Source organism: Panthera onca, chromosome C1 (assembly GCF_046562875.1).
Source record: "Panthera onca isolate mPanOnc1 chromosome C1, mPanOnc1 haplotype 2, whole genome shotgun sequence".
Classification (NCBI taxonomy): Eukaryota; Metazoa; Chordata; class Mammalia; order Carnivora; family Felidae; genus Panthera; species Panthera onca.
In genome coordinates, this window is record NC_138346.1 from 18,352,502 (window position 1) to 18,627,316 (window position 274,815).

Genomic DNA, 274,815 nt, shown 5'->3' on the forward strand with positions numbered 1-274,815 from the left:
AAACATTTGGCTTGATTTTTGGAGGTTTCTTCTATATTGGAAAAAAAAAAAAAAAAAGTGGATTCCGGCCCAAATGTTTCTTGCAGGCGGCAGCATCGTGCTGTTACCCTGCCTCTGACCCGACTCCGCGGCTGGATGCGGTATCCACTCAGAGGAGCAAAGCAGCCTGCTAAGGGGATCTCTGGAGATTGTGAGTTCACAGACATCTGGGGGAAAGGGGTTTCCCGTGGTTTCAGGTTCAGGCTGGCCCCTTTGGGCAGCATATATAAATTCCAAACGGCGGGGGAGAGGAGAGATCCAGAACCAGAGGAAGGGAGAGAAGCCACGGAGACCGGGAGAGGCTCTATAAGGAGCGTGTGTTTATCTGGAATTTTTCTGGCTCCACGTGCCAAAAAAAAAAAAAAACGAACCTCAACTAGAATTTGCTTCAGCCAAGAATGGACTTCAGCCAGGAAGAACAAGCTTCCGGGGACAGGGCCTCAGGAACTCGCAGGGACTCAGCCCAAATCGGACTCCATCTGTCTGTCTGTCTCTTATCTCTGCCTCGTTCTGTATTGGCCATTCTCTGGCTTCAGAGAGGCTGTCTCTGGGTGGCAAGGAGCATAGATTCTGTCAGTGCCAATTTAGCAACCCCAGTGGATGAAGAGAACTTCTTATACCCCCTGTCCATGTCACCCCTTGTCTGTGCATGCCCCCCTTTTGGACCGGTCTCCACAGCCGTCCCACCACATGGGATAGGGTGGCTCATCAGATCCCTATCACAGGCCCATCGCCCCCCACTCCCGTCACCACCGGTGGCCAAACGGAGAAGCATGAAAAGGAAAATTTTACTGGCAGAGCAAAACAATAGCTGCGCGGTCCGTAGGTCAGGGTGCTAAAGAAAAGACCAGAATTTGATGGAGAGAGAGAGGAAAGAGGACTGCCTGGAGAAAAGTACAAAGATATCTGACCATTCATAGGGCTCCTTTTTTTTTTTTTTTTTTTTTTGTAGTTCTACCATCCTGCTGAATATTCAAAAAACAAGATTATCAACACCCAGGATTCCATTCCCCACCCCACCCCACCCCCAGCATCTGCATCACCCTCAGTCCACAACTGCCTCATATAAAATGAGGTAGCAACAAAGTGGAGGGAAAATAACCTTAAGAAGCCCAGCTTCTTCTTCTCATAACTGATCTGAGTCATTATCCGTTGTTTGATGGACATACGTTGTGCGAGTGGGGGGGGGGGGGGGGGGGGGAATCCATGACCTTATAAGCAGTGGTGTCCGGGTATAAGTTTAACAACCTGTTATGAAGAGAGCAGAGACCTAATCCGCGGTGTCTGCTCACTGCCACTGTGAGATACTCCCACTGTGGTTGATGAAGCTATCAGGGTGATGACACTGAAGGCAGAATTGGGGAGAAAGATACAGCTGCACATTGTTACAAATCTTTCCTCCTGTGCAGATACCGCAGGCATAAATAACTTCAGGAACACAGATAATAGTAAAAGTAATAAAAATAATTAGAGAGTGACAAATTTCAAGTATTTGATACCTTTGCTCTTAATAATGTATTTAATTAGGCTTACATAATTTACTTTTTTCAAATTAAGCTTTTTATTCTGAGGTCATATCACAATTCAGATACTGACATTGACACAGCCAAGAATACAGGACATTGCCGTCGCCATAATGACCACTCAGGCTGTGCTTTTATAGCCACCCACTTCCTTCTTAGCCACATCCCCTCCTTAACCCCAAAAAGCACTAACCTGTTCACTATTTCTATGATGGTGTCACTTTAAGAATATTATAGGGGTGCCTGGGTGGCTCAGTCGGTTAAGCGGCCGACTTCGGCTCAGGTCACGATCTCGCGGTCCGTGAGTTCGAGCCCCGCGTCGGGCTCTGTGCTGACAGCTCAGAGCCTGGAGCCTGTTTCAGATTCTGTGTCTCCCTCTCTCTGACCCTCCCCTGTTCATGCTCTGTCTCTCTCTGTCTCAAAAATAAATAAATGTTAAAAAAATAAATAAATAAAGCACTTTCTTTAAAAAAAAAAAAAAAGAATATTATATAAATAGAATCATTCCGTGTATAACCTTTGGGGATTGGCTTTTTTCACTCAACATTATTCTCCGGAGATATAGACAGTTTGTTGTGTGTACCAAAAGTTCATTTTTTTCATTGCTGACTAGTATTCCAGCTTGTTTTCACTCGCTGAAGGACATCTGGGTTGGCTATTACAAGTAAAGCTGCCATAAATACGTGTGTAAAAGTTTCGGTATGAACATAAGGTTTCATTTCCCTGAGACAAATGCCCAGGAGTGCACATGCTACGCTATGTGGTACTTGCATGTTTAGGTTTAGCCACTCTGATAAGTGTGTAGTGATATCTCATTGCAAGTTTAACTTGCATTTCCCTGATAAGGCTAATAAGTTTGAGCATCTTATTTTTTTAAATATTTTTTTAATGCTTATTTATTTCTGAGACAGAGAGAGACAGAGCATGGGGGGAGGGGGGGGCAGAGAGAGAGGGAGACACAGAATCTGAAGCAGGCTCCAGGCTCTGAGCTGTCAACACAGAGCCCAATGTGGGGCTCGAACTCAGGAACGGCGAGATCATGACCTGAGCTGAAGTCAGACACTCAACCGACTGAGCCACCCAGGCACCCCAAGGTTGAGCATCTTATTAATGTTTATTTTATTTTTGAAAGAGAGATACAGAGCATGGGTGGGGGAAGGGCAGAGAGAGAGGGAGACACAGAATCGGAAGCAGGCTCCAGGCTCTGAGCTGTCAACACAAAGCCCCATGCAGGGCTCGAACCCACCAACCGTGAGATCATGACCTGAGCTGAAGTCGGACGCTTATCCACCTGAGCCACGCAGCAGCCCCAGATTGAGCATCTTTCATGTGCTTATTTGCTACCTATATATCCTCTTCGGTGAAGTGTTTCTTCATGTGCTTTGCCTATGTTTCAAATTGGATTACTTGGTTTTTTGCAGTTGTTTTAGAAATTCTTAATCTATTCTAGATACTAGTCCTTTGTCAGACATGTGGTTTGCAAATATTCTATCCTACCCTGTAACTTATCTCTTCATCCTCTTGGGGTCTTTTGCAGAGTAAAATTGAAAGTTTTTGATGAAGTCTAGTTTATCAATTATTCCTATTATGGGTCATGCTTTTATTGCCAAGTCTAAGAACTCTGATTAGCCTTATATCCTAAAGATTTTCTCCTGTTTTTTTTTTCCTAAAAATTTTATAGTTTTGACTTTTACATTTAAGTCTGTGGCTTATTTTGAGTTAAGTTTTATCAAAGGTGTTCAGTTAAGGTCAGAGTTCATATTTTCACCTCTGGATGTCCAAATCCTCCATCACCATTTATTAGAAGGGCTATTTTTCCTCTGTTGAATTGCTTTTGCATTTTTTGTCAAAAATCACTTGTACATATTTGTGTGGATCTAGAACTAACGTCTCCATTCTGCTCCATTAATCTGTGTGTCTATCCCTCCACCAATACCACACAGTCTTGATTACTGTAGCAATATAATAAGTCTTGAAATCAGAGAGACTGATTCATCCCATTTTATTCCACTTTTTCAACATTGTTTTAGCTATTAGTTCATACACTTTTCTATGCAAATTTTAGCATAATCTTGTACATATCTACAAAAAAACATATTGCTTCGATTTTAATAAAAATTTCATTAAAGGGGCACCTGGGTGGCTCATTCGGTTAGGCATCCAACTTCGGTTCAGGTCATGCATGATCTCACAGTTCATGGGTTCAAGCCTCATGCCAGGCTCTGTGCTGACAGCTCAGAGCCTGGAGCCTGCTTCTCCCTCTCTCTCTCTCTGTCCCTCCCTCACTCACACTCGGTCTCTCTCTCTCTCTCTCTCAAAATAAATAAACATTTAAAAAATTTTAATAAATAGAAATTACATTAAAACTGTATATCAGTTTAGGGGCAGTTGACATCTTTGCAATGCTGAGTCTTCCAGTCCATGAACATAGTATGTCCCTCCATGTATTTGGGTTATTTTTTACTTCTTTCTTAAGTGTATTGTTTAGTTTCCAGGCATTTGTAAATTTTCCTGTTATTGATTTTCTAGTTCAATTCCACCATGGTCAGAGAACAAACACTGATGATTTCAATTTCAAATACAGGGGCACCTAGGTGGCTCAGTCCATTAAGCATCTGACTCAGGTCAGATTCCAGCTTAGGTCATGATCTCACAGTTCATGGGTTCAAACCCCACTTGAGATTCTCTCTCTCCGCCCCTCCCCCACGTGCCTGCTTTCTCTCTCAAAATAAACTTTTTAAAAAAAGAAAAGAGTATATATATTCTAATGTTGTTGGGTTACCATTCTATAAATGTCAGTCTGGTCCTGTTGGCCAATGGTGTTGTTGAGTTCTATATCCTTGCTAGTTTTCTATCAATTGTTCTATCAACCGTTGAGAGGATTGTTAACATCTCCAGCTATAATTGTGATTTGTCTGTTTCTCCTTTCAGTTCAATAAGTTTTTACTTTGCATATTTCATAGCTTGGTTGTTGAAGTTTACTTAATGGATTGACTTTTTATCATCATTACATAATAATCTTCTCTGTCTCCTACTGCTGGGCAATGATTCTGACTCTCCACCGGGCCCTCCTCTGCCTCCACCTCAGGGGATGTGGGAGACTGTGCCTCCTTACTGGTAGATAGAGATGGAAGTATAGGTCCCCTAGTTGGCCTTCTATGACACTACCCCAGCAAGGTGTGGAGGTCTCTCAAGGTTGAAAATGTAGGCTCCCCACTTAACCTTTGTTGGCATGAGTGGGTATGGGGCTGCAGTTTTCTCTGGTGTTTGGCAGTTATTGTTTAGACGTTTTCTATCTCGCTGTGTTGCTCCTTTCCTGACCATTGGTTAGAGAGCAGACTTTTGTTAGAGCTTTTTTGTCTGTACCCGCGGGCAATTTCTGGGTTGCCGGCTCTTTTACAGCTCCATATTTGGGAAAGATGAGGCAAAAAGAAATCCCAAGGAAATCACTGATGTGTTTGGTCTCTAGGTCCCTAGCTGGTCTGCCTTCTGGTCTCCTTAGGGTGTTTCTTTCATATACAATGACCAGGGGCTTTAGTTGTAATTTGCAGGAAAAATAGGGGAAACTACAGCTACTGTAATTTGTTTTTTAATAGTGGCTGTGTTTAACAACCAGCTCACAAGTCCCTGAAATTCTAACAATTGATTCCTGTAAACTGGCTTCCAGACACCACTGCCATGAATCTCAGAGGAAGTCAGAGCCCATCTTCCACCCCAGAAGCTAGAAATGTCACAGATTCTCATTCCCAGCCTTCCCTGCAGTATGGACACAAGCATATGATATACGCTTGGAGAACCAGATGCATCCACCTGAGACCTTGGGTCAGGCTCTGGCCATGCCAAGAGGCAGGACGGCGTGATATCATTCTATAGGACCACCTGTGGCAGCAATACCAGGTAAGGCATCCACCACCAGGGGCTCAAGCTGTGTCATGGTAGGCTCAGTGGTGGCTGCAGCATTCTCATGCAACTGGGTTTTTTTGTGTGTTGCTTTTTTTTTTTTTTTTTTTATTAAGTAGTCTCTACACTCAACTTGGGACCGGAACTCACAACCCTGAGATCAAGAATCACATGCTCTTCTGACTGAGCCAGCCAAGCGCCTCTCACCCAACTTTTTCTATGGCGTGTCTTTGTGGTTCTGGCCAACGTCACTTCTGAGTTGAATTCTCCTACCTTCCCAGTGGTTCTATATGTGGTTCTTTAAGCTCTGTTTCTGCTTAAATTAGCTACAGCTGGCTTCTATGAGGTGCAAATAAGCATTCTGACTGATGCACATTCCACTGGCCCTCAGCAGCAAACCCTTCTGGAAAACAAAATCTTGGTCTCTCCTGCAAACGTCCTTATTCTTGCTCAGGGGAAATGGTTTGAGGAATAACTGACAGGTAGAAGAGCAGGGGACCTGCATCTAGAAGGGCTTGCTGAGAGGGGCAGCGGAGGAACCCAAAGCCACCAGGACTTCACTTAGTTGCCAAACACCCTCGTCAGCTATTCTGACCCCGTACACAGTGAGCATACACTTAATTACAGTCTCTCCCTGTGAGATGAGCAATTTGGCATTGGGTGGAATAAACCAACTAGACTGACCCTAGGAACGAGACAATCCCAATGACACTGAAATTTTATTTCCCTTTCTCCCCTTCCACTCACTGTGCTCCCTCCGGCATCACTGAACACCCATTCACTGCTTAGAGGAACGTTTTTTTTTTTTTTTTTAATTCCTTGAGGGTGGCTTTGGGGCACAGAAGAGACCACGCATAGCTCTACTTGGGTCTGCTCAAATACTCAAATGAGTATTTGATTTATTTAAAATAGAGATTCAGAAATGTATTGCTCTTCCTTCAGCTTTTAAAATTGGCTTAGGAAGCTTATTGTCCTATTTATAAGTCTAGCAAATATTAACAATCACTTCAAGAGGGCTTTTGATTACTGTTTGGTCCCATTTATACACTTAGTTAATTAAACTTCTTTAACATTTTAAGCAGCATTTATAAATTTAATACATTCCATTCTTCTTTAAGTACTTCATCTGACACACCTTCCCAAGTACTAAAGTGACTCTCAGAAAAGTTAATAAATTCGGCATGCAAAAAGCAGTCAAGCTTATGTTCTCATAAATTTCCAAACTATATGTAAATTTAGAGAGATTTCAACTTCAAATCTCAATCAATTATTCAAGTACAAACATAAAAGTGGAATGTTAGTGATCTATTATTGTCATAGCCAAATTCTCCTTAAAACCACATGTACATGAAATATCCTCACTATGGAATGAATGTTAGTGTCCCCCCCAAATTCCTATGTTGAAATCCTAACCCTCAGTGTGAAGGCATTTAGGAGGGGCCTTTGAGACATGGTCAGGTCATGATGGTGGAGTCCTCATAAGTGAGATTAGTACCCTTATAAGTAACCCCAGAGAACTCTCTTGCCCTTTCTGCCATGTGAGGACACAGTGAGAAGACAGGCAGATATCTAGGAACCAGGAACTAGGCTCTCACACACCCCAACTCTGTAGCAACTTGATCTTGGACTTCCCCACCTCCAGAACTGTGAGTCATAAATTTCTGTTGTTTATAAGCCACCTACTCTATGGTATTCTGTTATAGCAGCCCAAACAGCTAAGACAATAATATACACACAAATTCCTTTAACTTGAAAAAATTAAAACTACAGTTTTGATTCCCTTAAGCATTCGTGTGCTGAATTTCATGTTTTCCCTGGACTACTAAAATGTCTATCCATGATAGAGATGATTTCCTTCTTTTTAACTAAGGTTGCTCATCAATGAAAACTTTGGGGCAGATGCTGACTGGATCCTCATTGGTGGGAGACCACTCCCTTAAATACTGGTAATTGATTACTAGTTTTCAAACCAGAGTCCAGTCCACAGCCCCTATCCAGGGCCTACATTTGATTTTTGCATTTATTTGACCCTTAAGGTATGTAACTATATATATGTTTCCATCTAACTCTAAAGAATCCTAGGGGTACCTGGCTGTCTCAGCTGGTGGAGCGTGCAACTCTTGATCTCAGGGTCATGAGTTTGAGCCCCACATTCGGTGTAGGAATTACTTAAAAAAATAAAATATTTTTTTTAATTTTTAAATTTTTTTTTTTAATATTTTTTTTTTGAGACAGAGAGAGACAGACAGAGTGTAGGCAGAGGAGGGGCAGAGACAGAGGGAGACACAAAATCCGAAGCAGGCTCCAGGCTCTGAGCTGTCAGCACAGAGCCCGATGCGGGGCTCAAGCCCACCAACCGTGAGATCATGACCTGAGCCTAAGTCAGACGCTCAACCCACTGAGCCACCCAGGCACCCCTTAAAAAAATAAAATCCTTAAAAAAAATAAAGAATCCCCCATTCTTTTCATGTGCTTCTCATGCCTTAGGACTACACAATTCTCATGGGTATTAAACTTTCCTCTAATTGAATTCCAGTTATCTCTTAGAGCTTTGTCTGATTATTCAGTCATGACTCCCAAAGTCATCCTCCAAGATCAACGCTCAGCCCCACTCCTCACCCCACCTCACCCCCTGGAGATCCCTGAGTTTCTAATTCCCCTGGGAATAGAAAAGTGAGCTCTCCCAAGATCTATTTTCCTGGCAAGGCTAAGGAAAATGTTCTTAAGCTTAGCAACTTTGCCCATAGATTGTTTGGGGGTTACCATGGCATTGCAGCCTCTTGTTCCCCACCCTTCCTGGGGCAGGCACTGCAGCAGTCCAGGTCCGTTGGAAGAACAGGTCCACAGAAGAGGCACTGAAGCAAATCCCTAATACCCCGGAAAGATGAGGGGACATAACCAAAGTCATCACCTAATCCCCTGAGCCAAGCTAGAACCCAGGACTCCTGACTCCCAGCCTCATGCTCTGGCCACTGAAACACAACGCCCTCAACAACAGCAAAGCCAGCAGAGCCAGAAAGGACCTCACAGATCACAGCCCCCAACCAATCAGCCCAAACGTTAGAATATGCTACATACAGCCCTTCAGGTTGCATGGGAAACAGAAGAGAAATAGGCATGGTCCTGCCCTTTCTAAAGTAAATAAATGCACCATGTATTTGTATGTCCACACTAAGGAGAAGCAATGATAAGAAATGACTTTCAGCTATAGTGGGAATGGAGGTGAGGGCTGGGCCTCAGAGAGCAAACAGGGTATGAGGATGGCCTCCAGAGATCCTGGCATTAGGGAGAGCTCTTACAAAGAAGCACTATATTCGACGGGACCTCCAAAACCAGAACGAAGGAGAGGCTGTGGTCCCTCCATCATTAACATTTTGAAGAACCACCCATAAAGCAGGAATGGGACAGCTAAGATGGAACTTAAAGCTTTCTGCTGACTGGAGCCCCAGGGCCATCTCTCGGGCTTCCCATCCATCCCCCATCTTGGCTCCTACAGCTCCTGGGGCCCTTGATGGCACTTTCTCTTTCCCACCTGCCACCGTCTGCTCATCAGCCTAGTATGCAGCATCACAACATCTCTCCTTCCGGCCGACTCAGAAAGAAACCCACAATGCCTGTTTGGGTCTTGAGGGTAGTACCACTACCAGACACCAAGAAAGTGACAGCTGTGAATGAAACTAACAAACACAAGAACCAAAACATCTTTTGGAATTTTTTAACGGTTCTACTGGTGTCACCCTTGGCTTTCAGGGGATCCTAAATAGGGCAGCGTCCTTGACCTCTTGACCCTTCCTTCTCTGCCACCTACTCACCTCTCTGCCCTCCATGCCCCCCTGTGACCAGGCCTTGTTTTGTTGTGGTTGCTGTTGTCATTGCTGTTGTTGTTGTTAGGGGCACAAAAAAAGGCTCAGGCTGGGTCTCTGCCCATCTTATGGCCCAGAGCGGAGACAGATGAATATGAGCCATGGAGGTGCCATGGGAGTCATGCCGTGGCCAGCATGCTAAGGGAGCCTGAAATGAAAGTCTCATTGTGTACATTCCTCGGTGCCCCCTTCTCCTCAACACTGTCATCCAGCAGCCCCCAGGCCTGCTCTCTCTCTAGTTGGACCCATCTCCTCTCTGTCCGTCACCTCCATGACCATGGCAGCCCTGACCCAAGAGCCCTCTGCTGCTTCTCCAGGCCCCCCAGATCTAAGTGGGGCTCACCCACCCCCACAGAACATCCCAACAGCTGCCTGCTTGGCCAGCACTTGACAAAGACTTGTTCAATAAAAAGAAACATTTCCAGGGTGCCTGGGTGGCTCAGTCGGTTGAGCGTCCGACTTCGGCTCAGGTCATGATCTCCCGGTTTGTGAGTTCGGGCCCGGCGTCGGGCTCTGTGCTGACAGATCAGAGCCTGGAGCCTGCTTGGGATCCTGTGTCTCCTTCTCTCTCTGCCCCTCCCCCACTTTTGCTCTGTCTCTCTCTGCCTATCAAAAATAAATAAATGTAAAAAAAAAAAAAAAGCAAAAGAAACATTTTCAACTAGATTAAAAATAATCCCAGCAGAGGTCTCAAATAAATCTTCCTTCCAGAACATAAACCCTACAAATCCTGGAGTTTGCTCTTTGCACAAGTGGGCAGTCACACAACTAATCGAGTTGTCTCTCGGAGAGTTATATCATTTATTTATCTGGAAACCAAACCCCTCGCTCTGGGTTTCCTATTTGCCACACTAGATTCAATCCACAGTTGGATCCACAGAACCTGTTTTATTGCTATTTTCAGCAATGGCTTCATGACCAGCTATACGGGCAGTGTTGGCACAAGTGTCCTTGACTTCTGCTTCGCCTTTCCATTGCTACTCAGAATTCCCTTCGGAAGCTCTAAGTGTCAACAGGCATGATCATTATTTGAGTCACCTAACACAATAAGAGATGTCACACAGGCTGCCAAACGAGACACATTATTGCCAGGTTCTGTGCCCTGAAGGAGGGGTTCAGGGCAATCCAAGCAGATGGTCTATGAGCGCTGACAGCCAGAAGCTTTCACGAGGGCATCAGACATCTTGAGTGAGCTGAATCCTCAGCACGGAACAAGGCGCCAGCCGCCCTCTTTGCTCAAAGTAAAAGAATGAGGTAGCACTTCCCTGGGCCTGAAGTGGGCTTGGACTTGTCTGAGAACGAAAGTGTTGGGCAGCCACCCAGGATGTGGCCATGACTCCACTCAGAAAGCTGCAAGGGGAGGGTAAAATGGCAGTGGGTCTACTATTCTCCTTATCAGAAGGGTCCTGTCCCACTTTGCTTGTGCCCACTTGCCAAGCTGCTTCTAGTCTCTAGCAGATAGCAGTGGGGCCTGTCATTCAAAAATACCAAAGGGGTGCCTGGGTGGCTCAGTTGGTTAAGCATCCGACTTCAGGCCAGGTCGTGATCTCACAGTTCTTGAGTTCAAGCCTGCGTCGGGGTCTGTGCTGACAGCTCGGAGCCTAGAACCTGCTTTGGATTCCGTGTCTCCCTTTCTCTCTGTCTACTGCTCCCCCGCCCCGCTCGTGCTTTGTCTCTGTCTCTCAAAAATAAACAAACATTAGCAAAAAAAATTTTTAAGTACCATGACCTCAGGGTACCTGGGTCGCTCAGTCGATTGAGCATCCAACTTTTGACCCTGGGTCATGATCTAACCCCCTTGTTGGGCTCTGCGCTGAGTGTGAAGTCTGGTTGGGATTATCTCTCTCTCCCTCTACCCCTCTCCCCCATGTGCTCTCACTCTCTAAAATAAAAAAATTATAATAAAAAAATAAATACGTGGCCTCTAACCCCATCATAGTCCCCCAGAGCTGGGCCACCAGATGGTACCAGATGGGGCTCCTCTCTGTTGGTTCCCTCTCCTTCCCCCGGAAGAAGACATCCTCAATCAAGCTGCCCAATGCCCCAGGAGGATGAGATGAGAGGGTCAGTGAAGAGAAAGTCAGAGAAAACCCAAATGAAATGAAATGAGCTCTAACTGTCCAGGCCCCAAACCAAGCCAGCTGCCATTCTATGGGTTTGCCACTGCTTCATCATCCCTTGTCTTTCTTCCATGCCTAACCTGGCCCCCACTGTGCCTCCTTCCTCTGCCCCCCTCAAGGTACCCATCCCTGGCAAACTTTCGGGGTGCTGCAACCTCCTCGGGCCTCTTGGAGCCTCTACAGGCCCCCACCCTGGGTGAGGAAGAATCCCTCTGACCAGGCAGTTCAGCGTATGGGTTGGCCAACTCTGCCCTCCAAAACCTGATTCAACTGCACCTGCCTTCCCTCCGTGGGGGCCGGGAAAAGGTGGGTGGTGCTTGTCTTCAGGGTCCCAGGCTCTTAGGTCTTATTCAAGTCCTTCCACACTGAGCGACATGTTCACTAGCCAGAAGTTGTATCTGGTTCTACCTTTTCACCTACTGCTCTGAGGCCCTGGCTCCTAATTTTACTGAAGGCCACCAGCCAGGACCCAGACGCATTCCTTTTGAAAAGCCCCCGCCATCTTGTTTCTCATTTTCCGGTTGAGGAACACCCCCACCTCTCAGCTATTTGCCAAGTAGAGATGACTGACACAGCCCGTGTCCAATGAAGAGCCAAGCTTTCGTGGCTCAAGTTAGCACTTGCCCTCAGGGGCTTAGAAAGTAGTAGGTTCTTTCCTGTGGGGTCCCCGCATCCCCCAGACCAAATGGGGAAACCCACCCGCACCCTGACGGACCCCCCACCCCCACCCCTGCATACGACGCCTCTCAGCCACGCGTATCTGTTGCCTCTGCCATCTCGTTCGCAATCTGCTCTGCTCTCATCTACTTTCCGGGTTTTTGTGTTTGACCTTCATTCACTTTGCTCCTGGCACAGTTCCTCTGAAATTCCACCGGGACTTGGCCAATCTCAGGGAAAAGGGGTTTTGTCTTCATTAGGCCAAGCGAGCCAGTCAAAGGCCAAATGAACTTAGAGGCCATGGTGTCGCCGGAGACCAAAGGGGCCGGCTGGACTGAAATGCTTAAACCCAAATGACAATCTGGGACGTCTGGAAGGGCGCATCTCTTCCCGATGAACACGACAAACGGCCTCACAGCGGTCTGTCCCCTCTGTGCTGACCAGCACCAGGGCTCTAGCTGTTGGCCTGAACACGAGGGAGGAAACTAGGAAAAGGCTAAGGAAGAAGCAAGGCCAGCTAGGGTGGGGCTGAGGGAGCCTGGATCGGGATGCGCAGAGCCACCCAGGGGGCTGTGGGACTCCACGTAACATTCCCGGCCCCTCTCCGTGTCCCCCAAGGAGGCACAGAATGTGCTTCCCTGGGATCTCTGACCACGAGATCCAGCGGGTCCACCAGGTGGCAGCACTACTCCTGCCCGGTGGGGACGGAGCCTGCAGTGTGAGAGAATGGCCACCAGGGGGCAACACAGGGCCAACCTGCTTCACAACGCTACCGGTTGCCTAGCAACTGTGACGCAATGGGCTCCCAGTTTGCACCCTCTTCAAGGCCTCACAGGTTATTTCTGGCATAACAGACTGTTGCACAAGGAGTGGCCTCAGGAATCCCCAACTGCCACTCTTTTAAGCCCTGAGAATCTAAAACGGTCCAGGGACCCAAATCCAGCACCACCCTGGCGTCTAGGGGATTGGGCTACTGTCCCTGCTCCTCGGAATGCCAGGGATCAGGAAAAGAAGATAAACATTTTCCATTTCCCTCTACAGTCCCAATGCCACTGGGGACACTCTGATTTCTCTAGTGGCTAAAGCGGAGCAACCTCCTCCCCTTCCCCTTTCCCACCCTCCCCCTTCTAAGCAGGGGCCAGATTAGCAGTATGTGACCTTGAGCCAGACCTTGAGCCTCCTGCTCCTTCCTCAGCTGTACTCGTGAGGGCCCAAGGGGGTGACGATAAGGTCCAGCTCTGACCTTCTGTGGCCTGGATTCTCTCCCGTTCCCCCAAGAATTCTGTCCTTGCCTCCAAACTCTCCCTGGCTTTGATGACCCTGAAAATAGAATTCTTCCAATTCCAGTTGGATAAGTATGACCTGAGAGACCAGAGATGGAACCAAGAAAGTGAGGCAGACACAAGACAAGGAGTGTGGTTATAATGAGCTCAAAGCCTGTGCCGGTCTGGTCTGTGAAAGGGCCTGGGTGAGCCAAGGTCAGTGCCCTGGGCAGAGTCATCGGGCTGCTCTGGCCGTGGCGGTGGTGGTTCCAGGCACGTCTCTGGGTTGTGAGGAACCCGCTGGCCCTGGGGCTGGGCTCCGACTGGGGCCCAGGTGTCGACCACTAAGGTATCGGGATCTCTGAGGGGCACCACGTTGGAGGATCACACGGGCATGTGCAGCTCGTTGTATTCATCCTGGCCGTCCTCGTCAAAGTTTGGTTCAGCATCTTCAGAGTCCAGCTGCAGAAGGGAGAGGGTTGGGAGAGGCAGGGAGGCGGCTCCCGCCCTCCCAGTCCCCGGCAACGCCTCCGGCCAGCAGCCCACACCCTCCCGGGCCTCGCTGACTGCGGGGACCATGACCCCAGCCTGAAACACTTCCCTCTGGCCAAAACCCTCAGGTCGCCGGCCCAGTGACACCTCCCGATAACAGTAACGGTGACAGCCGCTACCGCCACTCAAGTACTTCCAAGGGGCCAATCCTCGTTCCTGTGTTACCCCTGTACAGCGCGTTCGGGTGGGTGACTTCAAAACCACGTCCCTTCCTCCAGCTGACCAAACCAGAGCTCGGGGTGGGTTTCGGTGCCACTCCACCCCCGCTTGTCCCTGAGCTGTGTGCTTTCGTCCAGGACACGACCTGCACAGCTATCTGCAGTAGTCCTGTGCGGATTTCACACCAAACCGTCATACTTGGTGCTTTACCTGGATTAGCGCTTAACCCTCACGACACTCCTATAAGGAAGACTCCATTATCAGCCCCTTCCTACAGCTGGAAGTAAGATTCCAGGAGGTTAGGTAACTTGCCTCTGGCCACACAACTAGCAGGTGGCACAGCAGAGGCTGGGACCCAGGAGCCCCCGATTCCAGGGCCCATCTGCCCTCACACCGCCCCGCGCGGCATCCCTTACCGCCTGCAGCTCCCTTTCCTGGAAGAGCCGGGGCAGAAGGCAACGCCTCAGAGGCACCGTGAGCAGCAGCAGGAAGGGAAAGGCGAGTGAGGCCGCTGTGGACTTGACGACCCAGAGCAGCGCGATGCAGCCCAGCTGGATGCAGGTGAACAGGTGCATCCGCCACGTCTTCACCTGGGGAACCGGCCTCAAGTCTCACGGCGGCGCAGCCCTCGGCCTGCTCCTCCCCCCACCCCCACCCCCCCCCCCCCCCGAGTCTCTGGGGACTCAGCTCCCCAGGCCCCAACTTACCCTCCACCGTCATCCTGTCCATCTCCAGCCCGGGGAATCCCTCGCGGCCCCTCCCCTTCACCCCTCCCCCCCACCTCCATGCTTCCTGGCCCTACCTTGGTCACATAGGGTTGCTCAGGATGGTGTTTCGCCGGCATGAGGATAAGCAACAGACGCTGGGACAGCTGGATGCCGGACAGTGACGTGACCCCCATGTACAGGAAAATCCCAAAGAGCACAGCCAACGGGATCCGGCGCAGCACAGCCCCCATGACGATAGACAGGCCTGGAGGAGGTGACACAGACCTACCTGACCCCTCGGACGGCCCCCATGAAGATGGACGGGCCCCGTGGAGAGGGGATCTGGGCCTCGTTGCTACAAACAAGAGAAGATGGAGCAGGACAGAGAACCAGGAAAAGGCTCGGGGTAAAAAGGTTCACAGAGTGTTAAGAGGCAGGTTGGGGTCACAGCGGGTGCTAGACGTGATGCCTTCAGAGACTCAGGAGTCGCCTGGGTCAAGTCCGGGATAGACAATGGATTTAAGGCCACAGGGTCCGAGAAGGCAAGTCTGTGGGGTGGGGGCAGGGGGCCTTGCAAGGTGGGTGCTCTCACCCACGAGGCTGGCGATGAGCACTCCAGTGACCCGCTGCTCCCGCACCTCCTGGATCTGGGGCTTGTCGCCAGGAGCGATGGCAGTGCGCATAACAGTCAGTGCATTCACATGAGTGACTGAGCGGACGGTGGCAGCCGTGAGCCAGGGCAACCCAAACAGCCCACAGAGCCCCCCCAGCGAGCCGATCAGGAGCAGGTCCAGGTGGAAGCCAGAGCCCTTGAGCAGCCTCCGTGCCTTCTGGCTGACGATGAGCCTGCAGGGACGGGACGGGAAGCGAGGGCTGAGGGGCTAGGAGGGCAGGCCAGCCGCGAGGCCGGGCACGCGCAGCAGGGACAGCGTCGTCGTGGGGGGAACGACATGCAGGGAAGAGCTCTCCCCAGGGCCTGCCAGTTTCCTCTTTCAAGTTCCCAAAGCGATGTTCTCACGGCTAAGCAAATCAGAGCTAAAATCTCATACTGTGGGTATTTAAAGCACCACAAAAGCCAGATGCCAGATCTCACCACGTTGTGGTTTAAAACCAAAATGAGACACATGCGAGCATCACTGGGCGAGAGAACGTACTGCCAGAGTGTGGTGAGGACTGCCAAGTGCCACCTCGCAAATGGTGATGCAGACAGATGGGTATCGTGTCACAGCACCGCAGGGAAACTGTGCCCAGGCCCACGTGCCCCCCCCCTTGCCACCACTCCCACTGCTTCCCTCTCCTCCCCAACCTCCTCCACCCAGGGTCCTCCAGCCCCCTCACGCAGTGATCTGTGTCTCCATGAAGATCAAGATGAGGACCAGGAGGGCAGGGACAGCCGCCGCCACCATCATCCAGGGCGGGAAGGGACGGGCACTGCCCAGGGGTGGGATGAACCACGTGCGCTTATGGGGAGATGTCACTGAGAGCCCTGTGGGCACCGTCAGCTTCTGCATGGCAGGAAGGAAGACAGGGTTCAGGCACACGGCCTCCCCTTGCTAAGAACCCCACAGGGTGGCACTGCCCCCACCACCAAGTTCTGTGTTCCCTGTCCCAGGACTCCAGGAAACCTGGATGTGAACAGGTTTGGGGGAAATTAGTTTTCCGTCTTCCAAAGTCACTGTCCCTGCAAGGGTCTGGTAAAAGAGAATGACATCTTTTCTCCCTGAGGCCCAGGGACACCTGTCGTTTGGCCCCCAGCCCATTACTTGCTCCAGGAGTCTAGGCACAGGGTCACACAGCCTCACACACACACACACACACACACCCCCGGCTGGCCTCCTCAGCGGCCCCCAGCCCACCCACCCACCCCAGCGCAGCCCCAGCAGGTCACCATGTCACTAGGAAAGCTGAGGCCCACCCTTGATCGTGGCCACTGCAGCAGTGGGAACGAGTCGTGGCCTCCCTCTCAGGACTCTGGGGTGAGAATCCCCTGCCGGGGCTGGGGGGCGGGGGAGCTCGCTCACCTGCGTGTAGGTGTCTGTAATAGAGTAATCCACTAGGACCATCACCAGAATGGAAATGGGGATGCCAAAATCCCCAATGATGCGGCGAGCCTGGAGAGAGGAGCCAATGGGGTAAAGGAGCAGAAGGTGAACGTGAGGGTCAGGGGCACTGACATGAGGGCTCATTACTCCCGATTCCCTTGGGTCTGAGCTGGAGCCAGAAATCCCCTGACCCGTCCCTCTAAGTCCCACGGGTGCTGCGCAGCTCAAGAGGACATTCCTCCCCCGATTCAATTTCTCTGAAGCTTCCGGTGGGGAAGGGACTGCACAGATTTGGTTTAGGTCCATGGGTTGACCGGGACAAGGGGGAAGCCCCTCTCTGGAGCGGAGACTGGCAGTGACGGCAGGAACTGGGGGTGGGGGGAACCCACGGGGGCCCCCCACTCCCCAGCCACGCACCTTGCCACCCAAGAAGCGGCTGTTCCTGAACTTTCGTAGGAAGAAGGCAATGAGGAAGGTCCCAAGCATGAGAATGAGGGACAGCAGAGCCGTGTTGGGCTGGTTCCTCGGGCCCGGCGGCCCCTCAGTGGGGGGCAGGGTGCTCCCATTCAGGTCTAGCCCAGCCTCCAATGCCCCCTCAGGAGGGTAGAATGGCAGCAGCGGGTGCTCCGTGAATACCTGTGTGGGTTACAAGGTTGTGACACTCAACCTGGGCAGGTGACCCTAATTTCATCACCCTGATTTCGCCCTGGGTCCTCACATACCTGACCAGGCAACAGTGTCACGGGACACCCAGCTACACCATGCACGCGCACACGCGCATGTACACACACACACACACACAGTCCTCTACAAAAGGAGCCCCATAGCACCGACAGCGCCCCACTCCATCACATACTGGTTGGACCCCACTGGAGTTCTAACCTGTACCCTCTGGCTGTGGCTCCCTGCCCTTCAGCGCTGACCTAGCCCAGGGTGTCCCAACCCCCCACGCCCACACCCAACGGAGCCCTCCTCCCTGCCCCCTCTGCTCCCAGGGCTCCATGCGCCACCCCCATGCTCTCCTCCCCAGGGTGCTTCCCAGCCCCCACCTACGCCCACCCCCTAAGACCTCTCTGGACCTCCACCTTGTAGAGCTTGTGGAAGGTCTCATAGATGAAAATAAGCGAGATGAGAAAGGCGAAGATCTCCTGGGTGAAAGGTGAGATATAGCGGACCAGGAAACTGCCTTCGGCGGCCACCAGGGCAAGGACAAAAACCACCAGCCAGAGGCCAACCCACACCCGGCCGGTGAGGTACTCCAGGTCCTGGGCTCGGCAGAACTGGAGGACAGGAGGGAGGTGTGGTTACCCACAGAGGTCAGAGACCCTGGGGGGGGGGGGGGGGGGGGAGAGGTCACGGGATCCAAACGGGGAGGAGGGGAGACACTGCAGGGACCCATGGCCTGGGCCAAGGGACAGGGCATGAGAAGCTGATCCCTGGGGAGGGGCAGGGTAGTGCCGTCACCTTGAAGAAGGCTTCTTCGAACACCAGCAATGGCCCGGAGAAGCCGACCACAAGAAGCGGCTGGGCCCCCAGCAGGGAGAAGAGGACGCCAAGCACAGCGGTGGACACAATCAGCTCGGACACGCCCATCAGGCCCTCCGTCTTCTCCCCTGGTGAGGGCGAGGGTCAGTAGGAGGGCCCTGGCCTGGCTCCTTGGACCCGGGCCCTCCTCTTCATCTAACTTACCCTGACCTGGAGACCCAACTAGGACAGAGCAGCCCCCCAGAGCCCAGCCCCATCCCTCCCAGGCCCCTCACCACCAGCACCCCTGGGGCGGCCACAGCCTCCCTCGCCCCTTGCACCCCTCCCACCCCCTGCAAGAGTGATCCCTGGGGTCCCCCGACCACAGACCTTGAGGGTGACGCTGGGCGCCTCGCCCTGCCTCCCCTCCCTCTCACCTAGCAGGCCCCCGAAGGTGATGGCAGGGCTGAGGGCAGCGAAGTAGATGAACAGCACGGCTGCCACGCACTGGGAGTGCAAGGCGTCTCGCAGGTCACTGGGGTAGTGCGGGTACCGACGCTTCACATCCCGCACGAGCCCCCCAAACACTGAGCCAGTCCGCAGCAGGGGGTCATCTTCGGGGGTCGCCTCAGAGCCCCCCAACTCCACAGCCAGCTCTGGGGGAACAAGGGGCTGTTGGAGCACAGACCACCCCTCCCGCGGCGGGGCCCTGGGCTCAGTCCTCCCCGACAGGGGCTGGGAGCGGGCATGCAGGAGCTAGGGAGTCAGGGCAGGCTGGGTCATGACCTTAGGAGCTCCAGGGCGGGTAGGGGATGGGCCCCAAAGGGGCTGACCTTTCCCAGGGGCCACATAGCTTCCCTGGGTAGTCATCTCCACTTTGGTCTGTTCACGCTCCCTCCGCTTCCTCAGCAGCTCGCGCTGGAAGGCGGCCACGGAGCGCAGCAGGTCACGGCCCTCTACCTCCGATGGGGGGATCACGATGCTGCCATCCAGGAACTCGCTGATGGCACTCAGGAGGTCCTGCCGGTCATCTGCCTGGTAGGCAGCCTCATGAAACAGCTGGGGGCAGGAGAGGCAAGGGCTGAGCCTCCCAGAGCGCCCCTGGGAGGGCTTCGGAGAGGAGGCGTTGGGCCCTCACAGAGCCAGAGGCAGGGTGGATGTCTGGCCACGTATACACGTCCAATCCGATTGTCAAAATACGGAGTCATGTCCCTGCTGGCCAGGAATCGGCCGGCCACAACCCTGAACCTCCGAATGCTTTCTGTTCCCCTAGGAGCTTCGAGATTTTTCCACAACACCACAACTAAAGGGGCAACGCTTGGCATAGCAGGGGCCCCCGAAACCATTCTGACTAGAGTACCCACACCCTACAGGTTGGTCAGTATGGATTTCCAACATCACCCCTGGCCAGAGGACCTTCCTATCCAAGCTGAGGAGAAACCACAGCAAAGACCAACATACCCAGCCCTCCCCTTCAAGTCTCATGACTCATCCAGAACTCTTTCTCCCTCTTCAACCACCTCCCCTTCCAACGGCCCCAGCCTAGGGCTCCCTCTTCTCCCCTTGGCCAACAGCTCCTTCACAACCACTCCAGAGCACTGCCTCCACCCAGAAGGGCCCCCAGCACCCCTGCATCCACAGGCGCCAAGGTAGGCCGGGAGAGGCTGGGAAAAAGTAGGGCTCAGGGGAACAGGCCTAGAGCACCCAGCCCGGGGCCTGCAGGACCCACCTTGTCAGACATGAGGGTGGCAATGGAGCGCCCAAGCTCGTGGTAGTCAGTGCTGGTGTGGCTGGGACCCAGCATCACAAAGAGAAAGCGAACCGGCACCGGGACCTCGAGCACAGACTCCAAGAGCACAGCCTCATTCAGTCGCACAAAAGCTGCCGCCGGCTGCTCCAAGAAAGGCACACAGCCTGTGGGGGAGAGTAAGGCACCGGGCACTGGGCAAAGAGGATCAGTCCAGGCTGGCCCTAAAGAAAACATCTGGGGCTGTCATGTACAGCTGAGCAGGTTGCGTGCTGCACGAAGAAACCCCAATCTAAAGAAACCCTATTCATTCATACGTTTACATATTTATTATGATTCATCAATAGATGAAACGTTCACAGTCTTCAAGAAAGAGTGCTTCTTTTTAACTCCCACAAAAGTGCCGTACAGACTAGCAGCAGTCCCAAACAGCAGAAAACTGGACGGGAGGCAGGCAGAGGACTGAGAAAGAAAGAGCTGGGGGCAAGACAGGCTGTCAGGAAAAGCAGGTACAAGTTGGGGGGCTGGCCAGGGATGGAAGAGGTGGCCTGCAGGCCAGAGCATAAGACCAGCAGACCACAGTGGAAGGAAACCCACACACCCAGTAACCCCAGCCCCCCGCCCTCCTTACCCACGAGCACAACAGTAGCCTCGGCATCTTCAGGGATCTTCTCCAGTAGCTTCAGGCTTTTTCCCCGGTGACTGTCTCCCCCAGGCATGTGGAGGGGCTTCTAAGGACGCAGAACTGGAATAGGGCTGGGACCCTGACCGGAGGCCGTGGCAGGCCCTCCCCTCCCTTGCTTCAGCCCCCCTGGACTCTGCCCTCCAACCCCTGGACCTGGGCCCTGTTTTGTCCCTCCCCGGGGTGACGCGCCCCACATCGGGAGGAGACCACTCGGGCTGTGGACCCCTCCTCCGAGCAGCTCACGACGGCCTCAGCCTTATCTCGTTTAAACGGCTCCCATGGGTCTGCCGCATCATCTCATCTAAACCTCCTATTTCTGTAGGGCAGAGGCCCTCACGCATATCTGGATCCCCCACATGCCTTGTGTGGTACCAGGCATCCAAACTTCCTGACCCACTCAACGAAGCCATCAGTGGCCTCCAGTGTGAAATCAGAAGCCCTCTCAGTCCCCCAGCCCAGGTCAGAGCAAGGCGACTGACCTCCTTGGCATCTGGGTCATGAGGCCAGAGAGGGGCTGGTTCCCCCACATCCTCGGCCATGGTAGGCACTGCACCGTCAGGGCCATGGCTGGGGGTTGGGTGATGATTCCCCATGACCGAGTTCACGCTGGAGCTGGACGGGTTTCGGGGAAAGAAGCCAGTGTCCTTGTCATCATTGGGATGGCTGTGAAGAGGGCAGAGGGAGCAAGGCAGGTTAAGAGGAGATGCCCTTAGTGGGCTGAGGTCATGAAGAAATGAGAAATAAGGGGGGGGGGGGGGGCGCCTGGGTGGCTCAGTCGGTTGAGCATCCAACTTTGGCTCAGGTCATGATCTCACAGTTCGTGAGTTTGAGCCCTGCGTTGGGCTCTGTGCTGACAGTTCAGAGCCTGATTCGGATTCTGTGTTTCCCTCTCTGCCCCTCCCCTGCTCATCCTCTTTCTCTCTCTTTCTCTCTCAAAAATAAATAAAAGCATTTAAAAAACATGAAAGAAAAAAGCAAAACAAAGGAAAAAAAAGAAAAGAGAAAAGAGAAAAGGAAAGGAAAAAGAAAAAAGGAAAGGAAAAAGAAAAGAAAAGAGAAAAAAGAGAAAAGGAAAGAAAAAAGAAAAGAAAAGAGAAAAGAAAAGAAAAGAAAAAAAAGAGAAAAGGAAAGAAAAAAAAGAAAACAGAAAAGAAAAAAAAGAAAAGGGTCTGCATCCCTTGTACCTCAGTGTAAGAAAGAACCTTCTAACGGCTGGTGCTGTCCAAAGATGAACGAGGAATAAACTCCCTGTCACCTGGGTTATGCAAGCAGAGGCTAGAAAGCCACACAGGTGAGTCTGTGTTCCTGGAAGAGCAGCTGACCTAGAAGGCCCGTCCCAGGCGCCCCACCCTGGCACCTGTGTTTCAGCAGGAGGGTGCGAAGGACACTGGCCCTGTCCTCTGGACGGATCTGGTCAGACACGATCATGGTCTCCACCACGAGATGTGCGATACCCGGCAGAGTGGTCTGCTCCAGGTCCAGGAGGGCAGCTCCTGGGGGCACAGTCAAGGAAGGGGGCAGGGCCCCGTCAGATAGGAACAACCACCCCGGCCGCCTCGCTCCCCCGGGGCAGGCAGACACGCGGCGCGAGCCAAGCGCCCGGGGCTCACCGTTCCACGTGGCCTCGCCGAGCCAGAGAGGGGAGTGTGCAAAGGGAACGCAAGAGCGAGGGACGGCCCCTCCAAACCCGGGAAGGGGAGCCATGGGTGAGCTTCCCGCACGTGGACTGCGGCCTACTACGGCCCAGGTCCTGCGCCGGGCACCAGAGGCACAGCCCAGGCCCTCAGAGCTTACGGCTACGCAAGCAGTCAGACCCCACATCTCCAGAGTGGCAGCCGGACCTCGCCTGGGCCCAGGACTCCAGGGAGCAGTCCCCAAGAGCTGGACGGCCTGCTGCGGGCCAACCTCCGGGGTCTCTGAAGAGGGCACTGCACCCCAGGGCCAGGCCCGCGGGGCGCCTACCGTGGGCGATGGTCCTCCGGAGCTCCAGAAGGCTGCGGAAGGAGAGCGAGGCCACGTGGGGCTTGCCCCAGCGCTCTGTCTCTTCCTCCACATCCTCCTCAAACTTGATCCAGCGCGCCGTCTCCCGCCAGTGGGGCTCCTGGCTGCGGTCCAGCGTCAGCTCATTGAGCTCCACAAACACCTGAGGCGGACGCCAAGGTGAGGGTCTGGGGGCCGCCAGGTGGGACCGGCGGTCTCGGAGACACGGCGCCCAGGCGAGGCAGGGAGGAGGGAAGAGGAGGCTCTGGGGAGGAGGGGAGAGGAAGCCGCAGGCCCGGTACCTCATGAGGCCTCCGATCCAACGTCTTCTTCTTCTTCTTCCTGCGCAGGATGGGGGCCAAGCCACCGGGGCTGCCCCTCCCACCCTGCGTGCGCGACGGCTTCTTCACTAGGTGACGCCGCATGCCAGGGTTGTCCTCCAGCCGGTGACCTGCAGACGAGGCAGGCTTCGTGGTCCCAGGGGTCCAGCTCAGGGCCTCACGGCCACAGTTAACCCCTCCGGCCCCCTGCTCTGCCCAGCCAGTCTACCTGGCGGGTGCCACGGTCGCCCAGGGGCCATGTCCACACCTCCACACCACAGACAAGGACAGTGAAGCCCGGACAGGGAGATGGACTAGCCCAAAGTAACACAGGGGACCACCGGCCAAAGCACAGTAAAAAGTCAGACCCCAGCTCAGTCCACGGCCCCAGCTCCCTTCCCTCGCCCATGGCCGCTGCCTCTCATGCTGGAGCTCTATGACCTGTATCAATTCACCAGGCCCCCAACACTTTCCCTGTGCCCTCTCTCAGCACCCAGGTCTCCCCCATTGATACACACATCTGGCAGACTCAAGGAGGGCTCTGTCCCTTCCTCCCCGCCTGCCCCTTCCAGGCCAGCAGCTGCGGAAAGGCCAGCTGCCCAGTTACTCACAAGCTGGTCCCCCTGCCATGGGGCTCAGCTGGCCCTGGGTGGGTTCCCATGGGTCACAGTCATCAAGGTCCAGCACCAACATCTCTAAGTCCTCTGAGGTCAGCGAGTCTCGAGTGCTGGGGGCTGGGGCCATTCCAGGGCCCCAGCTCTCAGAGTCCTCAGGCCTAGGGCTTGGTGCCCCGATGGGCTCTGTGACCTCCTCCAGCAGGCTCATCATTCCCCCGGGGGGAGAGCCCTCGGCCCCTGCTCCCTCCCAGAGCCCTGGCTTTCCTAAAAGGTGGGAGCCTGGGCCAGTGGTCTTCACCCAACCAGAGCCTCCTGACTCCTGGCAGCCCCAGGCCTGCTCCCTGCTGCTTCCAGCCCCCTCCCTGAGTCTGTAAACACGCCCTCCCCCTGACCCCCACCCCCACACCACTGCTGCCATCGGATTGTTCCTGTCCCTGTCCTCAGGCCCTGGCAACTTTCCATGACGTACTGAGCTCAAAGCCCTCCCTCCCACCCGCGCCCACACACTGTGGTTCCAAGGGGGAGGGAGGTGGGGTCAGTGATGCCCCTGGCCCGGGCGCAGAGCCCCGTGGGTGATGACAGGTGGCACAGAAACCAGGGCACTGATAAGACGGAAGGAATGTGCCGAGATCACGGCCAGGCCCTGCCAACGGTGGTGTGACAAGTATGGGGCCCCTGATGTAGGGAGAAGCAGGACCCAGAAGAGTGGCTCACGCTCAGGGGGCCAGTGTGAAGGGGCCAAAAAGAAGATGAGAAGATGAGCCTTAGGGGAAGAGGAGATATAAAATCTCCAAATGCCATGGGGAAGAGAGGTTGCCTTATTCAGGGGGTGACTCAGAGGACAGAATCAGGACAGAAGGACAGAGGTGTCACGAAGGGAAATCTCAGCTCTGGCAACCAGAGAAGTGGCTTGGTGAGGTAGTGAGCTCCCCGCCCCTGGCCACATTCCAGCAGACAGGGATACTGCAGAGGGGACCCAGCGCTAGTCTGGGGAGAGCACAGAGCTTCCCCAAGGTTCCTCACAGGCGGGGCGCCCATGGGGGTGGGCCACGGGGGCTGCCACAGGGTGTCACTCACTCTTCATGTCGTCCAGGTCCGCGGAGCCCAGCATCTGGGCCTCCGCCTCGTCAGTGGGCACCTGCTGCTCCGGGCCACCTGGGCTACCCAGGGCACTGCCTGGGCATAGCCGTTCCCGAAGGTCATAGCTGGCCGACGGGCTCCAGGGCCGGCTCTTCTCCCCAGCGACTCGGGAGGCCCGGGCCCGGGGGCTCGGGGAGCTGAGGAGGCACCATGGCAGCCTTGGACTTGACAGGGAACCATGGTGGAGATGGGCCAGGTTAGGGGGTTCCTTTGCCCTCCTCCAGTTTGGGGTGGGGCCTGGAATAGCCCCCTGGGCACTAGACACAGACTCCTTCTGGGCAGAGAAGGAAGCTCACGTCCAGCTCCCTGCCCCCACCACACCAGTCCCCCCCTTCCTCTCTGTCCTTCCCCCTCTAGGCCTGTCCTCTCTGGTGACACCTTCTCTCTCCTCTTTGTCAGTCATGTGGATAGAGAGGGAGGCGTGCCCCTCCTCGCTTCCTCCGCCCCCTCTCCTCTCCTCCCCTCTTCCCCGGGGTCAGAGCTGGGGACAATCCCCAGGGTCAGGAAGGAGCCTGGGACCTGCTCTGGGCTGGGTGCCAGTACCTGACTGACTGCTGGGGGCTCTTGTCAGAGCAAGGGCCCACCGAGGGCAGGGGCTTGGTGAAGGCAGCCTTCCCAGAGAGGCCAGGACTGTCATCCTCGTCACTTCCAATGGAGAACTGTGGACAAAGCAGAGTGCCTGGGTCCCTGCCCAGACTCAGCCCCCAACCCCCGACTCTGCTTCCCCCGGGCAGCCCCAGCCCCCTCTGCTTCGTCTTCCTTCCTCTCCTCTCTGCACCCCTCCCTGAGGAGTCGGTGCTCCTTCGGGGGCAGACCCATACCTTTGCTTTCTGTGGGGACCCTGAGGGCGGGGGCTCCACAGGTTCTGCCTCAGATTCCCCTTCCTCTTCCTCCTCCTCCTCCTCCTCCTCTTCCTCCACTCCGGCTGCCCCCTCCTCCTGGATGGGAGGGGTCCCCTCAGAGGGGGGAGCAGAGGTCTTCTCCTTCTTCCTCTTCCTCCTGGTCTGCCGGGCAGAGGTGGGGGGCAGTCGCCGCAGCTTGTGGGGTGGAGGCAGGCGCGCCGAGAGCGGGTGGTGGGTGTGGTGGGATGTGTGCCGGTGAACTGGGGGTGCAGGAGAGCCGGTTGGGGTTCCCACAGCAGAAGGGGGCCCCTCACCACCCTAGGGGCACACACCTTATTCTAGCTCAGGGCCTCAAACAAGGGCACCCTAGTCCTTCCTCGAGAGCCAGGCTCCCCCCGACACCTGTATCCACGTCCTGCCATTGGTAAGGCCTGGCAGAGCGGGGGAATGGGCCTAAGGGAGAAGGTCGTGAAAGGGGGGCTCGGGGAAACAGGACACGATACAGCAAGGGGGGAAGGCAGAGTCAGAGCTGAGGGAGGAGGCAGAGAGAAGAGAGCAGGGCCAGAGGTATGGCAGAGACTTGGGGAAGACGAAGGTCACGGAGGGAAGCCTCAGGCCCATCTCCCTGTGTCTCCCCTGCGTCTGGGGCCCGGTCCCCTGGAAGGTGGACAGGCGATGGGTGAGGCAGGATGACTTAACATGGCATGGTGGCCCAGCACAGCGTCCAGCACAGCGTCCAGCACAAGATGGCACTGGGTGACCAAGCCAGTGGTGAGCACGGTGATGGTGGCAATGAAGGTGATGGTGGTGAGGGCGGCCACACTAGGGGTCCCCAGGCTACCCACACTCAAAGTCCCGCTCGCTGTAGCTGCGGCTGGGCTTCTCAGGGTCCCAGGCCGGGGGCTTGCTGATGAGGTCCCCAAACCTGCTCACAGCCAAGGTCTTGCCCAAGTCATCGTCCTCCTCCTCCAGGTCTGGACTCAGAGGGGGCTCCTCCAAGGGCACCCGGACCTGCAGGCTCAGACAGCCTCTCCTAAGGACCCTTGACCCAAGAACGCCCCACATCCCCCCCCCCCAAATCCCAGCCCTGGCTGTGGGCGGGGGAGACCAGCGGGCTCCACCTTCAACAACCCCCTCTCCCTGTGCCCCAGGCTTGGGTCAGCATCCCAGGCTCCCCGGGCTTGGGAGGGGAGGAGGCAACAGAACTGAAAAATACCAAAGCGCCCCCCCCTCCCCCGCCCCATACCCTCCAACCCAGCTCCATCCCTGGATCTGGGGGTCCCAAGGTCGGCCAGAGGACTCCCCTCTCCTCTTTGGGGGTCCCTCCCGTCTTCTTCCACCCCCGCGCGCGTCAGTCACCTGGGGTAGGGGGGAGGCGCCCCCGGGCGGCGGGATCACTCCGTTGGCCATGGCCGGGGAGGCGACTTGGGAGCCTTGCTCACTGAGGGACCCGTGACCCGGTTGAGAAGAAGGGGGCGCTGCAGGGGCCTAGTGAGGAGCCCTGGGGGAGGAGGGCGGGGTCAGGAGCCTCGCGCGGCCGCCCTCTCCCCCTCGCCGAGCCCGATCCCCCCGCCCGCCCGCGCTCCCATCCGAGGCCCCGCCACGCCCGGGACACTCCGGGGCCCCGGCCCTGGTCCTGGCCCGCCGCGCCCCGCCCTGCGGTACCTCGGGGCTCCGGAGCGTGCGGGGCCAACGCCGGCCACCGCGCCCCATCTCCCGCGCGCGCTCCGGGGCCTGGCGCCGCGCAGGGCCGGACGGCCGGGGGGCGCCCGCGGCGGCGGCGAGCCGGGCCGGCCGGGCGGACGCAGGCGCCGGAGCCCGCAGCCCGGGGCTCCACCTCCTCGCGCTCGGCTCCGCAGCTCCGCCGCCGCCACCGCCGCCGCCGCCGGGCCGCACAATGGGAGCGGGCGGGCCGTGACTCACTCCGCCCCGGCCGGCCCGGCCCCCACGCGCGAGCCCCCGCAGGACCCACCCTGCCCGCCAGCCCCTTCTCCCGGCGCCCCACGCATGGCCGGGGGCGGGTGCACGGCCCTACATTCCCACAATCCCCAGATCGCTCCCCCACTTTGCTTTTAGCCTCCCCTCCCTCCCCTCAGGAGCCCTGGAGGCGACCCCTGCACCGACACAAGCCCCTCCAACCTTGGGAACTAGGCTCACAGACACCGGAAGGCAGCCCCCACGTCCCCCTTTGGTCCCAATATAGCCTCAGATGCCTGGCTTCTGCCACCGGGCACCACCCAACATTCGACCTTGGCACATCACCTCCCCTCCCGGGTTTGCCCCTCTGTGGCCTGGAGTAGGAGTGTTCCAGGGTTCCATCCAGCTCTAAGATTCTGTAGCCCAGTTGCCACAGCCCCCCTCCCCACCTACACTCCCTGAGATCACTTCTCCTTTTCCAAGGTCATATCTCCTTTTCCAAGGTCAAAGGTCTTTGGAAGGAACTGCTGGATCCCAATTTGATCCTCCGGTGTCTGGCTGAAATTGGGCACCCAGCCCCAGGCTACATCCATAACAGCCCTTCAATAAAATGTGTTGAAGACATAGTGCAGCCACTTCCCCAATCTTTGGGAAGACAGAAGACGATGTGGAGGCAGGACCGGGAGGGAGCTAAAGGGCAGGGGAAGGTGAGCCAGCCCAGGAGAGGGGAAAAAAACGCCTGCAGAGAAGGGGTATGGGGGACAGGGTGCTGGACAGGATGGTGCTCTGCATGGGAAAGAGGTTTAACCTTGTGACCTTGGGCATGTTATATACGCTCTCCTACCCCTGCCCTCATCTGGCTCTCGGCTCGATTCAAGAGATTTTCGACACCGAGAGCCACACAAGGGGAGAGGGGAGGGCAGCGAGGGCCTGTGAACACCCACTTGGCTTTGCACCGCACCAGACCCTCTCCAAACTCGTTTCAGCCTTCCCACAACAGAGATGCAGGGAGGCTGATTACCCTGCCATGGTCCCAGCTGGGAAAGCAGGCTGCCGAGCAGGTCTCGGGGGTGTGTACAGGGTGACTGTCCGAACCACAGCCATTTAACTGCCCCCAGCCTCTTACATCGAAAGAAATGTGCTCGGCCTCCCCATCTTGCAGGGCGGGCGGTCATCAAGAGGATGAAACAAGACGCCAGTGTGAGTCAGCTGTGTGCCAATGGAGCATGTGGAACTGTGCCCCAGAACTCCAGGAGTGACACCCATCTGTTATGGATTGAATTGTGTCCCCGCCAAATTTATAGGTCGAAGTTCTAACCCTGGGCACCTCTGAAGGTGGCCTTATATGGAAACAGCCTAGTCAGACTGGGGTAGGGTGGGCTCCTTTTCCAAAAGGACTGGTGTTGTCATAAAAGGGGGAGATTTGGACACAGACGCACACTCAGGGAGGACCCCGTGTGAAGACAGAGTTGGATGCCACAAGCCAAGGAGCTACTAGAAGCTGGGAGAGAGGCCTGGAACAGATCCTTCTCTAGCATTTTCAAGAGGGAACATAGCTGTGCTGACATCTTGATCTCAGGCTTCCAGTCACCAGAACTCTGAGCTAAATCTCTGTTGTTTAAGCCTCTCGGTCTGCGGTGCTTTCTTACGGCAGCCCTAGCACGCTGACATGCCATCCCAAACCTTTATACTCTGAGCCAGGTGACTCGGTCCCAAGACTCTATCTTGAGGGATGTTCGCACAGGGCCCTCACCTCCTTAGAGATACTCAAGAGCCTTGGTGCCTTTTCCAGTGGGGAACATTGCAAAGGGCTCTGTTCAGTCTACCTCCGACCCCTTGGTCGTCCTCATGGCCCCGTCCCTGGCTTCTAGGCTACAAACTTGGTATCCAAGTTTGGGGGAAATGCTGATGGCCATTGGCTGTTTCATGCCAACTCATCCCATTAGACATCAGGGAATGCTCCATTTCTCCCACTTCAGATGTCCTGGCCTCCTGGAGGCTTTTCCAGTTGTGTTCTCCCGCACCTGTAATTGTCAATCCCCAACACAGTGGGGATTCCCAGTGGAGTCTTTAATCCTGCGACAAGCGTGCTTCTTGCATACTCAAAGAATGGCCACTGTGTGTGCGAGACAAAGGAAACAGGAAAGGTGACCAACGCAGAAACTCAGAGTACCCCACTGGCACCCTTCTCCTCAGCCCAGACTGACTTGAATGCCCGTACCCTGCATGTTGAGGCCCAGAACACTTATCTGACACATGTACCACCACCAAGGCCTGTCCCGTATGTCCAAGAGCTCAGAAGCCACGCCACCACGCCGCCCGGATGCAGACACACGAGCACATCGTCCTCTAGGGTTCCTCACAAATGGACCAGGAGCCCTCGGGGTGGGTCCTCCCCTAGCCATTCCCTGCAATCACAGTCTTGTGACCAAGCACGTTGGGAACCAGCCTGACGTAGTGGATATTTGTCCTCTGCGGCCACCCAAACCTTTGCAGACCCTCTACAGTTTTGGTCGTTGCCCATGAGTACTGTCCCTCCAAGGTCAAAGCCGAGTGCCCCTCGCCGGACTCCCTTGCAGCTAGGGTACAGACGCAACCTGGGTTCCACCAAGCAGACTTGCCTGTGCAAGGCCTGAAATCAGAAGTGAGCACAGGGGTGGAGGCGGGTGGGTCCTCTGAGAGCAGCGGTGCTGCTTTTGCTGGAGAAGCTGTACTGACGGGGCCGGTTCCTCTCTATTCCTCCCCCAAATACCACCTAACGTTCATTATTTCCTTTAACAAATTCCAGCTTGAAGTAGCTCAGCATTCTGACTGATAGAATTGGGGAAATGGCTCTGATTCCAGGGCACAGGCTAAGCAGGCACCAGGCATTAGCAGGACCAATACCAGGGAGCTGGGGGCAGGCACATGAGAGAATGACAATCCTTTTTTTTTTTTTTTTTTGAGAGAGGGAGAGTGTCTTTTTTTTAAGTTTGTTTGAGGTGGGGGATGGGCAGAGAGGGAGAGAGAGAATCCCAAACACACTCCACACTGTCAGCACAGACCCAACGCGGGGCTTGAATTCATGAACCATGAGATCATGACCTGAACCGAAATCAAGAGTTGGACACTTAACCAGCTGAGCCACCCAGGCGCCCCGAGAGAGAGAATCTTAAGCAGGCTCCATGCCTAGCGCAGAGGTCAACATGGGGTTCAATCTCATGACTGTGAGATTGTGACCTGAGCAGAAATCAAGAGCCAGGCATTCAACTGACTGAGCCACCCAGGTGCCCCGAGATGACCATCTTCTTAGCAGACCTGGGCAGTCTCTGTCCTCTTATTACTATGTCACTCCTCACCAACTCTACTCCTTAATCTGTTGTGTTGTTGTTTTTTTTTAAGTTTATTCATTTGGGGTGCCTGGCTGGCTCAGTTGGAAAAACATGAAATTCTTGATTTGGGGGATGATGAGTTTGAGCCCCACGTTAGAGGATTAAATAACCTCTAGAGGATGACTTAAATAAACTTTTTAAAAATAAAAAATAAAGACTGGTGCAGCTGCTCTGGAAAAGTGTGGAGGTTCCTCAAAAAATTAAAAATAGTTCTCCCCTATAACCCAGCAATAGCACTGCTAGGAATCTACCCAAGGGATACAGGAGTGCTGATGCATAGGGGCACTTGTACCCCAATGTTTATAGCAGCACTCTCAACAATAGCCAAATGATGGAAAGAGCCTAAATGTCCATCAACTGACGAATGGATACAGAAATTGTGGTTTATATACACAATGGAATACTACTTGGCAATGAGAGAGAATGAAATCATGCCATTTGCAGCAACGTGAATGGAACTGGAAGGTATCATGCTGAGTGAAATCAGTCAGAGGAAGACAGATATCATATGTTTTCACTCATATGTGGATCTTGAGAAACTTAACGGAAGACCATGAGGGAAGGGAAGGGGAAAAAAATAGTTACAAACAGAAAGGAAGGGAGGCAAACCATAAGAGACTCTTAGAACAAAGAACAAACTGAGGGTTGATGGGGGGTGGGGGACAGGGGAAAATGGGTGATGGGCACTGAGGAGGGCACCTGTTGGGATGAGCACTGGGTGTTGTATGGAAACAATGAACCATGGGAATCTACCCCCAAAACCAAGGGCACACTTTATACACTGTATGTTAGCCGATTTGACAATTATATTAATAAATAAATCAATAATAAAATGAGTTTTAAAAAAATAACAAAATTAAAATAAAATAAAGTTGATTTTTCTTTAGTAATCTCTACACCCAACGTGAGGTTCAAACTCATGACCCCCCAAATCAAGAGCCACACGCTCTTCTGACTGAGTCACCCAGGCGGCCCTCCATTCCCTAACCTTCATGATACACAATAATAACCTCATTACCTTAAATGTTGGTTGTGCTATCCTGGTTATAAACCACTTTAATATTCATAATCTCATTAGTCCACAACAACCTTCTGAGGTAGAGTGTCTTAATCCCATTTGACATGAGAGAGAGAGAAAGGGCTCAGAAAGTTGAAGTGATTTGCCCATGGTCTCTGGAAACAGCATGGCCAAGAATTGAACCCAGGGGTGGGGAGCCTGGCTGGTTCAGTCGGTAGTGCATACGACTCTTAATCTTGGGGTTGTTTGAGCCCCATGTTGGGTGTAGAAATTACTTTTTTAAAAATCTTAAAAAAAAAAAAAAGAATTCAACCCAAGGGCTTCTGGTTTCATGTGCAATATTCATCCCCATACATTACAGTGGCCCCAGCCCCACCCCCATGTCCTGACGTCCTCCTGCAACTGTTGAACTTTCCGCGTCACGAGCACAAACTGTGCCATCCATGAGAATGGAAATTCCAGATGAATTTTTTAAGGAGATTGCACCTTTGCTACCAGAGGCTGCAGAGGGGAGTGGTTAAGCATGAGATGGCTAGAGCCAAGCAGCCTGAGTTCACAGCCCAGCTCTGCCACTTGACAATCACATGACCTTGAGCAGGTTATTTACCCTCACCGGACCTCAGATCCCCCTTCTGTAAAATGGCAATAATAATGGGGTTGTTGAAAGAATGAGATGAGTTCATCCATGTAAAGCACTTAAAACAGTGCCAGGCACATAGTAAATGCTCAGTAAATGTTAGCTAGCTTCAATCCCATTACAAATCTAAGAGACACGGTATTGAAAAGACCTCGGGTAACTTAAACTACGAAAAGTGACGAAATGTACACACACAAAGTAAGCAGGAATGGTCTTACACTTAAAAGGACCGTTAAGTCAGTCTTCCAGCCAGACTGGGTACTAGTCATGCGAATTCAAAGACAGAGAGCTCCAGAACAGCTTTTATCCCCACTAGGATAGATTCTGACACTCCTTGGCCAGTGAACCAAACTTTGCTCTGGTAATCGTCCCTCAGCAGACTGGAGAGCTTCTAGAAGATGGGAGGGTGTGGGTTCCTATGTGCTACCGACGGAGCCAGTCGCCATTTCAACTGGCCTAGAATCCCCTCTGGCCAAGCAAGAGTCCCTCACCCCTGTTCCCCCAAGCTGAACACCCAGTGCCATTTGTGGTTGACTGGCCAGCCTCGTGATGAGTAAGACCTTATTTTTACAAGAGAGATACCATGGCTCGAGAAAGAGCCCCAACTCTGGAGTTGGGCTAAAACAAAAATAAAACAAAATACCAGTTCAATGCTTGGCACAGAACAGGTGCTCGACAAATGTCATTCTTATTTACTATTGTTATTTGCAGTGGTTCCGCCATAACCCGTGTCCCTCAGCAAACCTGGACTCAGATCTGAAACAAATCCAATCTGAGGGCACTGCCTCTCCCGGAAGGTTTTTTCACCCCTGCAGAGCCCACCTTTCAGCTTTGGATATACGGATTCTTTGTGGCTAGACTGACATTTTGACACAGAAGCTTAGGTCCTTTTGCTCTCCTCCCCCAACCCGCCTGAGCAGACAGCTTGCTTTGAATTTTGGCTTTTGAGAATGGGTAGGACAGAAGCCTGCAAGCCTTTCCGTCTTCTGCACTCAGAGTCGAAGTCTCAGGAAACCGAGGGAGGTTTGCAGAGGGGGAAAAAGAAGGGGTTAGCGAGACATGCGGTGTCTTGGCCAGAAAGGGGTGGAGGGTCCAGAGGTTGTCACAGACCCTTCGCCTCCCCCAGTCAGCAAAGCAGGAGGAGGTTCCCCCAAGATGTGGGGAATGGGGAGGGTGAGGTCAGTGAGCTCCGCCAACCTCATAGGATGGGGGCTTGAAATAAAAGTTTGAAAATGTTTTCATGGGGACGTCTTCTTGGTGGCTCAGTCGGTTAAGCATCTGACGTCGGCTCAGGTCATGATCTCACAGTTCTTGAGTTCAAGCCCTGAGTCAGGCTCTGTGCTGACAGCTCAGAGCCTGGAGCCTGCTTCAGATTCTGTCTCTCCCTCTCTCTCTGTGCTCCTCCCCTGCTCATGCTCATGCTCTGTCTCTCTCTCTCTCAAAAATAAACATTTACAATTTTTTAATGGAAAAAAAAAAAAAAGAAGAAAATGTTTTTGTAAAGCAGGGTTTCAGGCATACCCAAGTGTGTAAACCAAAACCCACACACTCACTCTATACATCAGGTGTTGGATGTACCTCTGTGAAAAAATCAGCCATGCTCCCTGCCTTTGGGCTGTTTATAGTCAACAGACAAGCAACACATAAGTGTATTACAAAACATGGCAAGTGCCAGTTACAGAGACCACTGAGGTGGCACAGCTAAGGATACGCTCTGGAGAGAGGGGACGATTGAGCAAAGGCCATGAAGGGTATGGGGGGAAGCAGGGCAAATGAGAGCATTCCAGGCAGAAGGAAGAGCTTGGGGAAGGCCGGGTGGCAGGAAAGAAAAGGCATGGATATTTGGGTGTGGAGGGTCTGGATGGTGTTCTTCTGGCAGGACGTGGTATCCCTGGAGCCTGGAGCCACCAGGAGACGGATTTAAAACGACTGAGGGTGGGGGCACCTGGCTGGCTGAGTCGGTAAAGCATACAATTCTCGATCTCAGAGTTGTGGGTTTGAGCCTCACGTTGGGTGCAGAGATTACTTTAAAAAAATAAGATCTGGGGCGCCTGGGTGGCTCAGTTGGTTGAGCGTCTGACTTCAGCTCAGGTCATGATCTCACAGTCCGTGGGTTCGAGGCCCGCGTTGGGCTCTGTGCTGACAGCTCAGAGCCTGGAGCCTGTTTCAGATTCTGTGTCTCCCTCTTTCTCTGACCCTCCCCTGTTCATGCTCTCTGTCTCAAAAATAAATAAATGTTAAAAAAATTTAAAAAGGGGCGCCTGGGTGGCGCAGTCGGTTAAGCGTCCGACTTCAGCCAGGTCACGATCTCGCGGTCCGTGAGTTCGAGCCCCGCGTCAGGCTCTGGGCTGACAGCTCGGAGCCTGGAGCCTCTTTCCGATTCTGTGTCTCCTTCTCTCTCTGCCCCTCCCCCGTTCATGCTCTGTCTCTCTCTGTCCCAAAAATAAATAAAAAAACGTTGAAAAAAAAAATTAAAAAAAAAAAAAAATTTAAAAAAAATAAGATCTTTTTCAAAAATAATAATACAGTGACTGAGGGTGAGCCAGGGTGGACAGTCTAGAAGTCTAGAAGACAGCCTAGTCTAGAAGTCTAGAAGGTCTAAGAGGCAAGAAATACCATTTAGGAAAAAGAGGGGTCCTGTCTGGGATCTGGCATCCCCTTGGTGAGAATCTTAACCTTCCTTGCCCTGAGCCTCCGTTTCCTCACCTGTAAAACAGAGATCATGCTTTTCCCTCAGGGCTGTACTGAGGGCAACGGCGTCACTGAGATGATCAGTGCAAAGACCAGCGCAAAGCAGGTGCTCCAAAATGGAGGTTATACTTCCCCGTTGTAGTCTTACCCACCCTTCGTGCGCCGGCTCCGAGGCGCCGTGTCCCACTCGCTCGCCGGACTGGAAGCTCCTTGAGAGCAGGAGCACGTCTGATTCGTCTTTATTCTCCCCCTCCCATCTTCTCTCCAGAGAGCCTGGCCCATTTTAAGAGCTCAATAAATGTCGTGGAATTGAAGACAAGCGCGCGAGTAATTATAGTAACTAATAAACTGAGGAATGTTTTTGCGGAGGACAGAGAAGTCCCCGCGTCCAAGACGATCAAATGACAGAGGACGGGCCAAGAAAAAAACATGCCATGGCCTGCTCGCATCCCCAGCAGTGTCCGAGCTCCCCTCCGAAGCACCCTGGGGAAACAGCCACTCGTGAACAAGCGGGCGGTCAAGATGTAGGTTTCTTCTGATTACAAAGGGCATTTCTGGGCAACAAAGCGGGCTGTGATAACTCGCAGGCAGTTTGTTTAAACCAGCATTTATTTACTGCTTTCTGGCTCACGCAGCACTTCCACATGCATTACTGCACTCCACGATTTGGTGAACTGGCAAGTTATGGATGAGTCTCATCCTCGCTGTAGATCGAGGTGCCACGGATCGGTAAGGACAAGTGACCTGCCCGTGGTGGAATAGTCAGCCACAAAACTAAGGCATAAGCCTGGACCTTCTGGATCGAATCCACCGTGCCTTTCCCTGGATGACCATCACCCCACACGCACTCGTGAGTACACAGATGCAAAATACTGCACGCACCTGCAGACAGGCAACGCGCAGCCCAGCACTGTGGCTGAACTTCCAACCACGCCTAAGCGATCCGGGGAGGGTCTTCTCAGAAGCCACCGTGGCATCCTGGCAAAGGGGGAGGGATGTGACTCTTCATTCCACGTGAAGTGACCCATCAGCAAGGGTGGACCCTGTCTCATTGAGAAAGAAAGAAAGAGTCTTCGAGGTGACCTACTCCCCACCTTCCAAAGTCTCAGGAGTCGTCTATACCACTCAGTTTAGGGGGCACCTGGCTGGTTCAGTCAGCGGAACGTGAGACTCTTGATCTCAGGGTCGTGAGTTCAAGCCCCATGTTGGGAATGGAGTTTACTTAAAAAGTAAATAAAATAAAATTTTAAAAATAATAAAAAAATAAAAATAAATGAAAACTTTTAAGTTTTGGCCACTGACCGCCTAGGGCCTCATCTAAGTTTTTAAATATTACTTTTGAGGGCGCTTGGGAGGCTCAGTGGGTTGAGCATCCAATTTTGGCTCAAGTCATGATCTCGCAGTTTGTGGGTTCGAGCCCCATGTCGGGCTCTGTGCTGACAGCTCAGAGCCTGAAGTCTGCTTCAGACTCTGTGTCTCCCTCTCTCTCTGCCCCTTCCCTGCTCATGCTCTGTCTCTCTCTCTCTCTCTCTAAAAAATAAACATTTTTAAAAAATCAATAAATAAAATAAATATTACTTTTGAATCATACCTTTAGGGGAGTTAAAAATATTTTTAAAATAAAAAGAGCCTCAATACCATCCCTGACCCCCTCTGCCTTGTTCTCATCTTCATCCCCGTCACAACTTGTCCCTCTGGAATTCACTTACACAAACAGAAGTAAATATGAATATATACATTTCATCTCATCCTACCTTATTTCTACAGAAAATGTGGCACAGTGCTGTTAGTGACGTTTTTAGGGAGTGACTCCTTTCTCTCCACTGCTTCAGGCCTGCACTGCCAGCAAGCCCAAGGCCAGACAGATGATCAATGAGCACTTGTTAGAGGGGAAAGGCCAGACTGGATGGACAGGTCGATCCCTGGGGCCAGTCCAGGGCGTGAGAGGCCAGTGCTTGCTGACGGCCATCTGTGCACAAGCATCAGTAGCAAAGCAGGTCCCATCCGCTCAGAGGGCAGCAGAGTGTCAGAAGCAGGTGCATCCTGGCACCTGGTGAGGCGTGGCGCTAAAGGCCAGATGCTTCCGAGAGTGGTAATGGTAATGGCCTCACCATCGTCCACTTCTTCGGTGGCTGATACCAGCACCTGTCTTCTGGGTCACCAAAGAAAGAGCAACCACAGGACAAAGGGCGCAGAGGACTCCACTGACTTGTTAAAGAAGACAAAGAAGCCCGTAGAGATTTTAGGCACAAAGAAACGGAAGAAGTTCCTCGTGAACTACACCAGCCTCACACCGCTTTGCAAATCACACTACGATGACTAGACATTAGTCTGCCTCATAGGGACCATCTGACAGGACTTCTGGAGAAGTCCTTATAAATGGGCCCGACCTTTCTGAACCATAGCTCTGGGCCAGCGGCTGGGGAAGGTCTCTCTTGGGGCCAATACCGGCTTGTTCGCAGATGGTGCAAAAGTGCTGATGGGGAAGGGGGTGTGCACACCACCAAGAAAGTGGACTAATCTTTTTGGGAAGTTTTAATTTGCTTCAATTAAAAATTCAGGCCAGCTCTGAGCCAACAGAAGTAGGTGAACTTATTTTCTGAACCTCTGCACAGTCCTTTCGCAGGCCTGTCACCGAGGGACCTCCACCCTAGCCAGCATTTCCCGACTGGTCAGTTCCAAGATTCACACTGCTTCCTCTCCACTCTCCAGCTAGACCAGACCAGGATCCGGCTGGGGAAGCAGGAGACAGAAGCCATCTGGCTCTGAGGTGCAGAAGAAACCCCCTCTCTGGGGCCTCGGCTCAGGTCTGCCAGGTCTGGGTCATTTCTATTATACTGATGGCTCTTTTCTTAGGCGAATTGGCTCTACATCTCATGATCAAAGGGTGTAGGAAACACCTGGGAAAATGAGCTGCTTTAAACGACGTACGGACCGTAGTAAGGGCTCACTAAGCCATAGCTGTTAGGTTATTACCTCCCTCATTATTTTGAGGTGTGCCTCTATAAATCCTCAAGGGAGCGTTACATACTGGCACCACCAGCCCCTCTCAGCAGTCCTGACCCAGAGAAGGTAGGTGATTTCCTGGAGGTAGTTTATGGGCTGCTGGAGAAGCCCGCCTGCCCTGACGTGTGCTCTAATGGGCTCTGCGGTAGGACCTGTGTCCTATTAACCAATCAAGTGAAGGAATAAATAAACTCATCCTTTCAGTGTACTTAGGAAGAAATATGCTTCAGGACAGGAACAATGCTGACCCACATGAGGGTCAGAAAAGGCAGAATTAAGGAGGGGGTCTTAACCAGGATCAAAGGCTTCTCCCTCCCAGGGCCCCACAGTTCCTTCACCTCCTCAGAACTCAGGGGCTTCTCAGGGTGCCTGGGTGGCTCGGTTGAGCGTCCAACTCTTGATTTGAGCTCAGGTCATGGTCCCGGGGTCACAGGATAGAGCCCTGCGTCAGACTCCAGGGCTGACCACGGAGCCTGCTTGAGATTCTCGCCCTCAATCTCTCTCTCTCTTTCTCTCCCTGTGCCCTTCCCCCCGACTCATGCTCTTGCTGTCTTTAAAATAAATTAGACGGAAAAAAAATTAAAAAAAAAAAGAATCTAGGGGTTTCTCTCTTGTACTTTTGCTCTCTCGTGAGCAGGGTTTGAGGCTGAGTGACAGGCCTCCAGTGGCATTGATTATTTCCCATACGACTCCACCCTCTGGAGCCCCAGGGTTTGCAGAGGCTGGCTGGGTCAAGGGTAGAACTGGGGCACAGTCTTCTCTAGCCTACAGCACACCCCAACCCCAGGTCCCACCTTGGACTCCCCCAAAGCAGCTTTACAGTGATGCCTGACCCAGTTTCCAGAGCACATCCCTCCCCCATGAACCCTAAGTCGAAGGCCTTCTAGTGGAGAGGAGTAACCCCCAGACCACTAACAAAGAAACCATACGCCCCTGCTCTCTAGGTCCACACCTTCCACACCCTTCTATGTTGACTCTTCCAATTGTAACAGATGAAAATTCCAGAAAACATGGCAGTCTTCCAAATTCAGGTATGCAAAAATGTGGTTTTCTTGACAACTCAACTCTATCCTTGTAACGAGCCCCATTTCCAACCAACAGAGAAGTTAATCTGTTAACATTCAAGTCAAGTCAGCCTCATCAGTGATTTAAATTCAAGCGACTCAAATTTAACTTGGTCATATCCCCATCTGGGGGCTGGACCTACACCACCCTCCGGCCGTGCTGCTGCAAGGACCCGGCCAAGCTCTCTAGCATGCTTTCCGTGCACTTCCCCGCACTTCCGGGAACCCACAGGATCCTCTGGGCCCCCTCCCCTTTCCATTTGAGAGAAATCTGGGCAACTGTCACCAGCCCTATCCTGCCACCTCCTTCCAAAAGGCCAGCTCTAAGTGTCCTCATGGCACAGGGAACATCTGACTGGTCACTGTCTTCCCTAGTTCCAAACATGGAGCTAGGCACAGGGCCCCTAGCGGTATGGGGCATCGTTCCTTCACTGCTCCTAATGCCCTTCTGTAAACACTCTCCCCTCTCTCCCCTGCAGAGCTCTTCGTCCCTTTATGGTCACTCTCAAATCTCTTCTTACTGTTTAGCCCTTTGACTTAAAACCTAAGGATCGTCATCTCTGTTCTCTACAGTTCTGCTAGAAGGGGTGAAAATCACCCATGAATTAATACTTCACCTAACATCTCGCTACACCCTGGAGGAAAGAGAAACTTCAGATACACTCCATCTGGCTCACCTGTCCTGCACGCATCTAGGATTATGCAGGGCAGGGTGGGCAGTGGTCCCTCTCTGTGAACTGTGAGTGGGGCCGGGCACAGAGGCCCATCCATGGCAGGGAATGGGAGGCAGTGAGGCTCTGTGGTTTGCTGACTGCCCAGGCTTTGAAGTCCCACGAGTCCGGACTTATCAGGTCTCCGCCCTTTACTGATAGGACGTTGAAGAAGTCATTTAGCTCCTGTAAGCCTATTTCCTTCAACAAGATGCCACCCACTTCAGGACTCCTGTGAGGAGGTACCATCCCTAAGCACTTGGCTCAGGGCCTGGCATATAAATGCTCCATAGATGAGAGCCACCCCAAAACCACACAACAGACTCAGCTGGAGCCCAGCTTCTGGGTTTAAGGGAAGCTTTACTTAAGCCCTCAACACTCCTTCCCCAAGCTCTCCTCCCAGGGCCTCTGTGCACAAACATGTGGGTGCCACTCCTCCCGCTGTGCGCATTCCTGGGTGCAAAAATCAGGTCCCAAGTCAGGCTGGTTCAAGTCAGGGTGCGGATTTACACAATTAAGACCCTTTCTCTGGCTCGTTACTTGCTTCAAATTAGCTTAAGCCAAAAGAGAGACAAAGAGAAGAAAAAAGGAGGGGATTTCCTTTAGTTCACATAACCCAAAGTTCCAGGGGCACCTGCTTCCAGGCATGACTGGACCCGGGAACTCCAAAGACACCACCAGGACTTGGTCCTGCCCGCCCCGTCTCTCGGCCCTGTCCTGTCTCTGTGCAGTTCCACTCTCAGGAAAGCTCTCCCCTCACAGCGAGCAGTTCCAGGCTTCCTCTCAGCACCCCTCACGGGGGAAACGTACCTCTTTCCTGGGCGTTCCGGCAACCAGACCAAGTCACATGAGCATCCCTGAACTGATCGCTGTGGCAACAGAGACAGAGGTGAAGGAGCAGGGTCAACCCAGCCAGGCCACCAGGCTGAGCGAGGAAGTGCTCAGAGAAGAGGTAGGAGCGGCAACCCACAGAATGCCAACCACTCCCTCCGCAGCCCAACTCCACACACCCTCGCCCCAGACACCGTCTCATATCGGGCACCTCCTGCCAATGACCTGAGAGCTTCATTAGTTCCCAACGGTAATCCGAGACAGTGAGAATCGAACTGGCCCGACTGTTCGTTAGGCAGTGATTTCCACATCAGGCCCCGTAACAGGCACTACTGGCTGAGGACTGGGGCCCATGAGTCAGGGGTCCTACTTGCTCCCATCAGCCAGGGCAGAGTGGGGTTGGAGATGGGGTCTCACAGAAAAAGCAAGGCTGCTTGCGCTGTCCACTGAGAGAGAGCTATGGGTGGGGTAGTTTCTGTTAGAAGAGAGAAAGGAGCGACAGGCTGCATGAATGACACATGTCAATACCTCCACGGCCTCTGGAATGGAAACAATTTATTGATACCTGAGACACTGTGCAGGAGACACGTTCCTACTGACCACTTAGCTTGACCCCTTGGGCCAGACCAGGCCAGGCAACTTCTCTCACCCTTCCCTTGGGTGAGATGACCCTTTCCTGGATCATTCTGCGGCCTCACTGAGCATCCAAAGGCTGGAGAAGTCCACAGCCAGAGTCTGGAGAGACAGTCTGCAGCCGTGGCTCCTAAGGCCAAAGCAGGGTCGGCAAGGAAGCCTCACCGGTCAAGATCTAGAGCCTCCTGGGTCACAGTCCGGAGTCCGATGGAAAACAACTCCTCCCAAGGCTCCCGGATCCAGGCCAACAGGGCCGTCAGCTGCTCAGGACACACAACCCGAAGTGCCCAAAAACTCTCCAGCCGGGACACCTGGCAGACAAAGTAGCGGTGAGGTGAGGCTCACAGAGGACCCACCGCCCCTCGACTCAAAGGCATCTTTCCTTCCCCAAGCCTGTGTCACTCCCTGTAGGAGACCCTGACTTTGAGCTTTTTAAACAGAACACAATCAACACTTACTGGAGGCCCCCCAGAAGGCTTTCACATTTACTATCTTGTTCTTTTAATCCACCGTTTTTCAGAATATAAGTTCTGGAGTCAATTCCAAGGAATTGGCTGGAGTTCAATTTCTGCATCTACCACTTGTGACCCAGGCAAGTAAGTTAATGTCCCCAAGCCTCAGTTTCTCCATCTGCAATAGGCCTAATGAGAGTACTCCTCCCACAGAGGCTGTGAAAACCAGGTGGCTGGCACTGGGGCCCAATCGAACACGAACTCCAAGCAGCAGCCGGTGCGTCATGAAAGGCTTCCCAGGCAACACAAAGCCAGGCTCCAGGTCCATGGGGTTTCCGTGGCTGTCTCCCCCGCCTCTACCTGCTGCTGATCCAGACACCCAGCGAGCCTCCCAGTTCCTTGCACCCCACTTCTCCATGCTCCCTCCAGCATGACTGCCCATCACATCCACACTGCCTCCAATGCCCAGCCCTCCTAGACTCATACTCATTTCCCACACTGCCCACCACCCCTGTCCTCATCTCTCTCTCTCTCTCTCTCTCTCTCTCTCTCTCTCTCTCTCTCACACACACACACACACACACACACACACACACACACACACCTCATCATAGAAGACCAGTCGCAGGTCCCCCGGGGCCGTGCGATACAGCAGCACCGAGCTCAGGCTGCTGAGTGGCCACTGCTCCCTGACATGCACAGAAGGGCCCAGCCCCAAGGGCAGGAACTTCTCAGAAGCTTCACCAGATGGTGCTGGAAGAGGAGGCTCTGCCTGGGACCCTGCAACGTCCTCCTCTAACAGGTACAGGGTGGACAGAGTCATCAACAGGGACACAGGGCAGGTTGCAGGGCCTAGAGGGAAAGAGACAGGGCGAGGCCCAGGGTGGAGAGCCGCAGAGGAGCCCAGATCCCTGGGGCAGCATCCCAGTGTGCTTGAGAGGAGTGAACCACACCCTGCTGAGGTGGTCAGAGGGCAGCCTGTGCCCCTGGAGGCCAGGGACCTCCCTTCTCCAAACTCCAGGCATCTCTAGCTTCCAAAACCTGAGGCCCAAGACAAAGGGAACCTGCCCCACCACCCACCCCACTCAGAAAGAAAGATCCACTCGCCTCCTCTGACAGGATGAGGTGGAGCAGACCCAGCCAATCGGCTCCACTTCATAGAAAGCCCATACCCGGAAGCAAAGGTCTCTGAGCAACTGAGGACCCAGGAAACCTCCTGGCCCCACTCAGAGAGGCCGGGAAGACTGAGGCTGTCATTTGGGTGTGCCTGTGAGTGAGAGGAAGTCTGGATTCCAGGAGCTGAAAATTGCTACCACGGCATGAGAGGTATGGGGGGGGGGGGGGGGGGGGGGGAGGTGCGCGTAGCCTGCGTAGCCAGCGGCCTGGACAAGATGAGGTACCGAAGCCTTACCTTCAACCAGGAACACCCGAAGGTAGAAGAACAGGGGAGGCTCCGAGGAAGAGCCCCTCTCCAGCAAAGGCCTGGGGAGAAGGTGTGGTCAGCGAGGGGGGCAGAAAATACTGAGAGGGGCAGGGAGGAGGGACCAGAGCTGGGTCAGGGGGGTGCAGGCGTGAGGGCAGGTGGCAGGCCCAGGTGCTCAGGGCCTAACCGCAGCCGGAGCTGGTGGAGAGGGCCTGTGCTCCAAGAGCGGCCGCATGGGCCACCGAGCCCGGCCTCGGCCTCCTATCCACTCACCAGAGGCGGTGCTCCGGGGTTACCTCCTCCTCTGTGGCGCTGACACTGCTCCTCCAGGCAGGAGGCAGAGCCTGCAAGACATCTGGACCGAGCCGGCCAGGGACAGGGAACCTCAGCGACCCCACCTCTTCCACCCCACCCTCTCCGCCACTCAACACCTTCCGTTCTCACAATCTCTAGATTTCAGAAACCTCTACAAGGGACGAGTCCCAGTACCCGTCTGTCTCCACTGCGGCTGCCAGACACGGGCAGCCCCCACCTGCCCTCCCTGCACCTCCCTTCCCCCTCTCCCCCCCTCTCACCGGTGAGCTCGTCTAGGAAGGCCCGGCAATGTCTGGCATCGCGGGGCAGCAGGACACAGCTGCCTGTCCCGGCAGCCCACTCCAGCCGCAGACTCTGTCCTGCCAGCCCCAGTTCAAGGCCACTCAGGTCGTGCAGGGGGACGGCCAGGGTTGGCTGTAGCCAGCTAGCCGGAGGCCCGCTGAGGAGAGGCAGGGCCAAAGCGGTGGCGAAGAGTGAGTGACGTGAGACCCAAGGGGGCCCCGCCCTGACCCTGGCGGCCCCGCTCGCTCACCTTATCTCCCCTGTCACTTTTAACACGTAAAGCCTGTGGTCAGACACCACCACAAGACACACAAACTCCCCAGGGTGGCCTGCCAACACAACGGGCACCTGAGGAGCAGGGAAAATTAATGAGAAGCAAGGGAGGACCAGGGAGGAGGCTGCCAGGCTGAGAACAGGTTCGCTGTACTCAACCCTCCCCCCGGTGCTCACGCACCCTGACCCTCAGCTGGGCTCAGCGGGTTTCCCTGCCTGGCACCGTGCCCCCTCTGGCCCACCCTCCACACTCCGCCGGACCGTCCTAAAGCAAACTAGACTGCCACTCCCCTGCCTCAGGGCTCCTGAGGCCCTTGGGATCGGGTCCAATCCCCTTGGCGGGCACTTGAGGCTGCCCCTCAGCTGACCCCTGCCTCCCTCTTCAGACTCCTCTCAGGACACCCGCCCCCTCCCACCCCCTCCTCCTGCTGCCCCGACAGCAGTCTTCCCCACGCACTAGCTCCTCTCTCAGGCCCCCACCTACGTGCTGCTTCCTCCCCCCAGATCCTCACCTCCTACTCTGTAACTCCTTTTTCAAGACCCGGATTACACCTTAGATCGGCTCCCCAAAGAGAGGCTCCCTCACTCAGCCCGATCCCAGCCCTTTCCAGACCATCGGGTTTCTCACACCACAACGTAAGACGGCTGGCGACACCGATTCACCCTAGACCCTTAGTGTCCTGCACATGCTAGATGCTCACAGAGGAACCAGTGACATCGTAGATCTACAACAGCAACGGGAGGTCCCCCTCAGGCGCCAGGTGCTGTGCTAGGCAGCTGTGACGCGGGCCCTCACTGACGCCACCACGCTCTGTAAGGCAGGCCCTGCTACCCCCGTTGCAGAGCGGTGACAACTGAGACTCCGATACCACAGCCACGCTGCACGTGACCGCTGGAGTTGAAACCGGGAACCGGACCCGGTGCTTCCAGAACCACTGCCCTGACACGATCTGCTGCGCTGGCAGCGAGTGGGCACTCTGGTCAGTGAGAGGCGCGGGGCAGTGCCGGGCTGGCGCAGACCTTGGTGCAGCACTGGAACTCCTCCTGGGCATCAGTGAACACCTCAACATCCAGGAAGAGCCGGAGTCGGTGGTCCACGGAGCGGAGGCCGTGGCGCTCAGGGGCTGGGGGCAGCAGTGGGCCGTCAGCCTTGGCTGCCACAGCGCCATCCCGCCTCCCCGGCAGGACCTCCTGCCTCCCGCAAACACCACCCCTGTCTCGTTTCACCTCTACTCACGGGGACTGAGGCTCCAACTGTGGTGATCTCGGGAGCCTGGTGCCTGAGATGGGGCCGGGTGGGCCCTGTCGCTGTGGTCACTGTGGTCAGAAGGGTCACAGACAGTGCTGGTGGACTGCAAGGGAGCTGGCGATTGCTCTCCCTCCCTGTGCTCCCTGTTGGTGGTTCCCAGGGACAGAGCCAGGAGAACCACATGATCGCTACCACAGTTTGGACATACAGCAGGAGATTCTGGAAGGAAGGATGGGCACAGCCCCTGTGAACCACCCCCCCGCCCCACAGTGTCACAATCCCCTACCACGCTCATAATGTTCCCCACCCCCTCTTGGACTCCCCCTGGCCGACATCTCCAGCTTCATACACTCCTACCATTCCCAACGCCCCTCTCCCCACTCCCTCAGCAGGCCTGTTAACCACCCTCCATCCCGGTGAGGGAGCAGCAAACCTAAACCCATGGCCTGCAACCTCCTCAAAATGGACCCCACCTTCTGATTTGAGGCCTTCTCAGAGAGGACCAAACTCAGCCAGGCCCTGCTCTGGTCCCCTCCCACAGCCTCAGGCCGGTCATGTGCTCTGATGCTCCACCAGCCACGTCTGAAAGCTCCAAATCAACAGATCAGGAAGGCAGGGTGCCAGGTATGGGTCCAATTCCAGACTCTGTCACTTAACGGCTGTCATCTAGGCAATTATGACAAGTCACCTAAGCTCCCTGAGCCCGGTTCCTCTTCGGTAACAGAGGGTGATGACAGTGCCTATCTCACAGAGTTGTCAGGATGGGTGAACGGACCAGGTAAAGAACCCAGGTCAGGGATCGGCAGCAAGAGAAAAAACATTCCTTGAGCAGCTATAGCGTGCTGGGCATACGCTAGAACTTTTGACGACAGAATCAAAACTCTCCCGACCCCATTTTGCAAATGAGGAAAGCAACGATCTAATAACTGAACGTGCCTGGACTGAGACCGTGGAGCTGAGGCTAGCGGTGGTAGCTACCATTTACGGGGACCTATGCTTTGTGCAAGACACTGTGCCTGGCGTCTTTCTGTCACATTTAAATCTCCTAACAGTACAGAGGACAAGTTCACTCCCTTCTTTGTTCAGATGAGGTAACCAAGGCTCAAATAAAAAGAAGACGTAACACACAGGAACGTTCAATAATAATGACCCACTGAAGGGACCCCAGGGGCCACGTGACTCTGTGGAGCACAGAAAGGTCTTAGAGGGGATGGGGCTCTTTCCACTGTATACATTGTACTTCTGGGCCTCTGGGGAGGGAGGTTTAGAGAGGGGGGTGGAAAGGGGTCTATTTTCTCAATAAACTTTAAACCTCTGCTCTAGCCGCTGCCAAGAAGAAAAAAGTGGCTACTAAAAGTCATACGTTTCAACACAGACGTTATCAAGAATATTTCTTTCTTCTTTAATGTCTTCAAAGACATAGCTTTTTGACTGATCTACAGTGGAAAAAATCTCTCCCTTTAAAGAACACAGTGTGAAAAGATGCCATGAGGCACCACTCGATATGAAGTAGCTTCCAAGGTCAGTCCTTCCAAGGAAGGACAATCTCAGCCAACTCCCACAGCATCTTACTCAACAGCCAAACACACTCAGAGGACAGCACTACACCCAATACTGCAGTGAGAACTCAGGAGCTTTTATGCAGTTTCTAAATATTAGCCAGAAAAAGTGGAAAGAGCCTTCAAGTTATGAAAAAATAATGAGTACGTTTAAATAGTTTCAGAGATTGTATTTCCTGACTTTCAAAAAGAAAGAATATAATTTCTCTTTTTGCTCCTTTTCTTTCTTCCTTTCTTTTTCTTTTTCTTTTTTTTTTTTTTTTTTTTGATAAATGTATCAGACAGATGAGTCTATTTTCCTCCAGGCAGAAAAGCTGGTCCCAATTCCTTCCCTTCCCTGGGGTTCCCCCTCCACACTCCCTCCCTCAAAGCCACTGTCTCTGAAATGGTGGGAGAGGTGTGGGCAGGAAGGCCAAGGGCCGGGCCCGTACCTGTCTCTTGGAACAGAGGCCTCCAGCCTTCCTCACTGTCTAATCCCAACCTGGGCTCCTCTGGCTTGAATTCATGGCCACAACGTAGACACTGGAGTCTGCCCCTCAGCGGGTCTCTTGCTTCCCCAGGCTGACACTGAGCCGCGGTGGCTGCTTGGGTCAACACGGCAAGCAGCTCCTGATACAGGGTTGGCCAGAAACAGCTGTGAGCAATGGACCCTGGCCCTTGACCGCCCAATCCTTCCCCAGCCTCCTGGGCCTCGCTCCGGGCCCGATTACCTGGATAGCTGCATGGGCATCGGGCTCCAGCACCACATATCGACGCAGCTGCCGGTCAGGGCAAATATAGGAGAAACGCAGAACAAGGACAGGGGCCCTGGGGAGCAGATCTGAGCCCTGCACACAAAGAGGGGGACTGGGTAGAAAAGAGTAGAGAAGGGGCGCCTGGGTGGCTCAGTCGGTTAAGCGTCCGACTTTGGCTTAGGTCATGATTTCATGGTTCGTGGGTTCGAGCCCTACAGCAGGTTCTGTGCTGACAGCTCAGAGCCTGGAGCCTGCTTCAGGTTCCATGTCTCCCTCTCTCTGCCCCTCCCCCAGTCACACTCTGTCTCTGTCTCTTTCAAAAACAAATAATAAAAACGTTAAAAAAGAAAGAAAGAAAGAAAGAAAGAAAGAAAGAAAGAAAGAAAAGAAGGCAAAGAAAAGGAAAAGAAAAGAGAAGAGAAAAGAAAAGAAAAGAAAAGAAAAGAAAAGAAAAGAAAAGAAAAGAAAAGAAAAGAAAAGAAAAAGGAAGAGAGAGTAGAGAGTGGACCAGAGGGATTCCGGTTATACTGACAGCATGGCAGACAACAGTAGCTCTGGATGTCATGAAAATGCTCCTGCTGCATCCACACTCCAGCTCAGCAGCCCAGCCTCCCAGGCTGCCTGGGGCCATGCCTTTGCCCCCGCAGCTTCCCTCTTCTGCTCCAAGAGCCAACGAGAGACTGTGGGAAACTCGCAGTCCCGGTGCTTGGCACCCAACAGCCATGCTGTCCGAGTCGGCTCCTGCAAAAAGCCCAGCCCCTCTTCCAGGACCCCTAACACCACCGCTCACCTCGAGCACCGCTTCTCTCCCGGTCCGAGGCTCCGGCTCCACCTCAGCCGCCTCTAGACTCTGGAGCTCCAGCCGTGCCAGGGTCCGGGCCGCTTGGAGTTCCACCTCAAACAGGTGGCCAGAAGTGACCCGGAGAAAGCATTCCCTGCCCCGCACGCCCTCAGGCCCCTCCAGGGGACACACCAACATGGGGCGACACAGTTCCGCTGAGGAGAGATCAGGGGAGCAGCCCCATAAGAAGAGAGAGGTATCCCTGACTCTGCCCTCCCAAGGGGTGGCCTTCCATCCAAGAGGGGTAAGCCAGGGGCGCCTGGATGGCTCAGTCGGTTGAGCATCCGACTTTGGCTCAGGTCATGGTCTCACAGTCCGTGGGTTCGAGCCCCACATTGGGCTCTGTGCTGACAGCTTGGAGCCTGGAGCCTGCTTCCGATTCTGGGTCTCCCTCTCTCTCTGCCCCGCTCCCATTCGCCCTCTGTTTCTCTCTCAAAAATAAACATGAAGAAAGACTGCAGGGGTGAGCTATCCCCAGTCTGGGTTTTCCTAACTCTCCCAGATACGCCACCAGCACCGGGCCCCGTCTCCCTGACGGGCACTGAGCGCTCACAACTCACCCTCCACTTCATTCTGCTCCTGCTCCTCCTCGTCTTCCTCCTTTCCTTCTTCCTCCTTCACCAGCTCCTCCACCACCTCTTCTTCCCGGGGCTCCGGCCGTAGCCTGACCTCCTCTGCCATTTCCTGCGGTGATTCCTTCTCTGGGCAGGGAGGCCCAGGCACGGACCCTGGGCTCAGGGTGTCTGGGCACAGAGTGCTGAGGGCAGGGGTCTGGGAGGCAGCCAGAACCGGGGTCCCAGAGGTCTCCAGGTGATTCCTATACTGTAGCCAGTCACAGCCAAACCGTTCCCGGAAGCTGTTCATGAGTTCAAGTTCCCGATGCTGCTGCACAAACTGCCCTGGGCCGGTGGGGAGAGCACCACTGAGCGAGCCCACGCCCCCACCACAACCTGCGCCGAGCCCGACCTCTTCTGCAACTCTTCCTCACAGTGAAGTAAACGGGTGTGTAATGTTAATATGGGCTGGGCATCAGGGGGAAACTAAAGGCTTCCCCTCAGCAGCGTGTCCTGAAGCGTGTTCTGTAGAACACCTGTGGTCGTGTGCAATTCGGAACCACACAACATCCACTGTTTGGGAGATTCGAGATACAAGGGGGCACCCTGGAGGTCCTGAGACGTCCTAGAAGGAGGACGTCTATTTGACTTTGGTTAGCCCAGAAGTTCCCACGGAATCTAGTCATCAAGTGACCTTTCGACAGCCTACAAAATTCACGTTCCTTGAAAAACACCTTGGAAAATGCTGCCCAGGAGTGGTCTCTTCTCCTTTCCCTAAATTAGAAAGAAAGAGGAAAGCCTACGAGGCCCTCTATAATGCTGTGCTCCACCACAGACAGAATCCTTCTACCGAGAAGACTGGGACAGGACACTGAAGACAGGACTGGGCAAGGGCAGCTGGGAGCATGGCGGACTTACCAGCCGGGGAGGGGTCCAGAGTACGGGGCTCTGGGTCTGTATCACTGGGTTCTGAGATACTTGCTCGCCTCACACGGACTCGGCTCTGAAGGTGGACAGAGGGCCCATGCTCTATGAAAGCCAGGGATTCCCACCCTGCCATCCACGGCCACCCACCCAACCTACCCAGAAAGCCCCACTCACAACCAAGGACGAGGCCTTACTATTTTCAGCCCATCGATAAACCAGAGCACCCATTAAAGGGACTCAACCCCAGCACAAGGCAGCCTAGGACACCGTTTACCTTAACCTTACGATGTGGGGGCTGGGCCACAACGCCCCCAGAGGAGATGCTGTCGCTCAAGTCAGGGCCACCTGAGGTTTCAACAGTACTCCCTGCTGGCCAGAGCACAGGTGGAGCCATGGAGCTGGAGGATGTGGAGAGCTGGGGTGTGACAACAGGAAGGACAGAAAGGTTGGAGCCAGAGGTACACCTCTGCCCTGCCAGGCTAGCCAGAGGACAGGCCCTACTTTGCAGCTTCCCAGAAAGACCCCTACCCTGGGACCCCTTTCATGTCCTCCCAAACCAATCCTATTCCCAGAGCTCCCAGCATACTAACCTGAAAGTCAGTCAGTGACAAGGCTTTCCCATCGAGAAGGAACTGAGCAAAGACAAAAGAGGAGGGGGTCGTGTTGGTGGTAGAGTTCCTGCCTGCCCACGCAGGGAAACCCTTCAGCCCAGGGACCACTAGGCTCAGCGAGGGGCAACAGCGTAACAAGCAGGGAGTCCGGGGCTATGGCCCCTCACCCAAGGATGGGGTGGAAAGAGGCACAAGGGGGCGAGGGCAGGACCAGGCAAGAAAGGGACAGCAGAGCGGATGTGAGAAGATTACTCACGCCGGCTGCAGCATCCCTGACACGGGGTGACAAGTACTGGGCAGTGACCGCCCGATGCGCAGGGTGGAACCACAAAGGGTTCCCCTCCAGGTAGAGCTGAAGAGCAGGAAGGGGAGACTGAGATGGGCCTCAGGCCTCCCTGAGTGAGGAAGGGCACTCACCAAATCAGCCCAGGAGGGAGGGAGAGGCGCACAGCTGGCTCCCAAGTCCCGGAAACGCTCAAGACTCACCTTGCGGAGCTCAGCCAGTAGCCACAACGGGGACAGCTCCCTGTGTCCTTCTAGCAGGTTGTACGCCACATCCAGGTGCCGCAGGTTCCTCAGCCGCTCCAGGCCTGGGTAGAGATGAGAAGGGAGGAAGGACAGGTGGGTGAGTTCAGGGGGCAGGGTGCTGGGGGACATGCAGCGGAAAGACCAGCCTGGGCATCTCAGACCTACCCGTAGACCCACATGAGGCCCTGGAGGCATGCGGTTCCCGGACCACTCTCAGTCTCACATTGCCCCTAAAACCCTGTGTGCCCCCGCCTACTCTCTGGCCCCCCACTTCCCTCCCCAAACTCCCACTCACCCTGCAGGCTCCGGAGCTCATTGCCTCGCAGTATCAGGGTCCCCAGAGCAGCCCCTGAGGGTCCTATTCTTGGCACCATATGCAGGTGGTTATAGGAGATGTCCAGATGGCAGAGCTCAGACAAGTCCTGAGAGGGGTTGGTGACAAAGATTCTCTCCTTGACCAGACTCTAGCCGGGCTCCTCTGAGCCTTCAAGCAGGCCTCAACCTTGGCCTATAAAGACTGCGTACTCTCAGCACAAATGATTCATCCAGTCCTCCACCCCCCCTCCCCGCACCACGTTAACAGACTTGAACAAACACTGGCATAGTTCCTAATAGCTCAAGGTCACATCATTGGGAAGACAACTCCAACCCCCTTCCGTTCCGTCCTAGAGAAACTCCAGGCTGCCAGGAGAATTTAGTTTGTTGCAGCCAATGCCTGAAGATACAGCCCCTGTGTCCCAGCCTCTGTGGGAAGGTAGGAAGCTAACTCTAGCAAGCGCCGGTTAGCAAACCCAGACCCAGATGGGTTTCATATGGACCAATGCCCCCTTCCTGCTTTCTGTACATTTCTACTTTCTTGACCTGAGGAAACTAACTGGAGAGAATCTGCTCAAGCCCCTGTCTTCCCCGGCCCCATTCCCTCACTCTCCCTTTAAAGGTCCCAGTAATCTCTGCACAAACTGAATTGGAATTCAGTTCACGCTGAAGTTTACTACCAATTAAAATAGTTTTACTGCTGATTACATTCCACGATAGCTTATTACTACTCCAATGGTGCGTTACGGATTAAAGTCTGTTCTCACCACATTAACTAGTGTCTGACTTTGGCTACCCCTGACTATGAGATGCGGGAGAAGGCTCTTCACCATCTTCCCGAAGCCATCTTTTCTGAGCTAGGCATAGGCTGAGCAACATCCCACAACCTTCGCACCCACGGTAATACTACACAAGCAGGTACTCCTATGACTTCTGCTTGATGGGTGAAAAAACTCAGAGGTTAGTTTGTCCCAAATCACACAAGGATTAGGAGCTGAGATTTGAATGCTGGCCTGTCTTATGCTAGAGCCTGAGTTCTCAAACAGTACTGCCTCCAGGATGCAGCCCCACCTGGGGGAAGGCGGGGGACAAGACGAAGGTGGGAGCAAAAGCAGGTCCAGGAGAGAGGATCAGAGCAGAATCAGAGACCCATGTGGTGCCAGCCCCAACCAGCCTGCCCATACTCACCATCAGGAAGCCCTCACAGTCCTGCACTTGATTGTGGCTCAGATTCAGGAAGCGCAGAGCTGACAAGAGACGCTGGGGGGCATGGGAAAAGCAGCAGAGAATCAGACACCTCCATGCAACCAGCTGGCCCTCCTCCCTAAGGGCCTGTCCCTGTCCTTCCCCGAATTCCCTTCCCTCTCAGGCACTCACCAGGGAGCTGTCTAAAGAAGTCAGTGCGTTGTAGCTGAAGTTGGCAGAGAGTAGAGCCAGCCAAGGCAGGGCAGAGCAGAGGTCACCACCGCAGGCTGAGAGGAGCTCCTGAGACAGGGTGCTCCATTACTGCCACTGTCCCCTCCTCCCCAATGCAAGGCCACGCTGTCTCCCAGCCATTCATTCGTTCTTTATATACTAAAGTCGGTCTGCAGAGGCAGACTGAAAGAAAGCCCAGGGCCCTGCCCCCAGGAGTTCATTGTGGGGAGAATGGGGAGACAAACATGGGAATATTGAATACAAGAGGGTAGGTGTGGCCATAAACATATAAACAGATACATAGTGCTCTGGGAGCAGAGCAAAGGGGGCAAGGACACTGTCCAGAGGGAAGCAGGAGGCAGGGAAGGCTGCAAAAAAGAGGGAGTGTCAGAGCTTGGTCCTCTATGTACCTCAGAACAGGGCATCCAGGCCCAGCCTTCATTCTCCTTACCTCTAATGCCTGGATGCTCCTGCTGCAAATCAGGGTCTCTAGCTGGGAGTAGATGCCACAGAGGCCACGAAGGCAATGGATGGGGACACCTCGGAGCTGCGGTGGAGAAAAGGAGGGCGGGAAGGAGGGAGACAAAACTTCACAAAAGGCAGACGCTTCACCTCACTTTCCCTCCTTTTACAGGGAGGGAAAAGTCGACAAGGCCAACTATGACTCAGGGAACCGTTACACGAGACAGATGTCACACTGCCACAGAGCAATGGGCACACTCAGGCCTGCCCCCCTGCCCCCACCCCCCCCCCCACCCCCGGCAAAAGAGGCCGTCTCTCTTTCTCCATTCCCAAAAGGTTGTCCCAAGCTGGGTTTTGTGTGCCAGCATCCAACACTCCATACCTCCAGATGCCGAAGGGACTTGAAGGGAAAAATCTTGATGGGCCCTGGGAGGCCAGAACCAGGGACATGTACCAGCTAAAACAAAACAAAACGAAAAAACCACTCATGTCACTGAGGCCAGCACATCTCCCTTTCCTTAACCTCTCCTCCTCGGCACAGCCACCCACAGCTCTCACATCTCCTCGATCTGGGCCCTGCAGACTTCTTGCACCCATGTACCCACCCCCAGCTCTTGGGCCCTGTGTACATCCTACCCAATTCCCACCCCAGGACCTTGAGTGAAAGAGTTTTCTGCAGCACATCGAAGAGGAACTGAAGCTGGAGGATGACAGGGGAGTCGGCGGGATGAGAGGGCAGAGCCACAAAGCCTGTCTGGCCAGGGCCCCATGGTCCCAGGTGCAGCTCAAACACGTGGCTCAGCTGCTGCAGGGTGCCAGTCAACAGGCTCAGAGTGCTACGGCCAGACAGGACCACATCACCTGCAGGGAAAGGGGCGGACAGGAAGGAGAACATAACAAAAGGGTCTTTCCCTTTATCCTAAGACTCTGCTACCCCAGGATACACCCAGTCCAATCCACACTGTAATCTCCCACTGCCAGGATCATACTATCTCCTCCCCCGCCCAAAAGTCTTCAATGGCTCCCCTCTATCTTCCCAAAAAGTCCTAACTCTTCAGCCTGAAATATGAAATCGTGTCACTACATCCAACCGACTTTTCCAAATTTTCTTTCACCATCTGCTCAAGAGAGTCTGGCCTACTCACGATGCTGGGAATACAGTCAGCGTGGTTCACAGCTTCCTCATTTTCTGATATTCCCTTCCACTCTGCTCAGCTTGAGACCTACCTCCTCCAGGCAGGCTTCTTTCTCACTGTGTCACACTGCTGTACTTTTAGACCATAATCATTCATTTTACATAAAAGCTGGTAATGTGTCTCATCTTTTTTTTTTTTTTTAAGTAAATTCTACATCCAACATGGGGCTCAAGCCCATGACCCCAAGATCAAGAGTCACATGCTCCACCGCTGAACCAGCCAGGTGCCCCAGGTGTTGGTTTCATCTTTACTTCTTTTTCTGATTGAAAGATAGGCACACTTGCAGAAACTTTCAAACAATCCTAAAATGCACGTCATAAAAAGAATAACCGCTCGTTATAGCATTGGTACTATTCTTGATCTCTATGCTAAAACTGCTCTAACGAGACTGTCATCCTTGAGGGCATCTTTTGATCACCTTGGTACCCGTCACTGCACCTAAAAAAGTATAGCTATGAGGTAGGCACAGAGAAATATTTTTTTTTACTTTTTTTTTTTTTTTAAACCAAGATATAGGGGCGCTAGGTGGCTCAGTCGGTTAAGTGTCCAACTCTTAATTTCGCCTCAGGTCATGATCTCACGGTTCGTGAGTTCAAGCCCTGGGTCAGGCTCTGCCCTGGCAGCGTGAAGCCTGCTTGGGATTCTGTCTCTCTCTCTCTCTCTGTTCCTCCCCTATTTGCACACAAATGCTCTCCCTCTTTCTCTCTCAAAAATAAACAAATATTTTAAATAAAAACAAGGACAGAGTCAAAGGATGTTGCAAAAATCTTACAGACAGGTATTCTATACCCTTCACCCAGTTTCCACCAATGGTTACATTTTATGTAAATGTGGTAAGAGATCAAAGACAGGAAACTGATGATGTATATATGTACATCCGTATAGTTCATCCGTATAGTTCTATGCCACTGTCATTGGTGTGGATTCCTATAACCAACATCACCATGAAAATACAAAACTATTCCATCACCATAAATCTCTCTCTCTAGCTACCTCTTTATAGCAATACATACATACACACACACACACACACACACACACACACACACCATCATGCCTAACCCCTGGAGCACCAGGTCAGATTTGTCTGAACAAACCAATAAATCCTGTAACCTTACTTGAAAGATGGTCTATGTACTTGACACTAAGGATAGATGCAGACAGGGTTCAAAGACTCTTCCCACCCTCAAAGAGCCCCCCAGTCTACAAGAGATAAAATACATACACAGTTAATAAAACAAGCCAGAAACTGAAACTGCTACAAACAGAGATTCCACAGATACCATCAATGGGAGTACAGAGTGCTAGAAGGCAGCTAACATGAATTGGGTAGTATGTGACAGACAACTTTGTTACCTCATTTAAACTTCTTTAAAATCTCCTAAAGAGAAGCACTACTGACCACCTCTTTCAGATATGAAAATGAGAGCTTAGAAAAGAATATCAACTGAGATTATATAGGTGGTAGGAAGTTGGTACTTCTGTCTGATCTCAAAGCCAAGGCTTGTTGTACCACAACTAATGTCAACCACATACTGAACAACCAGTGTGGCTCCACCATGCCCAAGTCCTGAAAGAAGAAACTCTAGTAAAAACAGCTACCAGTTTTGAGCCCTTACATATTATGCAAACACTGTCCTAAGTGCTTTACATGAATTAAAATGAATCCCGTCAACAACTTTTTGAGTTAAGTACAATCATTATGCCATTTTGCTGGTGAGGAAAACTGAAGCTCAGAAAACTTAACTTCGCCACGTTTGAAAGAGGGTTGGAATTCCAACCCAAGTGAATCTGACTCCAACAAACCTCGTGCTTTTAACTATACGAAGGGTCTTGCCACACAGCAATGATTATACTAGTCCCTGGTCTCCAGAGCCTTACAGCCAAGTAATGATCACCTTCCTCTGAGAGTATCAGAGAACGCATGGAGGAAGTGGTACTGGAGTTGGACCTCGAAGGATGGCTAAGGTTTGAACTGTCAAAGACAAAGGACACTGTAAGCAATGGCACCAGAGAAAAAACCCCAGAGAAGTAAAAAAAAATGAACTGACGCTCGAACCCTCGTGACCTTAAACAGCTGTAATTCTATGACTCCTAGGGGGAGTGTCTCTGTAAGGCAGGGTGCACCCCCACCCTGCCCCAGCCCCCAGATCAACTCACCAGACTCCCGCAGCAGCCCGGCGAGCTTCCACACCAGGGCGTCCCGCTGGGCGGTCGTCATGGCCACGGGACGCTGGGGGCGGAGCCTGAGAAAGAGGAAGCGGAAGAGCCTCAGGTGGGTGGTAGTACCAAAAGCCTAGGACGTCCGAGCAAGCCGAGACCTCGCAAGGAAAAAAAGTAAGAGAGAGAGCGAGGAAGAGTATCCTTCCGGGTACCCTTTCGAGGGGCATAAGACCTAGCCACCCAAACTGACCTCCTGTGTGCTCCTTCCACCAACTCTGCAGCCCGGCGCCTATCAATAATGGACGGGAAGTCCCGCCCCGGAAGGAAGGCGGGGGAAGCGGGACAACCGGAAAGCTTGCCTGCGCTGCCGGAAACCACGCCCTAAGTCGTGCAGACGTGTCGGCTGGAGGCGGTGGGGTCTGGGTGCGGACGGGGCGGTCCCTCGGCCTCCGACCTGCTGGGCCCGGCCCCCCCCCACCCGCCCGAAGGGGAGCCGCCACCTCCACCGCCACCTCCACCGCCACCCCCGCCCCACTCGTGGGCTCCGCTCGGCAAGGGACTTCCACTCGGCTTGCCGCGGCCCCTGTAAGGAAAACAAACCTGACTCGTTGTTTGCAGACTGGGCGAGGAAGCAAAGTTTTGGGAAACGGAATTTTCTCTTAGTGAGGAAAGGACTCGGCCAAAGCGAACACTTGTTTTCCAATTAAAGGAGAGCGAGTCCGCCATAGGAGTTTTTTTGGTATCTGCCGAAAGCGGGAGCTGGCAAATTTGCCACTTCTGGAGTGCCCCTTGACGGTTTTTCCTTAACGTCCCTCCAAACTCTGTCCTTTTTTCCTTCAGCAATGTCAGACTCTCATACTGAGATTGGTAATGCTCCACGTGTATCAGGTCTCTTGTTTTTACCGCGTTCCGTCTCGTAACACGTGAATAAAAATTGTTAGGCCAGCTTTGAAAAAAAAAAAAAAAAAAAAAAACAGGTTCACAGAGGCTCCGTTACCTGCAAAGGTCTTTCAATTAGTAACCAATTTTGTCAAGACTGCCGAATTTTCCTGGTTCCAAGTTTCCATTAGAGCTTTCACCTTGCTCCTGGTCAAAAGAGGACCTCCCGTTGCCTGGGCGACTCAGTTGGTTAAGCCTGGGACTCGATCTCTGCTCAAGTCACGATCTCAAGGTTCGTGAGATGGAGCGCTGCGTGGGGCTCTGCGCTGACGCCACGGAGGAGCCTGCTTGGGATTTTCTCCCTCTCTCTGGCCTCTCTCCCGCTTGTGTTTTCTCTCTTTCTCAAAATAAACATTAAAAAAAAAAAAAAAAAAAGACATCAACTACTGAGCTAGATTAAAGAAAAATGTAACGATTTGTTTTTCAGGGAGAGTTGTGCCTTAATTAAGTGCCTTTCTTAAGTTCCTTTTCTACAGAGGAAAATCAAATGAATCCTTTACCAGTTGAGGGTGAGACTATAGTTACCTTTATCTCAAGTTGCAAAATTTGAAGGATCTAATTTTCTAAAGACATAATATTTGAAATGGCAATTTTTGCCTCTAAACCAGACAATTTAGCGTTTATCACATACTTGTGTGATCTGAGCCAAAAGCCTAAAAGGCAGTCAAATGAAGTAAGTGGAAGCACGTAGTGAACGGTAGAGCAGTATACAAAGGAAGAGTAGGGTCTCAATATATTTTTGTCGAATTATTAATCCCAGAGCCATGATGGTTGTCAGTCTCTGTTCATCCATCACCTGGAACTAGGAAGGGAGGGTTCTCCCATAGCTGTCACTGCCAACGGTAACCCTCTTAGGCAAGAAGAGAGATTGTTTTGGGGTGCCTGGGTGGCTCAGTCGGTTAAGTGGCCGACTTCAGCTCAGGTCATGATCTCTCGGTCCATGAGTTCAAGCCCCGCGTCCAGCTCTGTGCTGCCAGCTCAGAGCCTGGAGCCTGTTTCAGATTCTGTGTCTCCCTCTCTCTGACCCTCCCTTGTTCATGCTCTGTCTCTCCCTGTCTCAAAAATAAATAAAACGTTAAAAAAAAAAATTAAAAAAAAAAAGAGATTGTTTTGAAATTCCTGACTTGACAGTGCTTTGAAATCTTTCAGGAGTGTCTTGCCAGCCCACAGATTCTGAGAATTGCTCTATTAATACGGAGAGACCCCTGTAGCCAGATTTGCTCTCCATCCCTTAGCCCCCCAGAAATGTGAAAGTGGAACAGAGAGCAGCAAAGAAAACTGAACTATGGAGGGAAAGGAAAACATCCCCTGAGAGAAGCAACAAGGGAAGACTAAGCAGTTCTTGTTTCCAGGCCCCGCAGGAGGCCCACTCCCCTTTCTGCCCTCAGGCTGGGGGAGAGGCCTTGGCCACCTTCCAAAGAATTCCTACCCAATTTTTTTTTTTTTTTTTTTTTTTTTTTTTGCCTAAATTAGTCTGAGTGTGTCTCTGTAAATTGCTACCATTAAGAACCTTGAGGAAGACAAAAGCTTTTTTATTTTATTCTTCAAGTTTATTTTAAGAGAGAGACAGCGTGAGTGGGGGAGGGGCGGAGAGAGAAAGAATCCCAAGCAGGCTCTGCATTTAGTGCAGAGCCCCAGGCGGGCTTGAACTCCACAACTGTGAGATCCTGACCTGGACCGAAATCAAGGTTCAGATGCTTTAACTGACTAAGCCACCTAGATGCCCCAAGGCAAAACCTTTTTTTAAAAAACTGAAGTCTGGGTGGCTCAGTCGATTAAGCATCCGACTTAGGCTCAGGTCACCGTCTCACAGTTCGTGGGTTCGAGCCTCTGTGCTGACAGCTCAGACCCTGGAGCCTGCTTCAGATTCTGTGTCTCCCTCTCTGCCCTTCCCTTGCTCACCCTCTGTCTCTCTCTCAAATATAAACATTAAAAAAAAATTTTTTTTTAAGAAAAGAAGAAAATGATGACAAAGTTAGTTACCAGAGAATACAGACGTCAGAGTCCTAGTCCAAAGCCTGATTGTATCTGGTACCTTGGAGCATGCAGGCCCCTAGACTATAGCCCACAGGGCAACAGAGTAATGATTCCTGGTTAGGACGTGAACCATTGTCCTAGATATAGACCTCACTGCTGTGGTGCTACAACCTCCCACAGCAGATGAGATGATTGAGACCTAAGGTTTCCTCCAAAATGAAAATTTCACACCTGAAACTGGGTTGTGGGTAGGGAGAGTGAAATTGGATGATCTGTTTCTTTCACCAACCTCTTCATGACTGGGAAAGGGGGGCAAATGGAAGAGAATGAAGAGGTGTGAATATCACCTGCAAAAAAAGAGTGCTGTGGTAAAGGAGTTTGTGCTAGAGAGGCCCTGTGCCTGGCACCGATGGCCCCAGGATTGAGTGGTCAGAGGCAGCTCTTTCTACATAAGTTACCACACATTGTTTCTCTTGGCTCTGATACCAGACCTAGCCACAAAAGACTGCCCAGGAATTGGCCCGGTTACCAGAATCAGACATATGGGACAAATCAGCAGCATTACAGGAGGTCTGGCATGAGAACACTGCTTTAGACGGTGACCAAGCAAGCCCATCAGAGCCTGGTTCCAGGAGAGACTGAACACAAGGCTCATGAAGAGAAAGCCAGAGAAGCAGAAGCCAAGCTCAGCGTGAGATTAGAGAAGCCAGGGCCTGAGAATGGCTGACTGAAAGGGAAGTAACAAAATAACAATATCGCAGTGACCCAACAGCAGCTAGAAGAGCCCAGCCTGAGCAGATTTTGCAGTGCTCCATAAAATAAACTGAGGGAGTCCCTGAGTGGCTTTATAAACCTGAGGTCCTTGAGAGTGCCTTAATTCTTTACATTGTCTCTGCTGGAAACCCCTAGAATCATATGGGGAGGGGTTAAGAAGCGCTGGAAGAAAGATGGGAAGCTTGAGGTTAATCCAGAAAACAGAAAGGAAGAGATGAAATGAAAGCTCTATTCCTCATCAGAAGCTGGATAGGAAACCGGATTGGAGGCAGCTACGGAGAAGACAGGAAAGCAAGCAGAATCTTGGAAAAGAAGAAAACGTCGGTTTCAGGCATAAGCCTGATGGCAGAGTCAGGTGCGTTATGTGACACGTGCCTTCCATCTCAATTCTTCCTGCACACAAAGCTGGAGAGAAGAGTCCACAACAAGGGAGGAATCTGGAAGTGGAGTAGTGCAACGGGAAACTTGTATCAATGGGGCAAGGAAACTAGAGAAAAGTGAGATCAAAGGGCTGAGGGTCTCCAAGGGCCTGGGGAAAGAGAAAGGCAGTAGCCGCTTTGGAATCTCAGAGCCCGAGTAGAACCTCAAAAAGTTAAAGCAGGTCTTCATTCTTTCACCGGTTCCACAAATATTTACTGAGCCCTGACTATATGCCAGATCCTGTGCTGGATTCCGTGTAAATAAAGGAGACAACAGTATGGCTCTTGTCCTCAAGAAGCTGGCAGTGAGGGCCGCAGGGGTGGCTCAGCCAGTTGGGCGTCCAACTTCAGCTCAGGTTATGATCTTTCAGTCTGTGAGTTCAAGCCCCACGTCGAGCTCTGTGCTGACGGCTCAGAGCCTGGAGCCTGCTTCAGATTCTGTCTCCATCTCTCTCTGCCCCTCCCCGGCTCTCACTCTGTCTCTCTCTCTCAAAAATAAAATAAAAACATAATTTTTTTTTTTTTTAAAAGAAGCTGGCAGTGAGGTGGAAGGACAGACACCAACAATCACATTTCAACATTGTGTTCACTTCCTATTGCTGTAACAAATTACACCAAACTTAGTTGCTTCAAACAGCACCCCTTTGTTACCTTACTGTTCTGAAGGTCAGAAGTCCAAAATGTATCTCACTGGGCTGAAATAAAGGTGGCAGTGGGGCTGCGTTTTTTTCTGGAGCCTCCAGGGGCGAATATGCGTTCTTGTCTTTTCCAGTTTACAGAGGCTGCCCACTTCCCTGGCCCCCTTCTGTCTTCACAGCCAGCAATGGCTAATTGGGCTTTTCTCACATCCATCCTTCTGGTGCTATTCTGGCTCCCTCTTCCACATTTAAGGACCCTGGTGATTACATTGAGCCCGCCCAGATAACCCAGGATACTCTCCATATTGTAAAGTTAGCTAATTGGCAATCTTAATTCCATCTGAAATCTTAATTCTCCCCTGTTATCTAGCGTGCTATTTGCACAGGTTCCAGGGATTAAGACACAGACATCTTGAGGGAAGGGAGGAGGCCATTATTCTGCCTACCATATTCATGATGCGTGTTATGGTAGAGATAGTGCTTTGGGGAGATGGTTCCAGTCCCAGACTGCAAGCTGAATACAGGCTGCAGCCTCTTGCTCTCATCCCTAATGGTTAAAAATAAAAATATACGAAGGATATAAAAATTAATGTAGGAGCGCCTGGCTAGCCCAGTCAGTAGAGTATACGACTCTTGATCTCAGGGTGTAAGTTCAAGCTTCACATTGGGTGTAGAGATTAGTTAAAAATAAAATATTAAAAAAAAAAAGTGGGGTGCCTGGTGGCTCGGTCAGTTAAGCGTCTGACTCTTGGTTTCAGTTCAGGTTATAATCTCACGGTTCGTGAGTTTGAGCCCCATGTCAGGCTCCATGCTCACGGCACAAAGCCTGCTTGGGATTCTCTCTCTCTCCCTCTCTGCTCCTTTCCCCCTCGCACTGTCTCTGTCTCTCTCAAAATAAATAAATTAACTTAAAAAAAAAAAAAAAGAGGATAGATCAGCACTAAGAAAAAAATGAATTCAAGAGGAAGAAGTGAGGGAGCAAACAGCAATGGTAAGCAAAGACTTTAGTAAATTCATTCAAACTAAAATGTAGGACAAAATAGGCCCACATATACAAAGGAGGGAGGGAGGAAGAAAAAACAATAAAGGATAAGAGCAGGGGGGGCTGGCTGGAGAGGGCAAGGGCAGTGCCTAGCCCACAGGGTAGATAAGAGAGGAGGTCACAGGGCCAAGGCCCCCAAGCACACAGGATTTGCAATTTTTTTTTTTTTAAGTAGGCTCCATACCCAATGTAGGGCTTGAACCCACAACCTTGAGATCAAGAGTCATATGCTCTACTGATGGAGCCAGCCAGGCACCCCAGGATTTGCAGAATTTAATAAGAATGTGAAGACCTTACAAAGAAGCCTGAAAACAGGGGTGCCTGGCTGGCTCAGTCAGTTGGGTGTTCAACTCTTGCCTTCCGCTCAGGTCATTCATTATTCCAGGGTCATGAGATTGAGCCCTGTGTCACGTTTTGTGCCAAGCGTGGAGCCTGCGTGAGATTCTCTCTCCCTCTGCCCCTCTCCCCCCCGCTCATGCTTTCTTTCTCTAAAATAAAAATAAATAAATAAAAATTTTTAAAATAAAATAAAGAAACCTGAAAACAACCTAAGTGATGATGTATCAAGATATAAATTGGACTCAGGACCGCCTGGGTGGCTCAGTCAGTTAAGCGACCACCAGCTCAGGTCATGATCTCATGGCTTTGTGATTGCATGGCTGTGCTGACAGCTCGGAGTCTGGAGTCGGCTTCTGATTCTGTGTCTCCCAATCTTTCTCTGCCCCTCTCCTGCTTGTATTCTCTCTTTCTCAAAACAAATAAATAAACATTTAGAAAGAAAGAAAGAAAGAAAGAAAGAAAGAAAGAAAGAAAAAAAGGGAAAGAAAGAAAAAGAGAAAGAGAGGGAAGGAGGGAGGAAGGAAGGAAGGAAGGAAGGAAGGAAGGGAGAAAGAAATTGGCCTGGGCAGAAATACAAATCTTCCAAATTTGATAGGCCTAAAGTTACAGTCTTTAAAAGACCATGAAGGGGCGCCTGGGTGGCTCAGTCGGTTAAGCGGCCGACTTCGGCTCAGGTCATGATCTCGCGGTCTGTGGGTTCGAGCCCCGCGTCAGGCCCTGTGCTCACAGCTCAGAGCCTGGAGCCTGTTTCAGATTCTGTGTCTCCCTCTCTCTGACCCTCCCCCATTCATGTTCTGTCTCTCTCTGTCTCAAAAATAAATAAACATTAAAAAAAATTTTTTTTTAAATAAATAAATAAAAGACCATGAAGACTACATCAAAGGTTTTCCTGCTATTGAAGATATGTTCCCTTGGTTAAGGTGCTGACCACATCACTTCTCTGTAAGGTGCTGTGCAAACGAACATGAGTACAGAAGATCACATGTAATTCAACTTTCAGCTGGAAAAGTTGTGAATGAACTTTTCAAAGAGGCGAGGGAACATTGGATGTCCCTCTGAAAGAAGCCACGTGAGCCTTGAGTGATGACAAACAAAAGTCATTTGCATGTAGAAGGTACAGGTTGGGGCATTCCTTTTGTAAGGAATGAATACATCTATAGACCAAATCAGCCACAAGATGTTCAGATTTTGCTTAAAACAGTTTCAATAACAGTTTCAGTTTAGATGATGGTGAGTTGAAACGGTACAATGATCCAACAAATGTTCAATTTCTGGAATCTGTTAAGGGTGACTCTGCGTGTATGCTTGAAATTCAGCAACTTCTACTAGAAATCCTTTAAAGTGACATTACTGTTGGCAGAAGGTTTCAAAAGAGACTCCCCTGGAACTTCAGTGACTGGTTCATGGTGACCAAGTGAATTTGGATATGGAGAATGGTCAAGATCAAGAATACCTAAAGCCTAGAATAAGGTTCAAGGCTTTCCGTGGAGAAAGGCAAACCTTTGGAAGCCTTACACCTGAAATAGTCAGTACACCTTCTTCCCCAGAAGAGGAGGAGAAGTCAATACTTAATGCAGTTGTTCTTATTGATGATTCAGGGCCAACAAAACCCAATTCAAATCCAGGGGCGCCATGCTGGCTCCATCAGTAGACAATGTGACTCTTGATCTCAGGATCGTGAGTTTGAGACCCACATTGAGCATACAGATTATTTTTATTTTTTTATGAATTATTTTTTAAAGTTTATCTATTTATTTTGAGAGAGACAGGGAGAGAGAGTGGGGAAAGGGCAGAGAGACAGAGAGACAGAGATAGACAGAGAATCCCAAGCAGACTCCAAGCTGCCAGCACCACTCGGGGCTCCATCTCACAAGCCATGAGATCATGACCTGAGCCAAGATCAAGTGTTGGACGCTTAACCCACTAGCCACCCAGGCACCCCTAGAGATTACTTCAAAAAAAAAAAAAATTCAGGGGCGGCTGGGTGGCTCAGTTGGTTAAGCTACCGGCTCCGGCTCAGGTCATGATCTCACAGTTCATGAGTTCGAGCCCTGCGTCAGGCTCTGTGCTGACAGCTCGGAGCCTGGAGCCTGCTTCAGATTCTATGTCTCCCCCTCTCTCTACCCCTCCCCTGCTCATGCTCTGTGTCTCTCTGTCTCTCAATAATAAACATTAAAAAAAAAAAAAAAGAATTCAATCTGGGTTAGCAGATGACAGTCATTTGATATGAAGATACAATAGTGTACCAGACAGTTTCCTGGATGTTGGGGACTTTATTGCACAGTCTCATCCTGAATTTCCAAGTCTTCACTTTATTCTCGTGACTTCATTTCCAAATAGCTGATTAAAGGCTAGGAAAGAGTATGTGCCATATTAGTAAGGAAAATACTTTCAACATTAAAACAAATGATTTTTATTACTTTTATTTATTTTTTTAAAGTTTATTTTCAGAGAGAGAGAGAGAGAGCATTAGTGGGATAGGGGCAGAGAGAGAGGGAGAGAGAGAATCCCAGGCAGGCTCCTCACTGTCTGTGCAGAGCTGGACACAGGGCTCGAACTCACAAATCAAGAGATCATGACCCGAACCGAAATCAAGAGTTGGATGCTTCACCGACTGAACCACCCAGGTGCCTCTTTAGTGCTTCTATAAATACATTTTGGTTTTATTCTTATTATTAAGGTCTTCCAGCCTTGGTATAGATAATATTGGACTAAGGATGGATCTTGAGATTAATATGTTTGAGTTTTTAGTTGCAGGGCTGGCTTATGGGGATAGCTTTTTTGTTTTTTAAGTAAACTCTACACCTAGCAGAGGCTCAAACTCAGGACTCCCTCCCGCCCCAGATCAAGTTGCATGTTCTACCTCTTGGGCCAGCCACACACCCCATGGTGATAGCTTTTAAACATCCAGGCAACCCAATTTGTTACATGTTCACTGTTAATGTAACAACATTTATTTGCAGAAAAATGAACAAACCCCCTTTGTGATAAATGTATTTGGTAGAATTTGCACTACAGTTTCTTAATGCTGCATTGACCAACAGCCATTAAGAAATTTTTTTAGGAAATTAAGTTGAAAGTTTTCTGTGATATATACCAAAAAGTATCTGTATTCTTATTTTGAAATAGTTTGATCAGATAATAATTACTTCTCCTGTTTAGATTTTATGCCTCCTTTTTTCAAAACTTTTTTATTGTTTTTTTATTTATTTTGTTGAGAGACGGAGAGCAAGCTGGGGAGGGGCAGAGAGACAGAGGGAGACACGGAATCTGAAGCAGGCTCCAGGCTCCAAGCTGTTAACACAGAGCCTGATGCGGGGCTGGAACTCACAATTGTGAGATCATGACCTGAGCTGAATGAAGTTGGATGCTTAACTGACTGAGCCACCCAGGTGTCCCAAGATTTTATGCTTCCTTTTTACTTACTGATTTAACTACATTAATAGTATCAAAAAGTACAGTTTGGTTCTATTTTGTAGAGCTGTGACCATCATAAACCAGAAATAAAAGGAAATAAAGGTCAACAGTTCTTGAAAAGATGTGATAAATTTTAATTATTTTTTTTAAGGTTTTATTTTTTATTTATTTATTTTTTAATATTTTTTTTAGGGCACTAGCTGGCTCAGTCGGTTAAGCATCTGACTTGGGCTCAGGTCATGATCTCACGATTCATAAGTTCGAGCCCTGCATCGGGCTCTGTGCTGACAGCTCTGTGTCTCCTTCTCTCTCTCTGCCCCTCCCCCTGCTCATGCTGTGTCTCTGTCTCAAAAATAAATAAACATCCAAAATAATTTTTAATTTTAATAATTTAATTTTAATTTGATAATTTAATGTTAATATTTTATCAATAATTTTTAATGTTTATTTTTGAGAGAGAGACAGAGAAAGCACAAGCAGGGAAGGGGCAGAGAGAGAGAGAGAGAGAGAATCCCAAGAAAGCTCCGTGCCATCAGCGCAGAGCCCAACATGGGGGCTCCATCTCAAGAACATCAATAACATGACCTGAGCCGAAATCAAGAGTCAGACGCTTAACTGACTGAGCCACCCAGGCGCCCCAAGGTTTTATTTTTAAGTAATCTCTACACCCAACACGGGGCTTGAACTCACAACCCTGAGATCAAGAGTCACATGCTCCACTGACTGACCCAGCCAGGAGCCCCAAGAGCACTTTAAAATGGAGTCATTACAGTCCCTCCCAGAGACTGTCCTGATCACATTCACTCAACACAGTCTTCTAGGAGACCCACTGTATATCCTGAAAACTGTTCGAACTGCTCAACTCAAAATATATTCTACTCCAGGACAAAACCAGTCTAGAGACTCAGCAATGTATCTTCTGTCAGACACACTGGATCTAAGGAATGACCTCCGTAAGTGTTTGCATTTCTGCGGAACCCAAGCATTTCCTGAATGAGGTGGGCTACATCAGGAATGATAGAAAAGCTTTCTCTTCTTCCCAGATACCATGTCTTCTTTGGTCACTACTCCTGATTAGTTTCCTATTACTGCCACAACAGATTTCTACGAATTTAGTGGCTTAAAATAACACAGACTTTCCATCTTACAATTCCATAGGTTAGAAATCCACCATGGGTCTCGCTGGGCTAAAATCCAGGTAAGAGCCGGCCTGCATTTTTTTCAGGAGGCTCTAGAGGAGGATCATCTCCTTACTCTTCCACCTTCTAGAGCCTTCCCGCATCTCCTAGATTGTAGCCCCCTTTTTGTACCTTTCTGACCCTTCTTCCACAATCCCATCTCTCTGCAACAGCCAGGGAGTTTCCCTGTGTTTATGGACTCCTGTGATTAGATTGGCCCACTGGATAATCCAGGATTATCTCCCCATCTTAAAGTCTGTGGGAACCTCAATCACACCTGCAAAGTGGCCTTTGCCATGTTAATTAACACTTTACAGTTTCCTTCCGGTAGGAAGGAAAGTTTCTCTCCAGGGGAAAACCTGTCCTTTGCCTTTTCCAATTTATAGAAGCTGCTGGCATCCTTGGATCATGGCCATATCACTGCAATCTCTGTTTCTGGCCTTACAATTTTGATTCTCCTGCCTCCCCCTTACACAGATCCTTGTGATTACATTTAGGCTACCTAGATGACCCAGAATAATCTCCCCATCTCAAAACTCTTGACTTAATCACATTGGTAAATCCCTTTTATCACGGTAACCTATTCACAGATTTGGGGGTTAGGACGTGAACATTTTTGGAGGGCCATTATTCTGCCTGCCACAGTCTACATTTGCCCCCCAGATTCACATCCATCCCAAGTAAAATCACCCCATCCAAAGGTTCTCAAAAGTCTCAACCCATTACAGCATCAACTCAAAGCCCAAAATTTTATCTGAATCTCACCAACTTGAAAGTCCCAGATCTTATTATTTAAATTATCTAAAGTATGGGTGAGGATGTGGGTATGATTCCTGGGGCATAATTGCTCTCCATCTGTGCACCTGTGAACCAACAAAACCAGTTCTTTGCTCCCAAATATAATGGTAAGACAGTCATAGAGTAATAGTAACAGATGTTCCCATTCATAAAACAGAAAATGGAATGAACGAAGGAGCTACCAGTCCCAAGCAATGTAGCAATCCAGCCAGGAAGACTGCATTCATTAGGTTTGAAGGCCTGGGAATAATCTGTGGCTTCCGGCTTCACCCTTTGAGCCTGTGACTCCTTATCAGAATCATTGCTTTTTCATGAGAGGTGGCACGTGTTTATAGCTGAGGAGTTTCATCAGCTTGTTTCCTGCCTGTAGACAAACAATACTTTCACATTGTGAAAGTGCACAGCATGCTGCTTCATTGAGTCATTTTCCTGAATTCCTTTTACTGAATCCCTGCAGTCATTGTAGCTTTTATTTATTTGTTTTTTAATTTCTTTAATGTTTATTTTTGAGAGAGAGCAATACGAGTGCAAACAGAGACGGGCAAAGAGAAACGAGACACAGAATCTGAAATAGGGCCCAGGCTCTGAGCTGTCACCACAGAGCCCAACGTGGGGCTCGAACCCACAAACCGCGAGATCATGACCTGAGCCGAAGTGGGATGCCCAATTGACTGAGCCACCCAGGCGCCCCAAATCGTTGTAGCTTTTAAAAATGTATAATGGTCTCAAGAAAGATGGTGTCACAGTGAGCAGTTAGACAGCCCCGTGTGAGGTCAGTTGTTTTGCATGATATAGGTAATGAAAATGAAGAATGTTTTCAGTGGAAAAGAAAAAAAAAAGGACAAGACATTTGTGAGATCAAAAGTGATTGTGGAGGAGGAGGAGGAGGAAAGGAAAAGGAGGAAGAGGAAGAAGAAGAAGGAGAAGAGGAAGAAGGGAAAGGAAAGGAAAGGAAAGGAAAGGAAAGGAAAGAAGAGAGGAAGAAAGGAAGAAAAGTAGGAAGGAAGGAAGAGAGGAAGAAAGAAAGGAAGGAAGGGAGGAAGGGAGGAAGAAAGAAATTGCCATCTTCACAAGTGTCCTGGCACTAGGATGTCTTCCTTACCAATGAGCACAGTTTCATATCCTCAGCAGGCACATTTGGAGAACAGTGGAGAGGAAAGGCCATGTGGTAATGCAGCATAGTGGTGGGTGCACAGATTCTGGAACCAGACTTCTGGAGTCCAAATCCTGGCTCCACCACTTAGACATGTGACTCGGGATAAATTAATTAATCTCTCATACCTCCATTTTCTCATCTGTGCAATGGGTGTGATATCAGTGCGCACCTCATGGGATGGTTATGAGGATTGGATGAGCTCTTACTTGTAACGTGCCTGGCACACAGTAAGCTCTATATAGCTCTTTGTTGTATAAATAGTAAAATTAATAAAACAAGATTATTTGGTGGGTGGAGTGTGATTTCTAAGGAAAAAAAAGGTAATGGCAGGACTGGAAATAAAGTCAATGAAAGTCCTCAGAATATAACGTTTCAGAATGTAAAGTTTCTTTTTTTTTTTTTAATTTTTTTTAACGTTTATTTATTTTTGAGACAGAGAGAGACAGAGCATGAGCAGGGGAGGGTCAGAGAGAGAGGGAGACACAGAATCTGAAACAGGCTCCAGGCTCTGAGCTGTCAGCACAGAGCCCGACGCGGGGCTCGAACTCACGGACCGCGAGATCATGACCTGGGCCGAAGTCGGACGCTTAACCGACCGAGCCACCCAGGCGCCCCCAGAATGTAAAGTTTCAACATAAGGCATGATATCATTTGTGGAGGAAAAAGCTATCTCTACAAGGTATATGTCTGTATGTAAATTCATAGAAATGTGTCTGGCAGGATACTTACCTCTATGGAGGGGACGACCAAGGAGAACCTCAGCATTATTTTCCATATTTGCAACCTGACCGAGAGAACATATCTGCGTGTTCTTTGTGCAATAACAAGCAAGCAACTTTTACTGAAAATCAACGTGAAAGAACAAAGTGCCCAGGAAACAGCAAGGAAGAGTAGTGGCTCTGCCATCTGGGGGTCAAGGGAAGTCACAGAAGAGATGACATGAGAATTGGATCTTCAAGGAGGCGTTGCCTGAGGAAAAGAGATTGGCTGAAGACAGGGCTGCCTGAGAATGAAATGATGGATTGAGGAAGATGGGAATTTATATTTCTGGCGTGTGTGGCTGGGTGGGGAGAGGAAGGGAGGGACGGGTCTGAGATCAGGCTGTGTGGACGGGTTATAAAGGCCTGCTGTACACACTGAGGAGGTTGAACTTTGTGGACACAACTTTTTAAGCCACCCAAGGGACATGATCACAAAAGAAGTATCCTTCGGCATCCAGGTGGAAAGTGGCTGGGGAGGTGGGGATGATTGCTTAGGAACTGGTTCAGGAGGCTGTTGCACTGCTCTTCGAGAATTCTCCCGGAAGTGACAGAATAGCGTCTATGCAGGGAGAGAAAAGGGGCTTGATTTTAGAGATAGTTAGGAGGAGGCAGCAACAGTACCTGCCTCTAGGCATCGACTCCACATTTTTGTGTTAACTGTACCCTGCTTTGGGGAATCACCTTTTTTCACCTTTAGCCCTTGTGCTTTAGGCTTGGGGCTCCGGGGATAGGACACAGGATATATAAGTTATTAACTCATTCTGTTCCCTCGGCCACCTTTCCCGGAGGAGCACACGACCCCAATCAGGACAGTCAGGCCACCGAGACACGTTCTGGGATGTCTGGAAGCAGACTCCCTCGTGACACCAGGTATGAGATGCCAAGAACCTGGAACTGCTCAGGCTGCCGTGTGCCTGGGATGAAGTCGGCCCAAGGGAAGTCGAGCCTAGAGCTGGATCCTGGAGGCATCTTTGGAGCCCCAAAACAAGCCAAAACTTAGCCAGACGTGGTCACAAAAGTCTCACGAGCCAGTAATTTTTTTAATGCTTATTCATTTTTGAGAGAGAGGGAGAAAGACAGATAGACAGGCAGACAGACAGAGTGTGAGCAGGGGAGGGACAGAGAAAGAGCAGGGCACAGAATCCCAAGCAGGCTCCAGGTTCTGAGCTGTCAGCACAGAGTCCGACATGGGGCTCGAACCCATGAACCGTGAGATCGTGATCTGAGCCGAAGTCAGACACTTAACCAACTGAGCCACCCAGGCACCCCATGAGCCAGTGGCTTTTAAACTAAATTAAACTAAATTTAGCTTGGTTTAAGTCAGTTTGAGTTGTGTTTTCTGTTCAAACTGACTCTGAATTAAAAGTCTTCAGAGTGTTTCTAATGATTAGCACTGGAAGGAGGAGCATCTCTGAAATCTACCGCTCTTAGTCTCTTGCAAGAAGTGAGGACAAAAACATGTCCTTACCTACTGTCAGCCCCTCTTAGGGAGGATAGATGTGTCATTTCAATTTGCTAAGTGAGAAGAATCTAAGGCTTTAGAGATTCTGGAAGGGGTGGCCCAGACCAATGTGTGACTCCCTGACTTTGGGATTTCGCAGATCTCAGCTAGCAAAATTATAACGACAAATCTTAGGGTCCAAATTAGAATTGCTAAGTTTTAATTTGTTAAGTAACCATAAAAGAATATTATATCAGAAAAATAATACTTTTACACATTCTCTGTCTCTCTTCATACACACACACACACACACACACACACACACAGAGTAACTTTCAGGCAAAGGATACCTCTTAATTTTTTAAAAATTTTTTTGAACGTTTATTTATTTTTGAGACAGAGAGAGACAGAGCATGAATGGGGGAGGGTCAGAGAGAGGGAGACACAGAATCTGAAACAGTCTCCAGGCTCTGAGCTGTCAGCACAGAGCCCGATGCAGGTCTCAAACTCACGGGCCGCAAGATCATGACCTGAGCAGAAGTCGGCTGCTTAACCGACTAAGCCACCCAGGCACCCCAAAGGATATCTCTTTAAAACGAATACCTTGGGGGGGCACCTGGCTGGCTCAATCCGTTGAGCATCCGACTCTTGATTTCGACTCAGGTAACGATCCCAAGGTCCTGGGATCAAGCCCACACTGGGCTCCATGCTGAGCATGGAGCCTGCTTGGGATTCTCTCTCTCCCTCTGCCCCTCTCCCCGGCTCATGCTGTCTCTCTCTCTCTCCCTCTCTTGCTCTCTCTCTCAAAAAAAATGTGAAATGAGTATCTTTGGCTTTGTGAAAGACACTACACTGTACTCACTTTTCTCACTCTGTCTCAGGTATGTGAAAACCTTTTACCAGCAACCCGCTAACTGGCCTAGTAGAGAACCCGTGCCCTTTGGTAGAGTTTCCACCCATCAGATGTCATCCACATCCCTGGGACAGGGAAAGTCTGAACAACACAGGGTCCCAGGCCTATAGGAGGATTGCAGATCCCAGGGAAGGCCTCACTCAAAGCAGGGAGGATCTGGCAAGGAAAGCCAGACAGCGAGAGCGTGGAGCTCAGAGAGTCTTGAGGAACATCTCCCATTCCCAGCATTGACCTAGCCCAACCAGCCCTCTCCCCAAGTCCACTGCCTGAGTAGGGACCCCCAGGAGCCCTGAGCACAGACTAGTTGCAATGCTGGGTCTAGATGAAGGTGCTGGGAGAGACAGGAGACTGAACAGGCAGGTCCCCCCGCTCGGGAGCAGGAGCAAACCAGCTGGGGATTCAGCATCAACAGAGACAGGTTAGCTCAGGAGTGTGGATGCGGGCTATTCCCTTGTGTCATGAGGAACAGCAGCTCATTCAGCTGAGCTCAGAGTGGGGGAAGGTGTTAGCCCACGGGGGAAGGGATGGGAGTCTCGCCCCTCCACACTCCCTTCCTAGAGCAAGCAGTCACCACCCCGTGGAGCTGGGTTCGCAGGAACAAGTCTTTGATGAGTCACAATCCAAGCTGTGGTTGTGCGGTCAATATCAGAAAGTGCTCCAACTTTCAGTCTAAGGGGCCTGAACATCCCCCTTAAAGGGAGACTGGATGGAAGCTACTGGCTTCGAGCCAGGACCCCGGGGCAGGGCAGGAAGATAATAAGACAGAGAGAGAAAGGGGAGAGTGGACAAAGCAGGAAGGAAGGCCAGGGAAGCAGGGCCCAGTCAAGGCAGGCAGGAATGGACTGACAGGAGACACAACAGGAAGAGCGCGTTTCTCCGACGGTAGGCTCTGCCTTTCCACGCCTCCAACGTTAAGGACTGAGTTAAGGGTTTATGTAAAGATATACCAGGCACATTAAGGGAAGCAAAGGCTTCTAGAACCTGAATCCCATGAGGCCAGGCCTCATGGAGTCTACATCAAGAGCCAGTGACAGATTCAAAGGAGTCCTGGGACCCTCAGCAAATTGAAATTCTTGGGTCTTCGTTCTTCCACGTCTCTGCCCCTGTCTACTTTCAGACTCTGCCAATTCATCCGTCTTTCCCTGACTTTCCCACCCAAGTTCCTGAGGAACCCAAGATCTGAGCTGCTCTGAACATCTATCTCAGGGGGGCCCTGAAAGCCGTGATCTCTGGCCAGTCTGCAAATCAGCTGATCTTGAACTAGGGGTCCATCAGCTAAGGTAGAGAATAGCAAGGGAGAGGCATGAGGGTCAGCTGTCTCCAGAGCGGCTGTCGAGGGCTCAGAACACTTTTATGTTTTCTCCACACCAGCTCCCCACCAGATGCATGTCCAATTACAGCTCTTGAACTCCAGATCTTTAGGTCAAGTGAGGCTGTGTGACCTGAGAGCCTACAATCCTATGCTCCTGGGGCCCAGACCTGCTCCCCACCATATCAGAGAAGCCAGAGAATGCATGACAAGTCATATGCACTATGTTGTTTATTGTCACATGTTGCCCATGGGACAGGGTCATATGGGGGAGGGGGGCCCTCAGGCAGAGAGAGATGGAAGGAGGCGGAAGTAAGAACCATCTATTTTCTGAACTCGGCTCTTCCTTCCAGCTGTTGATGGTGGGGGCTTGGCCACCAGCGGGACTCCCTCAGATACAAGCACAGTGTTGCGTGAGAAGGTTGGGCACGGTCTCATACTTAAAAGAGTAACCACCATCTGAAGTGGTGCGGACACGTAGGGGCCTCATGGTCCCAGGGAGGGCAGCACAGCAGGGCCGGGCCCCTGGCACTAAAGAAAGGGGCTGGGCAGGGGTCGGAGGAGCCCCAGGGACCAGCAGGGGCAGGTCTGGTGGGGCAGTCAGCCCACAGCCACCGTGACAATAGTGGAAGATGAAGCTGGGAGGGTGCACGATCCACCGGTCCCAGCCCAGCTCCTGGAAGGAGATATTGAGGGCCGCTCGGTGACAGTCCGCATGGGCAGCGGGTTCCTCTGGAGACCTCTGGAGCAGGCGCAGCGCGGCGGGAGACCAAGGCCAGGGCAGCGGGGGAGTGGAGCGGCGGGCTCTCTCCCCTCCACTGGGCGGCCTGGCCCGCGTGTGGGCCACCAGGAAGGGTGTGGTCTCGGGCCGGGCTGAGCAGGAGCAGAGAGGGCAACGCAGCTGTAGCACCAGGACGGGGTGGGTCAGCAGAGGGAGGGCAGAGGTGGCCAGGTGCAGCACGGCCCAGCGAGAGGGGGCCTGGCCCAACGACATGGGCACAGCCATGGGGACCCCTGATGACAGCGCCAGCAGGCTCAGCAGGGGTCCAGAGCTGTTGGAGGCTGCTCTGTCCTGCCTGTCCAGTCCCGTGTGGAACCACAGGTGGGCTGATGTCACCTGGCGGCTGCGTGTGTGCTTGGATGGCTGGAACACATACGTGAAGAGGCTCTCCTCGGCCTCCTGGGTCAGCTCTCTGGCAGCCGGCTCATCCCCACAGCTGGCACCTGCAGGAGATAGCAGGAAGGGAGAGGGCAGCCCGGACTGGCAGAGCCTGGGACCCCTCCTCCTCAGCCACTCTCCTGAGTGCTCTGTCAGACTTGGGGCCCCTCTCCGGTCTTGAGAGAACTGACAGAGGCTCTCCATTTGTTATTTCATCTCTATAGGACGCAGAAAATATAAGACGCTGCCAACTTCCCTCTGAAGTGGTTTTACCTATTAACATTCCTATCAGCAACGTATACGAGGCCCTGCCCACCCTCTACTTTCACTTGGAGCTGTTAGGCCTGAATCTCTGCTCACTGATAGTGTGAAATGGATGATAGTACTTTAGATACACAGGCAATTGTTTTAGTACCTCATATATCTTTTTACAAGTCAGAAATGTTGCACGATAAACTCTTTAAAACAATTCCGCTTGGGGCACCTGGGTGGCTCAGTGGGTTAAGCGTCCGGCTTCAGCTCAGGTCATGATCTCACGGTCTGTGAGTTCAAGCCCCGCGTCGGGCTCTGTGCTGAGGCTCAGAGCCTGTGCTCAGAGCCTGGAGCCTGCTTTGGATTCTGTGTCTTCCTCTCTCTCTGCCCCTCCCCCGTTCATGCTCTGTCTCTCTCTGTCTCAAAAATAAATAAACATTAAAAAAAAAAAAAAAAAAACAATTCCGCTTAAGAGCGGCTCAGTCATTTGAACTTCCCACTCTTGGTCATGATCTTGAGGTTCGTGGGATTGGACCCCGTGTCAGGGTCAGTGCTGACAGCAAGAAGTCTGCTTGGGATTCTCTCTCCCCCTCTCTCTCTGCCCCTCTCCACTCATGCACGCGCTCTTTCTCTCTCTCTCTCTCTCTCTCTCTCTCAAAATATATAAATAAACGTTTAAAAAACACACACACAATTCCACTTAAAAAAAAAAAAAAAAGGTTAATACCAGAGAGAAAAAGGAGGGACAGGAGGGGAAGGTAAACAGCCCAGGATAGAGGGCAGGGCTTTCTAAGAAAGGTGATTGGCTAGAGGGTTACTGGAGGGGTTGTGGGAGGGGGCATGGGCTAAATGGGTAAGGGGCATTAAGGAATCTACTCTTGAAATCATTGTTGCACTATATGCTAATTTGGATGTAAATTTAAAAAACAAAATTAAGGGGCGCCTGGGTGGCTCAGTCGGTTAAGCGTCCGACTTCAGTTCAGGTCACGATCTCACGGTCCGTGAGTTCGAGCCCCAAGTCGGGCTCTGGGCTGATGGCTCAGAGCCTGGAGCCTGCTTCTGATTCTGTGTCTCCCTCTCTCTCTGCCCCTCCCCTGTTCATGCTCTGTCTCTCTCTGTCTCAAAAATAAATAAACGTTAAAAAAAAATTTTTTTTTAATTAAAAAAAAAACAAAAAAAAAACAAAATTAAAGTTAAAAAAAGAGAGAGAGAGAGAAGGAAGGTGGTTGGCATCCTTCCCCAACAGGTATGCAGGCTATACTAAACAATCTGGACTAGTTGACAGACTGGGGTTAAGACTATAGTGTGACCCAGATTCTGTTATAAATCTCACAAGTGATCTATTTTGCAGATAAGGAGAAAGGGTTACAAAAATGAACTACTAAGTGGCCAGGCTGGGATTCTGCCCCATCCCAGAGCCACACCAACTCACAGTGCTGCACGAGGACTAAAGCACAGGGAGGCAGGGGGTCCCCTCTGAGGGAAAGATGGGCCAGATTACGAGAAAGTCCACCCGGAAGAGGACTTTATTGGTTCAGTCAGTGGAACATGGGAACGTGCATAAGGAGATGAGAAGTCAAGAGAAAGTAGACTAATTTCCTGGAAAAGTGTCTCAATTAATCTCACTCCTGCATCTCTGATACCTTCTCAAGCCTCAGCTAATTGGGGCTAAAGAAACAAGATTCCGAGCAGGGAGTGGAGGCAGAGAAAGAAGGAAACATGGAAGGAAGGGGCCAATACCCAAATATCTCTGTTGCTAGAGACTCTAGGTCTCCCCAATGAGTATCTCCCAAATGCTTCCTCTCAGCCTTACATCATTTCACTTAATCCTAAGAGGTAGGCATTACTGCCCGTTTTAAATTTTTTTTTTTTCAACGTTTTTTATTTATTTTTGGGACAGAGAGAGACAGAGCATGAACGGGGGAGGGGCAGAGAGAGAAGGAGACACAGAATCGGAAACAGGCTCCAGGCTCCGAGCCATCAGCCCAGAGCCCGACGCGGGGCTCGAACTCACAGACCGCGAGATCGTGACCTGGCTGAAGTCGGACGCTTAACCGACTGCGCCACCCAGGCGCCCCTGCTGCCGTTTTAAAGTGAGGAAACGGAAGCTCAGGAAGGTTTAGTAACTGGTCCCCTGTTGCAAAGCCAGTTAAGCGGCGTGTATGGGACTCAAACCCAGACCTGTCTGGCTCCCAAGCCCACGCCTTATGTACCACACTGCTTCTCAAAGTCAAAGTCACCCTGCCAGTTCCCTGCCCTCATTACCTGTAGTTGGGAAAAGGATGGCCTGGGAGACATCCTCCTCCTCCCTGGGCTGAGAGCCCCTGTGCACGAAGCCCCCCTGGGCATGTCTTCGAGGCAGACGCCTGACTCCAGGATCCCCACTTTCCTCGGTCACTGCCGGAGGCCCCAAAGCATCCAAGAACAGGGCCCTCACCTTGGCCAGGACAAGTTCCCGGTCCAGCTCTGGCCCGGGGCAGCCATGCCCACTCTTCAGAGACAGCAGTAAGAGGAGCAGGAGTGGAGGCTGGGGCAACATGGCTCACCCAGCGGAGGGCCAGCGATGTCCGGTGCCCTTTCTGTCAGGGTCTGCCCCCCACCCCCCGCCTCCCCACTCTGCCCTCCCATCCCAGTACTGGCCCTCTTCTACCCCTCTCATCCCAGTCTCCCCAGTCCTTCCCACGCCCTGCAGTCCAAGTTGCCCCTGCCCATGGCATTGAGACCTCCTATCTCTGACGCAGATGTCTGTGGCCCTGAGCCTTATCTCCCACTCCTGCCAGGCATGTGGGGGAGGGGGCTGGTGAGAGTTCTCACCCAGAGTGACCTGACCTACACATACAACCCGTTCCCCCTATTCTCTCTCTCAAACACACACACACACACACACACACAGCCACATCCCAGCACCCAGCACAGAGGTGACATCAGGTACAACAGGAGCCTGGGAGCTGGGGTCAGCCAGCTCCTAACAGTGTTACTCGTCGTCGAGGAGACAGAATGCGCCAGCCCCTCAGACCTTGGGCGGAGTGGGGGGGGGGGGGGGGGGGTGGGGGGGGTGGCTTTCAACCAAGCAGCTGCTGGGCGGGTCATGGGGGGGAAGGGCTTAGGTCGGGGCTAGAACTGGGGCTAGGGCCGGGGGCAGGTGGTCCCGCCTGCTCTAAACTTAGCCTGGAGGAGCCAGTCTGGGCTCTTGTCCTCCAGCTGTGTCATCAGAGAATATTTTTGGGATTGGCAGCTGCAGGCGCCTCTGCCACTCAGGCCCAAGCCTGGCGGGCGGTTGGGGACCTGGCGGCTGGAGGTGGGAGGGAGGAGGGGAAAGAGGCCCAGGCTGTGGGAGGGGGCTGGGAAGAGAGGCTCTCCGGAGCAGGAAGCCAGGCCGCGGGCAGGGGAGGCTGCGGGGCCCCTCGCTGCAAAGGCAAACAGGAAGGACTGCCCCTCGAGCTCTCGACTCGGGGCCCGGGAATCGCCGCCGCCGCAGAGCCGCAGCTCCGGGCCGAGGGTAAGGAGGCGAGCCGGGAGCGGGCGGCCGGGGGAGAGCCCCGCGGGTCCCCGCCGCCCCCGGCCCCAGACGCGCCGCGCCTCGCCTCGCGGGCTCCCGCCGCCGCCCCCGGCCTCCGCGCGCCCGCCGCCCGCCCTTCCCCCCCGCGCCGCTGCGGGCCGGCCGCCACGATGAAGGCGGGCTCGGGGGATCAGGGAAGCCCCCCGTGCTTCCTGCGCTTCCCGCGGCCCGTGCGGGTGGTAAGTGGCGCCGAGGCCGAGCTAAAGTGCGTGGTCCTGGGGGAGCCGCCGCCCATTGTCGTGTGGGAGAAGGGCGGCCAGCAGCTGGCGGCCTCCGAGCGCCTCAGCTTCCCGGTGGACGGCGCCGAGCACGGCCTGCTGCTGAGTGGCGCCCTGCCCACCGACGCGGGGGTCTACGTGTGCCGCGCCCGCAACGCGGCCGGAGAGGCCTACGCGGCGGCCGCCGTCACCGTGCTGGAGCCGCTGGCCCCTGAGCCCGAGCCCCAGCCCGCCGAGCGCCCGCTGCCTCCTCCCGGGGCGGGGGAGGGCGCCCCGGTGTTCCTGGCGGGGCCCCGGTCCCAGTGGGTGCTGCGGGGGGAGCAGGTGGTGCTGACGTGCCAGGTGGGGGGCCTCCCCGCGCCCGCGCTCTACTGGGAGAAGGACGGGATGGCCCTGGACGAAGTGTGGGACAGCGGCCACTTCGTGCTCGAGCCCGGCCGTGCCGAGGGCGGCCCCGGCGTGAGCCTAGCGCTGCGCATCCTGGCGGCGCGGCTGCCGGACTCGGGCGTCTACGTGTGCCACGCCCGCAACGCGCACGGCCACGCGCAGGCCGGCGCGCTGCTGCAGGTGCATCAGCCCCCCGAGAGCCCGCCCGAGGACCCCGATGAGGCTCCCAAGCCCGTGGTGGAGCCGCTCAAGTGCGCGCCCAAGACCTTCTGGGTGAACGAAGGCAAGCACGCCAAGTTCCGCTGCTACGTGATGGGCAAGCCCGAGCCCGAGATCGAATGGCACTGGGAGGGCCGCCCGCTGCTCTCCGACCGCCGCCGCCTCATGTACCGCGACCGCGACGGCGGCTTCGTGCTCAAGGTGCTCTACTGCCAGGCCAAGGACCGCGGGCTCTACGTGTGCGCAGCGCGCAACTCGGCGGGCCAGACTCTCAGCGCGGTGCAGCTGCATGTCAAAGGTACTGCGGCACCCCTGGGGCTGCCCGGGCCCTGGGGAGGGGCCTCCAGCGCTGCCCGGGAGCCGGTAGGGGGAGGGGAGACGGACTAATAGCATACCGTTTCCTGCCCGCCTCCCACCCCCCAGGGATTCGTATTTAGTAGGTCTCCAGGGTACCCAGGAACTTCTTAGCAAACTTCGTAAGTGATTCTGAGGCCGAGGGTGGAAAACCAGCCTTTGATAAACCGCTTTAAGGAGTGATTGATGTACAAACCAAGAGGGAGCACTTCTAGTCCAGGGGATTTCATCCTTTTTGTTTCACTCCCCTTCCCTCAATGGAAATCCCTTGTGGAGACTGATATAAGGAACATTTTATGGGTGTACATTTCCAGGTCCAGATTCATAACTATCCATGAGAACAAGGGTAAGAGGAGGCTGCATTCACAACTGGGTCTAGTCTGTGAGTCCTGGGGGGAAAGTCTGGCTGCAAGCGACACAATGAGAAACTCCTGATTCACACCAAAGGTAGACTTTAGGGCGGAAAAAAAAAATGCACTTTTATGAAACTGCTCTCCAGGTTTGAAAGAAGAAGAAGGTGAAGGAGAAGAGATTTCCATTTCAAAGTTGAGTCACCAGCAATATCTAATAACATTAGATACATTGCTCATAAACAGAAAACTCAGAGGAAAAAAACATCCCAAACTCCCACTGGAAGGTGAAGCTCTCCAGAATAGGAGTTCCCTGCAACTCCAGGGATTATACTTTCACTGGCTATTCCTCAACTTGTCCCCTCAGAGGAAGAAAAGTGGGCACATTTCCTGAGCCCTGCCTGGCTCGAGGGCAGCATGTGGCACCTGTGCTTCTGTGGTGAGGTTTGATGTGCACAAACTCGCAAAACTGCACTAACACCATCAGGAAAGAAAAGCCCAGTGCGAAGGCAGAACTTCCCAGAGGCACAGGACACACACGCTTCTCCAGCGGCCTGATAACCCGCTGGCCATTTCCATCATCATGCTTTCTTTTTGTAAAATGCGGTTTTGACAACGACAATTTTATTTTATTTTTTAGTGTTTATTTTTGAGAGAGACAGACAGAGTGGGGAGGGGCAGAGAGGAGGGAGACACAATCTGAAGCAGGCTCCAGGCTCTGAGCTGTCAGCACAGAGCCCGATGTGGACCTTGAACTCAAGAACTACGAGGTCATGACCTGAGCCGAAGTCAGCTGCTTAACACACTGAGCCACCTGCCCCCCCTGAAAATGACTACTTTAAAATTTTTTTTTAAGTTTTATTTATTTCTTTATTTTGAGAGAGAGCGCATGCACTCATGTGCCAGGAGGGGAGGAGGAAGAGAGACAATCCCAAGCAGGCTCCACACTGTCAGCACAGAGCCTGATCCAGGGCTCAAACTCACGAACCGTGAGACCATGACCCGAGCCAAGGTCAAGAATCAGACGCTCAACCTGCCGAGCCACCCAGCCGCCCCTGTTTCTTTAAATTTTAATTGCACTTTTTAAAAATCATTTTATTTTTTTCATCATGATTATTGTGCCCCTTTAATCCCCATCCCCTATTCCCGCCCCACCTCCCTTCTGCTAACCATCAGTTTGTTCCCTATAGTTAAGAGTCTGTTTCTTGATTTGTCTCCCTCTTTTTTTATTTTTTCTTTCACTCATTTGCTTTGTCTCTTAAATTTCACATATGAGTGAGGTCATATAGTATTTTTCTTTGACTGACTTATTTCACTCAGCATTATATGCTCTAGCTCTAGCCAGGTGAAAACGACTAAAGTTCTTTAAAAATGAAATTCAGCTCAGCCCCTTGCAGAATTTGTGTAGTGCCTCTGAGGGACCCCAGGGAACAGCTGGAAAATCACCGTTGTGGTCCAAACCCTTCCATCCCTTTCCCCGCTTGACGGTCAGGAAACTGAGGCCCAGGATCACTGAAACGGCCTTGCTCAGGGTGATGTGGCTGGAGTGTCAGGGTCAGATGAGAATCCAGGCCACCTGACGTCTCTCCTGTTGGGTTTTCTGTGATCCTGGAATACCTGCTGGCCTGGGAGGAAAATGGCAGGAGCTGACGCGGGTATAGGCAGTTGGTAATGCACGGAGCCATTCCCCTGGTCTGGCCCTCTCCAGAGCCTTCTATCTCTCCCCTCCCCACAGAGCCCCGTCTGCGCTTCACCAGGCCCCTGCAGGATGTGGAGGGCCGGGAGCATGGCATTGCCGTGCTGGAGTGTAAAGTGCCCAACTCCCGCATTCCCACGGCCTGGTTCCGTGAGGACCAGCGGCTGCTGCCCTGCCGCAAGTACGAGCAGATCGAGGAGGGCGCCGTCCGGCGCCTCATCATCCACAGGCTGAAGGCAGACGACGACGGTGTCTACCTGTGCGAGATGCGGGGCCGGGTGCGCACGGTGGCCAATGTGACAGTCAAAGGTGGGCTGGCCAGTGGGAGGAGGCCGAGGCTGAGGCAGGCGGATGCCCAGGCCCCAGGCTGGGGGATTCCCGTCCTTTTCTCAGGGCCCATCCTGAAGCGGCTGCCCCGGAAGCTCGACGTCCTGGAGGGAGAGAATGCGGTGCTGCTGGTGGAGACACAGGAAGCTGGGGTCCAGGGGCGCTGGAGCCGCGATGGGGAGGACCTGCCGACCATCTGCCAGAGCAGCTCCGGCCACATGCATGCCCTGGTCCTTCCAGGGGTCACCCGAGAAGATGCCGGCGAGGTCACCTTTAGCCTGGGCAACTCCCGTACCACCACTCTGCTCAGAGTCAAATGTGAGGGCAGGAAAGCCCGTGGGCAGACTGACTCTTCGAGGGCCGGACAGGAGGGCCAGGGCAGGAGGGTGACCAGATGCCAGAGCCTGGGTTGGCAAAGCGGACTCAAGTTGGGAGGGCTGTGGGAGGCTGGAGCAGGGCTGGAATGCAAACCCTGCCTCTGTCTCAGGCGTCAAGCACAGCCCCCCGGGACCCCCGGTATTGGCAGAGATGTTCAAGGGCCATAAGAACACAGTCCTGCTGACCTGGAAGCCCCCCGAGCCGGCTCCTGAGACCCCCTTCATCTACCGGCTGGAGCGGCAGGAGGTGGGCTCGGAAGACTGGATCCAGTGCTTCAGCATCGAGAAAGCCGGAGCCGTGGAGGTCCCAGGGGACTGCGTGCCTTCCGAGGGCGACTACCGCTTCCGCGTCTGCACAGTCAGCGAGCACGGCCGCAGTCCCCACGTTGTGTTCCATGGGTCTGCTCACCTCGGTGAGTCAGTCCTTCCAGACCCAGCCTGTCCGCGGCCGTACCCCAGTCACACCTCCCCACCCTCTCTCCTCCCTTCCCCAGCCTTCTGTCCCCGTCGTGTTATATGCCTTCTGCCTGCCAACTCTTGTCCTCTGCCAGCCCTCTGGTTCTGATGGCAGCACTCTGTCCCCATCTCAGTGCCCACAGCCCGCCTGGTGGCAGGTCTGGAGGACGTACAGGTATACGACGGGGAAGATGCGGTCTTCTCCCTGGATCTTTCCACCATCATCCAGGGCACCTGGTTCCTTAACGGGGAAGAGCTCGAGAGTAATGAGCCAGAGGGCCAGGTGGAGCCTGGGGCCTTGCGATACCGGATAGAGCAGAAAGGCTCACAGCACAGACTCCTCCTGCAGGCTGTCAGGCACCAGCACAGCGGGGCACTCGTTGGCTTCAGCTGCCCCGGTGTGCAGGACTCGGCCGCCCTCACCATCCAAGGTTGGTGCTGGTGGGGACCTGGGTGGACACAGAAGTCCTTGGTGGGTTCAGACGGAGGGCTCAGCGGTCCAGAAGGCCAATTTCCACCTACGTACAACGTACGTTATCTTCAGCATCGTAGCCAAATTCTCTTTGTGGCTTATAGAATTCCATCACGTTTGCTATCTTAGAGGCATGGCCCCTGGGCCCTAGTCCCTGACTGCTTCCTGCCTTATCATGTAACCGACAACATTATCAGAGCAACTTCTTGTGGTGTTAGGCACAATCCTAATCATTTTACGTGCGTTAATTAACACGGTTCTCTCGACAGCCCTACAAGATAGATTCTTTGGTGAGTCCATTTTACACATGGAGACACTGAGTCACAGAGGGGTTAAGTGATTTGCCCAGAGTCACCGAGCTAATGAGTGGTAGTGCTGGGTTATGAAGCCAGGCAGTCTGGTGCCAGAATCCCACTGTGCTACCTGTGGAAACAAGGAAGGAAGGGGATGAGGGGTCCCTGAGGAGGACGGTTCTTGGTGGGCATCTGAAAGTGCAGGGGACATATGGCATTTGCCATCTCACCATTGCTGGAGTTTGTCCGGCCAATCAAGGAATTCCTCCATGACCGAGCACAGGGCCAGGCAGGTGGTCAGCTGCTGGCATCCTAGGAGGAGGGCAGAGTAAGAACCAACAACCAGAGTGGCATTTTCAAAATGCAGCCTGGGACCCCTGACATCAGAACTGCCTGGAGGGCTGGTTGATAATGCAGATCCCCTGGCCCTTGCATGCCTGTGTGGGGCCTAAGAGGTTGCATTTTCAGTAGACTCCCTAGGAATTCTGTACGCTCAAACATTGCCCTTGAGAATTGGCGTGTGAGCCCAGCGATTTTCTTTTTAATTCCAACAAACGCGTTGAGCCAGCGGTTGTCTGGCCTGATGTACTCCGGCCTGCACCAGCGACGGGTGTTTATCCCAGGTGGAGCATGACAAGGGTGCTGCCTGTGCCCACGCTTCTCCCCACACAGAGAGCCCGGTGCACATCCTGAGCCCCCAGGACAAGGAGTCGTTGACCTTCACGACCTCGGAGCGGGTGGTGCTGACCTGTGAGCTCTCCCGGGTGGACTTCCCAGCGCGCTGGTACAAGGACGGGCAGGAGGTAGAGGAGGGCGAGTCGCTGGTGGTGAAGATAGATGGGCGCAAACACCGCCTGATCCTGCCGGCCGCCGAAGTCCGAGACAGCGGCGAGTTTGAGTGCAGAACAGAAGGCGTCTCAGCCTTCTTCAGTGTCACCGTCCGAGGTCAGCAATGATGGTGGTCTGGGCTCCTGCAGCTGAGGCTGATTCCCGGGGGCCATGCAGGCCCTGCCCCCTGGTCTGCCTGCTTGGGGGTCCCTTCCAGGGAGAGCCAGGGGGGCCAGCGGACACATTTTCAAATTACTCTGTACTTGCTTCCTAATCCTCCCGTGCACCAACACCCTCCAGCATACTTGCCCTCCACATACCCCTGGCTAGGTAATGAGGGTGGGGAAATGAAATTCAATGTAGGGAAGGAGAGGCACGTGCTAACATTTACTGGGTCCCTGCCGTGAACCCAACATAATACCAAATGTTTCAAATACATAGGGTTTCACGTAATCTTCACATCTGGATGAGAAGCAGTAGATCTCTACAACACAGATGAAGAAACAGGCTCAGAGAGGTTATGTGATTTGCCCATTATCACACAGCCAGCAAACACCATAGCTGGGTTCACACCCAGGTCTGTGCTTATCCTACTATCTCAGGTAGCCACGGTCAAAGGGAAGCTTTAAGTGCAGGGGTCCAGTGGTTCTCAAGCCATGTTCTGGCTGCTTCAGAACCACCTGGGAAGCTTGTTATAAAATGCATACACCCAGGCCCCCCAGCTCTCCAGCTCCAGACTATCCAGGGTAGAGCCTGGGAATCACTCCGGGAAGGCAGCTTGGGAACCACTGATTCACCTCATCTTCTCGCTTCGAGTGGACATCCTGTCTCAACCCCACTGCAAGGAGGCCCTCTAACTGCTGTACACGCACCCAGTGACAGGGAACTCACTACCTGTAGTGAGCAGCTGTCTCACTGTGGCACCTAAGTCATTCCCCCTTCCTGCCCATCCTAGGGCCGGTGCTCCAGGGGATCCCTTGTAAAAACAGCAGCAAGCGTGGCCCAGTGTGGCCCATGATAATGACCTCCTCTCAGCCTAGGCAAAGGCTGTCATCTGTGCCTCCCCCTCCCCCATGTCCCCGCCCAGCCACCCCCACGTCCCGTGGGGACACCCAGAACACAAAGGTGCCACATGGTTTGCGTTGCCTCACCTGCCATGCCCTCAGTACCCCACGTCATTGCTCCAGACCACCCTGCACAGCACGGCCTTAACCCTCCTAGTGTCCCCTGGGGAGGAAACTGTCTCCTGTGAGTCTCCTGTCTGCGTGACCTCGTTTTGTCTGCTTCCCACCAGACCCCCCGGTGCATATCCTGGACCCCCAGGAGCACGTGTTTGTGCATGCCATAACCTCTGAGTGTGTCATGCTGGCCTGTGAGGTGGACCGAGAGGATGCACCCGTGCGCTGGTACAAGGATGGGCAGGAGGTGGAGGAGAGTGACTTTGTGGTGCTGGAGAAGGAGGGGCCCCACCACCGGCTGGTGCTGCCTGCCGCCCAGCCCCCCGACGGGGGCGAGTTTCAGTGCGTCGCTGGAGATGAGCGTGCCTACTTCACCGTCACCATCACAGGTGGGGGGACAGGCAGGTCCGTGTGGCACCGCCTAGCAGCTGTCACAAGATCCCCTCCGGGCCACTCTTCCCCAGGCCCTCTTCCCTCCCCGCAAGCTGATTGCGTGCCCCTCCTCGGTCTGCATCCTACGATTCAGTCACCCACCAAAACTACGTTGTCCTAAACGCTGGCCAGGGCTCCACGAGTCACAGGGCACCTCTGCCCCTTTCCGTTCTCTGGAGAAGGAGAACCTTCAGGAATGGCAGAGCTTTCCTGCGGGGCAGGGTGTAGGGCAGGTAAGCCCCCACCCTAGAGGGGTCAGAAGACCTCAAAAGTCTATGGGAGACCCTGGCTCCACCTGGGCACCTAACCCACCTCTCCCCAGCCCCATCTTACGTACGGTCCCTGCCCCAACCCAGAGAGCGTAGACCATTTCTATAGCAAAGGCTGACACCGTGGTCCCGATGAGGCCACCGTGCCTGTGACGTGCTTTGGTGTCTATGGTTGTGTCTCCAGATGGGGGTGGCTGTCCCAGCAGCTAGGAGACCTAATCCAAAGGAAGATTCTCTTCTTTTTTTTCTTTTTTTTTGTTGTGATAAGCACTGGGCGTTCTGTGTAAGTGGGAAGGTGGGAAGGCTCTCTTCGTCAACACGTGGCCCACTTGCAGGAGGAGGGAACAGGCGTGGCTCAGGGAGGGCAGCCGGGCGCCTCGGTCCCAGCTATGACTGTCCCTGTCCCGCAGATGTCTCCTCGTGGATCGTGTACCCCAGTGGCAAGGTGTATGTGGCGGCCGTGCGCTTGGAGCGTGTGGTGCTGACCTGTGAGCTGTGCCGGCCGTGGGCCGAGGTGCGCTGGACCAAGGACGGTGAAGAGGTGGTGGAGAGCCCCGCATTGCTCTTGCAGAAGGAGGACACCGTCCGCCGCCTCGTGTTGCCTGCCGTCCAGCTGGAGGACTCCGGCGAGTACTTGTGTGAAATCGATGACGAGTCGGCCTCCTTCACCGTCACTGTCACAGGTGTGGGTTCACCCCAGCCGCCCGGGGTCACCAGAGGACAGTCCTGAGCCCTCGGGGGAGCTGGCCACCTACTCCCTAGTCGGCACACTGGGGAGGAGGGAGGTGGGGCTGCGGGTGCATGTACCGAGGCTCCCTGCCCGGAAGACCCCAGGGCCCCTATTCAAGGAAGCAGGCTCCTCCCCAGCACCAGGGCCAGGAAGAGCTGTGCTCCCCTGGCTCATTTACTGGGTGCCTCCCACGTGCCACCAGACCCCGGGCCGGGTGCTGCAGGTAACTGGTGTGTGATATACATGCACCGTCTCTGCTCTCAGAGCTGCAGTCTAGCTGGGGAGGCAGCTGTTAACCAGGGGTCGCAAACGGGCAGTCCGTAGGGCCCCATGCAGCCCACAGATGTGTTTTGTTTGGCCTGCAGAGTCTTACCAAAGTCAGGACAGTTCAAATAACAATCCGGAGTTATGCGTCCTCTTGAAAAAGCCGAAGACCCGGCGGCTCTGGTCCCGATTCCCCCCATGGCGACGAACAGCTGGTGCTGAGTAGCAGCTGCCCCCATAATATGGGGCCCACATTCCTCTGCCCTTCCGCCTCTGCCATTCCTCTTTGCCTCTCCCCAGACCCCTTCCGCCACTCACCTGACCACCTACCTGGCCCCTGTGGGCATTTGAGTTTGCGACCCCTGTGTTAAACCAATAAATGCACAAATAAATGCACAGTTGACACGTCGTGACAAGTGATGTGAAGGAGCAGAGGGCTGGAGAGAGAACAGGAGAGTCAGAGAGGGCTGCGGAGAAAGCCGCCACGCCCCTGGGCTGGACTCTGGACACCTGGTGGCAAGCAGACAGACCCGCTCACTTCCCTCCGGGAGCACGAAGCCTGGGAGGAAAGCCAGACACTTTAGAGGGTCTCAGAAGGTGGACTGTCCAGTGTTGTGACAGGGGTACAGAGGGAGCTCAAGGCTGGGGGGCTCCTAACCTTGTCGGCAGGCAGGAAGTGCCTTCAAGGCAGATACTTGGGGGCAGGGGCCGAGGTAGCTGAGTGGGGTCAGGTTTGGGCCGAAGGTAGATGGGAGAATGTTCAAAGCTGGAAAAGCACAAGACGACTGTGAAAGTCACGGTGGTTCGGTGCTGGAAAGCGTGGGGACACAGGCCTCAGCGCCAGACCTGGTGTGGATGTGCAGCTCGGGTGGTGGGGGGGGGGGGGGTGGCGCTCGCAGGGCCTGACAGCTCGGTGGCACAGAAGAAACGTGCTGGCTGCACTGGCACTGTCTTGTCGCCCTGTCCTCCGCTCTGCCCCAGCAGTGATGCCTCGATCCAGGCTGAGCTGCCTGGGTGCCCCCACCCCCAACCCGCGAGAGTGCAGCCTGGAACACCCAAGCCACAAAGCCAAAGGCCTCTCTGTGCATGTTTTGTCCTGTAGTGACCCCTTCAAGCTTTTCAGCCCCACGCCCTGGCCAGACACAATGGCAGACACACATTTCAGCTCACACCTGGCCTCCCCACAAAACACCAGATTGCTCACCGGGAAGTTCACACAAGCGGCCGGGAAGTTCACACAGAGCCAGCCCGGCTTTGGGCCAGGGATAAACAAGTCTGATGCCAAGCTGAGGTCCCGCAGCTGTGCGGACACTCCAATCCTGTCATGGCACCTTGTCCTCACCCCACTGCTCCCTTCACCTCCTTAGCTCCCCAGGCAGCCGCACCTTGCAATCTACCAGCCTTGCTGGACCCCCGAGAACCAGCCTGCGTCCTTTGGACTCTTAGAACAAGCCCTGTTAGGGAGGTGGGTTGTGGAGGCAGAGGACTTGTGTGCTGGTGAGCACGTCTGCCCATGCGCACCTCTGCAAAAAAGTGTTTCCGGGAAGCGAGCAGTTCCTGAGCTTAGCCACAAGGGGGCCGCATGGTAAAGGGGCTCTAAAATGTCTTGGAAACTAGAAGATTCTGGGAGATGTTCAGGGCGCATGGGAGCATGGGCAGGCTCGGACTCAGTGCCTGAGCACCAGTCACCTCCAGTGTTGACATAGGAGGTCCTTTCCTGTGGAGGAATGACCCCTTTGGAGCAGTTGGAGATGAACTCCCAGAATCAGCGTTTAGCATCCCTGGGGAACTCATACAGGTGCTGGCAACTCGTAGACACAGATGCAAAAATCATTACTGAGTTCTGCAAGCTTTGGCTTTCGATCCCTACCACTGCTCACAGAGTCTGAGCCTCCCTTTAACACATGGTGGCTCTTCCTCCAGCCCTCGAGTACGTGGACCCAGCTGTGACCTTAAAGAGATTGGTTAATCACTCTTTGCCTCGATTTCTTCATCTGGAAAACAGGGATAAAATGATACCTACCTCTTAGGATTGCTGTGAGAGTTCAATGTGTAAAGTGCTTAGGACTGTTCCTGGAACCTTAGGAAATCATACAGAAGTATTCGCTGTTTCGGATCTACAATCTCTTGTTCACAATTCTGAAATCCAAAAAACCTCTCCAAACCAAAAGTCTGTTTCTAAGTTTCGTCTTCAGAGTCATTTCAGTAAAACCTGTGAAACTATTTCTGCTCTTTAAGTATCTTGTTTAGAGTGAGTATATGTATATGTCACACTGCCGAAATGTTAGTGTGGTTGGTTGCGGCGGGGGATGGGGCGCGGGGGGGGGGGGGGTGCTCCAGTGGGGGCTAAGAGAGGCAGGTATGTGATATATAATAAATGCACCTTTTTTTCCTGGGATCTGAAGCATTCTGGATTCACATCTCTGGCCCCAGGGTTTTCGGAGGGTAGATCGTGGACCTGTTATTCCTTGTTATCATTATCCTTATCACTCTTGTTGTTGCGAGCGACAGGAACTCCGTGTTGCCAGGGCGGCTGGCGATTGAGTTTGTGACAGCCTGTGATTGCCCCACTCTGCAGAGCCCCCGGTGCGCATCATATACCCCCGAGATGAGGTGACCTTGATCGCCGTGAGCTTGGAGTGTGTGGTGCTGATGTGTGAGCTGTCTCGGGAGGACGCCCCTGTGCGCTGGTACAAGGATGGGCTGGAGGTGGAGGAGAGCGAGGCCCTGGTGCTGGAGAGCGACGGGCCACGCCGCCGCCTGGTTCTGCCTGCGGCCCAGCCCGAGCAGGGGGGCGAGTTCGTGTGTGATGCCGGAGATGACTCAGCCTTCTTCACTGTCACCATCACAGGTGGGCATTCTCTGGGCACCGTGGGGAGCTAGAGAGGCAGGAGGCCGAGGGACAGACACCCAACCTTCTCACTTCCTGCTTCTTAGGGGCCCCCCACCTGCCCCACACAGCCTGCCCCTCCCCCAGACTCCTCATTCTCAGCCATCAGAGAGCCCTGGCTTGCCCAGATCAGGCCATGACAGTGACTAGAGAGAGCCCAGCAGTTAGGAGCATTCATTCATTCATCCATTCATTCATCAAATATTTATTGAGCAACTACTATGTGCTCGGCACTGTTCTGGATGCTGAGGGATAGAGTAGCAAGCCAATAAGAGAACACCTCCGGTCTTTGTGGAGCTCGAGTTCTAGTGAGGATACACAGACAACCAGTAGGTGATGATAAGTACATCAGAAGCAAAGTGGGGAAAGGGGGTATGGAGTGGGGGCGTGGTAGGGTGGGGCGTGCATTGGGGTCACATCGGTCTGGGTCTACCTCTGTCTATCCGTGGGCCCTCAGACAAATCACTTTCCTCTAAAGAGGCTTCGAGTCCTCATCTGTAAAGTGAAACCAACATCGGTGCCGCCCTCGGGAGTGTCAGGAGTAGCTGTGAGAAGAGCTGCCGTGTGCTTAGCACAGCACCGGGCACACAGTAGATGCCCCCAGATGGTAGCCACACAAGTCCCGAGAACTGCTCTGGAAAGAGAGAGTGCTGGGAAGCCAGTGTGAGTGGGTGGGAGCCTGCTGGCTGAGCCTGAGCACCTTTCCCTCTGTCTGTCCACCAGCCCCACCAGAGAGGATCGTGCACCCGGCAGCTCGCTCCCTGGACCTGCATTTCAGGGCTCCAGGGCGTGTGGAGCTGCGCTGTGAGGTGGCCCCTGCCGGGTCCCAGGTGCGCTGGTACAAAGATGGGCTGGAGGTGGAAGCATCGGACGCACTGCAGCTGGGAGCCGAGGGGCCCGCTCGCACCCTGACCCTGCCCCACGCCCAGCCCGAGGACGCCGGGGAGTATGTGTGCGAGACTCGGGATGAAGCCGTCACCTTCAACGTCAGCCTGGCCGGTGGGTGCTTCCTGCCAGCCCGGGTGCCGGAGGGGGCAGTCAGCCGGAGCTGACATGTTCCTCTCTGTGTCCAGAGCCCCCAGTCCAGTTCCTTGCTCCAGAGGCAGCCCCTGCCCCACTCTGTGTGGCCCCTGGGGAGCCGGTGGTGCTGAGCTGCGAACTGTCCCGGGCTAGTGCCCTGGTCTTCTGGACTCACAATGGGAGGCCGGTGCAGGAGGGCGAGGGCCTGGAGCTCCATGCTGAGGGCCCCCGCCGCATCCTCTGTATCCGGGCCGCAGACCTGGCCCACGCAGGCCTCTACACCTGCCAGTCCGGGACAGCCCCGGGGGCTCCCAGCCTCAGCTTCACTGTCCAAGTGGCTGGTGAGTATGGCCTGAGCAGAAAGCCTGAGAGCGTTGCACCCCCAAGCCCATATGAGTTTCCCCGCCTCTCTAGCATGCTTTGTCCATCCCTCACCCACCTCTCTCAGTATCTTGCCCTCCCCACAGCCCTCGGGCCTCTCCCCATCCAGTGACCCCCAGCTCTGACCCCACAGAGCCCCCCGTGCGGGTGGTGGCCCCCGAGGCAGCCCAGACAAGGGTTCGCAGCACCCCAGGCGGGGACCTAGAGCTGGTGGTGCGCCTCTCCGGGCCCGGGGGCCCTGTGCGCTGGTACAAGGACGGGGAGCGACTGTCGAGCCAGGGGCGGGTGCAGCTGGAGCAGGCCGGGGCGAGGCAGGTGCTGCGGGTGCGGGGGGCACGGAGCTGGGACGCTGGGGAGTACCTGTGCGACACGCCCCAGGACAGCCGCATCTTCCTCGTCCGCGTGGAAGGTAACAGTGCACCCCTCACTCCCTGTGGGCCCTGTCACCCCAAAGACCACACCCCTGCACCCTTCTGGGACTCCTTCAGCCCCCGACCCCCTCCTTGCTGCCTCGGGCTCTAACCCGTGCATGCACAACCGGTACTTGGATGAGGCTTCAGGAACCCTCTGTATAGGAGGAGCCATAACCCAGTGGTTAAAAGCAGGGGCTTTGGGGTCAACCCACCCAGGTTCCAATCTGGGTTCCACTTGTCAGTCGTGTGAGACTCTGGCAAGTGGCTCCACCTCTCTGGGCCCCGGCTCTGAAGGGCGGGGCGGGGGGTGGTGCTTGTCTTGTAGGGCTGTTGTGACCCTTAAATGAGATAAATAGGGTCCATGGTAAATTACCTAATAGGGAGTCAGAGAAGTAGGGAGCCAGGCTGGGATTGAAAGGAGGTAGCTAGGAGCGGCAGGGAGCTGGCATCTTGTCCTCTGAGATACCCCCCGTGGTCCTCAGCAAAGATCTTTCGGATAACTGAGAGACGAGGACCTGCACCCAGGAGAGGATGGAAAGGAGGGAGAGGGAAAGACACAGCCCCACCTCACTGCCTGACCCCATCCCCCCAGAACCACCACTGGCAAAGCTGGTCTCAGAGCTGACGCCACTCACCGTCCATGAGGGTGACGATGCCACATTCCGGTGTGAAGTCTCGCCGCCAGATGCCGATGTCACCTGGCTCCGCAACGGGGCCGTTGTCACTCCGGGGCCCCAGTTGGAGATGGCCCAGAATGGTTCCAGCCGCATGCTGACGGTGCGACGCTGTCAGCTGGACGATGCGGGGACCGTGACTGCCCGAGCAGGGGGCACAGCCACAAGTGCCCGGCTCCACGTTCGAGGTTTGGTCCTGATGGGGATGCAGTGGTCTTGTCTCCTGTGCCTGTTCTCTCAGCCCTGGCCCTGGCAGCCTTGCGCCTCTGCCCAGGGACCGGCCGGTGAGCAGGGGGTCGGTCATCAGCCTCCAGGCCCCACCAGGCTCCATGACCCCCCTCCCCCTTCCTCCCCAGAAACGGAGCTGCTGTTCCTGCGGCGGCTGCAGGATGTGCGGGCAGAGGAAGGCCAGGACGTGTGCCTCGAAGTAGAGACAGGTCGAGTGGGCGCAGCAGGTGCCGTGCGCTGGGTGCGAGGTGGGGAGCCCTTGCCCCGTGACTCGCGCGTGTCCACGGCCCAGGACGGCCACGTCTACCGCCTCTTCATCCACGGTGTCGTCCTGGCCGACCAGGGCACCTACGGCTGTGAGAGCCACCACGATCGCACCCTGGCCAGGCTCAGCGTGAGGCGTGAGTGCCCTGTCTTCTCCTAACCCATCACACTGCCCCGTGGCGCAGCCTTTCCTGGCTGCCCCAGGGCCCCTCAGACCCCCCACCAAAGTGCCCCTCGCCACTGAGGCAAGTCAGCCCTGGCTGGCCTCCAGAAGTGTGACCTGAAGCAGCCTGCCCAAAGCAAAACTTTTCATTTTCTAGTGTTTTCTATTTACCCTAGAAGTCCGTGTGGATTTTGCATTCCATTTCACGTGTCCCAGTTGGCTTTGCTGTAAACGTAAATATTATACACCAGAAACACGTGCCGTGTTTATCCCTCAGTCACCTGCCCCAGGGTCCACGGGCCCATTTGGCAAATAGCAACTCCCCCATCTGCCCCAAGCCAGAGCTTTCTATTAACTGCGAGACCTCATGCAAGTTACTTACTCTCTCTGAGCCAAGTCTTCTCAAGAATGGGGCTGATCCGTACTTCAAGGGTCTTCAGGAACAATAGCTGAGATGACATGAAAAATGCCCACACAGAGCTTGGTAAATGGTTGCTGTTGCTGATATGTAGTCTCTTCTAATTTATTTCATTCATTTAATCGCAATAAACCCATGTCTCAATGCTGTTCACCTTGTACGGTTGGAGAAACTAAAGCCCGGAGAGGTCGAGCAGTTTGCCAAAGGTCACACAGCACACAAACCATGTGGCAGAGCTAGGGCGTAATCCCAGCTTGTCTGACTCCGATTCCTGCGCTCCTCCCAGTGTCACAGTACCCCTCACCCAGACTCCTCGACCCTCTAGCCACAACTCATCTCCTTCACGTGTGCCCTCTCCTAAGCCCCTCCCCGCCCCGCCCAGTTGGCCTCCTGTGCTCCTTTCTCCCTGACCCTGGTTCCGGGCTTCCTTCCACAGGGGCTCAGATTGGGTGTTAGGGGTGGTACAGGCGGGGCCAAGAGCTGTGTGAACCCTCAAAACCCCTGCCCAGAGCTGGAGCCCTCATCCTCCCTCTCTCCCCATCTCCCCCCACCAGCGAGGCAGCTAAGGGTGCTGCGGCCTCTGGAGGATGTGACCGTCACTGAGGGGGGCAGTGCCACCTTCCAGCTGGAGCTGTCCCAGGAGGGTGTGACCGGGGAGTGGGCCCGAGGTGGAGTCCGGCTGCAGCCGGGGCCCAAGTGCCACATGCATGCAGAGAGCCACAGTCACCGTCTGGTACTCAGCGGCCTGGGCCTGGCTGACTCGGGCTGCATCACCTTCACGGCGGATTCCCTGCGCTGCGCAGCCAGACTCACTGTGAGAGGTGTGGATTCTGGGCCCGCTGCTTGCCTGCTGACTGCCCTGAGTGTGATTCCACCGATCCCCCTCCCTGTGTGGCCCCCTGCACTGACCCTGCCTGTCGGAGTGTGCCTCCCCTGACTCTTTGGCCTTGGGTGGCCCCCGAGACCGCCCTGCTTGAGTGTGGCTCCTCTGACCGATCTGATCCAGCGTGACTCCACTGACCTTCTGGTCCCTGTGAACCACTGACCATGCCACTGTGAGTGTGCCTGTGCCGGTGTGGTCCCTCTTGTCTGCTGCCTGACCAGGGCCCCACTGACCACTCTGAGTGTGGCCCCACTGACCACACCTGCCTGCCGTGGCCCCTGCTGCCTGCCTGCGTGTGCCCTTCTGACCGCTCAAGTCCCAGTGACCCACTAACTGCCTAAGGATGACTCTGCTAGCAACTCTGGTTCAGGGACGCCCATTTTTCTACGCCCCATATTCCCCACTGACAACACGTGCTCTGGAGTTCCCCCCATTGCTCCTCTGAACACATCATGTCTCCCACTGGCCAGTGTCACCTGTCCATTCCAGTAAAGTGTGGTCCCCACTGACCATACCTGCCTATAGGTGACTCCACTGGCGTCCCTGCTTTGGTTCCCGCCCCCATGCCCCGCTAATTCCAGCATGTCCCCCACTGGCCAACTTAAAGTGTGATACCCCCAGCTGGCCACTCCTGTCCCATTGACCCCTGTGGCCCTGTTGTGTCCTCCACTGACTAGCATCCCACTTGGACCACTTGTGTCCCGGCACATCCCCCTCTGACGAGTGGCCTCCACCCACCACCTTCCCCAAATGCGTCCACCACTGACCCCTGTGCCCAAGTGTGTCTTCCTTCTCCCCCTCCCAGAGGCCCCAGTGACCATTGTGAGGGGGCCGCAGGACCTAGAGGTGACCGAGGGAGACACAGCTACATTGGAGTGCGAGCTTTCCCAGGCCTTGGCTGATGTCACTTGGGAGAAGGTCAGAACCCATCCCACCTTGACATCATAAGGACATAATGATAATGGCCCAAATGGAAACAACTAATACTCCCTGAACAGATGTGTCTGGCACTGTGCTCAGATTTACTTTACATTAAACCCTCTAATCCTTACAACAGCCCTATAGAGTAGGTTTTGCTATCTCTGTGTTATCTCTAAGGAGCCTGAAGCTCAGTGGGGTGGTATCGCCCAGCGGCAGACAAAAGGGGTAGAGCCATATTTGAATCCAGATTTGCCTTATTCTAGAATCCATGCTCATGTCCAGAGTGATCGGTACACGACTTTTGGCTTCCAGTGCCCACGGCGCCCCTTTTCAGTCCTAACATCCCCAAGGATGACACCTTCCCAGTGAGGCTCCTGGGGAGGCCCCAAAGGCTCAGGACAGCCAGATCCCAGACTGGGGGGACAGAGAGGCATAAATGCTCCTCGAAACCTCTGGACTTCAACAGACGGCGCCGCCCTCTCCCAAGGCCGAGGTTGCCTGTGTCCAACCGAATTCTCCCCGACCCTCTGCAAATCTCGCCCCTAGGACGGGCGCCCGCTCACCCCCAGCCCTCGGCTCAGGCTCCAGGCCCTCGGCACGCGACGCCTTCTCCAGCTGCGGCGCTGCTGCCCCTTGGACGCCGGGACCTACAGCTGTGCAGTGGGGACGGCTCGCGCCGGGCCCGTTCGCCTGGCAGTGCGCGGTGGGTACCGGGCGCTGCCCGGACTGGGCAGTGCTGCGGGCGCGGGGGCTGCGGACCCGACTAGCCCCGGACAGACTCCGGTGCCTCCCGGGAGTAGGGCGGAGTGTGGGCGTGAGCGGGCACCGCCCCCTCAGCCCCGCCCCCGCCTCACGCCCCCGGCTCCGCCCCAGAGCGCACGGTGTCAGTGCTCTCCGAGCTCCGGGCGGTGCGCGCCCGCGAAGGCGACGGCGCCACGTTCGAGTGCACCGTGTCGGAGGTGGAGACCACCGGGAGCTGGGAGCTCGGAGGCCGGCCGCTGAGACCCGGAGGCCGCGTCCGCATCCGACAGGAAGGTCTGGCGGACTTTCTTCCTATTCTGGCCCCCTGCTGCCCCGCCCCGACTCAGGCAAACCCCGCCCTACTAGGATAAGCCCCGCCTCTGGCTCGCGTGAGCCCCGCCCCACAGCCCAAGGAACCTTCTCCCGGTATTTCCCCGGTCCCCAGCTCTGAGCCACCGGTCCTGGACCACTCCTCTTTCCCCTCAGTCCCGCCCCCGGCGCACATTGGCCGCGTCCAAACCGACCCGGGGACCTACTCCGGCCCACCTTCATCCCCGAACCCTCCCCTTGGCTGCTCCGGCCTCGCTAGCGCCTCTCTCACCCCCAGGGAGGAAACATGTTCTGGTGCTGAGCGAGCTGCGCCCGGAGGACGCCGGTGAGGTCCGCTTCCAGGCGGGACCCGCCCAGTCCGTGGCTCAGCTGGAGGTGGAGGGTAAGCAACTGGGGAGGGACGGTTGGGAGAGGGCATCATCTCCCCTCGGGACTGGCAGGCTGGCGGCTGGTCCTGGGAACACTGCCTCCCCACCTCCCTTCCTCGAGGGACTCTTCTGGGGCGGGTCACAGAGGGCAGTGCGTTTCCTGGGGAGGAGGAGACTTTGGGTTAAGGGTACAGAGGATCGGGCTGGTGCCTTAGATATCTAAGAGAAGTGGAGGCTGCAGGGAGGGGGAAGATGCGTCTCTCCTCCTGGGGGCCCTGCGTGTCCCTATTAACTTAAGCCCTCGTCCTCACCCCTAGCACTGCCTCTCCAGATGTGCCGCCGCCCGCCTCGAGAGAAGACGGTTCTGGTCGGCCGCAGGGCGGTGCTGGAGGTGACTGTGTCCCGCTCGGGGGGCCACGTGTGCTGGTTGCGGGAGGGGGTCGAGCTGTGCCCGGGAGACAAGTATGAGCTGCGCAGCCACGGCCCCACCCACAGCCTGGTCATCCATGACGTGAGACCTGAGGACCAGGGCACCTACTGCTGCCAGGCCGGCCAGGACAGCGCCCACACACGGTTGCTGGTAGAGGGTGAGTGGAGCTGACTGGGCAGAGGTCAGAGGGGCAGGCTGGCTGGCCAGACGGGAGGGGTCGCCTGGGAGCTGGTGGGCTGAGACACGCCTACCAGAGGTTTTCCAGGACTTGGGATGGCCAACTGGTTCTGGGGTGTGTGGAGGTGGGGAGTGGGGGAGGGGCTGAGGGCTGAGCAGAGGAGGGAGCCCTGTGTTCTCTACTGGAACCATCTGGTTCAGGTCAGCCGTTTCCACCTTTCTATGCCCTTTCCTGTCCAGGCTTCTCACTTTCTCCTGCCTCTGGACTGTGTCTGTCTCTCTTGAATGCCCCATTTGGACCCTAATTCCTCTCCTTCCTACCTACTAGCCCCTGATCTGTGCCTATCTGTCCCTCATCCCCCTCCTGCTCTCTGCCCAGCTGGCTTCTGCCCATCTCAGCCAGCTCCACATCGGGCTGAGAAGAGGGCTCCTCTAGTCCCATTTCCTTCCTCTTCCACAGAGATGCCCCCTCCACTTGAATTCCCGCATTTCCTACCCCTAACTGGGGGCTGACTCCCATTTTCCTGCCCTCATAGACATCCCTGACAGAGGTCCAGAAAGGGTGGGGCAGAGGGTGAGGAGCCAGCTCTTCCTGTGCGGGTGCCCAGGCTCTGCCAGGGGAGAGGACGGTGGTACCCACTCTCTCCCCAGCCCCACGCCGAGTCATTCCTCTGCAGGTAGCTAGGAGGACCGAACCAGGCCAGGCAGGTGCCCTCGGACAGCTTGGAAGGCGTGTGCCCGTACCCTGGGCAGGGGTGGGGAGGCAAGGGAACCACAGGTGTTGGGGACAATAAAGTGGTGCAGTCCTTTTCCCTGGCTCTCTGTGTGATGTAGGAGGGCAGAACTTGCCTGGAGCCTCTGTGTAGTAAGTGACACAGGACACCAAGGGCTGCGGGGCTTCCCATTTGGCCCGTGAAAGTGCCAGCCACTGAAGACCACCACCACTCCTGGCAGAAGCCACACAGTTTGGCACATTTATAAAATATGTAAAACAGGGTGGGGTGAGGGGAGACAGAAGCATGAGGTGTCCAGGGTGGCATGACAGACACCAGACATGCACCGTGCATTTAAGCCCCCTCCCCCAGCCCCTTTCCCTAACCCAGCCCAGAGCAGCACCTCCCACCCCCCTCCCCTGCCACTGCCCTCAGGCTGGTGGCTTTGTAGGAGACAGGGGACCAGGGCTAGGGGTGCTGCCATTTGCCCCAGGGACAAGGACAAGAAGCCTTAGATGAGTCTGGTTGGGAGGTGGAGCAGTGGGGGAGGAAGGCAGACATCCTCCACTTAGACATGCAGGAGAGTGGCCTGTGGGACCCCAGCAGTGGGGGTGGAGGCAGGGCCAACCTTGGAGAAGCCCCACCAATCAGAAATCTAAGGCAAGGGTCCCAGTGTCCCCTCAAGCCCACGCCTCCATACACACATATACACACACACACAGGCGGCACACTCACAACCCTGAGCACACCCCAATGGGGCTCACACCCCGCATCCCTCAAGAGCCCCTCTGGAGCTCGGGAGGAGGCTTTCCCCTTAGGCCAGGCCCAGCCTGAGACAGGTTCTCTCTTCCAGTAGCCGGGCCAGCCCTCTTCAGGGTGGGGAGGGGGACAGCCAGAGGCCACAGGGCCAGGCAGGCTGGGTAGCGGCCCAGCAGACCTCCCCAAGCTGGCAGAGCTGGTGACCTCAGAGTCTAGGTGGGCAGGAGCAGCAGTACTGCTATACCCGCACGGGGGGCCCTGAGCAGGCCGTCAGTGGCCCCCGAGACCCATACTCATAGTCCGCGTCTGTGGGCGAGGCCATGAAGGAGCTCAGTGAGCTCCCCGTCTGCCGGTCCCGGAAGCTCTGGATGTAGCTCTGTGGGAAAGTAAACACGGGTGTAAGCGTGGAAATCCTGCCCCGGAAGCCACCTCCAGGGACATCCTCTCCTTGCACGCCACAGCCTCAGACTCACCCCAGAGTGCCACAGGCCCAGGGCCTCACCACAGCCCACTCGGGCTATAGTCCATAGCCAGAGACCCTACCCTTACTATACCTCATTAAAATTCCTACTCAGGACACCTTTCCCCCAGTCCTAGAGCTGGAACCCGTCAGGCTCCTTGTGCAGGGGTTACAATAGGCAGACAAATGCTAGCCCTTCTAGATTGAGATCGGCCTCTGGGGAAGGCCCAGTTCCGTTGGACAGAGTCTACAGTACTCCCTTCTCCCCCCATTCAGGCTGGAGGGGCCCAGGTTGCTCACCGGGGAGAGGACATCTCCATTGAAGCGTTTGATGGGCACGGGCCTGCGCCGATAGGCGGGGTCAGGAGGCCCGGGCCTTGGAGGAGCCCGGGGGCCTCTGGGGGGCGCTCGAGGGGGTCTCTTCTTCCTCCGCTTCTCCTTGCGCTCTTCCTGCTGCCGAATCCGCATCAGCTGGACGCGTCGTCGCTGCCGGCTGATGACCACTGTGCAGGGGTGGGCAGAGAAGGGACTCACAGGCTCACACGCCTCGTGTCCTCCAAGCCTCCCTGATCCTTCCTACCTCAGGGCTCCAGGTGTCCAGATTCCCTTTGTCCATAACCTCCTGCTCCCCCTTCCTTTCCCCATCTCCCATGCCCCAGATGGGACTTCCTGCAGTTGTTCTTTTCTTCCAAAGTTCATATGGAAGATTCCTAGACTTCTAAGTACTCCCTCTCCAGCTATTATCCCTTTCCCAATCCTGAGCCCCAGGTGACTCACCTAAACCAGCCGTCATCATCTCTCAATTGGACAACTACAGCCTCCTTCTCACTGGTTGGGCCTTCCATGCTTGCCCCCCATTTCCACAATGTTTCTTACACTCAGCAATCAGAATGAGCATCCCAAACACTAAATGAGATTCTATCCACCCCCTGCTTTAAACCTGCAATAGCATCACATTGCCCTCCTGGTAAAATCCAGAGTCCTAATCACGGCCCACAGGGCCCGCACAGTCGGTATGCCTCACCCACCACACTGCAGCCCACTTCCTCAACAAGCCAAGATCTTTCTTTCTGGGGACCTGCCCTTGCTGTTCCCTCTTTTTCTAGCTCTTTGCACGTGGCCTCTTATCCTTGAGCACTCTACTCAAATGTCACCTCTTCCTAGTGGCCTTCCTTGACCCCTGTATCCGTAACAGCCTCTGTAGGTCACTTGTTTACATTGCCCTGCATATTTCTTTCGTATCACTCCAGAGCTGGAATTATCTAGTTTGTATGCATTCTGTTGTCTGTCTCCCTCCACCTGAATGCAACCCCATGAGCGCAGGGTCCTTTTCTGTTGGATCCCCTGTGCCTGAAACGGGCTTGCCACAGAGCCACTGCCCCATACCTTGTTGCAGAATGAATAGTGGGGCTGCGGTCCTGTCTTCCCAGACCCTGAGCCAGTCAGCTCTCTAACCCTATTGAGGCCTTTGGTTACTAGTATGTACTGCTCCTTCCCCTGTGCCCCATTTGCTCAGTCCTCCCACCCGTCCTTGGCCACTCATTTCTCTCTCACCCACCCTGGCCTGGACCCTCTCACCTTCTGTGTGGGAGTCCCCCTCGGCCGTCACCCGCCACTGCACCAGAACGCCCATCAGGCTGAGCAGGGGCCAGAGTGCCAGCAGGGCCCAGCTCCGCCAGCAGAGGGGGGGTACCGGGGCGGCACGCAGTCGCTCCACCGCGTAGCGCCCCAGCAGCAGCAGCTCAGCAAAGTAGTCAGCGGCAGTGGCGATGAGCGCAGCACCTGTCACGGCGGTGGCCAGGGTGGTGAGTGGTCGTGGCCAACGCAGTGTGAGCAGGGCGCAGAGTAGGCCGCCCCCCAGCAGCAGCCCCAGTGGGCCCCACACAGAGCCTGGCTGGTAGTAGGGAGCGGAGCCCAGCAGGGCGGCAGCAGCGAGCAGCAGACCCAACAGCAGCCCCACCAGGAAGAGGCCCACACTGCGCACCAGCATGGCCACCAGCCCGCAGAGCAGCCCGATGCCCAGTGCGATGCCCGCACTTGCCCCGGCACTCAGCTGTGTCTCCAGCACCCGCTCTCGGTAGCACAGCAGGAAGATGACCACCGAGCCAAACAGCAACCCAGTGAGGAAGAGTACTGCCTTGAAGCAGCGGTAACCTGGAGGGGAACAAGGGCTAGTGAGGGGCCAAAATGAGGTCACCAGGCTCCAGAAAGGGGATCAGAGGGGTTTTGGACATGAGAATCACAGAGGAACCAGGAGCAGGACACTAAGGTCAGAATCTTGGGGGCCACTGGAGTTCTGAGGGCATCAGTGATGGGACCATTGGGGTCCAAGGAGGTCAGAGAGATAGGTCATTGGGACTCACTGGGAAAGCAGAGAGATAAGAGTTACTGAGATGAGTGTTGGGTCTTTGAGGGTCAGATAAACCATTGGAGTCAAGAGTGAATCAGTGATAGGGTCATTAGGGTCTTTGGAATCATAGGGGTCAGAGAGAGAGGTCATTTGGGGTCACAGGCGATCAGCAATAGAATCACTGGGGCCTTAGGAGGGATTGTTCAGAGATACGAGGTATTTAGAAGTCAGAAAGAACTTGAGAGATGAGGGTCACACAGGTTCAGAAAGATAATGTCTTTAAGGGGTAACAGGGCTTCAGAGATACAACATTAGTAGAAAATTACAAAGAGAATGGAAAAGCAGGGTTATTGGGGAGGGGTTCCAGAAGATGAGGTCATTGCAAGCAGGGGAATTAACAGACATGGAATCGTTGAGAGTGTTAAAGGGTTTCTGAGAGGGTAATATTGAAGCCAGAGAAATGGGAGATCATGAGGGTAGGCAGACAATGGCATCATAGGGATCAAAGTGTCAGGAGTAACAGAGGGAGACAGAGGGATGGAAGGTAATGAGATAACTGGAGGCGGCTGGGGGTCACTAGGGTCATAGAGTGTTCAAGAGGATTATAAGGGGAACCGGTGGTCATGGAGTTTCAGAAAAATGGAAGTTATACCCATTAAGGGTAACTGGAAGAGTGAGGGACTTGTAGATACTGAACAGTTGGGAAGATGGAAGTCAGAGATGGAGGTCAAGGGGTCAGGGTACGCCAAAGAGAAAGTTCATAAAGAGATTCAGGAGGTGCCTGGGTGGCTCAGTCAGTTAAGCATCTGACTCTTGATTTTGGCTCAGGCTGTGATCTCGAGATCGTGAGATTGAGCCCCATGTTGGGCTCTGTGCTGAGCATGGAGCCTGTGTGGGATCCTCTCTCTCCCTTTGCACCTCTTCCCTGCTCTTGTGCATATTCTCTCTCTCTCTCTCTCTCTCTCTCTCTCTCTCTCAAAAATAAATTTAAAAAAGAGGAGATTCAGTTTTAGGAATGAGGGAAGCATCAGAGTCCAAGAGGTTCTGGGGTCAGATAGAGGAGTAGGGCATACACAAGGGCTCAGAGTCCAAGAGCCTGGGAATGAGGGCATCCAAGGTGGGTAAAGTGGCAGAGAAGCCCAGGGGAGAGAATGTCAGGCTGCTTGAGCAACTGCAGAGAGAGTGGGTATGGGTAGTGGAGAGCATGAGGTGACAGACTCCTTAGAGACCCAGAATGTGTCCTAAACCCTTAGAAGGGCACTTCCTCTTGCTCATTCTGCAGTTGTTCAGCTTGGAGTTTGGGGGTGGAAGAGGAGGGACCATCTGGCTCCCATCCTTACCTACTACACAGCCATTCTAGGGGGAGGTATAAATGCTGCAGAACACTAGTCTCATGGCACCTCTGCCCAGCCTGGAATCCAGATCTCCATGCTTCCTTTGTACTTCTTCCAATTGCCTATAATGATCCTCCTAGAGGCTTCCCTTGGGCCCCCAGCCCATGGAGCTCACTCCCCTCTCTAAAATTCTGTAACTCTTGCAGTAGTCACCAGGCACTTATTCCACTAGCCCATCTGGTACCTTTGTGCAAATTAGAAAAAGTCATGTCTTCCTCTAGGTAAAGCAGCCTTGTGCCAAGGCCTAGAGTTTGGCAAATGGACCATGGGCTGGATTTCAGCTCCCGGTTGCCTATTCAATTGAACTCCCTTGTGGGAGTTCTTGTGCAGTACCCATCCTAAACAACTGTTTATAGCAGGCCTGGTTACTATAGCTATCTCCATGTATGTGACTACCATCTAGCCCGCTCTAACATGTATTACAGGTGTGAATGTTCCAGAAGTCTCTCCCCTATCAGACAATATGCCATGTGGTAAGGGACCATGTTCAACCACCCTGCTAAATGCTTTTCTGTGCCTACCTAGCACAGTGACCCAAACCCATCTTCACCATAATAGCTATTATTTATTGAGCATCTACTATTTTCCCAACAACCCTCTATGAGACAATTATCATTGTTCGCACAGCTTAGATGGGAAAACTGAGGCTCAGACAGGTTAATGTGCCGAGGTATCACAATTAGTAATGTGCAGAGCCAGTTTCAAATTCAAGCATGCTGAATTTAAAAGCCTGTGTTTTTTAGGACCTAGAGTCTAGATGATCCATGAACATGTGTGGGATGAAAGAAAGAGAAAAGAAAGATAGTTATTCATGGTGGTGGTGGTGATGGTGGTAGTGGTGATGATGTTCTAGAGAAGATTTGAGGCGCCTAAAAAATAATTTGGGAAACAGTGGGGAGCCCAGGTGAAGGATGAGGTAGGGGTCTCACCGAAGAAGCAGTAGACGACTCCGAACAGACAGCACATGATGCAGACGAGGGCCGGCAGTGCCTGGTACCTGCGCTCCAGGGGCTGCTCACAGGGTGCACCCCAGAAGGCATCATCTGGCTCGGGGGGCAGCAGCTGGAACCGCAGTGTCGCCACAGTGCCTGGCATAGTGCTGGGAATGGAAGGGAGTCAACCTCCCAGGTCAGCCTGACAAAGAATAAGTTGGGGTCAAGGAGGAGTGCTGGGTCTCCACCAGGATGGGGGCAAGAATGGGAATGGGAGAACTAGGCAAGGACACCAGTGGACAAAGGAGTGATGCCCAGCTCTGGAAGCATCTCTGAAGTGGAGCAAAAGACAAAGGGAAACAAAAGTGCCTGGCTAAAGGAGGCTGAGATGTAGAAGTTAAAAGGGACCCTGGTTGGGGGAAGAGGAGGACAGTGTGCTGCCCATAAGAAAGAGGCAGCCAGGAGACTCCTCTGTGGGCGGCCAAATCTGGGATTGTCCAAGATCTACCTGGGCAGGAGGCGACCTGAGCTTCTGAGCGAAAGAGGCTGTGCAGGGGCCGGAGGGTCCGGGGTTGCAGAGCGCCAGAGGCCCCAGCTGACTGGGGTCCGGGAAAAGTCCGCCGAGCCGGGAAGGGGGCTGCTGGGCCGGAGGGACCGTTCTCTGTGCGGCGGCGTCGCTGCTCCGCCTCCAACACCGGCTGGCACTCCAGTGCCGCGGAGTCTGGGGACTCAGGCTGGGTCTGGGGAAGGGAAAGGAGCAGGAGCAGGGGCTTGGGCTGCCCCAGAGCCGCGGCCCCATGCCCTGAGCCCGCCCGCGGCCTTTGGTGCTGATGGACAGCTCCGGCCTCTGCTCCTGACGTCACTCAGGGCGCACCATCCAGGCAGGGGCGGGCTGCTTCTGACGTCACCAGGGACGCACCAACCACGCCGGGAGAGGCAGGGGACTCCGCCTCCGGCGTTTCCCTCACCCGCACTGAGGAGGGGGCACTTCCGGGGGTCCTTCCCCTTTAACCTCCCCCTTCTCCTCCGTCTCCGGTAGCTGGAGCCCGAGACCCCACCCCGGGGGCGGGGACCTCGCAGTGACACGTCGGACAGCGGCGGCCGTGGTCGAGGCTCCTGCGCGGAGCGCTGGGACCCTGCGCCGGACGGAGGAGGATCGGAGCGCCGCGCAGGGGATTCGACTAGGACCGCGTCGGCGGGGAGGGAGCGGGCCCGCCCGCTTGGCCCGGGCCCTTCGGATCCGCCCCCTCCCCGGTCCCGCCCCCTCGGAGCCTCTTCGGGCTGCTGTGGGGCTGCTCCGGGCCCCGGGGCCCGTGGTCCCGGCGCCATGCGGGCATCGCTGCTGTTGTCGGTGCTGCGGCCCGCAGGGCCTGTGGCCGTGGGCATCTCCCTGGGCTTCACTCTGAGCTTGCTCAGCGTCACCTGGGTGGAGGAACCGTGTGGCCCAGGGCCGCCCCAACCAGGAGAGTCTGAGCTGCCGCCGCGCGGCAACACGAACGCGGCGCGCCGGCCCAACTCGGTGCAGCCGGGAGCGGAGCGCGAGAGGCCTGGGGTCGGCGCAGGCGCCGGGGAGAATTGGGAGCCGCGTGTCTTGCCCTACCACCCTGCACAGCCTGGCCAGGCCGCCAAAAAGGCCGTCAGGTAGGGATCAGCCCCGCCAGCCCCACCCCCTGGGCACCGGTCGGGTCGGGCGCGCCGGGGAGGCCGCCGGAGGCTGGGTTAGGCTCCGGAAGGAAGGGGCTGGCCAGCCAGGAAGTCTTTGGCCCCAATAACTTCCGATTGCCCTGCTTCCCCGGGAGCTGTGGAACCCATCTGAGGCCCTTTCTGGGCCCCGTCCAGGCCTGGGTGGAACTTGCCCTCCTCTGTCCTAAACTGGCTCGACCCCATGGTCCCTCATAGATCCTATTAGCTCCCTAATTGGGCTGTTGGGTTTCGAGAAATGACTGGTGCATAGAGTGGGTGCATAGAGAGAGGGAAAGAAAAAAGAGAAACCAGAATTTACCTGTATCTCTTGTTCCTGGGTGGGGCACCTCGGGATGAGGTTTGTGGGGGAGGGGTGAGGTACCCATCCCATTAATGCCTTTGCGCATGAGTTGAAATACTTTTCTTCTAAGCAACACTGAGTTCAAATTTCAGCTTTGCGACTTACCTTCTGCATTATGGAAGCTAAGTTACCAGAACTGCTGAGCCCCGGTTTGCCCTTGTCCCAAACACACTCAGTACATCCCTCTGCCCTATATTCCTTTACATCATTTATGTGATGTATTTGTGCTATGAAGGCATATTTATATAGAAATAAGTATATACATGGTGTGTGGAGTACCTATGTGCTGAGCAGTTGCCTAAGTGCTTTGAATAGATACTATCAGCTCCTTTATGCAGAGCAGACTACTGAATGAGGCTCAGGTAGGTTAAATAACTTGCTCAAGGACACAACTACTAAGTCGTGAAACAGAGAATCAAATCCACAATGTACCTCTCATATCTCCACACACATTGCCATCCCCCCCTCCTCAAGGCACTATATAGGTAAGGCAAATATTTCATGTAAATCCCCATGACCCCCGGGGAGTTGGTTATTCTTATCCTATTCGTAGGTGAAGAAACAGGCCAGAGAGGATGTGACCTGCCAGAGCCTATGTTGTCTTCTTGATAACCTTGTGCCCTCTTCTCCCCCAGAACCCGATACATCAGCACGGAGCTGGGCATCAGGCAGAGGCTGCTTGTGGCGGTGCTGACCTCACAAGCCACGTTGCCCACACTGGGTGTGGCCGTGAACCGCACGCTGGGGCACCGGCTAGAGCGTGTGGTGTTCCTGACGGGCTCTCGCGGCCGCAGGGCACCACCAGGCATGGCAGTGGTGACACTGGGTGAGGAGCGGCCCATAGGGCACCTGCACCTGGCACTGCGCCACCTACTGGAGCAACACGGTGACGACTTTGACTGGTTCTTCATAGTGCCCGATGCCACCTACACCGAGGCACATGGACTGGCTCGCCTAGCCGGCCGTCTGAGCCTGGCGGCCGCTGCCCACCTGTACCTGGGCCGGCCACAGGACTTCATCGGTGGAGAGCCCGCCCCAGGCCGCTACTGCCATGGAGGCTTTGGGGTGCTGCTGTCCCGCACACTGCTGCAGCAGCTGCGCCCCCACCTGGAAGGCTGCCGCAACGACATCGTCAGTGCGCGACCGGATGAGTGGCTGGGACGCTGCATCCTCGATGCCACAGGGGTGGGCTGCACTGGCGACCACGAGGTGGGAAGATAAGCCGCCCCGTTGGCACCTCCTGCCTGAGCTTGTGCCCTTCCCCCTCGGAGGCAAAGGGGTAGTTGGAAATAATAGGCCTGGGTTTCCATGCCAGTTCTGTCACTTTCTATCCCTGTAACCTTGGGTAAATGACTGCATCTCCTGAACTTTGGTATCCTCATCCATACCAATGAAAATAACTATGGTTCAGGTGTGTTCTAAGGATTAGAAAAAATAAGGGAACCTTGCACATAGCAGGCGTTCAGTGTTGGCTACTATGATTTTTATTTGAGCCCCTGGACAGCTCTGAGATAGGATGCATATGCCCATTTCACACATGAGCTAGCAGAGGCTCGCCCAAAGTCACACAAGCTAACAACTGGTCAAGGTGTACTTAAACCCAGTAATTCCGACCCCAGGTCCACATAGGTCATGGGAGGGGAAGATGAAATCCACACTGGGAGGTGAATGGGGAGCTGTCCCATCTCTTCCCATCATAGACCCCTTCCCTTCCTCTCCCCAGGGGGTACACTATAGCTACCTGGAGCTGAGCCCTGGGGAGCATGTGCAGGAAGGAGACCCCCGTTTCCGCAGTGCCCTGACAGCCCACCCTGTGCATGACCCCGTACACATGTACCAGCTGCACAAAGCTTTTGCCCGAGCTGAGCTGGAACGAACATACCAGGAGATCCAGGAGTTGCAGGTATGGTCGGGGCCCTGGGGGACAGAGGGGACAGGTCCTAAGACATCTGAGATCCCAGGGAAGTCAAAACTAGAATCGGAACAAACTGGCTTCCCAGTCCCTGTTTGTTCCTGCCTTTTCTGAGAAGCTCTTCCAGAAGCCTCCCTTTTAATTCTTAGGTTGCCTCAATCTGGGGAAAGGATAGGTGGAGGCCCTGGGATAGTAGAAATTGGGGACTAGGGACCCATCCCAAGTAGCACCTGCCGTCTGCTTAGTCCTCCAGCTCTGCGCTGGCCCCCACGGTCTATACCTTGCTCCTGGTCTATTTTTCCCATCTAGTGGGAGATCCAGAACACCAGCCATCTGGCAGCCGATGGGGAGCGCGCAGCCGCCTGGCCTGTGGGCATTCCGGCACCATCCCGCCCGGCCTCCCGTTTTGAGGTGTTACGCTGGGACTATTTCACGGAGCAGCATGCTTTCTCCTGCGCTGATGGTTCGCCCCGCTGCCCGCTGCGAGGGGCTGACCGGGCCGATGTGGCTGACGTTCTGGGGGCGGCCCTGGAAGAGCTCAACCGTCGCTATCATCCAGCCCTGCGGCTCCAGAAGCAGCAGCTAGTTAATGGCTACCGACGCTTTGATCCTGCCCGGGGTATGGAGTACACACTGGACTTGCAGCTGGAGGCGCTCACCCCCCAGGGTGGCCGCCGGCCCCTCACCCGCCGGGTGCAGCTGCTGCGGCCACTGAGCCGTGTGGAGATCTTGCCTGTGCCCTACGTCACCGAAGCCTCGCGTCTCACCGTGTTACTGCCTCTGGCTGCGGCCGAGCGGGACCTGGCCCCTGGCTTCCTGGAAGCCTTCGCCACTGCGGCGCTGGAACCTGGCGATGCCGCAGCAGCCTTGACCCTGCTGCTCCTGTACGAGCCACGACAGGCCCAACGGGCGGCCCACGCGGATGTCTTTGCGCCCGTCAAGGCCCACGTGGCGGAACTGGAGCGGCGTTTCCCCGGGGCCCGGGTGCCCTGGCTCAGCGTGCAGACGGCCGCACCCTCCCCGCTGCGCCTCATGGATCTGCTCTCCAAGAAGCACCCGCTGGACACACTGTTCCTGCTGGCCGGGCCAGACACGGTGCTCACGCCTGACTTCCTGAACCGCTGCCGCATGCACGCCATCTCTGGCTGGCAGGCCTTCTTTCCCATGCACTTCCAGGCCTTCCACCCTGCCGTGGCCCCGCCCCAGGGCCCTGGGCCCCCGGAGCTGGGCCGAGACACGGGCCGCTTCGATCGCCAGGCAGCCAGCGAGGCCTGCTTCTACAACTCCGACTACGTGGCGGCCCGAGGGCGGCTGGCGGCGGCCTCAGAGCAGGAGGAGGAGCTGCTGGAGAGCATGGACGTGTACGAGCTGTTCCTGCGCTTCTCCAGCCTCCACGTTCTGCGGGCCGTGGAGCCGGCGCTGCTGCAGCGCTACCGGGCCCAGACATGCAGTGCCCGGCTCAGCGAGGACCTGTACCACCGCTGCCGCCAGGGCGAGCTGGAGGGCCTGGGCTCCCGCACCCAGCTGGCCATGCTGCTCTTCGAGCAGGAGCAGGGCAACAGCACCTGAGCCCGCCCTGCGCCCCAGCGCCCTGGCACGGCAGCACCCCTCTCCTCCCCAACAACCCAGAGTCACCTGCCAGCCTCGCCGGACAGGGCCGGCCGTGGTCTCAGACCCCAGGGCAGAGCCCGCTGGCCCCCTCTCTCTAGCTTTGTGGGTCCTCGGGCTCAGGACAAGCCCTGGGAGGTGCCTTTGGAGCCACCCCTTCTTGCCCCAAACCTGGTCTCCCTGCCTCCCCTCCCCCCCCCCCCCCCCCCCCCAGCCGCCCTTGACGCTGCTGATTCAGGCTGTGGCCTCTGAATATTTATGCAGTGCAGTCTGCCTGACGCCAGCCCCATCTCCCTCCTGGGGGCTGGGCTGTAGATGAGTGGTTGGGGAAGCGGGGAGCTGAGAGAAGAAGAGGGGGTGTCCCCCGGCTTCTCCCTTCTGGACCTGGATGAAGCTCCCTGCCTTTAATAAACTGGCTGAGTGTGGACTAGTGATTCTGAGTTTTCACAAGGTGGCACAGGGACTGGGAGGGCTGGTGGTAAGGATGGAGCCTCCCTTGTCCTGGCTGGGGCCCCGGTCTCCTTTCCCAGGGACTAAGCCATGAGATGCCCAGCCCTGCCCCAGCTCACAGCTTGGTCATATGTGCACACGGAAAGTTCTTTAGGCCTCTTTATTCTCAGTTTCGTCAGCACTTATAAAACCAGACTGGAGGCAGAGAGGCCATTCAGGAAGGCTCCCTTCCCCACCCCCAAACTCAGCCAAGGTCTGATAGGTCGGCCTGCTCCCTGTGGAGGGGACTCTGAAGGTGGGGTGGGGGCAGGGGAAATTGGGAGCTAGGCCAGGCCTGCTGGGCCACCCAGTCCCCCTGCAAAAAGGGGAGCTGGGCCTGGAGAGGGACAGGAAGTAGGACCAGCCCAGCCCTCCTGAGTCCTGGGGGTTCTCCCTCTCCTGCTGACATTCTAGGGCTGGGACCCTGGCTGTCCCTGAATCACCCACCCCCATAGCCCCACCCTGCTTCTACTTCTGTATCCCCACCCCCACCCTGTCCTCCCTAAATATATACAAATGTACAGGGGGTTCCACCCCTGCTGGGTGGGCCCCTTCTTCCATCTCCCTCTCTCCTTTCCTTCCCTCCCCTCCAGCCCTCCCTGGGCACCAGCCTGGGGGTGGGAGGTGTGGACAAGAAGGACCCTTGTGCAAAGTAGCTGGCACCAGAGCTGGTGAACTGAGTCCCCACCCTCCCAGTGAGCACCGCCCTCTCCCCCTCCCCTTGGGTCACGCCCTGGCCTTGTGTCCCAGGATCAGGAGGAGACTGTTGGGGATCCTGGGAGGGGTCCCAGACTCCTGGGTCTTTTTAGACACAGCACCATCCTAGCAAGCAAAGTCTTCAAAGAGGCCTCCTCGGGGACCAGGAGGGTGGTGGTGGTTGGGGAGCAGGCCGCTGGCTCCCCCACCCTCAGCACAGCCCCGGCTTGGGCATGGACTCTGCAAGGTAAAGAGGGAGTGGGACGTGGAGAATGCAAGCCCTGCCCCCATGCCCCGCCGCCCCCCCCCTACCCCGCAGCAGCCAGCCTTTCCTCGCCCCCTAGGGTAGGGGCTTCCAGGGAACCCAGGAAGAGCTTGGCCAGGCTAGTTCAGAAGTTGCCGAGGCCTTCAGTCCCGGGAGAGGGCACCGGCTGCACTCCGCAGAGCTCGCCCTCACCTGCTCCTTCAGCTCCTGCAGCCCCAGGGTGGAGATGCCCCCAGTGGAGGTCCGCAGGGGGGTCTTGGGACGACGCCACACCCGCTTCAGTCGGTCCCAGGACACCTTGGGGTTCAGAGTGAGGGGACAGCAGCGGGCTCAGGAAACTTGGTAGAGGAGAAGGGCAGGCCTCACCAGGTCCACCTTGTAGGACTTGCTTCCCCAGCAAACCCCCATTAGGACTCCCCAATCCTCCCCACCCATCCCCTTCTCCTGACTCCTCAGCACCCCCTAGCCTTCCAGCCAGTCAGGAGACCCTGGCCAAGAACCCCGGCTTTGCAGCCAAGCCAGCTGCACCAGGAAGACTGTACTGCCCCCTGCTTTTCCCACAGCCCCTCCTCCTACCCTCCACGCCCCCTCTGGGTGGCCCCCACCAGGCCCCCATCCCTTGCCTCGTAGATATAGTCCAGGATCTCCAGCAGGGTGAGGATGCTGGCCCCGATGAATAGGCCCATCTGTCCCCCGAGGTCTCCTGGGGCACACAAGAGCAGGGTCAGAGGCACAGGCTGGGCTCATCTGCCCCCATGGAATCTGGGTCAGGGCCTCGTCTCACCCAGAAGGGCTGACAGGCCGTAGGCCGCTCGCTGCTCCATGGCCTCGGAGGTCAGGGCTTCAAAAAAGACATCAAGGACCAAGAAGTTCTCCCTGTGGAGACAGGAAGCAGGGTGTCCCTGTGGGGCCATCCTGATCTGAGTCCCCTGCACCAAGAAGCTGGTGACCACCCTCAGACTCCCAAAGGCTGTGAGGGAAGACAGTCCCAGATGCATATCTGTTTCATATTTTGAGGGTTAGCCAAGGGTCTGGGAGAGCAAAACGAAACTTCTGGGCCTGGGGGCACCTGGGTGGCTCAGTCGGTCGAGTGTCTGGCTTCAGCTCAGGTCATGATCTCACAGTTCATGAGTTTGAGCCCCACATCGGGCTGTCTGCTATCAGTGTGGAGACCACTTTGGATCTGCCGCCCCCACCCCCTCTCTGCACCTCCCCCTCTCGTGCACTCTCTCTCAAAAATAAACATTAAAACAACGAAAACAAAAATAAAAACAAACAAACAGAAACCTCCTGGGCCTGAAGGAGCCCCTCCTGCCTCCTGTAAGGCAGCAAATGGCATTCACTCTGTATCATCCCAATACCTCTCTAGAACTTTCAGTGGCTCCCCTTTGCCTAACAGTACACCCCAAAATTCTTTTTCCAGACTTCCAAGACTGCCTGTGATCTGCACCTTCTTATCCAGACTTCTTTCTTATCTGCTTCTCTCCACACAGCCTCCCCACTGCCCAGGCTGGTCTGTATATGATCCCACAGTTCTCTAGTTGGGATGCCTCTCCCCCACCCTGTCTCCTCCTGTCACACACCCAGGGTCCTCAGAGGCCCCACACATGCCTTCCCTGCTTCACCTGCCCCGCCCATTAATCTCAGCGGAGGCCTGACGATCAGCACCTCACTATCAAACGTGGCCTCACCCACAAATTGTGGCAGGAGCTTTGTGGTGTAATCACCTCTGTCCCCGCAGGACCCACACCCTGGTACCCTGGCACCCACAGGATGTTCAGCCTTTGTAGATTGACTGCAGGGGACCAGACCCAAGACTCAATGAGGCCTCTCCTGAAGGCCACCTTGTCCCTCTCCCTTGGCACAGCATTCTCTCAATGTGCATTTAATGGCTCCCAGGTTGCTTGGGGTGGGGGGGGGGGGGTTGGGGAGACACAAGCAGAGGGCTGTAAAACGACCATTAAGTGCAATGACCGAGAGAGGTACAGAGTGCTGTGGGGGCTCAGAAGAAAGGCGTTTGGATCAAGAAGGGCATCCCTGGAGGTGGGGACACAGGATGTGGCTTGGGGGATGGGTAGGGATTAATTAGAAGAAAGGGATCGTGAAAGGCATTCCTGGCAGAAGACTCATTAGTAAGAAAGATACGCCCACTCCCAGTCTCCATGGACCAGGCCTGTTGCAGGTGGCCTCTACTAAAGACACACACACACACACACACACACACACACACACACATACCGTATGTAGGTTTCGTTGCGGTTGTACTTCCTTGCCAGGTACCGGGCTGAGCCCCTGTTGGGGATCCTGACCATGGAGATTTCTTTCCCGTAGCGGGTCAGGTTGCAGGGAGTAGGGCAGAAACACGGGCCCTCGGTGCCCCCACCCAAGGAGTCTGCAACACAGAGGTACCAACTGCAGTGGTGGGGGGGGGGGGGGGCAGGTGGCCCAGAGGCCCACTGGCTGCAGGGAGAAGGCATAGGGGCTGTCCTGAGGCAGGCAGGTCCTCACTGAGGGCCTCTACTGGCCACCCTGGCACTGCCTAAGGGGGACTGGCTGGGAGTTCCTTCCTGGACCAGCTTCAGACCACCTAAGAAAGTGGGTGAGGGCAGAACCCCCCAGCACCCTCCTACAGGCTTATCTTTCTGTGTCCTAGCCCTTTGGGGCTGAGGAGTCCTCATGGTGCAGACGGAGGACACAGCCCATCCGTCAGAGCCATTCACACGAGATCTCAGACACACACGGGGCTTGGAGAGGATGCCGGATGAATGGGATTATATGCATGTTTTCACATATGCAGATGGATGAGTGGGTGGATGGGTGGACAGATGGGCAGAAGGACAGATGCTATGTTTCATATGCTGGATTTTCTTTGTTCCCCCCTTCAGATCCACTCTCCACTCTCCTCCACTTTTCTCTGTGTCCAGGAGGCAGGTCTCTCTGCCAAATGCATTACCTAGACTCCCTTGTCTTCTGGCTTTGAGTTGGGTTTGGCCAGTGGGAGACCCCAGCAGGGTCAGAGAGCAAGGAGGGGAGAGATGCCAGGATATTTCTTTCCCCAGCTTCCTCACCACCAGGCCATTGGTTGGCTGAGACTGCTTCCCCCTCTTGTGGCCGGAGTTCCCGTCCTCTGGGACAGCCACACGTCTCTGCCTGGGCCCCAGAGGCGCTCCCTTCCTTTACCCTGTAAAGCAGCAAATGGCATTCACTCCTTATCATCCCAATACCTCTCTAGAACTTTCAGTGGCTCCCCATTGCCTAACAGCACACCCCAAAATTCTGGACAACTAAAGTCCCTGCTCACACATCTGCCCCTTCATTAAACACTCTCCCACTGCCCCTTTGGCCGACGCAGTTGGAATGCGGGACAGAGAAGGTCTCAGTTCCACTTCCTGTCATGTCTCTCCCTCCCTGGGGGCCCCATCATCTGGATTACTGCAGTGTTCACCTGACTGGTTGCTCTGCTTCTGGTCTTAACTTCCACCATCCCTTCTCCACAGCTAATCGGAGTCACCTTGATAACATCAGATGGCATTCTTGCCTTGCCTTAAGCCATTGTTGGCTTCCCAGAGCCTCTTCCAGTCTTGCCTCCCCCCTCCCCACCTCCTGTGTTCTCTGCCCTCGAGCCACACTGACCTTTCCGTGATTCCCCTCCCAACTCTCTTTCCGGCTACAGATGTTTAGCACTGAACTGTTCCCACTGCGTAGAACATGTCCCCCCCTTTTCACCAGGCTGACTCTTCCACACCCTTCAAATCTCAGCTAATCAATCTATCACCTCCTCCAAGGATCGTCCTGCCTTCCCAGGTGGAGCTGCACGCCCATCCCTGGGGCCTTGTAGCACCCCTGTGTTTCCCCTATCCAAGGACCAAGGCTGTGCCTGTGCCAGCACGGTGCCTGCTCACAGCCCTGCTCCATGAGGGCGGCCTCTCGTTCCCACTCTCACCTCCAGCACCAGCCCAGGCTGCCACCATCTGCAGAGGAATGAATGGATGGATGGATGGATGGAGGAAAGAATGAGTGAATCGCAACCCAGGTGAGACCTATGGCCAGATGGGGTTTGCCTTACCCACACTGATAGCAGCGCATGTTTCCTCAGACCAAGAGAGAAGTCATTTCGCTTCCCCAGAGAGGGTGAGCTCGTTGGTGGAGCCACAACAGAAACCCAACCCTTCACTCCCAGTCCTGGTTTTTCTGCAACCCCTACCCTGCTGCCTCCACTTACCCAAGTGTCCACACCTGCAAAGTCCTCAGACCCCCTGGAGGTATGGGATAAGGCTCAACCCTGGAGGGAGTGTCCAGGGAGAGAATAGGAGGAAGGGGGCCAAGGCAATGAGGAGAACAGCAGACAGGGGGGGTGAAGAGGGAGGCGATGGAGAGGCAGGGGAGGGGAGAAGGCAGCACGGACCCAGTGTGTGGTCGGCACACTCGATGTAGATATTTGGCGGGCAGATGGTCTCATTGCCTGAAAGGAGAGAAGATTATTCCTGGAGTCTATGGTTCCACCCCCTCTCCCCCACCACGCTCCCAAATGCGGGCACGCACATGCACGCGCACAGACGTACATGTTTGCACATCCCTGTACATGCATGAGCGTACACATGCTCGTGCATGTACGCCCGAAAATGTACACATGCATATGTGCATCAAACGAATGCACATTGCCTGCATGCACACATGCACACACATCTGTACGCATGTGTACCAGCACATGCACACAACCGCCTCAAATACACAAGCCCAAATGTACGTAAGCCCACGTATGCAGAAGTGCGCATCAACAGGCCCACAAACATGCATGCGTGCATTGCCATACGCACACGTGAAAACATTTATAAAGTCCCAAACACATACGCATACACTCACGTGAGTGTAGACACGCACACATGTTGTTGTACACATGCGCTTGCTCGTGCACATGAGCAGTGTTCTGCCCCTGGAGGTTCTGGAGCCTGGCAGGGGGGCACGGAGGGCTGGCGGGAGGGGAGGGTGCCCACCTGGCATGTGCACCATCCGGCAGTGGCAGCGCTGAAGCACGGCCTCCTTTTCACAGCGCAGCCGGCAGGCAGACACACTGTAGGCTGAGTAGCCCTGAAGCTCAGGCTCCCTGAGCCCGCTCTCTGCCCGGCAGTTGCCCCAGGGCTGGGGCAGATAGGTCAGCTGCAGAGGGGGTGCATAATGGGGTCATGCCCAAAAGGCCCACCTGGCCCTCCATTGCCCACAACCTCAGTAAAGTCCATGAGTGACCTGGTGGCCTGTGAGCTTCTGGAGGGTAGGTCTGGTCAGCATCCCCTCTGGGCCCAAAGACCCTGCCCAGTGTCCAATCCAGGGCCCAGCTGGAGGTGCTCACCCGCTGTTCCTGGCAGGACACGAAGGTCTGGAAGCCTGGGGACACGCCAAAGCCCAACTGGTGGATGTAGGGTGGCTCCTCTTGGCTATGGATCTGCACTCGGATGCCGGCCTCAAACGATGTCTCATCTGCACAGTGGAGATGCGGACCTTTGGAAACCCCTCCCAGGCAGAGGGCCCAGGCTGGAGCCCCCAAATCGGTCCCTGTCCCTTTCCCTGCATACTTGTCTCTCTCCAGATGGGCAGGTATTCCTCCTGCTGGATGTCCAACATGATCTCCAGGCCACTGCCCATGCCCCCAGCCCGACTGGGCAGTGAACTCTGTGGATCCGCGTTAAAGGTATAACACTTCCCATAGCGAGTATACACCTGGGGCAGGGGGGTGAGAGAGAGGAAGAGAGGAGGTGAAGCTAAGACAATTCCTGCAGCTCAAGGCTCCCTGTCCTGTGAGAGGGCCCGCCTGCCTGGACATCGCTGTCCAACAGCAACCACTCTACAGCCCAGCCTCTTCCCTAAGCTCTATATTTTCTACTGACATCCTCTCTTAGCTGATTAAAAGACATCTCCAGCTTAGAGTATCAATAGCAGAACTCTTGCGATCTTCTGTGCTCCGGCCCTCTGATTTAAGGGCCCCACCATCTACCCCATTTCTCAAGTCAGATTCTCTGACTTTTCCCCCTCTCCTTCACTCCTACATTCAATCCAGAATCTGAGCTGGGCAACTCTACTCCTGAAATCTATTTGGAATCCAAACACTTTCATTCCATCTTGTGTCCCCTCTTTCACCAGCATCTCCCACCTCGCTCCGGGCTCCTAACTGGTCTGCCTTCAGCCATCCTTGCCTCTCGCTCCTGGCACGCCCCCACACACAGCAGCCAGAGTGCCCATTGTAAAGTACAGGGATCCAATTGAGTCCCTTGCTGGCTTGGAGCCCAACGTTCCCCAGAGGATAAAGCCAAACTCCTTCCCTAGCCTGAAAAATCGCCATGTGTCATGACCTCTCCTGCCACTCTACCCCCAGATCTCTGACAAATTCAAACCCATGGAGCACCTTTCCTTCCTCTGGTCTTTGTTCATTTATTTCTCCCTCCTGGAATGCCACCTCCCCCCACCTTTGGCATGGTTAGCTGTCTTTTAAGTCTCAGCTTAAGTGCCCCCCTCTTCATTTTTTTTAAATGTTTATTTACTTTTGAGACAGAGACAGAGCGTGAACAGGGGAGGGGCAGGGAGAGAGAGGGAGACATAGAATCTGAAACAGGCTCCAGGCTCTGAGCTTTCAGCACGGAGCGGACGCGGGGCTCGAACCCACGAACTGTGAGAGCATGACCTGAGACGAGATCGGACGCTTAACCGACTGAGCCACCCAGGCGCCCCAAGTGTCCCGTCTTCAGACACACGCACATATACCACACACACACTTAGGGTGATCCTCCGCAGGTGTTCATCGGTTTGCTCATTGTATACCAAGACCTGAGATTATCTTGTTTATCTGGTTGTCCTTGTTCAGTGTCAACATCTCCCCCACTGAGGTTTATGCTGCACAGGAGCAGTGGGTTTGGTGTCCCCAGCACTGGCCCAGCGGCCGGCAGGAGGAAAGCTTATAAGCAGTTACTGACACACCAAACGAAGCTCTTTTCCACTACGGAGGGTTCCCAAGAATGGACACCAGATGGCGCTGGCGTCCCGGAGATGGATGCCGAAGCCCCGCCGGCCAGGAGCTGCGATGGGGTCGTTGCGCAGCAGCTGGGGAGCGGGGGTCAAGAGAGAGGCGGAGGCAGGTGCCCCGCTGCCAGGCTCACCCCACAGAGACGAGCCCCCGGGTCAAACCCATCACAGGCAGCACCTTCCCTGGGGGCAAGGGGTCAGTGCCCTCAATCACTCTCGTGCTCCCTCTCCCCTCTCCTTGGAAACATTTCCAGCTGGTAAAAGCTGGGAGAAAAGGCTTGGGCGGTGTTGGGGAAAAGATATCCTAAATGCCTAGCTTCAGAGAAAGGGTGTAGAAGGGAGAGGGGCTGGGTTGTGGGCAGCAGGAAGGATGATTTCTAAGAACTGGGGGCCTGGGGCACCGTTGTCTGGGGAGCAGGGTTAAGTCTTCTGTCACCCAAATATCCTGCCTGCAGATCCTCAAACAAACACGTGTCTAACAAGCACCTTGCAATTTACAAATCATGGCTACATCCACCCCCACCCCCCCACCCCCATTTCATGCACTCAGCAACTCTGATACGGATAGATTTAAATTACTTGGCTTTTAAAGACCAGGAAACTGCAGCTCAGAGAGGTGATGTGACTTGCTCAAGGCCACACAACCAGTCAACTAGTCGGTAGGAGAGGCGGAATTCATCTGGATGCAAGACTTGAGCTGTTCCCACAACCCACAGCTGCCACCTGCCAACCCAAGCCCCAGCTCCCTCTCAGTCCCACCAGCTGAAATGAGACAGGTGAGAAATGAGAGAGGTGAGTGATTTAACACCCGTCTGTCCCCTCCCCCACCACTTCCTCCTTCCCTTCCATTCCACTTCCGTACATCTTCCTCACTTTTTTTTTTTTGGAAAGCTAACCCTCTCTTTTGGGATAAGGGGTCAGGGATTACCTGTTTCTAAGCCTTTCATTTTTTTTTAACGTTTATTTATTTTGAGTGAGTGAAGGGTGGGGCATGAGCAGGGGCAGAGACAGAGGGAGACAGAGAATCCCAAGCAGTCTCTGCACTGTAAGTGCAGAGCCCAAGGTGGGGCTCGAACTCACAAACCATGAAATCATGACCTGAGCTGAAATCAAGAGGCTGAGCCACCCAGGCGCCCCACACCTTCCTCATTCTTTGTTCTCCAGATCTGTTGCCCCTCAGTTCATTGTCCCTCCCTCCTGCTTCTCCCCCTGACCAATTTCTGGGTTCCAGTCCTTGACCCTGTCTGTATCAGCCTTGCCCACTCCATGCTGCACGTCTATCTGTGGGGCAAGAGTAGGCATGGCTGACAGTCCCAGAGCATTCGCTGTGCCCAGGCACTGACTAAATGCTTAACGTGCTCTTTCCAATGGAATCCTCACATCCCCCTCTATCAGATGAGGAAATTGAGGCTCAGAGAGATGGGTTGATTTACCAAGGTCTCCAAGATCATTGCTTCTCAAACTGTATTGTACACAAAGCACCTGGGGACCTTGTTAAAATGCAGTTTCTGGTTCAGTCGTGTGTGTTGGCAAGGGGAGGGGGGACAAGACGGAGATTCTGCATTTCTAACAACCGCTGGCACGTGGACCGTACTTCAAGTAGAAAGGCCCAAAATGAACGGGTGAGAGTCCCGTAGGACAGCTCCACTTTAGGTCTGCCCTCTGACAACGTGTTACTGGAAGGAGGGGAACCCGGAGAGGGGCTTGGTGCAAGATTCCTGGGTCCCCAGGGCGGGTGGGAAGGGTAGATAGGGAGAATACAGAAGTATTTGACTCAAATCTCAAGGCGGCCGCCCTCTTCCTACTTCGGGCCAAGAAGATGCTGGAATCAGCTCTTGCTGATGCCGCTGGTTTGAGTGTATGCTCCAGCTGAGAGGCCAAACAAGGCGTGGACTGTATGGGGGACCCGTTTAGGTTTAGTGAGCTACCCCCCACCCCCGTTGTGCAGCACCGCCCCGGTGGCTCCCCCTGATCACCAGGAACCGTCGCGGCCTCTCCACAGCTCAGCCTGACCCAGCCCGAAGGACTGTGGACTCCCCGCAGCTGAGAGGCTCAGAGCCCATTTCGGCCTGCGCAGACCCCAGTACAACTCGTAGAAGGCGTGAGGTGGAGGGAAGGAGTGCCAGGTGAACCCTACCAAAGGTCTTGCACTATGGTGCTTTTGACTTATTTTCTCCTTTGAGAAGGGCTCTCCTTTGCCTTCCGGAAAACCACATGAGGAAAGTATCGTTGCCCCCATTTAATGGTGAGGAAGCCCAGGGAGGGAAAGTGAGTTGACTAAAGGCACACAGCCAGTAAACGACAAGAGATCCGAACGGAACTGAGCCCAGTGCCAAAGCAGAATTAGCGCTTATAAAACACCTGGCGGGTGCGTATCCGGTGACTAAATGACTCTGGTAGGCTCCTGACCCTGGGCGGGCCTTGGGCAGCCTCCCTTTCAATACCTCCAGTAAGTACACACAGACCATTCTGCATGACACTGAGCCCGGCCCTGTGTGGGGCAGGGGTAACCAGGAAGACTTTGACTACAATGGCTTTGGAGGGGGGGTGGTTACCTGGCACCCCTGCCCTCGAGGGGGTTGTGCAGAGTGGGGGTGACGGTGGGTGGACGTGCTCTGGGTCTGATGGAGATACTCTGCAGGGAAGGGACAGGCCAGACTGGCAGGGCCGGGCCACTTGCGCAGCCCAGGTCAGGCCCGACCGCTGGGCAGAGCAGAGCGTTGCCCCGGAGACGGTCCCCGGGCCAGGCAGGCAGCGGCGGGTGGAACTGCCAGCTCCTAAGTGGCAGAACCCTGGTGGCGGCACAGCCCACAGCCTCTTCCATGGAGACGGCACGGCCGCTCTGCCTCAAGGTCCCCCAGGCTGGTCACTGCTTTCTTCCCCGTGGACTGGCCCAGAAGGAGGGAATGCATACAGGAGAGTCCAGGGCCCCGCAGCGGAAAGGGGCAGGTGCTAGGCTAGGATGTGCCGGAGTGGGCCGAGGGTCTGTCTCCAAATGACCCACTACCAGCCCTCAGCCTTAGGGGCTCAGACCCCTACCTCTGTATCTCCCATCCCAGACCCCTCCCATCTCAGACCCCTACCTCTGCCTTTGGTCTGCACACCCCCACCCCCACTCCCCCACCCCCGCCTCGCTTTCTGCCTTAGCTCCTGGGTCCGCCCTCCTGACCCTAGGCTGAGCACATGGCCTCCCAGAATCCCTCTGGCCCCGGGCTGAATAAGCTTCTAGACGGGAATCTGTCTGTGCTGCGTGTGGACCCTTGGACCCTTCCAAGGGTCCTTTCTTTTCCTTTTGGCCAGCCCTCCGCCTGTCCCTCTCAGACCAGCCCACCCTTTCTTGGCCTGGACCCTGGCTTGAGTCTGACTCCCTAGTCTCTGTCCCTCTGATCTCTGTGTCTCACGGCCCTTCTCTATTCTCCTGTCCTGCCTGTCCTCAGCATCTGATAAATTATCCCATCTGGCCTCTGTTTCTCGGTCCCTTGCCCTCTGTCAGCCAGCCCATCCCCCTGGCCTCTGTCTTCCTCTCCCATTGGCCTGGCTGCGCCCTGTCCTTTCCTTTCCTTTGCCCTCTGCATCTGCAGCCTGTTTATCCTAGCCGAGGTGTCCAGTCCCCATCTCTTATCTTCCTACTAGACTCTCCCCTGGGCCTGAGACTGCTGCTGCCAAGCCAGGAACCTTTCTCCGGGCATGCCCCCCTCTCCTTCTCCCTGCCCCCTCCTCCAGGTCTGCCCCGGACAACATCAGAGGTTGGGAAGGATCTGTCCTCTCTGAGCTCCCTACTCTGAGCAGTGGCTCCTCACAGCCTCTTGGGTTCCATCTACCCACAGCTCCCATTTCCCCCAGGAAAGCTCTCCTTGGCTGGCTTGCATGCACCCCCAGCCCTCCCCACCCCTCATCCTCCCTGCAGTCACAGAGCCCACGGGGTTAACAGGCAATTAGCGGGGCCAGGGCTCAGAGCTGTGGGGGAGAGGGCCAGGGGCCTCCAGGAGATAAGAAGCCAAGCAGCCAAGGCTGGGCTAATCCCAGAGCTAATCTGCAGCCTAGGCTTTTATCTCCACTGCCTTCTGGGCACCCTGACTCTGCTAAGGCCCTGGCGCCCTCCCCCCAACTTTTCCATAAGAGCTTCCTCCTGCCCCACATTCCGTCAGCCCTCCCCTGATGTGGTCCAGGCCTGGGCCTCTCACTCAGGCCTCCGGAATGAATTCCCTTTAACCCTGTGGTGCCCTGGAGTCCGTGGGGGTGGCCAGTGGAAGGGGGTGCATCTTCATCCGTTCTGGACTGTGAGTAACACCCCAGGCCGAACAGCTCTTGAAACAACACTCAGGGGTGGCCCAAGTGTCCAAGTTCAAAGGCTCCTGCCTCTCTATCCTCCTCGATGGGGAAGGAAGAGGGCATCATCGTGCAAAGGCCACAACAGAGGGGTGGCAAGGTACGTATCCAAAGGCACATAGGAAGACGGGGCAAATTCAGAGTCCAGTCCCTCTCCTCCACTGGCCCCAACACTGTCCTCTAACCCCCCCTGAGGGGTCAGCAGACCCTGGTGTCAGCTTTAGCTCTACCACTGACAGCCTTGTGTAACCTTGGCTAGTAAAGTGATTTATTGACTTCTCTGGACCTCAGTTTCCTCATCGGTCAAGTGGAAATAGAAATTCTTGCCTGACTTATTTCATAGGGCGGTTGTAAGTGTATGAAAGAGGCATCTGCAGAGTGAAATAATATACATGAGTCCTCAATATTAGTAACAAGAGTGTCATAGAGACCAATAAAACCTGGGGCAGAGATCGACCACTGGAGGGGGTGCTGGAAATGGATACACATATCATAGCTTCATAACATGGGGAAAGGGGCACGTGTTTTGGAATCCTACAGAACAGGGTTCAAATCCTGGCTATGCCACCAACCGTTGACAAGTAACCTTGGGTAAGGATGCATGATTTAATCTCTCTGAGCCTAGGATTGCGCATCTGTGAAAGGGAAGTGGTAACTTCTCCTGAAGTTAGTTATGAGGATTAGAGATAAATTCAGAGTGGGGTGTGGTAGGGTGTTCAAGAAAGATAAGGGAAGGGGTATGGTATGGGGTATAGATTTGTGAATGGGACTTCTTGCCAAATGGTGCAGCTCTTTCTTTTTCTCTTTCTTTCTTTCTTTCTTTCTTTCTTTCTTTCTTCCTCATTGAAGTATACTTGACATTGGTGTAGCATTTTGATCTTGGATTCCCACTGGTCCCATTCTCAGGGCACCGTGCACCTTGGTAAAGGCTCTCCCAGCAATTTGGGAGAGACTGTGTTTCTTAGGGGATGGGGCTCTGTCAGAGTGAACCACCCGCCCCGGGAACAGGGATACGGCTCTCCTACCGGATGAGAAGCAGCACTGAATGAACAGGCCTGCAGCCCAGCCTGGTTCACATCTGAGGCCTGCCTATATTGTCTGTGGGATTCGGATTCAGTCATTGAACCTCTCGGATCTGTGTTATGAGGTAAGAGATGATATACATAAATCATAGCAACATCTAACATTTATTTAGTGCTTACTCTGTGTCAGGCATGGCCCTGGGCACTTTATATAAATTCACTCCTTAATTCCCACAAAAACCCTGCACTAGAGGTCTCTTATCCCCATTGTAGAGACAAAATACTAGAAGCCCAAAGAGGGTAGGGAACCTGCCAGGGTCGCATATCATGGCACAGCAGGGTACCAGGCAGTCCGATGCCCAAGCCTGTGCTCATATCCACTGTGTGATGATACACACCCGTCACAGCACTGGCAAATAGTAGGTGCTCAAGAAATGGCAGGTGTTAAAACAGCATTTATGTGCCCGTCACTATTCTTTGAGGCTGTGCACTGTGTCAGGCACTGTGCTTGGTGCCGGGGATGGTTCAGAGAACAAAACAGACAGTCTCTGCCCTGAAGGCGTTTGCTGTCTGGCTGCAAAGGGATTCATTCATTCAAAACGTGTTTATCGAGCCACCTACACTATGAGGCAGGTGCACAGCAGCCGGGAACAAAATAGAACAATCACACGTATAGGCAGATCATTACTGCCTGGGACTATTGCTGTGACGGGAATCCCACAAGTCCTCCGGCAGGGGGATTGGGGTTGGAGGGTAGAGCTTCCCGGAGCAAGCTCACTCACCCGCACCGGAAGGGCTTGGGTTCCCGCCACACGGTCCAGACCGGAGAATGCCCACCCCCCACCCCCCCACCCCCAAGCAGGCCTGGCCTCCTCCCCTACCACACCCCCACAGCCAGCCAGGTGCTTTTCAGAGCAACCTCCCCCCCAAGGTCGAAGCGCGCCCGCTCCCAGGTCCGGGAGGAAATGGGAGCAGTGTTTGTTCAAATGTAAATGTGTGAGCTGCGGTGGAAGAGAAGTAGGGGGCGGTCAAGGCCGCGTGACTCCAGGCCGAGGTCGCTCTGGGAGCCAGGAGAGCTTGGGGCCGTAGAAGAATGCGGTGACTCCAGGAGTGCGCCGCGTTTCCACGGGAGAGGAGCGCGCAGGGTGTCCAGCACGCAGGTAAACCCGTAAACCTGCTCCCAGGTAGCTACCACTTAGGCCTTAAACCCTAGAAAGGCAGTTTTCCAGGCGAGAATATTTTTAATTTGTAACGAAGCCCTTGCCTGACATTGCCGCCCCTGGACGCAAAGTTATTCGTTAGAGAGTTTTGTTGACACAGTGCGGCACACACCCACGGCCGGGCGGGAGTTCCCGGGCCAAGACTGAGCAGGTGGCGGTGGGTGTGTGGGTGTGCGCCCCCCACCCCAGCACACGCACCCGGGCATCCGGGCCGGGCCCACCCGCACCCCGAGGGCCGCACCCACCGCCGCGCGCTCCCCGCCGCCCCCTCCTCCCTCCCGCGGGGCAAGCATCCATCACCGCGCCCGAGCGCCCTCCCTCCCGTCTCCTCCGGGCGCCTCGGCTCTCCTCCCTGGGTTTGCCTCATTTGCATTCCCCCGGCTCCCGGCTCCTCGGCAAAGTGACCTCCGCACACAGCAGAAGCCAGAGGCTTCCACCGCGGAGGGAGACACCGCCTCCCGCCGCCCGCCGCGGCCGGGGAGGGCCGAGGGGGCGCAAGCCCGGACGGCAGGGCGGGGGCCCGGGGGAACAGTTCTCTGGGGGCAGCTGGAGGGCCCGGGAGCGGCGGGAAAGGCCTGGGGCCGAGGGGCGCAGACGGACTCCGATGGGATTTGAACCTCAGGTCCTCTGTGTTGCGGGAGTGGAACGTGGAGGTCAGCACCGGGCCCGCGAAGCTGCGCCCCGACAACCCGCTTGGAACCTGGGGAGCCCCAACCCCGTTTCCCTCCCCTGCACCCCCACTGGAGAGGGGCCAGCCCTACCGGGCAGTCTCCCAGGAGTCCCCAGTTCCCCCCGTGGGGCCTGACCAGTCCCTGTCCCCGCTCCCCTGGCCTGCCGAGCCGCCTCCCCTCCCCCCATTTGGTATTTACACCTTTCACACATTTGTAAGCTATTATCCTGTCCACGCTTAGTCACCGCTGAGCCAAGCGCCACGGATTTAGCTCCTTTAATCTTTCCTCCTAAATCAGTCCTCCATTTCCCCTTAATCATCCCGTGGCTCCTCTCTGAACTCTCGCTGCCGCCTCGGCTGCTGCAGCCCATGCCTGTCTCTCTGGAACTGCTCCCCCTCCAACCCCAAACGGGTGTCCCAAGGGCATGGTGAACGTTAGAGGGGGCCCGGGGTTGGATTTCCAACGCTGCGGGTCCCCAGCTTGGGAGCCAGGGGAAGAAGTGCAAACACTCCCCCCACCAACCCCTTTCTGGAAACACACAGCACTCTGAACCTTCTCCTCTCCACCCTCCTTGTCTCTGTCCTCCTCCCACCTTCCCACCCCCATTCATCTGGATTCATCTGGATGGCTCCAAGACCCTAACCCTCAGGTCTCCTGACCAAGGTTCTGGCTGTCCACCCCCCCCCCCCCCACCTCCCGCCATGAGACAGAGGTGGCATTGCCGAGAGCATGGAAGGACAGGGCAACGCTGATAACCCACCAGCCTGAGGCTGCCCTCCTCCCCTCTCCAGGGTGACTGTCCATCTCTCCTTGACCACCCTGTCTCCACCCTGCACTCACTCCCGCCCAGTGGAACCCACTGACTCAGGGGCCTCAACCTGAGCAGCGCTGAAACTCAGCCCTCCTAGTGCTCCCTGGGATGCCCCTGCCTCCCTGCCACCCATTCCTGTTCCTTTCTGCCCCCTAGCCTGGGACTGGCAGGGGCAGCCCTGCTGCCAGCCACAAGAGGGAGAAGATTCCTCCCTGGAATCCAAAGGGCAAGGGTGGGAATCCTGCAAGGAGCATGGGTAGGGGAGACAGAGGGAGGACAGGAGGGGGATACTGGGGCCATTTCTTCAAATGCTAATCAGCATCTTCCGGCAGTGCCACAAGAAGCTGAGCTGATAATGAGCCCAGCTCGGGGCTGATTCCTGATTAATGAAGAGGCCACAGGGCTGCTGAGTGGGGCCGGGTGGGGCAGGTCCCTCCTGGCCCTCCCCGCTGCCCTGGAAGACCAGTCCTCTGCAACAATAACAGCCCCCGCCCTTGGGTGCTTGGCCACACCACTTGAATCCCCCACCATCAATTCCACTTGTGGCCAATGGGAAGCAGCCAGACTGAGGGCACCGCCACCAGGAGGGCCAGCAGCCAGCTCTGGGGCAGGCGGTGGGGAGAGCAAACACTGGGTTCTGCAAGCTGTGACTTGTATGTAGCCCTCAAAATATTTCTTAAAGTCAGGAAAATTTTTATTCAAATCATCAAGACTTGGGCTTCCCTGGACAAATTGGAAGACCCTGCCCCCACCCCCAAACACTGGGCATCCCCGACCCGGTCGTGAGTTAGCTGGGGCTGAGGGACAGCGGCTCCTCTTGGGGATAAGTGATCTTCCCTTCTGCTCAGACCCCACCCTTCCCTAATGTGTGCCCTCCCCTACCTGACCTGCCTGGCTCCTGAAGGCAGGACAACCCTGAACTAGATGTTGAACTAAATGTTCTCAAGATTCATGCCTTAAGAGAGGACAGGGCAGAGGGGCTGGACAGAGGGTGAGGGTAAGAGGTAAGCTTGTCTGGTAGGTAAGAGGCCTGCGCCAACCTCAGAGGGAAGCCCGTCCGTTCCTGAGTCGAGGGGGCAGGGGGCAACCCTCAGGCCCTCAGGAGCCAGCAGCCAAGGTATGGAGTTGTCACGCTCATGGGGTAGCCTTCCCACAACCGAGGAGGCAGGGCAGAGCTGATCAGTACCGCCCTGACCACACCAGGGAAGGGAACGGGCTTAGGAGGAAGCCGTGAGCTTCGGAGGAAGCTGGGATCGAAGGCAGGGGATTGCCAGGATCTGGCATGGGGGAGCCAGGGAGGGCTAGAGGGCCGAATGCATGCTGCCCCCCTGCCTCTAAGCTGTCCTGGCTGGCAGCCGGGGTGGGGCTGGGAGAGGAGGGAGGAGGGCAGGGAGGGGGACTGCCCAGCTGGAAGAGGCCTTGTCTAATTGTGCCTGATTAGTAGAGAGGAAGAGAACAGGGCGAGTGATTAATAGTCACGGCAGTCACCAGCGAGTGGGGAAGGAGGGTTGGGAGGGGGAGGGAAGTCTGAGAGCCAAGAGGGAATGGGGACAGTGAAGTGCCCACACGTCCCTGGTCACCTGCCCCTCCAGGGAGTGGCTGGACCCCTGACGACCCACAGAGAGGGGCTGCATCCTACCCCTGCCTCCTCCAGGATTTTCCACCTCCCCCACGCCTCAATTTTCCAGACAATAGAATGGAACTACCCCTGCCTCCTCCAGGATTTTCCACCTCCCCCACGCCTCAATTTTCCAGACAATAGAATGGAAGAGAAAAGACTGAGGTCATGTCCTGCACCTGGGAAGAAAGGTGCATCGGTTCATGTGATGTCAACAGACACCTCCGTGTCTCCAGACCCAGGCCCTATCCTCAGCTCAACCTGGGACCTCAGCCCAGATCGTAGACGCCAGAGCTTCCAACCAGAGCCCACACCTGCCACCCATATCCTCTGGCCCCGGCTGGAATTCCTAGCCCTGCCCAGTCCTGCAGTCTGAACCTAGTTCCTGGGTCCACTGAGAACTGTGCTGTCCACCACGGTTGCCACTACCCGCGTGCGGCTCTCTGAATTGAACAATTCATTTTCTCTGTCACACGAATCACATGTCAGATGCTCAATGGCCAGTATGGCTGGTGACTCCCATGTTGGACAGCACGGATACATTTCTATCATCCCAGAGATGTTCTGTGGGAGAGCACCGATCTGGAGAGAGTCTGTGCACACGCATGCACGCACGCACACATGCGTGAATATTTGGAAGGGGTGGGTAACACGGGAATGCTGTAACAGGGGAGGGGAGGGGCTGGGCCTGAGGATCAAGACCGGGGGAAAGACAGGAGACGGCAAATAGCAAAGATGCCTGCATGTGGGTCGGCAACCGCGGGTGGTGCTGGGAATCGACAGGTAAGAGAGCAGGAAGTTGGGGCAGTGGCACTTGCAATTGTGGACTCTTCCAGAGGACACACTATGTGCACGCCAGACAGTGTGCTGAGTTCTTCTCGGCCATCTTTTTAATCCTCTCAACTGCCCGCCTTGTTTAGGTTCTAATATTGCATTTACTGGATGTAGAAACAAACGAAAGCTCACGGAAGCTTTTTGACTTCTCCAAGGCCACACAGCTTAGAGGGGAGAGCCGAGGTTCAGATCCAGACGGTCCGGCTCCAGAAACCACACACTTGACTGCTCCGCCATACATTCCCCAGCTGAGAGGAGAAGCTGAATTTTAGAGCCACCCTTGCATTTTACAGCTAAAGAGATGAAGCCCAGGGAGAGAGAGTGATTTCTGCCTTCGAGTAAGTGGGCAGGCTGAGAGCAAGCCGCAATGGGGAAAGTATGGATGGGGCTCGGAGCACCAGGGTGCGGGGAGCAGATGGTGGTGGGAATTGGAGGAAGGGAGAGAACATATAGGTGGTGAGAGCAGGAGGCGAGGTGGGAGTGGGTGGGTGGGTACGAGACTGAGTAAGGAGCCGGAAGGGAAGAGGAGAACGGACGGGGTAAGCTAGGTGGAAGGAAGCATGGGTGGAGCGGTGAGTGTCCCCCACTGCCCAGGAGCTCTTTCCTCTCTCTCTCTCCCCTCCTCTCCAAACCTCCCAGGTCTGCCTCACCCCGTGAACCTTCCCAGCCCTCTTCCGCCCAGAGTGGCCTCTCTGTCTGGGCTTTTACTACCCATGGGCCTCTTTTGGCAGTTGATCCTGGCAGCTCAGGACACCCACCTGCATGGCTGGTTAACTCTTGCATGGTTGGTTAAGCTTCTGAGTGTCCCTGTCTCTGCTCCAGCAGGAGAGTGTAGGCTGCCTGAGGACAGGGACCGGGGACTGGGGCTTCCCTTCTTTGTTCTCCCCCCCGCACCACCGAGCAGGTACACAGTAGGCACTCAGAGCTCCTGTTGATTGGGCGAGTGACTGGGAGTCGGTGAGGGGGTATTAGGGAGCGTGGGGGTGAAAGCGACTGCAGTGGTAACAGAAGCAAGAGCAGCAGCTTAGGGGACTGGGGGAGGGCACATTACCCAGAGTAAAAATAGGCTGGAAAATGTGACATTTATTAACTTGGATTCTGGAGGAAAGGTCACAGCAGAGTGGGGAGTGGGAAGGAGGAAACAGGGAAAGCCACAGAACACATATCCCAGCCCCCTCCCCAAAGCCTGTCTTTGTCACTGACCATCTCACCACTCACACCCTGGCAGGTCCCCTGCCAGCGGATCCCCGTACCCGTCTCCCCACCATCGATCCCACCAGGAGCTCCGTGTTCTTACCGCAGGGTCTGTTGTGGACCTCGTGTCCTCCTGAGAGACCCCTTGTGTTCATCTCCTGCCCCTTCTCTGATCTCACCCTGCGGTACACCCTCATCTTCCCCACGGCCGTGCGGCATGAACCGCCATCCCAGCCCGCACTCCCAGACCCTGGTGAATCTGCAGCAGACTCAGCCCTCGAAGGCCAGGTCCAAGGGAGAGTTACGCTCAGCAGACGGGGGATGGGCAGAAGGATATGGGGTCTAGACTGGGTGGGAGACAGGGAACGCAGGCTCTAACGGGGAATTCCTGTCCCCCAGTGCTTGCTTTGCCCCTCCACCCTTCTTGGGCCTGCCGCAGCCCCAAAGCTGAGACCCACAAACTTCTGTCGCCCTCCTGTCTGCAGCCCCAGGGTATGAAAGGGCCCGCTGGACACCCATCCTCCCCTTTAGCCATCCTCAGGATTCCCAGAGACTCCCTGTTCCCAGATCCTCCGGGCACCTCCTTTTCCTAGAGCGAGGCAGGAAACCCTGCTTCCCTCACCTTACTCCCCCCTTCCCCATCTCTCCCTCCCCGCCACCCTCCTTCCCACTGAGGTTTCAACACACTTCCCCTTTCCTTTCTACCCACACCCACCCCGCCCCCCCCCCCCATTCCCTGCACAGGGACACAAAGCTCCCATTGATTTCTGCCCCAACAACACCTGCTGGGACTGGGCTGTGTCTCCCTCCCCCCAACTCTGAGGGGTGAGGATGTCAGACAGAGGGGCTCCATGGACCCAGAAGTCCACATGCACACTCTCTACACCTCACCTCCTTCTTGAGGACTCTCGCAGTCCCGGATTTGGGAGCAGTGATTTTTCCTAGAAGAGGGGTGTGTGGCCACACAAAAGCCCAGTGCCCCCCACCCAGGACGACCCCTCCTTCCTGCCCCTTCCTCCATTTCTACACAACTGCCCCCACACCCAGTGGCAGGAGGACCCAGAGGCTGCAGGCATGGGTAGCGGTGAGAGGAACCTAGTAGGGGCACGTTTCCTGCTGTACTGAGGCAGTGAGTGAGCGAATGGGAACCTGGGCCAGAGGAAGGAAAGCGCCCTCCCCATCCCTGGGGCAGGCCACTGGAGGCTGGCTGGAGTGGGCACCATGTTGGCGCCACGTATTTGCATATGCACTGGGCAGTGGTAACAAGGATGTAAACACACATGTACACAATGCTGGGAGTCAACCGTGCACCGGGGATCTCTAGCACCAGGGATAATAGATACCCTGTGAGTGTGGGTGAATGGAGCACTGACTGACAGACAGACAGACAGCACACAAGACACGCCCCCTGAGCTCACACCTGACTGTGGGAGGTGTGCATGGGAGGGCAGCCCAAGCCGACACTCCAGATCTCAATGAGAGAGTGTGTGTGTGTGTGTGTGTCTGTGTCCACACACATGTGAGAGATGGCACCAGCAGTCCCCGCATGGGGCGCAGGGATCAAGATAGATGGGCGGGGGGCATCACAAAGGGGATGGCATCCACAGTGTGACCCTGTCCTCGTCCTCAGCAGCTAAGTAAGAGCTGGGATCTGGGCATAGAAATGGGTAGCTCTCGGTGTGTGGGTGTGCAGGTGTGCATGTGAGTGTGGTGACAGGGACACTGAGTATGAGAGAGGGAGCGCAGAAAACTGTCCCTGAGCAGTAGGGGTGTGTGTGTGTGTGTGTGTGTGTGTGTGTGTGTGTTGCTGGGTTGCAGTGAGGGTGAGCCATGCACATAGGAGTGAATAAGTGATTCTCAGTGTAAGAGCCAGAGCCGGGCAAGGGAACAGCAAGAACCAGGAAACGGAGGGAGGGAAAGGGAGAGAGGCTGGAGGGGCAGCATGAAAGAGGGATGTGTGAGGGAGTCTGTGAAAGGGGGTGTGTATGAGAGACACAGAGACAGAGAAGAGACACTGGCACCCAGTGTACACGAAGATCAAGATCATCTGTATCCAGCCTGCCGGTCGGGCCAGCTCCCCAGGAGGCAGCCCTGAGTCCCTCTCTTGCTGGAGCCCCCCAGACACCCCATCCCCAACACCCTCATTCAGCGGGGAGAAGAATCCAGAGGAAAAAGGGAACAAGAGATGAGTGGGGGTCCGTCGGCCCGGCCTTGGCACGGTGCATCCCTTCCTTCCCTGCAAGCTGCCCAGCTTCGGGGACCCCGGGCCCAGACCTGGGCCCTGCAGCAGCAGCAGAGCCGAGAAGAGGAGCGGCCGCAGCAGCACCAGGGTGAGCCCCTAGGAGTGTCCCCTGTTCCGCGGCTGGGGAGCTAGAGGGAAACACCGGGCTTGGGGGAGACACGAGGCCAGCCTCTGGTGGCGGAAGGAAGGGAAGCCCTGTAGAGCCCTGTTGAGGATGCCCCTGCGCGCCACCTCCCCCCCCCCCACGCCCCCACCGGCCTCCGGCCACCCCAGGCCGGGCGGGCCAGCTGGCAGGACTCACCACAGAGAAGTTGCTGGCGGAACAGTGGTGCCCACTGAAGTTGCAGCTCTTGAGCATGTCGGCAAGCTGGTGGCCAGTGCGGTTGAGGATGTCTACCATGTCGGGCTCCGGGTAGCGCAGGCCGGCGGCTCGGTGCCCGTCCCGGTCTTTGGGGGGCAGCCCCGTCAGATTGGCCAGGTGGAAGATGTCGGCGTCGCTGAGCGCCGAGTGCCGGAAGCGGTTGATGTTGCAGAGGGTGACGGCCGGGAAGCCAGCCACCGGGGCTGGGGCAGCAGGGTCCATTGCCACCAGGTGAGGCCGGGTCAGGTAGCCCCGGGCCAGGCCAGCCGCCTGGTACAGGAAGGCAGCCAGCGAGGTGAGTAGGGCCAGTGCCCACAGGGTTCTGCGCAGTCCATGGGGGCCTGGGCCACAGGCCCGGCCCAGCCCGTGCAGAGTGCTGGTGCTCGCAAAGGTGGCCAGGTCCCGGGGGGCTGCTGCCCCCCGTGCAGCCCCCAGGAGGCTTTGCTCATCCCCTGCCTCCTTCTCCTTGGGTTTCGCATCCTCCTCTGCAAATTTGATTTTGCACACAATCTCGATCGGCATCTGTCCCCGGCTGCTGGGACTGGCCAGAGCCTCCCTGCCCCTGTCCCTCCCTGGCCGGCAGCCCCCCGGTGCCCTCCGGAGTGGCGGTGGTGGCAGCGGCCGCTCTCCTCAACTCAGGGCAAGCGGGAGGAGGACAGGGACAGGGTGGGGGCCCGAGGTGGGGGAGTCACTCCCACTCCCAGCAGCTCCGCAGCCCTCGTGCTGCCTCTGCTGCTGCTGCCTCTGCTGCTGCTTGTCTCTCTCCTCGATCGTCTCCTTGTGGCTTCCCTTATCAGCACCAGCACAGCTGTCAGCCCCTGCGTGTGTCCCTGCGAGCGAGCGAGCGAGGGAGTGAGCGCTGCTCCGCCACGCCGCGCAGCCCCAGCCGCTCCGCTCAGCATGTGCTCCGGAGCCCACCCCGTGCTTAATAATTCAGGACATGTCAACAGCGCTTCACCGGCGGCACTGGCGGCAGGAGCCAGGCCAGGGGCGGGGGCAGCCCCCAGCCCAGGACTGGGATCCCCGGCCCCCGCCTTCAACAACCTTGTCGGGCTGCCCCCCGCCCAAACTCTTGTCACACCCTACGCACTCACGGGGTCCCCAGATGGCCCCACTCCCAGGCCACCCAGGGAAGAGATCTGCACCCAGAGTCCTCAGCTCATTCTGCCACTTTTGGGGGACCACACCCAGGCTCAGCCGACTTCACCACCCCCCCCCCACCTCCCTGACTCTTGACTCCTGACTCCTGATCCCAGCACCTGGCCACCACCTGCCCCCAACTACCCCACTCACAGCGGCTTCCAGAAACTCCTTGGGAGAGCCACTTGTTTGAATGAGGGAGGGGAGGGCAGAGGAGGGCAGGCAAGGCAGACAAGGGGACATAGGTGACTCCACCAAGATTCGTGACTGGCCTGGACCTTTGCTCCTGGGCTCAACATCCACCTTCCCCCCCACCCCCTCCTGGGATGCTGGCCGCCCCCTCCCCCGCCCCCAAACTCAGTCATTCCTGTGTCTGGGACAGAGGGCACCCTGGCTGACTTGAACATCTGTGGCCACATTTTTCTTCCCCAAACGCTTCCCAAATCCCTTGCCACACCTGTCTGGTGGGTGGGGGAGGGTGTTGGGTGAACGGGCCAAGGAGCAGGGAGGAGGTGTGATGGGTGGAGGAGAGGGTAAGGAATGGAGGGAGTGGAAGAGCCCAAATGGGGATTTGGGAGGGAGGAGAAATGTGCGGGCTTGGATGGGGAGTACTATCTCAGAAGCGGAAGCAGGGGGTGGACGGCAGAATAGGGCAGGGGCGCCCTGGTGAGGCTGCTGTCTTACCGAGGGGAACAGGCATGTGGGTTGGTATGGCAGGCAGGGGTGGGGCCCCAGTGGGCAGCCCAGGAGGAAATGCCTTGGTGCTCCCAGGCTGGGGTGGTCACAGGGAGCAGCTTGTGTTCTGGGGGGCCCGCGTGAGAACGTGAGCCCTCATGGGGGAGGAAGCACTTGTCCCCCAGAGGAAAGGGGGGGCTGATTAATCGGGGCACTAATGAGCAGCAGGGAGAGGAAGCTCAGAGGGGCGGGGGAGGCGGCTCCATCGATCCGAGCCGCGGAACCAGCAGCTGAAAAAAAAGTGAGAAGGGAATCGATCTGAGGGAAACGGCAGCTGCTGGGGATTAGAGCCCGAGGTCCACCCGCTGCCCAGAGGCCACCCCTCCCCTGCGTCAGGCCTGCCCTGCCAGTCGCAGCCCCCGCCTGGGCCCAGAGGAGGGGCCCACGGGCGGCTACCCCGGGGGTGGGGGTAGGGAACCACGGGGGCCACCCTGGCTGTGAGACCAAATCAGGCCCCATCAGTCACCGTCGCCCCAGCACAGAGCCCACCAGCCCCCTGCCCTGGCCACCCTTGGCACCCTGCGGTGTTGTCCCCAGCCTCTCATCAAAGTAGCTTTCTGGGGGCCGGGTGGGGGACTGCGGCTGGGCTTCCCCACAAGCCAGCTCCCCCAAGCTGGGAAGATGAGACCCCTGGGGTCAGGGCTGCCTCTGGCGGCCTCCCAGAGGGGAAAGTGGGGATGGCACTGGAAGCAGCTGCCGAGTTAGCACTCCGAGTCTCCAAGTGACCACAGACAGTCCCCCTTTCTCTACCCCCTACCCAGGCAGCCCCCTGCCATGCTCTGCCCTCCCGGCTAGACTCCTAGACCCTTCTAGTGCTTCCACCCCACCTCCTCCTCCCCCAGCCTCTCTTCCCCTTTCTCCTAGTATTGATTTTTCTTTACTGGTTTTTTTTTTTTTTTTAAGGTGATTTAATTGCTTTTTTAAGGTTACTTCAGTCTGGGGCTCTGCCAAGAAATCAGGGAGCTACTCCCCAAGCTCTCCCCAGCACTCGTTGCTACCCTGTACTCAATGCCTAAATTGCCCTGCCATCCACTGAGATCATGGGGTCATACTCTTTTAACATACTGGCCTCCGTCATCATCAGCCCAAATCACACTCCTCTGGAGGGCACAAAGTTGGGGGGTGGGTGGAGAGGAGAGTTCAGGCCATGGGGAAGTAGAACTGCATTCACTCCCCGCCAGTGCCCCACAGCCAGCTGTCTCCAATTGTCCCCAGGTCCCCATCACCCCGTCTCCCAGACCCCTAGGAATCTGGTCACGCTTGGCGAGAGTCCCCCTTCCATATCCCTGCAGCCCATCCTGTGCCTCCCCTCCGGTCTCTTCCGTCTCTCCTGCCCCCCCTACACCCCCTTCCCCTCTGGCCCCCGTCCTCCCCCCCCCCCCCCCACTTCCCTCTCCCCGCTTCCCTGCTTGCCTCCCTCTCTGCCCGGCTGCAGTTGGGTGATAATCTCCCTCATTTAGCCTCCCGGCTGCTTCCCCGGCTCATTGCCCAGCTGGTCCCTGGGGCCTGGCCCAGCTTCTTCCCCACCCCCACCCCCAGCCCTGCGCCCAAGCTCCCCCATCCCCTCCTGACTTCCCCCACCCACTCCCCAGGGACCACCTGCCCCCTGCAGTGAGCATCAGGGCCAAAGTGTGGTTGGCCAGGACCTGAGCTGGGTGTGAGCAGAGGGAGAGGGTCTGTCAGGGACCTGGTTCCCGAGTAGGTGTGGGGCACAGGGGTAAGGGGGCTTCAGAGCCAGATTTCCTCTGCTCTCCAGTTGTCCCCATTTCCCAGATTTGTTCCTAGTCCAATCTCCACCCATCTCCATCCCCCAGAGGGTGAACTAGGTTTCCTGATGGCAGTGGGTAGACTGAGAGGCAGAGATTAGAGTGGCATCTGTACAGCCAGATAAGGCAGGGCATGGGAATGGGGGACAGAGGGTGAGGGAGATGACAGGGAGGGCAGAAGGTTCTTACAGAGCACCTGAGAAGGTGCAGGTTTTATTTGGGCAAAATGCCTCAAAGGCAGATCCAGACACCTCTCATGATCCAGCCTGGGGGGGCTCCTAAGGGATCCTCCAAGGTCCTTCCTATACCCAGGCTTTTGGGGCTTCACCTCTTTTCCCAGCAGAGGGACCCCCCCCATGCTGAGTTGCATCTGCCCCTTCTCACCTTTGTGTCAGCCTCAGACTCCCTTCCTGGGTGGCCCACACATAAATGACATGACCCCCAAACTCTCTCCTAGAGAGAGTCCCCAGCCTCCCCCTCCTCCCAGTGGACACCTTGCCATCCTTCCGAGCCCAGACACCTGTCCCAGGCCTGGCTCTGGTGCGGACCAAGGGATGAGCTAGTGTGGGACAGACGTGGGCGGGAAGGGACAAGGATGGGGGGGTGGAGGCCGGGACTGGGCCAGGCCTGGCTGGTGAGCGAGCAGCGGTGACAAACGGGCTGTGCGGGGGCCGGGGGGCGGGGGGCGGACGGCGGCTGATTTATCTGGGTTATTTATGCCGCGGACGAGGCAGGAGAAGCGGTTAATGAGAGTTCCAGTGAAGGGGGGTGGGGAGGCCCGGACGTGATCTGAGGCGACTGAAGAGGGTTAGCGTCCCACCGCCAGGCCCTGCCCCCACTGCCCGCCAGCATTCTGCACCCCCTTCCCTGTCCTAGGGCCAACCCAGCCTGATCCCTCTCCTGTGGCTCACACCAACACCCCCCCCCCCCCATCCCCTTTTGAGGATGGCCAAGCCAAGGCAATGGATCACCGGGGCCGAAGGACACCAGGTCCAAGATCGAGGGGCAGGCAACCGGAGGAACTGAAGAGAGGACCAGGAAAGGGAGAGCAGGGAAGAAGAAAGATGAAAAATCTTGGCTAGTCAGAAACTGACCAAGTCTGCGGGGCCTGAGGGGGTGGGGCGGGGTAGGAAGAGACCAGTGTGGGAGTGGGTGGGCATCAGGCAACCTCTGAACTGAGGCTGGAGAGAGGGCAAGGGGCACTGGAGGGCAAATTTGGGGTCAGCCAGGAGCCGTCATGGAGGCCTGAGAGACAGACCGGCTGGGAGTGGGGGTGCTGGTCAGAGAGAAGAGGGAGCCAGGGAAGGAGGGGGAGAAGATCCAGAGAAGGAGGGGGAGAGGGCTTTGCAGCAGCGAAAGCTGCTGGGAGCAGATAAGGCGGCACAGCAGCAGGAGGGATTAAAGCTCTGAGGGGCAGGGGCGGGGGCGCGACGCAGGACGGGGGTGGGGGGGGCGTGGGGTGAGGGGTAGGAAGAAAAGGGCTGAGGGCAGGACATCAGGGCCAAGGAGATGAGCAGGAGAAACAAGGGCTGTGAAGGGGGCAAGATTAAATCAGGGGCCAGGAGATGACTACTGCCTGGCAGAGAGGAAAGAAGGAGTTCCTGATCATCTCTTCTGGGCATGGGGACTCTGCCACTATTGGCGAGGCCCCATACCCCGCGAGTACCAAGGGTGGCAGAGCTAAGCAGGGGTGAGCAGGGTAGATTGGGTGGGAATGGCAGGTGCCGGCCCTGGGAGCCTCTGAGCTCCTGGCTGGAGAACCCAGGGCAACGCAGCGCCTCCTTGAGGTGACCAATGGAACTCTGCCACGGGGAGCAACAGTCAAGGGTGCTCAGCCCACCCGCCCCGGGATGGAGCGCCAGCCCCATCACGCCCAGGGTGGCAAGAACTAATGTCTCAAGGGGCACTTCTTTGTAGGGAGGAGTATGGGCCCGGAGGGTGGGCCGTGGCTTGCCCAGGCTCCTGCTCAGACCGGGCGGCCCCTTACCACCTCCTGCCCTCCGGTTCTCCGTGCCTCCCAGAAAGGTGTGCTCAGGCAGGGTGAGGCCCCTGCTCCCTCCAGAGGAGCCGAGGTGGCCGAGGCGGCGGAAGGGGGAGCCTGGAGGGAAGGAAGGGGAGGAGGAAGAAGGGGCGGGGGGGAGGGGAGCGGGGGTGGCAGGCGGGGCAGAGTAATTGCGTGTTTGTCAGTTCTCCTGTCTGCACAGGAGGGAGCGTGTGTGGTGGTGGGTGTAGCTTCACCTCGAGGAGTGTGTGTCTGTTGGCAGAAGTGTCAGTGTGTCTGTCTCAGGGGTCTGGGCTCTCCTTGGCCCCCGCCCTCCCCTTTGTGTTTTGGGGAGCGCAGCTCTGGGCACACCCAGCTGTGCTCCGTGCTGATGCGGCAGATGTGGTGGGGCCCCAGCTGTGCCTGCTTCCCGGAGAGGGGGAGGGGGCTGCAATCTGCTCCCCCGATAATGGCTGCTCAGCGCCAGGGGGAGGGGATGGAGATGGGGGTGGGACTGGGGCCCTGGTCAGCCCCGCCAAAGGGACAGGAGGGAGATGAGGGCCCTGCCCCCACCCCACCCTGGCCAACCTCCCCCCAGTCAGTGTTCTTGGCTCGGCCTCTCCCCCTCGCTGGCTCCTGAAGCCCATCCAAATTTCCGTCCAAGCTCGGTCCCGGTCGGTCCCCAGCTCTCCTCCCATTGCCCCATCCAGCTCGGTGCCAGGGACCTGCCCCCCTCCCCAGCCCCCAGCTTGCTCCCCCTCGTGGATTTTACAGAATCATCTTTTTATGGAAACCTAAAAAAGCACTAATGGCAGGAGCGCACCCCTCCCCCGCATCCCTTCCCTCCGCTCACCCCCACTTCCCACCCCAGCTCCCTCCGTTCTCCCTTCTCAAACCCTTTGGGGGCCAGCACCCTCCTACTCCTACAGGGCCAATGAAGACCTAGAGGTGGTGGAGAAGGGGGCTCCCACATCCTGGGCCCTGAGCTGTGCCCTCAGAGGCAGACTGGGTGCTGAGTCCCTCCTGGGGCGGACAAGGGCTGGAGGGGAGTGGAGGGCATCACAGCTCCTTCCTAGACCCCCACCTCTGCCTGAGCACACAAGCAGCAGTGACTAGGGCAGCCTGGTGGGAGGGGGCATGTTACAAGGATCTCCGCTACACTGGCCACCCCCCACTTCAAACACTGACCCTTTCCCCTTCCAGTGCCTCTCCCCACCCCCACTGGGCCTAGGAGGGGGATCCCGGGGGCCAGGGCCTGACACAGACTTATTGGATTTCACGGTGTTTTGCTGAGAAAATAATTAAATTATCATATTTATGATGGAGCTGCCATGGCCTCTGCCAACCACTTGGAACAGAAGGGTCAGGACTGGGGGGAGGGCAGGGAAGGGACCCAGTCTCTGGCCCCATAGCCCATCTCTCTCCCAGCTCCCTCCTCAGGGAGTTGACCCCAGGCCCAGAGTAAGCATCTGCTGTTCCCTCCAACCCCGTGCTGATAATGGAAGGTCTGGGCTGGAGGCAGGGACAGGAAATGGGAAAGAGGCTGAGTCAAGGCAGGTCGTAGGTCGGGACTGCTAAAACCTGGCTCCTTTCACACACGCTCCCATACAGCCTGCAGGGCCTGAGGGGGCTGGGAGGTCACATCTAGCCCAATTCCCACATTACCCTCAGCCCAGCTCCAGAGAAAGCACATCTTCCTAACTGCTCAGCTCTGAAGCTCTGAAATCCTGGGCTCTGTCCCAGACCCTGGTGCCGATAACAAGGCCCCGGCACCCTGCCGCCTGCCACCCCTGCTTGCTGCCAGGACCCCCTCCTCCCTCCCACCCACACCCTGCCCCCCCATTCTCTTTGGGTAATTAGATTCCTCTCAATTAGCAGATTACGATCATTACCAGCTCATCTGGCAACTAAGCTCCGCACCCACAGCTGGGGAAAGGGCGGGGGGGCACCAAGAGGGGCACACGGGGGTCACGGGCAAACATGATAGATGGTTGGGTTTCTCTGGGGCTTCAGGAATGTGGAGAGGACTAAGACCTCCCAAAGGGCAGAGTTGGTGGCGGGAGGTGGCCAGGGCCCCTCCCCTCCCAGCACCAGGGGCCCCACTATGCTGCAGGTACCAGCTTAGTTAGGTCTGTCCCGCCTGCCAGGGGAGTAGAAGACAGACACCAACCAGGCCTCGGGAGGGGAGAAACCCCCACCCTGCCAAAAGCCAGGCGAGGAACAGATGGAGCTGGCAAAGTGGAAAACAGGCTGGGGCCGGGCCGGGCAGAAACTGAGGAAAGCAACCACCGGCTGATCCAATCTCAGGCCTGTGGCTCTCAGTCCGTGAGCCCACGGCCAGCACCCCACGGCCCAACCGAAATCCTTCACCCTTCCCTTCAGAATCCTTACACTCAGAGCCGGAGCCAGGACCAACGAAGAGGAACAGGAAGGCTGGCAAGCTGGCCATGCTGGGGTGGGGGTGAAGGCAGGGGCCAGGCAGGCTGGGAGCCTTGGGGGCCTTCCTCCCTAGCAGCGAGAGAGGCTAAAGGCACTGGGAGGGGGAGATTTACCAGGGCTCCAGATTCATTATTCATGAGCCGGCAGCGATGACTCCAATTTAAATGCTAATGTGGGGGGGCCTGACTCAGCTGCCCCCCTTCCACCCCCACCCCCAGCCCAGGCACAAACGGGAGTCCGTGCTGGCTCCAAGGTTCACGGGGGTTTATTAGGGAGCGGAGAGGGAGGCCTGGAGTCTCCCCAGCCACCCGGCCACCCACGTTGCTCCCCGACATGTGAAGATCCTGCCTGGCTTCCTCCGGTCTTTTTGGACAGAGGCTGGCCATGCAGGCAGCAGCCTTGAGGGGGGTGGGCAGGAGTTGGAGGGGTGCCTTCTGGCAGTCCCCCTCAGAGGATGATCTGGTTGGTAAAGCTGCGGCTCAGCTCCTTGTGTGGCAGAACAATCGAGTTCAGGATGAGCACCTCAGCAGGGATCCGGACGCGGCAGCCTGCAGGGGGGACGAGGGCACCAGGAGGAAGCCATGGGGAGGGGAGACCAGAGGCCAGGAGCTGGGGCCACTGCCATCCGGGAGGGATCCCTCCCTGCCCATCTGTGCCCTGGCCTCTTGCCCCCAGTGACTCAAATCAGGGCCTGGCACACAGCAAGCACTTGGTAAATGTTTGCTAAGGGAGTAAACACGCACGTGTACGTGTGCACGCAAACACACACACACACACACAAACACGTGCATGCATGCTCCCCACAGGGCAAAGCCATCACCTGTGGAGGTTTTCCACAGCCGTCTGTCCCCTAGGAAGCCATACCTAGGATGGTGATGGCAGGCAGCAGCTTCCCATCCTTGAAGAGGCTCTCACTGTCCATGTGCGCTCGCGGGTCGTTGGGATTGGGGTCATTGGGGGTACCCTCCACACGGGCCCAGCGCCCCACAGTGCTCCCCCAGCCCACAATGGTGTGCAGAACACACGTGTGCTCCTGCCAAACACGACAGTGTGAAGTGAGGGAGTAGAAGGTGCCAGATGCAGAGCACGCGGGGTTCCCCCCTCCCCTGCAGCCTCGGGGTCCCATGCCCTGCCGCATGTGCCTGGGCACCTACCTGCAGCGTGGCTCCATGGAGGACAATGCTCTCTCGGAGCCGCACACCCTCGCCCACGGTCACCCCCTCCCCAATGGAGACATTGGGGCCCAGCTGTGGAGAGGAACACATACTATGACCCCTGGAGGGCCTTGGAGAAACCCAAATCCAAACCCTTCATAGAACAGATAAAGGGAAGGGACCTGCTTGTGGCCACACAATGGGCTGACAACGCAGAGCCCAGCACTCTGAGTTCAGGAGTTATCTGCACCGCCCCACCCATCCGGACAGCCTGGCCCACCGCTTACCACAGCCGACGGGGCCACCTTGGCCGTTGGGTGGATGTAAACGTTTCCTAGAAGCAGAAGAGAAGACCTGGGAGCAAATACCCTAAACCATATCTGGTTCAGGGAGGGCAGGGATTGAGTCTTCACCTCTGAATCTGAGGTTGGGAGTCATGGCTCAGAGGGTACAGGAGGCTGGGGTGGGGGGCAAAAATTAGGAAGGGGGCAGGGCGGGTACCTCGGATTCGTGGACCCCCTGGGGTGTGCTTGGCCAGGCGTTCTGGGTGAGTGAGCTGGTACTGGCCCAGGTAGAGGCGGGAGGCATAGAGGGCTGAGCTGGAGGGGCCACAAAGTGGAACAGGGGTTCAGGGGCCAGCAGGTGCCTAGCACCCGAAAGTCTCAACCCCCAGGTGCCCCGCTCACCTCCCAGAGGCATACGTACCCTGCAGACTTGATCTGGCTCCAGATACCATCAGTGAGGTGTACATAGATCTGGCCCTGTCCAGCCAGGGCTGAGAACACATCCTGTTCCAAGCGGATGGTGCCTGCCCCTGGCCATAGGCCTGAAGAGTCCTCCCTGGCAGAGAGGAGAAGACGTGGGCATCAGTGCCCCGGCTGAGCTGGCGTGGGAGACCCACACAGCCTCTCAGAGGATAGGAATCTGAGGGAATCCCACCCCCTCTCCAGGTCGGGTCAGATCCTCTCCAAGGGGAGGCTTCTGTCCCCGGAGACTCTCCCACTGCCCTTACCCACATCACCCTCCACCCCTAGCCAGGGTGCTATCCCGGGGGATCCCCAGGCATGGACCCACACCCCATCTCGGCCCCCTGTCCAAGGAGCTGACCCAGACATAGCTTCCCCCCATTTTCCTATTCTCCTCCCCGTCCACTCCTCCCAATCCCACCTCCGGCTACCCTCCCTCTCACAGGATGGAAGGAAACACAGACACTCACCCCAGAGGAAGACAGCTGGTGAGGGCAGAGACAGTCACAGAAAGAGAGGGGGAGAGGGAGATGGTAGAGGTGCCAGCTCAGCAGAAACAGACAGAGGCCAGGAGAGATGGAGAGAGAAGCAGAGATGGATGAGAGTGAGAGAGTGAGGCACGAGATGGGGAGCCAGCGGGGAGGAGGGGGTGAAGGGCAGGACCCACGGGGGTGGGGGAAACACGTCCGGGGCCTCCAAGGATGACCTGGGGAGGGGACTGTGCTCAGCAGGACTCTGGGCACTATGCTCTGAGGGGAGCATCAGCCTGACAGAGAGTGTGTGTGTGTGTGTGTGTGTGTGTGTCTCTCTCTCTCTCTCTCTCTGCATGTCTCTACACCCAAGCGTGTGTGCGCCCAAGTGTGTGTGTTGCCTTCTGTTCTGAAAGACATCTCTGGGACACTTAGGGCTTGAGAGAAATGGACCAGAAGGGGAGTGGGCAGGCAGTGACAGAGGAGGAACCGGGATGGATAAGGAAGAGGGACAGAATGAGGTTAGAAGGGGAGGGACTGGGAAGGCTCAGCTGGGGATGACAAGAGGAAAGGAAAAGGAAGGAGGAAGGTGAGCGGGTAGAGATGGAGCCTGCAGAGACTGGGGTGGGGGGGTGGGAGGGGTTACGGGTGGTCTGGGACGGAGTGGTACTTGGGTTACAGGGCCATGGGGCCCGCCTCACAGTTGCCCATCCTGCTGGTTACGCTGGAAGACGTCCCGAAGGGGCTTCAGGGCTTCGGGGGAAAAGAGGTAGATGCCACAGTTGATGATGTCACTAACAAAAGTGCTGGGTTTCTCCACGTAGTGCAGGACCTGGGGACACAGCAGGCTGAGTCTGGTAGAGGAGGGGCCGCTGCCACCATCCCCTAAGACCTTCTGATCTCCAGGTACTCCCCGCCGCCAGGGTGGTCTTCCTAACTGCAGTCACTGCCCTTCACCTTCAAGAGAAGTCCCAACTCCGCGCCTTTTCCCTCCCAATCCTCCCCACCTCCCAGCAGCCCTGGAGCACAATTCAATGCCGTCGCGCCTGCCTGTGCCTGGAATGCCCTTTCTCCGCTCTTCATCTGGAAAACCCAGCTTTCAAAACCCAGTCGACTCTGCCACTGCCTCTGTGAGTGCCTCTGTTCTGCCCCACAGGTGGCTTCTCAGGTCTGGGCACCCGTGGCCTCTGGCCACACCCCACTGTGGCACCTGTGTCATTTGCAACGTTTGATTTTTGCCTGTCTTTCCCACGGACAGGGGGTTCCTGAGAGGCAGGGATTGTATTTCTTTGGCTCTGTCTCTCTAACATCTAGCTAGTGCCTCGCATAAAACTTAAAAACACCCGAAATCACACATATTTATGTGTATGTGTGTATGTCTACCTGCGTGTGCCTGTTTAGATGTATTTTTAATAGGAAAGCTTGAGCAAATAAAAGGTTGGTGTGAAAGTCAATTAGGCTCAAGGGCCGGGAGTTTCACAAACAAGGACAGAGAACCTCTGCTTTGCCCTGCAGGCCCCCTACCTGCAATGCCTTCCAGTCTCCTTCCTCTATGTGAATTTAACTGGGCTCAGAACTTGCTTCTTCCAGGGAGCTCTCCCAGCCCCCACCCAGGCAAGGCTGGGGTGGGCCTCCTTTTGTGTTCCCATAGCACCCTGTGCATACATCTACTGGGGCGCTGAACCCATGGAAATTAACTGTTACCCCTTTGCTTTTTGCCAATCTCTCTAGAACGGATAGAAGATGAACAACCAAGGGTATGCCCCACCAGTCTGACAGCACTGGGGCCCCCCCAGTAGCATTCCAGCATTCTCAGGGCGCCTGGGCGGCTCAGTCGGTTGAACATCCGACTCTTATTTCAGCTCAGGTCATGATCTCACGGTTTGAGGGATCGAGCCCCATACTGGGCTCTGCACTGACAGCATGGAACCTGCTTGGGATTCTTTCTCTCTCTCCCTCTCTCTCTGCCCCTCCTCCACACACGTGTGTGCATGCATGCACTCTCTCTGTCTCTCTCAAAATAACTAAAGTGCTTTAAAAAAAACAGCATTCTAGCATTCTCTAGAAGCAGAGGGGTGGGGGAATCATGACACAGAGTAAGAACCCAGCCAGCCCCCTCTCTGCTCTCACCTCGTGTGTCTGTGGATTCTCTACAATGCAGCCGTAGTTGAGGGATTGTGTCCTGTTAGCCTGAAAGACAGACACACCAAAACAATGACCCGCCTGCTCCAGGGCAGCAAGGTCTGTTTTCTTGCTTTCTTTCTCTCCTCTGCAGCACCTGACACGTATTTCTGCCACTGACAGGCCTTCAGCAGGGGGAGAACTGACAGCTGCCCTCCCCCTCCCTTCTTTCCAAGCAGCCACAGGGCTCAGGGTCTCCACCGCCACCTCAGCTACTGCTGGGATTTCTGGCACATTTCCCTCTTGATGTCGGTTCCCACTCCAGCTCCCTGGGCTGCCCCTGCCTCCCCGACACCCTGCATTCCAGGAACTTCTCTGGATCACCCCCTTTACACCCTCCCGCCTTCCCAGCCCCCTCACCGTGGTGCCAAGGAGCAAGAAAGGGTGAGGCTGGTGTCTGTAGGCATCCAACATAGCACTCAAGGGGAAGTCAGAACAGACATCAGCGTTGAGCACGAAGAAGGCTTCAGGGCCCCCAGCCAGGATCTGGTCTCGGAAATGGTAGAGACCACCCCCTGTGCCCAGGGGCGCAAATTCCTGCAGGTACCTGTCCCCAGGGACCCCAGAGCCAGCTCAGTGAGATCAAAGGAGGCAGATATCCTGAGCCTGGCATCTGACCCCTCCTGCTCCCAGGAGTACATCTGCCTAAGGCCAATATACTCACGGATTCAGAGAGGCCCAAACAAGAATCCTCCCAGTATAGAAGGGTAAAGTCTGGCAAGCACCAACTCAACCCACTCACGAGAACCCTGAGGCCTAGGTCACCGTCCCACACCCCTATACTGCACGTGTGCACAAACACCTGACTGGAAGGTTAAACTCCTGCTGGGCAGCCTCTAGAAACCGGGTAAGGGGCTCGTCAGGTTGGTAGAAGCCAATGAGCAGAATCTCCTGCATCCCAGGGACCTGAGAACAAGGGAAGAGGTTGGGAGGAAAAAGAAAATATCTGATAGGAGGGAGTGTTCGGGGAACCCCTGGAACAGTCCCAGGAGTCCAGAGACCACAGTTTTGGTCTCAGCTGTGGGGCCCCTGGGCACTTACTTTACCACTCTGGCCTGATTTCTCCTCCAGACAAAAAGGAAGTTAGAGGAAGTCTGTCCCTGGTCTTTCAATCTTTTATTATTTTACTACCCACCCCCATCCCCCACATCTGAAGATGTCTCTAAGATTCCTGCCTGCTCGCACATTCCGTGCTTTAAAAATAGGAGTGAAATCTAACCAAGAAGAGGCCAGATGAGAGACCAGATTAGTAAGGACAGCAGGGCAGTTGCACTGCATAACTCTAAGGGACACCATTCACACTGTCATTTGTAAATGGGAGTCCTTGGAGTTATGCCTGGTGGGAACAAGACACGGTTGGAAAGGGGGACGTACAGCATGAAGAAGATAAGCAGGAAGTGAGGTGGGAGTGGGGAGCCTACGGGGTTACCTGGGCACAAGCCTCAATGTGGTGCTGGATCATAGGGACCCCTGCCACTGGAAACAGGGGTTTGGGCACCTCAAAAGACAAAGGCCTGAAGCGAGTCCCTGAGACAGGAGAGAGAAGCCCATTACAGCTTCTTGCCTCCCTCCCTCTGCCTCCGCTCCACCATCCGCTCCAGCCCAACCTCCCTGCTCCTTTCCCCGGGGCTCCTCACCCTTTTGAGGGCCTCCAATCAGGATCACAGCTTTCAGCATGATGGCAATTGCTACCTAAATCTCAAATCCCAACAGAGAAATCAGGCTCAGATTTCACACCCCAATCCAAGAACCCCCTCACATCCCAAGCAAACCCCAAACCCCAAATAGAAACACTTAGCCCTCTCACAGGATGTAAATCCAAAATTCAGTGTAGTCCCTCCCTGGACACAACACCTCACAAATCCCACACATCTGAAATCCCATCCCAGATTCCAACTGACCTTAAACCCCACAGTGGTTTCTCCTAAATCCTGAAATTCACACCTTGCAATTTGATCCAACAGACTTCCCTGTGGCCATAAACAAATCTAGCTAACTCAAAAACTCAGTAATAGACCTCTTAGACCCCAAACCTCAAAACCAAAACCCCAAACCCAATGATTTCCAATTGTTACATTCTTATGCTGTAGATGTTAAGCCCCGAATCCCAAGAGTGAACCCTGAATACTAAATCTCAAATCCTGAGTATGCCCTAGATATTTAACCACCATCCTAAGAGTGAATCTCTAGAAATAAGGTAACACTGATCCGCATCTCATGAATCCCAAGTCCGAGCAAAAACCCTCTATATGCCGAACTTGAATCCTAAAACTAACCTCTAAGTGATGAACCGTGAATCAAAAGACAGATTCCCTTGGCATCTCAAACACGGAATCTACTAGCCCCTGAGTCCCAATACTGGCGACGAGTGCTAAAACTCTGCATTCGGAGGATGGATTGCTGACCCTCTGAACCCTACAACTGACTCCGTCTAACAAACCCTAGCCTTGCTTAGACAGAGGTTGCGGGGCTAACACAAGAGCAGACCTCCGAAGGGCCAGCCGGGACCTCCGAGCAGCCACCGGTCTAGGGGCGGTCCCCTCCCTCCTACCCCTTTCGCCACCCCTCCTTTGGCTCGGTTTACCACTAGGTCCCTTTATTCCAGCTCTGCGGCCAGCTACCGCTTGCTCCTTCCGCGCACGTGTCTTCTCGCGACTCGCGAGAACTCCTTCGCGGAGTATGCCGGGAATAGTAGTTCTTAAGCTCTTGTTTTCCGTAGCCCTCCTCGCTACCCCTCCTTCCAACTACAAAAGAGGAGGGAGGTGGGACTAAACGGAGAAGAATGGGGCGCGGCCTAGGGATCGAGGGGAGTGGCTAAAGGGAAGGGTGGGGCCTAAGAGGCGAGGCTGGAAGCTAAAATTAGGACCCCGAACTGTCCAGGAACGGGCCCAGGAGTAGCAGTCAAAGTAAAGAACAGGAACACGGAGAGGCGGGGCTAGAGACGAAAGGGGGTGTGGCCAGTCTTGAGATGGGCGTGGCGAGAGCCTCCTACCGCGAGTGGGTGGGGCTTGAGGGACTCAGAAAAAGAGAAGGCGGAGTCATAAGATCCTCCGACCGTCCGGCTGGCAAGGGAAGGAGCTTCGGTCGGTGAGAGAACCCTTGTCTCAGATTTACAGTCTGTAAAATAAAGCACCGGACCAGTCACTCTCCAAACATTCTGATCCCAACATTCTGTGACCGTGGTGTGTGGGTCTGGAGTAAGCGTGGGATTGGAGTGCAGGGGAAAAGAAACGGCGTCTCCAGAGAACAGAACAGGCGGAGGGTCAGAGAGAGCAGCTTTATTAAGCAAGATGGAGGAGGGTTGTCGGTCCCACCCACCCCGGGGCTTGGAGCCAGGGTGAAAGGTCCGAGCGTTCCTTTCAGGCCACGTCCACTCGAGCGAAGCTCTGGTCCATGCCCAGGCTGTTCTCCACGTACACCTCGTACTTGCCGCTGTCCTCGGGCGTGGCCCGGCGGATGGTCAGCGTCGTGGTGGTACTGCCGATCTCGAAGAACACCCTGGCGGGGAGAGCGGGAGAGGGGAGGGCGGGCCGCGGTCAGGTTACAGGCACCCGGGGCCCGGCTGGTTAGCCAGCTCTGGTGCTCGCCTCCCGTTCCCCGCCCCCCGGCCCACTCCCGCCAGTTTTCTGGGCCCCGTTCCGCCCCAGCTGCAGGTCCCCGCCCTCGCCTGTCATCCTCCTCGATGTCCTCCCCGTCCTTGGTCCAGCCCACGTCGGGTGCAGGCTCGCCCATGATCTCCGCAGTCAGCGTCACCGTGGCGCCTTTGCGCGCCTTAGTGTTATCCGGTCCCTTTTGAATCTTCGCAGGGACTAGAAGAGAAAGGGCATGCGACCTAGTGAGGGTCCTAGGGGTGAGGCGGGGCAGGGGCATCACCTACCCAGATAATACCCAGCGCTAAATACGAGATGGATTTAAACTCGCGGTGTGACGCTGGGCAAGCCTGTAGCCTCTCTGTGGCTTCATCTCCTCAGCTGTTAAGCCGGGCTAGCAGCTGCCGTTCCAACTTCCCACGGGGGAGAGGGGGGGACGGAGGATCAAAAGAGGTACTACGAGTGCAAGCCCGGGAATGTTTACACACCTCGGTGCCCTGGAGACAGCTCCACGTAGTGGAAATTGCCCCGGGTTGGAGTCCGAAGACCTGGGCCCTAACGCTGGTAATGCCTCTGGTTCAATGTGACCTTGGGGCCCTGGTGTGGAGTGATAGAAGCCCACTGCGGACTTCTCAGTCTGGGTGGGAAGGGCTCCTGAGGCAGGCGGTGCCCCCAGCCCCATCGGGACTCGGCTAGGCCCAGCGGATCGCGCGCGGCTGGACCCAGTTGCGGCACCTGGAGGTGGTGCCGCTCTGAGTGGTGGCACCCGGGGCGCGCGTACCTTCCACCAGGATGCGCGCCGAGTCAGAGCACTGGCCGAAGGGGTTGGTTACGTTGATGCTGTACTGGCCCAGGTCTGCCAGCTCGCCGTCGCGCACCACCAGGGCGACCACGTCAGGGTCCTCGAAGACGTAACGATACTTGGGCCCGTCACGCAGCTCCTTGCCGTCCTTGCTCCAGCGGATGAATGGGTCCGGGAAAGCCGAAATGCGGCAAGTCAGCTTGGCCGCGCTGCCCTCGATCAGCACCACGTCCTTCAGGGGCTCCAGCACTCGCGGTGGCCCCTTCTCGCGAAGCTCCTTCCGGGACCTATCAGAGAGCCGTCTCAGGGCCCGGAGGTCCTACGACACGGCTCTGGACCGCCGGCACCAAATTCCTCGCCCCCTCCCCCATTCGGTCCACTAGAACTTTAAATGTGGGGATGGGTTCGGAGGGAGCCTGCTCTTGAATTGTTACCCTGATGAAATGATTTATTCTTGTCGGCCACTGTGCCACACCTCACTAACGGCTTTCCCCTAAGTGCAGGGACCCCAGCGGTCCATAACACTGTGCTCAGCTTCCACCCCCCACGCAGCAGGGCGCTTTCTGCAGCTCCAGCTCCCCTCCTCCTGAGGGCTCCGGGCTCCCCCTCACCTGTGGCCCCGGTAAGAGGCCTGGATGCGAATGGCTGCTTTCTGGACCTGGGGGTCGTTGATATCCAGGGTACATCCCGGAGGCGGGGCCGCAGCCGCTGGTTTTTTGGCGGGAGCTGCTTTGGACATCTGGGGAGCGCAAAACAAACATGGGGTCTAGGCTCACACAGAGACTTTGACTTTCAGCCTTTTCCCTGTCAATTCAGAACATCTTGGGGGATGGGAGTGTCTGGGGCTGGTCTGAGGATGGGGACTCACCGCGGGCGGGTCGACTTCGGGACTTGGGTCGACTAGCTGGGTGGGAGGTGGGACAGAGCCCTCCTGGAAGGCACAGTAGGGGCACGAGCAGGTGCTCAGCCCAGGGCCCCGGTTTTATACATCACTCCCCTTCTTGCCTTGTTTGGCGTGGTTGCCCCAAGCCCCCCGGGGACCCCAGCCCCGCCCACTGACCCAAGCGGGCTCCTTATTTAGCCTGAGGATGTGTTGGGATGCTGGCTCAGCCTCTGGGGCAGGCCCGGGGGAGGAAACCCGAGCAGCTCTGGGGTGCACTTCATGTCAGCACCTGGACAGCTGGGCAGCTGGATGCGGCCCCACCCCCTCCCAGGGCAGGGGGTAACCATCCCACTCCTGGGAGGACCAGACAAGGGCCCAGGCTGACAAGAGATTCAGCTCCCAGCTGGGGCAGCTTTACGCTCTGGTCAGTCCCCAGACCGTCAGACAACATGCGCTTCCCAGGACACTGTCCATTAAGGGGCACAAGTGTTTGTGGGGGCGTCCCTGAATGACGCTAGAGTAGCGGGGTACTTCGCTGTCCATCCAGCCAATTATGAGAGGGCAGTGTGGCTCTCAGGACCAATCTGGAAGCACTTACTCCCCTGGCCCTGGAAGCCTAGGGTTGTCATTTCCGCACTGTGCCCCCTGGCGGTCAACTGAGATAAACCTAGAGGGGACGGTAAAGATTTTTGAGAACAGCACCCCCTTCTACCACCCCAGTCCCACTCTCTTCCCTCCATGTGACATGGTAGGGTCTGGCTGGGCTGCACTGTCCCAGGAGATTTGGGGATTTGGGGATTTACCAATTCCCCAATTCTAGGTCTGCCCAAGCCCCTTTGGGGTCGTAAACTAGTGCATAGGGGCACCAGACAGCTTGGATGAAGGGGTTCCGTTAACCCTGCTGGGACTTGCCTGGAGTCCAGCCTACCCAGGCCAGGGCACCAGGAAGAGCATTGCTTCCACTCTTTGTAACTGCCCGCCCAGGTGTGGAGCACTGTCACCTTTTGATCAGAGCAATTTTGACACAGCTCTGCTGACATAAATTACCTTTGCTCCTCCGGGTTTGGAACAAGCAGTTCACATGCCATTTTCAATGGAGATGGGAAGGGAGCTCAAGATCAGAGTGGGGACGGGAGAGGAATTTTACCATTTATCAAGATATGAGTTCAGGCACCTCATTTTTATATGAAAACACTTGCAGTGAGTAGGGGATTAAATATTCTCACAGGCAAACTGTATATCTTCATCGCTAAAATGACAGGTGGGCAAGACGTCTCTGTAGTTCCTTCCAGCTGGCTTGAACATCCTGTTATTTTATGATGGTGGGGCTTGCCTCTTCCCTGGGGTTCCTGAGAAGCCAGGGAGGCTGGGCTGGGTGAGGCTGGGCGAAGGTTGTTTGGGGGCACAGCCAAGGGGCCCTCAACCACGATCGGCAACACACCAGTGCTACCTCTCTCTGCTCATGGTGGGAGGAGACTTTAATTCCTCTCACTTTGCCAAGAACAGAGTTTGCAAGGTGAGGAGGAGGTAGGAAACAGCCCCCACTGGACACAAGGAGAACTGGCTCCCTCCTCCCCTTCACCTCTGGGCAGGGCAGCTCAGTCCTAGGACCCCAGCGACCATTCTGTGGTGCTGCAGGGAGCATCTAGAGTCAAGGAGCCTCGGCACCCATCAGACTCCCTAGCGTGCCATGGGGACAAGAAGATCCAGCTTGGCGTGCCCCTTAGCTCTAGGAAGATGCTCGTCGGTGGCCCCATCTCAGCCGACACGCCGGCCACAGCCTTGTGCAGCTGGCGCCCCAGGTGCCTGATTGGTGCTCTAACACAAAAGCATGGAGCGAGAACGTGTCCTGGTTTCCTCTGCGGCCCTTTCGTGACATCATCACCATCTTGCCAATTATCATGATGAAAGCCCTTCTGTTCCAGGGGTCGGGACCAGAGCTGGCCTGTCTCCTGGGCAGACACGCTGGCCGCTCCAGCCTTGGGGTGTGGACTGGTACGTTCCAGAGCCCAGTATCCTCCAAGTTGCAACGAGGTAATATGTGAGACAAGATGGGGGCCACCAGAGTCTGGTTACATGGTAGTGGTGAGGAGTCAGTGGTCCTGCCAGGATTCCAGAAAACTTCAGAAGGAGGGGCAGAATAAGGGAAAGGTGAGGGGCCAGGAGGGTCAGGGTCAGGAGCCATGGTCCTAAGATGCTAGCTGTTACACCTCAGCTCTCACTGGCCAAGAGCGGGCCGAAATGCCCCTGTCCCAGCACCCCCAGCACCCTGTTCTCCTCCCCCCCATCATCCCTCCCCATTGACCACACATAGGTCCTGCTGCTTGCCGTTTTTATTTTCCTTGTGACAGACAGACAGACAGCTGCACAGACAGCTGGATGGCTGGGGGGATGGTCAGGACAACACGGGCAATAGGAACTGGATGGAAGGGAAATTTCATAAAAGTCAATAAATAAATAAACATGAATGGGAAGAAGGGTGAAGGCCACAGAGGGGCAGCGGGGACATCCTTGGGCCAGCAGAGTGCTCACAGCTGCATCCACTGGGACAGGAGAGCACTGGCTCCCGTAATCACTGCTTCCAGGCCCCAGTGCTCCAGGTTCTCCTTCTGGGATGCTGGCAGCTGGCCCACCTCACCCCACCCCACCTGAGTCCTCTCCTCTCCCTCCCCCACTTTGCTGCCCTCCCTCACGTGCTGGCTCTGGCTCCCTAGCGCTGTCTCCACGTCCTGTCCCCGCTCCACCAACACTCACTTCCAGCCCATGGCCCTGACACGCTGGGCTCCTTCCTCTTCCTCCTCTCCAGCTATTCATACCCTGCTAAGTTGGTCTCCCCCCAGATACATTGTCTCTCCCCCCCCAGAACCTTCCTAGAGTCTCCTCTCCCTATCCCGTGGCTTCTTTTCCTTGTCTCTTACCCATTCCCTTCTTGCCCCTCTTCCTGCTTCCCTGCTCCCGTGCCCCCACCCCCACCCAGCCTGGCCCATGGGTCTCCCCCTCTGGCTCTGGCCGGGGTGGCATCGGCAAAGCCCAGGGCCTCTGTCCCTGCAGGTCCATGAGGTAACAGCCCGGCTGGATGTTGCTGCTGGTGGTGTCCGAAGCCCTGGGCCCACCCGGCTCAGTAGGGGCCCTGGAATGTCCCGTGGCCTCAGTGGAGCCCCGAGTTGAAGCCCGAGGCCAGGCTGTGGTCCGAGCCGCTAGGGGCTGCCTGGGTAGGAGCGGAGCAGCACCTTGTGACGGGTGGCAGCCTCAGCCCGGCGGCGCCGCTGCTCGCCCAGAAACTCCTTGAGCCGGTTGGTGGTGAAGGTGAGCGTCTGGCGACGCAGCTTCATCAGGTAGGCATCCTGCAGCCAGGGGTGGGCCAGGCAGTCCTGCAGGGAGGGCCGGCTCCTGCCAGGCCGGCCAGGGACAGTGAGCCTGGAAGGCTCCGCCCTCCCACGGATCCAAGTCCCGGGCCTGGATTCACATCCCTCAGCGAGCCAACTCTGGGGCTCGGTTTCCCCATCTCTGGAGCAGGGGCGGTGACTCTGCCCGCCTCACGGGGCTTAAAGGCATCAGTGGTGGAGAGAACAACCATTTAAAAGTAGTAGTGTATTAGTGGTGGCCGGGGAGGAATTGGGGTGGGAGGGGGGCTTCGGCTCAGGCTTGGCCAGGGTGGTCTGAGGCCGCGGGCAGGCAATGCCAGATGGGTTGGCAAGTGTGGGGCCTACTCACCAGGGGTGTACCGAGAGGACCTTCCGCAAGAAGAGTGTGGCGCTTTGGGAGGTGTTAGGGTACAGCTGGAAGGCATCAAAGCGGCCCCCCACAATCCGAGCCTCTGTTTCCTGGGGGTCTGGCTCATAGAACGGGGAGCGTCCACTGAGCCTGTTGTGGAGACGGTTCAGTTGATGCATGCGGACCGAAGGTCAGCTCACAGCCCCAGGGGGACGTTAGTGTGGGGGTTCAGAAGGGCACAGTGCTCAGAGATAAGTCTACTGAGCCTGAGCTGGGCGTGTGCATTGTGTGCTGGGGAGGCTGTGAGCGGGGAGAGGGATGTAGGCGGAAGGTGGGTCCTAGGGGCACTCACATGATGTAAGTGAGCACACCCGCTCCCCAGATGTCCGTGGCGGAACCGATGGGCTCTCCCTTCACCATCTCAGGAGCTGACGGGAGACAGAGGCCAAGTTGAACCAGCTTCCTGATGGCAGGGGAGTGGGAGAGACAAGGGAGGCCCCTGGGGGCTGGGGGAGCAGGACAGTGCCCAGGTCACAAGACCATGGGCACAACCAGAGCAACAGGCCCTGGATCCAGCAGGTCGAATGGGAGTTGGGTGGCCCCCAGCGGAGATGTGGGCTGCCTGAGGAATTGGCCCAGGTACTGAATGGTGGGGTCCCCAGAACTGCAGAGGTACTGGGAACCAGGGCCATTAGCTCCCTCGGATCAGCCCTGAGGTAGGGCACCCATTCACAAAAAGCGTGGCCAACACCAAGGTTAAGAGCCTTTGAAATCAGCCTGGCTGGCTCTAATCCCAGGCCTGTCCTTCTAGCCGTGGGATGTTGGCAATGTACTAAACTTGTCTGGCTCTCCATTTCCTCATCTGTAAAGTGTGGCTTGTAGAATAACTCCAAGGAATAGAGATGATGAGCATAAAGTATTCAGTAGGTAGCTAAACGGTAGCTGGTTTACCTTATGTATATAGATTAATGATTGATCTCCTCTCTGTCCAATTTTATCAAATCCTGGCTCTACCATTTATAAACTGTCTGATATTGGACAAATACTTAACCTCACTGCACCTCTGTTTCGTCTGTAAAATGGGGGTAATGTTATGCCAATCTCTAGGGCTACTGAAAATATCATCCATGGCGGGTGTCTGGGTGGCTCAGTCAGTTAAGCGGCTGACTGTTGATTTCACTCAGGTCATGATCTCATGATTCGTGAGTTCAAACCCCGCATCAGGCTCTGTGCTGACAGTGTGGGGCTTGCTTGGGATTCTCTCTCTCCCCCTCTCTCTGCCCCTCCCCAACCCATGCTCTCGTGTTCTCTCTCTCTCTCAGAAAAAATAAACTTAAAAAAAGAAAAGAGAGAAAATGCATGGAAAGAACAGAATTCGTTGCTTACATATAATAAGCACTCATTAAATGGCACATACGTGAGTGAAGCAGAGTGAGCCCCGGCTTCCACCCCTCTGGTAGCACCCCAACCCCCGGCTGGCATGACGCCCTCACCCATGAACTCCAGCGTGCCTGTGCGGTGGCCAAGGGGCCGCAGGGCCTGGGGGTTGTAGGGCTGGGCACTGCCGAAGTCCACAATCTTGAGGGCGTTGTCAGGGGCCAGCAGCAGGTTGTCAGGCTTGATGTCCAGGTGCAGCACGTGGCGGCCGTGGAGGTAGTCCAGGCCTTGTAGCAGCTGCACCACATAGGTGGCCACATCGTCCTCTGAATACCGGAACCTGGGGGGGCCCGGGCGGAGCAGGTGACATCCAGCTCAGCTGCCCCCACTTGCTCCCTGCTCCCCCAGGTCGCCGGGTTACCTGTCGCTGAGCCCACAGAGGAGCTCCCGGTTCCCGCAGCTCTCAGCGATGAGCACAAGGTAACGCGGGGTGATGTAGGCCTCGTGCAGGGACATGAGCCGTTCGTGGCGCAATGTCCGCAGCACTTCGTACTCCTGCAGGACGCGCCGCTTGCCCTCAGCCGCGTAGGGCACGATCTTGGCCACGAATGTCCGCCCGGTGGCGTTCTCCCGGCATGCACGCACTACACCGAAGCGGCCCCTACGTGTGTATGGGGGGGGGGGACACCACATGATCAGAGAAGTATGCAATGGTTCTGAGCGTGGCCTCTGAAGTTCAATCCTAGGAGCCTGGATGGGAGTCTCAGCTCTGCCACTTACTGGCTCTGTGCCTCAGGCAAATCCCATAACCTGTCCAACCTCAGTTTTCCTATCTGTGAAACGGCTGATGATAATAATGCAGTCTCTGTCTGTCTCTCAGGGTTGTGAAGATTAAATGGTATCATATGATTAAAGAGCTTAGCACAGTGCCTGGCAGAGAAAATCTGAATTTAATATGCCAGGCACCCAGATCTCAGTCCCTCCCCAACCCTGCCCAGGGCAACCTGATCTTCTCTCTGAATTGCTGTTCCCTACATCCCATCCACTCCCCACTCCGTCCTCTGTCCCTTCCCCAGACCCACTTGCCTGGCCTTCTCCTCTAGGAAGGTGTAGGGTTTCTGAGGGGGCCCCTGTCGAAGAGCGGTGCCCTCTGGCCCAGGAGAGCTGGGGGGACCACCCACAGGGGAGGTGACCAGCTCCTTGGCCGGGCTGAGGCTTCGCACAGTCACCTTGGTGGGCTCGGGAGGGGGCTCGGGGGCTGGGGGCTCAGGGGCTGGGGGTGCAGACACAAAGGAGGTTACCATATACAGGGGAGTAGAGGAAGACGCTGGTTTAACCCCTTGAGGGGTGGAGGCTGGGGTTGGGGTCCCAGTGTCAGGGATGGAAGACTTGGGCTCACTTGGGGTGGCCTGGGCACTGGGTGGGGCGGGCTCTGCTTGCTGGGCAGCCTGCAGGCCTCTGTGCTTTCGTGGGGGGGTTTGGGGTGGTGGACCCACGGCCTTGAGGGAGGACAAGGCCTGACTGGGGGGTGTCGGGGGACATGAGGGGCTGAGAGCGGCTGACTGAGGGGCTGGGGGAGCAGGAGCTGGGGTGGGAGTCTGGGATGGGGCCAGTGAGGTAGGAGAGTGAGGAGGCGGGGCCCTGGCTGGCCCTGAGGTAACAGGGGCGTCTTGGTGAGCAGCAGATGGCAGAACTGAGGAATCTAAGTGGAGAGAAAGAAAATCATCACCATGGTACCCCTGGGGCAAAACCATAGTTCTCTGGCCACCCCCCGTCCTGTCCCACTGACCTTGTGTGCCCCTGACGATGACCTTCTCGGAAGGGTTGCTGAAAGGCCCTTGCCCAGCACGGTTGGCACAGGCCACACGGAATCTCACGGTCACACCGATTGGCAGGTGGGTCACGTTGTAGTAACAGTCAGGGATGCCTGAGCTCACAGGGTGCCAGGCAGACTCCCCTGTAGGGCAGCATGGGGGAGGGGCTGAGGCCACAGAAGGGGTGGCCCAAACTCCCAGGGCTATCTGTGAGGAGCCAGGGAGGGCAACTGTCTCCCGGGACCCGTGCACCTCCCAGCTCCCACCCCCTCTTCCGCCAGCCTGCCCCGTCCCTCACCATCCACCCGCCGCTCCAGCGTGTATGTGCAAGGTGCCCGGCTATCTCCTGGCTTCCAGAGCACCAGTGCCGTGTCCTGGTAGGTCTGGGGCACCTCAGGAGGAGCTAACTTTCCTGGGATGCCTGGCAAGAGGAAGGGAGCCCCAGTGAGCCCCTGTGCCCCAGCTTAGGGACCCTCAAACCCTAGCCCACCACGTGCCATCGCTGCCCCCCTCAGTCCCTGCCCCTAGCTCACGGGCCACAGCCACGGTACAGGAGCTGGTGATGCTGCCCAGGACATTGGTGGCCGAGCACTCATAGAGCCCAGCATGTCGCTTGCCCACCCGGGGGATGCTTAGCAGCTGCCGTCCATCTTTACAGGACACGATGATCACTGAGGGCTCTGATCGCAGGGACTGTTTGTCTGCGGGCCGGGAAGAGCAGAGGGGGCTGCTGAGTGAGATGGCTCCAGGCCCCCCTCCCCAGTTACCACCTCCCCTGAGCATCCCCTGGCTGTGGGACCACTTGCCTGCCCGCTGTCTGTGACAGGAGTGTTCTCCTTACCTTTCATCCAGGAGATGTGGGGTGCAGGGCAGGCCGCTGGCAGACAGAGCAGGGTGGCTGCCTCTCCCTCCAGCAGCACCTGGTCCTTGAGTTTGATGTGGAAGACCGGAGGGAAATCTGCAGGGAGGACAAAGACAGCCATGGGTCTGCAGGAACCCCAGCTCACTTACAAAGGAGGGAAGGGAAGATGTGTGTGAGAGCGGGGGCTGCCAGCAGGAAGCAGAGTGAAAAGTTGTCCCTTCCCAGTCAGATGTGGGAAGGAGAACCCCAACACCATGCCTTTGAGAATTTTCTTTAGGGTATCACCTCCTCTGGGTGTAGAACTAGCTTTTTCTTTCGTTGACTATTGAAGATGCTTGGGAGCTACCTCATAATGTTTGTAAAGCGCTTGGAGTGGGGCCTGGAACTAAGTAAGTGTTCTGTAAGCATCTGTTAAATAAAGGAAAAACAAATATTGGAACACTATGCTGATTAAGATTTTGAAATACCCACTCCTGTGGGGCACCACAGTAAAGTGAGAGGAGCCAGTGACTTGGGCACAGACTGCTGAGATTGAACATTACGTTCAATCAAAACGCATCATCTCGAAAGATCCAAAGTCAAGGCAAACGGGGCAAACCCCGGAAGTGTGTCAGCCTCCCCGGCCCCTTACCCCACCTGGGGTCTGGGCACACGGTCCCAGACCTCGTATATATTCCTTCGGGTCAGCTAAGTAGCGAGAGCTTCTTCAGGGACAAGAGACAGTATCTGTATGACCTTGGACCATGTTTTGTCTGTAAATCGAGGAAAATCCTAACACAAAGCTCCTAGGCTGTGAGAATTAAAAGAGGTATGGAAAGTGCTTAGCATGTATCTAACATGTAATAAGTGCTCACAAATGTTAGTTTTTATTGTTGTCAGGATTACTATCCCGTTGACATGCCCAGTAGAGGAGCTAAGGCCAGACCCCCAGAGAAATAGGCTGTTTCAGCAAAGCTGGCTTCATAGCTGGCTGGTGAGTGTGTCCAAGCCTGGGCTGTGGATGGGTCAAGGTCTTTGCCGCTGTACAGCCTGCCTATGGCTCCTTGGTGTCCTGAGGATTTGCATTCCTGCTCCCTGGAAAGTCTCTTTAGAAAAATCCCAATCTGGTCGAGACCAATGCGGGGTGGGGTATGGGGCACATTTTTCATGTGGGAAGAGAGCTGACGGGTCGATACCCCTGGGAGCCCCAGCTGCTGCCTGTCTAAAGAACCAGGAGGGAGCAGAGGTGGGGATGAGCTGCGTAGGGGAGGGATGATCAGCCAGAGTGGATATCAGGAGAGCCAGCATGACCCCTCCTTTCCCACTATACCCCAGTATTCCCTAGGAGGGGTCCCACACCGAGGCGCCAACAATGCAAAGTAAATATAGTTTCATCAGTGGCCACCTCCAGGCCAAGTGAGGGTACTGGGGAGAGGGGAGAGGGAGGGGGGCCAGGAGGAGACGTGAAAGGTGACCCCAGCTCAGCCCTGCCAGCCCCACCTCCATTCCCGCAGAGGCCAGCCCTAGTTGGTAAAGTGGACGGGGGATAGCCTTCTTCCTGCAGGGAGGGGGCAGAGGATGAGGTAAGGGGACACTGCCTCGGCAGAAAATCAGCTGCACAAGCAAAATGCAGCTGGGAGAGAAGCCCCAGTGGGAAGGAATCAGCTGTCCGTGGGCCTCAGTGCTGGCTTATGTCTCTCTCCCTGCCTCTTCCACCCCTGCCCCCACCGGCTGGCCTCCTTCCCTCCCCTTTGCTCACTACAGGCCCTGCTGCCTTAAGAAAGACACCCCAGCTCCCCTGGCCGAAGATGGACACAGTCACCCTGCGCCCAGCGGAGGCACGGCTGGAACGGTGCTGAGGAGTTTTATCAGGAAACTGGGGAAGATCGGAGCGGTGACTGATACAGATCCCACATACAGCAGGGTTTGGTGGGCCTGCTCTTTTCTGCGTGCTGGTCTGGAAAAGCTGCCCTCCCCCCAAAAGCCTTTGTCTGGGGTCCTTGAGGAACGAGCCCTTTTCTGGTGGGGAACTGGGGTGACCCCAGGTGGAAAATACCTCTCTCCCTGCAGCCCCAGGATACTTGGGCAGAGAAACAGACCAGGGCATATGCCAAGTCCCCCACCCCTCAGCAAAGAGCCCTGAAGACTGCTTGTCCCCACACGAGTGCCTTCTGTGGGGGCAGGGAGGACAGGAAGGGGCAGCGAGGGTGTTCAGGGCTCTGGAGGAGTAGAGAATTGGGGGCACAGTCCAGATTGTGGGCCGCTGGGCTGGGAGAAAAAGAATGTCTTTGTACATACACACATTTGGAGGGGGAGGCTAGCCAAAGAGAGGCATAAGTACGGTGTCCCAAAGCCACCTCTGGGTTCTGGCTACAGAGGACCGTGCAGTCCAACTCTCGGCTAGCATGGCTAAACCTGTTTCCTCACCCATAAAATAGGGATGATGATAAGAACAGTTCCTAAACAACGTGGGAAGGTTAGATGAGGCAGCGCTTGTAAAGCACTTACTAGGACATTCAGCATTACTAGTCAACAGGATCAGTTAATGCTATTATTATTGTTGTTCTCCCGACTCTGGGTCCCTTCCACTACTGCCCAGCGTCCTCAAGGTGGGCTCCACCCAGCTATGACCGCTCCTGAGGCAGGGAGGGGGCTACTCACCCAGCAGGCCTCTATTACCTGACTCACTGCGCACATACTGGTGACCCAAATCCTCCTGGGCACTGGCAGAGAGGTTTGGCTGTGATAACCCCTTGTCCTTTCGCAGCCGAGAGAAGCCCCAGCGAAGCCGCCTCCGGCTTTCCCCAGGAGCTGTGAAGACCCAGGCCACCGTAAGCCCTGGCCCAACCAGTGCCAGAAAGCTCCCACCTCCCTGAGGCCCTCAGCCCAGGGAAGTAGAGAACTTCTAGCCCCCACCGCAGCCTGCTCCCAAACCAGCCTCAGCCCCCTCTCCAGGACCTCCAGCTCCTCCTCCCAGAGCCTCCCTCCAGCCCTCCCACCCTCTTCCGGGCTCTGCACCTGTCATCACAGCTCCACCCCACCCCCCACCCGCACGTGTTCACACATTTACCGGCCACTCTGCCCCTGTCCCTCACCCGAGGAGCCGGACGTAGCGCTGGCCTCGGAGCCCAGGGACTCTGCGGAAGGCGTGCTGGCGCCGGCCTGGGCCGCCAGCTGGTTGTGTGCGAGGCCGAAGCGCCGCAGACTCTCGCCCTCCGACGTGGCCCTGCGCAGCCGCCCAAACAGCGGCGTGCTGCGACCCGATGCGCCCCCTGAGTCCTCGCTGCTGCCGCTGCGCTGCAACCGGCTGGACAGCCGCTCGAGCGTGGAGCTGAGCCTCCTGCGCACGGCCAGCACCGGGGAGCCCCGCGCCGAGCTGCCGCCCTCCGAGCTCTCCCCGTCCCCACCGCGGGCCTCCCAGGCTGGGTGGCGCTGCGCGGGCGGGGTCCGCCGCAGACGCTGGGACAGCGACAGCGAGAGGCGGCGGACGAGGCCCGGCTCCCCGACCGCCCTGAGGTCTTGCACGGAGCGGGAACGCTCCGGCCGTCGCACCAGCTCCAGTGGCGTTCCTGCCGGGCTGGGCCGGTACATGCCGTCCTCCTCCTGGGCCCCGCGAAAGGGGCCGCGTTCCTCTGAGCGCGAGCGGCTCAGCAATCGCAGCCCCCGCGACAGGGGCGACTCACGGCTGCGCTTGAACTTGGCCTCGAATACAGCCTCTGACTCTAGGTTCTCGATGCTGCTACTGAGACTGCTACCTGGCCTGCGGGGCACTGTGGGCACCCGGGCTTTCTCGGCTAGCACTGGGGGCGCCCCGGCTGAAGGCACGCGCTTCTCGGAGGCTCCCGGAGGTGGGGAGGCCACCCGGGCAAACACAGCAGGGTGGGGTCTGGGCTCTGATGGAGATGCCCCAGGGCTCTGCAGGGGGCCCGTCGTGTGACCTGACAGCTGGAGCGACTGCATGATCTGGGCATAAGGTGTGAGGGGGGCCACTGGGGTTTGCGGAGTCACAGAGGGCTGTGTGGGCTTGGGGGCTGGGACCGGCTCCGGCGTGGACTCTGGGGCCTTCTCTTGGGCAGGCTGGGGTGCCAAGGGCTGCGGGGCATCACTGGGTGTGGTGGTAGGAGGTTTCAAAGACTTGGGGACACTGGATTTGGGGGCGCTGGGCCTCACAGGGCTGGGTGGTTGGGCCTCACTGAGGGCAGACAAGGAGGGAGACTCCTGTAGCCTGCGGGCCCCAAGCCTGGCCACGGGGATCTCGAGGGGCGCCCCAGCACGGCGGTGCCTGCCCCGGGGCTCCGCCTCTCCCTGTGAGAAGCTGCTACTCTTCTGCAGGCCCCGGGTCTCAGGTGGGGGCTGGTGTCGAGGGGCTGCCTCGCTGGAGGCAGCCCGTGCCAGCCGGGGATCCCGGGCACGGTCCCCCAGGCTCTCTAGCAGGGGGCCCCTGAGGCCACTGACCTTGCCATCCTCAGGGCCTCCCCGCAACAGCCGCTGGCGCAGGGCCTGCAGCCTCTGGGCATACTCACCCTCACCCAGGCCTCCCCGGGTCAGGCGGGTGGCGCCCGGGCTGGGGCTTCGGCGCTGTGGCAGCTCCACAGAGGCTGCCTTGTGCAGGCCCCGGCCCGGCTCCCTCGGCCCGGCCCGGGGCAGGGCACTCTCGGCAGAGGTGCCCCTCCGGAGCTCTTTCCTCTGGGGGCTGGACCCAGCTTGGGGCTCCTGGCCTGGGGAGGGGAGGGCCTGAGGGCTGGGGGCCTCCTGGTCCTGAGAGGGGGCCCTTCCCTCCTCCTGCCAGTCCATGGGGGTGGCCGTGCCAGCCTCTGGGGCGCCCAGGGCCTCATCCTCAGTGGGAATGTCGGTGAGGGACACCCGGGAACCCGAGAACTCAGGCTGCAGTGGCCGGGGCACTGAGGGCAGCTCCTCCAGCTCTTCCTCCTCAGAGTCAGAGGAAGACGAGAGCCCCCCACTGGGGGGCGGTCTTCTGGGTATGGCTACCCACACCCGCTCTGGGGGTGCCCGCAGCAGCTCAGGGATGGGGCGCAGCACCAGGTGGCACTTGTAGCTGATCTGGGAGCGCTGGAGACAAGGTACTAGAGTCAGACCTGAGAGGGGCCCCCGGGGCCAGACTGACCCACTCAAGCCCACCTCAGCCCCAGGGGAGAAGACCCCAGGCAGGCGGAGGGTTGGGGAACGGGAGTGAAACTGGGGGTTGAGAGAATAAAAAGTAGATGAAGACAGACGAGTGGGGAGCGAGGGCACGTGATAGAAACAAGGCAGGGTTCAGGAGAAAAACTGCGGAGCGAAAAGGTGGAAGGCACAGAGGCAGGGCCCAGGCAAACTCACCTGCCACCTCCGCCTGGAGAGGAACAGCTTTAAGTGATCCGTGCTCACCTCTGCGCCCTTGGCCTGTGTCTGCAAACCCAGGAAAGAGGGCCTGAGGAAAAGTCCTCTGTCAACCTAGACCCTCAAGGTTTGGCAACAGAGAGGCAAAGTCCACAGCAGGGGACAGTGGACTGGGCAGCATTGAGTCTGGGTTCCTAGGGGTCCCTTCCCCTTAGATCTGTCACGGCTCCCACAGCCAAGGTGCCTACGTATGACAAAATCCCTGAACCTAAGTGGAAGGGCAGAAAGTCAGTGGCTCTTCGTGTGGGTTTGGGGCTTACGCCAGGGCTCTTACACCGTCTTGGCACATTGGCTGCCCTCAGGAGCCTGCACTTGGGCCCCTGGCCTGGGCTCCACTCCCCAGCTCACCACCTGTCTCACGCAGAGCCGGCGTCCCAGACATCTGGAGCTTTGGTGGGCCAGGCGGAGACAGATATTTCCCTCAGTCTCCCACCCAGGTGTCTGAAAAGAGCTCATTTATGATCTGAGAGACAAGGCTCATAATCCAAGGACGGATACCAGAATGACCTCAACCTTCAGTTGACCCAGCATAACACTCAATGGATGGTTTATTCAGTCACTCTTTCTGGGTCATATGCTGAACTCCACCCCTCTGCCCTGTGGTGCTGGGGTTTGAAGATCAATGAGTGAGAGTTCTGGCCACACAGAGCTCAAAACCAAGAGACCGGTCTAGCCGGGCCACCCACCAACCGCAGGGCGGGACAGAGGCAGACACACAGGAGTGAGGAGGACCAGGGCTGGTCTTGAGAGCCAGGGAAAACCCTGATGACTTTGCTTATTAGCAAAACAGGAGTAATAATGTCTTTCCATGCAGAGCTATTGTGAGGCTAACAGACCATATGGTTATAAATTGCCTCTCGCAGACTATACTGCACACAGTAGGTACTCAGTAAATGGAGCTGTTAATAATGTTCTCTCCCCCCACCTCTTCTACCACAACTTTGCAAGAGACTCACTTTGAACCAAGGATGTTCTAGGGTCTCCTCTGCGGTAGGCCTCCTGTAAAGGAATGAAGGTTAAGAAGGGCTCCATCACTCATTCAGAGAGCCAGTCAACACATGGGCAAACAGGGCCTGTAAGGAGTTGAGAGACTGAACATCTAAGGGCAGAGGCTGGGTCAGGAGTGGGGGACAGGCATGAGGGGACTCTGAGGGGTGGGGGGCTCCTCAGGACCCTGTACTCACAGCCGGTCCTGCACCAGCACTTTGATGAGGAAGCCCCGGGCCTCCCTGCTCAGGCTCAGAAATGTGGTCTCCTCGAAGGCCACGTTGTAGTTTCGAATGTTCATCAATGTCGTCCGATCGTTTTCCCCAACAAATGGGGAGATTCCTGTCAGACTGCAGAGGCAGAGAGGGCCAGCATGAGAGGTGGGTGGGGCCCTGGGCTGAGGCAGAGACTATGAGGGATGCCAGTGGGGACATGGGGCTGGGGACAGGTGGAGGCCCTGGGGCTCTGGGGAAGGCAGAGGCAGGGTGAATCCGAACAGAGGGCAGTCTTTCAGACTCTTGCCTGTCCTGCCGCCACCCCCCACTGCCAAATAGGTGAGGAGGCAGTACTGCTTTGAGACCTGAGCACCCAGGTGGGCCCTGCACCCATACTTTAGAGGACCTGTTTTGTCCCTCCTCCAGCCACGGCCTGTTCCTGAGGTGAAGAGTCTGTGCCCAGGGGATATGCGCCCTGAGCCTGAGCCTCTTTCTTCTACTGCCTGTTCTGAACACTCAGGGCCTTATAATACCCTGCCTAGATGGCACTGAGCCTGCACGGGCCTCTCTCTGTCCAGCCTCCCAAGCATGCTGCTAGCATGACCGCCCCTCACGGAGGAGCGTGGTGGCAGACAGAGCTTAGACTCGCAGCCCGAGGCATCCACGTTCATGCACGTGAGGCCCCTGACAGTGCAGGGGTGAGAAAGAGAAGGGGTGGGCTGCAGGCCCTAAACTGCTCTCCTGCCCCAGGCTCTGCAAATGTTAGGGGTGGGCCTGCTAGGAGACCATTGGAAACTGGGGTCCGTAGTGTAGAGGGGTCCTTACCAGAGGAAGGCAACAACGCCCACAGGCCTGTGGGGAAAAGAGAGTAATCGAGGGGTAAGTGGACAGCCCGCCTCCCACTAGCAGTGAGCGGTTTTCTGCAACCGCTAATCTAGTGAGGAGTGTCCTCACTGGGACAAATGGGCACAGGGATGCCTCCTTCCAGGAGGCCTCTCAACCCAGAGGTCTCAAGGTCCCTGGAGGAGTCAAGGGTCACGGCAGGGCCAGCCCAGGAAGCACAGAGGAGTCTGGGAGCCAAAGAGCTGGCCTCCCTCACTGCGGGGAGGCAAGATGGCCACAAAGGGGGAAGTCGCCGCACCTAGGGGAGATCAGGAGCCAAGGACGGACAGGGAGGGCTAAGGCCTTGAGTGACTGGGTCAACTCTGACTGATGAGGGGCAGGTAGAAACATGGTCAATAGACCTACTGTCAGAGGAGGAATCTGGGCTTAGTGAGGCTCCTCTCTGCCAGCGAGCAAGGCCCCAGCACGGCACTGAGGGAAGAGGCCCTGGCCCACCCGCGGCCCAGTATGCCAGCATTACCAGATGTCAGTGACTCCAGACACGGGGGTCTGATTGACAATCTCAGGTGCCACGAACTCAGGTGTGCCGTATTGGCAGTACTGGGGCTCTCCCGGAGTCAGCTCCTGGGCATTCCCAAAGTCACAGATCCTCACCTGCTCCTCACCCTCTGCGCCATCCCACACCATCAGGTTCTCAGGCTGCAGAACACAAGGGAAGGCATGGGAGCTGAGTGAAGAGGGGGGGATGCCCCACTGCCTGCCTCCCACGGGGGCTGCCTGCTCCCCACCCCTGCCTGCACCTCACCTTGACATCCAAGTGCAGCACATGGTTCTGGTGCAGGTAGCATATTCCCTCGAGCACTTGTTGCATGTAGGCCCGGATCTGTGGAAACAGGAGGCCCAAAGTCCGCGGGGGCAAGGGTGGGGTATTAGGTTTGCTCACCACCAGAGCTGTGGCAAGAGATCAGGCCATGCCTGAGAAGTGGCCTTCAGATGGCCGGCTGGTGGAGGTAGCTGAAACATAGGTTTGGGGTTCCTGAGATCTGGGGTCTCCAAGTACAACTGTATAGGTTGGGCACAGCACAAATATAGGAGGGAGCCATTTACATTATAATAAGTAGAACTGTGCAGTGTATAATTTGTACAGCCCTCCATGGCGGGACAGCAGTGAGACTAAATGGAGTCGAGGTGGGGCGCCTCCCGAGGGAAATATCTGAGGAATGTTTATGGGGGGAAGACTGGGAAACAACACAGGTAGGGGCCAGTGGGCCTACTGAGATTTACAGAGGACTGTGCAAGTCCCAGCGTGGGAAGTCTGGTCCTGCCTGCCTAACAGTCCTCTCCACCACCACCCCTGGCCTATTCATGGGCATGGACGGCATGCCCAGGACCCACCCCTCAATTCTCAGAGCTCAGGTGGGTAACCACGGGTGCCCAACCTGACCCCTACCACCCACTGCCCTCACCTCAGACTCACACACGGTGGGTTTCCTGGCCATTCGCTCCAGCAGCTCCTCTGTGCATCTATGTCCCAGATCAAGGAGAACAGTGACAGCAGGGCCAACTCCTGGGCCCTCCCCGGGCAGTGCCCTCTACCCCTAGAGCTCAAGTCAGATCCTGGCTCTGCACAGAGTTCTCTTTCCCCTTAAAGCATATGTAATACCAGTTCTGTGTTTCCACCCTTTCCCTATCATCTGGGTGCATACATGGGACCACCCTGCTTGAACTCTCATTTGCTGTGGGGTCTCAGGCAAGTCACCCAACCTCTCTGAGCCTAGGTTCCCTCAGGTGGAGAATGGGGATGACATCTTCACTCATACCCCTCTGTTAGCTATTTAAAAAGGCCAAGTTAGAGGGGCGCCTGGGTGGCTCAGTCGGTTTAGCGTCCGACTTCAGCTCAGGTCATGATCTTGCGGTCCGCGAGTTCGAGCCCCGCGTCGGGCTCTGGGCTGATGGCTCGGAGCCTGGAGCTTGCTTCCGATTCTGTGTCTCCCTCTCTTTCTGTCCCTCCCCTGTTCATGCTGTGTCTCTCTCTGTCTCAAAAATAAATAAACGTTAAAAAAAAAAATTAAAAAGGCCAAGTTAGAGCAGAATTTTGTGGACCACGGATGGAACTTCTTGCCTCTTTTTGAGAATGACCCGTGACATTTAACAAATGGTCATTTTTCTGAGGTTTGGGCTCTTATAGTGCAGACTGGAAGGCTGGTGTGAAGGATATGGTCATCCTGCTAGTGGGAGAGACAAGCTGACCACCTTATCACAGTGTGCCTCTGTTTAAACAGAGCTCTCATGGAAGGGCAAAATCTATTCTTCATGAAAACAACCTTTCAAATAAAACCAGTCCTGATGCTCATCTGAAATGGGGTCACTTCGAAAGTTTGAATATATTGTACTGTATTTCGTGTACACGCCTTTTGTTAGCCATGTGACCTTGGATGAGTTACTTAATCTCTCTATACTTCAGTATTATCATCTGTAAAATGGGGATAAAAAAAATTCCATGACATAGGTACATACGAGGATTAAATAGGTTAATATTGGCAAAACTTAGCAGCACTGCCAGGCACCCACTAAATGCTATGTAAGTTTAAGCTAAAAGGGGTGCCTGGGTGGCTTGGATGGTTGAGAGTCTGACTTCAGCACAGGTCATGATCTCGCAGTTCAAGAGTTCAAGCCCCGCATCAGGCTGTGTGCTGATAGCTCAGAGCCTGGAGCCTACTTCAGATTCTGTGCCCCTCTCTCTCTCTCTGCCCCTCCCCCGCTCATCCTCTGTCTCTGTCTCTCTCTCTCTCTCTCTAAAGAATAAACATTAAAAAAAAAAAATTTAAAAGACAGGGGTGGGGGGGGAGCTAAAAAGTGTTGTTTTTTGCAGAAGTCTCCAGACTCTACTCTGTAAAGTTCTGACAAGATGTCTTCAGAACTCCCAATCATCGATGGGAACATTTCCTAATAGGTGGTCAGTACCTCCTAAAGGTCAATGGGACCACTTTGTGAAGTATAAAACATGTTGCTAATTGGCCACGTGTCCCCTACCCGCCCAACCTATCCCAGGATACAGCTCGGTGACAATGACCAGTCCCCGACGCCTCTCAAAGGCCTCATGGAAGTAGAGGACGCAGTCGTGCTGAAGCCGGGCCAGCAGCCGGGCTTCCCGCCATGCTGATGCCTTTGGCTTGGCCTGGCTGGGGATGAACTTGGCTGCAAACTCCAGGCCAGAGCTTCGCTCCACCACGCGCCGCAGGTAGGAGAAGGCACCCCTGGGTGACGACACAGGGAGGTGAGGGGCTCCATCATCGAGGTAGCCCTGGCTCTCCAAGGCCTCCTAGCCTCAGACCCAGGCGCCCTTGGCTCCCAGGCTCGGCACTCTCTCCCGGCCCCACACCTGCCGATCTCTTGATGGATGTCATAGAAGTCGCTGAGTCTCCTTCCTCGCTGTTCCTCGGCCTCCCCGGCCCCCTCTACTTCCATGGCTGTCTGGGCTGGGGAAGAGATGCCCGGTGTTAGGTGGGGGAAGGCAAGAGAGTAACGAGAGCAGAGACCGGGACAGGCAAGGCAGATGAAGGAGACAAAAGAGGACCAGGAATGTTGGGGGCCCGACGTGGGGTGCCGGGGCTGGAAGACAGTGGTGGTTTAAGAGGGAAGGGCCTGGTGAGTGGTTCCTGGCTGGGGGCTCACATGGCATTCCCGAGAATAAGCATTCTGCCTTTCTCCCTTCGCACTCCAGCCCACCTGAACGCACAGCCAACTCTGCTTTGCAGGAGACTTCGCCAGCCAGGTTCCGTGCAGTGCAGGTATAGACGCCTCCATCCTGGGTCCCTGTGCTGAGCACCACCAGGGAGCACTCGCTCTCTTCATACACGAAGCTCACATGGCTACTCTCGGTCAGCAGCACCTCGTCCTGCAGAGTTGGCCGTCACCTCCAGCCCAGGCCTGGCTTGACCTCTACCTGGGACCCACCTTTATCTCCATGACTGAGACCCAGTCTCAGCCCTACCTCAAGGGCCAGGAACACTCCTACCCCACGGCTCGATATTATCGCTGCCCCAGGGGCCTTGCTCCCTTCAGCACCCGAAACTGGCTCCACTTTATTTCCCAGTAATAGCCCTGCACCACCCAGTTAGTCCCCTGGTTCCTGAAACACCCACGAGTGTCACACGGCACCCTGGGTCCCGTTTTCTTCTCCTAGCCACACCTCTGGCAGCACCTTTGTTCTTCTCTGTCCAGGCTCCCCTCCTCCTAAGGTTGCCAAGACCCCTCCTGTCCAGAAATCCCTCCTCCCTTACCCTCAGGCTCCCAGCCAGCCCCATGCTAGGACTCCCTGAGGCCTTTGTCACCCTCTGACCTTGTACCACATGATGTCTGGCAGTGGTTTCCCCTCCACCACTACAGCAAAGCGTGCGGTTTCCCCAGCCCCGACCTCCACGTCCTCCATGATGGACTCAAATCGAGGGGCCTCTGAAATACACAGGGGTGGGGTGAGGAAGGGAAGGTGACAACACTGAGGTCATGAGGGCGTGCCTTTTCAGTCCCTCTCCAAGCCCTCCCTCAGCGATAGGCTCAGCCAGAACACCAGAAGCCCCTACACCCCAGCACCCCACCCACCGGGGTCTCAAACTCGGCCCCTGGGAACACCAGAGTTCCTTGCCTGTAAATCCATATGTGATGTTCTCCAAATCCCAGAAAACCTAAGCCAGAGGGTGCAGCCTTGCTTTGCTGGACCCTCAGTGTTCATTTGCCAGCTCTGAAACTAGGAGATTTTCACACACAAAAGAAATCTGGATTTCCTGCCTCTCTTGAAAAAATCAGGATTGGCCATGCTGAGTGAGCCTCTTCCCTCACTGCATTAATGGGCTGGTGCAGAGTGGCTCGATGCTGCCCCCTGTGGGTGACCGCCCTTCTGCACAGCCCTACCTCGGGCTTTACTGTCCTGGGCCCCGGAAGGCAGCTCAGGCTGTGACCCTGAATTAAATTCGCGGATGGCATTGCCTGTATCTTGACGTTTTCTCTCTGAATCTTGTTTAAATGTTTAAAGGCGCCTTTTGCCATCTGGGAGATGACAAGATGAACAAACAGATACCAATCCTCAGCTTTGCTCTCCCACATGTGACAGTGATTTCATTCTCTACGCATATCATGCGGTCATGTTATTTCCTGGCAGAGTGGCTTCTAATTCTCGGAATGGAATTAAATACCTATTCTAGCGTGCTTCACAGAGGAACCTGTGACTTCCCAGTGCCCCACCTCCTGAGCATGTTTGAGGGTCTCAGCTTTAAGAGGAGTGGGAGTGAGCAGACCCTGAGGGAAGAACAGGGGCACAGGGCAGGGACCACCACCCATCACAGGCACCCAGTCTGACTTTGTAGAGATCAAAGGGGGGCTCCCTGGGAGTGAAGAAGACCCTACCGTGGGGCAGATATGGAGGAAGGAGGCAATTCCACTTGCCCTGCCTGGGGGCTGGGGGGTGGTGGGCACAGTGGGAGGGGCATGAAGATCCAAGCCCCAGGCCTGTTCTAGTCCCGGCTAACTGGAACACAGTGTCTCTCTCTCTCTCTCAGTCACTGTCCCAGCCTGGCTGGGCTGCAGGGCTCTCAGTGGCCAGGGCTTCCCAAACCCTAAGGCTCTTCCTCTATCTGGGAAGAAAAACGAGGAGCAAAGTGGCAGCTGAGTAGGAAGTGTCGGGGGGTGGGGGACGGGTGGAGAAGCTGGGCAAGGGAGGAAACACACAAAAGGGAGACAGGGACCCAGATGATCGGTGCCCACCCCCCATCCATATCAGCGCCAGCAGGTCTCCCTCACCTCTTCCTCACACACCCTACGGCCACTTCTCTTCCACGCTAAAGATCCCTTCCCACCCCTCGGGGAATCTGGTTTCTCGTCCAGAGGTGGTGGGGGGGTTACTCCGTGAAGGTCAAAGGACTGGAAGGTTTCAAGTGAACTTGAACAATTTTTTAAAAGCACCAGCAAATGTACATTTATCCAGATATGATTGCCTGTGCTAACTAAAATGTCACTTTCTTTGCCTTTGGTTGGAATTGTATCTACTCAGCAGGTAACACTGTTTAGCTCATGCTGATCTGAAGTTCTGAGTGGCGGGTACATATGCCTAGAGTTAATTAACAAACCGGAAAACAAGACAATTACTACTTAACGCGTGCCACCGGTTGAGAGCCTACATCTTTAAAGGAGAAATTATAAAAAGGGTCCTCACTGCAAAGGCTGGCAGGGTCTGTCAAATAGACCAGTGCAAAAGGGCAGCCAGGGTCCCCAGAGCTGAGAGTCTGCTAATCAAATATGCTCGCTTGGGCTTTTTTCTTTTTGAAATTAAACTTGGTCCCCTTACACTTGTTACATTTGAGGTGCTATTTCCTGTTGTGTTTAACACAGGAGCCAGGAGTTGGCCCTGGCGTTGGGCATCCAGGCTTGAATCCCAGCTCCTGTCCTTATCAAGTTGTGTGACCTTGGGCCTGTTACTTAGCATACTCTCCAAGCCTCAGTTTTCCCATCTGTCAAATGAGGATAATAACCAGTCCCATATCACAGGGCTAACGTAAATATTCCATGAGGTGATACACGGAAGGTATCTGGCACTGAGCCTGGCACATACTAGGTGCTCAATAAATATCTTATTCGCACTATCACTGTTATTTCTGCTAGCATTCGTATTATTACAGCCATTAGATGGCCAGGCCTGACAGGAGGGTGTATGCACCCGGGGGGATAAGGCAAGGACCATGGGCCTGACAGGGAGGAGAGGGAAGGAAGCGTCCTGCCACCCACCTGCCAGCTCCAGGGTGACTGAGCAGGCCTGTGTGCCGTGGCGGTTGCGGGCAGTGCAGGTGAGGGGTCCCACGTCTCTGCGGCTCACCCGGCAGATGCGAAGACAGTACTGGTCATCATCTGGCTGGCTCAGCTCGTACACACCTGCCCGTGCCTCTAGGAGAGCCCCTCGGCAGCTAAGAGACACGACAGGGAGGTCACCCAGCATCCAGGCACAGGGTGGGGGTCAGGCCAGGATGGCCAGAGCTGGACGGCCACAGGTGGGGAATGAGGCATGCAAGGCAGGGCCCCACCTTCTCCAGACGACCTGGGCCTCCACGTGGTTGAAGGTGACCGTGACACTGGTGGGCTGTCCCTCCACCACATACACGATGTCCGGCTTGTCCAACACAGCGGGCGCCTCCTCGAGTGGTGGGCCTGGATGGAGAAGAGCACGAGCTGGTTCTGGGCTTAATACCAGGTCGTTAGTGTCCTGTATGCTCTTAACCACCCGCCAACCACCATGGGAGCTCCGTGTTTACAGATGAGGAAGCTGAGGTTCAGAGAGGTTCAGCTATCTGTCTAGGGCACATAGCCAGGAAGTAGCAGAGCGGGGACTTTGCCCCGAGCTTGTCTGACTCCAGAGCCTCAGCCTTGCCCACTGTGCATGCAGCTTTCAGGAGGAAAACGTGCTCGGACTGGTCAAGGTTGCCCCCAGCCGTGCTATTCCCCCCATAGCTAGAATGTCTAGATCAGCCCTTGAGCCTCCACCACGAAGACCCAGTTCCCTGGCCCAGCAGCCCCAACCACCCCCACCCCCATAGAAGAACCCAGGCTCACCGTGCTCCAGCAGCTGCACAGGCTCAGAGGGGGGTGAGGGCTTGCTGCTGCTCTTGATGGTGGTGCTGAGGACCCGGAAGATGTGCTGGACCCCCTTACGCAGCCCCATGGCTGCCCACCCGGGCTCCCGCAGGCCCGTGGCCAGCACTGTCCACTGGTCTGAGCCCAGAACCTGGTGCTGCACGGTGTAGGTCAGGGCGTCTGGGTCTAGTGGGGAAGTAGCTGCTAGAGGTGGGCATTGCTGGGACACCCCCTGACCCCCCCATTCAGCTGGCTCAGGACCCAGACACTCATCATTAGTCTGCTCTAAGGACCTGCCTCAGTTTCTCCTGTTGCTTCTGCCTACCTCCCATCTGCTCTTTCCAACCTGGCCAGCCATGCTCAGGGCCAACCAGGTGCCAGGCATGGGGTCCAGTTGTAGGCATGGAGGGAATTTAACTCATATCCCAATTTCTTGCTACAACCTGAGATGGAGAAACTGAGGTACAGAGCAGGGAGAAGTCATATGCACAGGGAAGGGGAAGGTATTCCCAGGATCATGACCCAAACACCCAGTCCCTCTGAGAAAGGGAATGTGGAGGCCCCTTTGTGGCCTCCCCTGATGTGGACCCAGGGCTTTATCCACCTTGGAGAGGAGACAGGCATAGCAGCTCCTGGCCATGTTCCGAGTCCCCTGCTCTGTCCTACCCTCCACTGGTACACCTCTCTGGGTCCTGCCTCCCCATCCTGGCTCCCTGGGTGCCCCTGCCTGGGTGTCCCTGCCCACATTCCATCCCCACCCCACAGCCCTGTGCAGCCTGACCCACCAATAGCCATGTCCAGACTCCTGGGGGGGTTCCATGTGAGTGTGATCATCTTCCCAGTCACAGCCACCACCTGCGGGGCGCCATCTGGGGGGCCTGGAACCACATCTGAAAGCCAGAGGTCAGAGGTCTGCTGGGTCTTTTAGGGCCCAATGGCTCCGCAGGATCACCAAGCCTCAGGACAGTGGGATGGAGACCAGAGGCACAGCCACAGGGCCAAGGGCAAGGCCAAGTGGCTCCAAAGGGCATAAGGGGAAGGGAGGCCTCTCCCTCACCTAGGCCTCTGTGTAGGCAGAAGCCAGCTGACCGAGAAAGTGCCTGCCTTACCTGTGACATAGAGGTGGGCATAGCACGCAGCTTTGCCCAGCTTGTTGGCGATGACACTCTTGTAGACGCCGGCATGTTGAGGTCCCACAGCAGGGAACACCAAGCGGTGGACATCCCTGTCTGGGGGGTGGGCAGGGAGACAATGACACCGAGCCTGAGTGAGGAGGTTTGGAGGGCTGGACCCATGCCACCACAGGCCTGGCCCTTTACCCTCACCCGCTGAGGGAGCAGCGAGGGGGCAAGAGGGGGGCGGACGGCAAGAAGCACGTCCACCCTGCAGCAAACCCGAAGTCCAGGCTGCCAAGCCTACACCTGCAGCCCTAGCCCCTCTTGGCTGTCCCTCCAGTGACTTCTCATCTTTCTCCCACACTGATTCACCCTCTGTGAGTTCCTACCCCGCTAACTACCCCTCATTTCTGCACCTCTGGCGGTCACACCTGGGCATCAAAGTGCTGACAGGTTTCATTCCTAAGGCCCCTCCCTCAGTCCCCTCTTCATCCCGCATGGCCACTGCTGGTCCCGTCTGCAGCACGGCACCCAAAAAAAGCCCTCCACTGGCACAGTCCACACTCTGCCAATGGCATTGCATGCTACCTCCCGACCTGGAAACCTTGACGGCACCTACCGCACTCGACGTACCTACTAGCATCCAAAGCCCTCAGCCCAAACACCCACCCGGCCACGTCTCCCTCTCTTCCTCCAACCCTGACAAGCCATCAGGTCCCTGAACAAGCCCCAGGAGTTCCATCTCCAGGTTTTTGCTCACGAAATTCCTCCCTTCTGGAATACTCTTCCCTTACTTAACGCCTTCTCCTTCAAGACACAGATCAAGTGAATGCCAGCCTGGGAAGCCTTCTCTGTACCCCCACCCCTGACTCCCTCCCCGGGGTGCCCGGCACCAGGCCCGCACTGCTGTGGGTAATTCTTCCCCTTTACTTACATGTGTCGTGGCTCCTTAAAGACAGGGCTAACTTGTCCTGTCAGGCCCAGTACCCGACGCCTTACACATAGTAAGTGCCAAAGATGTTAGATTATAAATTATAATAAGAGTTGTCTGTTCTGTGCCCAGTCTATGCCAGCTACTTGACATGTACTTTCTTCCATAATCCTTTCAACAACCCTGCAAGATGATCCTCATTTTACCAATGAGATCAGAGACATTAATGGACTTGTCCAAGGTGACCCAGCTAATGAGTGATGGAACCATGGCTTGAAGTTGCTTCCCTCTGATTCTGATCCTCCTTTTCTACACTGTGATCCCTGAATGATGATAGGGAGGCCATCTCAGGCGGGGGTGTGAAGGGGAAGAGGCCTGCACTGTCCTCCTTCACGTCAAGGCCATCCCCAAACACCCCTCCCCTCTCTTAGTGGTTATCGCCACGTGAAACACTCACCCATTCATTTATCTCTGCTGACACTATTTATAAAGGAAGAGAGACCAAGGGCTGCCGCTGACCCCAGATACAGACAGAGGCTGAGATGCCAGCTCAGATCCCAAGAGACACCCACCGGGGGCCTCAAGCAGAATGAGAGACAGGAAGCCTGTGGGCTGAACAGACAGCCCGAGGAGGGGGCTGTGAGGAGAAGAGTCACAGCCACAGTGATAGCACTGGACAGTGGGGTAGGGGAGTGGGGCACAGGTGACAGGGGGCATCCTGGTTAGGAGGTGGGTGCCAGGGTCAGATGGTGTTTTTCTGCCTTTGGGCAAGTCCCTGTCCTTCTGTAAGCCTCAGTTTCCCTGCCTGCAGACCGGGATAATAGTACCTGCCTTATAGGCCCTTGATGATGTCAGGCCTTCAGCACTCAGGGTCTGGGACTCACAGAGTGCTCAAGAAAGATAAGTTCTGTCATGTCACAGCGGTAAGAGGCACCCATCACGGTCGCAGCATGGGCTGTCTGATGGGGTTAGATAAATCTTTTCCCATGAGACTCAGATCCCTTCCAGGATGGAAATGAGATACCGCCGAGAGAAATATCTGAGGTGGAAAGGACACGGTCCCAGATACGTTCCTCTGTATTTCTCCCCTGGCTCCTTTTCTTTATTTGGTATTGTTAACAACCGTGGCCAAGCATCCTTTCGGAGCCAGACGCTGCCCACACTGGCCTTTTCACTGAAATTTCTCCAGGAAGGTGTGAGCAACACTGCTTTATGAACAAGGATAATAATGGCAACGACAAAAACAATAGCAATGATAATATTTTTAACATTTACTGACCACTGGCTATTTGCCAGGCCCCGCTCTGAGTGCTTTATATGTATTAACTTATTTAAAGCTCATAACAAGCTTTTATAGATAAGGAAACTGAGGCACAGAGAGGTTCCGTAACCTTGCCCACAGTCCTGCAGCTGGTCAGCAGCAAGTTGTAGGGCCTGTCGAGCAAGTGTTAAGGGGGCCACCCCAGGCTCAGAGCGGTGATCCAGCAGGTGGCGCCGTGCAACTCAAGGAAGGAGGCCAAGACCTCCTAGCGCCTGCGCACTCCCCTCCCCGGCAGCGCCCCATCCCTGGGCAGGCTAGAAAGGGAAGGCTCAAGGGCAGGGAGAAGGTGAAGGTACTGTGTGTGCAGAGGGTGCCAGAGGGGACACTCCCCAGGGTCCCTCCCTAGACACATACACTGTGTCATGCGCCGGTCATCACTGCTCTGGATGCGGTGGCCATTGTGGAACCAGCTGATGGTGGGGTAGGGCAGGCCGGTCACCTGGCACTCCAGCATGGCCTCCTTGGCCAGTCCCACCTCCAGGTCCTGCAGTGGCCGCAGGAAGTCGGGCATAGACAGCCGCTCCAGCTCGCCCTGCTCTGGCTCCTCGGGGATAGAGGGCATCTTCTCCAGCTTTGAGCTGTAAGAACAACATAGCTGCCCAGATGCCCAGAGCAGCCCCTCCCACCACCGGCCGAGGCCACACAGAGGCAGCCCTGGGAGCCCCGGGCGCGCCGCGGTACCTGGGGCCGGTGGCAGCCGTCCGAGGCTCCTCCACGTAGAGCTGGGCCGAGCACTGGGCCTGGCCGTGGGCGTTGGTAGCGCTGACTGCGTACAGCCCCTCGTCCTCACTGCCCACGTGAGCGATGTGCAGAGAGTGCAGACCTCCTTCCTGCCGCAGCCGCAAGTTCTCGCTCTCCTCCACCTGGTGGCCTGGGGGAGGGAGGGGCGGGCATGCAGAGCAGGCTCAGTGGGGGCCCCCCAGCCGGCCCTCTGGCCCTCAGGAGGCGCCCAACATCTGCAGGGTGGAGGGCCATACCAAAATGAGTCCAGGTAACGGCAGGGGGCGGAGTGCCGCTGATCTTGCAGTCGAAGCGGGCCGCCCGGCCCTCCAGCACCTCCACGTCCTCCAGCAGCCGAGTGAACAGGGGCGCCAATGAGGGCCGCACCGTCAGCCGGGCACTGCAGGTCAGCTCATCTAGTGGCCGGGGGGAGGTCAGCACTGGGGCAGCGAAGGCCACGGAGTCCCAGGAACCCCAACCCACAGGTCCTGCCCTCATATGCCAGGCAGGAGAGGGGAGCTGGGCCAGGAGCTGGAGCCTGGGCAGAGCCCAGCAAGGTCCCCAGACGCCAGAATGAGGTAGTAGGCAAGACCCAAAGACCTGGCCTTCTCAGGAGGGTGGAGGTTGGCGACGGTGGGCGGCAGGCTGCCACGGTGGTTGGGGAAGCCAACCACCTCGTCACTGCCCCTGCCCACTCAGGACGAAGCTCCGCTCAGCTCCAGGAGAGGGGCCTGGAAGCCAAACCCCGATCCTCCCCCACACCTTTCACCTCCCCTCGGAACTGTCCTCTGGGCCTGGGCTGTGCCTCCACTCCTCCCACCCACCCCAGACCCCGTGAAGCTAGCCCACAAGGAATCTTCTGGGGGAAAGAACAGCCCCTTATGCCAACCGGATCCTTTCCTGCTTTACAAAGACTTCCAGTGTCACCTAAGGGGCTCATTACCACAAGCTGGTGAGGCGTCATCTCTGCTCTTCCAATGAGGACAGAGACCAGGTCAGAGATGTCATTAATAATAATAATGGGTGACATTTATCAGGTGCCACCCTTTGCCAGCCTTGTGCTGTACTTTGTTCTTTACACATGTTATTTCATTAATCTGACCAATTCCCCTACAAGATAGCGAGTCTCGTGATCTCGTTTTACAGATAGTCTAAAGCTCAGAGAGATGTAGTAACTTGTCTGAAGTCACGTGGCAGTGCGTGGCAGGGCCAGAATTGGAACCCAAGTCCGGGTGGGTTCTGCTACACCTCAGCAGACTGGTTCTCTACGGGAACAGCAGCTGACACTGACACAGAAGGCCCTCCGTGCCAGGCGCTACTCCGCGTGTTGAGGCAGGTGTACCGCATTATCTTACTTTGCGCCCAGCTCCTACACTTCCGGTCCCCTCCCCCCAGCTCTGGGGTGCCCATGGCAGCCCTCGGGTCTGAGCGGGCAGTTACCTTTGGCCGTGCTGAGCTTGCAGGTGTAGACACCACTGTCGTCCTCGTGCACAGACGTGAGCAGCAGCTTGCATTTCCGGCCATCGAAATGCATCTTGCATTTGAGCAGTGCGGGCTGCAGCAGGCGGCCTCGGCAGAGCCAGTCTACCTCCACGTCAGCAGGACCTGCCACCAGGCACTCAAACAGCGCCATCTCCCCGGCCCCCACGTCCACGTCCTGCAGGGGGGCCAGCACGGCCAAGGACCGGCTTTCAGGATGTGCTGGGGGGAAAGCGGCCACAGGGGGGCACGCGAGGAATAGAGACACACGGGGTGAGGGAGACACACACACACACACACACACACACACGCACACACAAAGAGACAGACAGATACAGAGAGAGAGATGCATTTTGTTCCTTTGGAGACAGGGAAAGCCCGCCCACCCGGCCAGGACAGCAAGGAACTCCAGGGCCTGCCTTCAGGATGGCAAGCTGGGCCAGGGAAGGTGGACTCAGGGGAAGCGGGAAGGAATCAAGGGCAGGGAAACTGAGAGGGCCACGTAGGGGCAGAGACGGCGGCGGAAAAAAAAAAAAAAAAACACAGCACACCAGCTGGGTACAAACTGGACTTTATTTGAGCTAAGAAACAACTTTTTCCAAATACCTCCACACCCATTACAGCAGGCCCTCACTCTTTGGCCAAGCCTGGCTAACACCCTCATTTCCAGACAGAGCGTCCCAGGCCCTGACAGTGAAAAGGGGAGCCCCAAATGAGCCCTAAACCTGCCCAGAGCAGGACTTGGTCAGGCCTCCTCATCAGCATAGGGCCTGAGGCCTCTGGCTTTTAGTCTCTTGTGAAATAGAAAGTGTTGTGCCATTTGAAACCCACTTCTGGAATGGTCAGTGCACTGCCCCCCACTTCATGAGCCTCTTGTCAACAGCCTCCTGCCCTCCTAGGCCCCTCCATCCTGCAGAGGCTATGCCCTGGCCTGTCCTGCTCTGCCTTACCCCACACCAGCTCAGAGGCATCCTTCCCTGACTGTCACAGACACACAGACAGACAAACAGAGAGACAGACAGGGCCTGTAGCAGCGGTAGCACATGCGCTCGCTGGGTGCTCCCCTGCAGGGAGAAGTTGGGGGGGGGGTGTCTCGATACCCCTCATGGCTGCCCCTTCCTGGCACTCAGTCCATGGGGGGACTGCCCAGCCACAGGTCCACTTGGGGAAGAAGGGTCCCTAGGGGCCCATGGGCTATCCCAGGATGCTGCATAAGGTGGAGAGGGGAGGGAATGGGAAGCTGGGACAGGGTCCAGGCCGGCGGGCCGGCAGGGTCTGTGGGCAGGAGGCAGTGAAACACAGCGAGGTCCGAGAGGTGCCTGAGACAGGGGCGCGGCTCGGAGGGTAGCGGGGGGGAGCGCAGTCGGCCCCCTGAGCTCACTCGCCTGTGTACAGACAAAAACCTCAGTCAGCAAGCGGCAGGTTAGTGCAGCACACGCACACACGCACGCACGCACGGGCACGCACACCACGCAGACCTGGCTAGGGCCCCTCTACGTGGAGACCTGCCTCTAAAACTGCCAGGGCACACTGCCACTTTCAGTTCCCTCCAAGATCAGCCTTGGGATGGGGGGACTGGCAGCCAGCCAGAGGCCGGGCAGAGACCGCAGAGGTCTCTGGGGTTCCTGGGTGGGCAGAAGCTGTGGGCAACTAGGGAAAAGGCATCAGGGGTACCCAAAGCCCAGGGGATGTCAGGAGGAATCCCAAAGAGAGAGAAGCACTGAGACATGGGTTAAGACAGAGAAGCAAGGCAGAGCCAGACCCTGGAGGGGAAGGAACAGGCCAGGGAATGGGAGCAGGGAGAGCTGAAGAATTCAGAGACCAAGGAGTGGCAGCTCCAAGAACAAGAGGCATAGGGCAGGTAACTGAGATAGGGAGGGCCCCGCGAAGGTGACCGTGACTGTTAGGGTTTAAGCTCCAGCAGGGGCTGGTGGTATCCAGAAGCTCGCCTCTACCAGGAAGGGAGGGATGATGGCTGAGTGCAGAACTAAGGAAGGGTTCCCAGTCAAGAGCTGCCCACAGAGAAAGGTGAGTAGAAGGCAAGGTTGACAGCCAGCCCTCGGGAGGAACACCACCAGCCCCCCAAGGGCAGCCTGGCTAAGGCCTGCCTGCTATCCCCATTGCCTGAAAGGCCCCCTGCCCTCATGCCCCAACTCCGGGGGCCCAGGCCTCTCCACATTCCATGGCCCTGCTCACCCTCACAGCCCTGGGGTCCCTGGCAATGCTTCAAGCCCAAGTCACCCCAAGGGCCCCTCGGAACGGGTCCAGCTATCAGACTCTCCCCACTGCAACCTCCAGCCACAATAGCTTCTGCACAGCAATGGGATGGGTAGGAGGGCAAAGGGGCAGGGAGGGGGTTTGTGAGGGAGAGGCCTGGAAAGGGCAAGGTGACCAAAGCTTGGAAGGGTGTGTGGAGAGGACAGCTGGTGGCAGGAAGTAGGGTCTCTCTCTGGCTAATATCAGGGAGCAGGTGCGACTAAGCATAGGGAAGGCAGTACTGCGTAGTAGACTAAGCACTGAACAACTTGCCAGGTGGCCTTGAGCAAGTCACTTCCCCTCTCTGGGCCTCAGTTTATTCAACTGCAATATAAGCAACAAATTACAGGATTTTATAAGGCCCTTTCTGTTCTGGCGTCCTCTAACTGAGGTTGTGTGAAAGTTGGCATCTGAGCAGGGAAGAGGCTGGGGATGGGGGGGCCAGGGCCGGCGGGCAGGGTGGGTTTTATGGAGAGCGTGAGGCACTCACCTCTGACCTCCAGGCGGGCCTCACACTGCCGGGCTCCATACTCATTAACCGCTTTGCAAGTGTAGAAGCCAGCGTCGGCCCGCTCAGCCGCCAGGATCCGCAGCCGGCACAGCCCGCCCTCTGCCTCCTCCGCGAAGCGCCGCTGGTCTGGGCGCACCGGCTGCCGGTTTCTCAGCCTGTCAGAAGGACAGGAACTCAGTCTAGGGGCCCAGGTCCTGACTTGCCTGCGCCAGGAAGTGGGGCCGCAGAGCCAAGCAGGCTCCTCCACCCCCCACCCCGTCTTTGGTCCACTTGTCAGATCTGTCTCACTGACCATGAGCACCCTTGGGTTAACAGGGCCAAGTTTTCACCCTGACTCTGAGATCCTCCCCCACCCCCAGGAACTTCCAGAACTCCTCTGCCCACCTGAATCTTAACCTTCCTTGGAACCTAACTACACTCTTCCGTTCTTGGTAGCTCTGAACTGTCTTCGTGTCTTATTTTTTTTATTATTTATAGCCAACGGATAGCTTTCTCACTTCCCAAAAGGGCTAAGAAATAACTTACGATGTTAAAAAATCACAGGGGACCAGACAATCAATTACAGATGAAAACTAGAATCCAAATAATAAGAATCTAAGCGACCTGAGTAATCAAAGTTCTATGCACCCAGGAGGAAGCAGTGCAGCTGAGGCCCACATTTAACCCTGGGCTCTGCCAGCTCAGATACAAATTGTTATGCCCAGGCCTAGCACAGGTCTGGGAACAGAGCAGGCCTTGAAAATCACCCCGCTGTCACCTGATAGGGGTGGGCATGGGCAGCCTTCTCCAAGAGATGACTCCTGTCCATTCATCCCCAAATGGACAGACAGGAGACCTTTTGTTACCCAAACCCTACCCCAGAAGAAGCCCTGAATGAGCCTGAACAAAGGCATGTTAAGGGAGTGGCACCAGTGGACCCGGGATAGACCCCTGGGCAGATCACAGGGAAGTCCACAAAGGGTCCACTCCCCTCAACCCAAAGCCAGGCCTCCCAGGGCCAAGGCTGGAATGGGGGAAGCTGGCCTGTGGTGGCCAGTGGCTGCTACTCACCAGGAAACCACCGGCTTGGGCTCCCCCTGGACACGGATGCTCATGGTGACATCTTGGCCTTCTCTTACTGACTGGTCCATAAGTGAGACCTGAAGGGGGGACCCCAAAGTGTCAGGGGAGACATTCAGGACCCAGATGTGGCCTGGGGGCCAGAGGATTCTGGGACAGAAACCTCTTCCACACTAGGCTGACAGAGGCTGGCTCCAGGTAAGAAGGGTTAATGGGGCCAAGCTCTAGGCCTTGCTAAAACCTGGTGTGGCCCCAAGAACAAAGGCACACATGAAGGAATGAGGTTGCCCGGGGGCTGGACTCAGCGGTCTGACCTTGAAAGTGGGGGGTGCCTTGGAGCCAGTGTCAGAGGAACGGCGGTTCTGGCTGGGACTGAGCTTCATAGTGGGGGTTCGGGGCCAAGTCTCCCCAGGCTCTGGAAACTCCTCTGGGGGACTCAGGTATTCCTCATCAGAGGTGATGGGGCTGCTGAAAGGTGATGTGGACCCTCCTGGAAAAGAGACAGAAGAGAGACAGTGGCACAGAAAGAGACACCAGCGGGGGAAGAAGGGCCAGAGAGAATGACAGAGCTGGCTAGATCAGCCCCAGATCAAGGGCCTGATAAGGTCTGGAATGTCCCGCAAAGCCCAGGACATAGGCCAGCCCTGCCCTGATTTCACTTCATGGGGTTCCTACTTGCTTGCTGCATGACCTTGCTCAGGTGTTTCCTGTCCCTGAGCCCATGAATCCTGCTCTGCCACAGGCTCTCCTAACACTGACGCTGCTGACCCTCCCGGGGGGGAGAACCATAGGCAATGGCCTGGGACAAGGCATTCAGGCACCAGAGGGGCTGCCGTCTGGGCCCGAAAGGAGGCTTAGAATTCTACTGGAGCAGGGAACCCACATTCCTGGCATGGAACTGCAGGTTCCTAATGCAGATGGTCCCCAGAGTGGTACAGCCAGGGACCCGTTTCTTGGGTGAGCTGGGCCTGGTGCAGAGGAACACACACCTCAGACAAGCCCCATCGGGACAGTGCCAGGGCCAATGAGGCGGCACTGTCCAGCCTGCCCTTCCCCCTCTCCCTTCTCAGCTTCCTGCCCCAAATACCCCAGGGGCACCTGTTGGCCCCAGCCCTAGAGCATGGACCCCAAAACTCTCAGGGGATGGAAAAGCAGTTTGAGTGATCCACAGAGAAGGGCAGCTGAGACTGGGAGAGGAGGGGGGCACGAGTGTCTGCTTTGGGGGAGGGGTGTCCCCAGGGCCCTGACGCCCTCTCCTGCAACTGGCCAGGGGCCCAGCCTCACTGAGCTGGCTCCTATCCGACTACCAAATACAGACATGAATCCACCACAGCCCCCTGGCCCCTCCTCCTGGTTCCCCCACCCCAAGCCCCTGTGGCCCAGCCCCCCCACAGGGCCGCACCCCAACTCACCCGAGACTCTGCACACAGACCCCAGGCTGTGCCTGTCCTGAAGGCTCTGCCCTGGCACCAGGCCCTCCTGCTGCCTGCCCACTGCCCACCCCACCCAGCTCCCCAGGGAGCAAGATCCCAGCCTGCCCAGCCCCACTCACTCGGAGGCTCTACACCCGAGGGCCTGGGGGAGGGGAAGGAGCCCAAGGAGGGGAAGGAGGAGGTGGGGGCTGGCAGGGCAGGGACAGGCTCGGTGGCAGGCAGGCAGCTGGCTGGGAAGGTGGTGCCTGCTAAGACCACAAGCAGTGCGGGCCCTGGAGTAGAGGGGGAGGAGAGGGGAGGGGCAGAGCGCAGCCAGGCTGGATTTAGCCACCCTGCTCATTCCCAAGCAGCAGGACCTGCCTTTTCTCTCTTTACAGTTTCTAGACCCTGACAAGAGCAAAGCCCCCTCGGTGGTACCTTGACTCAAAGTGCGGGGGCCTCAGTCCCCAGGGAAAGATGGGGGTGCTATCTTCACTGCAGCACCTAAGATGCTTGCCCTTACCCGTTCACTTTGACATACCCACCAGATGAGGGGCCGATGGCAAATGGCCCCTATGACGCCCCTTGTTCCCCACGTGGGAATGTGCTGACAAGCTTCAAATCCTGGAGCCAGGCCATACCCTGTTTTTTCTGGTGCTGAGAATCAGGGAACTGTCAGGACCTTCAGCCTCTTCCCAGAAATACCCTCCTCAATCTGAGGGGGCCCAGAATACCACCTCTGCCTCCCCACTATTGCCATGGCAGGTTTGGCCCTGTACCACCCAGGGGCACCGGGCCTGCACTCACCCCTCCTCCTTCAGGCTCTATCAGGGGCACCTGTTGGCAACTGTCCCTCACCCTGTCAGCTCTACCAGGACCAACAGTCACGAGGCAGGGGCTGCTTCCCCGTAATGCCCCACAACTAGCATCCTTCTGTACCAGGGCTGGGGAAAGGGCTTGGAGATCAGCAGCAGAACAGGGGAGCTGTTGAGGAGAAGTCACATGTCCTTTTCCTTCCTCCTATCACCCCCCCCCCCCCCACAACCCAGGGCCACATTCCCAAGCCATGACCTGTGTTTCCCGGCACTGCCAGTGAAGAAGGAGGAGGGGACTGGCAGAGGAGGGGCACCCACCATTCAGGTTGGCTGCCTTGAGGTGGGGGTAGGGAGGCAAGTCGGAATGGCATTTGGAGAACATCTTGCCCGGGCCCTGGCCACCAGCTGATGCTGAGACCACAGGCATGGGCCCTGAAAGCGGGAGCCCCCTCCTCTCTGTGGTGCCTGGTGACCTCCAAGGTCACCTCGAGATTGGATGGCGCTGCAGGCGCTCAGGGGCCCAGGAAGGGAGAGCAGAGACTTAAAGCAGATTGGCAAGGTTTGCAGGGAGCCTCAGAGACCCCTGGTGGTGGCTTTGGGGAACTGCACCCTGAGGGCATCCAGCGACCAGGTGAATCAAGGTCCTGAGGCTGCCCGGAGACACTGAGCAAGGATCTGTCTCCAGCTCCCAGAACCTCTGGGGTTCCACATCAGGCTCTGGTGCCACCCCACTTCTTACTGATCCCACCACCCAGACCATCTTTGTAGCCAGTCCTGCTCCACCCACAAGCCTGGCTCTCACGGTGGGAAACATTCTTATACCAGCCAGGAAGTGGGTATAACCTAATATGCACATATTGGTTAGGTGCTGCCACATGAGTGCTGCCCCTACACACCCCACCACCCCAAAACATGCCGACTCTGTGCACACGTGTGGCCTTTCAACACTGCTCCCAGGTCAGACTCACTTGATGAAAATACCACTGTGAGGGAGCCTCCCCAGACCCGTGCATCCAGCTCAATACTGGTCCCAACATCCCTTGAGATGTTCTAAGGATAAATATAGTCACAGTCACCTACATGAAAGGCCTTCTACACCAGGGCTTTTCAGCCACCCACATCAGGACCACCTGGGAGCCTGTTTAATCTATAAATTCCTGGGTCTTACTCTGAAGAATTAGATGTCCTAAAATGGGGGTCAGGAAAATACATTTTAAAAAAAGCATGCCAGGTGATTCTTATGCACATGAAAGTTTAGGGACCCCTGTGATCTTCATGGAAGAACAACCCTGAGAGGTGAGCTCACCTTACTTGGCCACTTATCAGGGCAGGGATCTGAATAGCCCAAGTGCTTCCCACAGGACCACCTGGCCTCCCACCTTGAGCAAGGTTCCTGACTCTACAGCAGTGGTTCTCAAAGTTCATGGTGCATCAGGATGGAGCTTAAACCACAGATAGCTGAGCCCCACCCCCAGAGTTTCTTTTCTTTTTTTTTTTAAGTTTATTTATTTATTTGGAGAGAGAGAGCATGCATGGCATGTGCATGTGCATGCCAGCCGGGGAAAGCAGAGAGAGAGAAAATCCCAAGCAGGCTCTTTGCTGTCAGCACAGAGCTCGATGTGGGGCTCAAACTCACACACTGTGAGATCGTGACCTGAGCTGAAATCAAGAGTCTGACGCTTAACTGACTGAGCCACCCAGGTGCCCCACCCCCAGAGTTTCTGAGGGAGGGGGTATGTTAATGTGCATCTCTACCATATTCCCAGGGTGATGCGGATGCTGCTGGTCTGGGGACCACACTGTAAAGACCGCTGCCCCATGGTTTCTTCTGCCATCCCAACCTCCATGCTTAGGCAGATCTTCGTTAGTACCCTTTGCAGATGCATGTCCCACCCAGCCTCTGCGTGTCACCCAGGCTGTTCCAGGGACTGAGACAGTCACATGGATTTTGATTCCCCCCACACTGCTACCTCACATGCAATCCCTGCGGTCCACATAGCCCCAGACTAGCCAGGAGGGCCTCCAGGTGTGGCTACGATATCTGAGAAGTGGACAAAGCATGGTCATGATTTTAGGAGCCTTCTGCCTGATAAGGGTGACAACTGAGACACATACACAACTAGTCTAGTGAGCACGAATAAGGTGGCAAGAAAAGGGCAGATCAGAGCCACGGGAGTGCAGAGAGCAGATTACTCTGGACTCAGGGAAGACAGGGTAACTGAGGGAAGGGGTATTATTGGAATTATGAATTTGGTTGAGGGGTGCTGGGGTGGCTCAGTCAGTTAAGCATCCGACTTCGGCTCAGATCACGATCTCACGGTTCACGAGTTCTAGCCCTGCATTGGACTCTGCTGTCGGCACAGAGCCTGTTTCGGATCCTCTGTCCTTCTCTCTCTGCCCCTTCCTCAGTCGCTTTCTCAAAAATAAATAAACATTAAAAAAAAATTTTTGGTTGAAGAAGGAAAAGGGGGAAAGTCTTTCCTGAGGAGGAAACTGTGTGAGCAAATATTCGGAGAAAAAAAGGACATGCAGACCACTGCAGCTCAACTTGCTTACAAAACTGGGTAAAAGTGAAAGGAGAGAGACCTGACCACGTTAGAGTAGGTGCCTCTCTCAGCCTCTCAGCGGCCTCCAGCCACCTTCGGGTCATCCTCGGGGCCAGATGGCGGAGGCCAGCTTCCGGGGAGTGGCCTTCACTCTCAAGGCAAAGGGCAGCTCCCTCGAGGTTTCCGAGGGAGGGCATGACATGTGGGACTTAACAAACACTCAAACATGGCCCAGCCATTATTCGTAGTCCGTTCTCCACGGGCACTGTCTCAGTGGGCTCCTCCAGAGGTGATGCCTTTAAATGTCTGCTGTGGTCAGGCCACCATGGAAGACAGAGAGGCTGAGGGAAAAGGAGGATACAGGCCAGCCTGTGGCTGGGAAGGCACAGGTGCTGTCATGGGTACTGCCCCTTCCAAAGCAGAAGAGCAGCACTGAGGTTTCTGTTTTGGTTTCCAAGGGACAAGGAGCAGAGAGAACTGGGGCGCCTGGTTGGCTCAGTTGGCTAAGCATCTGACTTCGGCTCACGTCATGATCTTGTAGTTTGTGAGTTCGAGCTCCGTGTCAGGCTCTGTGCTGACAGCCCTGAGCCTGGAGCCTGCTTCGGATTCTGTGTCTCCCTTTCTCTCTACCCCTTCCCCGCTCATGCTCTTCTCTCTCTCAAAAATAAATAAATGTTAAAAATTTTTTTAAAAAAAAAAAAGGGGGCAGAGAGAATTTCACACGGTCGGCCTGACCTCACCATAGAAACAGTTAATTCCCTACATGTGACTATTTGGGGTTGCTCTGTGTTAGACAGAGGGTTGGCACTCATGTTAGACTAAGTCCCCATTCTTCTCATGGGCTGAGTGTGACAGCCCCCACTCTGAGGAAGCAGCCTTGGGCAGACACCCATCACGGCCAACCTGCTCCTGGTAGACAGGAGTGGGGAGGAAGGGCTGAGTCTGGCCAAGGGACCACACTGCTTTTTTAGATGCTATCCAACCCCCCTTCAAAGATGGACAATGGGGTCACACGGCATTCCAAGATCCCCTCCTTCGGCAGCCTCTGCCTTCACAGGGGAGACGCCGTAACTCTGCAGCAGCCCTGGCCAGGAGAAGGGGCAGGAGCAGACACTCTTGCCTTTCCTTTTGTCCTCATGACCCGCTATAGCCAAACTCTATTCTGTTGCGACAGTGTCAATCATATGGTAGGACCAGAATGAGCCCTGAAAAGCCATATCCTCTGGCCCAAATGTCCTTGTCTACATTCTCACCCCACAGAGCCTCATAAATCTTACCAAGTAAATAGCCCAGTAGATATAAGGACCCTCACCTTACAGATGAGGAAGCTGTGGGCAGACAAGGAAACATGAAGAGGCCAAGGCCTCAGCTGGAAAATGCTAGAACCTTGGGCTCAAATACACAAGACCTGTGCTTGAGGGAGGACGGAAGGAAGCAGAATGGAGCCCCCATGTCCCCTTTTGTCCTGACTAGCACCCAAAGGGCCTCCTGTCAGAGCCTGAGGTGCTGGACCACAGCCACAGCAGAGATGGGGAGTCAAGAGAGGAAGGAGAGAACCCCCCCATCTGACCCACCCACAGAGGGCATCAGCAGTCTCTGACCACCCCCCCCCAACCCGGTGTGAGCTCACGAGCACAATTCTACCTTCACCTTGAACCTGTTCAGAGTAGCAGGGAAGGTGATGGTAAGGAGTGTAGGCTTGGGAGATCCAGGGACAGGGCTTCAAAGCATGACCAGCCCCCAACTGACCATCTGCTCCTAGAGCTGAGCACCCCAACAGGGAGGGCACTAGCCACCTGAGACTCCTTATGCGTATATTAATTTAAATGAAAAGAAAAATCACTTCCTTGGTCACACTAGACACATTTCAAGGGCTCAACAGCCACATGTGGCTAGTGGCCACCATACTGGATGGTGCACATATAAAACATTTCCATCACCACAGAAAGTTCTATTGATCAGCATTTCTCCAGAGCAATTTGCTCAAGTTTTCCAAGTCTCAGCTTCCTCATGTGTAATGTGGGCATAATAATAGAACCTACCTCCCGGGACAAGAGTAAATGTGATAAGCCAATCAACACAGGCCCTGGTACATATGAAGCACTGACTAGAAGCTAACTCCTTGTTCTTTTCATTTGCTATCCACCTAAGCTTATTTCCATCACCCCAGATCACCTGTTGCTTACAACATTCCTAGGTAGATTGCAGGTACTCAGTAAAGGCTGCTGGCCTAGCGCTGGCTCTACGTCACTTCGTTCTCCTTGTTTCTGTCTTCCTATCTGTCAAATGGGAACATCGCCACCTATCATGTACCTCTCCAAGGGGTATATACGGTGCAATGTAGCTCAAGTAAGAGAGGAGATGTGAAAGGACACTCTCCAAACACACAAAAAACTGTTCAGAGAGATGTAGAACTTGGCACCCAGCTGGTACTCAATAGATGCTTGTGTGACAGATGCAGGCAGCTGAGAATGCTTCACTTCAGGTAAGCATACTTCTCACACTCCCCAACCACCCGCTGCAATACACACACGCCCTCCGGGAGAACGACTGTGGTCTCAGCAGTACCCAGTGGGCTGGGGCAGGCTGGAAGGGACATGGGGCCGGGGTGGGGCTGCCGGAGTGGAAGAGAACCAGACCCTGCCCCTCAAACCACAGCACTCGAGCAACTACATTGCCCAGTTACCCATTCCCTAATTCCCATGGTTCCCAACCGGGAACTGAGATCTGTGGGCTCTCCAAAACAGGCCCTTTTGGGGTGGGCATGCCAAGAGGGCACTGCACAGTCAGCCCTGGTTGCCAGGGTCCTGGGGTGGGTGGTTAAGGAACGAGAAAGGGAGATGGTTCCAGGAGGCCGCTTCCTACCAGACACTACGCACCCCCTCCCTGGGCGGGCTCCCACCGCCCTGCAGGCAGCCACACTGCCACGCTGCCTGACACTCTTCCTTAGCCCCGCCCCCTCACTGCACACAGTCCAGGCCCGGGACCCCGCCCTGGCCAAACGTCGTGCCACCCCATCGTTCCAGCCACTCTGTTGCTCTCCAGGTCCACTGGCCCTTGTCCAACCACTCTGGACCAAACAGTGCCTTGTAGGGGAAGAAAGTCTGCTTCTGCCAAGGGAGTCCTGGGGCCGAGTCAGCATGACTTACGGGGGCTGCTCTCCGGGGACAAAGACACTGACTAGTGGCTGACTAATGAGATGAAGCTTTTCTGACTCCCCATGGCGGGAGGTGGGCAGACAGATGCCACCATAGGCTGAGGACCCAAACACTGGGAAATATAGAGGGGCTGGGGCTGCAGGCCTGGCAAGAGCAGGGAAGGAGGCCCCAGGGCACAGATAGTCTGGAGAATGGTCAGAAAAGGAAAAGGCAGCTTTCTGGAGGCTCGTGGAGACCTGAGCTCCTGTGCACAACGGCACCCCTTAATAACGCTAACAGTTAATGTTTGTCTACAGCTTTACAGTTCATAAAGCTCATTCACACATTTACTTTTGTTCGTGAAGATGGTATAATTATCTCTGGTTTACAAATGAGGAAACCAAAGCACAGGGAGGTTCAGTGCAACAAACACAGAGCTCCCAGTCAAGTGCTGACAGCTGCCTTGCCCCAAGCCTCTTTCCCAACCTTAAAAGGCTCCCAAATGGCCACAAGCCAGTAGCGGGGCACCCCCCACCCCCTTACCAGATCCCAGCCCAAGCCAGGTATTGACCAGAGTCCTGGAGCCAGCCCCAGGCCCCCTGAGGAGAGTTGGGAGCTGAGTCAGAAGCCAGATCCCAGAGGTGATGGAAGGCCGGAAACGTGCCATGGAGGGCCGGGCATGATTCAGCGTGGTGGGAGGGGTGAGGAGAGAGATTAAACACGGGCTCCTGGGAGGGGTGTGTATGCTAAGGCAGACGAAGACCTGCTGGTCTGCAAAGCCAGACAGGTGCAAACAAAAGGATCTAATGCAGGACTGGGGTTCAGGGCAGATCCCACCAAAATCACCGTTATGGTGAAAAGTGCGGGAGCCCCGGGACCACAGCAAGACAGGCTCTGTAATCCTGTCTCCTATCGAGCTGAGTGAAAGAAAGGGACAGAACAGCGTGTGCTGTTCCCCCTCCAGGCATGCCCAGCCCCTCCCGCTGCCGCTGTAAATCTGCCTCTCAATCCAGCATCCCATAACACTGACTGACTGCTCTGCTCCGTGTTCTAGGACCTGGGTTCCTCTGCCCTGCAGTGTCCTCCAACCTAGGTCCTCTGATCAAGCTTGGTGACCCAATGGTAACATCCTTGAGGATGGAGTCTGTGTCTTTCCTTTCTACCCAGCCTCACCTACCCCTCCCCCACTGCCCAGGATCAGCACACTGTTGGGCCCATCAACCTGAATGAGTAGAACCAACCACACACACTGACGCCAGGCTGGCCCTGCCCCGAACCTGAAAGAAACCGGGCTTACACCCAAAGGAAGTAGTCCAACACCAAGTGAGAAAACAAAGCAGCCAGAGCCACAGCCATCTCCAGAGCAGTGCTCTCAGCTGCCTCCTCTTTAGGGCTTTGGGTTCAACAGGAGCGAGGGAGTGGGGAAGGGTCTCTTTTTACTTCAGACCTCAGAAGGCTCCTGATGGCTTTTAAGCCCTCTGACCTGGGAGGTTCTTCTTCTCTGAGACTCAAGGATAAGTTGCTTTCCCCACAGGACCATTTTCAGGGAAATGTCACCGGAGGATGGCTTTTAGAGGATACGTAAAGACAAATTTCAGTGACTTCATGAATTGGCCGGCCTGGTGTGTGCCTTTGGGAACGCGGCCCCCGCTCTGAGACTGGGCCACTTAGAATGCTTCCACCAGAGCAGGTGACATCTAAGAACAGACTGTGCACGCTGGTCGAGAACCTGAGCTCTGGGCTGGGAGTGGGAAGGGTCACGGCTCATCCCGCCCGGGGCCCCACAGGCTCCCTACCAGGTCTCACGGCCAGCGCGGCAGCACAGCGGGCCTGACCCAGCTCGTTGGTGGCGGTGGCTGTGTAACTCCCGGCATCAGCCGCCCGGGCCTCCCGGAGCAGCAAGGTATGCCGCTCTCCTTCAGCCCGGATGAGAAGGCGGCCATCGCTGCGCAACGCAGACCCATCCTTCTGCCAGGACACTGTGAGGAAGGAGCGGAGTGACTGGATGCCATGGCCCACAGTAGTCCACTGGAGCAAATCTCCCCTCACCCCACACAGAGCCCAAACCCTAGGGAATCCTGAGGACTGCCCCCTCACTCACAGAAGCCCAGGCCTGCCCTCTCTCCTCCCAGGGGGTTCTGGGAAAACTCCCCTAACACACACACAGGAGTCCAGCCAGCCCCATGGGGCAGATGTGCCTCCTCCCCTTCCCCTCCCTCCGAGGACTGACGGGGGACCTCCCGCTCCCTGTCTCAACCTTAGCCTGGCCCCAGCCCTGGAGCTCACCTTGGGGCGGGGGGTTGGCAGTGATGATACACTTGAGCAGTACATCTGCCCCTGGAGCCGCTACCACATTCTGCAGAGGGATCTCAAACACAGGGGCCTCCAGGGGCTCTTCTCCAGCGGACACATATGAGTCATCTGAAGACTCTGCCGGAGACATGGGTGACGAGGTAAGGGGACATGGTCCCTGTGGGGGTGACTCAGGGGGACAGGGGATCGTGACAGCCTTGTATCTTAGAAAGCCAAACCCAGAGAGAAGGGCTTCCGGAAGGTGGGGTTTGGGGAACAAGGGTTCTCACTCCTGAATGTCCTGAAACAGGGAGGAAAAGACAGAAGAGAGGTTCTCAAACAGGACAGGGCAGCCAGGACTCCACATTAGCTTGACTTCTCAACTTCAGCCACAGCGACTGTGGTTTCTGGAAGAAGTCTTGCACGTCTTTCCACAAATCAGTCATCAAGGGTGGTAGATCAGGCCCTGTTTTAGGAAGTGCTCTGAGTGCACAAGGTGTTCCCAGCTGCCAAGGAGACCGAGTACAAGCTAACAGCAACCCAAGCCTTAAGCAGTAATACCGCTGTCACAGGACAACATGTGGTAAGTTGCCAAATTAGTGATGCCACCGGATTCAAGAGGGAGCAGCACGTGGGTCCAGCAGCCGTCTGAGATGCCTCTCAAATCAGCTTTGATTCTGACCATCCACCAAACAGTAATACTGTACCTACAGTGCACTAAGGTCTGTATGAGTACCAGGAATACAACAAGAAAGAAGAAGCACTCCCTGCTTCCAGGAAGCTTGTACGCACGAATATATCCTCCAACCCCACTGCAGTGGATCCCTCTACCAGAATGGCCCAACTCTGACATTCTTTAAGCAAACAAAGCACAGCGTAGGTAGCCAAAAGAGCAGCGAGACTCCCAATCACACTGTTTTCCAGCTCCATAACCTTGGACAAATGATATAACCTCTCTGCACCTCAGCTCTGTTATCTGCAAGGTGGAGCTGATTAGTAACACTCAACATCTTACACAGCTGACATACAAATTAAAATAAAGCAACATCCCTAAGCTCCCAGTTAATACGACACCTGTATTGCGGTATGCAATAATGTGGCCAATAGGGCAATGGACAGGTACCTAATTATTTTTTAAAACTTTGAGATGGTAATACTTAAATTAAAAATAAATTAACTGTGATGAAGAAAAACACAAGGTGGTAAGTGAAACGAAAGCAACTCTGACGAGGGTCCTGGGAGCAGTGAACCGAGGCACCTGGCCTGGGGAAGCAGCAGGGGGTGCGAGTGAGTCAAGGATGGCTTCTTAGGCCTCCATCCAGGAGTGGACCCCGAGTTGATGTTCAGGGTGAGCAGAATTAGGAGCAGGGACACCATCCACAGGACGACTGGGAGACAACACACAGGCTGGCATGTATCTACGGTCAGCACAGCCACACAAGGACTCAAGGATGGGAGAGAGGCAGCGAGGTGATCGACTGGGTCAGATCTCAGTGGCCACAGGTGGGTCAGGGGATGGCGCTGGGATGAAAGGGCACAGATGAGAGGTGGCTGGCCCAAAGCTCGCCTGGAACAGGGGCCTGACACATTATTTATTGAGACGGCTTTCCATCTCTTCCCCCACAGAGGAGTGGGGTTTGGAGGGGCTCCTTAGATTCCCAGCAATGCCTCCCACCATGGTTAGGTCCTTGACCCAGCTGGCCATTGGACCCAGGGCACCTGTGGCAGGCATCTGGGCACCCTTCTTTCTTCGGCTTCCCCCAGCCTCCACCAAAACACACTCGCACTCCGCCTCACCAGCAGGCAGGTTCCAGCACAAGGACCTTCACAGACCTTCACTCAAACTCGAACCTGGTGCTTTCCCTGTGAAGCCCGCCCTCTCAACTGCCCAGCAGCGTCGCTCTCCCCAAACGTCCTCTCACCCAGGTCTCACTCAGCACCTTCTCAGCCCTCCCCGAGGCCTTACCGAGCTCAGGTGAGGTGGGCCGGGCACGGCGACCTCTGCCCTGGCTGCGGGCCCCTCGGCGGTCCCAGGGCCCCCAAGGACCGTCCTCCTCCGGTCCTCTGCGGAGCCTCTTCTCGGCCTCAGGCCCCGCCCTGTTCTTCTCCAAGGTCTGGGGCACAGCAGTGCCCTCCTGGCCCGGCGTGGCCCAGGGCAGGAAGCGCACGGCTTGCGTTGGGGGCTCCCGCTTCCGACCCGGGGGCGCTCTCGTCCTGGCTTCCGGGGGATCGGTGGCGGCGGGGGGCGGCACGGGACTTCGGCACTCCTGGATGGCTCTGCTCCGGGTCAGCGGGAACTGGTCCCGGCGCCTGACTTCCTGCTGCGGGCCTTCCCCCGGCTCTGTCCTGCCCGCCGGCCCGCGGCTCCTGGGCCTCCCCTGTTCGTCCCCGAGCTTCCCCGTGACGCTCAGAGGGGGTGGCTGGGCGGCGGCGGGACTCTCGGCCCGAGGGGTCTTGGGAGTGGAGGGCCGGGAGAAGAGCGGGGGCTCGCCAGGCTCTCGGGGGGACGGGGCCCGCTGCAGCTTGGCGCGCAGGGACTCGTGAGAGCGCACCAGCTCCTCCCGCGACGTGGAGCGGCGGATGCGGCCCAGCTCCTGGGCAAAGCGCAGCTCAAGGTCACAGGCCGGGCTGCGCTGCCGCGTGCGCTCGTCCAGCGAGGCCGCCTTCTGCTGGAACAGGCGGCGGCGCTCGGCCACGCTGCCCCCCGGCGCCCGAAGCTCCTCCTGCGAGGTCCTGGGTGTGCCCCAGGGCGCTCCGCCGTCGGATTTGGGCTGCTCCAGTGAGCGGGCCTTGCGCAGGGGTACCCATGGCCGCAGGGGCGCCGGCGGCGAGTCGCTGCGCTCCAGGCTGCGCCGTCGCTCCTCGAAGAACTGCAGCTTGTCCAGGATGCGGGAGCCGGCACGTACCAGCCTGGGCGAGCGGCCCAGCGCCGACAGGCGGCCAGAGGCCTCGCTCAGTGGTGTCTGGGGCCGGGACTCTGCCGTGCCCGCCAGCGAGGGCCCCGACGACTTGGACTTTTTCCCTCGCTTCTCTTCTGCGGTGGCGTCCTCCGGCAGCACAGGCTCCTGCGTGCGCCGATGGGGCGATGTGGGGGTGGCGGGGGGCTGGGCGCTGGGTCCCGGCGGGGGCCGCTTACCCACCCGAGGGGACGGTGGGGGCAGCAGCGCGGATTTGGAGGGAGGCGGTAGGGCGGGGCGACGCGGGGCCTCACTGGCCGGCTGAGGCTGAAGATCAGGCTCCTCCCTGTGCAATCCGCTCTGAGGGACGCTGCTGCAGAACCAAGAGGAAGAGGGGTGGAAGATTTAGGGATCTCCCCTCCTAGACCTTCAGCTCGTCATAGGAATTGGACGGTGGGGCATGCTGGGAAGGCTTGGGGGTGACATGGGTCAGACCCTCTGCCCCCTCCCCCCAAGAGGAAGGCACAGCCATAGCAGGTGCTGGGGAGAGGCTGGCTGCCCTGGCACCAGAAGACTGGTCTGGTGGCTGGGCCCAAGTACAGACTCAGCATCCCGGGCTCTGGCCAGTCCCCTCCCCCCAGCCCCGGAAGCTGGGAAACAGCAAAAACAGAACGGAGCGGTGGGAGAGAAAAGAATGAGCTTAGGACCCAAAGGATGGTGAAGAAAGGCAGGAGGGTTGGATGGGGAGGGGCCCTCTCAGGAATGCAGCCTCCCACTCATTCCTGCCCCCAGCTGGCCCCCGCAGCCCTGCCCATCCTTAGCAGGACATACCCCTTTCACAGTGGCCTCTAGAAGAATAGGCACTAGCCTTCGGGGGGCAACACCCCTATCCCAGGGACTACCTAGCACCTACTCAGACCTAAGCCCCTTGCCAGTGCTGACACAACGCAGCAGGTGGCAGCTGAAGTCCCTGGGGTGGGAGACTAGAATACCCAGGTTCCCACTCTCTTTGATCAATCTGCCCCCATTACAGGCCTTTGACTTCCTCCTGCCTCTGGGAAAATTACCTTGAATCCTTTGAACCCCCTCACCCACCTCCGCCACCTTCCTCCCACCCAGCACAGAAGCTCCCCAAAGGGGTATGCTCCGAAATAACTCAGCTCAGAAATAACTACTGCGTGGGCCTGAAGAGGGGGTGTGGGAGAAGAGGAAGAGGGAATAAGCTGGTCAGCTCAGAGTACCCCTCTCACCCACAGAGCTTTTGATGCCCAAGAGCTGGGCCTCAGTTTCCCCTATCTGGATTCTTGGGGAACACATCAAACAGAAGGATTGGCAAGGAAAGGAATCGGAGATATTAACATCATACCTGACTCACTGGAGAGAGCTTACTAAAAACTTAGAAAATGGCTCATTGAGTACTCACTGTGTGCCAAAGCGTGGACTAAATATGCTTAAGGTGCACTGAGCCGCTTAATCCTTACAACAATCCTCCGAGATAGGAAGCGTTACTGCTTCCATTTACAGATGAACAAATTGAGGCTTAAAGAGGAAAAGTGCCTTACCAAGGTCACACAGCTAGGAAATGGCTGGTATCAGGACTGAAACCCAGGCGGTCTGACTCCTGAGCCCTTATTCCCTGCAAATGTCTAGGATTCTGAGGGCACAGAAGGGAGGAGAAATAGGGTACCAGCCACAAGCAGAAGTTCTAGCAGGTGCCTGAGTGTAAGGATGTTTCAGCCTACCTGGGTCAGCCACCCACACTGCAGACCCCACCTCCGACTGCAAGGTGGGGGGGGGGGGGGAGGGGAGGATGATGGGTGGAAGAGCAATCCACAGTGTCCTGAGGGAACAGAATCTCAGCCAGCCACCTGCAGGGAGGCAGAGTTTACTATGGGGAAGGGACAGCAGAGAGCAGAGTCCCTGATGAATGGCCTCTGGGAACTGGGTAAGGCGTTGGAAAGAAAACGGGGACAGCAGAGGAGGCCTCTTGCTGGCAGTTCTGAGCTCCAGGCCAGCCTCTGTACCACAGACACCGCTAAGGAAATGGGTTCCTCTGAAGTTGCCATAGCAACTCCAGGCTTAGGCTGAGGCCTGGCAAAGGAAGGCAGGGAAGGAAAAAGCGAGTCCAGGGCCCAGGAGTGCCTGGTTAATGCCAACCAGATAAAGCAAGGGAGCCTCCCCTGCCCCAGACCTCTCCCCTGCCTACTGCTAGCCATTCCAACCACCTTCAAAACAGCCTCCCTCCACCAGTCTCCTTCATCCTCCTCCATGATGGTCCCTCCCCCACACACTCATACCCATCACAAGTTAGGCCCCTCTCAGCTCCCCAAATGTCCCCCAATACCTCTACCATCAGCCACTCCCCTCTTCTACTATAGCACTCCCTCCTCTATCTGCCAGCCCCCAAATCTCTAAAAATGGCTCCAATGCCTCACTCCAAACACCTCCGCTCCTTGCCACCCCCTGCCACGACAACCTTCATCCCTCCCACGCCCCGCCCCCCACAGGCATTTCCCACCAGGTCATCACATGCTCCTAGCCTCCATCACTCAGCCCTCTACCTCCACCCCAGCCCCCTGACTCCATCCCTCCCTGCCCACCCCTGCCTCCCACACACCCCACATCCTCCTGCCTTCCCGGGCCCCTGGCCCCATCTACTCCCTGACCACCTCACTCTCTTCTCTCTCCCGGCTGCGCTCTTGCTCCCTTGCTCTCCTGCTCTCTCGGGAGCTGCCTTGCGGAAAGGTTCCGTTCCTCCCAGAAAAAGGCCCACATGGGAACAGGAATGTGCAGAGAGAAGAAAAGGCAGCAGCTGCTGAGACAGCAGGCACGGAGGGGGCCCTGGGGGGGGGGGGGGAATCTGGGGGACAACTGGAGCCTGAATGGGCGAGGTGAGAGAGGGCCCCTGGGAAAGTGGAGATCTTGGAGGGGACGAGGAAGGGACAGAGGGGTCCACGAGACCATGGCGATGGCAGGGGGAAGCCAGGGCCGGTGGGAACAGGAGGCTGTGGGTGGTGACGGCACAGGAGGGAGACGGAAAGTGTGGGAGGACAGAGTAGGTAGCTGGGGCCAGGGTGGAAGCAGGGGCGGTGGAGAAGTGCACAGAGGGATGGATGGTGCAGGGGAGGTGGGGATGAAGGCTGACGGGGTGGTGAGGGGCAGTGCAGGACAGCATGGTGAGGTGGAACAGTGCAGGCCTGGGTGAGGCCATTACTTACACGTGAATCGAGAGCGCCCGTCCTCTGTATAGACTGAATGCGCTGCCATACAGGTCACTGGCCACCGAAAGGCTATCCTCTGACCCCCAGCTTGCGCCCACCAGATTAGCTCGAGACGCCCGTACCAGCGGCTCCACCCCCAGGTGCCGTGGCCCGGCCCCGGTTGCCTGTGCTTGCCTTGGGCTGCCCGGGAGGCGGCGGGTGCCACCCCTGCTGCCCGCTTCCTGCTCCAAGACCGTCTGCCCGCTGCCCCACCAGCTCACTTGCTCCTCTGAGGTGCCTGTCACGGAGGTCGGGGGTGTGTCCAGGGAGGTGCCCACCAGGGTGTCGGAGCCCCCTAGAGAAAGGAGCACGGTGAAGCCCGGGCACCTCTTGTAGGAAGCCCGCCTGCCTGCTCTTAGAGCAGCCCAGATAGCTCACCCGTGGGGGTGCTGAAGTCCCCGTCATCCCGAAGCTCCAGGCGCTGGGTCCCCTGCACATCGCTGATGTCATCCTCGCCCGTCTCCGAGTCTGGAGAAGAAGGGGTCTGTGTGGGCAGGGCCCTCCTCCCTCTGACTCCAACTCTTCCCTGTGTCTCCTCCCGCCTCCCCCCCACCCAGCAGGCTCCATCTTACCACCAGCACGGCTTCCACACCTATCTTCTCCCCTCTTTTGCTCCCCCACGTCCCCCTGCCCTTCCTGGGCTGCTCAGGCCAGTCCCGTGGCTTCACCTCTGCGCCCCTGGCTACTCACCCCTGCCTCCCGGGTAGTGCTCTCAAAGCCACCTACCATCCCCCCTCCCAGCCACTTAATGGATTACCAGGGTCTCAGCCCTCCCCCTCCTCCCTGGTCAGTGATAGCTTCGGTTCCTGTGCAGCCCCCAAATAACAAGATCCTAGGTTCCAAGGCTCTAAAGTGTGGGTTCCAATACTCCAGGAACAAAGGGGAGTCACCTCAGAGTCGTACTGTCAGGGCACTTGACCAACCGCAGGGCCAGCCTGTCCTCCACCCCAAGCCAGCCGGAACACATCAGGGTGCAGCTGAGGCAGGGTGAGGAGAGGCCAGGACCGGGCAGGGAGAGGGGAGTGGAGGGCTAGGGCAGGAGCCAGTTTCCTACCGTAACTTTGCTTTCTGCAGGAGCGGAAAACTTCGCTTCCATAGGAGCAGCAGGAGAGAGACATGGACAGACTGTTATCAGAGCGTTTGTGGTGCAGGGCGTGGTGGGTAGGCAGGACAGAGGGGGCATGAGGGTACCCAGTGCCCAGAAATGCCCTGTGGGGATGGGGGAGGGGGAGGGAGGCACCTGGAATGGGCAAAGCATCTCTCATCCTGACTGCCTACAGGCTCCCACTGTGCCCAGCTGGGGAGCACACCTGTTTAGACTGGTTATTCCAACTACCCCAGCAAGTCTGTACCCTTGGCACTCTCACTGGTGCTGCCACTGGCCACGCACACACATGTACACACATACATCTGCTTGTGTTGAGCCCAGTCACAGACCCAGGCCCCCCATTAGGGGTTAGGCCCACCCTCCTTAAAATACTTGCGCTGTGCTTTGACCCTTCCTTGCAAACCAATCTCCCCACCTGTCCTGCATCATGATGTGACAGCTACCCTCTTCCTGATCCCTCTCTTCTACTTCTGAGTGGTCCTCAACAATGCCCAGTGGTTAGGTGAGAAGCAAAGTTTCCTGGGCATATTTTTAACTTTCCCAGGTTCTATCAGGTTCTGTGCCTCAGTTTCTCTATGAGTGCTATGACAAGCAGCAGCCACGTGCTGGTTGTCAAAGCATGGCAGTGAGCTCATCACCACTCGGCCCCACAGATGGAGAACCCTGAGCCCAGGCCCATGTTGGGGTGTGCTAGTGAGTCCCCCCCCCTCCCCCGCCATTGTTAGGTTCTCTCTCAGAGGGTACGGGGCACCTCCTTGAGTGGGTATGGATGTGTACTGGGGGATCCCACATCTCATGGGCTGTCTTCCGGGCCTGGGTGCCTCATGAAGGGACATGGACCAAGAAAAGGAGTGGGCATGGGCTAGAGCAAGGAGCCCATGGTCCACGCACCATGGGTGAGTCGGCCAAAGGCCCGGCGGGAGTGGCCGGTTTTCTGAAAGAGAAAAGCCAGAATGAATTGTTGAGGGGAAGGCTCACTCCTGATGTCCCTTACTTCCCATCGAAACCTCTATATTAAACAGAAACTCGTTCCAGGGGCTGGGGTGGGGCGGGGGGTTAATGCACAGAGACGTAGGGCAGCCAGCTTCCCCAGTAGGGAATGTTTCCACTCTTCCCTGCCTTTCAGCCCTCCCAGCAGGAGCTCCAGGCTGGCTACCCAGCTTGGCTCTGGGGAGGAGCAGAGGAGGAAGGAGAGAGAGGACAGCAAAGCTGTGGGTCAAATGCTGGGACTCTGACAGAGGCTCACAGGACTGGAGACCTGAGCGACACCCCCCGAGATAGAAGCTAGGGGATAAAATAGGAAGCTGACTGACGTGAAGGAATAGAGGGGGGGTGGGGGGTGGGGTGCTTGGATGACTGGGAGATGGAGGGACGAGGGCACAGATTCCTGCTTGGGGGGGGGGGGGGTAGGTGGGTGAGGACAGATACCTGAAATAGGTGTCAAGCGGGCGGGGAGGGTGATGGGGGAGCAGAAGGCAAGGTCCCCCAAGGGCCGGAGCCTCACGAATGCAGGAAGGAGGCCCGGGTACGCGGAGGACAGGGCAGGGCTTAGGGAATTTATTGCGCTCGGCGCGGATCCCTGTGCGTTGCTTCCAGGAGCTCGGGAAGATGGAAGGCTCCAGAGTGGGGGGGCTGGGGAAAGCCGGGGCGGGGGGCCGGGGTTGGACCGAGGCGAGAGGGGACGGGGTGGCAAAGAAGCCAGTGGGTGCTCCACGCCGAACTGCGGCGGGGGCCTTCCCGGGGGGTCGCGGGGATTGCGGGCAACTGGGGGTCTGCCCTTCGGCACGGGGAGGGGCCGGCGCGCGCGGCACGCAGTCTGGGGAGCCCCCCACAGCGCGCCCGGCCGCGGCCCTGGGCCGCTGGGTGGGGCGGGCGCGGCCCCGGCGCCCCCTCCCCCGGGGCCCGGCCGCGGTGACCCGCCCTCCCTTGGGGCGCCCAGCCCTGCCCGCCCCCTCCCGGCGCCGCCCGCCCCCGGAGCCCTCACCTGGAAACGCTTCTTCACCCACAGCTTCTTCATGGCGGGGGAGGGGGCCGCGCCGGCGGCCGGGCGAGGAGGGGACGGGCGGGGGCGGGGCGGAGTCGGAGGCGGGGCCGGGGGCGAGCGGGGGAGCGGGCGGGAGCCGGCGCCGGTGGCGGAAGGAGCCGCGGGGCCGCTGGAGCCCGGGCGGGGGGAAGGCGGCGGCGGCGGCCGCGGCGGCGGCGGCGGCGGCGTCCAGAGCCCGCCCCTCCCCCGCCAGCCTGCACCCCACCTGGCGCCCCTTCCCAGGCCTGCTCCCCTGCGACCTCCGGGGCGGCGCTCACCTGCCTCCGGTCACCCCCGCCCCGCACCTGCCTCCCGGGCCCTGGGCACATGGGGAAACTGAGGCACAGAACGGGGTGCAGTGGCCCCTATGAGAGTTCGGGCCACCCTCTCATTGGCAGCCCGACGCGGTCTCCACGCCACCCCCACTCGCGTCCCGCGGGGCCGCTCTGGAAGGTCAGCCGCATCTCGACTCGCTCACTCCACAAACATGCGCACACTCCACTGTGCCAGGCAGTACCGAACTCGTCACCGCGGGAACACGCCGCAGGGCCACAGCGCCGGGCGGGGGCGTCTAGGTCACACACGGGGTAAAAGTCCTGGTGGGTGGGGGCTCCGTGCTGCCATGGACCGAGACTAAAAACCCTCTGGCTCCTCAGGAGAGCCAGAGAGGGCCCTAGAGTTTCTTGATGGTAGGTACTCTGTCCCTACCCCAGTGGCGCATACACACACACACACACACACACACACACACACACACACACACCAGCTAAGGTGCCCAGAGATACTATTATTCACAAATAGGACCCATTTTCTCATTCATAGGTGAGTGTACTCCCAGACTTCCTTTGTCCCTCTCCCATTCAGAACCACACACACTCTGCCTACACAAAACTCAACCCTTCCTTCCCCCCACCCAGCAATCATTATAACTAAGTTTCTTAAGCATTTACTAAGTGCCAGGCACTTTATAAATGTTACCTCATTGACAACAACCCCTTATGGACATTTAACAGGCTCCATTTAACTGACAAGTGACTAAGGCTCAGAGAAGTCCTATCACTTAGCCAAAGCCATACAGGTTCTGTGTCACCCTGTCCTCTAGATCCAAATCCCCACCCCAGCATACACAAGTAGTGCCATTCCTGGTTTCTGAGCTGTGACTACAAAGTCATCTTCATTAACAATTACTGCATGCTTAGTATGTACTGAGCATTGTGCTAAGCACTTTTACATGAATCAATTCATTTAAGCTTTACAATGAGAGGCAGGACTGAGGCAGAGAGAGGTTATTTGCCCAAGGTCACACAGCCAATCACTGGGGGAGCCAGGATTCTAACCCAAGCACTGTGACCGAGTTATTGACCACTATGCAATAGAGCCTCACATGCTAATAAGTCAGTATGTTCCCTAACTTTGTTTCTTTAAAACAGGGGTCCAAAATAAATACGCAGCCAACTGATGAGTTTTGTTTAGCCTGCACTCTATTTTAGGTGGGGCATGGACCTTCAAGTTCAGCCCCTGACGACAATACCTCTCTGTTATCAATTTCTACTGGGCTTCTGAAGTTATTTGAATTTATGGACCTTTTTCTTTTTTTTTTTATTTTTTTTTTTTTTATTTTTTTTTAAATTTTTTTTTTCAACGTTTTTTATTTATTTTTGGGACAGAGAGAGACAGAGCATGAACGGGGGAGGGGCAGAGAGAGAGGGAGACACAGAATCGGAAACAGGCTCCAGGCTCCGAGCCATCAGCCCAGAGCCTGACGCGGGGCTCGAACTCACGGACCGCGAGATCGTGACCTGGCTGAAGTCGGACGCTTAACCGACTGCGCCACCCAGGCGCCCCTTCTTTTTAAGTTTAAAGTCATGTCTTGTACATTCTGGGTGCACACAGGTGGTCCTGTTTCCCAGAACCCCAAAGGCAAGTGTCGCATGTACAGGTATGTGCATGGGGATGTACACTCAGAGCATACACGTGTGCGTCCATATCGGTTCCAGTCAGAGGACCCTGGACACCCACAGGCGCTTTCCCTGCCCACCCCCAAACACACCCACTCACAGATGGGGAAGCTGAGTGAGGAGAGGGGGTAACTTGAGCCCCTGTTCCCCAGGAGAATCCGAGGGGCTGGCACATTCCATAGCAAAAATAACCAATGGGCAGCGGGCGTGAGTGACGGGACAGCTGGGCCGAGGACAGGCCTGTGGGATTCTGTGTTCCTGTTCTGGGTCTGCACTGCTCACCCCCACAGGGCTGGCCTGCGATAGGCTTGCAGGGTGGGCCACCCCCAGCTGGCCCTAGATTGCCCCATTTTCCCCTCCATGGCTGGACAGGTGTGCCCCTTTGTCATTTCCCCAAACCCAGACTTCCAGTTCCCACACTGCTAGCATTTCCCCTTCCAAAGAAAGCCCAACTCATCATGCCATGCCCGATCTCTCACACGGACCCTCCTCAGAGTCAGATGCACCCACTCCCCTCCTCCTTGCCTCTTCTCTTTCCTTCCTGGAAGGTCCAGTTTCCCCCTTCCCTCCTTTTGCTTACCCTGCTCTGCATTTCGGACATACCATAATATTTTTACTTATTTATTGTGTTGATTGCATATTGTCTGTCTCCCCTCACTAGGATGTAATCTCTAGGACAGGAACTTGGGGGTTTCCCCTCCTCTCATGTAGCCCAAGCACCTGAAACAGTGCCTGGCCCACAGTAGACACTCGATAAAATGAGAGGGGAGGGCAGAGCTGGGGATGGTGGGGATAGGGATGGTAAATCTTCCTGGAACAGCTCATTCATCGAGCCCTCCTCCCTCCTCTGTCCAGACCCAGACCCTTTCCTAAGAAATAGCTGGAGAAATGGTCATTTCAAGTTCCACTCAGGATCTTCCCAGGAGAGCCTTCCCTGGCTTCAGGAAAGTTCTCCTGCATGGGCTTTGGCTCTTTTGGGGCTTCTCTGCTCCTGTCTCTCTTTTATCCCAGGGCTCCTCACTGCTGCCACTCTGGCTCCTCCTCCCCTACCTGATGAGGCCTGGGCATGAATGGATGGCGACACTCTCCCCACCCATTCCCAACTCCATACTAGTCTCCTCCTGGCTTTTCATCCAGACACTCCGAATTCCTGGTGAAAAAAGAGAACTGCAGAATATTCCTCAACACAGGTTCTGGTGTATTCCCACCTTTTCCTTGCTGAACAAGCCCTCTCTCCCTGTCTCTAACCTCTCCTCTCCATGCTCTCAAGTCCCCAGCATGGCCCACTCCTCTCTGTTGACCTTTGGCCCTTCTGATTGAAACCAGAGTCTTCCAGACTCCAGCTACACAACACGCAACTAACAGGGTAAGCACTGTCAGCTTGCCCCTTCTCTCGGCTGTGCCTTGTCCTCCTTACCCCTTGCCCTTTAAGCCTCCACCTCCAACCACACATGTCCCAAGCTTTGAGGGTGGTGCTTGTTCTGGTCACTTGATTTGCACATCGCTCCACAACCCAGTCATGAAAGAGAATGCCCCCGCCTATCTTGGACCAGCTACGGGCCAGAAGATGGCTTTGGGGATATGGTTGGGAGAAGGATGGTTAATGATGATAGATCCTTGCCTTTAGTCTTCCCATGCTTCTCTTCCTGAGGACAGGCAACGTGGACCTGAACCCAAAGACCTGGCTTTCAGATCTGGCTCTGACACCTCTTGTAGGCATGTGACCTTGAGTCAATTCCCTCTTGGAACGCCAGTTTTCTTGTATGTGTAACCATCACAACAGTAATCTAGGCTTAGAAGATTAAATAATGGAATGATAGAGGGTTCTGTACACATGCTAAGGATTCTACAGGTAGCCTACATGTCTGCCATGTTCACTATTCCTAGTCTTTCCTCATTTCTACACCCCAAACCCCACTCTCTTGTGTCCCATCCTCCAAACTCTCCAGCCTGTGGCCCACTTGTCTTCTTAAGGCCTCAGTCTCCCCAAGCCATGCCAATATGCCTCCATCCTTGAGCTAACATCTCAGGAGGAGTGCCAGGAGCCTTAGCATCACCCTGTCTTCCGGAGCCAGACAGCAATCCCAGCCAGGAAACTGCCTCCTTCTTCTGCAGCCAGGTCCTGGCTTGGCTTCCTCGAGAACCTTGAAGTCCTCCTGCTGTCGATCCCCACCAAGAAAAGTTTTCCATGAGTAAGTCTGAGCAATGCTGAGCTGTTGGCCCAGCTGCCTCTGACCAAGACCTGTAACTGCAGGGACTGGCAGTGGGGGCGGGGGGCGGGTGTGGGGTGGCGGGGACTGGGCAATAGGAGGAGGAGGAAGCCAGACTCATGCAGTCAGTCCCCCACCACCACCAAGCAAAGCTCTGCCCTCCCCCAAATCATGTGAAAGGGGCGTAGTAGTTAAGCACCTAGTTCTTTGCGGCGAATCAGATCCCCCCCCCCAAATCCAGCTGAGCCACCTTCTATCTGTATAAGACATGACATTTAATCCTCTCCACCAGCTCCCCCAGGATTGCTATGGGACTTCAATTATATATCAACAGATATGATAATGTGTCATCTGCCATGCAGTACTGTGGAGCTCGTCATAACATTACAGATTACTACCAAGAATTATTACCTACTGATAATAATTATAAGACTGGTCTTGGGGTAGGGGCGCCTGGGTGGCTCAGTAGGTTGAGGGTCTGACTCTTGATTTCGGCCCAGGTCACGATCTCAGGGTTGTGAGGTCGAGCCCTGCATGGAGCTCCGTGCTGAGCAGGGAGCCGGCTTAAGATTCTCTCTCTCTCCCTCTGCCTCTCTCTCATAAACAAACAAACAAATAAATAAATAAATAATAAGACTGGTCTTGGGGTAGAGATTTTGCCCGTAGGAAAAAGCTCTCAAATGCGACTTATGACTTGCTGCAGCCCACTCCTCTTTCTGTTTTAACATAACTGCCAAAAGGCCCCAAGTCCAGTCCCCGGGGCACCTAGGGTCCTTTCCTACCCCACGCCTCTGTTCCACCAGCGCAGCCTGGAGACCATCCTCCTGGCCTCTATCTAGATACGCCCCGCCAGCATTCAGCCCTGCCAACCATGCTACCCAGTTTACAGAGGGACTGAGGAAACACATCTTGCAGGAGGGCTCTAGCACCCTGTCATTCTCCCCACTTTGAGGAACCAGAGCAGGCTAGAAGGCTCTCCTCTGAAAGAGAAGGTCTGGGCTACTCCCCATACAATGGACAGCTGCCCTCCCTCCCTTTCTCTTTCTCTCTCCTACCTCCAGAACTCCTTGAGTAGTAAAAAAGCCCCCAAGGTGGAAACCAGGAGGAATGGGCTCTTAATTCTGGGGTGGCCATAACTAGCAATATTTTTCTGGCAGATCTTTCTCCACTCTGGACTGCAGTGTCCTCGCCTACAAAAGGAAGTATTTGGAGCTACGGTTCTCTGTGGTCATTTCAACTTGAAACAAATATGGCACTCCTCAGTGCTTTCTTTCCCCTCCCTAAAATCTCTCTCCCCCAGACTGTATTCTCACCAACCTATCTATCATGCACTTCGGTTTATGTTCTGTTTTCGGTCCCCTTTGCCCCAAGGGGACCAGATCCCCAAGGACTCCGATCCTCCCCCAGTTCAGAGCACTACCAGGATGGGTCTTCTTCCCCGACTCCTGTGCCTGGCCAAGTACAAGGCTAATCAAGAGAAGCCAGCCTTGACCCTCTCCGTCCCAGGCTTGGCCACAGGAAGTCCGAGGAACCAGTTGTTGAAGACTGTGGGGGTGAGCAGGGTGGCACGCAGGAGAGAGGGGGGATGCTGACAGAGGGAGGTTGAGCCCCTGCTCCATCTTCCGACACGCTGTAACTCAGAGTCAGCTACCGAGGTCCCCCATCCTTGTGCCTCCTCCTTGTGTCTACCCAAGGGTGCACCCCTACACAACACCACCCAGCTGGAATGAGAATTCCCTGTTGAAGACGCCTGGGACACACTCAGTGATCAGTGATCCCCACGCTCTTTGCCATCTCCCCAACTCCAGCCTACTTCCCCAGGATTCTGGTTCTGTCTGCAGAGAAGAACTGGCTGGTTTAGGGGCTGAGAAAGTTAAGGAAACCCAGACACTGACCCCGGGAGAGTCCGCCCTGGCCTGGCCCCCACACCAGCCCCAGCAGGACCCTGAGGACCAGGCCCAATCTCGGTCCCCTCCCTTCTGCCTCAGATCGACATCTGTCCCTTCACACACGAGCCTGGCACTCTACCCCCACATGGGCAGGGGCCCAAGCACAGGCCTGAGCATCCTCTTTCCACGCCCTCTGAACCTCAGGTAGACATACATGGCCGATTGTCTTTCCATCCCAATTCCACAAATCCCATCCCATCCCATCCCTCAACTGCTTGTGCCACCAGACCCCTCCACGGCCCGCATAGGTACACACGCACATGCACGTGCACACCCTTGCACGTGGATTCTCAAGCACCCTCCTCCCTGCACACCGGGGAGCCCCCAGACCTAGCTTCACTCTCTGATGCTCTGCACTCTGTTCATAATTGTCTACCCACTGGCTTCTTCTAACTAGCCTGGTGCCCATTACACCAACCCTCCCCAGCAACGGACTGTGAGGAGCTCTGACCCATCCCTTCACATCGCAGTGGGACCTGGGGAGCCCGCCCCTCTTTCAGACGTGTGCACACCTGTCAGGGGTCCCAAGTCTAAGTTATCTGAGCTGATGAAGAGGATTTTTCCCCAGGAGGACTCTCTTTACTGGAAACTAGGAGGGCTTTCACTATGGAAGTCCCAGAGAGGCCTGAGTGGGGCTCAGGTTTTGCTTACCAAATGCTGACCCTTGACCTCTGACCTTCCTGTGGGGGAAGCCTCTCTACTCTGACACCCCTTTCCCCCCAGCACACACTTTCCTCTTATGGGCACTTCTGGGTCAGCGCAGCTAAGAAGCCCGAGCACCTGGGAAGAGACCTGGATGCACCGGGACCTCCCCACGTGGCCTGGCAGTCCTTGTCCGGCTCCGAGCACCCCTCCCCACCGGGCACCCCCGCCTCCCCATTACCTCCGACCTCCAGCACCGTGAGGACAGCCTCACAGGAGGCCTGGCCCCGCTCGTTCTGGGCCCTGCAGCTGTACACGCCGGCGTCCTGCGCCCCGCAGCTCCGCAGCCACAGGCAGCTGGGCTCAGGGGCCTGTGGGGGCAGGGGCTGCCCGTCCCGGAACCAGCTGAGGCTGGGCTGGGGCGTCCCGCTCACCGCCACCCGCAGCCGCACGTCGCTGCCCGCCAACACCGCCGCGTCCTTCAGGGGCCGCAGGAAGACGGGCGCCCCGGCCGCCGCCCCTCCGCCGGCCCCCACCTTGGCTCGCTTCGGGGGCACCCCGGGGCTGGGGGGTGCCCTCATGCCCGCGTCCCCGCCTCGCGTGCCCCGGGCTTTCTGCATGGCCTCTGCGAGCTGGGCTGGGGGAAACGCTGGAACCGGACGGCCACGGGGGGCACCCGGGGGATGGTGCCCTGGGAGACGAGTCCTGGGGGGCCGGCGCCCTGCCTTCCTGCCGCCCGCCCGCCTTCGGCCTGTGTTACCCAGAAGGTCACCAGGGCGGCCGGCCGGTTGCGCCTCGGGGGCTATTTTTAGGCCCCCCGGCTCGGGTTGCGAGGGAGCAGTGGAGGGAGGGGGCAGCAGAGGAGGGGACTTGGACTCCAGACTGCCCCTTCCCTCTCTCCAGGAGCCCCTATCTCCAACACCGGCTTAAATGGGGGCCCTGAGGACTGGTTCCAGGCCCCATCCCCCATGGTGCACCGCCCCCGGCCCACTCAGGAGTCTGGAGTCGGATTACCCCTGGGCTCATCACATTGCCCTTCCTTCCACCCTCCCCTGGTGCTGCTGATTCCCAGCTGGGGGAGAGGGAGAGGAGGTCCTGGATGACATGTCTAAGAGACAGATGGGGAAGCAGGCCTCAGCGGAGGTGAGTAGACAGCCAGGAAGAAGGACCAGTGGCCACCCCCAGCCTCCATGCCAGCCTGGTGAACAGTAAGCCCAGGAACAGGGAGTCAGTGGATTCAGGCTCCCAGCTGGTCCTGCCCTAACTTGCGGGGTGGTAATGAAGCTCTCTCAACCCCCAAGTCCTCATCTGTTAAAAATGGGTAGTTGAATAGGGGTTGCAACAGGCAGAGAAGGGTGGAAGGACGTTCCAGGCAGAGGGAACAGCATGACCTAAATCAGAGCAAGCTGAAAGTAGATGACATGTTCTAAGAGGAGTTTGGAGACATTGAACTGCAGTGGGGTGGGGTGAGTGGAGGTTTTGCTTGCAAGGTCTGTATCCTGATGGCAGTGGGGCGCTGCTACAGGGAGTTACACAGCAGGATAACATGGTCAGAGCTGTGTTTTAGAAGGATCCCTCTTGGCAGCCATGGTGCTCAGGGTGAGTCGGAGTTGATGGGAGAGCTGGAGGTCAGTTACAGCGTGGTTCTCAAAGTATGGCACCTGTTGAAAGTACAGACTCTCAGTCCCCACCCCCAGAGACCAAGGTGCATCGGGGGTGCTGGGAGGGTCCAGGAATCTGCACATTTAACAAGTGGCCCAGGTGACTCAGATGCATCTAAGGGTTGCACTTTGACAAACATCAAGATGGGACATTACTGGTCTTAAAAGTTCAAGTGAGACTTATGCAACAGAACAGTTCATACGCTGACTGGTGGTAGCCACATGAATCTACATATGTGATAAAATTGCGTGCACACACACATACACACACACACACACTAATGAGTGCATGGAACACTGGTAAAATGTCAAGAAAGTGGGTGGCAATTTCCTGGTTGTGACATTGTACTATAGTTATGCAACACGGAGCCATTGGGGATCGCCAAGTGAAGTATCTTTCTGTATTGTTTCTTAGAATCTCATGTGAATCTACAGTTATCTCGAAATAAAAAGTTAAACAAAAGTTCAGGTGACAGACCCAGGCCTGAACTTGAGCCTCAAGGAGTGAAGCCTGGGAGGGCAGAGAGGAGCCCGAGGAGGAGCCCTGAGTCATTCTGAGATGCAGAAAGTTACTCTCAATGTCACCTCACCCCCCACCCTCACTCGGGAAGACCAAAGTCAAAGTGTGCTTGTGCATGTGAATGCAGAGGGTACAGAAGAGACAATTTAAGCACTGAATTATGTCCACAGGGATTAAGAGCCTTGAGGAATGAAATTTCTTTGTTGTTTGCATGCATTAGAGCTTACTCTTTGTGCTGTTCAGTTCTTTGGGTTTTGACGAAAGCACAGAATTGTGCATCCTCTACCTCAGGACCATACAGAACATCACCTTAAATATTTGCCTGAATATCCCTTTTGTGCACAACCACATCCCCTCTGCCGATCCCTGGAAGCCATTGATAATGAAGTATTAAACATGAATGTAATTCTAAAAAGATAAAAGTGGCGGGGGGCGGGGCAGGAGGCTTCACAAGCAGATGGAACATCAAGAACAAAGAACTAGAGGAGCGCCTGGCTGGCTCAGTCAGTTAAGCGTCCCACTTCGGCTCAGGTCATGATCTCACGGTTCATAGTTCGAGCCCTGCGTCGGGCTCTGTGCTGCCAGCTCAAAGCCTGGAGCCTCCCTCTCTCTCTCTGCTGCTCCCCACCTGGAGTGCTCTCTCCCTCTCTCTCTCTCAAAAATAAACATTAAAAAAAAAAAAAAAAAAGAAGAACAAAACCCAGTAATCCAAAGCCACCTACCACTAGACCTCAACAACTCGCTCAGAAAGCATGCAGTTAGGTGGTCTGTAAATGTTGACTGGGTGGTTGGTTGGTTGGTCAGTTGGTTGAATAAATGAACTGTGTGGTCTTGAGTAAGTCACTTAATGTCATAGAGGTTCAGTTTCTTCATCTATAAAATGGGGTAGCCCAACTCAGGATTTATTCGTTCATTCAACAAACATTCTTGAGTTCCTATTCTGTGCTTGGCACTGTCCTAGGGAGTAGGGATATAGCAGTGGACAAAAAAGACAAGGATTCCTGCCCTGCGGGGGAAATGGAGCAGGGCAAGGGAGATGGGAGCGTGATGGGGCTTGAACTTTCGAATAGGGTGGTTGGAGGCTCACTGGGAATAATTGAGCCAATCTTAAAGGAGTGAGGGAACAAAAGGTGTGGATATCTGGAGAGGACTGCTTCTGGCAGAGGGGGGAGCGTGCCTGGTAGGCTCCAAGCAGAGCCAGGGGCCAGTGGGGCTGGAGGGAGTGGTAGGGAGGGTAGAGGGACATGAGGTCAGTTGGGTAGCAGGGGCCAGACAGCAAGCATCTCGTAGGCCATGGCACTTTTATTCTTAGTGAAAACGGGAAGTCATTTCGGAGGATTTTGAGCTGAGGAATTACATGATCTGACTTAGGTTGTTGTGATGGCTTTAAATTATTATATTAAATATTAAAATGAATATTAACTATTTAACAGGGCCTGGCGCAGGGCCTGGGACATGGCTTGTGTATCTCCTGGCAGAAGGTCCATAAGGGGGGCCATTCATTGATGTGTGCTCAGGGGTGTGTGGGCCCCGTAGGGAGGGCACAGGCCCATGTGAGTCACTGGTGCCCTCTCCTGGAGGAGCCCGTACTAGCCGTGCCGGTCAGAAGCCAGCAGGTTCTGGCCAGGCCCACCACCCGGCACAGCTGGCTACAAGGCGCTCATCTGTCCCTGAGAATGGGCCCCATAGTGCTCTGCGGCCTGGCGCCGGGCTGGGTGTGTGCTGCCAGTCTGCCCTGCCTTGCGATCACAAGCCTATGGTGTCATGGAAAGAGATCTGGACTCCGGAGGCCAAGGAGCCTGGAGCCTGGTCCTCCTGTGCCGTGGAGATGCTGTGTGACCTTGCCAGTTCACCCCACCTCTCTGGGCCGTGGGGAGTTTCCTCTGGAACATAAGGATGCACCGTGTGCCTGGCACACAGCAAAAGGTCAATAAATGTTGGTTGGATCAGTGAACGAAGTGGGGGCCATCAACCTTCCCAGTAAATATTTAATTTAGAGAAATGTAAATAAAAGTGCTCGGTGGGTATTCATTCAACAAGTACTTAAATATTTAAGAACACCTTCTATGGAGCAAGCAAGCACTCTCCCAGGCACCAGGGGAACAGTGGTGAGTAAAATGATGAACCACCCCCCCAACCTTGGTTAGCTGACATTCAGGTGCTGGACCGGAGGCCATTGATGTATTTGCATAAGTGTCCTGGGCCACCAGGTGAGAGGAGGGAGAGGGAGGCGTAATTGGGTAGAAGGTGCTGTCTCAGGGGCAGGGGGAGGAGGAGGGTAGTCAGAATGGACAGAGAGGGCAGGACAGTGTCCGCTGAGCCCTCAGTTCCTGGCCCAGGGACATATTTGTCTTTATAGTCCTTCCTACCTCACCCCTCAGGTGGCATCTGAGTTGGTCTAGAACAGGTCCCCTGGGTCTAATGTGAAGCTAGTCAGCCCTCCATGGGCTCTCTTATTTCATGATGTTCAGAGTCTTACAGGAGAAGATACCAGAGTGTCCCAAGGAAAAGGGAGAGTTTTTGCCATGGAGGTGATGGGGTGCATATATATGACCACATGGAACCCAGATCTTTTTTTTTGGCTCATTTTGTCCATTCTTTGGGAGCACCACATCCGTGTCCCCTGCCCTAGAGTCCCTATATCACTGTCCACCTCCCAAAGAGATAGGCAAAGCAGAGGACTTAGAACCAGAGGATTTCTATTTAGGTTTTTTGCTGTTTTTAAAGATTTTATTTTTAAGTAATCTCTACACCCAACGTGAGACTCGAACTCACAACCCCAAGATCAAGAGTCAGACGATCTCCCGACTGAGCCAGGCAGGCGCCCTGAACCAGAGGACTTCTAGGCCCAGGAAGGCTCTGCTCAGAGAATGCTTCCCCGCTGGGGACACAGGGTGGGTCTGGACTTCTCTCTTCTCTGAGGACAAGTGGGTAGTAGTTACCGGAGACAGAAGTGTGCCAAGGAGGAGGACTTTCTGACTTGCAGAGCTATCCCAGCTAGAAGGGGTCACCATGCAGGTAGTATGTTCTCTGACACCAGAGATATTCAAGCAGAGCTTGACGACCGCTCACCAAGGTGTTGGGGCGAGGCTGGGGAGGGGACTCCTGTATTGTGGGGGTCACTGCCTCAGGGACTTGGGGTCTGACTATGAGAGTCGAAGATGCCTAGACTCTCTCCACTTTAGTGACTAGTCTACACCTACCCTTTTTTTGGAGGGTAGGGATGCCTCTAAGACCTCCCCTGACCTACGTGTCCCTTTAGCCTTTGTGGGGTAGATGAGTGAACATACTCATTTAGGGGAAAGAAGAAATTGCTGAGAGGCTCCTGAAATCACTCACAGATACACACACTACCTCTTATCCACCTGAGCCTAGCCTCACCCAAGCATGTCTCTCACAGAGAAACTAATTCAGACTCCAGGGCCCCCACCAGGCTCAGGGATGAGAAGCCCCTCACCTGTCCCTCCTCCTGTATCCCAGGAAGGGGACACTGTAAACACTACTCCTGATTTCATTTGGAATTTCACTACGGGTTGATTGGGGTAGTTCTGGGGCCCGCAGGGTTCATCCCACTAGATCACTGGGGGGAAAGAAATGACCATGAGTTGCCAGTGACAGAGGGTGGGGACCTGGGTGTGCCCACGGTGCTCCCAGGGCAAAGACAGAGAATGGAGCCTTCTTATAGGGAGGGGCTACACAACCCAGAGGGAAGGGGCAACTCATGAGGGAGGGTGGCATCCAAGGAGAAGAATGATAGAGACACCAGAAAGGCTCTGGAAGTTTCTGGAAAAAGCCATTTAGGAGCGTCAGCCTAGAGACCTTAAGACTAAAACCCTATTAGTTTTTTTTTTTTTTTTCCTTACAGACTGTGCCTGAGTTGACCACATTTGTGATCTCTACCCTCTTCTCCTCTCTTATAAAGAGTAATCTCTTAAATCTGTGAGGACTAACTTGAAGGTTGAGGCCTATACGGATCCATCAGGCTTCCTAAATCTTAGGTCCATCTGGAATTTTTTGGAAGGAGTAAAGAGACAGGCTTCACTCCTGCCCCAATGGCTGCCCAATGACCCCTAAGCCTATATATTCTCCCACAGAAACCTTTAACACATCTGTGTTAATATTTTATTCTAGGACTTCCTAATGCTTTTTCATATGTCCTACACGCCCCTCTCCTATGCTTACCAAATTGTCCCCAAATTTCCCTTTGGTATTTTCACTGAGATCGCATTGCATTGAAATTATAGATTAATGTAGGATGAATTGACATCTTTAGAATGTTGAGACTTCTTCTCCAAGAACAAGATAAAGCTTTCCATTTTTCTTAACATTGTTTTTGTTCCTGAATCAGCCCTTGTTCATCGAAGGTGCTCAGGCAGGTTTAATGGGAGGAGGCTGTGAACTTCTTTGGGGAAGGGAATAGGGGAGTTCTACTTCAGGGCCAGTCTGTGTCCTTCAGAAAGAGCAGCAGGTGGTGTCCCTGGGGCCCTGATCATCTCGAAGTGGGGTAGGGGGCCCAAAGGCAGCAGCTCAGGAATTGGCGCCTAACAGGAGGTATTCAAGGGTCCCTTTAAAAAGTCTCCTGCCCAACCCCCCTCCACCACTCACTACATGCACACAGCAAGGCTGGGAAGTTCTGGGAACAGTAGGGGTGACAGGCCCTGGGGGACAGTCTGACTGGGCAGGAGGGCAGCGCACAATCCATCTCAAGGGGCGTGCGACAGGGCCCTGGGGGCCCCCAGAGGCAACCAGGCAGTCAACACAGCCAGGACATGCTAGGCTTGTGCTTCCTTTTTATTGTTTCTGTTCAGAGCCCCTGCTGCAGGGGAGGGGCAGGCATGGAGGGGGGCACCCCTCCCCCTGCCTGAGACCGCTCTCTGCCTCTCTCCTCTCCTCTCCTCTCCAGCATCTCGCCCACCCTCTCTCTTTCTGAATCTCCTGCTCCCACATCTGGCACCTTCGGGGGTTCCCTCTTGCAGCCCCTGCTTTCTAAGCCCACTGTGGGAAAGGAAGGGGCCATGGGGTCAGTTTCAAGCCCCCATTCCCACAGGGGCTAGTCTCCCAGTCACCTGCCCGGCGTGTTGGGGAGGCTGCCCTTTCTCTCTGACCCAGGCTAGGGAGTAGGGAGTAGGCACGTCCATAGGTTCCATCCTGATCACATGGGGTCTCAACACCCTGCTCTGGAGCCCTCTCCAAAGCCAGAGGCTAGAGCCTGAGGTCACAGAGGTAGGAGGGGCAGGGGCACTGCTCTGCCTTGGCTCCATCCTGGCCCTGCCCAGCACACCCTGAGGGCAGCCAGGAACCAGGCTCACTCATCTCCAACATCCAGGACTCACACAGCTGGGGCTGCCTGTGCCTGGGCAGGGGTGAGCCATGTCCCCTGTAGGGGCCATGAGCAGTGGTCGGTGAGCAGGGGTCAGAGGCTGTGAGGGGAGCACTGTGGCTGGGTGTGGTGACCTGGGATGGAAGGAGGCTGGCTTCAGGAGGCAGTGAGGACAGGGGCGAGGATGGTCTCTGATGGCAGAGGGGTCTCTGGCTTTAGAGCACCTCATGTTGCTGCTGTGTGGCCTCACTGACGACCTGGGGGAGAAGAGAAGCCCAGTGCAAACCAGTGTTGGCAGGAGAATGGAGCCCCAATCCTGGGTTGCCCCCCAACTCCAGGGCAGCAGGACCCCCTCTCCTTCCAGGTAGAGGCTTGAACCAGCACAGTTGGTGGAAGGCACCTGGCTGACAGCCTCTCAGACACACCCCGTAGCCCCCCCTCCAAGGGTAAGGGGACCAGGCAGATGGCTCACCTCCCCATCCCGGGTCTCGATGGTCTTGATCATCACTGTCTTCTTGGTATGGACCTCAGAACCCCTTTGCTCAGGGCTTGTTTCTGTAATAGATCCAACCACATAATCAGCCTGACCAAGTCCAGGCCTGGGCCACTCCAGGGACTAGAAGTTCATCCCTGGTTCCATGGGATGGAGCCCAGAAGTCTCCTCCCCCTTCAAGATGGGCCTGTTACTTCTTCAGCAAGACTTCATAACCTGTCCTTGAGCCCAGCATCCAGCAGCGGGCTCTGCAGACACTGGGGCCAATCCCATGGCCGGGAAGGGCTCAGAAGCCAACAGATGTGCTCCAGCTATGGGCTGATTTAGAAGGGTGGGGGATCCCTGAGGCCCCAGACCACCCAACATTCCCATTCTTCACACACCTCTTTGCTCCCTCTCTACCACTGGGCTCCAACACAGCCCTGCATGAATTTGTACCTGGAAAGAACCCCAACCCCAGCGTCAAGACACTCTTTTGGAGGACCTCATGGCACCCAGCCCCTTTCAGACTCCAGATGAGTAAACTGTGTCTTAATGAAAGACAGACAGACAGAGAAGTCAGCTACTGATTCATCGTGCTGGTGGCCAGTCACTTGCCCCTCTACGCCCCAGTGTCTTCACTGTGAAACAGGAACAATGATACTTGCACTGTCATGGCCACAGAACCATTGGTTTGAAAAAGCATTAAGCAGTTTCAGTTGCAAGGCTTACGCTCGGGTGTCTGCATAAACTACCAACTGAAAAAAGAGGTTCTGAGTTTTACAGGGCAGGTCAAATTTAGGTCCTGAGTATTCTGAGTTTGGTGTTCATGAATCTCCTTAGCGAGCAACCAGCCTGTGATGAACGTTGTAACTCGGTGGGGTACGGCATGTATTTTTCCCGATGGAAATGAACGTCGAAGATATAAAAGGTTTGATCTAGGAAAGGCGATCCTGCCAAGGACTCCGACTTGCTTTCCTAATGTATCATTATAGCGTGTTTTTCTGCTCTCTGGGGCTGGAAAGCCACTCGATCTGCATATTACTAATGTCAGAATGGCAGAATGCCCTAGGAGCTCGTTCTTTTAATTGTTTGGCTTTGCTAAGGTTTGGCTCCGTTTTTTTAAAACATGCATCCAACATCTTGCTCCAGCAAACTGGAGGTGTTCAACAAGGAGCTGGGGGTGGGAGTGGGAGTGGTAGGGGATGCTTGGCAATTTGCCAAACAGACACTGGCTGGTGGGTGCCTTGTAGCCCAGGGTGTATGGTTCTAGATGCTTCTGCTGCCAGGCCCCCAAGGACACCCCTGGTACCTTCAGAGTTTGGGTATATTGGGAACATCTTGCTGTCAGACGGTGCCTCTCCCTAACTTCCCTCACCCACCTGCAGCAGCCCCCTTTCTCTTTCCCAGACCTCAGCCCTGTCCCCACGGCTCCATCTTCCCTTCCTGGCTGGCCTCGGGCAGTGCCCATGCCGGACGCCTGCCCCTGCCACCCAGCATCCACTGACCAACAGGCACTCACCTCGGAAGTTGAGAGCAGAGAAGGTCTGGATGGGGATGTTGATCCTGAAAGGGGAGAGACCAAGCCCCCAAAGGGTTAGGGCCCTCCATCTCTCCCTGTGACCCGCCCCCCCACCAAAGCTTGCCCAGGCCCCCTCTAAAGACCATTGTCAGCTGTCCCTGTCCCATTGACCTTAACACTCCCACCTTCATGCCACTAAGGCCATGGGGTCAAAGGTCAACTGCAGCTATCCCAGGAACTGTTCCTTCTGGAAGGATCACTTATTCCATCCCTGACTTGCTGGCCTCACATCAGTACTCCCAACCCCTCTGCCCTTTCCAGTTCACCAGGATTTCCTTCTTCAGGCACTGCAGGGTGTATCGATAGCAGCTGTGGGCAACATCCATCATGTATGCCCACTCTCCAGCCAGGCTGGGAACCTCCAGCCCACCCATGGGAGGGCAAGTGCCAGCGTAAATGCCATCCCCATTTATGCCTAGTGCTGGGAGAATGCAACATTGAGAATGCAACTTGAGCCACCTTAAAAGGTCATTATATGTACATGTAATTCTATGAAATCTGAAATCTCTCTATGTGCAGTCTATCTAAACATGTCTGCTGATTTTTTAAAACCTTAGATATTATCATTCTTATGAGTATCAATAGGTGTCATTTTTTTTTTTTTTTTTTGAGCAATTGACCTGTTTTAAATTGAGGTTAGGTTTACATGCAGGGAAATGCACAGTTGCTTAGTATACAAGTCAGCAAGTTTTGATCAATGTCTACATCCATGTAACTACCAGTCTAAATCAAGATATACAGCATTTCTAGGGCGCCTGGGTGGCTCAGTCGGTTAAGCACCCAACTCGTCATTTCAGCTCAGGTCACGATCTCATGGTTCATGACATCGAGCTCTGTGAGCCCACTCGGGATTCTCTCTCTCCTGCCCTCTCTGCCCCTCTCCCACGTATGCCCTCTCTCCCCCTCTCTCTCTCTCTCTCAAAAATGAATAAATAAACAAACATTAAAAAAAGATGTATGGCATTTCCATCACCCCAGAAATTTCCCTCACATTGCCTTCTAGTCACATGTCATTTTCGGTATCTAGAGGTTAAGTTGCTCTGAGCATGTCATGCTGTCTTATCCTCCGAGCATGTGTATGTGTGTGTGTGCGTGTGTGTGTGTGCACTTGTACACCCTCAGTGCACGAGTCTTGCACTCTCCTTCTTAGCCTGTGTCCAAGGCTCTCTACTTGTCTCTATTGGCCCCTCCTTTACCTTCCTCATCATCCCCTACTCTGCTTTCAACTCCCCCTTGACTGGCAGTAATATTTTATTACTCATTGCTGAACATGGTTTTATGCTGCTGGTTCTTAATTCTGAAGGTGGATGAGGGAATACTTATGTTTCTCTTTTTATAAAAGCTATTAATTAAATCACCTTTACTCAGGTGGCCTTAGTTAATTCTCCACAATTAGTGGTGTGGTGGCCTCGTGTACAAAATTATTTCCAGATCTTGCCAAGGTGATCCTGAGCCCCCCTCCCAGGGCAGGAATGGGCGCCTTAGCACTCCCCAGAACCCCACCACCAGCCCCGGCCTCGCCTCTCACCGGCTTTCCTCGCCCTCCAGCAGCTTCCGGTAGGTGGCGATCTCCACATCTAGGGCCATCTTGACATTGAGCAGGTCCTGATACTCGCGCAGGTGGCGGGCCATCTCATCCTTGAGGTGCCTGATCTCTTCTTCCAGACGTGCAATGTTGTCCTGGTAGCCACTGGCCTCACTAGCAAAGCGGTCTTCCAGCTCCCGCATCTGCCTCATTAGGGAATCGTTCTGCAGGAGAGGGACACCCAGGTCAAGAACAGGCATGGAGGGGTGGGCACTAGTGACCTGGGATGGGGAGAGACACAGCCTCAGAGCTAGGAGGCAACCCCAGATGGTCAGGTCCAGGAGCTGGAAAACTCTTCTGAGCTAGGGGACCCTGAACTCAAGTGAAGTCTTATGTAGAAACCCAGAGAACAGAAGTGATAAAAGGAAGCATCAATGTTCACCCTCTCCACCCCCACCTAGGAGCCCCATAATTCCTGAGAGTCCAACTGAGAATCCACCCATCTGTTTTCATCCCTGTGGTAGATATAAAGAGACAGAAGCCCAAAGAGGGTGTGTGATGGGAAGGAACCAAGGTCACAGAGGGAGAGTGTGAGCTGTAGGCCTGAAGGATCGGGCTGGGCAAGGTGGGCAGGGACTCACAGTGCCCTTGAGGGCATCGATTTCGCAGGTGTAGGACTGGATCTGGTGTCGGTACTCCATCATCTCCTGCTTGGCCTGGCGCAGCGCATCGTTATTCTTGTTGGCTGCCTGGGTCAGGTCGGACACCTAAGGGTAGGGAGGGGCATGAGAAAAGGAGGATGCAGGTAGGGACGGCAAGGGACAAGGGAGCACGGAGACCTGGCTCACCCTCCTCCCCATGGATAGAGCAGAGGAAGCATCTCTAAACAGGGATGGAGGGGGACAGAAGAGCCAGGGCGCCTGGGCTAGGTTACCCACCTTTGACTTGTACCATTCCTCAGCTTCTGAGATGTTCTTAGCTGCAATGGTCTCATACTGAGCCCGGATGTCCCTGAGGGCAGCAGTGAGGTCTGGCTTGGACATGTCCATCTCTACCTGTACTTGTTGTTCCTGAAGTTGGGCCTGTAGCTCTCGGATCTCCTGCAGGGTGCAGCTGGGTTTCAGTGCTTTACCAAGACTCGCCCACATAGCACCCTCACAGCCCCGTTCCCAGAGCCTTGCACTGCCCCCCATCCCTTCCAGCTGCCCTCACCAGGGTCTAAAGACCCTGAAGATGAAGTCCGAGGGCATACCTCCTCATGCACTTTCTTAAGGAACGCAATTTCCTCGTTGAGAGATTCAATCCTGCGCTCCAGGTCAATTCGAGCTAGAGTAGCGGCATCCACGTCCTGGGAGTGATCAAGCAAGAGGGACAGGGTCACTGATAACCCAGGCAGGGCAGAGGGAGACCAGGGGTCACATGGGGTGAGAAGGGTAAGGCTCCACTGGGGGACCAAAGAGGGCTCACCGCTCGGAAGGCAGCCAAATTGTTCTCTGCTTCTTCTTTCAACTGAATCTCCTCTTGCAGCCTGGCCAGAACAGACAGACAGGAAGTGACAGTCCGTGGGGATAAAACTGGCAGTGGAGATGCCTGAGTGGGGGCTGCCCAGGGAGTGGGGCTCCCACAGTGTCAGGAGGCCTGGCTAAAGGGTAGAGACAAGAGGCCCCGCCCACCCAGGGAGGGGACAGGAAGTGGTCCAACTTCTTCCCCAGAGCCACACCCCGGAAGTCTATGTCCCCACCAGATTGTGACCTCCCTGGGATTAGGAACTGTGTCTATTTTATCCACTGCTATGTTCCTGGTTCCCAGCCCCAGCCTGGCCCATGTAGGCACTCAATTATTGTCTGTGTCCCAGTGGCAGGACAGTGATTCTGCTCACTTAAGCTGTCAGAAGCAGGACCTACTAACACTTGCTCTGTTCTTGTTCCCTGTTCAGATGGGAAGCCTGATGAAGCCCACCACCAAGTCCTCCAAGTTTTCTGGGGGCTGCAGCTAGCTCCTCCCCCCCTTTTCCTCTAGCTTATCCATTCCCTCTGTGAAACGGCACAGCCTCAGCTAGGGACAAGGACCAAGATCTGCTGTCTACCCACTTCCCCTGGGCCCCCTTACAGATGAGCTGAGAGCTACCACTTGGATTCCCCAGCCCCTGCCTGTCCCAGCCGGCCCCATCCTCCTTGTCTCCTATCAACCTCTCCTCTCCCTCTGACTGAACCCCGACCTCCTCCCTCCACTCCTCTGCCTGTCCCCCGTCAACACCACCCCAGCATCTTAAGATGCTCTTAAGGAGGCTGTCCTCAGGGCCCAGGTCTCCCACTTGCACCCCCAGGAGGTCCCCAAGAAAACTCCTCCTTTGCAGAGTGAGAGCACGAGGGAGAGACCTGCGGTCCATCTCTCCTCGGAGGACACCGTAGACGGCTCTCTCCCCGGAGTGGGGAGGAGAGGAGTCCCTGGCGCCCTGGGGGCAGGCAGGTGCTGACGGCTGCGCCCCAGCCGCCCGGCCTCGCCTCCCGCGCCCAGCCCATGGAGAAGGGGTTCCGGGAGCGCCGGGACCTCACTTGGCCTTGAGCCGCTGCAGGTCGTCCAGCAAATTGTCGCGCTCGACGTCGACGCGGGCGCGCTGGTTGGTGAGCACCTCCACCTGGCGCCGCAGCTCCCGCAGCTCCTCCTCGTAGATCTCGGCCACCCGGGTCGGCTCGCGGCCCTTGAGCCGGTTCACCTCGGCGGCGAGCGCCGCGTTCTGCTGCTCCAGGAAGCGCACCTTCTCGATGTAGTTGGCGAAGCGGTCGTTGAGTTCCTGCAGCTCCACCTTCTCGTTGGTGCGCGTGGTCAGGAACTCCTGGTTCACGGCGTCGGCCAGCGAGAAGTCCAGCAGCTCGCCCGCGCCGTAGGAGGAGGAGGAGGGCACGCGGGCCGTCCCCAGCCGGCTGGCCCGCAGCGACCCCAGGCCCCCGGCCCCGCCCGACGTGCGCGACACCTGGTACACGCGGGACGTCACCGAGCTCGAGGAGCCCTTGGTGCCGAAGCTCCCGCGCGGGAACACCGGCGAGCTCAGCGGGGAGCCGAGCGGGAAGCCCGAGGCCCCACCGAACCTGCGGTGGTAGGAGGACGTGAGCTGGCTGGACGAGTAGGCCTGGCTCATGGTGACGGCGCGGGCGAGGCTGGGCGGCACGGAGGAGGCGGCGGGCGGCGGCGGCCGGCCGGAGAGTGGATGCGTCGAGGGGAGATAGGGCCCCTTAGCCGTCCGCACTATTTGTATCCCTCCTGACATCAGCCCCCGCCGCCCCTCCCCTGACAGCTGCAGGATCCCGCTGTCCTGCCAGGAAGGGCGGCCGCTGGCGTGGGGGCGGGGAGGCCGGCTCCCCCGCAGGAGGCCTGCGCCCCTCAGCTGGTGGGAAGGGGCCTGCAAGAGGTGTGGGGCAGACTGGAGGACCTAGGAGGGCAGAAGATGGGCAGGCCTGCCAACCCCTTCACCGGGGGCAGCAAGCATGTCCAGAACCCCTTGACAGGCCTCTTTCAGCCCTTGGGTGCCTGGGGAGGGGGACGGGAGTCAGGGGAGAGAGTAGGAGAGAGGGTTCCACTTGGTTTGAGGGTGTCCCTTTTGCTCTAAGGAGAGACTTTGAGTCATTTCCTGAAGGGACAAGACCTATTCCCAAGAAAGGCTCAAAACCACATCCTCCCTCCCCTGCAAAGATTTTCTAGAAGGGACGGAGTTTCGGCAGGGCTCAGGCAACACAGCCCACCAGCCGGGCATAGAGGAAGAGGGTCTCCAGGCAGGCAGGGTGGGAGAGGATCCTGGGGGGCAAAGAACAGTCCTGGCCAGATCCCGCCTGCTCCTGAATCTACACTGGTACCAGGGTTCTAGTCCTGAGCCTCAGTTTCCCTCTGGGCTAGTCTAGGCCCTTCCCCCACCCCTCCTCGGGAGGGGGGGGGGGTAGGGCGGAGCCTCAAGTTTATAAACAACAGGGTGATTTCCAGAAAGAGTCTAGTGCCCTCTCAGTTTCCAGTTGCTGTGTATTCTCACCCCCACACACCAACTTCGCCTGGCTTCTGCCCCCTTGTGCCCACCCCCACCCATACTCTGATTCATCCCCCTACTCACATCACCCACACCCACGTACACCAGGGGTTTGTATTTTGTCAGGAGCCACATGTCAACCCAGCCATCTCTCTGGCAGCAACAGCTGCCAGCCCTGACATACCAGAGCTGGTATTTATAGAGGAGAATGCATCAATCCGGGAAGCAAGTGCACGGGAGAGGCGCTCTGGGGGATGGGGGCCCGTACCTGAGGAGGCATGGGTGTCAGATGGCGGAGGGAGGTTTGGGGAGAGAAGCCCCAGTCACTTCCCACCCCCATAAGGCTCCAAGCCCCCAGCAAGAATGGAGTCCCACAGAGGACCTGTCCAGTCCTTCATAGCTCCCCGTTCGCAGCGTACAAGGTACTGGCTGACCTCTGAGGACTTCTCCACGAGCACTGGCTGTCTCCCTACATCTCTACCTGGCACTTTCCAGGCCTCTCTTAGATCTGACCCTCTCAGAATGCAAACTTTGGAATTAGGGTGCTGGTCCTGGCTTAGCTCTGCCGTCACCAGGGGGCCAAATTACTAGCAGGCAAGTCCTTCTTCTTTGTGTCTCCACTATAAAGTGGAAATAGTCACACAAGTCAAATAAAGTGGAAATGGTCAGCCTTGCCATATCTACCCCACAGGGGTTTGAAGAGGCTTGGGTAACAGCATGCAAATAATACCTTACACATACTAAGCACCCGCTGTGCTGAGCACTCCCCACCCATGACCCCCAATCCTCCAACAATCCTATAAAGTAGGAACTAGTATTATTCCCAGGGATACTGCAGGGAGCTGAGGCAGTCGAACTCCAGAGCTGTGCTTTGCCCCCAGAATGGATGTGAATGTGCCAGGTGAACTGTAAAGGGCTTTGTTACTGCTGTCTTTTCAAAGTCTTTCTACACCAAGTATCTAATTTTTATCCAGGAGACAGGCCTATGAGGTGGGTGGGGAGTTCCAGATATTCTTATCCAGGCCTGGAGTCAGTGCAAGCTGTTGAGTTCTGGTTATTTTTGTGTCTTGTCTCCCAAACTAGACTGTAGGCTCCTGGAGAATTTTAGAGACCATGTGGATCCTTAGCATATCCTAGGCAACAACCGTCCTTGTTGTAATTCAAACTAGCCTGCAAGCTTTATTTCTCATTCTCTTATTTTGGTAACAAATGCTACACACTTACACACACTTACACACACACACACACACACACACACACACACACACACACACACTGCACATGATGGGTGGACAGGTGACTCAGTTCCCAGCCGGTATTATAAACTGTATCTCTCTGACTGCAATGATTGGCTCAACGGGTGACCTGGACCTGAGAAGGGCCAATCAGAGACCTTCCCTGGAATTTATAGCTGGAACATTGATTACTAAACTGGAGGCTGTGGCAACGATGTTTTTTGCCCATTGGGGTCTTTCTGCACTAGGAGGAAAGGGAGGTCAACATTCAAGGAGAAGCAGAGACACCTCGAGAGGAGAGTGCCAGGCAAAAAGTCCTAAATTCCAACCCCTGGGGCCCTGGTTCTGCAGCTCTTCCCTCAATGTTGTGAGCTCCCCCAGTGTCCTTCCTGACTTTGGGGCCAATAAACTTTTCCTTTTTTTTTTCACTTAAGGCACTTGGTGCTGGCTCCTCTCACTTGTAGCCAAACATTCCTGACTAATCTATTGTAGGAGACTGTGCACCCATTTCCTAGGGAGGACAGAACATTTTTGGGAGTCCTCTCTGTGAACAGTCTCCAGACCACATAAGGAAATTGCCCTTCAGACCAGCCCGAGATCTCAGTTCCTTGGTGAAATGAAGTAGAAAACAAACAAATAAATTATGTCACCTATTCTCTACTCAAAATCAACATCTACCAGACTTGGCTCTGAACCACTTGGGGCTGTTTCCAAACTTCAGTTCCAACCCCAAGAATTTGCTACCATGGAGTGCAGCAAAACAACACTCCAAGTCTTGGACAGCAGGTGAAAGAGGAGTGCTCCAAAACACGTTCTGAACTGGGCAGCACCTCAGGAGTAAGAGTTTAGCCTCCCCAGGGAACTATTTAGACTGGGACACACTAAAAAGAATAATAATTTATCTGGATGTGTAATCTACTTGGCACAAAATTCAAGAGGTCCCATTCTGTGGGTTGGTTGCCTTTTCACTCTGTTGATCATACCCTTTGATGCACAAAAGGTTTTCATATTGATGAAATCCAATTTATCTATTTTTTCTTTTATTCCCTGTGCTTTTGGTGTCATAGTCAAGAAATCACTGCCAGATTTGATGTCATGAATTCTACCGCTCATGTTTTCTTCTAAGAGTTTTACAGTTTTATGTCCTTGATGCATTTTGAGCTCATGTTTGTGTGTGGTGTGAGGTAAGGGTCCAACTTTGTTCTTCTACATGTGAAAATCCAGCTTTCCCAGCACCATTTGTTGAAGACTGTCTTTTCTCCAATGAATGGTCTTGGCACCCTTGCTAAAAACCATTTCAACCTATGTGTGAGGATTTATTTCTGGGCTCTCTGTTCTACTCCACTGGCCGATCTCTCTGTCCTTTGACAATACCACACTGCTTTGATTACTGTAGCTTTGTGATAAGTTTTGAAATCAGGAGGAGCACCTGGGTGGCTCAGTCAGTTAAACTTCCAACTTCCCCTCAGATCTTGATCTCACAGTTTGTGAGTTTGAGCCCTGCTTCAGGCTCTGTGCAGACAGCTCAGAGCCTGGAGCCTGCTTCCGATTCTGTGTCTCCCTCTCTCTCTCTGCTTCTCCCCTGCTCATGTCCTCTCTCTCTCTCTCTCTCTCTCTCTCTCTCTCTCAAAAATAAATAAGCATTAAAAAATTTTGTAATTAAAAAAAAGAAATCAGAAAATGTGAAGCCTTCAACTTTGTTCTTTTTCAATATGTTCTGGCTATTTGGGGTCCCTTGAGATTCCATACGAATTTTAGGATGGATTTTCCCATTTCTTCAAAACATATTTGTGGGATTTTGATAGGAATTGCATTGAATCTGTTGGTCACTTTGGGCAGTATTGACAGCTTAACAATATTAAGTCTTACAATCCATGAATATAGGATGCCTTTCCATTTATCTGTGTCTTCTTTATGTCAGTAATGTTTTATAGTTTTCAATGAACAAGTCTTATGCCTCCACCATTATGTTTATTCCTAAGTATCTTATTCTTTTGATGCTATTATAAATGAAATTGATCATGTGGGGTTTGCCCTTCATTCTGTAAATGTGGCATATTAAACTGATTGATTTTCATATGTTGAACATCCTTGCAACCCAGAAATAAATCCCACTTGGTCATGGTATATAATCCTTTTAATATGCTGCTGAATTAGTTTGCTAGTGTTTTGTTAAAATTTTTTTATGTTTATTTATTTTTGAGAGAGCTAGAAAGACAGAGCGCAAGCAGGGGAGGGGCAGAGAGAGAGGCAAACACAGAATCTGAAGCAGGCTCCAGGCTCTGAGCTGTCAGCACAGAGCCCAAGGGGGCCTCAAACTCACCAACTGTGAGATCATTACCTGAGCAGAAGTTGGTCACTTAACAACTGAGCCACCCAGGAGCCTCTAGAATTTATATCAATATTCATAAGGGATATAGGTCTGTAGTTTCATTTTTTTGGTGCTTTTGTCTGGCTTTGGTATCAGGGAAATGCTGACCTCATACAATGAGTTAGGAAGTATGCCCTCCTCTTCAAATTTTTGGAAGAGTTTGAGAAGTACTGATGTTAATTCTGAAATGTTTGGTAGAACTCATCAGTGAAGCCATCTATCTGGACCTGCTCTTTTCTTTATTGGGACATTTTGAGTCATTCTTCTTAATATCCTCATTTGTATTTCACTGTTTGAGCTTGCCATAATTTATTTAGCCAATTTTTTATTTATGGGCATTTATATTGTCTCCATTCTTTTGCTATGATAAACAATGCTGCTGTGAACATCCTGGGGACACACTTTTGAATTTATAAATTTTGATAAGATATTTTTAAAAAATAGATTATTTTATGGTCACAGTCTTACTTTGAGCTAATTGGTATTGGAAATGTGAAGGTCCCCTAAGACAGACCATTTCATTCAGTGTTTTTCAGGAAAAAAAGGGGACGATTTATAAACTTGTGTATGTGGTACAATGTCTTGTACACTGGTTGCTATCAATACATTTTGTCAACCCAATTAAAGAAAAAAGTCAGTCCTGCTTTTGCTTGAAATCCTCCCAGATTACCCTGACCTTGGAGAGTCTTGGGAGCTTGAGGTTGGAGGTGACTTCAAAAGTCACGAGGTCAGCCAGTCCAATGTCCTTACTTCTCAATTAAGGTTGAAATCTCCCTGGTGTCTCTAGCAGGCATGGGTCCTGCTTGAATCCCTTCACTGCCTGGGAACTTGGTGTCTTTAGGCAGCCCATTCCATTCCACTAAGAGTCATTGGGTACCACACATCTCCGTCACGGACAATGGACAGCTGTGCTGTTAGAAAACATTTCCTTAAGGGCACCTGGCTGACTCAGTCAGTACAACATGAGGTTCTTGATCCCAAGGTTGTGAGTTCAAGCCCTACATTGGACATGGAGCTTAACTTAAAATATATATATATATTGAAAATACTGAAATTATATTGAAAATGTATATACTGAAAAACACTGAATGAAATGGTCTGTCTTAGGGGACCTTCCCATTTCCAATACCAATACATATGTATATGTATATGTAATATGCACGCACACTCACACACACACATATACACACACATATATATGAAAACATTCCCTTATATTTGAACCTGCATGATGTGTCTCTGCTATGCTCTTACTCTGACCAGGGAGCCCAGCAGAGTGAAAAGAGCTCCACTTTCACAGATCAAATACTTGGGGGCAGTACACCTTCCTCTTGGAGACTCTGCCTGTTTCACCATTTTCAGTTTCTCTCCCTTCCCTGAGCTAACAAACCAGCAAAACCCAGAGTCATCATGGCCTCCAAGGCTCCATAGGACCGGCCCTGCTCACCTTGCCAACCTCAGCTCATTCACTTTTCCTTTGGGCACACCTTACTTCAACCACACCATCCTCTTTTCTGTTGGGTGACACTGGTTGGATGACACCAGTTGAACGACCCTGCCAGGCTCTTTCCAGCCGCCAGACCTCTGCATTTGCTGTCCCCTGCCTTCCTCTAAGCTCGGTGTCTGGAGGGCTTGTGGACGCCGACCTAGTGTCTGGAGGGCCTGTAGATACCGAGGCAGATCTCTGAACCTCACAAAGGGTTCCCTGGAACTGCCCATAGAACCTCCCAGATCCCATAGATGGCACAGATGAGGGGTCAGGTGGCTGGCCTTGGTGGATGGCTGGAGTGGGGGTGCTGACCTGACCAGCCTGGGGCATTTGGATTGAGGAAAAACTGAAAGAGGGCAGAAAAGGGCCAGGAGCCACTCTTCCACCTTGCCCTGTCTGGGAGCACCTCATACCCCAAGTCTGGCCCAGGATCCCAGGTGGGAGACAGTGTTGATGTCTCCCCACATTGCACCCCTCCTCCACCCACTGACGTGCCCCCCCCTTCAAGGCTTTCCCTTTGCCCCTTTCTCCAGGACCCATCCTTCCCCTCTTTCTGTTTTCCAGCTGAACACATGGGGCTTCTACCCAGAGCTGGGTTGGGCCAGGAGGCAGCCATTGCACGAGAGCCTTGGGGACAGTGTGGCAGGTGTGAACTCTGGAACCCTGGCTCTTGCCTCAGCTTTCCGCTTGGTAGGGAGGTAGTAAGCTCAAGCATGGGGGTGTGGGTGTGGGTGTGGGGTGGTCAGCCAAAGGCTAAGATACGGGTCTTCATCCTGGGGGTTCACCAACTAATCATTTGGGTGACCTGGACAAGTCCCATTTGCTCTCTGGCTCTGTCGGTCAGAAGTGTGAAAGGGGATCAGGCCAGGTCACCTCTGAGGTCCCCTCAGCCTCTGATATCCTGAATCCCTGGGCCGAGGGAGTGGGAACAGGGAGTGGTGAGTGGTCCCCGGCTGAGGGCTGAGCCCTTGCTCTCTGGTGCCTCCCTGCCTCAACGCTCCCAGAGCTCTCCCTGGGCAACAGCCCCCTTCCCTACGGCACCTCCCCACCCCCCCCTGCCCATTCCTCTCAGCTCTAGTGGCTGCTTAACCTTCTACAGGCTGCTGAGGAGCCTGGAGTGACTGTAAAAGGGAAGGAATGTCCAGAGGCAATTGTTTCTTCCTGATATCACCAGGGGGAGGTTGAGTTGGGGGCCCAGCAGGACGGTGGCGTCAGGATTCTCCCTGCAACTCCTCTCTCTCATACTGCCCTTCCCCAGGCTGGGCCAGCCCCCCAGCCCTCATCTGCCTCCCTCTGCCTCTCACTGGCTTAAGACCTTCAGGCCAGTCTCCATGTGATCCCAGACTGTTTTCTGAGCCCCTGGCTTCATGATGGGGAGTGGGGGGCACTCCCACCTCCATTCTCATAAATCCCTCCTCCACCTCCTCCTCATCACCCCCACACCGCTGACCCAGCCCCTTCCCCGGGGAGGCCCCACAGCCCAGCTCCAACCCCCTGCCTGCCCCACAGCTCCTTTTACAGACATGGAACGCTGAGGGTTTTCTGCCTAAGTAGGAGAAGTCTGAGGCCAATCTCACCTCCTCCCAGCCCCCAACTTCTACCAAATAGGACACTTTGCAGGCTGGGGAGAGAATGGGGGGTGAGGCTGAGCTTCAAGGGGAGGGGCCACTGAGATGGCAGAGGTGAAACTGCCTTGTGGACCCGGAGCATCCTGTCCCCTCAGGTGTCACTCGCATGGGTAGGAGATGGAGAAGCAGAGGAAGGGGACCAAAGTCAAATCCAGGGAAGGAGAAGGGGCTTCAGTAGCATTAGAAGAAGGTCCCCCCCAGAAGGCTTTCTGATGTGCAGAGAGCAGCCTATGGCTGGGAGTTGGGAGGCCAGAGGCCTGCCAGATCCAGATAAGCTGTGTGACCAGACTGTTATGTCCTTTCTCTGGGTGTCAGTTTCTCCTTGCTTAAAGTGAAATATCCTGGACATCCCTCCCTACTCTGCCTCAAGGAGAGGAGTGAGAGAGGCCTTTTTCTTCTGAATCAAGGCTTGGGTGCCTCCCCGGGGCAGCCCTGTTGGGAGCCTCTCAGACTCACCATCAATCGGAACCCAGCTCCCTGGCACAGCCACAGAATGGCCCCAATCCCATGATGAGACGTGGCTACACCAGCCAGCAGAAATGGGATCAACATCCTCCTTAGACATACGTTCTCCCTACCCTCCTGTTCTTTGCAACCTGTAGGTGCTCCTGTCTTCCCTCTCCCTGGGGAGGGGGGGGTCCCGCCCAACAAAACAACACAGCCCTGTGTCCTGCCGGCTCTCCCAGCTGTCCCCACACATATCTCTCCTCAGCACGATTACCAGCAGTTTGGAGGGGATGCCTCTAAACTTCTCCAAATGGCGCCGGGTCCTGAGCCATTTCCTGAAGAGACAGAGAACCGAGGCAGAGGAGCTGTCTGTCCCCACACAGCCATGCACCCCTCCCGCCCCCCCGCGGAAACCCCCAAGCAGAAGAAGAGAAACGCTCTTTGACCACACTAGGGTGTATCTGGGTGGAAGAGGGTAAGGGGTCTGAGAAGTGGGGTGAAGGGTGTCAGAGGGAAGTGGAGAGCCCCTGAGATGGGGTCCGATGGCACTCCGCCCTGCTCCGACCTCCATGCAAGATTTCACAGGCTCCTTCACCTGCCCAAGGATTCACACCCTGGATAGCCTCTCAAGGCCAGACTCTAATCCCTCTGCTGAAATGCAAGCCCCTTCTTTCTTAGAATTTGACCAGATAGAAAAGGCAGCTTCCTCTCTTCCCTGGATTTCTGGCAGGTTCTTAGTGCCATCACTCCGCCTCTCCTTCCTTGATTCGTCCCCATTCCTTTCATCTTTCCTCACAGGCTTTTTTGGTTTCAGCCCCTCCAGTTTGGTCATATCTCTGCTGTCCTGGGCCCTTTCCAGGTTTCCTACATCACTCTGAGGCTGTGGAGTGCTTTAAACAGGGCCTGAGCAGGCTGGCAATGACCTCACATGGCCACTATGCACAGTTGCTATCTATAGCCTTATAGGATCATCCTCCTCTTCCTCTAGCCAGCTGAGTCACAGTCATCTTGGGGTCCACTCAGACCCTAGGGCCTTCTCTGCCAGTCCAGACCACAGTCCACCACAGCACTCTGAGCTGTTCTAGCGGCTGAGTGGGGTGCTTTATTCTTCAAACCATCCAAGTACACAGTGGAAGTGAGTCGTGGGTTCCAGAAGATAGCCCTTCTCGAACCCTCAGTGTTTTTGTAGCCCTTGTCCTTCATCTTTCTATCTTCTCACACCTGTCCAGAGAGCCAGCCAGTGGCTTAAATTCCATCTGACCCTACAGAGGTATGGGTAAGGGGTGGGTCGGGGGGGGGGGGGTGGGATTTGGGAAGCAACTGTTGGACCGCTGCTTGGGGTCAAATTGGATCTATCGCTCTTGAGTGAGTTACTTCACCCTTCTGAGCCTCAGTTTACTCATCTGTAAAACGAGGATAATAGTTACTTCCCAGTGTTGTGAGGATTAGAGATAGATTTTTATATGGTAGGTGTCCAGAATACCATGCCCAATAAAACTACCAGTTATGGAGCACCTACTGTATACTAGGCATAGTATTCTGGACACCTGCCGTATAAAATCACCATATCTCTAATCCTTACAACATGGGGAAGTAACCATTATCCTCATTTTGCAGTTATGGACACTAGACTCAGAGAGGTTAGGGAAGTTCTCTAAGGTTGCATAGCAAGTAAAAACAAAGTCTGGGTTGAACCTTAAGTTGATAGCTCCTAGAAACCCAGCTCATTTCTCTGCGTCTCTAAGGCCTTGCCACAGACTGACTTGGTAGCCTCAGCTCTAGGTCCTTCCTTTTTTTAACTCAGCCCCATCCAGGGATCTCCACTGAAAAGTCCCTTGTCTAGTAGTGGGCAAGTCCTTCTCAACCTTCCACCCTGCTCCTCTCCCCAACCCCACTGCCCTCCAGGAAGGGGACTGGGCTTGGAGGGGGCAGGTTTTAGGGAGTCAAACCCCATCAGCATATGGGGTCTGGCCTCCATCCCATGGGACCTGGGAGCACTGAGGATATTCCATCCAGGGATTAAAGAGGCTGGTGGGGGTCACTCTGCCCAGTGCCACCCTCAGGCCAGCCAGGCACTGGGGCTCCCCTGCCAGCTGGAGAGGATCCCCTGAATGCACCCTGGCCCCAGACTGCCCCCAGCTGGCCTGGGAGCTGGCCTCAGGCAGAAGCATGCCCCATTCTGTCCTCGAGAGGCTGCCTGGAGGACTGGGACTGGGGGCTGGGCTGGATCCTGGGGTCCAAGGTCAGCTGCTGGGGACTCCCACTGCCACAGCTCTCAGGCCCCAGAGCCACCTAGAGATGTCTCAGATACACCCCCCTTCCCAACTTTAAAGATCTCGAGAGACAATTTGTTGGAAACAGAGCACTGGAGTTTTTTCTCCGTACCCAGAGCAGTCAGAACCCTATCCCCTAACTGTCCCAAGAAGCCCCCCTTATGCCCCTTCCCCATCGAGCCTTGAAGACATGGGCCAGGCTCTCCCTCTGCCCTTCCCCAAGCTCCCCAGCCACCCTGGCACCAGAATAGACCACTGACCACCTGCCCTGGGAGCTGGGAGGGGCCACAGCTGGTGCTGCCAATCAGGCATGGGGTGGGGGGAGGTTAGGAGGAGAGGAGGGGGGCGCTGGGACTGTGGGAGGGTACTCCTCAGTTTTGTGCCAGGAGCTCTCCACCAACACCCTACAAGCAACAATGCCTCCCTCTTCCCAGCCACAAGGCTTGGAGTGCCGTATACCCTCTCAGGATGGGGCTCAGACTGTCTCCAAGCCCGGCTTCTTCCCCTTCTCTGGTCTCTGCCCCCTCTCCCTCCTCTCCAGGCCATTCCTCCTACCCCTCCTCAACCCTCAACCTTCAGGTCTGTCTCCGCCCCCGCCATGGTCTCTCCACCCCACCCCTCTGGTCTCTGGGTCTCTGCCCCCACCCTCCCCCAGCTCCATCTGAGTAAGGATGCCCTTGCTTGGTGACCCCACATTCCGGTTACTGGGGTCAGAAGGACTTCCTGCCTGGTGTGGGATCCCTGCCCCCACCCTTAGCTCCCAGCAGCCTCTTGGGGCCAGCCAGCTGCTGGCCCTTTGCAGTCCCCTTCTCAGACACCTCCCCCAGCCCCAGGCCCAATTTAGCTCCTTTAATCTTCCCTGTAATCCAATCCAACCGTTTCCTGAGCACAGACTGCACTTCCCCAACGCCGGTCCCTGGAGAGGGGTGGGGGCAGGGTGGCCTCAGCTCTACCCCGCACTGGAGCACCCCCACTCCATCCAGGCACCCCTGCAGTGCCTCTCTTCTTCCCACCTCTAGGAGGCCCAGGGAAGCTCTGACTGCGCAGGCCTCTGCCATCTGGCCTCCACACAGGGCCACCGGCCTCAGACTAGCCTGACTCTTCACCTCACTTTCCCACCTCTAGGCCTTTGCTAATGCTCTCCCCTTTGCCTGGAATACCCTCACCTCCCTAGTGCATTCCTTCCCAAGGGACTCTTAGCCCTCCCCTCTCCAGGCCAGCTCCAGCCTAATTTCCCAAATTCCAGACTATAGATTCTGTACAGATTCCAGACTGCCAGCGTCCCTAATCCCAGCTCTGCCTCTTACTGCCCTTGGGCATATTGCTTCCCTCTCTGAGACTCTTATTTCCTCGTCTGTAAATGGGGATCATAACAGTGCGTACCTCAGAGGGTGGCTCTGAGGATTAATTGAGTTACTTTATGTAAATAAAGTGCTTAAAGCAGTTCTGGGTAGGTTGTAAAGTGCTATTTAAGTATGAAATGAAAATTATCTTTTTCTGCCTTATATTACAATGACCATTTCCTTCAAGACACCCATGAACTGTGAAACACTCCATTTATTTAATAACATCATTTCAGGGGGAAAAAAACATTACCATATGAAATGTACAAATTGTAAGCCATCTTCCAATTCTGTATATGTATAAATTGTTCAGTAACAATATTTGTGTTGAGAAGAACATATTCTTCTCTACGCTCCTATTCAGCCAGCCCCCTTTGCTGCTTCATGTGCATTCATTTCTGTTTAAAGTAACCTCTACACCCACAGTGGGGCTTGAGCTCCCAACCCAGGGATCAAGAGTCTGGGGACTCATGCACTACCCGCAGAGCCAGCTGGGCACCCCTGTACATTTGTTGATTATCGTTGGTGATAAGGGCTTGGATTCAAGTTCTTACTCCCAAATGATATTTATTTTTTTTTTTAATCTTTACTTATTTTTGAGGGACAGACAGCGTGTGAGCAGGGGGGGAGCAGAGAGGGAGGGAGACACAGAATCCGAAGCAGGCTCCAGGCTCCGAGCTGTCAGCACAGAGCCGGACGCGGGGCTCGAACCCACGAACGGTGAGATCATGACCTGAGCCATCCAGGCGCCCCCCAAATGATATTTAGCTGATCCAACTTAAGTAAATTCTTTTGCTTCGTTAAGCCTCGGTTTTTCCTACACAGCCAAGATGACTCACAATTACAGTGAGTATTAAGTGAGATAATATATATATTTTAAGGTGTTGGCACTGTGTTGGATATTCAACACAGGAGAACGACCATTATTGGGAGGATTTAAAAAACGGTTCTCTCCGAAGACAGGCGGTGAAGAGCTGGTATTTCAGGATCGAAGTGCCCTCCAGTGGCCATAAGGGAAAACTGCAGGCTCCCTGATGAGCTTGGGGCGCTCTTCCTTTGCTGTCCCAGGAATGAACTCAGCCCCCACCCCCACCCCCCAGCCAGGCTTATCCAACCCTTCTGGAATTCTTCACATTATCTTTCCTTTTACAGAGGCTTTAAGGGGCTTTAAAGAAGTACTTAATAGGATAAGACACCAGGGACAGAGCTTTAGCCCAGGAAGGGCTAGAGCCTGGACATACACTGTCTCTCAAAACTTGTGGGCCCAGAGCCCTGTGGCAGGGAGGTAGGATGGTGGGATGGTTTGTGCTGGGCATCAGTTCTCCTCTAACTGGGACACTGGTATCTTGCCCTTGAGAAAACCTTCCTGCTACCCACATCCAGAAATCTGGCATAGACCGAGTATAGCCCATTCCAAGTATCTGCTTCTGTGCGTTCACAGATTTGTCATTTATTCACTCATGCACCCTTCCTTCTTCCCTCCCTCCCTTCCTTCCTTTATATTTCAGTATTTACTGAACACTGGCTGTGTACCAAGCTTCACGTCCTAGGTGCTGGGGTTAAAAAGATCAATCTAACACAGACACAAACACAGCCCCCAAGAGTTGTTCACAATGTCCCAGACACCACATGCAGAGTTAATCCTTGCATTTGAGTGTTTACAGCTTCTCTATGTGGCTGAGTGGGAGGGAAGAGGCAGGAATATCCGATCCAGGCTGCCTGATTTCCCCAGATGAAATAGGTCCACAATGGAAGCTTTGCCTGGCCAGGTTTGGGGGCTGACTTCCCCCTCCTGGGCCACACTGCTCCTCTGAGAAATCCTCCCCATCTCAAACATGGACCAAACCCCCAGCTCCACCTGCCTCCGTGTCCCTGGTCTTCTCTCCCTTCCCCCATCACTGCCCTCTGCCCAGGGCCCAGATTCCCTGTGCTGGGAATCAGGGAGGGGTAATGGGGGCCACTCTTGCAATGGACAGTGTGAATAGGGATTTTACTTACCTGATACTCAGCATCCAAACCCAGATCACTGGCCACGTGTGGCCAACTGTGTATTGCCCAGGATTGAGAGAAGAGAGCCTTATTCTAGAGTTAATGCATGGGAGGGTGACTGGAGGCACCCAAGGTTCGTCTTTTGGGAAGATGACAGGAGGGGGAGGAAGAGCCCGGGTGATGTGTGCATTGTTCCTAGGACTCTGTTGCCTCCCTGAGCTGTCATCCTCCCTCCTTCCTTTGTGATCAAGCTTCTCAAATGTCTTCCCATCCCTTCCCACCCTCTTGCTTGCTCCTAATTGTTCCTAATTGTTTCCTCAGAATTCTTCCCAGCTGTCTTAGCACAGGCTACCCGTCCACCACTGGGTCCCCTCCACTCCTAGACCAGCCTAATAGAAATGTAATGAGAGCCACACAGGTATCATTTTAAACGTTCTAGCAGTCACATTTTTATTTTTTTTATATTTATGTATGTATTTTGAGCAAGCGAGCGAGAGAGAGTACAAGTAGGGAAAGGGGCAGAGAGAGAGAGACAGAGAGAGTCTCAAGCAAGCTCCATGCGGTCAGTGTGGAGCCAGATGTGGGGTTTGATCTCACGACTGTGAGATCATAACCTGAGCCAATACCAAGAGTTAGAAGCTCAACCAACTGAGCACTAACACCCTGTAGCAGCCACGTTTTTAAAATGTAAGAGGGGCGCCTAGATGGCTCAGTCAGTTGAGCACCCACTCGATATTGGTTCGGGTCATGATCTCACGGTCGTGAGATCAAGCCCCACGTCCGGCTCCACACTGACAGCACGGAGCTTGCTTGGGACTCTCTCTCTCCCTCTCTCTCTGCCCCTTCCCCTGCTTGCACTCTCTCCGTCACTTAAAATAAATAGACATTAAAAACATGTTTCTAATTTCTTTTCATTGTATTTATATTAGAGAGAGAGAGAGAAAGAGAATCCCAAGCAGGCTCCGCGTTTAGCGCAGAGCCCCACGCGGGGCTTGATCCCACGACCCTGGGATCACGGCCTGAGCCGAAATCAAGAGTCAGATGCTCAACTGACTGAGCCACCCAGGGACCCCTTTTAAAAAAATGTTTTTAAATAAATAAAAGGTAAAAGAAACAGGTGAGATTAATTTTAATAATATAGTATTTTAACCCAGCTCTTCCAAAATGTTACCGTTTCAACATGTAATCAATATTTTAAAATTGAGATTATATATTTTTTCATAAGCTGATGTGTATATTGCTTTCCGTGTGTTGCATCTCTCAATTCAGACTAGCCCCACTTCAAGCGGTCAGCAGCCACACGTGGCCGGTGGCTACTCTACGGGGTCATGCGTACACACTTTTATTACGTGTGGCTAATCACCCCTCCCCACATGTCCTGTCTCCCCAGGGAGATTAGAAGCCCCCTGGGTCAGAGCTTTCACTTCATTCATCCCTGTATCTCCTGTGGCACGTTAAAGCTGTGCGCCCCCCCCCCCCCCTCAGGAGGGGCCCTCCAAGCATGTTTGTTGATGGGAGTGAGCGTTGGGGATTGATTTTTGTGGTTTAGTTATGGCTGTAAATGGTGTTTTATAGATCGCTTCTATAGATGCACCCTGCTGCAATATTAGCAGAAACAAGCAGCCGTGGTTGTCAGCAGAGGCAGAGGCAGACGCCTCAGGGCAGTTAGGGCCCCCTGACTCAGGCTGGGGAAATCCTGCCAGACCATATACCATTTCTCTGGCTTAAGTGCCTGTCATTGCCACAGCGTGATCCTGCCTGCAACCCCATCTCCGCAGACCTTGGATATAGCCCTCGTCAGGGCGCGTTGCACAAAGGATGCGTCTCCAGCATCCCACCACCAGGCTGGGAGCTCCTTGGGGCAGAAAAGGAGTTATTTGGGTTGACAAGAGCCAGATCCGCGACAGATGTACAAAGCGTGCCTGTCGAGTGAATAAATGGACGGACGGCTGGAGCCAGCGAAGCCTCTCATTCATGCATTCGTGCACCCCCAAAGTGTTTGTTGAGCATTTGCTACGTATCAGGCACTGTGCTGAGCACCAGGGATTCAGCAGTGAAAAGCAGATGTGGGCCAAGCCCTCTTGGAGCTGACTTTCTGGTCGGGAAATGGGATAAACAAGTAAACACGTGAAAATGAAATAATTAAGCACACTGACCTGGGAAGGGAAACAAAGGGGCCCAGAGAGAGAATGAGAGCGGAATCCCTCAAGCAGAGAAGAAAGTCTGTTTGTAGCTTCTTGGGACGCAGGACCCTCCCACGCCCAGGTCAGGAGTCATTGTTTAGACATCGGGCGCTCTTGGCTAGCCTGAGGCTTGGCGCTGTGAGGGCATTACTGTTTCAACTTGCATTGATGATGTCACAATGGGCCCTATGGGGACAGGGAGTGAGGACCCAGTGAATTGCTGCAGAGGGGCAGAGGTGAGGGGAGGAGCTGGCAGAAGAGGCAGTAGGGACTCCCGCTGCCCCCCCCACCCCAGGTCTCTATCCAGCCTCTGACAGACCTGGCCCGGCTCAGGAGGAGGTGAGCAGGTGACCATGGCGATCAGCCTCTCTGCCTCGTCCATTGCCAACAACTGGCTCCCAAGCTACCCTGAGGTAACCAGGCCTGCCTTCTAGGTCTGTCTTGGGTGGGAGAGTCCCAGCCAGAGCAGATCGCCAATCTGTAAGCCGAGCATTGTCCTAGGCATTGTGGGGGGTGATAAGATGCGGGAGATATGGCCCCTACCCTCGAGTTGCTGACAAATTAGACCTTGAGCAATAGGCTTATCAGAATAATACTCCTCATCCTCTCCTGGCTAGCTTTGGAGGCGGAGGGTGCTAATTGTTGATGGGATCATTACAAACATCCCTGTCTGGTCCCCCAGTTTCTCTCTGTGTGGGCCCACAAGGCACTGAGCTTAAGGGCAGCTCCCCCGTCGGCCGCAGTATTTTTGAGAATCTGAACTGTGTTTCTCAGGGTGATCTAAGGATAGAATTTGCAGCACGAGATAAAAACACACATTCCTGAGCCTCAGCCCAAACCTTCCAAAGCTGCTCATGAATCTGCATTTTCAAAAACACCCTAGGTAATTTTTTACCCTAAGCACTGCCCTGGTGTTTAAATACCTACTATAGTTCCCCAGTCCAGCTGACCAGCCTGGGTCAGTTTCTCCGTCCAACATGGGTGTTGGTTTTGATATTTTTATTACTGATGAAAAGCCATGATTCATAGGCTGCTAGTGGCTGGCTGTCAGCTTGGAAGGAATCAGAGGCCACTGAGAAAAGAATTCTCTATCTTTTCGATCCATCTATAAAATGCTTACCTGAGCAGACACTGTTTAAAAGCCATTAAAATACCAGACACAGAATAACCCAGTCCCTGGAACTTTATAGACATATTTACTCAAACCCAAGTGCTTGCAAAAAGTAAATAAAAGGGAAGCAAAATGAGCAAGCCACCCCTAGAAATACAAACAGAAAGTAAACAGCCCTGTTCACTAAAATAAACAGGACAAATCCAGCGAGGATTAAATGACCTCTAGTCAGACAGGCTCAGAGCCAGAAATGCCCCATCTTGGCTCCGGGAGGAAGGAGAGGTGAGAGCCTGTCCCTGTCACCTGGGGGTATATGCCAGGCTCACTGCCTTGGTGGCCAGAGCCGGGCCTGCAAAAGCAGACATCATCCTGGGGGGTATGGGTGCTCCCCAACCCTCCCTGCAAGCCCGCCGCGGGGCCTGAACATCTCCATGTTTCAAGATCAAGAAGTGTGCCCCAAAAAGTCTCTGACAAAATGCACATTTTCTGGAGGTATAGAACCTTGAGTCGCTATTATATGCCATTTACTCCTTAATTTAGCGAACATTTATTTAGCACTTGCTGTGTTTCAGGCCCTGAGCCCGTCGCTAAAGATATCAAGATAAGGAAGGCATAACCGTGCCCTCAAGTTGCTCACAGCTTAATATGAAAGAAACAAGAACAAATAGTAACATATAGTGTTCACTGCCGATTTGACACACTTAATGATAAGCACCCTACAGGCACTCTTTAGCCCTCATAACATGATGGGTCTCATTTAAGGATCTCATTTACTCTTCCTGACATCAGGCAGTCATTACGGATGCCTTTCCACATTTTACAGATGCGTAAACTGAGGCTCAAAGTCTATGGTATGATGGTAAATGGTTAATAAGCCCTTTGAAACTAAAAAAAAAAAAAAAAAAAGCCCTGATTCATAGTGTTTGTCAATCTCGGTAGTGTAAATACTCCCGGGTTGGTTTCAAGCTACCAGCCCGATGTCACTGAATGTGGAGTTGGAAAGACATAGGGGTGTGAGCTGGTTCCAGCACTTCAGGCAAACAAGGCTCACAGCTAATCAATGGAGGGGCCAGAACTTAAACCCAGGTATGTGTAATCCCAAGCCCCCGTGCACAACCACTTTGTTATACCGTCAATAACTACATGAGATCATTGACATTTGAAAGGGGATACATCTTAAGACCTTTGTGAAGTGCCAGTTTTACAATGCTCCATAAAACTTCTTGGCTGGTTAATAGCCTGTGCTTCCTCTAGCTCTGTTTTTATTACCCACAAGAGCCGTTGGTTTTCTTTCGAGGGCCATTTAAAAAACTTTTTAATTTTGAAATAATTATCATTCACAGGAGGTTGCTAAAATAGTACAGAGAGGGCCTGTGTACCTTTAACCCACTTCCCTCAATGGTCACATCTTACATAACGACAGGATAATATCACAATCAGGCAAGTGACATTGGCAAAAGGTGTGTGTATATTTCTATGCCCTATTACCTAGGAGTGCCAGATTTGACAAATAAAGATAAAGGATACTCGGTTATTTTTTTTTTTTTTTAGTGTAAGTATATCCCATGCAACATTTGGGACATACTTATACTAAGAAATTATTGTTTATCTGAAATGCAAATTTAATTGGGTGTCCTGTATGTTAGCTGGCAACCCTCATTTTATCACGTGTAGAGGCATGCAACCACTGCCCTAATCAAGATACAGGACCATTCTGCCACCACAAAGATGTTCCTTGTGCTACCCCTTTAGAATCACGCCTGTCCCTTGGCAACCACTAATTCCCTCTCCATGCCTATAATTTTGTCATTTTTTTCCCCGCTTAGCATAACATCCATGAGATCCAATCAAGTTGTTGCAGTTTTCAATACTTTGTTCCTTTTAAATGCTGGGGAGTATTCTCTGGGGGCCAATTTTAACAATGAACAATTTTTTTTTTAATCTCATTCATTGGGTATTTATTGTATCTCTACAAGGTGCCAGATGCAGACATGGAGCAGGTGATCTCGGTGCAGTCAGGGCTGGGTGTTTGCCAGGCAAGTAAGCAAATGCAGTGGCAGGGCACAGGCATGATTAAGACAACTGAGTGAATTATGCTGGAACCCGATGTGGGGCTCAAACTCAACATGATCACATGTGAGATCATGACCTGAGCCGAGATCAGGAGTCAGATGCTTAGGACACTTAAACCAACCGAGCCACCCAGTTGCCCCTATTTTTTGTTTAAATATCATCAACATCAAAAGAAACATTCTATCCACACCTTCTTTCAAATGTAGACACAATTTCTATATCAGAAGTAATACAGGGGTGCCTGGGTGGCTCAGTCAGTTGCGTGTCCGACCTCAGCTCAGGTCATGTTCTCACGGTTCGTGGTTCCAGCCCTGCGTCGGGCTCTGTGCTGACCTCAGAGCCTGGAACCTGCTTCAGATTCTGTGTCTCCCTCTCTCTGGCCCTTCCTCATTCACGCTCTGTCTCACTCTCTCTCAAAAATAAACATTAAAAAATTTTAAAAAATAAAAAGAAGTAATACAGTTTTACATGGTTTTTTTTTTAATTTTTTTTTTTAACATTTATTTTTGAGACAGAGAGAGAGCATGAACAGGGGAGGGTCAGAGAGAGAGGGAGACACAGAATCTGAAGCAGGCTCCAGGCTCTGAGCCATCAGCACAGAGCCCGATGCGGGGCTCGAACTCACAGACTGTGAGATCATGACCTGAGCCGAAGTCAGCCGCTTAACCGACTGAGCCACCCAGGCGCCCCTACATGGGTATTTTTAAAAATTTTTAAATGTTTATTTTTGAGAGAGAGAGAGACAGAGTGTGAGTGGGGGAGGTGAGGAGAGAGAAGGAGACAGAATCTGAAGCAGGCTCCATGCTCTGAGCTGTCAGCACAGAGCCCGACACGGGGCTTGAACTCACAGACTGCGAGATCATGACCTGAGTCGAAGTCAGATGCTTAACCGACTGAGCCACAGAGGCGATTACATGGGCATTTTTAAACTGAAGATTTTAGGGTTAAGTGTTAACTAACAAATTGCTCACTAACTCAATCAGGGTACAGAAGAAAACAAGATGTTCACAAAAAGTACTTAAAGATCATCTTTCCATCTGTTTTTTAAATTTACTTATTTCGTTTTAAAAGTGGGTAATATGTGTATGTAGAAAAAAATTCAAAACATACAAAAGGATTTATAAGAAAAAAGAAACATTCCTCCTACCACAGACCCTTAGCCAAAATTTCTCTTTCCCAGAGTCACTATTTTCTTGTGACTGCTTTTAAACATATAAGAATGCGTGTATGTATGTGTGTGTGTTTATACACAAACAGAACATACCATAACTGCTATTCTGCACCTTGTTTTTTTCCTTAGTATATCTTGGAAATTTGTTCCCTATCAGTACCTATAGAGGTGCTGCATTCTTTTTAACCATACAAACTACTTCTTAAAGCCTCCCTCCTAGAACGTAATTGGTTGAAAATTTCAATCTTACCGAAGATCACCTCAAGGCATCCTGGGATTTGTAGTTCTTAATCCGTTGAGTCTTGCATGGAAAACAGAACTTGAGCAGAAGACTTGTGCTGGAAACGAAAATGTCCTTCCAACAACACTGTGAAAGGACATATTGTACTGTGTCCTATGTATGCTCCTATCATTATGCCCAGAAGCAAATTATTCATACATTTAAACAACCAAGATATCAATGAGACACCCAGGTCTGTCTTAGAATCAGGAAATCAAGATCATTTTAGCAGACAGGGACAGTACACACACACACACACACACACACACACACACACACACCCCACGCCTTTTCTCCCTTACATTGCTTTGGTCTTCTGTATCTCAAAGCAGTCTTAACAATTATGTGACGAATTACTACTTAGAAAGCTTCTCTCACAAACAGAGGGGTCAGAAAGGATACATATAACCAATGGACACACGCTGAAGTGTGTGTGACTAATTGCTATGATAACTTCCAGGTATTTGCTCTTTAAAAGTTGTTCAGCCAAAGGGGCACCTGGGTGGCTTAGTCGGTTAAGCATCTGACTTGGGCTCAAGTCATGACCTCTTCATTCGTGGGACTCAGGTCATGACCTCTTCATTGGTGGGTTCAAGCCCCGGGTCAGGCTCTGAGCTGTCAGCTGTCTGTCAGCTGTCAGAGCCTGCTTCAGATTTTGTGTCTTCCATTCTCTCTGCTCCTCCCCTGCTCATGCTCTCTCTCTCTCTCTCTCTCAAAAATAAATAGACATTTAAAAAAATAATAAAGTAAGATAAAAGTTGTTCAGCCAAACAGAAATGAATGATGGTAGCATTGTAAACATCAGCTAAGGACTGGTCGGGAAGATTTTCTCAGCAGGCTGAGGGCAAGAATGATTCTCAGAAACTTTTTTTGGATCGCTAAGGTCCCCCCGTTGACCCTCCCATTTCCTAACTAATGTCATTCCATTCTCCCTCCAAACCTGTTTCCACGCACTTACATGTATATGCATATAAAATCTAGACATTTAGCTCATTATGTGAATTTTACCTAAATGCTCTTGCCGTGTAAGTGTTGTCCTGGAAATCGCCTTTTTTCCATTCAGTATATTCAGAATTTTTTTCTATGATAATACATGAAAAGCATGACCTCATTGCTTTTTTTAATTTTTTATTTTTTTACATTTATTTATTTTTGAGAGACAGAGACAGACAGCATGAGCCGGGGAGGGGCAGAGAGAGAGGGAGACACAGAATCAGAAACAGGCTCCAGGCTCCGAGCTGTCAGCACAGAGCCCGATGCGGGGCTCGAACCCATGAATCGTGAGATCATGACCCCCATGAATCGTGAGATCATGACCTGAGCCGAAGTCGGGCACTTACCGACTGAGCCACCCAGGCACCCCTGACCTCATTGCTTTTTACTACCACACAGCGGTCTAAAACAACGTGTCTCAAACTTGAATTCGCATACAGATTAGCTAGGGATCTTGTTAACATGCAGATTATGATTTGATAGGTTTGGGGTGAGCCCTGTCATTCTGCATTTCTAGAAAGTTCCCTAGAATTGTAGATGCTGCTGGTCAAAAATCACACTGTGAGGAACAAAGACGTAGAGTCTGAGAGAAGTTGTGTGCTAGAGCTGACTTGGATCAGCTCGTGAGAAATGATTATCAAATGTCCAGGAGTTTTGTGATCCTGCCATTAAACATAGAAATCATTAAAAAATTCAATTATGCACTCTTAATAAATTATATTGCAAACATATAATAAATACTCAAAAATCATCACCTTCTTAGCTATTTTATTATCAATCTATGCTCCTTTTTTAAAGTTTATTTATTTATTTATGTAAGCAATCTCTACACCCAACATGGGGCTTGAACTCATGACCCCAAGATCAAGAGTCACATGCTCCTCTGACGGACCCAGCCAGGCCCCCCTCAATCTCTGCTCTTGAGTTTATTTATGTCCATTATATCTGTATGGTACAAATCTATACAATGCCCTGCTTTTGTGCATCTCTTCCCAACTCCACATTCAGTTCATGCTGGCAGCTTGGAACGAGTCACTGGGAGAGTTTACACCACAGAAATTGGGTATAAAGGCATGCGTTACCCCAAGTCTTCTCCAACACTTGACTTTACCAGTTTTTTTCACTTTTGCTAATATGACAAATCAAAAATGGCACCTCACTTTCAGCTTGCATTTCCCAGATTACAGTGAGACTGAGTATCTCATACTCATTCTTAGGAATTTAATAGTATTTCTTGTTCTTGTAAATAGGACCCTTTTACTAGTATATTTTCTAGTTGATTATTGCACAGGAAAGCTGATGATTTTCAAAATCAGGTCACTCCTGCTACCCGCTCAAATAGCTTATCAGCTTATTTTCTTGGAGGTTCTAGGTAATCAAATAATCTATAAATAACGAGAAAATTTACTTTTCCACATTTATAGTTGTTTATTTTGCTTTGTGGCACTGGCTTTCACTGCAGAACCACGTTGACTACGAGCAGTAATAGCTCACCAGTGTCTTACTTCTGACTTGAACAGGAGCACTTCTGTATTTCCCCACTAATTTCTACTGTAGATTTCTGGTAGATAGTCTTTATCCTTCCTTTCTGGTTTCTTTCTTTCTTTTTTTTAAGCTTATTTATTTTTGAGAGAGAGAGACGGAGCACAAGCAGTGGAGGGGCAGAGAGAGAAGGAGACACAGAATACCAGAATCCAAACCAGGCTCCAGGCTCTGAGCTGTCAGCCTAGAGCCGGAGGCGGGGCTCGAACCCACGGACCGGACCTCGAGATCATGACCTGAGGGGAAGTCAGATGCCCAACGCCCCGCAGGCGCCCCCCTCTTTCTGGTTTCTTAAGAGGATTTCATTTGGATTTTTTTAATCAAGAATAGATGTTCAATTTATCAAAATGTTTACTTTCACTTTCTAAGTTACCCATTTTGGTGTTATTTGAATTTCTCACATTAGCATGTACTTTTTTTTTTTGTACTCAGAAGAGCATCAAAAATTTTTTGTTAAATCTCCTTCCCTTATACATTGCACCGTTTCAGTCCTTGTCACTGTCTGCGAATGTGTCCCCCACTAACCAGCCTCTGGCTCTCAGAGGAAAAGAATGTTCTTTCCATGACACTCTCAGCACAAAAACTATACATTTCAATAAACAGGGAATGCCATGAATTTACCCCACCACTCGTATATTCTTGGAACACTCCCCCGCAATACCTACTTCTGTGAATTGAAGGCTGCGGGGCCTTTCTGACCACTCCCCTGGCCCATTCCTACCCCAGTATATAAAGGGCAGCTTGCTCACCTGTAATCCCTAGAGTGTTAACACCGCTGAGTGCTGGGCCCTGTTTTGTACCTAGGGGCCACCAACAGTCCTGATCAGAATCTATGACTAGGTGGGCACCTTGGTTTTTTAAATTGTGGCTTACCACTCTTGACATGTGAAAACTGGGATTGCCTCCAAGAACGTGTGGAGTTTATTTTGTCCTCTTAAGAAGTGGAAAGAGTGCAGGTATGAGTCATTCCAGATGCATCCAAACAGTTGTGTGCTCTTAGGCAAGTCATTAACTTCCCTGGGCCTCGGGGACTTGCCGTGTAACGTTACACTCACCAAGGTGCATAGAAAAAGGCAGAGAAACGATCTGAGAGTAGCTTGCTCCAGGCCCCTGGAATCAAATTAATTGGGCTCAAACCCCACCTCTGCCATTTACTGCCCTGGATAGGGTACTTGCCTCCGTATTTCGTTTCGTTCATGTGTAAAATGGGGACAGTAAAAGTACAAAGTTGACGAAGCAATAGTGAAGATTAAACGAGGTAACACGTTAAGCCTTACTGGAAAGCTAAAGCTTACCGTGAACGCTCCATGAACACTAGTCATGTTGCTTTTATTACCACAAGGGTGCCTGCGGTGAGAGAGAGCACTTTGTACCGTACTCGTCGGACCAGGTGAGCCGGCAGGGGCGAGTTTTTTCTCAGATTCTCTGACCTGGGACAGGCGACGAGGCGCGTTACTCGGAGGCTGCTCTAGCACCTCCCGGGCAGCAGAGGGCCCCCGCCCCCACCGCGGACGGCGGGGCGGGGCTGGCGGCGCGGCCTATCTCGGGGCGGAGCAAACGGCGCGGCAGAGCAAACGGCGCGGCAGGGGCGGGCCCGGAGGCGGGGGCTAGCGAGGGGCGGGGCGGGCAGAGAGCGGGAGCCAGGCTAGCGGACACCGGCCCACGCGTCGGGTTATGCAGGTAGGTGTCTCGGGCCCGCCCAGCTGCAGCTCAGATCCCCTCCGATCCCGTTCGGGACTGAGGTCAGCAGCGCTCTGAGGTGAGGGCCGTGCCCGACCCAAAGCGAAACCGAAAGCCCGGCCTCCGTGACCTGGTCTTCCTGGGGTTGGAAAAGGGTGGCCTGCTATAGACTGTGGGGGTGGAGGGGACGGGGGGGTGGTATTCCCCAGAGAATAGGGCTTTGGCTCCTTGGTGCAGGCCCGCCCGGAGTTTAGGGGCCCGTTTGGGAGCTGAGAGCTTGGAACCGACCGGGATTTCCCCGGTGGGCGGGCACGTGGGGGTAGGATTTAGGGGGCCGGGCTAAAGCTCGTATTGGGGGCGGGCCGTCTGGGAGGAGCTGGGCGGGGAGCACCCTTGGGGTTGTGATACTTTGGCTGGAGGGCTGGAGCTTTCTGCTGAGACAGGTTTGGCCCGGCATCTGCGTCTGTCCGTAGCGAAAGGGGCGGAAGCAGAGGTCTGAACCTCGCAGCGGTCACTTAGGGAGAATGGGGCTGGGGAAGGAGGTGGTTCCCGGGGCCTGGATGATATAACTCTAGGGTCCCAAACCTCTAGGAGTCTGAGCACCTCCCCTCCCCTAGGTGGTCATGACCGGCAGAGCCCGCAAAGAGGCAGTGCAGGCCGCGGCCCGGGAACTCCTCAAGTTCGTGAACCGGAGCCCTTCTCCTTTCCACGGTAAGTGACCAGGACAGGGGAGGAGGGTGGGGCCGGTGTGCCCCCTTACCCGCTTCCATCGCTCTGAAAGCCTTCTTTCGCTATAGCTGTGGCTGAGTGCCGCAGCCGCCTCCTCCAGGCTGGCTTCCATGAACTCAAAGAGACGGAGAGCTGGGATATCAAGCCAGAGAGCAAGGTACTTGGGGTGGGGTGGGGGCAGAGAAGCATGTTCCTAGGCTGGGGCTCAAAGTCCTTTGTGCCAGCTGGCTAGCTAATCCAACTCAATCTCCGCACCCCTTCACCCCCCCCCCCCCCCCCCAGTACTTCTTGACCAGGAACTCCTCCACCATCATCGCTTTTGCTGTGGGAGGCCAGTATGTTCCTGGCAACGGTTTCAGCCTCATTGGGGCCCACACGGACAGCCCCTGCCTGCGGGTGAGGAACTGGGGCTGCGGGGGCGGGGGTGGGGGGGACAGGTCAAAAGGAAGTGGAGAGGTACAGGTTGGGGAGTCTATTCCTGAAACTTGTCGCCCCCTTCCTCCACACTTTGGGCCCTTCTCTGCGGCAGTATTCGCTCTGTGTTAACTAGCTCTCGATCAGTCTGTCTCCTCTCCACATCCTGTCGTTCAGCCTTCTCTCACTTCCCCACCTTCACACGCAGGTGAAACGGCGGTCCCGCCGCAGCCAGGTGGGATTCCAGCAGGTTGGTGTGGAGACCTATGGTGGCGGGATCTGGAGCACCTGGTTTGACCGGGACCTGACCTTGGCCGGACGAGTCATTGTCAAGGTGGGAACTGGGGTGGGACCTGGGAGGTTCTCACCTTCAGCTGCCTGAAGATTGACTGTGACCTTCCCTTAGGGTACCTGTGGAGAGCCCCCCAGGGAAGGGGTGGCGGGGCAGTCTGGTCTGAGGACCATGTTGGTCAGTCTGGGGTTTTAACCAACGGTGATTGGGAGGTGCCCTGGGCTGACCTGGCCTGGTGGGCCACAGTGCCCTGCCTCAGGCCGCCTGGAGCAGCGCCTGGTGCACGTGGACCGGCCCATTCTCCGCATCCCACACCTGGCCATCCATCTGCAGCGAAATGTCAACGAGAACTTCGGGCCCAACATGGAGATGCACTTGTGAGTCTGGTGCGAGGGCTGTGGCACCAGGTGAGGGAAGGGGCCCGGTGGGATCTAGGACACCACTACCTACCTAATGGTGGCCACAGCCAGGTTCTACTGTTGGGACCCAGCTGATGCTATCTGAGGTCCCTCATTGCTCTGCCACTTGGAAAGCAAGCTGAGAATCAGGGCAAGGGCAGTTCCCACTGGGAGATGCTGGAGTTCAGGGATGCCATGCCTCCAGCCCTCCCCACACTTCCCTCTTGTGACTCCACACAGAGTCCCCATTCTTGCCACAGCCGTTCAGGAGGAGCTGGAGAAGGGGACTCCTGAGCCTGGACCTCTCAGTGCTGCGGTAAGAGAGTCCTCTGCTCATGGGGAGGAGTGGGGCAGGGACTGATTCTCTGAGAAGGGGGAGGAGGGGAAGAGCAGACCTTCTCCTAACGTCCTTTTGCCCTGCAGGATGACCGGCACCACTCGGTCCTCATGTCCCTTCTCTGTGCCCATCTGGGACTGAGCCCTGAGGATATCTTGGAGATGGAGCTCTGCCTTGCTGACACCCAGCCTGCGGTGAGGAATGGTTGCCGGAACTCATGGGTGGGGATCGCCGGGATCCTAGCCTGCCTCTGTGCGCCCTGAAGCACTCACCGTGTCGGCCGGTCCCCCAGTTACTCCCATCTCATCCCTGTTCTTTCCAGTAGTCATCATGCCCCTCTGCCTCCAGGCCAGTGGTTCTCAAAAGGGCACTTTCCTGCTCCAGAACTGCCTACCTGGACATCTGCGATGGGGCCTGGAAATCATTCCTTCCACACGCTCCTTAGGGGTTTCTGCTGCAGGTGGTCACTCGTACTTTGACCCATACCGGCCCTACACCTCTGAGGGCAGAAGGCCTGGCTGTGCTCCCCCACCCCTTTCTCTGGAGCCTGCCCTCGTGCCCCTCTGAGTTGCCCACAGTAGGAGACTGTGAAGTCTTTGGATGTTTGGGCCTGTTTGAATGTGCACTGTTTCCGGGCTGGTCTCTTGTTTATTTCCTTAGCTTGTCTTGTGACCATTCAGCGTCTCCCTTTTCTAGTCTCACAGGAACTGGTAGGAACTATAGACATCACCCTCCCATCCCTCAGCTCCTGCCCGACCCTGTTCCCCATCGTCCACTCAGCCCTACACGGCAGGATCACAGTGCCCTAAGCCAGGGGGCAGGGAGGGGCCGCGCACAGAGCCAGGGAGGCTCGCTCACACTCAGGCGTTGGGGAGCAGGGAGAAGCAGGTGAGTTGGGGTGAGGGGTCGAAGGGCAGGCTGACTGTCCTGTATTTCTAGGTCCTGGGCGGTGCCTACGAGGAGTTCATCTTTGCCCCTCGGCTGGACAACCTGCACAGCTGCTTCTGTGCCCTGCAGGTGAGTGGCGGTGGCACCCCAGGCAGCACATCACCAGGAGGAGCAGCAGTGGGGGTGGGGAGGACTGCCTCAGGTCCTAGCAGGTCAGAAGAGGGCCGCTGGCCACCTCCCCGGTCTGCTGGTGCTGGCTGGGCCATGGGCAGGGGCTGAGGTGGGGGAAGGCTGAGAGGCCGGCCAGGGCACCATGGTGTCTCCTCCTCGCCCTGCTCCGTCTGCTTCTCCCCTGTGTTAGCCTCTGCTCCAAGGGAGAGGCCTTAGTATCTCATAAGGCAATGTCCTCCGCCTCCCTCTGCTCCCCCTGCCCTCCAGGCTGAGGCCCACCCAGCCTTCTGTCTGTGCCTTGGGGTCTCAGTGGGGCAGTCTGTCTTCCTCCCAGTCACCTTGATGTCCCCACCTTTCTATCCTAGTTACTTCTATTTCCTTTTTTTTTTTTTTTTTTTTTTTTTTTTGAGAGAGAGAGAGGGAAAGAGGGCACAAGTGAGCAAGGGGCAGAGAGAGAGAAAGAGAATCCCACGAGGGGCAGAGAGAGACAGGGGGAGAGAGAGAGAAGCAGGGCTCACCCAAGGCAGGACTTGTGCTCACCCGATATGGGACTCAAACTCACAAACTGTGAGATCACGACCTGAGCCAAAGTCAGATGGTTAACGACTGAGCCACTCAGGTGCCTGTCAGTTCTATTTCTTTCTTTCCTCTTGCCCTGTCCCTTGTCATACCTCTCCCTCCCTCCCCATCCTGTTCTTGGAGACAGGCTTTGGGCTGTAACTTGAGACCAGAGCCAGACCTGGGACCTGTATTAGCTTCTGCAGCCAGCCAGCTGCATCACCTCGATGGAGTCCGGGTCACCTGGTCACCTCTTTGGACCTTGATCTTTTCACTGAGGCCAATTAGTTTACACGCTCTGTGTGGTTCTTTTGACTTTCCAGGATTCTCAGCTCTTCCCCTCCAGCTTATTCATCCTCCTGCCTTTTGCATAGGAAGGTAGGGGAGGAGAACACCCAAAGGGTGGTTCTCCCAGCCCAGTTGAAAAGGTCTCCCGCATGCTGGGCAGCGCCCCAAGAGATGAAAGCCTGTGAAAGCCCCAGCCCACTTCCCTCCGGCCGTGATGACAGAAGGCAGGCGGGGAGTGTGAACCTCCGAGGTGTTGGTGGGGAGGGTTATGGAAGAAGGGGGGATGAGGAGGATGCTCTTGATACCGCCCCCCCCGCCCCCCAAACAGGCTTTGATCGACTCCTGTGCATCTCCTGCCTCTCTGGCCGCGGAGCCCCATGTGCGCATGATTGCTCTCTACGACAACGAAGAGGTACATAGAGGGTTCTGTGGAGGGTCCCCTCTGTGAAGCTTTCTGCAGCCAGCTCGTGTCAGGTACCCACCGTAAGCCAGGGCTATTCCGGAAGCCACAAAGGTGGGAAGATACTGCCTGTGCTCTCTTAGCGCCTGGTCCCCCTGGCTCAGCATATATCTGCTTTCAGTAGTGAGACCATACCTCCTCTGTCTCTGTGTGTGCCACATGGTGAGCGTCTCGAGGACAGGGACCCTGCCCTTTCATCTGTTAGTCCCAGGGCTCAGCACATGGCGGGTCCTTTACTCTGCGTGCCTGTGTCAGGTGCAGTCTTAGACAACGCAACAGAGCCTGAACAGATGGGTTGTTCTCTCGCACATAATTGCATGGGTCAGAGTGAGCAGTTCAGGACAGGTCTCTGCCATCGTGAGCACTGGGCTTCCATCTCAGGATCCAGGGTGGCTGTCCTAGCTCCTGCCATCGTGTCTGTACTGAGTTAGGAGGAGAGGAAAGGGCACGGGGAGAGTGTACGCTCATTTAAGGCACCACCCAAAGGTGCCGTTCCTCACTGTCTGTGTTCATGGGACTTGGCATGGCCACGTTTAGCTGCAGGGGAAGCTGGGAATGTCCTCTCTACCTGAGTAGTTGTATGCTTAGCTGCAGTTGGGGTGTTCTGTTGTACAAGCTAGCACAGGTAGTTAGCCGCCTCTGTCACATGCATAAAAGAAGATTGGCCAGTGTGAGAGGGCATCTGCGAGGAGGCCCTGACATGAGGGTCAGGGGAAGGAAGAAGGGGGGGGGCAATGTAGGAAGCCCGCAGAAAGTGCTGTTGCTGCCCCAGAGACGACTCAGGGTTAGTTTGGCCCCAGCCCACCATCAGGTTTTCAGTGGCACGGTGTTGGGGACGTTGCTGACAACATCCCACAGTCCTCAGCCACTGAATCAGTTGGGTCCCGGGCCGGTCTGGGGTGTTGGGCCCCTCTCCTTGGCCTCTGCCTCAGGCCCCCGATCCCAGAGCCAGTCTCTGCTCTCACCAGGTGGGGTCCGAGAGCGCCCAGGGGGCACAGTCGCTGCTGACAGAGCTGGTGCTGCGCCGGATCTCGGCCTCATCCCAGCACCTGACGGCCTTCGAGGAAGCCATCCCCAAGTCCTACATGATCAGCGCAGACATGGCCCACGCCGTGCACCCCAACTACCTGTGAGTCCGCTGGGCCAGGCTCGTAGTCCTCACAGCTGGCGGCCCGCGGGTAACCTAACGCTGGGCCCCAGCCCCTCCCCCTTCCCCTCCTTCCTCCTTCTGGGGGAAAGGTCAGTGACGGCTTCCTCTTGACTGCTCCAAGGCCCAAATTGGCCAAAGTCATGTGATGCCCCTCCCAGGTACGTTGAAGAGACTCTGTGAACTTCTTTCCCTCTGTTGCTAGAGGCCGCCTGGAACACTGATATGCCTCCTAGGTCCTGCCGGGCTGGGTGGGGAAGAATGCTGGGATGCATTAGTGATGTTTCCACGGGGTAGGTGGTGGTGATGCCAGGCCCACTTCCTGTTTGCCATCCCTGGCCCTTAATCCGCCTCTTGCAGGGACAAGCATGAGGAGAACCACCGGCCCTTATTCCACAAGGTGAGGTAGTCCTGTTTCTCCTTAGGGACTTGGGAGACCTGGCTGGTTCTGGGCCCGTCACTCATGTGTGGCTTGCCCTCATTTCCTGGTGTCCCTCTCTCCAGGGCCCGGTGATCAAGGTCAACAGCAAGCAGCGCTACGCCTCGAATGCGGTTTCAGAGGCCCTGATCCGAGAGGTGGCCAGTAATGTTGGGGTGCCCCTGCAGGTGAGGCCGGGCCCTGCCTGGGAAGATGTGATGGAGGGAGTGGGGTTGGGGGACATAAGCAGATGGGCCCCCAGTGGAGGGGGGCCTGGTAGCCAACCTGTAGTGGATGGGCTTCCAGTTGAGTGAGAAGAGTGGGTTTTGGATGTAGGCGGAGCTGGGATGAGTGCTGGCTCTGCTGTGGGGCTGGTCCTGCCGCTGAGGGCCAGTCTCCTCATTTCTCTGAGCCTCAGTTTCCACACCTGTAAAATGGGGCTGATAACGATGCCTCTCCTGGATTTCTGTCAGAACTGAAGGTACAGAGTGCTCGAGGCACATGGTGGGTCAGTCCTGCCTTTTTCCCATCCAGCCCCCTGTGTCTCTCTGACATACCCTGGGGGCTTCCATAAGGCAAGTTCAGGGCTGGGGAGACTGGAACTCTAACGGCCTCAGCATTCTTGCCTCAGCAGTGGCCCATCTCGACAGAAATAGGTAGAAGCAGAGATTTAAGGGCCTGGGGCCCAGGTGATCCAGTGACAAGCAGCGAGCAGGTCCTGGTGACTCAGGACCCTGGCATCCTGTCTCCCGGCTCAGGGCTCTCTCTGCCGCACAGCCCCACCCTGTCCCCTGTAGACCTGAGTAGTTCCACTCTTAGGGAAGCCTCTTTGAGGAGGTGACACTTTGAGCTGGGACTTAACTACCAGAAAGAGGCGTGGGTGAGTCTGCAGGAAGAGCATCCCAGCCAAAGGGAATGAGTGCAAAGGCCCTGAGGGGAGGCGGGGACAGGAGCGAGCTTGGTCTGTCAGGAAGAGACAGAGTGCCAGTGATAGAGCTGGGGTGAGAGCCAGAGTTGCAGGGAGAGAGGCCTGCCCAGGCCAGCTTTATAGGGCCTTTTAGGCCATGGAAGGGGGTTTGCATTTTCTTCTAAGGCAGTGAGACGACATTGGAGGAATTTTCTTTAATAACTTACAGCAGAAGCAGGACATGTGTCCTTCAGAAAATTAGGAAATACAAAAAGAAACAAAATGTTAATCCACAGAGATTTGTGTATATTCTTCTAGATTTTTTTCTATGCGTATACTTAAAACATTTTTTTTTACAAAATGGAATCGTATTGGATATATTTCTTGTTTTCTCTTCACTCCGTATTCTTTACCTTTTCATTTCAGTAAATTTTTGTTTCAATAAATTTGTATCTAATGCACAGATCATTTTTTTTAAAGTAAGCTTTACACCCAGTGTGCTTAAATTCACGACCCCGAGGGGCCCCTGGGTGGCTCAATCGGTTAAACGTCTGACCTCAGCTCAGGTCATGATCTCATGGTTCGTGGGTTCGAGCCCCACTTCAAGATCTGTGCTAACAGTTCAGAGCCTGGAGCCTGCTTCAGATTCTGTGTCTTCCTCTCTCTCTGCCCCTCCCCTGCTCATGTTCTGTCTCTCAAAAATAAATAAAAAAACACTAAAAAATTTTTAATTAAAAAAATAATAAATTCACGACCCCAAGATAAAGAGTCACATGCTCTACCAACTGAACCAGCCAGTCACCTCCAGATCATTTTCAGTTTTCCCTAGTTATCCCCAAAATATTCTTTGTTTTGAGAGAGGGAGAGGGAGCTCAAGTGGGGGAGGGGCAGAGAGAATCCCAAGCAGGCTCCACACTGTCAGTGCAGAGCCCGATGTAGGGCTCAGACTCACAAACTCATGAGATCATGACCTGAGCTGAAGTCGGAGACTTAACCAATTGAGCCACCCTGGCACCTTTCCCCCAAATATTCTTTACAGACATTTGTCCCACCTTAGTATCCAGTTCAGGACCGCATTATATCTGGTTGATATGTTGCTTAAATGTCTCATAACGTAGTGCAGCCCTCACCACCCCCCTTTTAAAATAACATTGACTTAAAAAAATAAAATATTGTTGAAGAAACAAGGCTCATCATCCCACAGGATTTCCCACCTGCTGAATTTGTCTGATTGCTTCCTCTTGGTGGTGTTTAGCTGGTGCCTGTAGGTCCTGCATTTCCTGCCGATTGGAATTCATACCTAAAGACTTAGCAGATGACACATTTTTAGCCAGAAGTCATGACTGGTGGGTCCCTCATGTTGCATCATACTTGTGTTATCTGGGCGCCCCACCCTTAGTGATGCAGTGCGTTGGGGTGCCCTCCTTCCCCTCTGTCATATGGGGTTTTCCTCCTTTGGCTGGACAGTACCCTGTGCAAGTGATGAGATCCCTGACAACCAGACACATGATGGTTTTGACACCAGTCAATAATCCTTGCTGAAATCACTAAATTCATTCCCCCAATTCATCCCTTTTCTACGCATAATCCCTTCTGCATAGATTAGCTGCTGTTCTAGGAAGCAGAACTTTTCTCCCCGTCAGCCAGGGCTATTTGGTTATCATGCAATAGGGTTTCTGGTGGAAAGACAGGATAAATGCTAATTCTTTCCCTTTACTAATCAGTTTTCAAGGTGAGCTGTGTTAATAGCCACCTTACATGGTGACAGATAAGGGGCTTTTTTCCTTTTCCGTTTCTGTCATTAAATCAAGGGTTTCATTGGTTCATTATGACCCAAAGCACTGTAGCCATTTACTTTCTTCTTTTTTTTTTTTTTCAAAAATTTTTTAACGTTTATTTTTGAGACAGAGAGCGTGAACAGGGGAGGGGCAGAGAGAGAGGGAGACATAGAATCTGAAACAGGCTCCAGGCTCTGAGCAGTCAGCACAGCTGACATAGCTAGAAAAATATACATATTTTTTGCAAACCATGAATTAATGCTATACTTATGTAAGAAGTAATAGTTACTGCTTAATTTATCTGATTTTATAATCCTGTTTTCCCTTATACTAAAAATCTTAATTTTGAACATATTATGATTTTCTTATTTACTTATTTATTTTTTTAAATGTTTGTTTATTTTTGAGAGAGAAAGTGTGAGCAGGGAAGGGGCAGAGAGAAGAGGGGGAACAGAGGATCAGAAACAGGCTCTGCTCCCAGCAGACAGCCCGATGCGGGGCTCGAACTCACAAACCATGAGATCATGCATGACCTGAGCCAAAGTCGGATGTTTAACCGACTGAACCGACCACGTGCCCCTTCTTATTTAATTTAATTTTATCAGAATGTAAAGAAATTCAGAATGCCAATAGCAATATTTCTAAAAACACTAAAACTACAGAGTGATTGTTCTTTGTGTGTGTATGGGTACAGGAAGTGAGTGTGTGCTAAGCAAGAGGTTGATATAAAGGGTACATTTTGTTTTTTTAATTCCCCTGCCTGCTATGTGGAGGAAGGAATCGTAATGGAAGGGAAGGTGGCTGGAATTAGGGTGGCAGTAGTTCAGATGGAGAGAGTAGGACCAATTCAGAATATACTGTCCTTTGGGCTTGCCATTTAATGTAGGCTATCTTTATTCTGGTCACATCTACTCTCTGAGGGGGCAGAAGTGGGCCCTCTGCCAGGGCCCCTTTCAGTCCTGCAGTTCTAAGATGACTTCCTGTTTGGGCTTAATGAGCAGACACTACCTGTTGTTCATGAACCTGTCCTCCTCTCTGTAGGATCTCATGGTGCGGAATGACTCTCCCTGTGGAACCACCATTGGACCTATCTTGGCTTCTCGGCTGGGGCTGCGAGTACTGGATTTAGGCAGCCCCCAGCTGGCCATGCACTCCATCCGGGAGACCGCCTGCACCTCAGGAGTGCTCCAGACCCTCACCCTCTTCAAGGTGACTCCCACCTCATCCATCATCATGGTGGCTGGGCTCCTCCTCTGGTGCCTGGATTGGTTGCTGGGGCTCCATGCTACCCTGTAGGAAAGGAAGGGTGCCCATTCTTCTTGAGACACAGGGGCCCCGATCAGCCCCCAGAGGATAATGAGAGGATAGAGTGGGGACGAGAGATGGGAAGACGGGGGCAGTTGTCATGTGTGGGTCAAGGACCTGTGTCTCTCTGGCTGGGCCTGTGTTGGCGGGAGCAGGGCCCCCCCATCTGGTCTGCACTGATTCCAAATCCCTTGTTGCTCTCCATTTTAGGGCTTCTTTGAGCTGTTCCCTTCTCTGAGCCGTAACCTCTTAGTGGACTGAGGCCTCTTGGAAAGACTTCTCTTGCACTTGAGAAGTTGTCAGCTGAGCTGAAGCTGGATTATTAAAGTGGATTTTTCACTCAGATGCATTCTGTTGTGCTCATTTGAAGGCTGGAGGGGTGGGAGTTGAATCTGGCTTGAACCACTAGAACCAGAACAGAGGGGGAGGTAGGGGGCAGGTGGGGGTGGGGGCGCAGCTCCTGGGAGCTGGAGGCCTGATCTCGAATCACTTTTCCTTAAGCCCGTGCCTGAAGTGGGTGACAGGTAGGTGGGTCCACAATTGGAAGGTTCTTCTCCCATCCCTACTCCTCCCTTCTGGGAAGCAGCCTCAATGATCTTCCATTACCGGAAGAGTCCAGGAGCCCATCTCCGTGCTGTGGGGGCTCCATGCTCAGCATGGGACCCCAGAGCTGCCCTGGGCAGCCCAGGCTGTCCCCCTCCCCGCCCCTCTCAGCCTCTTATGAATTTTTATAATCAATCTCTTAAATTAAATGTTTTTCCTCTAGTTAGTAATTTCCCTCCATCATTTATCTCTCCTCTCTTTTCCTGTTTCCTTTTTTCCTCTTTTTCTTCGTCTTCTTCCTCTTCCTCCTCCTCCTCCTCCTGCTCCTTTCCTTGTATTTGTTCATTCCCCTTCTTTGTCTTAAGTTTGCCTATCTTGTGGCTTTTTTCCTAAGCGCCAGCAGTCATATTTGTTAGCGCTAAGTGTGCTGGTGACAGACCCTGGCATGTGGCACGGTCACCAATACAAGCCTCTCGCTGGCCGAGCCCAGTCCTTTGGAGGCCGGGTTGACGGTGGGACGCTGCTTTGGAACTGAGTTCCCTGGTGTTGATGTGATCATAGGATCTCAGAATCGCTGAGACCAGGTGGCAGCCCTTTATCACCGAAGTCTAGTATTTTCTCAGTATGCTGTAACCATGAAATACAAGTAGTTTGGTTGTTTTTTTTTTTTTTTAAGTTTTTTTCAGAGAGACAGTGTGAGCAGGGGAGGGTCAGAGGGAATCCTAAGCAGGTTCTGTGCTGTCAGTGCAGAGCCCCACATGGAGCTCGTACTCAAGAAACTGAGATCATGACCTGAATCAAGAGTCGGACGCTTAACCGACTGGGCCACCCAGGCGCCCCGAGATACGAGTATTTTTATTTCCTTCTTTTGGATGAACTGGGTGATTTTTGGAGGACGTGTTCTGGACTTAGGCAGCTGCTGGTCTCCTATGGGGACTGCCAGTGCTGTTTGTCATAGTAAAACACGGAAGGCGTTGGTAGAAGACACCGTTAGCAACCCCCCCTCTGTCCCTCACTTTGATCACTTCAGTAGACTTGTCCCAACTTCCAACTGCTTACAGCTACACTTCTTTGCCTGGGGGCTGGCTTTTGCTGCTCGACTACAGTTTTCCATTCATGACCTTTGGAAGTGCCAGGGAATGAATTCTCCCCACCCCAGAACAGCTCCAACCAGAAGGCCAAGGCTAGAAGAAAACTCCAGCTCCCTCACATCCTGGGAGATCACTTGGACATGGGTAGCATGGGACTCTGCAGTCTGCATGGGACTCTGCAGCAGAACCAAGCTCCAGAATTAAGTTTGATAACATACCCCTTTATCGTCCACCCTCCCTTCCTTGTCTCACACCTCCACGCCCCTGCCAGTGTTTACCTCCACCTTCCAAATAAACTCCTTGCACTTGGATCCTGGTCTCAGGTCTGCTGCTGGGAGAGCCTAAACAGAATTCCTTGGAGAGGGAGAATAAGACAAGGATGCTTGGTTTTCCATTTTTAGTTAACACTGCACTGTTAGTCCTTAGTTTGGGTGATATGGTGAAGACAAAGGATAAAGGAAACACTGAAAGGGGAGGAGTAAAGTTCCTTTTGATATGATTTGTTACATAGAAAATTCAAAAGCTATATTATTTATTTGAATTAATAGAGTTTATCAAGGTAGCTGGCTGAAAAATCAATATACAGAAATTATTTCTTTAGGCCAGCAACGAATAGTTTGAAAATGAAAATTTTAGAACAACTTCTACAAAGCGTAATAATCAAGTAGCTATGAATAAATATAAAAAGTGAGCATGGGGGTCCCTGGGTGGCTCAGTCAGTTAAGCATCCGACTTTGGCTCAGGTCATGGTCTCACGGTTCGTGGGTTCAAGCCCCGCATCAGGCTCCGTGCTGACAGCTCAGAGCCTGGAGCCCACTTTAGATTCTGTGTCTCCCTCTCTCTCTCTGTCCCTCCCCCACTTGTGCTCTCTCTCTCAAAAATAAACATATTTTTTTAAAAAGTATGCATGATTTCTACAGAAAAGAATTATATGAAAGGAGGTCCAAATAATTTGCAAGATAGGTGTTATTTGTGGATGTGAAAATATTTTTAAAATACTGGTTATCCCCCAAATTGATAGATTCAGTGCAATCCTGATAACAATGTTAACGGGTTTGCTCCTCCCTGCTTTTCTTATTTTGTGGAAGTTGACAAATTGATTCTATAATATATATGGAAATTGCTAACACACTTGAAGAAGACAATCACCTTTTCAGTTAAAGCTGATTGCAAAACTGTAGTGATTAAGAGAGTATATTATTGTTTCAAGGGTCGACTGACCAATAGAACCAATAAAGACAAGTGAATAGCTGTTACTTGATTTATGAGGAAAGGGGCAATTGAGATGATCTTTTCAATAAATTGTGCTATGGAAATTGGATATCCATATGGAAAAATTAAGTTGGAGCCCTACCTCCCACAACACGCAAAATCAATTACAAATGGATTTTGAATCTAAATGTAGATGGCAAGATCATAAAGCTTTTAGAAAATATTAGAGGAGAATATGACCTTGGTTAGGAGAAGATTTAAGTAGGATACAAAGAACACTAAACATAGAGGAAAGTATTGACATATTTGGCCTCTTGGAAATTAAGACCTCTCTAAAAGGATTAGAAAGGTTGTTTGTAACACATGTAATTGACATAGAGCTCATATTCAGAGTATATAAGACCTACAGTCAATAAGAAAAGGCAGACGTCTAAAAGAATGGGCAAATTACTTAAACAGGCACTTCATAAATGAGGGAATCTAAATGGCCGTTAAATATATGAAAACATGCCCTACTTCGTCAGTCATCAGAGGAACTTGGCTGAATCATGACATTGTTTGTGTTTGACCATTTTGACTGAAAAATGGTCATTTCATATGGTTTAATCTAATATAAATTAAAACCGTGATAAGACCTTGCCACACACCCATTATGATAGATAAAATTTTAAAATCTGACAATACCAAGTGTTGGTGAGGATGTGGACCTATGGGAACTGCTGTACAATGTTAGTGGGAATGTAAGTTGACAACAGTTCAGGACGTCAGTTTGGCATTATCCTCACTGGCCCAGCTATTTCACTCCAGCAGAAACCCTCAGTAAGAATGAGACTGGAAGCCAAAGGGCTCCATAAAAATCTTCTTTTCCTGCTATTATGAGTTTGAGCCCCGCACTGGGCTCTCTGCTGTCAGCACAGATCCAGCTTCAGATCCTCTGTCCCCCTGTCTCTTTGCCCCTCCCCCTGCTCTCTCTCAAAAATAAACATTTTAAAAAAATGATATGAGTCAGTCTTGAAAATATAATGTTGGGGTACCTGGCTGGCTCAATCAGTAGAGCATGCGACTCTTGATCTCGGGATCATGAGTTCGAGCCCCACATTGGGTATCGAGATTACTTTAAAAAATAAAATATAATGTTGAACAAAAGCAGTCAGCACAAAATAATATATATCGTAATTTAGTGACTTGAATGGCATATCCCCAAAATCGGTGCCTCCCTGGAACCTTAGAACGTGTCCTAATTTGGAAAGCGGGTCTTGCAGATGTAATTAAAGATCTCAAGATGAAATCATGCACACCCACTTTATGCCTTGAAATGCAAAACGCATATGTCCTCCTTGGAAGGGAACAAAGAGGTGATGATTTCTTTAGAATAGATAACAGCTAAGGAAAGGCCAGATGAAAATGACCGGAGGAAGCTATCGTATGTGTATTCCAGACCACCAGTGATAGACATCTCAACACTAAGAACACCTGGGCCCTTTGTTCTACCTGGTTCCTGGAAGCCTGAGAGGACACATACTCCAGACCTCAATCCTCAATAAAAACCCCAGATCCTAAGCAAAGGGGAGACTTTCTCTCCTTTCCTTACTGAGATCTCCCAGACACTTTGTCTATACCTACACTCTCTCTCTACAGTGAATTCTGCTTTCACCTCCTGCGGGCTTGCATTTGATTTTTATCCTAAACACAGCTAGGGACCCTCTTGGCTGGTCCCTGGACCTAGCCTGCTGGCATCAAAAGCATCTGCGTGTGCACCAGGAGACGTACAAGAGTATTCACAGCAACTGTTGACAAGATTTCCAAACCAGAAACAACCCAAGGTCCATACACAACACAGTAGACTCTGGTAGAGGTCACAGGTTTGTGGGGGCTGAAACATACAATTTGGGGACCCTCTTTGAGTAGAAGCATACAAAATTACAAATAAGAATTTAGTACGAAAGCAAATGTCTCACAAGAACGAAGACATTTAAGGAAGAAGTAACACCAACTGTTCACAAACTCTTCCAAAAATTGAAAGAGAGAACATCAGTCATTACCCTGATACCAACACCAAAGACATCACATGAAAAGGAAAGAAATTCACTCTTTATGAATTTAGATACAAAAATTCTCAACAGAATACCAAACTGAATCCAGCAACAAGTAAAAAGGACTATACACCATGACACAGTGGGACTTATCCCAGGAAGGCAGGCTTGGTTCAACTTACGAAAACCGATCAACGTAATATGCCACATTAATAGAATAAAGGGCAAGAACCACATGATGGTCTCAGATGCAGAAAAAGCATTTGACAAAATCCAACATTCTTTCATGATTAAAAACAAAAAACAAAACATTTAACGCCCAGAAATAGAAGGGAACTTCCTTACTCTGATAAAGGGTATCCATGAAAAACCAACAGATAAACATCATACTCAATGATGAAACACTGAAAGCTATCCCCCTAAGGATCAGAAACAAGACAAGGATGTCTACGCTCACCAGTTTTAGTCAGCATTATACTAGAGCTTCTACCCAGGGCAATCAGGCAAGAAAAATGTGTAACTAGAATATGAATATATAGTACAACAAATTAATTTTTACAAAACATACACAAACATTCGATCATGTGAACACATTGCTAAGGCTCCTCCCAGAACCTTGGAAGTGGTCTGGGAAGACAAGGATCCCTGGAGCTAGAGGTTTCTTGGCTTTATAGTATGCCCTACTCTGAACTGTAATGTAATGTTATCACACAATGGAAGACTACAACCGCAATGAAAATGAATACAATACTGTTTCATTCAATGATATGGGTAAGTTGGGGCACCTGGGTGGCACAGTTAAGCCTGCAACTTTACTCAGGTCACGATCTCACGGCTTGTGAGTTTGCGGGGCTCAAATCTGTGTTGTCAGCACAGACCCAGCTTCGGATCCTCTGTCCCCCTGTCTCTTTGCTTCTCCCTCTGCTCTCTCTCTCTCTCTCTCTCAAAAATAAACATTTATTAAAAAATGATATGGGTCAGTCTTGAAAATATAATGTTGGGGTACCTGGCTGGCTCAATCAGTAGAGCATGCGACTCTTGATCTCGGGATCGTGAGTTCAAGCCCCACATTGGGCATCGAGATTACTTTAAAAAATAAAATATAATGTTGAACAAAAGCAGCCAACACAAAATAATATATATTGTAATTTAGTGACTTGAATAGCATATCTCCAAAATTGCTGCCTCCCTGTACTAATTTGGAAAGAGGGTCTTGCAGATGTAATTAGTTAAAGATCTCAAGATGAAATTGTGGATTTCAGGTGGGCTCTAAATCCAATGACTAGTGTCTTTATAAGAGAAAAGAGAGGGAGATGTGGACACAGACACAGGGATGGAGGCGGAGACGCTGTCACAAGCCAAAGAACTCGAGTCCCCAGAAGCTAGTCCAGCAAACAAGGATCCTCCCTAGAGCCTTTGGAGGAAGCACTGCCCTGCCAATACCTTGATTTTGGACTTCTGACCTCCAGAAGTGTGACACAATACATTTTCGATAACATTTTTTAAGTTTATTGATTTCGAGAGAGGGAGAGAAAGAGAGAGAGAGAGAGAGAGAGAGAGAATCCCAAGCAGGCTCTGTACCATCAACACAGATCCCAACACAGGGCTCAAACCCAGGAACTGTGAGATCATGACCTGAGCTGAAGTCAAAAGTTGGACACTTGGGGCGCCTGGGTGGCTCAGTCGGTTGAGCGGCTGACTTCGGCTCAGGTCATGATTTCACGGTCCGTGAGTTCGAGCCCCACGTCGGGCTCTGTGCTGACAGCTCAGAGCCTGGAGCCTGTTTCAGATTCTGTGTCTCCCTCTCTCTGACCCTCCCCCGTTCATGCTCTCTCTCTGTCTCAAAAATAAACGTTAAAAAAAATTAAAAAAAAAAAAAGTTGGACACTTAACCAACTGAGCCACCGAGGCACCTGGAGAGAATACCTTTTTGTTTTAAGCCACCAAGCATGTGATTGGTTGCAGGAGCCCTAGGAAGCTAGTACACTGTATAATTACATTTCTAAAAACTACTCTTTAGAAATGTGTACTCACTTACGTTGCACAACAAAGATAAGGAAGGGAGTTATGCCCACAAAGTCAGAGAGTGATTAACTGTGGGGAGAAGAAGGGCTGAAATCTGGAAAGGACAAGGAGGTATTTCTGGGGTACTGGCAGTGTTCTGTGGCCTGGAGAGTATGACATGATTGTTCACACTCTAATTGTTGAGCTTCACCTTTATATCTTAACCACTTGTGTTTATCTGTATCACTTTTCACAATCATCACTTAAATATACTCATCAAAAAGTGGGGGAAAAAATCATAAAGTCCTCCAAACACAAAAGGTGGCATTAGATGCATTCTAAATAGAAGAGTTGCCTCTAAGATGGTTGGGTTATTAGATGTAAAGAAATGTTCCCTTCTTGCCTAATACACCTGAGAAGCTCAGGACTGGCCCTGGGCAGAGAATAGAGGAGGTCAGTCCCGCTTTCCAGGAAAATACCCCTCCCCTGGCCGGGTTCCCCCTGCATCCCCCAGGGGGCGCTGCTCTCCACGGAATTCAGCTTCCAGGGATTGGAGACTGCCCTTCCTTTGCTCCTTTAGTGCACAGCCTCATTTTCCAGGAGATTCCCACAAAGGATGATTATGTCCTGGAGGGAAGACACTGTTGCCTGACCAAGGGTTGTGGTCCAGGTCTTGCAGACTTCAACACAATGATAATATCTCCTTCCCTGGATACCCAAGAGGAGGCACAGTAATGGAAGCCCATGCCTCACTCATTGCCTCCCCCCCCCCACCCTCACCCCAAAGTAACCCCTAGACAAAAGCTACTGGGGAGCCTCCAAGGCTGAGTCCAGCCTTAGCCCGGCTTTGGTGAGGCTGCCTTGGGGCTCCCTCTCTCCCAATCAGGATGAGCAGCTTCTGTGCTCTGGGACTAGCTGGGCTCTCTCATCCCATCTCCCCGATGAGCTGTGAAGCAGGACTCCTGGGTTCTGCTCCTGATACTCTACCAGACCTCCCCTTCTGGGTTTCAAAGTTTTCCGCCCAGCCATCGGGCTTGGGCTGTGATCTGAGAATCCCAGGGAGGCTGAAGCTGAGGTGGAGCAGAATTCAATGCCCAATGTGTTTGTATAGCATGATGCTGTTCTCATCCATTGTCACCATTTCATTCTCACAGTCTCCTTCATAGGATGCCCATCTAACAGATAAGAACACTGAGGCAAAGAGGTTTCATACCTGTCTCTGGACCCAGAGTCTCTTTCATTTGTTCAACAAATATGTATTGAGCATCCACTCTGAGATAGGTCTGGAGCTAGACACTGGGGGTGTGACAGTAAATGAAACAGACAGGTCCCTCCTCCCCCTCTCCCCAGCAACTTACAGTCCAGTGAAGAGGCAGAAATAAACAAGTAGGGGCACCTGGATGGCTCGGTCGGTTAAGCATCCAACTTTTGGTTTTGGCTCAGGTCATGATCTCACAGTTTCATGAGTTCAGACCCCAGATCAGGCTCTGTGCTGACAGCGCAGAGCCTGCTTGGGATTCTTTCTCTCCTTCTCTCTCTTCCCCTCCCCCACTCACGTGGTCTCTGTCTCTCTCAAAAATAAATAAAAAATAAACTTAAAAAATAAACAAGTAAACGAAGGAACAAGTCATTATAAATTGTGGTAAGTGTTGTGAGGAAAGTGAAGCGGTGAAACGCATCTCTGAAAGGGTGGTGTTTATACCGAAACAAAGAGACGACCATAAGGGCGGCAGAGGAGGAAACAGTCTGTGAGAAGAGCTCAGGGGTTCACAAACGGAGGGGAAGCTGGTGTGGCTGGAACACCGAGAGGAAGAGGAGAGAAGGAAATAGATTGGATAGGAAGATGGGACTAGGTCATGCACACCTTATAGGTGGTTCAGCAGTTCATCTAAAGCGTAGGAGAGCCATGGAAGAGGGGTAAGCAATGGAGAAACATCCTTCAATATCTATTTTAGAAAGCTCCTCCGGGTGCTTATAAAAGAGATTATCGGGAGGCAAGAGTGGAACAACACATATTCAAACATATATTTATTGAGCACCTGCAAGTGACTGTGCCAGACCCTCTTCTAGGCTTCTGGAACACACCATAATCTATCAGTTACCCCAAGCAACCAGATGAGATGCAATCTCAGTAGCAGGTAGGAGATGATGGTGGTTTGGACAATGGTGGTGGCATGGAGCAATGACAGAAAGGCAGAATGGGAGAACAGTCGTGGCTAATGTTAATTGAGTACTTACTATGTGCCAGTCCGGTCATACTTCTAAATGCTTCACGGGATATTAAACTAATTAATCCTTCTAGGAAGACTGTGAGCTAGATACTATTATCACCTTCCTCTTAGAGATGAACTAGAGCCCAGAGAAGTTAAAGGGCTACTGCCCATACTTGGATTTGACCCTAGGCGATCTTACTCCAGCACACCACCTTACGAAGTACCCACGTAGGGGACCCTACTTCTCAAGAACTATGCCCAGGTGCTGGTTACAGATTTGCAATTACACAGGATTTCCAGCACCCCCTGCCCCCTCCCCACATCTTTAACACTTGGAGACAAGGAGATGGAGGTTGTGCTTCTGGGGAGGGGGGGGAGGATGGGAGGATGGGAGGATGGGAGTGTCCAGAAGAGATTCTAGAGGAAGGGTCAAGTATATTCAGCTATTCAACTGTGTTTTTTTTGTTTGTTTGTTTGTTTGTTTTTAGTGTTTTTTTAATAACTTTTTTTAAGTTCTTTATTTTTGAGAGAAATTGGTAGTGGGGGAGGGGCACAGAGAGAGGGAAAGAGAGAAAATCCCAAGCAGGCTCCACACTGTCAGTGCAGAGCCTGATATGGGGCTCAAATCCACAAGCCATGGGACCCTGACCTGAGCTGAACTCAGTGCCCAACCTACTGAGCCACCCAGGCACCCCAAGGGAAATCAGGTCTTCATTTTAGGAAGGATCCTTTGTAGGTGATGAATTAGTTTTCTCTTCCTGCTTTCTTTTTTTTTAAATACGAAATTTATTGTCACATTGGTTTCCATACAACACCCAGTGCTCATCCCAGCAGGTGCCCTCCTCAATGCCCATCACCCACTTTCCCCTCCCTCCCACCTCCCATCAACCCTCAGTTTATTCTCAGTTTTTAAGAGTCTCTTATGATTTGGCTCCCTTCCTCTCTTTTTTTTTCCCTTCCCCTCCCTCATGGTCTTCTGTTAAGTTTCTCAGGATCCACATAAGAGTGAAAACATGTGGTATCTGTCTTTCTCTGTATGACTTATTTCACTTAGCACAACACTCTCCAGTTCCATCCACATTGCTACAAAAGGCCAGATTTAATTCTTTCTCCTTGCCAAGTAGTATTCCATTGTGTATATAAACCACAATTTCTTTATCCATTCATCAGTGGATGGACATTTAGGCTCTTTCCATAATTTGGCTATTGTTGAAAGTGCTGCTATGAACATTGGGGTACAAGTGCCCCTATGCATCAGCACTCCTGTATCCCTTGGGTCAATTCCTAGCAGTGCTATTGCTGGATCACAGGGTAGATCTGTTTTTAATTTTTTGAGGAACCTCCACACTGTTTTCCAGAGTGGCTGCACCAGTGTGCATTCCCACCAACAGTACAAGAGGGTTCCCATTTTCTCCACATCCTCGCCAGCATCTGTAGTCTCCTGATTTGTTCATTTTGGCCACTCTGACTGGCGTGAGGTGGTATCTGAGTGTGGTTTTGATTTGTATTTCCCTGATGAGGAGTGACGTTGAGCATCTTTTCATGTGCCTATTGGCCATCTGGATGTCTTCCTTAGAGAAGTGTCTATTCAGGCCTATCTCAAGAAACAAGAAAAATCCCAAATACAAAATCCAACAGCACACCTAAAGGAAACAGATGCAGAACAGCAAAGACACCCCAAACCCAGCAGAAGAAGAGAAATAATAAAGATCAGAGCAGAAATAAACAATATGGAATCTAAAAAAACTGTAGAGCAGATCAATGAAAGCAAGAGTTGGTTTTTTGAAAAAATAAACAAAATTGATAAACCTCTAGCCAGGCTTCTCAAAAAGAAAAGGGAGATGACCCAACTAGATAAAATCATGAATGAAAATAGAATTATTACAATTAATCCCTCAAAAATACAAGCAATTATCAGGGAATACTATGAAAAATTATATGCCAACAAACTGGACAACCTGGAAGAAATGGACAAATTCCTAAGCACCCACACACTTCCCAAACTCAAACAGGAAGAAAGAGAAAACTTGAACAAACCCATAACCAGCGAAGAAATTGAATCAGTTATCAAAGATCTCCCAACAAATAAGAGTCCAGGACCAGATGGCTTCCCTGGGGAATTCTACCAGACATTTAAAGCAGAGATAATACCTATCCTTCTCAAGCTGTTCCAAAAAATAGAAAGGGAAGGAAAACTTCCAGACTCATTCTATGAAGCCAGCATTACTTTGATTCCTAAACCAGACAGAGACCCAGCAAAAAAAGAGAACCAGAGGCCAATATCCCTGATGAATATGGATGCAAAAATTCTCAATAAGATACTAGCAAATCAAATTCAACAGCATATAAAAAGAATTATTCACCATGATCAAGTGGGATTCATTCCTGCGCTGCAAGGCTGGTTCAACATTCGCAAATCAATCAATGTGATACATCACATTAATAAAAGAAAAAAAAAAAGAAAAGAACCATATGATCCTGTCAATTGATGCAGAAAAGGCATTTGACAAAATTCAGCATTATTTCTGAATAAAAACCCTTGAGAAAGTCGGGACAGAAGGAACATACTTAAACATCATAAAAGCCATTTATGAGAAACCCACAGCTGATATCATTCTCAATGGGGAAAAACTGAGAGCTTTCCCCCAGAGATCAGGAACACGACAGGGATGTCCACTCTCACCACTATTGTTTAACATAGTGTTGGAAGTTCTAGCATCATCAATCAGACAACAAAAGGAAATCAAAGGCATCAAAATTTGCAAAACTGATGTCAAGCTTTCACTTTTTGCAGATGACATGATATTATACATGGAAAACCTGACAGACTCCACCAAAAGTCTGCTAGAACTGATACATGAATTCAGCAAAGTCATGGGATACAAAATCAATGTACAGAAATCAGTTGCATTCTTATACACTAATAATGAAGCAACAGAAAGACAAATGAAGAAACTGATCCCATTCATAAATGCACCCAGAATCATAAAATACCTAGGAATAAACCTAACCAAAGACATAAAAGATCTGTATGCCAAAAACTATAGAAAGCTTATGAAGGAAATTGAAGAAGATATAAAGAAATGGAAAAACATTCCATGCTCATGGAATGGAAGAATAAATATTGTTAAAATGTCAATACTACCCAAAGCTATCTACACATTCAATGCAATCCCAATCAAAATTGCACCAGCATTCTTCTTGAAACTAGAACAAGCAATCTTAAAATCCATATGGAACCACAAAAGGCCCCGAATAGCCAAAGTAATTTTGAAGAACACCAAAGCAGGAGGCATCACAATCCCAGACTTTAGCCTCCACTACAAAGCTGTAATCATCAAGACAGCATGGTTTTGGCACAAAAACAGATACATAGACAAATGGGATAGAATAGAAACCCCAGAATTAGACCCACAAAAGTATTGCCAACTAATCTTTGACAAAGCAGGAAAGAATATCCAATGGAAAAAAGACAGTCTCTTTAACAAATGGTGCTGGGAGAACTGGACAGCAACATGCAGAAGAATGAAACTAGACCACTTTCTTACACCATTCACAAAAATAAACTCAAAATGGATAAAGGACCTGAATGCGAGACAGGAAACTATCAAAACCCTAGAGGAGAAAGCAGGAAAAAACCTCTCTGACCTCAGTCGCAGCAATTTCTTACTTGACACATCTCCAAAGGCAAGGGAATTAAAAGCAAAATTGAATTATTGGGACCTCATCAAGATAAAAAGCTTCTGCACTGCAAAGGAAACAATCAACAAAACTAAAAGGCAACCAACGGGAAAAGATATTTGCAAATGACATATCCGACAAGGGCTAGTATCCAAAATCTATAAAGAGCTCACCAAACTCCACACCCGAAAAACAAATAATCCAGTGAAGAAATGGGCAGAAAACATGAATATTCAACTGTTAATAGCAGAACTCTGTCGCCAAGACGGGGAAGAGCCGGGGTTGGGGGCCTCGTCACCAGCCGCTGCCATTGGCCGAGCTGCCGGAGAGGGGCGCTCGCAGGTGTCGCTGGCGTCTGGCCTTGGCCGCGGCGGTTGGAGCGGTGGAGCCGGCGCGCCAGAGCAACCATGCAGCAGCGGGCGCGGCGGGCGCGGGGGGCCCGGGGACCTGCGGGGATGCGTCTGATGCTTTGCTTCCTGCTATTGAGCAGCTGCCCTGGGGGCTGGGACGCCATTAGTCCCCACGGTCAGGAGGAAAGCTGGGGGAAGGTCTGGGAAGTGGGGGCTGCGGGAGCGGTTGGTGCACGAAGCAGGGCGAACCGTGTCGGGTGGGTAAAGTCAGCAAGCACGGGCGGGGACGGGAGGGGGGGGCGGTTAAAAATCGGAAGGTGGCGGTAGGACGGAAGAGAAGTGGGCCCCAGGGGAGATTAGGGGTGCAGCAGGAGGAATGGAGGTGACAGATCCCGGCCACGAAGCCACGGGAGGAAAAGCACGCGGAGGGCTAGGGTGGAGGTACCCAGCGCTGAGGGGTAGACGGAAGGAGCCTGGCCGCAGGCATCCAGTCTTGACCTCGGGATGAGGCCTGACTGGAGCCAGGTGCCTGGGCTTACCCTCCTCCCTGGGGAGGTAGGTTGGGGGGGGCGGGGATCTGCGGGAGGACGCCTAGCCTTCCCCACAGCCGTGTGCCTCCCTCTCCACTTGTCCTCCGCGTCCTTGAACTTGGAGACCAATGCAGAGGGCTTCCCGCGGGCCTGGGGCTCTGCAGAGTGCTGGAAGGGCGCGGAGGGGAGTCAGGCCCTGTGCAGATGCCTGAACCCTTTCATCTCCTGGACTTCCCCCCGCTCCTACCCCATCTACCTGGACTGAGGAGGGGTCTGTATGGTAGAAAAGTTATGCCTCACATTGTGTAGCTGGGTATACTGTGGCTTTCAGGATAAGAACCTGGGATCCCAAGGCTTAACAGTCTGAACCCAGCCCCCAGGCTTTATACTTCCAAGGATTCTGGAAGTCTTTCCAGCTCTCCACCCAGGAAGCAAACTTCTTCCCCCATCCCTACGCTGTCCGCCTGTCTGTCCATTCGAGTTTTGTAGCCCTCTGAGGCTCTGCTCACCTGTCCATCCACAGGCTGTCTCTTTGCCCGAAGACTCTGCTCTTACCTGGAAGTCTGTGCCAAGGGTGAGTGAGACCCAGAGGGTAAAGAGGAAAAGGTGTGATGGAGGGAGAGCTGATAACTGGGAAGGGGGGGGAGGGATCTGAGCTTGATGGTGGAGAGGGTACTGCTCTTCTGCAACCAGGCCCTCTTGAAGGCTTTCGGCCAAGCTCCCTGCTAATGTCATTCTGTACCCTTAGAGGGACAGCCCCAGGTGGGCATGCAGCCACCCAGGTCCCGGCAAGGAGTCGTCAAGCTGGTCTTCCGATACTGGCAAGATGTGCTTCAGTGGCTCATGCCTCAAGGTGAGACCAGAAGAGCTGGAAGAGAGAGGCTGGGCTGTGGGATCCCCACCTTGACATTAAAAGCTCCTTCCACAGATTTCTCTGCCTGAACTTTTCTCTTCATCCTCACCTCTGGAGCCTCACCTGCTCAGACCCTGAGCAAGATGGGTGGTGGTCTCCCAGCCTTTGTGGGAAAGCTGTTGTCACTTGTCTTCTCTTTATTTTTAAAAAATATTTGTTATTTTTGAGAGAGAGCGTGCGCAAGTGGGGAGGTGGGGGTGGGGAGAGACAGAGGATCCGAAGTGGGCTCTGTGCTGACAGATGTCAGTGCATCGGGTCCTGCCCCACCAATGTTGGGCTCGAACTCACAAACCAAACCGTAAGATCATGACCTGAGCCAAAGTCAGACACTCAACTGACTGAGCCACCCAGGCACCCCTTACTTACCTTCTTTAGAGGAGCACAGTAGAGGCAATGAGAAGTCCCGGGAAGAGTTCAACATCCATCTCCTTGGGACTAGCCCTATGCCCCTCTGCCCTGTGCTCTCCGAGTGCTCAGGGCCAGGAATCATGGGGTCCCCAGTCAGAACCTCTCCCTCCCGTACACATATTCCAGATTTTGAATTGGGGGAGTAGACAGCTCAGAGTGTATGGCAAATAGAAGCATGACAGATGGGGGTGCAGAATGGGAGGGGATTCCTTGGGGAAACGTTTCTGATCCTCCTTGAAAGCAGGGTTTCATGATTGCAGGGTTCAGAAGGGAGATCTGCTTGGAGTTCGAATCACTGCTATTAATGATCATAGTGTATGATGTGTGAGCAATGCCTTAGAGTTTTAGAAACACTGCGTATGTCCTCCACTTCCATTTGGTCCTCATAACAGCACGATTGTTAAATTCACATTTGGCTACTTATCGCTCACCAAGCACTGTGCTAAGAAACTTACATGGATTACCTCCTGTAATTCTCTCAACAATGGTTCATCATTTCATGGATGAGAAAACTGAAGCTCGGCCAATTTAATTAAGTTCCCAGTTAATTAAGTTAAGTTAAGGGTCACAGAACCAGTAAGAGCAGGGATTCCAGTGCCGAGGTGGGCAGAAGGCAAAGCCCTGTATCCCAGACCGTCTCTGGATCCCTCCAGTGCCCCGTGGCCCTTACGTACTTTATGGAAAGCAGAAATTCCAGTTGCTCTCTGGTTTCTGGGGTAGGCCAATCCAACTGTCCCAAATGTCAACTCACGCTCCTCCCTTTCTTTCTGCAGGACTGTTCTGGAAGGATGATGTCACTCAAGATGTAAAGACCCAGAAGATGGAGCACATGCCCAGGCTCCACGCCTCAGAGACCTACATGAGGGATGGGTAGACAGCCTTTCCCACCAAAACCACCATGCTGAGGTGTGTGAGGCCTGTGGTCTGTCCACACTGCACGTGTCTGGTAGACAGAGCAACTGGGAAGGGAAGGAGTGTCAGGGATGCCAGTAGGAGCTGTCAGAAGTCCAGTGAGTAGAATGAAGAGAGCGCCTGTCTGGTTTCAGCCAGAAGCAATCCCATGATACCTTGGTGATGTCCACAAAGGGAGGGAATTGGGACGCATTGCTACTATGTGTTATCCCTGGCTTGGTCTTCGCCTTCTAGAGACAGGTGCAAAGGGAAACTCTAATTGTTGTTCCCTAAGGTGAGAGTCCCCGGGGATTTTGAAATTCTTCATTTGGATATCATCTCTTTTCCTCTGGGCCTTTTCGCCATTTTCTCTTCACCCTTGACTCCTGTTTTCCTTCCCCTCAGAGCCCAGTGACCAAGGTGAACAAGGAACAATGCTTGAACTCTAGAATGGTTTTGGAGGTCCTGAACCAAGCAAGAGATGACCAACCACAGCAAGGCCCCACTGCAGGTGAGGGCCTGCCCTTGTCCAGGAATGCTGAGCCCACCAAGGGCCTGTTTACAGAGGGTGACAGGGTGAAGGAGGGGATAGACATTGGTTGATAAGGAATGATTTCACTGAGACTGATGGAGAACCTTCTGGAAGAGAGGGCCTGGAGGATGGAA

At 54.6% G+C, this 274,815-nt stretch overlaps 13 protein-coding genes, 1 long non-coding RNA gene and 1 pseudogene across 46 annotated transcripts in view; 5 read left to right on the forward strand and 10 right to left on the reverse strand.

Annotated features, from left to right (window-relative positions):
* Positions 1-13,504: 13,504 nt before the first annotated feature.
* SLC4A3 (solute carrier family 4 member 3) lies at positions 13,505-27,778 on the reverse strand. 4 transcript variants are annotated; one of them, XM_060623758.3, is made up of 23 exons: positions 27,759-27,778; positions 26,979-27,120; positions 26,465-26,630; positions 25,599-25,879; positions 25,321-25,436; positions 24,715-24,941; positions 23,003-23,151; positions 22,683-22,863; positions 22,078-22,213; positions 21,200-21,383; positions 20,667-20,766; positions 20,018-20,202; positions 19,122-19,347; positions 18,726-18,944; positions 18,289-18,437; positions 17,910-18,104; positions 17,242-17,460; positions 16,804-16,893; positions 16,121-16,287; positions 15,375-15,628; positions 14,878-15,047; positions 14,492-14,665; positions 13,505-13,826 (listed from the first exon to the last, which is right to left on the reverse strand). In XM_060623758.3, the coding sequence occupies exons 2-23, from the start codon at positions 27,027-27,029 to the stop codon at positions 13,749-13,751; spliced, it is 3,717 nt and encodes a 1,238-aa protein (XP_060479741.2). In that variant the 5' UTR covers positions 27,030-27,120; positions 27,759-27,778; the 3' UTR covers positions 13,505-13,748. The 4 variants fall into 4 exon arrangements, with proteins under 4 accessions (XP_060479741.2, XP_060479740.2, XP_060479742.2 ...); XM_060623757.3 differs by lacking the exon at positions 27,759-27,778 and adding an exon at positions 27,285-27,676; XM_060623759.3 differs by lacking the exon at positions 27,759-27,778 and adding an exon at positions 27,285-27,675 and having other exon boundaries at positions 24,715-24,914.
* An 8,066-nt stretch (positions 27,779-35,844) lies between these two features.
* On the reverse strand, positions 35,845-39,723 carry LOC144617121 (uncharacterized). The gene is made up of 2 exons (XR_013557177.2): positions 37,008-39,723; positions 35,845-36,296 (listed from the first exon to the last, which is right to left on the reverse strand). It is a non-coding gene; the product is annotated as an uncharacterized LOC144617121 (long non-coding RNA).
* Positions 39,724-41,401: 1,678 nt separating this feature from the next.
* STK11IP (serine/threonine kinase 11 interacting protein) lies at positions 41,402-57,964 on the reverse strand. Of its 3 annotated transcripts, XM_060623753.3 has the most exons (26): positions 57,877-57,964; positions 57,398-57,743; positions 56,795-56,880; positions 54,094-54,299; positions 53,821-53,895; positions 53,428-53,523; positions 52,938-53,045; positions 52,749-52,820; positions 51,541-51,667; positions 51,204-51,307; positions 50,974-51,069; positions 50,697-50,738; positions 50,381-50,521; positions 50,098-50,182; positions 49,186-49,524; positions 48,575-48,780; positions 47,761-47,877; positions 47,482-47,659; positions 45,480-45,710; positions 45,263-45,366; positions 44,220-44,317; positions 43,948-44,126; positions 43,646-43,727; positions 43,361-43,431; positions 42,554-42,801; positions 41,402-41,808 (listed from the first exon to the last, which is right to left on the reverse strand). In XM_060623753.3, exons 3-26 carry the CDS (start codon positions 56,853-56,855, stop codon positions 41,659-41,661), a joined length of 3,216 nt encoding a protein of 1,071 aa, XP_060479736.3. In that variant the 5' UTR covers positions 56,856-56,880; positions 57,398-57,743; positions 57,877-57,964; the 3' UTR covers positions 41,402-41,658. The 3 variants fall into 3 exon arrangements, with proteins under 3 accessions (XP_060479736.3, XP_060479735.3, XP_060479739.3); XM_060623752.3 differs by lacking the exons at positions 57,398-57,743; positions 57,877-57,964 and adding an exon at positions 57,048-57,132; XM_060623756.3 differs by lacking the exons at positions 50,974-51,069; positions 57,398-57,743; positions 57,877-57,964 and adding an exon at positions 57,048-57,133.
* Positions 56,854-65,269, forward strand: LOC132671062 (UBX domain-containing protein 2B-like; annotated as a pseudogene).
* Positions 65,270-74,111: 8,842 nt separating this feature from the next.
* Positions 74,112-78,267, reverse strand: INHA (inhibin subunit alpha). The gene is made up of 2 exons (XM_060623749.3): positions 77,575-78,267; positions 74,112-75,122 (listed from the first exon to the last, which is right to left on the reverse strand). Exons 1-2 carry the CDS (start codon positions 77,846-77,848, stop codon positions 74,290-74,292), a joined length of 1,107 nt encoding a protein of 368 aa, XP_060479732.3. The 5' UTR covers positions 77,849-78,267; the 3' UTR covers positions 74,112-74,289.
* Positions 78,268-78,663: 396 nt separating this feature from the next.
* On the forward strand, positions 78,664-105,778 carry OBSL1 (obscurin like cytoskeletal adaptor 1). Of its 5 annotated transcripts, none has more exons than XM_060623742.3 (21): positions 78,664-79,990; positions 82,132-82,401; positions 82,486-82,737; positions 82,907-83,209; positions 83,387-83,683; positions 84,690-84,962; positions 86,140-86,412; positions 87,135-87,407; positions 90,297-90,569; positions 91,332-91,607; positions 91,682-91,969; positions 92,143-92,418; positions 93,015-93,284; positions 93,453-93,725; positions 94,724-94,990; positions 95,858-95,970; positions 96,520-96,676; positions 96,847-97,008; positions 97,322-97,426; positions 97,730-97,999; positions 105,667-105,778. In XM_060623742.3, the coding sequence occupies exons 1-21, from the start codon at positions 78,979-78,981 to the stop codon at positions 105,708-105,710; spliced, it is 5,727 nt and encodes a 1,908-aa protein (XP_060479725.3). In that variant the 5' UTR covers positions 78,664-78,978; the 3' UTR covers positions 105,711-105,778. The 5 variants fall into 5 exon arrangements, with proteins under 5 accessions (XP_060479725.3, XP_060479727.3, XP_060479730.3 ...); XM_060623744.3 differs by lacking the exon at positions 105,667-105,778 and adding an exon at positions 98,697-98,837; XM_060623747.3 differs by lacking the exon at positions 105,667-105,778 and adding an exon at positions 98,701-98,837.
* TMEM198 (transmembrane protein 198) lies at positions 98,983-105,522 on the reverse strand. 2 transcript variants are annotated; one of them, XM_060623751.3, is made up of 5 exons: positions 105,136-105,522; positions 104,625-104,794; positions 101,530-102,105; positions 100,252-100,454; positions 98,983-99,867 (listed from the first exon to the last, which is right to left on the reverse strand). In XM_060623751.3, exons 2-5 carry the CDS (start codon positions 104,788-104,790, stop codon positions 99,730-99,732), a joined length of 1,083 nt encoding a protein of 360 aa, XP_060479734.1. In that variant the 5' UTR covers positions 104,791-104,794; positions 105,136-105,522; the 3' UTR covers positions 98,983-99,729. The 2 variants fall into 2 exon arrangements, with proteins under 2 accessions (XP_060479734.1, XP_060479733.1); XM_060623750.3 differs by having other exon boundaries at positions 104,625-104,829; positions 105,136-105,519.
* A 175-nt stretch (positions 105,779-105,953) lies between the features above and the next one.
* Positions 105,954-110,625, forward strand: CHPF (chondroitin polymerizing factor). The gene is made up of 4 exons (XM_060623748.3): positions 105,954-106,268; positions 107,307-107,880; positions 108,395-108,574; positions 108,893-110,625. Exons 1-4 carry the CDS (start codon positions 105,955-105,957, stop codon positions 110,150-110,152), a joined length of 2,328 nt encoding a protein of 775 aa, XP_060479731.1. The 5' UTR covers position 105,954; the 3' UTR covers positions 110,153-110,625.
* A 162-nt stretch (positions 110,626-110,787) lies between these two features.
* On the reverse strand, positions 110,788-134,431 carry ASIC4 (acid sensing ion channel subunit family member 4). The gene is made up of 10 exons (XM_078450850.2): positions 132,895-134,431; positions 117,212-117,356; positions 116,989-117,116; positions 116,636-116,798; positions 116,047-116,103; positions 113,880-114,033; positions 112,426-112,517; positions 112,265-112,344; positions 111,834-111,938; positions 110,788-111,616 (listed from the first exon to the last, which is right to left on the reverse strand). Exons 1-10 carry the CDS (start codon positions 133,474-133,476, stop codon positions 111,503-111,505), a joined length of 1,620 nt encoding a protein of 539 aa, XP_078306976.1. The 5' UTR covers positions 133,477-134,431; the 3' UTR covers positions 110,788-111,502.
* A 6,831-nt stretch (positions 134,432-141,262) lies between these two features.
* GMPPA (GDP-mannose pyrophosphorylase A) lies at positions 141,263-148,248 on the reverse strand. 7 transcript variants are annotated; one of them, XM_060623737.2, is made up of 13 exons: positions 148,151-148,205; positions 147,204-147,264; positions 146,369-146,472; positions 145,927-146,113; positions 145,516-145,575; positions 144,087-144,217; positions 143,386-143,400; positions 142,875-143,009; positions 142,671-142,768; positions 142,457-142,503; positions 142,170-142,262; positions 141,880-142,048; positions 141,263-141,563 (listed from the first exon to the last, which is right to left on the reverse strand). In XM_060623737.2, the coding sequence occupies exons 3-13, from the start codon at positions 146,461-146,463 to the stop codon at positions 141,463-141,465; spliced, it is 1,131 nt and encodes a 376-aa protein (XP_060479720.1). In that variant the 5' UTR covers positions 146,464-146,472; positions 147,204-147,264; positions 148,151-148,205; the 3' UTR covers positions 141,263-141,462. The 7 variants fall into 7 exon arrangements, with proteins under 7 accessions (XP_060479720.1, XP_078306977.1, XP_060479719.1 ...); XM_078450851.1 differs by lacking the exon at positions 148,151-148,205 and adding an exon at positions 147,843-148,144; XM_060623736.3 differs by lacking the exon at positions 148,151-148,205 and adding an exon at positions 147,468-148,144.
* Positions 148,249-148,829: 581 nt separating this feature from the next.
* Positions 148,830-150,697, reverse strand: SPEGNB (SPEG neighbor). The gene is made up of 4 exons (XM_060623739.2): positions 150,570-150,697; positions 149,938-150,245; positions 149,234-149,375; positions 148,830-149,064 (listed from the first exon to the last, which is right to left on the reverse strand). Exons 1-4 carry the CDS (start codon positions 150,695-150,697, stop codon positions 148,926-148,928), a joined length of 717 nt encoding a protein of 238 aa, XP_060479722.1. The 3' UTR covers positions 148,830-148,925.
* Positions 150,698-153,156: 2,459 nt separating this feature from the next.
* On the reverse strand, positions 153,157-210,138 carry SPEG (striated muscle enriched protein kinase). 13 transcript variants are annotated; one of them, XM_078450854.2, is made up of 43 exons: positions 202,490-202,618; positions 201,397-201,439; positions 200,452-200,481; positions 199,776-199,865; positions 199,533-199,692; positions 195,207-196,510; positions 193,235-193,378; positions 192,745-192,927; positions 183,353-183,528; positions 183,030-183,118; positions 181,959-182,134; positions 179,174-179,434; positions 177,991-178,149; positions 177,695-177,884; positions 177,368-177,591; positions 174,756-174,875; positions 174,432-174,536; positions 173,626-173,832; positions 173,100-173,223; positions 172,807-172,982; positions 170,372-170,484; positions 169,759-169,927; positions 169,412-169,508; positions 169,086-169,286; positions 167,496-167,553; positions 166,835-166,912; positions 166,550-166,728; positions 166,012-166,038; positions 165,169-165,321; positions 164,941-164,983; positions 163,925-163,993; positions 161,683-163,657; positions 161,267-161,398; positions 158,588-158,704; positions 158,280-158,447; positions 158,045-158,167; positions 157,722-157,889; positions 157,019-157,634; positions 156,354-156,593; positions 156,049-156,272; positions 154,908-154,983; positions 154,556-154,705; positions 153,157-154,231 (listed from the first exon to the last, which is right to left on the reverse strand). In XM_078450854.2, exons 1-43 carry the CDS (start codon positions 202,520-202,522, stop codon positions 154,039-154,041), a joined length of 9,363 nt encoding a protein of 3,120 aa, XP_078306980.2. In that variant the 5' UTR covers positions 202,523-202,618; the 3' UTR covers positions 153,157-154,038. The 13 variants fall into 13 exon arrangements, with proteins under 13 accessions (XP_078306980.2, XP_060479698.3, XP_060479694.3 ...); XM_060623715.3 differs by having other exon boundaries at positions 199,356-199,692; XM_060623711.3 differs by lacking the exons at positions 201,397-201,439; positions 202,490-202,618 and adding an exon at positions 209,529-210,124.
* Positions 210,139-216,241: 6,103 nt separating this feature from the next.
* Positions 216,242-223,610, reverse strand: DES (desmin). The gene is made up of 9 exons (XM_060623725.2): positions 222,923-223,610; positions 221,835-221,895; positions 221,620-221,715; positions 221,306-221,467; positions 221,009-221,134; positions 220,371-220,591; positions 218,783-218,826; positions 217,261-217,343; positions 216,242-217,045 (listed from the first exon to the last, which is right to left on the reverse strand). The coding sequence occupies exons 1-9, from the start codon at positions 223,504-223,506 to the stop codon at positions 217,004-217,006; spliced, it is 1,419 nt and encodes a 472-aa protein (XP_060479708.1). The 5' UTR covers positions 223,507-223,610; the 3' UTR covers positions 216,242-217,003.
* Positions 223,611-239,606: 15,996 nt separating this feature from the next.
* Positions 239,607-258,625, forward strand: DNPEP (aspartyl aminopeptidase). 5 transcript variants are annotated; one of them, XM_060623705.3, is made up of 16 exons: positions 239,607-239,753; positions 247,853-247,900; positions 248,808-248,901; positions 248,988-249,076; positions 249,202-249,315; positions 249,542-249,667; positions 249,872-250,002; positions 250,264-250,339; positions 250,447-250,554; positions 251,300-251,377; positions 252,594-252,677; positions 253,694-253,854; positions 254,233-254,272; positions 254,377-254,478; positions 258,017-258,184; positions 258,491-258,625. In XM_060623705.3, the coding sequence occupies exons 1-16, from the start codon at positions 239,694-239,696 to the stop codon at positions 258,539-258,541; spliced, it is 1,530 nt and encodes a 509-aa protein (XP_060479688.1). In that variant the 5' UTR covers positions 239,607-239,693; the 3' UTR covers positions 258,542-258,625. The 5 variants fall into 5 exon arrangements, with proteins under 5 accessions (XP_060479688.1, XP_078306978.1, XP_060479689.1 ...); XM_078450852.2 differs by having other exon boundaries at positions 239,660-239,679; XM_060623706.3 differs by lacking the exons at positions 239,607-239,753; positions 247,853-247,900 and adding an exon at positions 248,070-248,190.
* A 12,753-nt stretch (positions 258,626-271,378) lies between these two features.
* The window catches only part of LOC144617122 (regulated endocrine-specific protein 18-like), a 5,261-nt gene continuing 1,824 nt past the window's right edge, over positions 271,379-274,815 (forward strand). The window contains exons 1-5 of the mRNA XM_078450855.2: positions 271,379-271,582; positions 272,461-272,511; positions 272,686-272,790; positions 274,032-274,164; positions 274,555-274,815. The exon at positions 274,555-274,815 is cut by the window's right edge and continues 1,824 nt beyond it. Of these exons, the coding sequence (XP_078306981.1) occupies positions 271,465-271,582; positions 272,461-272,511; positions 272,686-272,790; positions 274,032-274,132 (375 nt within the window). The 5' untranslated portion in view covers positions 271,379-271,464 and the 3' untranslated portion in view covers positions 274,133-274,164; positions 274,555-274,815. The remainder of the gene's footprint in view (positions 271,583-272,460; positions 272,512-272,685; positions 272,791-274,031; positions 274,165-274,554) is intronic.

Excerpts from the sequence above, each read along its gene's own strand:
- ASIC4 (XM_078450850.2), bottom strand. The coding sequence starts at position 133,476 with ATGCCGATCGAGATTGTGTGCAAAATCAAATTTGCAGAGGAGGATGCG. Across the intron at positions 117,357-132,894 it reads CCGCCAGCAACTTCTCTGTG|GTGTATACTCGCTATGGGAA; the intron begins GTGAGTCCTGCC and ends CCCCTGCCCCAG. Across the intron at positions 112,518-113,879 it reads CGCAACGAAACCTACATACG|GGAGAACTTCTTGGTCCTTG; the intron begins GTATGTGTGTGT and ends CTGTCTCCACAG.
- DES (XM_060623725.2), bottom strand. The coding sequence starts at position 223,506 with ATGAGCCAGGCCTACTCGTCCAGCCAGCTCACGTCCTCCTACCACCGC. Across the intron at positions 218,827-220,370 it reads CTGGAGGGCGAGGAAAGCCG|GATCAACATCCCCATCCAGA; the intron begins GTGAGAGGCGAG and ends CTCCCCTTTCAG. Across the intron at positions 217,046-217,260 it reads TCGAGACCCGGGATGGGGAG|GTCGTCAGTGAGGCCACACA; the intron begins GTGAGCCATCTG and ends CTTCTCCCCCAG.
- SLC4A3 (XM_060623758.3), bottom strand. The coding sequence starts at position 27,029 with ATGGCCAACGGAGTGATCCCGCCGCCCGGGGGCGCCTCCCCCCTACCC. Across the intron at positions 23,152-24,714 it reads GGACCTGGACGACATGAAGA|GTCACCGGCTGGAGGACAAC; the intron begins GTGAGTGACACC and ends CCTCGTCTGCAG. Across the intron at positions 13,827-14,491 it reads AGGAAAGGGAGCTGCAGGCG|CTGGACTCTGAAGATGCTGA; the intron begins GTAAGGGATGCC and ends TCCCTTCTGCAG.
- STK11IP (XM_060623753.3), bottom strand. The coding sequence starts at position 56,855 with ATGACGACCGCCCAGCGGGACGCCCTGGTGTGGAAGCTCGCCGGGCTG. Across the intron at positions 53,524-53,820 it reads AGTCCCTTCGGCATCTGGAG|CTCCGAGGTGTCCCCATCCA; the intron begins GTATGGAGTGTT and ends TCTCCACCGCAG. Across the intron at positions 49,525-50,097 it reads TCTGGACCCCTCCCCGGCTG|GGCAGTTTGTGCAGCAGCAT; the intron begins GTAAGTCCGCCA and ends CCACCGGCCCAG.
- OBSL1 (XM_060623747.3), top strand. The coding sequence starts at position 78,979 with ATGAAGGCGGGCTCGGGGGATCAGGGAAGCCCCCCGTGCTTCCTGCGC. Across the intron at positions 87,408-90,296 it reads CTTCACCGTCACTGTCACAG|AGCCCCCGGTGCGCATCATA; the intron begins GTGTGGGTTCAC and ends CCCACTCTGCAG. Across the intron at positions 92,419-93,014 it reads CTTCCTCGTCCGCGTGGAAG|AACCACCACTGGCAAAGCTG; the intron begins GTAACAGTGCAC and ends CCATCCCCCCAG.
- GMPPA (XM_060623727.3), bottom strand. The coding sequence starts at position 147,243 with ATGCTGAAAGCTGTGATCCTGATTGGAGGCCCTCAAAAGG. Across the intron at positions 142,769-142,874 it reads AGCCAGATCAAGTCTGCAGG|CTCAGCCCTCTATGCCTCCC; the intron begins GTACGTATGCCT and ends TGGCCCCTCCAG. Across the intron at positions 141,564-141,879 it reads GCCTGCCATCACCATCCTAG|GCTGCCGCGTCCGGATCCCT; the intron begins GTATGGCTTCCT and ends TCCCCCCTGCAG.
- INHA (XM_060623749.3), bottom strand. The coding sequence starts at position 77,848 with ATGTTGCCCCAGCCTCCACTCCTGCTCCTCTTACTGCTGTCTCTGAAG. Across the intron at positions 75,123-77,574 it reads CATCCTTTTCCCAACTACAG|GTGCCAGCTGTGGGGATGAG; the intron begins GTAATGAGGGCA and ends TATCTCCTGCAG.
- SPEGNB (XM_060623739.2), bottom strand. The coding sequence starts at position 150,697 with ATGTCCAAAGCAGCTCCCGCCAAAAAACCAGCGGCTGCGGCCCCGCCT. Across the intron at positions 149,376-149,937 it reads GGCGCGCATCCTGGTGGAAG|TCCCTGCGAAGATTCAAAAG; the intron begins GTACGCGCGCCC and ends TTTCTCTTCTAG. Across the intron at positions 149,065-149,233 it reads GACATCGAGGAGGATGACAG|GGTGTTCTTCGAGATCGGCA; the intron begins GCGAGGGCGGGG and ends TCTCCCCGCCAG.
- CHPF (XM_060623748.3), top strand. The coding sequence starts at position 105,955 with ATGCGGGCATCGCTGCTGTTGTCGGTGCTGCGGCCCGCAGGGCCTGTG. Across the intron at positions 106,269-107,306 it reads GCCGCCAAAAAGGCCGTCAG|AACCCGATACATCAGCACGG; the intron begins GTAGGGATCAGC and ends CTTCTCCCCCAG. Across the intron at positions 108,575-108,892 it reads AGGAGATCCAGGAGTTGCAG|TGGGAGATCCAGAACACCAG; the intron begins GTATGGTCGGGG and ends TTTCCCATCTAG.
- TMEM198 (XM_060623751.3), bottom strand. The coding sequence starts at position 104,790 with ATGCCAGGCACTGTGGCGACACTGCGGTTCCAGCTGCTGCCCCCCGAG. Across the intron at positions 102,106-104,624 it reads AGTCGTCTACTGCTTCTTCG|GTTACCGCTGCTTCAAGGCA; the intron begins GTGAGACCCCTA and ends GTTCCCCTCCAG. Across the intron at positions 100,455-101,529 it reads GGGGGACTCCCACACAGAAG|TGGTCATCAGCCGGCAGCGA; the intron begins GTGAGAGGGTCC and ends ACCCCTGCACAG.
- DNPEP (XM_060623705.3), top strand. The coding sequence starts at position 239,694 with ATGGCGATCAGCCTCTCTGCCTCGTCCATTGCCAACAACTGGCTCCCA. Across the intron at positions 249,316-249,541 it reads CGGACAGCCCCTGCCTGCGG|GTGAAACGGCGGTCCCGCCG; the intron begins GTGAGGAACTGG and ends CTTCACACGCAG. Across the intron at positions 253,855-254,232 it reads GCCGTGCACCCCAACTACCT|GGACAAGCATGAGGAGAACC; the intron begins GTGAGTCCGCTG and ends CGCCTCTTGCAG.
- SPEG (XM_060623709.3), bottom strand. The coding sequence starts at position 209,907 with ATGCAGAAAGCCCGGGGCACGCGAGGCGGGGACGCGGGCATGAGGGCA. Across the intron at positions 179,435-181,958 it reads GGCCCGCCTGGAGGTCAGAG|CACATCCTGAAAGCCGGTCC; the intron begins GTGAGTGCCTCA and ends CTTTCCCCCCAG. Across the intron at positions 154,706-154,907 it reads GGTGTGCTCACTTACATCAT|GCTCAGTGGACGCTCCCCGT; the intron begins GTGAGTGCCCCT and ends TCTCCACAACAG.